A 247,085-nucleotide genomic window follows, 5' to 3' on the forward strand; every position below is an offset into this window, starting at 1 on the left:
TAACTTACAAGCTTTTGTTTAAATTCAAACCAGGCAAGTCAAATTGGTATTCTTGCGATTGTGTCCTGATGAGTGCAAGATGAAAAGTTTCAACACCATGTCTCTTTTTACAGCAATACTCAAGCTCTGTACCACCAACTGACTATTTGTAAAGCTAATTTTATGAGCAGGAAATGGAAAGATTATGGACTTTCCAATGCCAGTTTTCAGGGAAAATAAACTGACTCTACTAAACAAAATAACTCTGAATCGCTCAAAGACCAGAATTGCTGAAACATACTTACAATAGAAAGATGATAGGAAACTGCATTCATATAAAGAAATTTAAAATGCCGACCACTGGAAGGCGGCAGCTCAGGGGTAAGGGTACATTGTGCAGCTGTGAGATAAACCCCAACAAAAACAAAGGAACTGGGCTGGTCAAAGTGGGGAGGGAGATGATGCACTTCACAATAAACCAATGGAGGCAAAAGGCATGTGAAGAGGCTAATGGGTGAGATGTGCCAAGCCATTAGCAATCACATTAAACCTGTGGTAAGGGGAGTATAAAGACAAATGCTTTAAGTCTAAAAACAAAAAACTACTGCAGATGCTGGAAATCCAAAACAAAAACAGAATTACCTGGAAAAACTCAGCAGGTCTGGCAGCATCGGTGGAGAAGAAAAGAGTCGACCTTTTGGGTCCACACGACCCTTCAACAGAACTGAAGTATGGAGTTACTTCAGTTCTGTTGAAGGGTCGTGTGGACCCGAAACGTCAACTCTTTTCTTCTCCACCGATGCTGCCAGACCTGCTGAGTTTTTCCAGGTAATTCTGTTTTTGCTTTAAGTCTACCTTGTACAACAATAGAGGGGATGGAGTTCACTTTCTCAGAAGCAAGATGATGTCAGGAGTCTACCACAAGTGTGCGATCAACCCTTCACTTGAGCATGACACAAACTATCCTTTTAAAGGTTATATTGTTGTTTATTGAATAATAATGTGTCATCAATTTTATCAATATACAGATTTGTATCAGTGAATGATCTACTTTCTGGGTTTGAAGTGAAAACCTAAAGGCAATAGAGTGGATTCCTACAAAGTGGGTAAAATTCTACAAAATCATATTGTGAGCTTCAGTCTTCAAATGGCGCCAGTTGCATCGCAAAAGTTCCTGTTATTGTTCTGAACAGTTTTGACCAGTTGATTCATGTCGATCAGAGGTACCTGGCTTTAATTTCTTGGTGGCTAGTCTCATAAGTATATGTAATTCCGAGTTATAGCTCAACACTGTGTGTGACTCTTCACTTGAATTATGGTGTCACCTCCCAGGCTGGTGCACTTGAAGCACAGGTCAGGTGGCCCCACTCTGACTCCTGTTCACATGCCATCACTCAAGGTGGCTACGTCAGGTAATGAGTCACCGAGTCTTTAGCATGTACAATGGACAGTGTATCTGTAAAGTGTGTGGAAATATTTGAATTTGAACTTAAGTGGAACTGCAAGTGTGGACATGGATCATCTGACATTTCTTTGTTGTCTTCCTTTCCTTGATTATTAAATGTGAACATTTTACGAGCCCTAGTTCTTAAAATATTGGGGGTAATTTCAAACGCCACCACAAGCTGCCTCAAATCTCCCCTCTGCTGGTTTTAACAAAGGTAGGGTGAGGGATGGGCAAGCAATTCACTGTCAGAAGGTGGGTTGGTCAGTAAAAAAAAAACTTTTAAGGAGGTTGTGAGCCTCTATGTTAAAAGAAAACTCTCTTATTTCTATTTAACGTTGGTCGGGTCACCAAGGCCTTGGCAAATATTAAGGTATAATAAGGCAAGAAGGGATGGATCCGTGAGGACAGTGCCTTTACAGCACTGCTTGGGGGCCAGGTGGAGCAGGGGTTTTCTTCCAGGCCCAATAAGCTGATCAGATTCCCTCCCTGCAATCATCATGTCCCCAAATATTTTGTACAATATCACTTGTGATCACTGTTGATCCCAAGTTTTATTTCCCAGAATCTAACATTATTCAGTCTCATACTTGCATTATGAATACTCCTGTCTCAAATTGAATGTATTTGTGTATAAACCTACTTAGTCAAATTTTTACTGGTACATACTCATTTTCAAGATCCAGACAAGAGGCATTATTTCTGCAGGGTCCAGATAAACATTCATTGATGTTCGTTTCACAATGTGTTCCAGAGAATCCCGGCAAACAGAGACATCTGGCAGAACATGAGGAGAACAGAGTTAAACACCAAATATTAGAACAGAGGCTGACAACCATGTCAACATCACAGTCGAAGGGATCAACGGCTAACAAGAATGAATAATTATGTAATCAATTAACATCCATGTCAAAACATCAATGAGTAGAGTTTTTATTATTAAAACTGAGTCAAATTCAAGGTTGTAAGATGTAGCTGTGTAATAAATAAGCTGTCAGCCCTGGTTCATTGAGTCAGGGAGGTTGTTGGTTGAAGTTACATTCCAGAGACCTTTGACTGCATAACCTAGGCTGACACTCCAGTGTGGTACTTGGCGAGTAACCTATAACCTCTTTTTATACATCTTTCTGTTAAGTTGCACTTTCCCTCCATTTCCCATCCTCTCTTCTTTCTCCCTTTCCCTTTCTTACCTTGTCTGTCCTGCCAATGCATCCCTTTCCTCTCCTCACTTCCCCTTGCTCCTTCTCCCACTTTGTTTTCCCTCTCAAGTTACTTATTGAACATGTTCCTTGTGCTTAGGCGCAGCATTAACTTCTTAGCAGCTGTAACTGGAGATATGGCTTGTTCTGTGACACAAACAACAGTCCCTTGGGAACACATGGCATCCATGCCATAATACCTGAAGAAAACAAGGGACCATGGAAAGATTTACTTGTGGGATATTTCTTAGCTCATCACCATGGTTCAGGGTGTGCTGGAGTGGGGTTTTTCACCACTTAACATGGCCTGCTAGTTAAGTATTTTCCTGCGCGGTATAGTTTGAAATAATTTTATGCTTTATCCCGCTGGAAGTGCAAGGTTAAATCAGGTACAGAAAGAAAAATTACAAGAAGGAAAGAAAGATTGAATTGAGAGAAAGAGAAAAAAAAAGGAGCCAGGAAGGAAAAGTAAGAAGAAAAGGTAAAAGTTTAAAAATTGGCATTTCAAATCTCGGAAGAAAATGTATTACTTGGAACAATGAGATTTATCAGTTTAAAGTGTTCACTTACTGGGCCAGAGAGGTTCATTGCCATTGCATAACTAATGGTCACATCATTAACTGGGTACTAATGCTGTTAAGTTCCAACCCTAACTTTCTGCAGTAAGTTTAATGGGTAAGTAATGTGTAAATCCAACAAACTCATAAATATCAGGAGGTTGAAGGCTTGATGCTGTTTGTGCGATGCTAACTGTGGAGAGCTGTAAATCAACCAGCAGGTTCTGGAGATTCACAACATATGACTTAATCCTCAGCACTTTCTGTTTGATTTGCCTATCCATAATGGTATCTATCATTAACACAGCTTTTTTTTGGCAACAAGATCTGACCCAATATGTTTACAATTAATTGCGTAGCTAACTGAAGACCAATTGGATGCTTATTATTTTCCTCATGACATGACCATAGTTCGTAATGTGAGGACTAATTTAAATACAGTTGTAGTATAACCACGAACAAGTCATAATTCATAATCACAAATCCTATTGGCTTTCCTATTGATTTTGTACGGGTCCATCATGATTCTATTGCCTTAAGTTTCAGGCAACTTGGTGCTGCCTGGCCTTCCCGTTTCCCCGCACAGAGGGGCGATATTGCTATTCGGAGTTGAAGTTCCCTCAGAACTGCCACTAAGATACACAGCTCCTGCTTCTGTTTCCATTCCACACCATTACCTGTAGCTGTTGACCTCATCCCAGCAACGGCCCCCGTTCTGGCAAGGACTGGAGAGGCACTCGTTGGTGTCAATTTCACAGCGAGCTCCTTCAAATCCTGAAACGATAGATGAGACGGCACGGATCAGAGAGCTGTAGTCCCTGGTGTGAGCAGCAGCCTCAATCATGACAGTGGCCCCAGTGGGCACAATCTCAATGGAGCGAGTAACCTCAATCACCTATCTTATCGCTCAAGCTTCAAACACCATTGCACTTAACCCATAAAAAAGCTCCAATCACACTCTGAGAGAGGAGGTGGATTGACTTGAAATGAGGAAACATTTTGCCCACTAAATCTGTACAAGAGAGGCAGAGAGAGAAGGGGGAAAAAAACTTCTTTGAAAAAATGTTTTTGCTATCATCGAGGAGATCCTGCTGTACTTAAAGTCACAACATTCCTGAATTTTAAAATTCTGTTCCTTGTTTCCAAACATCTCCCTGGCCTTTGAAATCAACTCCAGTGCTACAACCCTGTGAGATATGTGCATTCCCAAATTCTGGCCTCTCGCATCTTACCCATTTTTATTACTCCACTTAGGGCAGAATTTTAAGAATCGGTGGGGGCGGGGCAGTAAAATGCAGTGAGCCATTCAAAAGTCCATCGACTTCGGAGGGACCGTAGAATCCGGCCGGCGTAAAATTCTGCCCCATAGGTGGACATGCCTTCAGTTGCTAATGCCCAAAGCTCTAAAATTCCCTCCCTAAATCTCTCCACCCATTCAACTCTCTCTTCTGCTTTAAGATTCTCTTTAAAGCCTACCTCTTTGAACAAGCTTCATGTCACCTGCCCCAATAGCTCCTTTTTGTAGCCCATTGTCAAAAGTTAGTTTCAATACATTCCTAGTCAAACAATCATAGTCATAGAGATATTACAGCATAAAAGGAGGCCACTTGGCCTATCAAGTCCAAGCTGGCTCTCAGTAGGGCAATCCAGTCATTCCCAGTGCCCTGCTCTATCCCTGTAAGTTTATTTCTTTCAAGTGCTCATCCAATTTCCTTTTGAAATCACTCATTGCCTTTGCTTCCACCACCCTTGTAGGCACCAAGTTCCAGGTCATTATCACTTGCTGTGTAAAAAAGTCCTTTCTCATGTACACCTGCATCTCTTGCCCAAAACCTTAAATTTGTTTTCTCTAATCCTTGGACCATCAGCGAAAGCGAACAGCTTTTTCTGGTCTACCTTATCTGAACCTGCCATGATCTTTTACTTCTCTATTGGTCACCCCTCAATCTCCCTTGATCCAAGCAGAAAAACTCCAGTTTCTCCAATCTAACTTTGTAACTAAAATTCCTCATGCTGATAAATAACTGAAACACCTTAGGACATTTTACTACATTGAAGGTGCTATATAAATGCAAGTTGTTGAATTTAGAAAAATATTGTCCAAATTCAACATTGTTCCGTCTCTACTGTTGCAAATGTGGGCCAGAATTTTCCAGTCGTTGGGCGGGCTTGGCAGGGGCAGTCGTGGAGCCAACCGCTGCCCGTGTGGATTGTGAGTGGAGCGCTACCTGTGCGGGTGGGGGGAGGAGGGAGAGTCGGGTCCAGTGCTATTTTGTGCATGTCCATGAAGGAGCGCTTCAATCTCCCTGAGGCACGGAGCTGCTTCAGGAAGATTGAAGTGCTTTTTAAAAAAATATATAAGGACATTAAAAATTTAATGAAACATGTCCCCTCATGTGACTGTGTCACATGAGATGGGGCATGTTTTTACTTTCAAAATAAAGTTTTTATTTCATTAGTATTTACTTGAGGAAACCTCATCCCGCTCGTGGATGAGGTTTCCTAAAAAATGTAAAGGCCGCTTGGCCTTTTCGCCTGCCCGTCAACCTTAATGTTGGACAGGCAGCATAAAATTCAACTTAATTATCCAGTGAATAGCCTTAATAGGTCTTATAATTATCGGTGGGCACGCAGCCGACTCATGCGGGCGTCCGCCAAACGTATTGTCGCATGAGTTCGCGAAGACGTCGGGACGCATGTCCGACATCCACATGCGTCATTTTACGTTCCGACGTGTTGGGCACGCGCCCACATGCCAAACTTAAAATTCTGCCCATGAAGTGCCTGTATTTTTGATACATCAATCATGTTAATTGTGCTAACTGCTGGGAACAGTAATTACTTTGTTGGTTCTGCAATTTTACTAAAGGGAATAGCCTTAATTTTAAAATAATTAATTAAAATGAACTAATTAAAGGTTTCCCAATATTTGACACCTGGATGTAAAGATGTAATGAAGTATGCACTAAGGGAAAAAGAACACAAAGATTCTAACTATGGAATGCTTCTTTGGAAATTTATTGGCCTCACAACTTGATGGGAGCAGAGCTTCAGCAATGGTTCACTGGCTTGCTCGCTCCCAGCTTCATTCCCTCATGTGTGGAAACTTTGATGTTACACTTCACTTCTATATCCATGGGCAAGGGAGGGACCAAAAAATAAAAATTCATCAGACGCTCCAGCTTCTGATTGCTATCCTATGGCTGCCACTGGGAATTGTGCACGTATGTGAGAGGATGCCAAGAGGGGGCAGGAATTGGCTCAGCCTGTGACTCCCTTCACTCCCTGGATAAACAGCTGGTCGACACTCACTGTTTAGGCTCAGGCATGTAAATAAGTTGCGACTGGCAACCATCACAGTGGAGCTTCACCTTGGAGAGAGTCAGCGCCTTGATGGGTGAAAGGGAAAGAGACGGCTGGGGTGGCGGAATGGGGGATGGGGGTCGGGGGGGCGGTGGTGTGTGTGAGTTGAGGATGGAGTCTGGGAGGGGGAAGTGGAGAAAATAATTAAGGGACTGAATCCATTTTTAAACAATAAACTAAGACAACCATTTAAATGAATATTTTGTCAACATTTTTAAAGGGGAGATGAGGAGAAATGATTTTACTCAGTGAGTTATCATAATCCATCTGAAAGGGTAGTGGAAGCCGATTCAATAGTAGTTTTCAAAAGGGAATTGTATAAATACTTGTAGGGGAGAAAATTTACAAGGGAAACAGTGATAGCTCTTTCAAAGAGCCAGCACAGATGTAATGGGCTGAAAGGCCTCCTTCTGTGCTGTATGATTCCATACCTCTCTGTTCTCAGTGTAAAATGCACCTCTTTCAGTGATGTGATGATTTCTGATGTCTTCAAAGGTTTCTATTTTTAAATATCTTAAACCCTCAGAAACTGAAGTCTGAACTTCATCCAACAGGCATTTTGATGTAAAGCAGCAATGATTAAAGATTTAAAAAAAAATGCAAAAGGCTTAGGCAGGAGTTCCACAATCTAATTTCTTGAGGAAATGAAATCGTATTAGACCAGCATCTCGAACAGCATGCCAGCAGCTCTATTATTCAGAAAGAAATAATTATATCATGTGAATTTGAAAGGAATATGGATTGCTCGTGTCTGTTTCCAATCATCTCCTCGATCCCAATCTACTCCAAGAAACAAATGAATGACAGAATAAATTAGCGACAATGTCCTTATCGCAGGTTTCTGCGCCAACCATTAATTCCCACCTACATGTTTTTGCATAGTCAGGAGGCAGAGTGATGCTAATAGCTGTGTCTTGACACTGCTAAAGCAAGGGGGAATATAAAATTTATAAGCTTGTAAACAAATCACATCCAAACTGCAATGTGATGCATGGCACCAAACTATACAAACTCCAAAGTGAAACAGCCATTGAACTACAAGTGCTTGCTGTCGGAATTATCTCGGTTAAACACGGGCAAAGTTTCCTCCTGACAGAGTCACCGACCTTTGTACTTGCTGCTCATCCAGTAGGTGCAGGTTCCCTGAAAGTGTTCAAGAGGGGTTGATACTGCAACATGCAAAAGGTAGGTGGGATGTTGGGTGGTGTAACTCGTGGACACTTTCCTAGATTTCAGCTTTGATCGAAGGTTGGGGATCTGAGAGGAACTTCCGCCATTTTCTTCCCTTGAATTGGCTGAGAGAATTTTCTTTCCATATCTATTTTGTTTGTAACCTCTCACAGGACGTGTTGGTGGCTGATGTGCACTCAGGATTGTGATGATTATGATATATATTGCTGTATTATCTGGAAGTGTCTGTAAAGAGCTATTGTTATAAGTGTTCCAGGGAGCCACATTTCACGGCTACACTAGACACTGATGCATACAGAACCAGTTCAATCTGGTCCTTCTTTGTACCAGGCCGCATGGCAAGATTAAACAAAGAGGTTCTGATCTTTCCAAGCTTAAAGAGTGATTACTAAAAACATCTGGGAACCAAAATACAACAACACATAGCAGATTAGTTGCACCATTACTCGATGATTCAGTTGTTTCTTAGAATCACAGAATGATATAGCAAAGCAGAAGGCCTGTGCTCTCTCTTTGAAACAGCAATCCAATTCATGCCATTCTCCTGCACTTTCCCCAAAGCCCTGCAACTACACCACCTGTCCACCTTCATGTATTTATCCAATTTAATTTTACAAGTTATTATTGAATCTGATTCCATCACTCTTTCAGGCAGTGCATTTCAGATCACAACAACTTGTTGAGTCAAGAAGATTTCTCTTCATTTCTTCCTGGCTTATTTGCCAATGACCTTAAGTTTGTGTCCCACCCATCCGTGAAAATATTTCCTCCTTATTTAGCTCCTTATTGGGAGAACTGTCTCAAAGACTAGTCAAGCTACAGCCTGGCATAGTCATACTCATGGAATCATATCTGACAGATCATGTCCCCAACACCACCATCACCATCCCTGCATTTGTCCTGTCCCACCGGCATGACAAGCCCAGCAGAGGTGGCGGTGCAGTGGGGTACAGTCAGAACAGAGTTGCCCTGGGAGTCCTCAACATCAACTCTGGATCCCATAAAGTCTCGTGGCATCAGGTCAAATCTGGGCAAGCAAATCTCCTGATGATTTCTTTTTTATTCATTCAAGGGATGTGGGCTTCACTGGCTAGGCCAGCATTTATTGTCCATCGCTCATTGCCCTTGAGGAGGTGAGCTGCTTTCTTGAACTGCTGCAGTCCCTGTGGTGTAGGTACACCCACAATGCTGCTAGGGAGGGAGTTCCAGGATTTTGACCCAGCGACAATGAAGGAACGGCGATATATTTCCAAGTCAGGATGGTGAGTCACTTGGAGGGGAACTTCCAGGTGGTGGTGTTCCCATGTATCTGCAGCCCTTGACCTTCTAGATGGTAGCGGTCGTGGGTTTGGAAGGTGCTGTCTAAGAAGCCTTGGTGAGTTTCTGTAGTGCATCTTGCAGATGGTACACACTGTTGCCACTGTGTGTCGGTGGAGAAGGAAGTGAATCTTCGCGGGCCAATCAAGCAGGCTGCTTTGTCCTGGATGGTGTCAAGCTTCTTGAGTGTTGTGGGAGCTGCACTCACCCAGGTAAGCGGAGAGTATTCCATCACACTCCTGGCTTGTACCACGTAGATGGTGGACAGGCTTTGGGGAGTCAGGAGGATTCCTAGCCCCTGACCTGCTCTTGTAGCCACAATATTTATATGGCCAGTCCAGTTCAGTTTACCACATACTGTACCACCTCCACCCTCAGCTGATGAATCAGTGCTCCTCCATGTTGAACACCACTTGGAGAAGCACGAAGGGTGGCAAGGACGCAGAATGTTTTCTGGGTGGGGGACTTCAATGTTTATCACCAAGTGTGGCTCAGTAGCACCACCACAGACCAAGCTGGCTGAGTCCTAAAGGACATAGCTGCTAGACTGGCTCTGCGGCGGGTGGTGAGGGAACCAACACGAGGGAAAAACATACCTGACCTTATGCGTACCAACCTACCTGCTGCCCATGCATCTGTCCATGACAGTTTCAGGAGGAGTGACCACCGCACAGTCCTTTTGGAGTTGAAGTCCCAACTCCACATTGAGTATGCCCTCCATTGTGTTGTGTGGCACTACCTCCATGCACCGGGATAGATTTCTAACAGATCTAGCAACCACAGACTGGGCAACCAGTGGGGTCATCAGCAGCAGCATAATTGCACTCAACCACAATCTGTAACCTCATGGCCCATCATATCCCCCACTCTATCATTACCATCAAGCCAGGGATCAACATTGGTTCAACGAAGAGTACAGGAGGGCATGCCAGGAGCAGAGCATAAAAATGAGGCATCAACCTGGTGAAGCTACAACACAGGACTACTTGCATGCCAAACATCATAAGCAGCAACTGATAGAGCTAAGCGATTCCACAACCAATGGATCAGATCTAAGCTCTGCAGTCCTGCCATATCCAATTGTGAATGGTGGTGGACAATTAAACAACTCGCTGGAGGGGGAGGCTCCACAAATATTCCCATTCTTAAACAAGGAGTCAGGAGGGCTAAAAGGGGTCATGAAAAGTCACTGGCAACCAGGATTAAGGAAAATCACAAGGCCTTTTTTACATATGTAAAGGGCAAGAGGGTGGCCAAGGAAAGGGTGGGCCCACTCAGGGACAGAGGTGGGAATCTGTGTGTGGAGCCAGAAGAAATGGGAGAGATACTGAAAGAATACTTCTCCTCAGTATTCACCAAAGAGAAGGAATTAGCGATCGATTTGTCTAGGGAAGAGTGTGTAGATAGCCTGGATCATGTTGAGATCAAAAAAGATGAGGTGTTAGGCGTCTTGAAGAATATTAAGGTGGATAAGTCCCCAGGGCCAGATGGGATCTACCCCAGAGTACTGAGGGAGGCAAGGGAGGAGATTGCTGGGGCATTGACAGAAATCCACGCTGGCTACGGGTGAGGTCCCAGAGGACTGGAGAATGGCCAATGTTGTTCCATTGTTTAAGAAGGGTAGCAGGGATAATCCAGGAAATTACAGGCCGGTGAGCCTTACGTCAGTGGTAGGGAAATTATTGGAGAAGATTCTTCGTGACAGGATTTACTACCATTTGGAAGCAAATGGCCGTATTAATGAGAGGCAGCATGGATTTGTGAAGGGGAGGTCGTGTCTCACTAACTTGATCGAGTTTTTCGAGGAAGTGACAAAGATGGTCGACGATGGAAGGGCAGTGGATGTTATATACATGGATTTCAGTAAGGCCTTTAACAAGGTTCCTCATGGCAGACTGGTACAGAAGGTAAAGTCGCACGGGATCAGAGGTGAGCTGGCAGGATGGACACAGAATTGGCTTGGTCATAGAAGACAGAGGGTAGCAGTGGAAGGGTGCTTTTCTGAATGGAGAGCTGTGACTAGTGGAGTTCCGCAGGGATCAGTGCTGGGACCTTTGCTGTTTGTGGTATACATAAATGATTTGGAGGAAAATGTAACTGGGCTAATTAGTAAGTTTGCAGACGACACCAAGGTTGGAGGAGTTGCAGATAGCGAATAGGATTGTCAAAGGATACAACGGGATATAGATCGATTGGAGACTTGGGCAGAGAAATGGCAGATGTAGTTTAATCCGGACAAATGTGTGGTAATGCATTTTGGAAGGTCTAATACAGGCAGGAATTACACAGTAAATGGCAGAACCCTTAAGTGCATTGACGGGCAGAGGGATCTGGGTGTACAGGTCCACAGGTCACTGAAAGTGGCAACGCAGGTGGATAAGGTAGTCAGGAAGGCATATGGCGTGATTGCCTTCATTGGCAGGGGTATTGAGTATAAAAGCTGGGAAGCCATGCTGCAGCTGTATAGAACCTTGGTTAGGCCACACTTGGAATATTGCGTGCAATTCTGGTCACCACATTACCAGAAGGATATGGAGGCATTGGAGAGGGTGCAGAGGAGGTTTACCAGGATGCTGCCTGGTCTGGAGGTTATTAGCTATGAGGAGAGGTTGGAGAAACTCGGATTGTTCTCACTAGAGCGACGGAGATTGAGGGGCGACTTGATAGAAGTTTACAAAATTATGAGTGGCATAGACAGAGTAGATAGTCAGAAGCTTTTTCCCAGGGTGGAAGAGTCAATTACATGGGGACATAGATTTAAGGTGAGAGGAGAAAACTATAAAGGTGATGTGCGGGGCAAGTTTTTTACGCAGAGGGTAGTGTCTGGAATTCGCTGCCAGAGGAGGTGGTGGAAGCAGGTACAATAGTGGTGTTTAAGAGGCAGCTTGACAAATACATGAATAGGATGGGAAGAAAGGGATACGGACCCCGCAAAATGTTTTAGCTGACGGGCAATATGATCGGCGAAGGCTTGGAGGGCCGAAGGGCCTGTTCCTGTGCTGTACTTTTCTTTGTTCTTTGTTCTATTCTCAATGATGGGGGAGCCCAGCACATCAGTGCAATAGAAAAGGTTGAAGCATTGACAACAATCTTCAGCCAGAAGTGTTGAGTGGATGATCCATCTTGGCCTGCTGCGGAGGTCCCCAGCATCAGAGATGCCAGTCTTCAGCAAATTTGATTCACTCCACATGATATCAAGAAACAGCTGACGGCACTGGATACTGTAAAGGCTATGGGCCCTGACAATATTCCACCAATAGTACTGAAGACTTGTCCTCCAGAACTTGCCGCGCCCCTAGCCAAGCTGTTCCAGTACAGCTACAACACTGACATCTACCCAGTTATGTGGAAAATTGCCTAGGTATGTCCTGTACACAAAAAGCAGGACAAATCCAACCCGGCCAATTACTGCCCCATCAGTCTACTCTTGATCATCAGTAAAGTGATGGAAGGGGTCATCAGCAGTGCTATCAAGCGGCACTTGCTTAGCAATAACTTGTTCACTGACGCCCAGTTTGGGTTCCACCAGGGCCACTCAGGTCCTGACCTCATTACACCTTGGTTCAAACAAGGGCAAAAGAGCTGAGCTCCAGAAGTGAGGTGAGAGTGACTGCCATTCACATCAAGGTAGCCTTTGACCGAATGTGACATCAAGGAGTCCTAGCAAAACTGGAGTTAATAGGAATCAGGGAAAACTCTCCACTGGTTGGAGTCAAACCTAGCAGAAAGGAAGATGGTTGTAGTTGTTGGAGAACAACTCAGTTCCAGGACATCACTGCAGGAGTTCCTCAGGGTAGTGTCCTAGGCCCAACCATTTTTAGCTGCTTCATCAATGACCTTCTTTCCATCATAAGGTCAGAAGTGGGGATGTTCACTGATGATTGCACAATGTTCAGCACCATTCACGACTCCCCTGGTACTGAAGCAGTCCATGGCCAAATGCAGCAAGACCTGGACAATATCCAGGCTTGAGCTAAGAAGTGGCAAGTAACATTCATGCCACACAACGACCATCACCAACAAGACAGAATCCAAACATTCACCTCCTGTCATTCAATGGCATTATCATCACTGAGTACCCCACTATCCTGGAGGTTACCTTTGATCAGAAACTGTACTGGACCAGTCATATAAATACTGTCCCTACAAGAGCAGGTCAGAAGCTAGGAATCCCGCAGTGAGTAACTCACCTCCTGACTCCCCAAAACCTGCCCACCATCTACAAGGCACAAGTCAGGAGTGTGATATAGTATTACTTAAATGGAGAATGACTGCAGAATTCTGCAGTGCAGAGGGATCTAGGTATTCTAGTGCCTGAGTCACAAAAACTTAGTATGCAGGTACAGCAAGTAATTAAGAAGGCTAATGGAATGCTATCCTTCAATACAGGAGGGATTGAACATAAAAGTAAGGATGTTATGCCTCAGTTATATAGGGCATTGATGAGACCGCACCTCGAATACTGTGTGCAGTTTTGGTCTTATTTAAGGAAGGATGTAAATGCGCTAGGGGCAGTTCAGAGGAGGTTTACTAGATTGATACCTGGAATGAGCAGGTTGTCTTATGAGGAAAGGCTGGACTGACTGGGCTCGTTTCCACTGGGGTTTAGAAGAGTGAGGGATGACTTGATATAAGATACTTGAATGGTCTTGACAAAGTGGGCGCGGAAAATATGCTTCCTCTTGTGGGTGAGTCCAGAATTGTTTTAAAATTCGGGGTTGCCCTTTTAGGACAGAGATGAGGAGAATTTTTTTCTCTCAGAGGGTTGTGCGACTTTGAAGCTCTCTGCCTCATTGAATATTTTTGAGGAAAAGGTAGATAGATTCTTGTTAGGCAAGGGAATCAATGGTTATCAGTAGAAATGGGAATATGGAACTTGAAACACAAGCAGATTAGCCATGATCTTATTGAATGGCGGAGCAAGCTCGAGGGATGAATGGCCTATATGTGCTCCTATTTCATGTGTTCGAATGTTCATATAGTCTCCGCTTGCCTGGATGAGTGCAGCTCCAACAACACTCAAGAAGCTCGACACCATCCAGGACAATCCAACTGGCTTGATTGGCCCCCCATCCACAAACTTTCACTCTCTCCACCACTAATGCACAGTGGCAACATGTGTACCATCTATAAGATGTACTGCAGGAGTTCACCAAGGTGTCTTAGACAGCACCTTCCAAACCCACGACCACAACCATCTAGAAGGACAACGCCACCTGGAGGTTCCCCTCCAAGCCACTCACCATCCTGATTTGGAAATATATCACCATTCCTTCACTGTCGCTGGGTCAAAATCCTGGAACTCCCTTCCTAACAGCACTGTGAGTGTACCGACACCACATGAACTGCAGCGGTTCAAGACGGCAGCTCACCACCACCTTGTCAAGGGCAACTAGGGATGGGCAGTAAATGCTGGCCTAGCCAGTGATGCCCACATCCCATGAATGAATAAAGAAAAAGCTCCAACAAAAGATTTCACAATTTTGAACACGTTTATTAAATCTCCCCTTAACCTTCTCTAACCTGAGGAAAACAACCCCAATTTCTCCAATCTCTTCATGTAATTGCAGTTGCTCTTCCCTGATGCAACTGTAGTGAAATAAAAACAGAAAGTGCTGGAAATACTCAGCAGGTCTGGCAGCATCTGTGGAGGGAGAAACCAAGTTAACATTTCGAGTCGAATACGACTATTCCTAAGAACCCAGGAACAAGGTGAAAGTGACAGAAGGTGATCCTGCAAACATTGCAAGGTATACTTGACTTGAAACGTTAACTGTTTCTCCCTCCTCAGACCTGCTGCTGGACCTGCTGAGAGTCATATTCAACTCGAAGCGTTAGTTCTGATTCTCTGCTGCCAGGCCTGCTGAGTATTTCTAACACTTTCCATTTTTATTTCAGATTTCCAGCATTAGCAGTGTTTTGCTTTTATTTTAGCTACCATTCTATTGAATCTCCTCTGTACTCTCTCTAGTTCTCATGACAACGTTCATAAAGGGTGGTGCCCAGAATTGAACACAACGCTGCAGTTCAGGCCTATCCTGTGAATGATAAAGATGTAAGGTTCTTGCTTTTGTACCCTCTGCCTCTATCTGTAAAGCCAAGGGTACCGTATGCTTTTCGGCAGCATTCTCAACTTATCTTGCCACCTTCAAAGGTTCGTGCATGTAGACTCCCAGGGCACAGCTCCTTTTCCCGCTTTAAGACTGTACCATTAAAACTAAATTCAAGTAAAGACTTGGAATCATTGTCTGAATTATGAATCCAGTAGCATAACTACTACACTATAATACTACATCATTTTTCCACTGGACGCTGCTCAGATAACCGCTAAGACCCCACTCCTAATGCTTTAGACACCAAGGCTACACTTTCTAGTACTGGTGGTTAAGCTCAAAGGTAATATGCAATTTTCCTTGGCCAGCTCAATGGTATAGTTATTCCTTAGTCACACATACATCTTTGGATCTTTCTGCAGCCAGGTAGCTGATGGCAGATCGGAACAGTGCACTTCAGTAAAACTAAAAGGGAGATGGGCAATTAAGTATAAGCAGCAGAACAGGAAGCCGAGAATTTCTTATGGCTTTGGTAATAACTCAAAGGTCATTGCTACTCATTGAAATCCTTAGCCGGGTGTAAAAGAGCAGGGGGTAGGGGGTAGGGGGCAGGGGTGTGGGTGGGGTTGCAGCGGAGAAGGAACGGGAAACATAAAAACTTAGAAACTAAGAGCAGGAGTAGGCCATTCGGCCCTTTGAGCCTGCTCCGCCATTCATTATGATCGTGGCTGATCATCCAACTCAATAGCCTGCTCCCACTTTCTCCCCATATCCTTTGATCCCTTTCGCCCCAAGGGCTATATCAAACTCCTTCTTGAAAGCATACAATGTTTTGGTCTCAACTACTTTCTGTGGTAACGAACTCCACAGGCTCACCACTCTCTGGGTGAAGAAATTTCTCCTCATCTCAGTCCTAAATGGTCTACTCCATATCCTCAGACTGTGAGCCCTGGTTCTGGACTCCCCCACGATCGGGAACATCCTTCCTGCATCTACCCTGTCTAGTCCTGTTAGAATTTTATAGGTTTCTAATTCTTCTGAACTCCAGCAAATATAATCCTAATCGACTCAATCTCTCCTCATATGTCAGTCCCGCGATCCCAGGAATCAGTAGGGTAAACCTTCGCTGCACTCCCTCTATAGCAAGTACATCCTTCCTCAGATAAGGAGACCAAAACTGCACACAATATTCCAGGTGTGGTCTCACCAAGGCCCTGTACAACTGCAGCAAGATATCCCTGTTCCTGTACTCGAATCCTCTGGCTATGAAGGCCAACATACCATTTGCCTTCTTTACTGCCTGCTGCACCTGCATGCCTTACCTACATTACCTTCAGCGACTGGTGTACAAGGACACCCAGGTCTCATTGCACATTCCCATCTCTCAATTTATAGCCAATCAGATAATAATCCGCCTTCCTGTTTTTGCTACCAAAATGGATAACCTCACATTTATCCACATTATACTGCATCTGCCATGCATTTGCCCACTCACTCAGCTTGTCCAAATCACACTGAAGCATCTCTGCATCCTCCTCACAGCTCACTCTCCCACCCAGCTTTGTGTCATCTGCAAATTTGGAGATATTACATTTAATTCCCTCATCTAAATCATTAATATGTATTGTGAATAACTGGGGTCCCAGCACCGATCCCTGTGGTACCCCACTAGTTACTGCCTGCCATTTGGAAAAAGACCCGTTTATTCCTACTCTTTGTTTCCTGTCTGCCAACCAGTTTTCTATCCATCTCAATACACTACCCCCAATCTCATGCACTTTAATTTTACACGCCAATCTCTTATGTGGGATTTTGTCGAAAGCCTTCTGAAAGTCCAAATAAACCACATCCACTGGCTCTCCCTCATCAACTCTACTAGATATATCCTCGAAAAATTCCAGTAGATTTGTCAAGCATGATTTCCCTTTCATAAATCCATGCTGACTCTGTCCGATTCTGCCACTGTTTTCCACGTGCTCAGCTATTAAATCTTTTATAACGGACTCTAGAATTTTCCCCACTACCGACATCAGGCTGATTGGTCTATAATTCTCTGTTTTCTTTCTGCCTCCCTTTTTAAATAGTGGGGTTACATTAGCTACCCTCTAATCTGTAGGAACTGTTCCAGAGTTTATAGAATCTTGGAAGATGACCACCAATGCATCCACTATTTCTCAGGCCACTTCCTTAAGTGTTCTGGGATGTAGATCATCAGGCCCCGGGGATTTATCGGCCTTCAATCCCATCAATTTCCCCAACCCCATTTCCCTATTAATACTGATTTCTTTCAGTTCCTCCTTCTCATTAAACCCTGTGTTCCCCAACATTTCTGGTATGTTATTAGTGTCCTCCTTTGTGAAGACAGAACCAAAGTATGTATTTAGTTGGTCAGCCATTTCTTTGTTCCCCATTATAAGTGCCCCTGTTTCTGACTGTAAGGGACCTACATTTTTCTTCACCAATCTTTTTCTCTTCACATACCTATAGAAACTTTTACAGTCAGTTTTTACGTTCCCTGCAAGCTTACTCTCGTACTCTATTTTCCCCTTCTTAATTAATCCCTTGGTCCTCATTTGCTCAATTCTAAACTGCTCCCAATCCTCATGTCTGTTGTTTTTTTCTGGCCAATTTGTATGCTTCTTCCTTGCATCTAATACTATCTCTAATTTCCCTTGTAAGCCATGGTTTGGCCACCTTTCCTGTTTTACTTTTGCGCCAGACAGGAATAAACAATAAAATAACCAGCTTATATTTCATCTTTCTCCTAACTATGCTTCAGTTCTGCCGTAGGGTCATGAAGACTCGAAACGTTGACTGATTTCTTCTCCACCGATGCTGCCAGACCTGCTGAGTTTTTCCAGGTAATTCTGTTTTTGTTTTGGAATAAACAATTGTTGCAGTTCACCCATGAGCTCTTTGAATGTTTGTCATTGCCTATCCACCATCATCCCTTTAATTAACGTTTCCCAATCAATCATAGCCAACTCGCGCCTCATACCATCGTAGTTTCCTTTATTAAGATTCAGGACCCTAGTCTCAGAATCAACTACGTCACTCTCTATCTTGATGAAGAATTCTATCATACTATGGTTGCTCAACCCCAAGAAGCCTCGCACAACTAGACTGCCAATTATTCCTTTCTCATTACACAATACCCAATCGAGGATGGCCTGTTCTCTCGTTGGTTCCTTAATGTATTGGTCCAGAAAAATATCCTGTATACACTCCAGGAATTCCTCTTCTATGGTATTGTTACTAATTTGATTTGCCCAATCTATATGCATATTAAAGTCACCCATAATTACAGATGTTCCTTTATTACATGCGTCTCTAATTTCCTGTTTAATGCCATTCCCAACATCACTACAGTTTGGGGGTCTATACACAAGCCCCACCAACGTTTTGTGCCCCTTAGTGTTTCTCAGCTCTACCCATACAGATTCCACATCGTCAGAGCTAATATCAACAAGTGAAGAGAAGGGCCAAACCAATTATGAAAGGAAAGAACTTGCATTTATCTAGCGCCTCACACAACATCAGAATGTCCAAAATTGCTTTACAGCCTATGAAGCATTTTCTAAAGTGTCACCACTATGCTAATGCAAAAAAATGCAGCAGCCAATTTATGCACAGCAAGGTCCCTCAAAGAGCAATATGATAATGACTAGATGATGTTCCTTTTTGGTGATGCAGGCTGAGGGATAAGTGTTGGCCAGTACACTGGAATAACTCCCTGCTCCTCTTTGAAATAGAGCCAGGGAGGTCTTTTACATCCATCTGAGAGGATAGGCGGGGCCTCGTTGTCACATCTCATCCAAAAAACTGGTAGTAAGGTCTGACGTGAAATGAAATCTCCTTCCACCACCCCACCCACCCACACTCACCCCCTTTAAGGTCTCAACTAGGCAACATTAGGGAAGGCTGAAAATGGGTCCAGTGTTTTGGAAATGAGATAAAGAGGGGAGGAGGGGAAAACATCAATGAACTGACATTGCACCCATCCAGCTCCAGGGCAAGGGAGAATCAGGCTTGACAGTGATGTTGCCCATGGTTGAATATTTCACCATCATTTGCCACCTCAACTCACACAAAAAGGCAGAACAGTTGTTGAATGTCCAACGGCTTGAGGGCAGTATCTTTAAGAGAGGGAGGACGGGGAACAGACCCAAACTGAGAAATAAAACATTAATAAAATCTGACAACCTAGCTGACTTCAATCATATAAAGTACATGGGGTGAAATAGAGAAGGGCGTCCCTACACAAGCAAAACACAACTAAAAATATTTTTTTGAAAAGTTAAAACCCATGATGTGAGTGCCATGTCAAGATTTCTTTTGATAATCTTTGAGTATAGGAGCTGGCAGATCCCATTGCGAGCCACAGTGACCATATCTACAGCAAGTGTTGGTTGCTGGAGGAACTCCGGCTCAGAATTCATGAGCTGGAGTCCGAGCTCCGGACACTGCAGCACATCCAGGAGGGGGAGAGTTACCTGGACGCTTTGTTTCAGGAGGCGGTCACACCCGGTAGATTAAGTACCTCAAATTCGGTCAGTGGTCAGGGTCAGCAGGGTGTGACTGCAAGTGAGGCAGTTAGAGGGATCCTGTGTTCAGGAACAGAGGAGCCTCAGCTCTTGACCTTGTCCAACAGGTACGAGGTACTTGCTCCCTGTGTGGATGAGGAACAGGGCTGTAAGGAGGATGAGCCAGCTGACCACGGCACCGTGACACAGGAGGCCATTCACGAGGGGGAGCAAAAAGACAAGTAGTAGTTGTAGGGGATTCTATAATTATGGGAATTGATAGCAACCTTTGTAAGCAGGATCGAAAGTCCCGCATGGTATGTTGACTGCCTGGTGCCAGGGTGAGGGACATCTCTGACCGGTTTGAAAGGCTTTTGGAGAGGGAGGGGGAGGATCCAGTGGTTGTGGTCCATGTCGGGACAAATAACATAGGTAAGACTAGGAAAGAGGACCTGTTTGGGGATTATCAGGAACTAGGAACTAAATTAAAGAACAGGTCCTCAAGGGTTATAATCTCCAGATTACCACCCGAGCCACGTGCAAATTGGCATAGGGACATGAGAATAAGGGAAGTAAACACGTGACTAAAGGAGTGGTGCGGGAAAGAGGGGTTCCATTTCATGGGGCACTGGCATCAGTATTGGAACAGGAGGGATCTGTACCGTTGGGACGGTATCCACCTGAACCGATCTGGGACCAATGTTCTAGCGAAAAGGTAAATAGGGTGGCCAACAGGACTTTAAACTAGAAAGTGGGGGGGAAGGGAAGGGTAAAACTCCAAGAAGTATGACTAATGGGAAACAAAGCAACAGGTTAGCATGTAGGGGGGGGTGGATTCAACTTCATGGAAAATTATGAAAAAACTGAAAAGAAAGGGGAGCCCAGGAGAGGCTATTAAAGTCTCCAGAACACAAAATAGGACAGGGTGTTTGGAAAGGGCTAGGAATCTAACTTCAAGCACATTAGATAAAGGGACGACAATGAGAAGGGGGACGGGAATTAGAGGATTGAAGGTGTTGTATCTGAATGCACGAATGTATACGAAATAAGGTAAATGAGCTTGTGGCGCAGATTGAAATTGGCAGGTATGATGTGGTGGGCATCGCGGAGACATGGCTGCAGGGGGATCAGGACTGGGAGCTAAATATCCAAGGATATATATTCTACCGAAAAGACAGGCAGGTTGGCAGAGGGGGTGGGGTTGCTTTGTTAGTAAGAAATGAAATTAAATCGATAGCAAGAACCGACGTGGGGTCAGATGATGTAGAATCTGTGTGGGTAGAGTTGAGGAACCGCAAAGGTAAAAAACCATAATGGGAGTTATGTACAGGCCTCCGAACAGTAGTCAGGATGTGGGGCACAAGATACACCAGGAGATAGAAAAGGTGTGTAAGAAAGGCAAGGTTACAGTGATCATGGGGGATTTCAATATGCAGGTAGACTGGGAAAATCAGGTTGGTAGTGGATCCCAAGAAAAGGAATTTGTGGAATGTCTATGAGATGGCTTTTTGGAGCAGCTTGTGGTGGAGCCCAATAGGGAACAGGCAATTCTAGATTTAGTGATGTGTAATGAGGCAGATTTGATAAGGGAGCTTAAGGTGAAGGAACCCTTAGGAGGAAGTGACCATAATATGATAGAATTTACCCTGCAATTAGAGAGGAAAAAGCTGGAATCAGATGTAACGGTATTACAGTTGAATAAAGGCAACTACAGAGGCATGAGGGAGGAGCTGGCCAGAATTGACTGGGAGATGAGCCTAGCAGGAAAGACAGTGGAACAACAATGGCTGGAGTTTCGGGGAGTAATTTGGGAGACACAGCAAAAATTCATCCCTAGGAAGAAGAAGCATACTAAAGAGAGGACAAGGCAACCATGGCTGACAAGGGAAGTCAGGGACAGCATAAAAGCTAAAGAGAAAGCATACAATGCGGCGAAGAGCAGTGGGAAGCCAGGGGATTGGGAAGCCTACAAAGACCAACAGAGGACAACTAAAAAAGAAATAAGGAAGGAAAAGATTAAATATGAGGGTAAACTAGCCAGTAATATAAAAGAAGATTGCAAGAGTTTTTTTAGATATATAAAGGGTAAGAGGCAAAAGTGGACATTAGGCCGCTGGAAAATGACGCTGGAGAAGTAATAATGGGGAACAAAGAAATGGCGGAGGAACTGATTAGGTACTTTGCATCAGTCTTCACGGAGGAAGGCATGAGTAACATCCCCAAAGTTCAAAAGAGTCGGGGGGCAGAGGTGAGTATGGTGGCCATTACCAAGGAGAAGGTGCTAGGAAAACTGAAAGGTCTGAAGGTGGATAATCACCTGGACCAGATGGATTACACCCCAGAGTTCTGAAGGAAATAGCTGAAGAGATAGTGGAGGCGTTAGTGGTGATGATCTTTCAGGAATCACTGGAGTCAGGGAGGGTCCCAGAGGACTGGAAAATCTCTAATGTAACCCCCCTGTTTAAGAAGGGAGTGAGGCAAAAGACGGGAAATTACAGGCCGATTAGCATGACCTTGGTCGTTGGTAAGATTTTAGAGTCCATTATTAAGGATGAGATTTCAGAATACTTGGAAGTGCATGGTAAAATAGGACAAAGTCAGCATGGTTTCATCAAGGGGTCATGCCTGACAAATCTGTTAGAATTCTTTGAGGAGGTAACAAGCAGGTTAGACAAAGGACAGCCAATGGATGTTATCTACTTGGACTTCCAGAAGGCCTTTGACAAGGTGCCTGCCGCACAGGAGGCTGCTCAGTAAGATAAGAGCCCATGGTGTTAGAGGCAAGGTACTGGCATGGATAGAAGATTGGCTGTCTGGTAGAAGGCAGAGAGTGGGGATAAGGGGGTCCTTCTCAGGATGGCAGCCGGTGACTAGTGGAGTTCTGCAAGGGTCAGTGTTGGGACTACATCTTTTCACTTTATACATTAATGATCTAGATGAAGGAACTGAGGGCATTCTGGTTAAGTTTGCAGATTATACAAAGATAGGTGGAGGGACAGGTGGTTTTGAGGAGGCGGGGAGGCTGCAGAAGGATTTGGACAGGTTAGGAGAATGGGCAAAGAAGTGGCAGATGGAATACAACGTGGGGAAGTGTGAGGTCATGCACTTTGGTAAGAAGAATAGAGGCATAGACTATTTTCTAAATGGGGAGAGAATTCAGAAATCTGGAGTGCAAAGGGACTTGGGAGTCCTAGTCCAGGATTCTCTTAAGGTTAACTTGCAGGTTGAGTCAGTAGTTAGGAAGGCAAATGCAATGTTGGCATTTATTTTGAGAGGACTAGAATATAAAAGTAGGGATGTGCAGCTGAGGCTTTATAAGGCTCTGGTCAGACCACATTTAGAATATTGTGAGCAATTTTGGGCCCCGTATCTCAGGAAGGATGTGCTGGCCCTGGAGAGGGTCTAGAGGAGGTTCATGAGAACGATCCCAGGAATGAAAGGCTTAACATATGAGGAACATTTGAGGACTCTGAGTCTATACTTGATGGAGTTTAGAAGGATGTGGGGGGATTTGATTGAAACTTACAGAATACTGAAAGGCCTGGATAGAGTGGACGTGGGGAAGATGTTTCCATTAGTAGGAGAGACTAGGACCCGAGGGCACAGCCTCAGAGTAAAGGGAAGACCTTTTAGAACAGAGATGAGGAGAAACTTCTTTAGCCAGAGAGTGGTGAATCTATGGAACTCATTGCCACAGAAGGCTGTGGAGGCCAGGTCATTGAGTGTATTTAAGACTGAGATAGATAGGTTCTTGATTGGTAAGGGGATCAAAGGTTACGGGGAGAAGGCGGGAGAATGGGGCTGAGAAACTTATCAGCCATGATTGAATGGCGGAGCAGACTCGATGGGTCAAATGGCCTAATTTCTGCTCCTATGTCTTATGGTCTTATTTATTTTGAAGTGTAATGTTTTTTGAAGCTCTTATTCTGCTACCTTGCTGCAATATTCAATTAAGCAGAAGTTCAGGTGTCTGTCAGAAAATGGGAGTGTGGTTTCCCCGATTGTATCCAATGGTACAGGTGTCAGGATAATAAGCGCATTTAAATAAAACCATTTGGAGCTATTGCTTCTGCAAATTATTCAAGCTTAGGCCTCAAGTCGTTAATCCATGGTGATCTGATCCAGGCATTTTTTTTAGAAGATACAGGGCTTGTGTTACTTATTGGCTGCTCAAATGACTTAACATCAAATTTCATTCCTTGACCTTGTACTCTTGACAGGAAGTATTAGTTACACATTCTGAATGTAGCAACTTTTCTTCTAACCTTTCTAAAAAAAGCCTCCATCATTAGATCAATACAGAAGCAGAAAATGCTAAGAAAGTTGCATCAATAACCACCGTCATGTTGGGTAAACGTTTTACTGGATGTTCCACCATTCTTGACAAATACCAAAATAATCTTTCAGACCTTTCGTGCCAAGTCAAAACAATAAATGAATTTAGCTTGGAGCAGCACTGTCATTCTGCAGTCCAATCAGATGAAATGTATAGCAAGTGTCACAATAGCCAAAGTGACATTCATGTTTCCTTCAGTCTCCCGCTGGTCTGCTCAAGCACTTTTGAATATGCTGAATTCAAATTCCAAGAAAAATGCGATTACTATGGATTGCATGCTCATAGAATATTCTTTCTTCTTTGTTACCCTTCAAAGCATCTAACACTCTCTCTGAATAGTTAGTCTAGGGCACAAATCTGATTGATTGAACTTTTCTTTCTTGCACAAGTTTCTTAACTGAAGATGTCCTATTCATTAAACAGGGGCATTTATATTCGGAACTGCTGGGCACATTCAGTTTAAAATCTTCCACCCATCAAATGATCTTCCTGGAGTCCCAGCCCAGGTTCCCTGGCGGGACCCAATTCTGGAAGTGGACAAAGTGGAGAAGAAACATGCAACAAATGAAGAGAAGTGCCAGTCTAGGTGTGGAGATTATGTTTTTATTTGTAAGGAGTCCAAACTGAGGAGAAGGGTCGTGTGGAACACAAATACCAGCACAGACAAGGAGTAATGTTCCTGCACAGCGTCAATCAAAATAATTTCCTTTAGCTTCTATCAAGTCACACACTTAAACTTTATTTTCACTTGGGCATTGACTGCTGCCCCACAAGTCATGCCGCTTGAAGTGCCCCTCTTACAGAGTCACCCTATTAAATGCAAACTGCTAAGTTTTCCTGTTGGAACTTACTTTGGCAGTAGGGAATAAAAACATTTTTCTGAGACATTATTAGGCAAATAGTATTTGGATATAGGAACATCGGAAGAGGCAGAGGCCATTCAGCCCCTCGACCTTGTTCCACCATTCAGTGAGGTCTTGGCTGATCTGTATCTTTATTCCATCAGTTGTCTCAGTTCCATATCCCTGAACATACTTGTCAACCCATAATCTATCCATCTCAGTTCTGAAATTTTGTTCCTTGATAACTTTTTTTTTGAGGTAGGTGGGGTGAAGAAGGGGTGATATAAACACTGAAGAACCAAGCTCTAATTTTAAGAGCTCCACCATGCAGCTCCTTAATCATCTGAAACATCTCAATCAGATATAGACAGTAAGCCCGAGAATGGCCACTCAAAAAGATAATGAGGATGGTTCAAGCCATTGTCTAGTCTGATTTTCCTCAACATTATGGAAATGGATTGAGACAGAGGCAATACTTGAAACAAAGGCAGAACTGAGATAACCTGACATGGACACTATTTCTCCTATTTACTGCATTCTCATTTGAATTGAAGTGACTTCCAGCCAGACATCACCCCAGAACTGCTTAAAGGCAAAGGTCCAATTTGTACAGGATGATAATCAACTGTTGAATCAGTCTGCAAATGCATTGCCTTTTAATCACCAGAAGAATTGATATCCGATTGGATAACACCAACCACAGAGATTCATGGCATCACAAATGGAGATTTGATGGCACTGGTTCTGTTTACATTATTTAAACCAATCACAATGGACAACCAAAATGAACCTCCCCTTTTTCGCTTGAAGAGTAAAATGATTCAAACTTAGGGAAGGCACCTTGAACCCCAGCAGTTGATTAGGGGAGGTCGTGGCATAGTAGTATTGTCACTGGACTAGTAATCCAGAGACTCAGGGTAATGCTCTGGGGTTTGAATCCTATGGTAGATGGTGAAATTTGAATTCAATAAAAATCTGGAATTAAAAGTCTAATAATGACCATGAAGACATTGTTGATTGTCGTAAAAACCCATCTGGTTCACGAATGCCCTTTACGGAAGGAAATCTGCTGTCCTTACCTGGTCTCTGTCCTATATGTGAATCCAGATGCACAGAAAAGTGGTTGACTCTTAAATGCCCTCTGAAATGGGCTAGCAAGCCCCTCAGTTGTATCAAACTGCTAAGAAGGCTCAAAGGAATGAAACCGGATGAACCACCGGCATCGACCTAGGCACCGGAATCCACAACAGCAAACTCAGCCCTGTCAACACTGCAAAGTCCTCCTTACTAACATCTAGGGCCTTGTGCCAAAATTGGGAGAGCTGTCCCACAGACTAGTCTAGCAATAGCCTGACATAGTCATCCCCCCGGAATCATACCTTACAGATAATGTGCCAGACTCCACCATCACCACCCCTGGTTCTGTCCTGCCAGTGGGACAGAGGTGGCAGCACAGTGGTATACAGTCATGGGGGAGTTGCCCTGGGAGTCCTCAACATCGATTCCGGACCCCATGAAGTCTCATTGCACCAGGTCAAACATGGGCAAGGAAGCTTCTTGCTAACTACCATGTACCGCCCTCCCTCTGCTGATGAATCAGTGCTCCTCCATGCTGAACACACTTGGAGGAAGCACCGAGAGTGGTGAGGGTGCAGAATGTACTCTGGGTGGGGGACTTCAATGTTCATCACCAAGAGTGGCTCGGTAGCACCACTACTGACTGAGCTGGCCGAATACTAAAGGTCATAGCTGCTAGACTGGGTCTGCGGCAGGTGGTGAGGGAACCAACAAGAGGGAAAAACATATTGACTTAATCCTCACCAACCTGCCTGCCACAATGCCTCTGTCCATGACAGAATCGGTAGGAGTGGCCACCCCACAGTCTTTGTGGAGACGAAATCCCATCTACACATTGAGGATACTCTCCATTGTGTTGTGTGGCACTACCACTGTGCTAAATGGGATGGATTTCAAACAGACCTAGCAACTCAAGACTGGGCATCCATGAGGTGCTGTGGATCGCAAACTCAAGTGTTCCTCATGCACAACTGGTCATTCATTGCCAGGCCCTATGTGCCCACATTAATCATCACAGTGCCTTGCTCTCAGGAAAGGCCAGCAAATGCTCTGGGACTATACCAAGTTCCAAGGGTAATCAAAGGCTTCTCTTCTCCATGACAAACAGACCCATTGTAGCCCTGTTCCCGGTCCTTCCACCCTCACTTCCAATACTAGGTGCAAAGAATGCATAGGTTTTTTCATTTCCAACATGAAGTTACCTGTGCTGTTACTGTCCCTTCCTCATCCAACCCATTCTTTCCGTCTCTTACATATTCCAGCCACAAACCCCGTGTATTGCTTCTTTGATCCCCTCCCCACTAAATTACTCATGTTGGATACCACACTAGACGAGATTGTTAATGGGTTCATCTCTTCAGGCATCATCTCTGCCCCTTTCAAAGTTGCCCTCATCACACCTTTCCTCATATAAACCAAGCTTGGATTCAGTTGTTCTCTCCACCATCTGCCCCATCTCTAACCTCTCTTCCTTCTCTACAATCCCCGAATATGTCATCACCTCACAGTTTAATGTCCATATGTTTCAAAGTTTAGTTCAAATTCCTCCTCTTTAGGTTCCAATCCACTGAAGGCACTGAAGCTGCCTTGCTTAAATCATGAACTATGCACTCTGTGACCGCAACCATGGTGCATTTTCACTCCTTAACCTTTCCACAGCTTTTGACACAGTTTGGTCTCCTCCACTGGCTCAGGTCTATGGTCTAACTCTGTGGGGCTGCCCTTGTGTTGTTCTTGTCCTGGCTTTCCGATCATAATGCTAGCCCATCTCCAGCAATAGCTTCTCTAGTTGCTCCTGCAAAGTGCCACCTCTTGAGTGCTCAAAGGATTTATCCTTGACCCCTGCCCTTGTTGCTCCTCAATTCCACAATGCGACCATTTCCAGGCATGCACAGGGTTGAGGGTGGGGTGGGGGAGGGTAATGGTGGTTGGTGGTGGTGGTCAGGTTCCATATGCACCTTGATGACGATCATCTATAGATCTTCACCTCCTTATCAAAATCACACTTGGGTTGTCAGGTTGCCAGTCCCACTTCAAGTCATGGGTGAGTCACAGCTCTTGCATTGGAACATCTGGAAATACCACCTTCAGCCCTTCATAAAGTCTGGTCCACTGTTGCTGAGTCCATTCCCCATCACAGGAACTCAATGAGGCAAAACAAGACCATGCAGAGCTTTAGTAACCTGCTGAAGGCTCAACTAAGCTTCAAAATGCACATTCTATCCATTGCTAATGCTGCCAGACACACTTTGTCTCTACCCCCACCACAGCCAATATGCTGCCAAAGCCATTGTCTTAAGTCGCCTCAGCCATACTCGCCAGAAATCCCAATCAAAACCCTTCCCCTCGCCTGTTTTTTCTCTTTTTCCAAAAACCATCTTTTCAACCAAGCATTCGGTCAATCCTCCTCCTCTGTCACTGTGTGGCTCGATATCTGTTTCTTATAAAAACAAGAAAGAAAGATGTTCAGTCCTAGGTCTGGCTCTCCTACCTTTCAGTCAGACGGTTGTGAGCTCAAGCCCCACTCCAGAGACTTAAGCACAAAATAAAGGCTGGCCCTCCAGTGCGCACTGAGAGAGTGCTGACCTGTCAGAAGGCCACATTTCTGATGAAACATCAAACCGAGCACCCACCCCCACCTCCGCACCCCCCTCCCCCCCATCCCCCCTCCCCCCCATCCATTCTCTCAAGTGGATGGAAGAGCAGGAGAGTAATTCCCAGTATCCTGGGTGAACATCTATCCCTCAATCAACGTCACCAGAACAGATTATCTGGTTACATGACTCATTGCAGTTTGTGGGAGTTTACTGTGTACAAACTAGCTGCTGTGCTTTCTACATTACAGCAGTGACTATGCTTTAAAAGGTCTTCATTTACTGTGAAGTGCTCTGAGATACCCTGAGGTAATCCAATGTATTATATAAGAAAAGACTTGCATTTATAGAGCACCCTTCATGATTACAAAACATCGCAAAGTACTTTATAGCCAATAAAATGTTTTTGAAGCGTAGTCATTAATGTAATGTAGGAAATGTAGCAGCTTATTTGTGCACAGCAAGATCCCACAAACAGCAATGTGATAATTACCTGATAATTTTGTGATATTGAATAAGGGATAAATATTGGCCAAGACACCAGGGATAACTCCCCTGCTCTTCTTTGAAATATAGTGTCATGGGATTTTTTTTTAACATCCTGCTGAGAGGACAGGCTGGGTCTCATCTGAAAGACAGCATCTATGGCAGTGCAGCACACCCTCAGTACAGCACAGGAATGTCAGCCATGATTTTTGGGTTCAAGACTCTGCACTAGGACTTGAACCCACAGATTTCCATCTCGGAGAAGAAAGTGCTACCACTGAGACATGGCTCACAATGCCATATTTATAAAAAGCCTTGGTTTATTGTCTCACCTTGAAGGATGGCACCTCCAACAGTGTAGCACTCCCTCGAGTCCTGTGATGGGAAGATATAATGAAGAACTATCCACAGGACACTTTATCAACTTTTGTACAAAATGTTTGACTTGCCAGTACGACAAGGCTACAACATTCATTCTGCAGGGGTCTAGGTATTCTTATTGATTTGCAAACAGCACAATCCTCAATGGTGAAAGAGTCCGCCATCTTAAGGAATCACGAGGATATGGATCTTGGTGTTCAGATATTTGGCCATTCACTCACAAGTTGCAACATTGCAGAGAACTATTGATTCTAATCCTTGATTGGGATCACATTGGTTACAATACACAGAGAGGCATCGTATTCTGAAGAACTCTGTCAAGTGCCTGAAATGTTACACAGTAGACTAGGAGTTGCTAGTGTTTAGGCCAAAATTGGAATACTCTTCCATCACATTCCAGATTTCTTTCAGTCAACTTCATTTTCAGCAAACAGAAAGAAATGAGGAGGTCTTTGCAGTTAAGTGACTGGCAAAGAAGCTCCTGCAGGTAACAACTGTCCTGTTAAATCTAGCAATGATCTTGTCAGCAATTATTTTGATGCAGCTGGCATTTGCTGTTACTGCACTGACAGTAGGGCCTAATTTTAGCTACTGGGACAGTTAGCTCGAGTCGTGGGGGGCAGGGGGTAGGGGTGAAGGACACAGTTGTGTCTGCCAACCCCAGAAGCAGAGTATAGGTGGCCACTGGGGTGACCAAATGCTGAGGCAGGTTGGTTAGAAGGTCTGCCTTGGTTCTTTGGGACTTTATACCAGTCGCTTTGGAAACTGTTGGGCCCTCTAACCCTCACAGTCCCATGCCACCCACCCATGGCCCATCTTACCTTCCAAGCCAACTCAATGCCAATTCATGCCACCATCCGTCCCCACACAGGCACTCACCCTGGAGCCATGTGGAGAACAAAATAAACTTTTCACAATCTAGTACAGCTCTCACCCACAAACAGCTGATAATGAAAAAAATTCTCATTCATGAAATCTTTTCAAAGCTTTTAACTCTACTCAAGTGGTTAATCTCTTATAAAAACAAGCAAACTTATATTCAGAACCCACATCCTAGACAGTAATCCTCTCATGGCCTCTTTAAACTGTCAATCAACTATGAACTCCGAACCCCCTGTTGAGATAATTGTAGCGTTCAAACTCAGCCAAGCACTCATAATGACTTAATAACAGCCCTTGGGGAAATGACAACAAAGAACACTATTGAAACTGCTCAACCAGATGCTTTTTTTTCTAATCTACACCAGATAGTCTGTCAGTCAAAGCTGTCCAGTAGACTTTTTATTCACTCTCAGTTCTTTTTTCAATGTTTACAGAATGGGACAATTAAAAAACTTCAGATCATGACACTTATTTATTCATCCTTCAGGGAAGTTTACGTCTACTCCATCAATTTGTGATTCCCACACTGTGGGTTAAGGTACTTGCAACAGCCAATATAGGATGTTTGAACTCAGCACTGAGTTCAAATGGCCTTGCTGAATTTGGGTTTCCCTCATGTGTTCACCACCCCTCCCCCCACCTTTGCCCTGCGGCAAAAATGGAATCTGTTGGAAATAGGAGTGGGAATTCCGCAACCAGATTCCGCTCACCATTTTTAAAGGCCTGAGAATGTCTTCCCGAATCTGCAAAAATCTATTCCTGAGACCAGCAGAAAAGCGGGCTCTGGTGAAAATGTGGAGCAATTTGAACTGGACTGAACAGGACCTGTCATATTGTCTAATGTCTTCATTTCAATAGCAATACCTTTAATTATAGTTAAGGGCATCTTCTTAAGACTAGAGATAAACCTGGGTGGAATTTTAGGAACCCATGCTGGAGAATTTGAAGATGGAGGTCTTGTAAAATGCAGTGTGTGGCCTGCACGCCACCTACTGACCGGCCACCTCCCATTTTACAGCTGGGGCGTGGATGTGTCAGGTGGCCTGCCTGCCCTCGGGCCTATTCAGGCCCTTAACTGGCCCACCTCACTGATATTTTACCGGCAGCAGGGGGAGACCCATGCTAGGTTGTTAGCCCAGCACTACGTCCATCGAAGGCATCCCTACCACCCCTGCCCAAAGCCAGGTCACATCCCATTTTTAACCCTCCCCACAGCCTCTCAGAATCAGCCCCTTACTCACCTTGCTGGAGCCTGCCAACCAGAACTAAGAAGTTCTGCTGAGGGTGTATGAGCAGATAGGGGCTAAATTAAAAAGCAGAACCACAAAGCTAGGAAACTTCGGATTACTACCTGAGCCACAAACAAATTAGCACTGGGGAAATAAGATTAGAGTTCAATGCATGACTCAAAGATTGAGATGAGAGGAATGGGTTTCAGCGAGGTTGAAATGTGAGGTTGTCCACTTTAACAGGAAGAATAAAAAAGCAAAATAGTATTTAAATGGAGAGAGACTGCAGCATCCTGCAGTGAAAGGGGGTCTGGGTGTCCGTGTACATGAATCACAAGAGGTTCGCATGTAGGTTCGGCAAGTAATTAGCAAGGCAAAATGAATGTTGGCCTTTATTAAAAGGGGGGATTTGGTGCTGTGGTTGTGAATGATTTGGTGCTGCGGTTGTGAATGATTTGGTGCTGCGGTTGTGAATGATTTGGTGCTGCGGTTGTGAATGATTTGGTGCTGCGGTTGTGAATGATTTGGTGCTGCGGTTGTGAATGATTTGGTGCTGCGGTTGTGAATGATTTGGTGCTGCGGTTGTGAATGATTTGGTACTGTGGTTGTGAATGATTTGGTGCTGCGGTTGTGAATGATTTGGTGCTGTGGTTGTGAATGATTTGGTGCTGCGGTTGTGAATGATTTGGTGTTACCTGATTGAGTGGCCACAGGAGGGATGAAATCACTGGCAATAGAACTGAGCTTGTGGCATGACTCTAGGCAGTGTCTTCAATGTTCCATTGGTAGAGGTCATGACTTGTTTAAAGACAGAACAGAGTAATCTCTAACTTGCTGCCCCAAACCAGCCCAAGAAGAGTTAAATGTTCTGAACAAAATTTTCACTAAGGAGTTGACCAATGTACAGATGAGCACCAAGGGAGGTTGAATCACTCCCAATTCTGACAGTGAATAATCTCTGATAGTTGATACATTGGGTTGAGGGTGATAGTATGTCAATGGCATTAAGTTATGGATTGCTCTAGCAAAGAGCCAACACAGAATTGATGAATCAAATGGCCTCTCTCTCTAGGCTATAAACTGCTGTGACTGTAATGGATTGAAAGAAAGAAGAGTGGGCCCATTCCAGCATAACCCTCAGCACGTGATGTTTAATCAAGACAGCAAGCTTCTCTTTCACTCAGTAAAGGGCAACTTTGAGAGATGAGTACAGTGCTCATTCGGAGCACTATTACATCTGTATCAGTGCACCTCAGTATTAATGATGATCACCTGACATCTTTCCTCAGATACTGTGAACATAGCAGATGACGGAACAGAAAGGAAATACTTTACATTATGTATAGCAACACTTGCTCCTATTTTCATTTGATGATTTTTTTTTTTGGCCAGTTTTATTTGAAGGCTGGATTGGCGACAGACTCTTTCAAAAGCTTCACTAGGGCGAATTTAAGAAAAGTAAAGGTTTTTGTTTAAAACTGTGAAAAGGACCCTAAAATATTTTCATCTTCAAGTAGAAGAATTCAATAAGTTAGCTGCTTTCAATACCAAATTGTATGAAATTCAGAGGTGTGTATTCTGCATAAATTTACATATTTGTTGCAGTGTGGGAAAATCGTGAATATTAAGTGCTGGTAGAACTGATGTTATGCAAAAACTGCATAAAATGTACTTCCAATAGATGCAAAAATGTTACTCTACGAGACATACAGAAATTCCCATTATGAAATGCAATGTTCCCGAAGTCTTTAGTGCTTGCAGAATAATTTATTTCCAGCCATAACCAAATAGCATTGTTCTCTTCCGAAAACTCTTTTCAAAAAGACATTGTCTGAGCAATGATATTCGGCATCACTGATGAGATAACTAACTTAACTGAAAATGAAAAACTATAAAAGCAGTGTTCTGACTAACTCAAGTATAAACATACCTCATTATAGTACAAGCACACACAATACATTACTTACTGACCTCTGCTTTATGGCAGGTTGCAATACTATTCAAATTTTGGGGAAAATTAAGTTGTATTCATGCAACACATGATATACTCTATTTAAGATTATATGAATTTTGCAATTTAATGAAATATTTATGACTATTTAATATTACTCTGTTGGTTCACTGGAATACCAACAGAGCTCCATTATGTGCCGAGGACTGCACACATTTGACATGCGTCTCTCTCTTCCCAGAGGTGGCTTATTTTGCTGCAATTAAATGGTGTTGCAGTAATTAATAAGTAATTTGGTGCAAAGTGACTGTGGGGCTGTATTTTAGTGCCAAGGCAGACAGCGAGAAATTGCCTTAATCGGGCAGGGAGGGGGGACAATTTTAGAAGGTTGGTTTGGTGGGGGGGGGGAGCTGGTAATGTCGGGATGACCCTGAACCCAACGATTTTCTGCCCCTCTTAAAATCTTCAAGAAATATTGCACTTCATGGCTGTTTCTGAATAGGTATATTGGAATGTCATAGTGATGTCACAGAGAGGTGATGCCTGACATGCATTCCTATTTTACTGTTGATTTAAGCCATGCAGTCTGTCCCAAATCAATGGTTTCTTCTGTCCTGGATCTAAAAATTTTTTAAAATCTAACCGCAACGCTAGCCCCCAAGTTATGCAATTAGAGGACCTGCGAGGGAGGGCTAGGCAGGAATCATGATTTGGAGCCAATCCCTTTTTATCTCACAGAACTTTCACCTGTTAACAATACGGCATCTGTGTCACATGACCAATATGTCACATAACATCTTTCCTCTATTTTGGTAGCCACATAATTTGCTGTCCATCTGTGGGCTTTTCATGTGCCTCCTTCCCAATACACCACCATTTCACTGAGGGAAAGTCATACGCTTAACCTCTTTCTGCCAGGATTAACGCATTCTTAAATAGATGTGGCTGAAGGAACTTTAGAGCTGTTATTTTTTGGTGTATATATTGGACAGAGTGATGAAGAAGTGTGGCTGCTAAGTGTGCATAAAATTGTTTGGATGTGAAGCGCTTACTACAAGATTAACCACTTGGGGTGCTGGGGGGTGGCGGAGAGGATGTGGTTGGGGTGGTGGGGAGGATGTGGTTGGGGTGGTGGGGAGGATGTGGTTGGGGTGACGGGGAGGGTGTGGTTGGGTGGGTTGTGTTTGCGTAGGCTCTGAATTTAACCTACAAAATTTTGAGCCCATTCAAAACTTTGTTACCTGCATCCCAACTCACACCAAGTTCTGGTCACCCTTCAAGCCTGTGCTCATTGACGTACATTGGCTCCCGTTATGGCAGCACCCTGGTTGGTCAAAATGCTGGAACTTCCTCCCTCACAGCACTGTGGGTGTACCTACACCACATGGACAGCAGCGGTTCAAGAAGGCAGCTCACCCCCACCTTCTCAAGGGCAACTAGGATGGGCAATAAATGCTGGCCCAGCCAGCGAAACCCACATCCTTGAAAGAATAAAAGAAATTCTCATCCTTGTTTGTAAATCCCTCCATATGCCACCCCCACCACCCTCCCCCCACAACCCCACTAACTCTGTAATCTCCAGACCACCAGCCTCCAAGGTCTCTGCACTTCTCCAGTTTTGGATTCTCCCTCCCTAAATGTCTCCTCCTATTCACCTCTCTCTCCTCCTTCAAGAAGTGCCTTAAAATTTGCCTCCTTGAACAAACTTTTAGCCATCTGTCCTAACAAGTGGCCAAGTCAAATATTGTTTTGATAGCACTGCTGTGAAACATCTTGGAACACGCTACTACATTAAAGGCACTACAGAAATGCAAGCTATTGTTGTTTTTGGCATTGTTTAAGATTGGCAGCTTTATGTACCTGTCCACATTGTGATTGATATTATTTCTTACCTGTCTATATTTTAGCCTATCAGCTTGTTAAATTTAACAGATGATGGGTCAATCACATAACATGGCAGAAACTTTGGAAGTGTGATGAACAGTTTGCATTTGCAATACTCAGAACATAACATCCACTTTTCCATTCACAACTGTTGTATTATGCATAAACAGATTAATTACACCTTTATCGATTGGGCAGTTTTACAAGTTGGGGATCCATTTCACAAGAAAGTTTTAGAATCATAGGATTGTGTGGCACAGCAGGAGGCCATTCGGCCTATCCTGTCTGTGCCAGTTCTTTGTCAGAGCTATCAAATCAACTCACCTTCAGTGCTATAATGCTGCAATTTTTTCCTTACGCCTTATGAATGAGCTATAAAGTGGGCCAAGTTGGTCTGATTTAGATCTAACAGTCTTATCATTGTAAGGTATACACCTGGCGGAAGAGAAGGCTGAACACTTTTGGGCAGAATTAACAAATTTTCGCTTGTGGAAGTCTGCATTTCCAGTGGGGTTTGTTTCTACATTCAGTTCCAAAGCATGCAAGAAAGGGAATTTATATTTATCAACAGCTCCACAGCCAATGGGTTCAGTTGCAAGTGCAGTCCAAAGGGGGCAGACAAGCAGTGCACAGCAAGATCCCACAATTAACAATGAATTTGATGACCAGGTCATGTTTTTGTATTGCTGTTGGCAGAGGGATCAGAACACTGGAAAATTTACTGTTCTCCACAATCAGTGCCAGGAGATCTTTTATGTCCCCTGAGTTGTCGATTGAATGTTTCAACCAAAAGGTGCGAGCTCCGAGTATGCAATGTGTTCTCAGTGCTACACCAAGATGTCAGCCTAGAATATGTGCTCAGATCCTGGAGTGGTGCTTGAGCTCATGACCTTCTATTTGAGAGGTGAGTGCGCTAACATTTAACCAAGATGATCCTTGTACATCAACAGGCAGATGGCAGCCATGGCTCAGTCGGTAGCACGCCTGTCTCTGAGTCACAAGGTTATGGGTTTCAGCCCTATCCCAATGGACAGAATCTTCTGGTGCCGCCAGCAGCGAGAATTATGGTGGGTGGGGGAACTTAAGTTGACATGAGACCAAAAATAAATTTCCCGGCATGGGGATGAACTGTCGGAATTCTGTTCTTGGGGTTTTAAAGGCAGGTCGAGCTTTCCGACCAACAATGTCGGAAGCCCTTTAGCGTGCACTGGCATTTCTTGCATGCACTGGCATCTCTTGCATGCCCATTAAATGGCCACCTCACCGGAATGAAGATCCCCCTGGCAAGCTTCATTTCTTCCATGACTTTGAGGTCAGTGGAAGCTGCTTTTGCCTTCTTGGGGACCGCTTGTAACTTCACTCATATCGGGTGACAGCAGCACAATCTGCCCAAAGGCTGGAATGGAATGGGATGGGGTTGGTGGGGGGGTGCGAGCGCGGGAAAGGGGTATGGTGGAAGGCTGGAGCAGAGGCAAAACCTTGGAGGCAGGCTAAGGGGGGAAGGGAGGGAGACTTTCCGGGCGTCATTAAATATGGCGCCCGAATCTTTGAGCCCAAGAGGTAATGGTGGAGAGGGTGACTTCCTGCCTGCCCCCATTCGCTATGCTCCTCACGGATGAATAATTAATGAGCTGAACAGCACAAGATTGCACGTATTCAGACGTCCCGTTCCTCCAGCAGGGATCACTCGTACTTCCGTGCCCACCACCGAACTTAGATTCCAGAGTGGAATATTCCGCCCAATGATACTACAGCCATAGTTAACACTCCAGCGTAGTACTGACAGAGAACTGCACTGCTGTCAGTGCCATCTTTTGGATGAGACCTTAAACAGAGGTCACATCTGCCTTCTCAGATGGACTTAATCTCATGGCACTACTTCAAAGAAAAGCAGAGACGTTCTCTCCTGACTAATATTTATCTCCCATCTGGCACATCTGGTAATTATTATTGTTTCTGTTTATGGGATATGACTATGCAATTGGCTGCCATATTTTTCTTGTGTTACATCAGTGACTACAGTTCAAAAAGTAATTCATTGGCAGTAAAGCATTTTAGGGACATCCCAACGTTGTGAAAGGCATTGTATAAATGCAATTTTTTCTTTCTTTAGGTTGACTGGATTTATATGTACCATCAAACCTTTTGGGGCATTGGTGTGGTCTACAGGAACTTGGGGACAGGACTAGGTCATACAGAGCAATGTGAATCAACTTAAATGTCCATTGAGTCTCTGTGCATAGTAAGAACATTGGGTGGAATTGTCCATTCCCGTTGGTGGTGGACATCATGGTGGGCGTAAGCGGACAATATGGTGGGAAGGCCAAAAATCGGTTTCAAGCTGTTGTGAAATACGTTTGCAATTGTCCGCTCTGCCCATCAATGGCGGGCTGCGTTTCCAGCCGTCAGACATCGGGAACTTCATTGTAATACATCCGCGTATCATTATAAGCCCAGCTCACCAGAATCACGCCCCCCACGCTGGATCATCCGAGCATATTGGCGTGATTGCGCACTGATGTGTTTCACAACAGCATATATATGACGTGCACTCGGCGAGCTGCACTTCGAGGGGAACATGGAGGTGAGTGCACAGTAACATTATGCAGCACTCGCGAGGGTCGCCTGTTGGACTTCAAGGTTGAGGCGCTGTGTGTTCAGGAGACGGCACGGGAAAGTCGCATTTTGCCGGCAGTCTGACAATGTGGTGCCAGGGCAAGGGCTGCACTGCGGTTGGGGCAAATTAGGTGGGGGGTGGGGGCGGACAAGGGCTGCATTGTAGTTGAGGCAAGTTCAGGAGGGAAGTGGCTCCACATAAAGGAAACCTTGTATAAAGTGACCATTCCTCCATAGCTGAGACAGCTCAGTTGCAGCCACATTGACATGCTCAGAGTCGGGCTTCTAGCTTATCTGCCCCCTCAAGCAATGCAGAGGGCTGAAAGTGCCACCAAATGCTCCAGAACCTTTCACCCCTCAGGCACTACAGTTTTAGTGGACTGCAGAACAGTTGGACGACTTGGCACATTGTACAATCTCCTTGCTAAAGCTGGCCATGGAGCAGTCACTGGTGGAGGAGCTCACAGCCCCTTGCAATGTTATCATCCCGGTTTGGACCAGTCTCCCTGATGGTTCAAGCCAACAGTGCAGCCTTGCAGTGCAGTTTAGCAGAATGCCTGCGCCTGAGCTGAGAGCACAGCGTGCAGTCCAGTGGGCAAAGCTACCACCAATCGGTCGAGTAGAGTGGGGCGGAGGTGGGTGGGGTTTCAGGCAGCCATACAGCGCAGTAAACTCTGCCATCCAAGTGGTGGCCAGCACTCTCTGGAATGCGTTAAGGAGCCTTCACACTTAACCAAGAGAGGTTCTTTGTACACCCAAGCTAACCCATGCGTCTCTCTCTTTCATCCTGCAGGAGGAGTACATCAGGAACATGGGGCCTGGTGACCTAGGTGTATGCCTCGTGGCGTACAGAGAGCGGAGGTGCCTGGCTGCACAGGGGGAGAAGCAACAGCCTCAGGAAGGTCTGCACACAGTTTCGAGTGAGTGTCCATGACTCCTACATTCTGGTAGGTCTCAAATCCCTGATGTCTCCCAGGGTCCACAGAGGCTGCAAGGTTGCTCCTCGGGGACAAGGGCTACCCCAGAGGATGTGGTTGATGACTGCAGCAGAGTGAAGGTATAATGAGGCTCATGCTGCAGCTCGCAACTTGGTGGAGCAGACCATCGGGATGCTGAAGAAGAGGTTCCGGTGCCTGGACCGGTCTGGTGGAGCCCTGCAATATAATCCACAGAGGGTGTCACGTATTGTTGTCACCTGCTGTGCCCTTTACGACCTGGTGCTGCAACAGGGAGAGGAGCTGGAAGAGTTGGACGTCTTCTCCGGTGAGAAGAATGTCAATGGGGATGACGGTGATGAGGGTGAGGAGGCCCTCAAAGGCGATGATGATGGCGATGAGGCCATCGCACTGCTAGATGAGCCAGGCGCCCTTGGGAGGGACTCATAGCTGCTAGATTTGTGGAGGATGATGACGTCATGCAGTGAGGAGACACCATAGATCCTCACATTGCATCTATAAACGTTTGACTCAATTCTAGCTGATGGCTGTACACATACCCTCTGTGATAAGGCTCCTGTCATGGAGACGCAGCGGAGGCCCTAATATTCACTCGATTCCAGAAGGATGATGACAACATGCAGTGAAGACACTCCACAGATCTTCACATTGCCTCTGTGAATGTCTGACTCCTGTCTGGCTGAGGGCAGCTCACTTGCGCTCTGTGATCAGGGTCATATCATGGAGACACAGTCATGAAACTTTAAATGCACCTGATCCTTCGTCAGCCTTCAGCACCTGACCCCTTCAGGAGCACAGAGTCACTGGTCACAGATGCTGAAGAGATGTGGGGTGGGTGCAGCCCCACCTTAAAGGTGTTGAGAGCACACAGAGAGAATGATGGAACTTTGTGATGCCTGCCCATGACATTCTGGCAGCAATGACAAGCACCACCAAGGTGCAGGCATTACTGATGTGTCCAGTTAATGTCAAGCCAGACTATCACTTTGGTCTGAAGGTTACACAATGTACAGGGACGAGGTCCTGGACTGAGACACCTGCCTTTATCTTGTGCAGGAACCAAGGTTTCACATCTGAGTGATGCGAACACTGCTCATCAGAACAATGAGCCCATAAGCAGGGAGACATTCTTGGGAGTTTATTTACAATAGTGAACATTATGCACAAGTGATTAACACCTGTGCCCAGGCTGTACAAGGCTTCTCCTCGTTAGTATAGTGAATAGTATCCCCGCTTGTCATGCGGGAGACCGGGGTTCAATTCCCTGACGGGGAGACATGTCCTTGTTTGAAATGCGCGTTGAGGAAGCAAGGCTCATGCTATGATGTACAGCTCCTGGTCATAGACCTGAGGGGCCTTCGTGGCTCCTTGCAGGCGTTGCCCATCTTTTACCAGGACCTGATCAAAGTCGGGAACATGGTTGCCTCGCGACACAGCTCTCCGCCGTCAGGAGTAGCGGCTATCGTCGAGAGCCGCTGCTCAGGAATCCGTCCCTCCATCCGTTTCAGTGGCTGGTGGAGAGGAGAGCTGTGGCTGCTGGGGTAACCAGGATCGGGACCTGCTGGGTGGCGGAGGAGTGGGCTGGATGATTCCACAGGAGCTGGCGCGTCTGTGGATGTCCGGCTCACGGCCAATGCCATTCAAGACCTCAGGACGGTCGTGCTCAGACCCGAAGTCATACTGGGCCTTGAGGTGGCTCAAGTGCGTGATGGTCTTCTGTCTGAGCGTTCCCCTGTTTGGACAGAATTCCACATTGGCCCCAAGCCCTGAACCCTCCCTCAGGAGCCGGTGCCCCGCAATATGAGCCGCCTCATGGAAATGCCCTCTGTGTCCTTTAGCACGGTGCGGAGGGGCTTCCTGTACAGGCTGCTGCTGTACACCTTTAATTTCCTTGCCCTTGTCCGCCGCCTGGACCACGCCCTGGCGTGCCTTGTTGCCGCCTGGCGGCGGAGGTCCCCGTTGGGGGGCCCTCTACGGAAGCGTACTCCCGCTTTCCATTGGGGACCTGGGGTGGAGGGTGTTGCACGCAGCAGTTCCGTGCAACCGCAGAATGTGTTGTTTCACAGACTCCCAAGATACCTGCCCTTTTTGCGGTCTTGTGGAGTCCGTGGACCACGTTTCTATAGGGTGTGGTAGGCTGCACTCCCTTTTCAGTTATTTAAAAAACCTTTTATTACTGTTTTGTTTGCACTTCAGCCCCGCGCTCCTGATCTATGGATACCCGGTGTGGAGGGGGGCCAGGAAGGAGGAGGGCCTCCTTGTGAACCTGTTCCTAGGCCTGGCCAAATTGGCCATTAACAGGTCCAGGCAGCGGGCGATCGAGGGGGTCGTCCGACCCGACTGTCTGCCCCTCTTCCGCGGCTACGTTCGTGGCCGGGTGTCCCTGGAGAGGGAGCACGCGGTGTCTGCCGGCATCATCGAGGCCTTTTGTGCCCGGTGGGCACCGCGGGGGCTGGGTGCTTTATCGACCCTCTTAATCATATTTTGGTTTGATGTAAGTTTCCTTTAAATTTTGTCTTTGGTTTTGCAGTGACCCTAACTTAGGGGCTGCGTTTAATTTATACCTCGTTCTGATAATTTAGTTTAATTGTTTGACTCCAAAAGAGGTACATCTCCTTAACTTTGCTAACCCTGCCGTTACGGCTTGGTGCTCCCCGGACATCCGCAGTGGAGGTACAGGCAGCCTGATGACTGCTACGCCCTGTCTGTGATGATCTTAACTGGTGTCCTCTGGAGGGCCGAGACCTGGAGGGCCCTGACCTGCTTTCGGGGTCCTGTTGTGTGGCAGTGGCACCCTTCTCAGCCTGTGGACCTAGAGCTGCTGAGATCACAGGAAGAGGGGATTCGGATGGGCCGGAGACTCCCAGAGTCACCTGGGTGGATGTCCCCGGAGTGTGCATCTGCTGATCCTCCTCCCTATGGGTGCCTGAGGGCCCCTGGCTGAGTCCTTGAGGAGAAGAGGAAGCTGTAGTGAGATCGAGCTGCCATGCACCCCATCACACTGACACTGTTGGAGGCCAACTATGGCATCTACAATGGAGTTGAGCCCGCGCAGCAGTGCAGGACAGATGTCCTGAACCAAGGTCTCCATGGCGGCCATGATCCTGCTAGTGTTGATCTCGGCGCGTTGGCATGCCGGCTCTATCACCTCAGACTGAAGGAGAATGGACTCCTCCATCGTGCTTTGCAATCTGAGGAGTGGAATGGACATTCCTTCCTGATGTTCCCGAGCTTACCTTTGCAGCTCCAGCAACTGTGACATGACCGAGTCCAGAGGTTCGTCATCTGAATCAGACTCAGCAAATTTCTGGCCTCCAGCCTCTGAGTGCCAGAAACCTGGGAATCCCTACTGCCGCCTGCTGTGGATCAGACAGTGAGATGTGCTCACTAGATTGTGATCCTGAGGCTACTCTAGAACTACTTCCCATCGAGGTGCGTTTCTCTGCACTGGTGGAGGGTGTGGGTGTGCGCTGTGATGGGTCTTCAATTGGGATTTCAGCAGATTCCTCTTCTGAGGTGTCTTCAGGTCTTGAGTCAAGGACCTGAGTCGTGGACTCCTTTGGCTGTTTCCCAATGTGCCTGTGAAAGCAAGGAGAGATAATTAGTGCATGGCAGTGGACTGCGGAACAGGATACATCACTCACAGCAGAATTGTCTGATGGATGTTGCACTGCTGGATCCTCACTTGGTCGAGTGTCGCTGACCTCACCATGAGCACAGGAATGGTCCAGGTCTTCACCAGCCAGCTGGAGTGATGAGAAGAGTGACTTACCCTGGGGGAACAGAGGAGATCATTCACTCTCTTTCGGCACTGGGCGGCTGTCCTCTTTTGCAGGGCATTGGCACTGACCCCTGCTGCCACCACCTCCCAAGTTGGATTGGTAATGCTGCCGCATCTCCTGCGGCCAGAGCAGGGGTAGAGGGCATCCCAGCGGCTTCCAAGGAGCCCAAAATGTGCTTGAGGGACGTGTCACTGAATCAGGGGGCTGCAGTCTTCTTGCCTTTTGGGGCCATGTCTTCTGTGTAGCAGCCCTGGGCTGGAAGCACTGAGAGGTGTGCACGCAGCTGCACTTTAAATATGGCACCCGGCGTGAGGAAGCGGTGAAGTAATGGTGTGGCGGGCGAACGAGAGCCCACCCACCATCGAGGTGGCGTGTTTCCCGGGAACGCATGATTAACAAGACGGGATTGGGACGATGCGGCGTGAAATGCCGCCATTGCGGTCGGCGGGTAAAACATTCTTTTTCCCGCCCGCTACCACGCTTAGGGCAAATCAAGGATGACTCCACCCATTATCTTCACTGATGAGACCAATTTTGTGGAACTACGTTGGAAATATTTGAATTTGAAAGGTTAGAATGAAAATTTCTTATCAGGCAAACTTTCAGCAGGAGATCTATTAACTCAGGCACCTTCAGATGACCGCTAGATAATGAAAGAAATTAAAGATGATTCAGTAAGGACTCACTCAGGCTCTTCTGGGATTGTATATTTTAAAATGTTTGGAAGAAAGAAAAACAAACAGAAGGCTAGAAGTTGGATGGCAGTGGAAGCAGAGCATGATCCCAGAGCCAGAACGGGTAGGCCGGGGCACGCCTGATATTGGTTCCTCAGGCTCTCTTTTCATGAGTTTCCACGGTTACAGAATGTGAGCCACCAAACTCAGGTAGTTCCTGGGTAAAGTGAAAACTAAGTTTTACTGAGAGGGAGGAGTCAGAGGGAAATCAGGAAATGGGGCCATGGACTCCTAATACTCTGACCTTACTGATAAGGTACTCCTCCAGCAGTTATTGAGTGTGCACACTCCACCTGCTGTATTGGATGCTTAATGTTGTACCTGAAAAACTGCCACGTGCCACCAAATTCCGAGGCCACAATGTGTAAGATAGTCTAGGCCCAGGACAGTCTAACTCGATTAAGTACTGCATTAGATAAATTGGCCTTTGTTACACCTTAAAATAAACTCATCAGTGAAGCATAGTTACTTGCTTATCTTTATGTCTAACCGTGTCTATTTGCTTTACCCAGTCAGGAACCAAGCACACAGCAAAACTCTCCATGCCTTCTTTTCCCCTATTTCTCCTCGGACACCTGAACATTAATAGTTTCTCACCCAGCTGACAGCTGCAGAGAGCAGTCCCGTTGCTTTGGGTAATGCAAGTGGAATTGCTTCTGCACGGGTTGTAGGGGAAGTCGCAGGGATCGTACAGCTGCTCACACAGGTCACCAGTGAAGAACGGAGGGCAGATGCATTCAAACTTTCCGGGGACGGCAGGTTCAAAACAGGTGGCACCATCCCAACAGGGATTGGAATCGCATTCATTGACATCCTCTGTGCAGGTTGACCCTCGCCAGCCTGGAGTACACATGCAGCTGCCAAAACATATTGAAATTAAAGGGCATTAGTTCAATGAATCACTTGGCAATGGACAGCCATACTACAGTCCCCGACAATAACTCAAGATGTTAAAATGTTCCGACAGTGTTTCAGGCACCCTGACTGGAATGGAGCTTGTGTGAAACATCTAATATACCAAAGTGCGGATGTGAAGCTTCACCAATTTTTAATTTTAGCAATTGAGGAAGAAAAAATATTTCAATCTAAAGATACAATAAAAATGTTGATTATAACATTAGGGTTAGTTTTACTCCATTAAGCACTCAAAGGATACTTTGTTCAAAAGCTCGAACACTCCCCAGTGCTAAGCAGAGTGCTAAACATGAGTTTCCTTCTTTCGATTAAAATCTTCAACTGGAACGGAGCACCATTCTTATTTAACATAGTTCCAAGATATTCTCTTCAGATATTCCCATTGGTGGCATTGCACTTTTCATTGGGTTTAAATGCTCAAAGGGCACAAACATTGCTTCTTTCACCTGTTTCAAGAGGAGGCAGCAGACTGCATGCTGCATTTAGCAACTTCCATGTTAGCATAACTTCAATGGCTAATGGAGTAATAAATTGAAAATAATTCACAATAAAATAAATTGATTTTAAAAATCTTGCACCACAGAAGGAGATCATTCAGTCCATTGTGCCTGTGCCAGCTCTTTGAAAGAGCTATCCAACTTTTCCCACTCACCTGCTCTTTCCCCATGGCCCTGCAATATCTTTTCTTTTCCTTTTCACATATTTATTCCATTCTCTTGTGTGAGCTATTGCTGAATCTTTCAAGCAGTGCATTCCAGATCGTAACAGCTTGTTGCTTAAAAAGGTTCTCCTCAGCTCCCCATTTGCTAATTGCCTTAATTCTGTGCCTACTGGTCACTGAACCTTGCCAATGGAAACCATTTTGCTTTACTTACCTTATTAAAGCCCTTCATAATTTTGAACACCTCTATTAAAAATCTCCTCCATGCTCTCAGCTTTAAGGAAACAAACACATTCTCCAGTCCCTCCCTGTAACTGAAGTCCTTCATAAGACCATAAGACATAGGAGCAGAAATTAGGCCATTCGGCCCATCGAGTCTGCTCCGCCATTCAATCATGGCTGATAAGTTTCTCAACCCCATTCTTCCACCTTCTCCCCGTAACCTTTGATCCCCTTACCAATCAAGAACCTATCTATCTCGGTCTTAAATACACTCAATGACCTGGCCTCCACAGGCTTCTGTGGCAATCTCTGGTGTCATTCTAGTGAATGTCCCCTGTTGCAATTATTGATCATTTAAAATTGTGACCTAAGTATTTATTTTTGTAGTATGGGGTGTGCTTTTCCCCCTTCATGAATCATGTGGTATACTTCCATTGTCCTGCTCATTTCCAAAATACTTTAATGTCCCCTCTTTTGCAAGCAAATATTTACTTTCCTAAGATGGATTTTGCTTCTATGATACTTTGTGATAGTGAATTCCACCTTGAGATCGATTTTCATTCTCTGCACCTGGGTGGTAATCTGGCGGAAGGCAATTGTCCAGTTTTAGAATGAAAATCAAATGGAATAAAGGGCAAGTCAGTTGCTCTGTCCGATTATCACCCAAGCAGTGAGGGCCAAAATCTTCAGTATAAAGAATGAGTGTCTCTTTTTAACCTCACTTTGAACATTTTATTGTGGCTATCTTAGACTCTTGTCCTCTCATTACCATCTTGCAGTGCATTGGAAACAATCAAATCCCATTTTGTAAAAGCATTTAATCCCCTCCTTTTGCTATGTTGGCCTTGTAGGTCCTGCTGACAGTGTCATGGAGATTATGGCAATTCTATCTGAGGCCAACATTCATAGGGAAATTCAACATTTCAGTGAAAAACCTTCTCAGGATTCTTTTTCTTCATTGTGCAATGAATTGGAGGTGGGAGTGGTGAGGTTTACAACAGGAAACACAGCAACCAATCTACTTTACACCAGAGTCAAGTTAAACAGTGTACTGCAGCAAACAGTCTACAGAATCTACTTAAAAATAGTCTCAATGAACCATAGCAAACAAAACTCATGACCGAAATTACAGCAACCTCTCCCAATAAAAGCAGGACGATTTCTCCAACAAAATGTAGTGAGTGGAGGATAGCACAGAATATGAGAGTATAATCCCAGTCACTTTCAGCAGTGCAGTCCCCTGGCACGATTGGTGGGTAAATTACCCAATCATTGCCATTCTGGTGTGGAATAATGGTGACACCAAATGCAGTCATTGAAAAAAATGTTCTTGGGGTGGGTGCAGCGCTGACAGGCTGGTAACCAGTGCCAAACCCTAATTGCTCTGAATTTGATACGATTGGCAGGCTTGCTAATTCCCTACAGTGGACAGCTAAACAGACTTAACACTGAGTTCAACAATTTCAGATCATTACCCTTGCCCCTTTTTTTTTGGATGGGAGCTGTTGCTGGAGATTCTGCTGTTTCCATTCACACCACTTTTGGACACATACTTTGTTCCTTTGCTTATCCCATTCCCATCTCTTTTTGCCTTGCACTATCATCCCGTTTGCCATTTAATCTCTCTTGCCTTCCATACAAATAATGATGTTCCCTTTTGCTCTATTCTCCTCTCTCTTCCCCACTCCCTCATACTTTGCCTGGTTTGCTTAAAAACTGTTATATCTCTAAGCACTCCCAGTTCTGACAAGGAATCACAGACCTGAAATGTTAACGATTTATTTCCCTATGTAGATGTTACCAGAGCTGCTGAGTATTTCCAGTATTTTCTGTTTAGATTTTAGGTTTCCAGCATCCACCATACTTTTCTCTTATAAGGGCGAACCATGTTAGTGCGAGATTGGAGTCACCTAGAAGCCACAGCTCGTAAGAGAGGCGACTTTCCTTCCCTAAAGATCAAAGCATAGGAACAGGAGGAGGTCATTCAGCCCTTTGAGCCTGTTGTCATTCGACGAGGTCATAGCTGATCTGTGACATAGCTCCAAATGCATATCCATGAACCAGTTGGGAGTTTACAACAAACCAAAAACTTCATGATTATTTTCTTGACACCACTTTTGTACTTCCAGACGTTTCTTTAAATGAAACTGAGCTTAAAATTCCTAACTGTCATGATGGAATTTTAACTTACATTCATTGCATTTACCCGTTCATTCAATACCGCCATGACGCTGTATCCAATGTTTTCTTTTCCACTATGTTACTACTGAAACTGTAGGATACAGCACCACATCAAGCTGGTTGTCAACATGAGAAGAAAAGGTTGGCTGTTGAAACAGTCTGAAATTCTCCCAAACTTCTCACATCTTTGAGCAGCCTAAGGGATAATTCCGGGTAACTTTCGAACCATAACAGAGGAACATCAACTATTGCCTCAGGTTTGTCACTGAGGTGCTCAGAAAGTTTTGCTTCTCACGATTGTGGACATAATTTAATTTATGAGATTCAGTCACACAGGAGAACGTACACATTGCTAATGAAGTGTGTGTTTTGATGTTACGGCGGCGATATTCCCACCTGATGTGTTCTGCAGGAATTGTTAGTTTAATTCATATTTATATTTGAGAAGCTTACCCAGGGAGTGTTACAAGATTGAATAGGATCTGGTGCAAAGGTGGCCATACAAAGTTAGATCACAAATCAGCCATCATCTCACTGAACAGTGGAACGGGCTCGAAAGGCTAAATGGCCTCCCCCCATTCCTATTCTCTTCTATTCCTGTGTTCTTAGGAGAATTTGAAATGGCAAAAGAGATGGAGTAAGATTAATCAACGCACACTGCATTAATCTCAGGAAAATTACAGATGAAACAGCAATGGTACCGCAGGCTAACACAATAATAAAAATGATTTTCATTTAATTACATTGAGAATTCTTATTTATAAAATCCCAAATGAAATTATGTATAAGAAACATTAGTTAATAGTTAATATTCAGATAAGATCACATTTAGGTTTTAAAAGCTTGGAAGACAGTGGGAAAACTAGGGGAGGTTTTGGGAATTTTTTTTTACTCTTTCATGGGATGTCAGTGTTGCTGGCAAAGCAGCACTTGTTGCCTACCCCTAACTGCCCTTGAACTGAGTGGCTTGCTCGGTGATTTCAGAGGGCAGTTAAGAGTCAACCACATTGATTTGGGTCTGGAGTCATGTGCAGGCCAGACTGGGTAAGAATGGCAGACTTCCTTCCTGTCCTAAAGGACATTAGTGAGCCAGGTGAGTTTTCACTGAGACTAGCCTTATATTCCAGATCTAATTAACTGAATTTAAATTCCACCAGCTGCTGTTGCAGGATTTGAACTTGCTCTCCCAGTGCATTAGCCTGTTCTTCTGAATTTCTAAGCCCACTAACTGTACCATTACGTCACTGTGTCCCCCTATAACAAGAGCAGTAGGTTTACATTTTAGACCGAAGGACAGATGAAAGTTTTGAGGTGAGCAATGGATCAGTTAATAGCACTCGCACTACTGAGAGATAAAGTTGCGGGTTCAAGTCCTACTCCAGAAATTTGAGCACATAATCTAGGCTGACATTCCAGTGCAGCATTGTGGAAGTGCTGCGCTGTTGGAGGTGCCATCTTTTGGCTCAGACCTTAAACCAAAGCTCTATATGCCCTCTCAGCTGGCCATAAGAGATCCCATGGCACTATTTCAAAAAGGAGCAGGTGAGCTTCCCCTCAGTGTCTTGGTCTTTCTCTATCCCTCAGTTCATACAAAAAGATTATCTGGTCATTATCACACTGCTGTTTGTGGGAGCTTGCTGTGCGCAAATTAGCTGCTACATTTCCTAAATTCTAACAGTGACAACTCTTCAAAAGTATTTCATTGACTGTGAAGCACTTTGGGACATGAAAGATGCAATATACATTCAAGTCTATCTTTTGTCTTTTAAAGAAGGAAAGCATACTTCAAAGAAAGAACATTTGCAATGGAGGGAATTTCAACTGAGCTCAGAGAAGGTAATGGGGCCCAGAATGCCAAACAGTGAAGCCTATCAAAGGGAAGAGATCACCACTGCTGATTATAGTTTAATGGGATTTTACATCACAGAATTGGAAGAAACAAAACATTCATAGACCCACAGAATGGATCAAGAAGCAATGATTAAACTATTATACTGAGTGGACAGGAGTTGTTTACACTGAGGGCCTAACATCGGAGGAATATCAATACCATCACTATTGCTTATATTATTGCTGCCAAAACTGTTTGCCCACTATTTAAAAATTCTTTTGAGTTATCAACATTCACAGATTGCAACTCTTTTGAGTACAATCACAGTTCTTGGTTTTTCCAGGAGTGGGACATGAACCCACAACCCTCTGATTCAAAGGCGAGGGTGCTATGAACTGAGCCACAGCTTTGCCCACTATTTAAGGTGGACAGTAAAATGTTTAGTGCTTGTCAATCATTAACCTTTACATAGAAATATGCTGAATTTACAGCACAGAGCATTTGACGCAACAAGTCCCTCCTGGTGTTCATGCTCCACATGACCCTCCTTACATACCTCTTTATCTAACCCCATCAGCATATTCTCCTGTTCCTTTCTTCCTAATATTCTGATCCAGCATTCCCTGAAATGCTCATCGATGTTTACAGCACAGAACGAGGCCATTCGGCCCATCGTGTCCACGCCGGTCAACAAAGATCTGACTACACTAATCCCATTTTTCAGTGCTTGACCCACAGCCCCGGAGGCTATGGCAACGCAAGTGAATATCTAAATACTTCTAAAATGTTATGAGAATTTCTGACTCAATCACCCTTTCAGGCAGTGAGTTCCAGACTCACATCACCCTCTTGGTGAAAAAATTTCTCCTCAATTCCCCTCGTACCTTATATCTATTCCCCCTGGTTATTGACCCCTCTACTAATGGAAAAAGTGCCTTCCCATCCACCCTATCTAGGCCCCTCATAATCTTATACCCCTCTATCAGGTTCCCTCTCAACCTTCGCTGCTCCAAGGAAAACAACCCCAACCTATTCAATCTTTCCTCATAGCTCAGACCCTCCAGCCCAGCCAGCATCCTGGTAAATCTCGTCTGCACCCTCTCCAGTGCAATCACATCCTTCCTATAATGTGGTGACCAGAACTGCATGCAGTACTCCAGTTATGGCCTAACTGGTGTTTTATACAGTTCCAGCATAACCTCCCTGCTCTTGTATTCTATGCCTCGGCTAATAAAGACAAGTATCCCATATGCCTTCTTAACCACCGTATCGACCTGCCCTGCTACCTTCAGGGATCTGTGGATATGCACACCGAGGTCCCTCTGATCTTCGTGCTTTCCAGGGTCCTACCATTCATAGTGTAATCCCTTGCCTTGTTAGCCCTCCCCCAGCGCATTACCTCACACTTTTCTGGGTTGAATTCCATTTTCCACTGCTCTGCCCACCTGACCAGTCCATTGATATCCTCCTGCAGTTTACGGATATCCTCCTCATTATTTACCATCTTACCAATTTTCATGTCATCCGCGAACTTCTTGATCATACCCCCTGTATTTAAGTCCAAATTATTTATGTACACCACAAACAGCAAGGGCCCCAGCACTGAGCCCTGCAGAACCCCACTGGAAACAGATTTCCAGTCACAGAAACATCCCTCTACCATCACCCTCTGCTTTCTGCCTCTCAGCCAATTTTGAATCCAATGTGCCACTTTGCCTTGGATCCCATCAGCTCTTGTTTTCTTGACCAGTCTGCCATGAGGGACCTTGTCAACAGCCTTGCTAAAGTCCATGTATACCTCATCAACACTCCTGGTTACCACTTCAAAAAATGTGATCAATTTTGTCAAACATGACCTTCCTTTAACAAATCCATGCTGACTATCCCTGATTAATCTGTGCCTTCCCAAGTGCAGATATATTCAGTCTCTCAGAATTCTTTCCAGTAACTTCCCTACCACCAAGGTTAGACTGACTGGCCTGTAATTTACTTGTCTATCCCTCCCTCCCTTTTTTAATAATGGGACAACTTTAGCAGTCCTACAGTCCTCTGGCACCTCACCTGTGGCCAGGGAAGATTTGAAAATTACTGCCAGGCCCCCTGATATCTCTTCCCTTGCCTCCCTCAACAACCTGGGATACATCCCATCCAGGCCTGCGGATCTATCCACTTTTAAGGATAAATGTATAATTAGATAAATGCATCAATGCTAGGCGCCTCAACCACTCCTAGTAATAGTGAACTCCACGTTGTTGTGATCCCCAGAGAGACCAATAACTTTTAGAAAGATATTCAAATTTCTAGTGGCTGACTGGAAAGATCACACAAGATTTCAAATTTTATGATTTTCACTGTAATAAACAAATTAAAAGCAACATTGTCTAAACACTATTCAGTAGGCAATTTATAATCTAAACTACAGAAAAGATCCCCCATTTAATTTTTAAATAACAGAAAATCACCACCATGGTAATACTTTACTCTGCCCTTTAAGTGGACACTTCATTCTCCAGTCCAAAGCTATTCTCAGCTCCCAATGACTTGCTTCCTTTTCCAGCCAGGTAAATTCTAATCCCTGAATTGAATTTCATGGTGAGACACAAATTGGAAATTCCTCTCTCTAGCCAAGCTAAGCAAATCTTCAAGTCTTATTTAAATTCTCAAAAGCTCAATTGCTTCAATCTGAACATGAGCTCCCACTTGCATTTTGCATGGTGGCTGACAGGGACAGCATTTTCTCTGCTTAAAGGTGCAGGACTAGCTGTCTCTATCTTTCTGTGTTCTCCCTCTCAATCAGATTCTTGCAGGCTTACCTGTTTGAGAGGTTCAGGGAGATCTTAAGAAAAATCTGCAACTCGATACTACAACGGCTTCCCATGGGCTTCTATCTTCCCAAAGCCCATCTCCGTTGTAATGTGAATCACGTGGGCCTTGAAACCAGATTGAAATGTTAATCAGCTATCCTTTCAACCCCAATACCACTTCATCTTGAAATTAAAGTTTACAGAATAGCCATTCTAAAAATATGACATTCCTAACTCCTTCTGGTGAAACTTGGAGTCTCACAATCTACCCATCTATCACAGATGCACTTGCCATTGTCTAAAGGGATGAATATGTTGCACCTCCTTCTCAGTAATCACTCCAGGCCTCACTGTCCTATACAACCAAGTCACTCAGACTTGTTGCGAAGCAGCATTTAGAGCAGGTCACATGACCCCCTAAATTCCTCCATTTAACCTACAGTAAAGAGGCAATCCCAAAACATAACAATCTTACAAATGTCATATTTGTAAGAACATTCTAACCGCGCTTTGGGTAAAAGAATTTCTCCAGAATTGCTTATGTTAGTGATATTTATCTTGTTTTTATGGCCGCAATTTTTCAATTTTTCACAAGTGGAAGCATCTTCTCCACACCAGCCTTTCAAGCCCTTTAATAAGCTGAAAGACCAGGATTAGGTACAATCTTCATAAGATCTCAGTGTTAGTATCATTCTGTAAAATCTTTTTTGGCACTCTATATTCTATTGGCAACATGGGAGACCAGGACACTGCATGGTAATCCAGTTTTTCTGTTTCTAGTTCTCACATTAAGGCTTAAATTTTCACTCTCAGGTCAGGAATGCAGAATCGGGACAATTCCCAGCTCCACAAACCCGACCTGGGAAAGGGTGCCCTGAAGTTCAGATTTTCAGCCTGGTGGAGCGGGGGCGGGGGTTGGTGTTCATGTGAAAAGGCGAGTCTAGGAGTTGTGGCGGGGGACACTGGAAAGAGTTCGGTGCTGCCAGGTGAAGTGGTGGGCTGGGCAGAAGGCCTGCCTTAGTGCTCCGGCACTTTGTCGAAGATATGAACAACCCTCACTGCCCCTCAATTCTCCCCCCCACACACTCCCCATGTCCAATCCATACAAACCTATGCCCCCCACACATCCCCAATGGCCCCTCATATCCTCCATGTCAACCTATGCCCCTCACCCACCCCATTGCCCTTTATAGCCCCATGCCAATGCATGCCATCCCATACCACCACTATCCTTTGCCCTCACATCTACCATGCCAACTCATCCAGTATTCACCATGGGCAGACCTCAGGAGTCATGCTGAGATTAAATGAAGTAAAGTTCTTAAGTGTATATTGATGAATTCATTATTTTAAAAATCTCTCATTGATAAATGTCATTCACTTGATTTAACTTCCTTTAATCGCTATAAAAAAAATTACTATAATTATAGTCTGACTTCAAAAAGTTTACAACCACTTGGAACTGTCAATCAAACAATGAACTGACACTTCTTACTCTTCTAAACTCCAGCAGATAAAAGTCTAGCTTATCCAACCTTTCCTCATAACTCAACCTGCCCATTCCAGGTATTAGTCTGGTAAGCCTTCTCTGAGCTGCATTCAATGCATTTACATCCTTCCTTAAATAAAGTGACCAGTACTGTACACAGTACTCCAGATGTGGTCTCACTAGTGCTCTGTATAACTGAAGCACTACCTCCCTACTTTTGTATTCAATTCCCCTTGGAATAAATGATAACATTCCACTAGTTTTCCTAATTACTTGCTGTACCTGCATACTAGCCTTTTGCAATTCACACACTAAGACACCCAGATCCCTTTGTATCTCAGAGCTCTGCAATCTCTCACCATGTAGATAATATGCCTTTCTTTTATTCTTTCTGCCAAAATGAACCATTTCACATTTTTCCACTTTATACTCCATTTGCCTGATCTTTGCCACTCACTTAACCTATCTATATCTTTTCGTAACCTCCTTTTGTCCTTTTCACAACTTACTTTCCTACCTATCTTTATGTCATCAGCAAATTTGGCAACCATCCCATACAACACTTCATCCAAATCATTTATATAAATTGTAAACAGTTGAGGTCCCAGCATTGATCCCTGTGGCACACCACTCGTTACATCTTGCCAACCTGAAAAAGACACATTTATGCCTACTCTCTGCTCCCTGTTAGCCAGCCAATCTTCCATCCATGCCAATATGTTACCCCCCACCCATACCATGAGCTTTTATTTTTCGCATCTCTGAGGGTGGCATCAGGTCTGCCAACTACTTGAGTCTTTGGGGCTGGAACAGACAATCACAATATCCCTGTCTAAGTTTGCATCAGTAGATGTAGGGTGTTTTTTCTTTATTCTTTCATGGAATGTTGCCATCGCTGGCAAGGCCATTCCTAATTGCCCTTGAATTACGTGGCTTGCTATGCCATTTCAGAGGGCAGTTAAGAGTTAACCACATTGCTGTGTGTCTAGAATCACATGTAGCCCAGACTGGTTAAGGATGGCAGATCACTGGACACTTAGTTTAAAAAAAAATTGTTTTTACAATGGGTTTTTCATGGTCACTATTACTGAGATTAGCTTTCTATTTGAGATTCATTAATTGAATTCAAATCCCACCAGCTGCAGTGTCCCCAGTGCATTAGCCTGGGTCTATGGATTACTAGTCCAGTGACATCACCACTATGCCACCATCTCCCCCAATTCTGGGGGTGAGGAGTCTGGGGAGAGTGGGGAGAAATGTTTGAATCTATTATAAAGGATGTGATAACTGAACACTTAGAAAATAATGGTATGATTGGGCAGAGTCAACATGGATTTATGAAATGGAAATCAAGTTTAACAAACCTGCTAGAGTTTTTTGAGGATATAACTAACAGATTAGATAAGGGGGGACCTGTGGATGTGGCATATTTGGATTCTCAGAAGGCTTTAGATAAATTCCCACACAAGAGTTTCGTAAACAAAATTACAGCACATGGGATTGGGGGTAATATACTGACATGGATTGAGAATTCGTAAACGGACAGAAAACATAGGGCAGAAATTTTCGCTCAGCGGGCGGATGCGCATTGACGTTGGCCAAGCGTGCTGACATCAATGCGCAGTAGTTTGGTCAGCAGGCACGCGCCGGCAGCGTGCTCACCGACAATTATAAGGCCTGTTAAGGCCATAAAATAATCAATTAAGTTAAATTTTTTGCTGCCCATCCAACCTAACGGTTGGCGGGCAGGCAAAAGGGCCAAGCGACCTTTGCATTTTTTTGGAAACCTCATCCATGGGCGGGATGAGGTTTCCAAAAGCAAATAAAAATAAAATAAAAGTTTTGCAATTGAAATAATAACACGTCCTTGCTTATGTGACAGAGTCACATGAGGGGACATGTTTTATTACATTTTTATTTTCTTTATTATTTTATGTTATATCTCTTCACCTCCCTGAGGCATGGAGCTGCCTCAGGGAGATTATGCAGCGCTCACTCGCGCGCAAGCACAAAGTTCACGCACGGCCCGCTCGCCCTCCTCTGGCTCCCCCCTCCCCCCCCCTCTCCAACACAGACAGCGCTCAGCGCTGCCACTCATGTTCACGCTGGGCGGGCCTTAATTGGCTCACCAGCGTGAAATCGCGGTGCCAATCGCAGGCGGCGGTCAGCTTCCTGACCGCCCACACCCACCCCCGCCGAGCCCACACACCAAGGGCAAAATTCTGCCCATAGCGTAGGAATAAAGAGGCCATTCTCAGGTTGGTAGGCTATGACTAGTGGGGTACCACAAGGATCAGTGCTTGGGCTCCAGCTATTCACAATCTATATCAATCATTTGGATGTGTGGACCAAATGTAATATTTCCAACTTTGCTGATGTCACAAAACTAGGTAGGAATGTAAAAGCAAAAAACTGCAGATGCTGGAAATCCAAAACAAAAATAAAAATACCTGGAAAAACTCAGCAGGTCTGGCAGCATCTGCGAAGAGGAACAACAGTTAATGTTTCGAGTCCGTATGGCTCTTCAACTGAGCTAAGTAAAAATATTTTTATAGTCTAGTACCAGGAGACACAGTCTCAGAATAAGCAGTAGGCCATTTAGGGCTGAGTTGAGGAGAAATTTCTTCACTCAGAGCGTGATGAATCTTTGGAATTCTCTACCCCAGAGGGCTGTGGAGGCTCAGTCATTGAGCATGTTCAAGATAGAGATCAATAGATTTCTAATATTAAAGATATCAAAGGATGTGGGGATAGTGCAGAAAAATGGCATTGAGGCAGGAGATCAGCCATGATCTAGTTAAATGGCAGAGCATGCTCAAGGGGCCAACTGGCCTTCTCCTGCTCCTATCTTTCTATGTTCCTGTTACCTTGCAGTCGCTTGGAAGGGTCTATTGCATTATGGCTTAATGCAGTGATGACCATTCTTATGCTGCAGAAGGATGAACACAGGTAACGTATAGGTAAGACCGAGTGTATAACTGTGGCTCTGAGGGGCATAATGAGTGTATAGATAAGATCAAAGATGCAATGCAAATCATGTAATGCTATCAGGACTCCCACAGATATTCTTATCCTGAAAGTATTGTTTTCACCAGTAAAATTTGAGCAGCACAATTGTTCTCATAAGAGGAATATTAGAAGCCTTGCAATGCAAAAGCATCTGCCCTCCACTGAAGAAAAAGGCACTGATTCACAAAACAATAAAGCAAATTTACCTAACCGCTAAGTGGAAGGTAGTTAAGCTTTTCAAACAACATTTAAACCCATACTACAGTCTTAAGGAACCTCAGCCAGCTAAACCCTTGTCATAGCATTATAGAATAATACAGCACAACAGGTCGTCATTTGGCCCATGGTGGCTGTGCTGGTTTCCTGAAAGAGCTTTCCAATTAGTTCCTCATCCCCTGCTCTTTCCCCATACTGTTGCAAATTTCCCCTTTGAAAGTTAGCACTGAATCAAGACACATACTGAAACTTGCAAAAACCTCCAGTGCAATCTAACAAAAGCTTTCAGTTTTATAACACATTTAATACAGTAAAACGCCCAAAGGCATTTCACAAGAGCATTATAAACAGAATATGTGATGAGCCACATAGGACAGGTGACCAGAGGCTTGGTCAAAGAAGTAGCTTTGAAAGAATGTCTTAAAGGAGGAGAGAGATGTCGAGAGGTACAGAGGGAAAAGATTCCAGAGCTTAGAGACTAGGCGACTGAAGGCACCTCCATCAATGGTGGAGAGATGAAAATCGAGAATGCACAAGAGGCCAGAATTGGAGGAGTGCAGAGACCTCAGGGGGAGGAAGGAGGTCACAGAGATAGTGAGTGGGTAAGTTGCTCCTGATCACCATCGGTGAGTCCTTTTGGAAGGTGAGTGCAGATGTTGAGTGTAATTACTGTGCACCCCACATTTAGAGGGACTGTCAAGAGTCATTTCGAGTTCACACATGAAGAATTGTCACTTCAGGCTGGCATTGAGAGGAAAGATTGGGAGGGACTTATGTAAATGTGTTAAAGTCTGTGGCACCAACCGCCTGAGATTCTCTTTGTTTATAGGGAGTTCTGTATTTAATATCCATTACTGCAACAGAGCAGTAATGCAAAATAAAATATCTTTTCCATGAATGGAAACACAGGTTTGAGGTTGATCTTGACCAAATAAGTTTTCTCTGAGACAGCAACTTTGACTTTTCTCCAATTGAATTCCATTTGCAACACATCTTCCAGTTGCTCTTGTTTAGTAAAAAAAAAATCTTGTTTTAGTTTAAGATTCATAATCCTATCCATCTCTCTGAAGTTTGGATTCAATTGCTGGAGATTTGTACAACTTGCGTTGTACGGAGATTGTTTTATTGAAAAGTCAAAGGCAGTTTCAATTAAAAATGCTTTGCTCTTAGTCTGACAGGTAAAGAAATGTTTAAATATACAGGACTTTTAGAAATAATTGTGCTGTTTTGAATAATTGCTACCTCAGTTTTGAACTATGCAATGATTCTTAGTTCAATGGCCAAATAGATGAAACAGTATTTAGGTTGATGCAGTTTATCAGCTTTTGTATGGAAGCTCACTCTCACCTCTGCACAGTTCAATTATGTAACACCAAGTGTTCTTAAAACCTATAATTATACAACAGTGAATACAAAGCTCTGGTTTCCATATGAGAGCAAAGATATAGAGCCACTGGAGAAGGGACAAAAAAGATTTATAAGCATGATACCATAAAACCATATAAAAGTTACGGCACAGAAAGAGGCCATTCAGCCCATTGTGTCTGTGCTGAGTGGAAAAAAACTAGCCGCCCATTCAGAACTGAGGGGTTCTAAACATCATGAAAAGCTAAATAGGCTTGGGCTCTTTTCTCCAGAAAAGAGAAGTATGAGAGCTTTAAGATTATGAGAGGGTTTGATAGAGTAGGCACAGAGGAGATGTTTCCATGTGTGGGAGCAGGCCAAAGCCAGGGAACACCAATATCAGGTAGTTACTGTAAATCCAATAGGAAATACAGGAGAAATCTCTTCAATCAGAGTAACTTGCTGACATTCAAGGTTGAGGTTTAAATGATCCTGCCTGTCAGGAATAGAGTGGGGTTGCAGTTAAAATAACTGGGCCAAAACTTACTGCAAGGATCTGTGTTAGGCCTCAGTTATTCACTGTATTCATTAACTATTCAGATGATGGAATAGAATGCAACTTACCCAAATTTGCCAATGATGTAAAAGATAGGCAGCATTGTAAAGCAGTGTAGATGGAAGTGTAACATAAAGATAATAAAGAATGGGAAAATAAGTGGCAAATGGATTTTGATGTAGGCAAATATGAGGCGATCCACTTAAGACCCGAAAAGGATAGAACAGGGTGCTTTCTAAATGGTGAAAAGCTAAAAACAGTGAAGATCCAAAGAGACTTGTGGGTTTAGGTACAGAGATTAAAATTCCATGAACAGGTACAGAAAAATAAGTAATATAGTTAATGGAATGCAAATCTTAATATTGAGAGAACTAGAATAAAAGGGGATAGAAGTCATGCTTCAGCAAGACAAAATCCTGGTTGGACCACACCTGGAGCACTGTCAGTGATTCTGGGTACCACAGTTTAGGAGGGAGTGCCACACAGATTTACCAGAGTGGAACCTGGATTCCAAGGGTTAACGTACAAAGAGAGTTCAAATAAACTAGGTGGTGTTCCTTGGAATTTCAAAGGTGAAGGCGTGATTTGATCAAAGTTTTCAAAGTATTAAGGGGAACAGATATGGCAAGTTGGGAGGAACTATTTCCACTATTTTGGGACTCTAGGACCAGGGGTATGGACTCAAAATTAGAGCCAGACATTTCAGGAGCAAAATTAGGAAACATGAAGGATGGTAGGATTTAGGAACTCTTTCTGCTAACGGCAATTGATGCTAGATTGTAAATGTTAATTGTGAGATTGTTAGATTTTTGTTAGCCAAAGGTATGAAGGGATAGAGGGCAAAGGTCCATGTGGAGTTGGGTATGGAAATATGGGCCCCTTGACCACCTGAAGAAGACAGATGATGGAGTTAGATTTACCAAAGAAAAAGATCACAGGAAAGGAACCTCATACGCTGTTGTTTGGACGTTGCTAGCACCATTGTAGAAGTGAACATTTCAGAACTTCTGGACTTATTATCAAGGCAGTTACATTTTGGAAGCCCTCCTAAATCACACCTATAGGGTAGAGGCGCAAACCATGGATTGGAGGTGGAAAGAGTATAAAAGGTGAGTAAAAATGGTTTTGCCTCCTTTACAGTTCACCATGAAATGCTGTAGCCTAAGTTATATATGTGCTTAATAAACTGAGCGATGACAATGCTGTGATTGGAAAAGTAAGTGACAATTAAATAATGTGGTTGCCATGTTGTTACTTCTGGAAACTGGTAAGCTGTCAAGTGAAAGAACAGCATTACAAAAGTGGAAAAGTAATCAGATGCGTTAGAATGGATTATCCACTGGACAAAGTGCTATTCTGTATTGTACAATATTGAAAGGCTAGCCCAGCGTGAGGTCCAGAACTAATTGTTTCAACTCTCCTTATTGCTTTCATTCATTCTTTACAGATAAGCTTAGCCATCCATTTAGCTGTTTGGAAGCTTTACCAGATAGATGAGGCTTTGGTTGCCTTCCAAAGCACTAATAGATTTTGTAGTGGTGAGCTTGTTTATTCAGCTGTCCTGAGGCATGTGAGTTTGATAGTATTGACAATTTTATGAGCTTCTGAAGAGGACAATGGTTTTGAAATATTTTTTCAAGTAATGTTTGTGTCTTTTAATGTTTATGAGCTTCTGAAGATTATTATATTTTCAAGCGTCAATTCAAGTGATGGTTGTTTATTTTAACAAACTTATGAGCTTTCCAATGACTTCCAAATGGTATTATAAGGTTTTTGAGTTTTGTTTATAAAGTGAATACTGGATTAGTGGGTTGTAGGGGGGGGGTAGTACGGGTGAAGGGGAGTGAAGGGAGGGTAAAGAGGGTATAGGGGGTGATGGGAGTGAAGTGGATAAGGGGTAGGAGGTTTAAGGGTGAGGGCAATGGGCACCTTTACACTGACATGAAGAACTGAGTTGATGTTCCTGAGAATGGAGACAGGCGTTTTAACCTCGCTGTTTGAATAGCAACCACTTCCATCTGGTCCCAGTGATGACTTTAGGCTGTTTGCCATCTTGGAGATGAAAATCCCACCAGCCAGTACTGCCTGGACAGAGGCAGGATCGCGATGTTGGCATTAATCCTGACTCCGGCTACACATCTCCAACCGGAAAATTTTGGTCATAGACTTCGATCGCAGATCGGCCATGATCTCATTGAATGACAGTGGAACAGGCTTGAGGAGCTAAATGAACGATTCCAGATCCTATGTTCCTGTACCCCATTCCTACTCCTTTTCCACCTTCCTATATCTTAAATGAGTCCTTTCTTTAGGTGTCCAAGGCACCTGCCTGATTAGGTGGGAGTCTCATTAGTGTACACCCAGTCCACCAATAGGTCCTAGCCTGTTTCATCCTCAACTGCCCATCAACTCAATGCACCATGTCTTCTTTTTAATGTGCTTTTGGATTTAGTACCTACCGGTAGCCATTCACCAGGTCTTCACAGGCTGCATTATTTTCACAAGGTTCAGAAGCACACTCATTGACTCCTCGTTCACAGAAATCCCCTTCCCATCCTGGGAGGCAGACACACTGGTAGCTCTGGGGAAAAAAAATGAACAGGCACTTGGATTAAAATGTCATGAAAACAGCCTCCTTCCCCTCTGAGATCAACCTAATTGTACACTGCCATTTGCAAACTTTTCAAAACACAATGAGAGATGTTACTCGTGAGGGAGCAGACTGAGGGATATGCTGTAAGGGCCAACATGAGAGGTTAATCAATCAAAAAGAAACAGAGTTATTAAGCCTATTGCTAAAAGTTTTCATCTTCCATGTTCTGGCAAGGTAACATTCGCAGTGTTTATTGTCAAACTCTCGGCTGATTTATTAGAAAGATGACAAAGATCTTTCCCCTTTCAAATCGTTGATTCCTACATATGAAATCTCTTATTGGAAAGCAGTTTCATCATTCATTTCTGCTTCCCAGGTACATTTTTTTTATTGATACGTTTCACTTAGTTTCTTCTGTCTAGTTTATTGTCCTCCCATGTCTCCTTGTTTCTCTCATGTTCAATTTCCTTGTCCATTCTGTCTCTCTGTGTTTCATCCTTCATCCTCTTGTATTTCTACATGTCATTTGCCACAAATTGGCATCCGCAAGATAGTTAACACATCTATTAAACCTGACAGCAGCTTTTTTGTCTTGGTTGTTGCTGCAAAGCGCAACCCAGCAGGGCGGATCATGCTTTGATCAGCTCTGCTGAGAGCAGACGTGGATAATCAAGGGTGTCTCCAACACTCCTGAACTCACTGCATTGAAACACATATCCTCCAGTATCAGGAGCAGTGAAGCACTGAACTTAAGCAGCTGTTGTGCGTTGGCACCCTGAGGAAGTCAGAGACCCTATGTGCACACAGGTGCTGTAGTTGCCCAGGAAGTTTAAACTTCTGACGGGCTGATTTACACTGTCCAGGGCCCACCACGAACATCCCTTACAGTGATCTCAGTGTCGGAGACTTGAGCTGGGTACGTGCTACTTACCCGGATACTTACCTTAGAAATGTTAATTCCTGGTAAAACTCAGTGAATAACGGTGCAACTCAGCCCACCATCACAACCAACTACCTACAACTAACCCCATCGCACTCCCTAACCTGACCCCGATGACTCCACCCAGCATCGCAACTGATTGGAAGATCTGGGCCAATGTATTACAGATCAGCCTGGATAAAGAAAAAAAATCTGCCTTGAAAATTAATTGCCAGCCCACCCGCCATTTTGAAAGATCTAATTAACAAGCGATTAAGGTAGTTTAGAGTCCAATTGACTGGGACAAAACATTGCCTGTACTGTAATGCGCTGGGTGTGCAAGAAACACAGCTGGTAGGGGTCACATTTTTTTTGGAACTGCTGAAAAGGCGGATATAGAGGCTGCAGGTGTGACTATGTCTGACTTTGACTTCCGAGAAGGGTCTGCTGAGACTTAGGTAATGTTGGAAATTATGCCTTTCATATCATTTTCATATGATTCAGGGCAGTTCCTTAGGGGAGGGGCCAAAAAAGGAAGTGCTTTTGTCATCACTGAGCACTGCACCATTTGTTCTGTGAAATGCTGTACCATATGGGAATTGTACATTCTGTTGGAGGCACCTCCTCCAGTGAGGAGGAGAGGAGAAGGAGAGGGTGGAGGCCAGCTGGCCAGGGGCAGGTACACTATTAGTTACAGGAAGGCGGCCTACCTACTGAGCAAGGGGCTGTGGAGGGGAGGTAGAAGCAGGCAGGCAGAGATAGATGAAGGCCCTACCTTGCCAACAGAGTGCACAGTGTCAGAATGACCTACCTTCATATGACAGAGCGACTGTGCTTTCAAAGACTTCATCACATCCCTCTGTGACCTGCTTTAAGCTGAGATAGCCTCAAATTGTCTGGGTTACCACCCAATGCCTATGACCTTAAAAGTAACAGTGGCATTGATCTTCTTCACCTCTGGGTCATTCTAGGAGACCTCAGTGGGATCACCCAGCCTTCAGCACATCATTAAGTGCAGGCCTTAACTGATGCCATGTCACGGCGTGCACATCAGTATATTTCTTTTATACCTGACAACCCCAGTCAAGAGGAAAGAGCCAAAGGTTTTGCAGCCGTGGCTGGATTCCTACAGTTACAAAAGGTCATTGATTGTACCCATGTAGCCATCAAAACAGCAGCTGGACAGCCAGGGGCTTTCATAAAGAGAAAAAAATTCCACTCCATCAATAGTGAGATTGTGTGCGATCACAATCAAAGAACTATGCAGGTGTGTGCACGTTACCCGGGAAGCAGCCACGACACATACATCTTCAGACATTCCCAGGTACCAGGGATGTTTACCTGGATGTTTTCGATGGCTGGCTACTCAGCGACAAAGGATACCCCTTAAAAAAATGGCTGATGACTCGAGTAAGAAATCCATGGATGGAGGCGAAGCGTCGGTACAATGATAAACACGCTACGACCAGGGCCATCATTGGAAAGGTCATTGGTCTGCTCAAAGTGTGATTCTGATGACTAGGCCAATCGGGTGGCGCTCTCCACTATGCACCAGCCAGAGTTTCCCTTATGTAGTTGTTTGCTGCGTGCTGCGCAACCTGGCCTTTCGGAGAGGGGAAGCCCTGCCAGAGGATGATTTGGAGACTGTCCGTTCCTCTGATGAGGAGCCTGATGAAGAGGAGCATGAGCTGCAGCAGGTGACTGTGCAACCCGGTCTACGAGAGGGTCTGGATTCCTGTGAGACAAGGGAAGTTCTGATATTTAGAAGATTCCAGTCACTGAGTGTCTCCAGCTCCATTGCACCGTCTTGCCCTTTGGCACCTTCTCTACACAGTTCCCTGGTATGAACACCAGAACTGTGGAAGATAAATGTGAGTCAACCAAATAACGTCAAGCAGAGGGACCCACATAATCACAAACTCCCATCACAACAGTAAAGAAATCCATATCCAAACCATCACACAGAAATAATGCACAAATGTAGCCGGACAATGATTTGAAAAGAAAAATCATTTATGTACACAATAACTCAGGACAATGATAAAATTTCACAAATAGATGTGTGATGAATGTGGATTTTCTTGAATCTTTTCTGGGTGCTGTGGCGTGGTGATCCCCTCTCACTGTCGGCTGTGCTGGAGACAAGTCGCTGACCATTACGCCCCTCTCCCTGGGTTAACATTAGGTGGCCGTCCTCTGGTTGCCTGAGGCCATGAGGGTCCCGGCATGCTGGGAGCGACTTGCATAGTGGCAGTGGCTCACCTGTTGCTGTGGCATTCAGAGGCATCAGTGCCAAGGCAGAGGGGCAGAGAAGAGGTTGTCCTCGTCAGAGGTGCCCTGAGAGGTACCCCCTGATGGCATCAGCAGCTGCTCATCCGCTGCCATGAGGTCCATTTGGCCCTCACTGCTTTCCTGTGGTACCAGGGCCTGGATGTGATTCTAGGCTCCTCATCTCCTTCTTGCCCTGGCTCAGGGCCCTGGACCTCAGAGACAAGGTGATGGGGTGCATGTCAGAATGGATACCTAGGTATTATATCAGTGATCTGCTGAGTTTTGCTTTCCATGACAGTCGTCAGTCTCTCAATGGAGGAAGCCATGCACTCTGTAGAGTGGGCGATTGCAGCGCTCATGGCCTGCATGGACTCTTCCACTGTCCATGTCAGTGCACACAACACCTCTAGTTCTTCTGCCACATCTCCATGTACCTCACACTCGACATCCAGCATTTGTTATCTGACAGATGACTCCAGAGGCTTATCATCAGGCCGGAGCTCACTATCTAGGTCAGCTTAAGCACTCCTCCGACTGCCAGAGGCCTGCTCCAACTCAGCCTCTGATAGCTGTTCGTGCGGCTGTGATGTGCTTTCATCAGTGTGTCTTTCTATTACAGCCGAACCGCATGTATCCACCAAGGTGCCTGTATCTGTGCTGGTGCTGGGTGCAGAGCACGGATGTGACACTGCACCATCTGAGGCATTCTATTCCTCCTCAGAGTCAATGTCGGTCCCTAGGGGCTACTGCCTGCAGCTGCCTATGTTGCACCTGCACAGGGAACAGGAGGAATGTTAGGGGCATCTTTCACTTTCGAGTCAGGCTTCCTCATTGCAAACACTGGAACTACTGGAAGATGGGATTGTTTGAACCTTAGAGCCTTCAACATAGAGGCACATCCTCTTCCCCGATGTCAGGAAGCCTTCGAACTCACACACCACCCATGCTGCCTTCCTACCAGCTTGCCCAGTTTCAAGCATCACCCCCCCACCCCTCCAGAACTGTTTTCTGGGGCTATAAAAATGCCTCCTTGGAATCTCATCATCCTGTGACCTTCCTTTTATCTTGCCTCGACCTATAGCCTGGCTCCATTTATGGTAGCCAACTCCAGGATCTCCTCCGCGATGGGATTCAGTAGGGCCAAGTTCGAGACACCACCTCCGGCTCTGTTCCTTTCTCAGTCATTCTGTGTCCTCTTCTTCTGCAATTACAGAGCAAATTTGTAATGATGATGACACTCAGGTCTTCAAATGTGTGGCTGTTATGTACTTTGTTGGCAACCCATTTTTCTCAGAGCTCTTTGTCAACTAACAAGTGTGGTAGTTCCCACCTTATGCCACACAGCGGCATGCATGCATCATGTGTGTCTTGTGTGTTGCCTTATACACTTGGGCAACACACAAAATAATCCCATAATGGTCCCACATCACACCATTCCATATACGTCCGTCTCCAGAATGGTAATGGACCCCCCCCTTGCAGATCTCAGAAGGCCATTGAGTGTTTTGCGGCACTGTAGCCAGGTTCTCCAGGTGACCCAAGGCTGCTGACCTCCACTGCGACCTCCATCAGGCTGCTTTTGTCTAGCTCGGAGGCCTCCCCTTCCCATCAGCAGGTATGCAGAGTTCCTGCCCATCACTTACAGCCTGGAGGAGGTGTGCAAGGAGTGATCATCAAACCTTGGAGCCATCTTGCTTTTCTGCCCTCCCCAGCTGCTGGCTCCATTCTATCGTGGAGAGACAAAGAGTGGTAACAGCCTGAAGTTTAATTTCTCCCTAAACACTTGCTATTCATTGGGGGGATGGGTCAGCTGCATTCCAATGTTATTTCTTTCCTGGCAAAGATTCTGAATGCTTCCAAACTAGCAGAACGGCCATATACAGAAACGAGCTCTTACCTACTGTAATAGTTTACAGGAATTCAAATCCTTCAGCAAAAAATTCTTAAGTGTCCAAAGAATGCTTTCTGGTGCAGCTGCCACAGTCCATGCGGGCTGCCTTTAAATGGGTGGTTGTGACCTTGTCCTGGGTCACAGCCTGCCCCCACTGTTACCCAATTGCTGATTGGGTGTGCTGCCCACCGTTTCTCAAAGCTGTTGGCCGACTCTCCGCCTGTAGACCGTTAAATGGCCGCTACACATATTATGTGCCAATGACGCAGGCGGGAGTCAGTGGTGATCCACTGACTTCCAGGTCGGACTCCCACCCACCGCCGAGGGACGTGAAATTCAGCCCTTGATGTATTGCACGCAGTTCTGGCCTCTGCACCATAAAAAGAATATCAAAGCACTGAAGAAAGTACAGGTAAGAGTCACAATGAAATGAGCAGGGTGGGCTCGTTTCTCTAGAAAGGAAAAGGTTAAGCGGAGTCCTGGTGAAGGTCTCTAAAATTACAAAGAGGTCTGATGGAGAAATCATTTTCACTTGTAAGTGAGTTGAAAACAAGGAAAAATAAATGTAAGAAAGCCTCTAACAGATCAAGCAAAGCATTTTGAGGAGAATGTACACAATCGGATCCTGGAATGCTGCTTGTTTTCTTTCATTTTTTTTAACTGAGCAACAAGTGAAACAAAATATGTATTTATAATATTTGCGTATATATATATATATATACATAATATTTTATTCATAACGGTAGTTATGAGGCTTTCTTTTCTTTGCAGCTGATGTGACATTAGCATTGACCATGATTACATGCAGTTTAAGATGAATGTGAAGATCTCAGTTATCTTGTCAGTTATTCGCCATAGTGCTCATTGGCACCTGGAGTGACTGTCTCAAGTGAAAGGTCACGGTTATTCTTGGAACCTTGAGGAGAAGGGGTATGGATTCACGGAGGTAAGTTGAATCTGTGCACTTCATCAAAATTCAGGGAGGAGGGGGGGAGGGGGGGAAGACAAAAATATCCTTCCCCTGTTCCCCTCAGGTCTTCCCAAGTCACATTCAGTTTAAATTAAAAACACAAATTCATTCTCAGTCTCTTGGTCTCTCTCTACATACAGTTAGACACAGATTCTCGAAACACTCCAGCTGTGAGGTGGCTGTTACATAAGCACTGACAGATGGCATTTGAGGTTCTCTATACTCTTGTTAATTCCCACCGATGTAAAGAGGAGTTTTGGCCATTTCTAATCAGAGTAAGGATTTCCCATCTAATAATACAATATTAAAAGTCAATGTTCCCTTCAGCCAGACATAAAAAAAATTAGATAATCTTAAATCTTAAGTGTCAAAGGCGGTCCCTGTAGACCATAATGTAAAGATTTCTCCCTATCTTAGCATTTTAAAGGTGTCCTGATAGGAAATCATTCTCTACAGAAACAGGCAATATGCTGCATCAACTCATATCAGATACCTTAAGTAGATCTAAAAAGTCAGCGATATTGTCCCTGTTGATGGAATCCCTATCTAATTCTGGCACTGGCACTTATCAAAATCAGCTCTTCTGTAGTCTCTGCGTTACAGGAACAAATCACAATGAGCATAGAGAAATGGAAAGAAAACTGTCATCAGAAAATTTGAAATCAGCATTTTTTTTTAAAAAGGCAAATAGATCTACACTCATTGGAGTTCGGAAGAATGAGAGGTGATCTTATTGAAACATATAAGATCCTGAGGAGACCCGATAGGGTGGATGCTGGAAGAATGTTTCCATTTGTGGGGGAGACGAGAACCAGAAGACATCGTTTAAGAATAAGAGGTCTACCGTTTAACATTGAGATGAGAAGCAATTTTTTCTCTGAGGGTCGTTAGTATGCTGAATTCTCTTCTCCAGAAAGCAGTGGAGCCTAGATCATTGAATTCATTCAAGGCTGAGTTAGACAGATGTTTGATTGGCAAAGGAGTCAAGGCTTATGGGGGCAGACAGGAAAGTGGAGGTGAGACCAGAACCAGATCAGCCATGATCTTATTGAATGGCGGAGCAGGCTTGAAGTGCCAAATGGCCTACTCCTGTTCCTAAGGCCTATGTTCCTAGCAGTTACATAGTATATAACTCTTTGAAATTATCATTGAAGGCAAAGATCTGTGCAAGTTCGAATAGAGAAGTTATAAATTCCTAACTAGAAAGCATAAAACTTGCCTTGGTCTTACTGTAATAATTGCTGTAAAGATGAAACTGAATGATGTTTTCAACTCTTTCACAATGCTGTTGAGATACTTTTGCAAAATGCAAAGAAAACAAGATGACCTGCGGGAACCACGGAAATTTACTGCATAGGAGCAGGCTATTCTGTCCATCAAATCTTTCAATGATGTATGCATTAGCCACCTTTGTGATATATGCAGAACATTGACTGGCACCATAGGTGAGTTCTTTGCCAGCCTGGAAGAAGCTGCTGTCAACACAAAATTGAGCACCATTGATCTTGACTACCACCGGCAGTGCCAACCTTATGGTATAGGTTGCCCTTGCCACAGGTGGCGCAGCTCAGCAACTGACTGTTCGATGATGCATGTCCACACGGACAGTTCCCTACTGTCTTTGCCTGGTATGTGTAAGACGGCCTGTCTGGTGATACCTGGAGGTAGTTCAAGTGCCTGCTAGTAACCAATGTAAGAATAAAGATCTGTTTTCACCTTGTTTTTAAATATGGAGTGAAGACGGAAGACGTAATGAAGTATGGTTAAACAACATGGGTAAATCAGCACTGCTTTAAGCTGCATGCTTGCAGATTCTATCTTTGATCACAGTGACACTCTGGACTAAAGACATAGTACAGGAAAAGCAAAGTTAGGAGACAAAGATTACTGAAATAGCTTCCTGGAATTTCCTCTCAATTGCATTGCTTCTTCCACTGTAATTTGCCCAGTATCGACATAAATGGCACAAAAGATTCTGGAATTTTAAAGGTAGATTGCATTCAGTGCGACTTGAATTTTTGTGGTTTTTTGCGATAGTTTAAAAAGATCAAGCTAGAAGCAGAGTCTACCTGCAAATCTGGCCATGCCCCGCAGAGTAACTTAATCACATCAGGATTTCTAGCTGCTTGTGTTCGTTTGTGTGCCTTCGAGAATGCTCCATAGAATTAAACTGGTTCTTCTGGCCACAAGGGCACTAAAAGGCATGTTTAAAAGGTTTTGAGCTTGTTTTCAATCATTGAAGAACTCATTCAGGGCAGGGGTAGTTGGAAGGGGGTGGGTGTGGGGGGTTGGGAGGGTAGTCAGGGGGTCCAGCAGGGGTTTGTGGGGGTGGGGTCAGTAGAATAGCCAGCCAGGAGTTAGAACTGGCTTTAATCCTTCTAACATTTCATGGGTAACTATTCTGCTAGGTGAGTCGGAACCATCCAAAGTCTCTGGCTTTAAACCAGAGTTTTGGACAGTTCCAGACACAGGGGAATTGCCCATCAGACGTTGAAACTTCCTGGCAATTCCTGCGCAGTCCTTGTGTGGGGATATCCGAGGAGTCCCCCAGCATATCTTCCGAGGTACCTCTGGAGTACAACCACCTGGAGAACTGAGGATCTGGGCCATTAACTCTGTTTCTCTCACCACAGATGCTGCCTGACATGAAGTGCTACTTCCAGCGTTTTCTGTTTTGCTTTATTATTATTCATGATTGATTAACTTAATTGAAGTGTTTTGATGAAGTAACAAAGAGGGTGGATGAGGACAGTACAATTAACGTTGTGTGTATGGACTTTGAAAAGGTGTTTGATAAAATGCCACAGAATAGACTTGCTTGCAAAATCATGCAGTTTCAAAGTGGGTGCAAGGACAGAGAGGCCTGGGAGTGAAAATTTGGCCCTATGTCCAATTTTGGTCACTAGCCTTCTGTCGTGAAGCTATTAATGTATATAATATTTTGGAAAATATTTTCTTTTAAAATATAAGTTTTCTCTGTGGATGTTTCTTAATTGGATTAAGCCAGCTAGTCTGGGTACATTGATATGTACTAGTTTTGATATGTAAGAGAGATAGAGTGCATTTGCATTTTTTGAATAGAGCATTCAAGAAGTGGGGTGAAAGCTTGATGCCTGTCTAGCAGAGACCAAGCCATATGTTTATATTACTAATAAAATTGGTACTATAAAAAGGGGTTTCATTGTTAAAAGGTGAAGTTCAAAGAGGTTGTTGATACAATGAGAATATGAATTCAATCAGTGCTGGTAGGTATAACTTCAGTAGTTGTCGGGTGTGCAGGCAGAGGCAATGTAAGATCAAAAGGCAGCTACAAGCCTCCAACTGGCTCCACAGTGAAAGAACCTCATTCTGAATTCGTAAGGTGAAAATGCTTTGCCTGGTGTTTGGTTAAGTCTATGTTGCTGTTGCTTTAATGGAGATTAGTTTGGGAATTTGTTAAAAGTTATGATAGTAGTAATTTGTAGTCATATGTACATATATTTTAACCTGTGTAAATTAATAAAATGTTTCATTGAGTTTAACGTAAAACCTTGAGAACTAGTGGTCTGATTCCTGAGTTTAGAGTCACATCTCAATTATAACACTTAAAATTATTGGTTATGACAGTTGTTTAAAGTTTCCCCCTGGGATGTTTTCAATAACTCTGCTTTACCAACAGCATCAGTCATAACACCTTCAGGCACAACATAAACGTGTTACCGATGCTGCAGCAAAGATTAACTCAAAAGGTTCCAAGGATAAGGAACTTCATTTGCATAAATAGACTGGAGAAGCTGGGGTTGTTCCCCTTAGAACAGAGAAGGCTAAGAGGAGATTTGATAGAGGTGTTTAAAATGATGAATGGTTTAGATAGTGTAAGTAAAGAGAAACTGTTTCCAGTAGCTGTAGGGTTGACCAATGCCTACGTTCAAGGTGATTGGCTAAAATACCAAAAGTTACCTGAGGAAAAAATATTTTTTTATATATGCAACAGGAGGCTAACCATATGATGGCGGATATGGCTCAATGGTAACTAGCAAAACAGAATTTGATAACTATTTGAAGGAGGATAGGTTGCAGAGGTATGGGATAAGAGCTGGGGTGTAGATCCAACTGGATTGCTCTTCATATGAGCAGGTGGGTACTCAATGGGCCAAATGGCCTCCTCCAGTATGATTCGAAGAACATTAGAATAGAGCAATAACATTGAAACAGGATGCAGCAAGAGTTAGGTCACATGCAGGTTAAGCATAAAGATACCTGTTTGCTAAAACAATATGAACAAGCATGGCAAAGCAAAACTCAGATCGGAAACTGCATTCCCTTCAAGGAGAGGTTCCAGCAACAGCTTTACCAGGCAATGGCTTACGATTCATTCCTGAGGAACTCTTTACACTTGACCTGATGAGATGTAGTATTGTTTTCTACTGTTTCGCAAGTGGTCTTAAGATAAACATTTTGAAACTAAGGCCCGAACCTTCTGAGGAACGGCAGTCACTGTTAGATTGCCACTTCGCTCCTACTTTTCTCCGTCATGCCAGTGCTCCGCATTTCTGGCTGGGACTTCCGACCCTGGCTTCTCCAGAGCGTACCTGAAATGGCACTGGCTCAACAGGGGAAGTCAAGCCACACTCCCTTTTAATGGCACTAGCCGCTGGATTCCAGTAAGTAAGGAGTTTAATATCCCAAAGTTTCTTTGAAAAGCTACAGAGAGAAGATAAATGGATAGGGTGGGCGAGGGGGTAGGGTCGGTGAGGAGGTAGGGTGGGTGAGGTAAGATGGGTGAAGGGGTAGGTGGGTGAGGGGGTAAAGAGAGTGAGGGGGTAAGGTGAGTGAGGGGTAGGGTGGGTGAAGTAAGTGGTAGAGTGGCAGGTGGGTGAGGTGGTAGGGTGCCAAGTGCATAGGGTGGCAGGTACATGAGTGGGTAGATGGGTTGAGGTGGGTGGGTTAGTCAGGTTGGGAGGAGATTTTGGGTCAGGTCCTGGGTGGTTGGGGGGGTGCAACTACGTAATGAGGGCTGGTCAGGTTTGGCTGCTGGGGTCAGTGGGCAGGGGATAGACTGGGGTCCAGGGGGAATCGGGGGCATTCGGGGGGTCGGGGAGAGTCAAGTGGTGGGGGCTAGTCAGCTTGGGCTGCTGGGGAGCCGGGAGTCAGGGGATAGATTGGGGGTCATGGAAGGAATCAGGTGGTGGGGGCTAGTTAGATCAGGTCTGGTGGAAGTGAAGGGGTTAGGGGATAGTTAGGAGGTAAAGAGGTGTGTCAGGGGGTTCAGTTGTATAGTTACCCAGGAGTTAGACTACGATCTTTCTGTCTAACATTTCCTGGGTAACTGCCAGGTTAAGGTGGGACTGTCCGAAGTCTCTAACTCTAACTCAGAGTTAGAGACTTTTTCGGAGGGTCATGGGAAGCGGGGGAATTGATCATCAGAAGTTCAAACATCCCAGACAATTCCCATGGAGTCATGTTTTGGACTTTTGAGGGTTCTCATACCCCATCTTCTGGGGTACATCTTGTCCCTGACAATCTGGGGACTGCAAGATCTGGGTGATTCATAAATTTAAGGCAGAAAGTCATGCACTCAAATAACACCTTTCATTAGGTCCCAAAGTGATTCACAGCTAATTAAACCCATTTGAAGTGTGATCATTGTTGTAACACAGCAATCACGGCAGCCAATTTGCAGACAGCAAGTTCCCAGAAACAGCTATACAGCAGTGATAATGGCCAGGTAATCTGTTTTAATGCTGTTGGTTGGAGGATAAATATTACCAGGGCATTGGGGAGAACTTCCCTGCTCTTCCATGAATAGTGGCCACGGGATCTTTTGAATCCACCTGAGAGGCCACATGGGGCCTCAGTTTAACATCCCATTTGAAAGGTGGCAACTCCAACAGTGCAGCATCCCTCCATTTGTACATTGGTATATCAGCTTAGATTTTGTGCTCGAATAGCTGGATTGGGGCTTAAACCCAGGAACTTCTGACCCCAAGGCGAGGCTACCAACTGAGCCAGGACTGATACCAGTTAATTTTTAGATATATTACTTGTCTCCAGTATCCAGGACTCTGTCATCAAAAGGGTAAGAACTGTTCAACAGCCCTGTCATCCCTTTTGTGTCCTGGGCCATTTAAAGTATAAAACACAGTGATTGGGGAGCTGTCAAAGAGAACACTGATGGTAATATAACATTGACTTGCTCAAGAGCACTGCAACTGATGTATGTTGTAGAACGCCCTGAGGTAATTATGCATAATGGGACCAGGAGGCACATTACTGTTGCTGGCTTCTTTTCGAGATTTTCTTATTCTAGGTACGGGTTTTAGTACTACCAGGTTCTCTGTTACGCCAGGAACAATAATTCCATTTCTCTTTTTTTATTCATTCATGGGATGTGGGCTTTGTTGGCTGGGCCAGCATTTGTTGCCCATCCCTAGTTGCCCTTGAGAAGGCGGTGGTGAGCCGCCTTCTTGAACCACTGCAGTCCATGTGGTGTAGGTACACCCACTGTGCTGTTAGGGAGGGAGTTCCAGGATTTTGACTCAGCAACAGTGAAGGAACGGCGATATATTTCCTAGTCAGGATGGTGAGTGGCTTGTAGAGGAACTTCCAGGTGGTGGTGTTCCCATGTATCTACAGCCCTTGTCCTTCTAGATGGTAGTGGTTGTGGGTTTGAAAGGTGCTGTCGAAGGAGCCTTGGTGAATTCCTGCAGTGCATCTTGTAGATGGTGTACACTGCTGCTACTGTGCGTTGGTGGTGGAGGGAGTGAATGTTTGTGGATGTAGTGCAAATCAAGAGGGCTGCATTGTCCTGGATGGTGTCAAGCTTCTTGAATGTTGTGGGAGCTGCACTCATCCAGGCAAGTGGGGAGTATTCTATCGCACTCCTGACTTGTGCCTTTTAGATGGTGGACAGGCTTTGGGGAGTCAGGAAGTGAGTTACTAGTTGCACTATTCCTAGCTTCTTACCTGCTCTTGTAGCCACAGTATTTATATGGCTAGTCCAGTTCAGTTTCTGGTCAATGGTAACCCCCAGGATGTTGATAGTGGGGGAATTCAGTGATGGTAATGCCATTGAACATCAAGGGGCAATGGTTAGGATCTCTCTTGTTGGAGATGGTCATTGCCTGACACTTGTGTGGTGCAAATGTTACTTGCCACTTGTCATCCCAAGCCTGGATATTGTCCAGGTCTTGCTGCATTTGGACCTCTTCAGTATCTGAGGAGTCGCGAATGGTGCTGAACACTGTGCAATCATCAGTGAACATCCCCTCTTCTGACCTTACGATACAAGGAAGGTCATTGATGAAGCAGCTGAAGGTGGTTGGGCTGAGGACACTACCCTGAGCAACTCCTGCAGTGATGTCCTGGAACTGAGCTGATTGACCTCCAACAACCACAACCATCTTCCTTTGTGCTCGGTATGACTCCAACCAGCTGAGAGCTTTCCCCCTGATTCCCATTGACTCCAGTTTTGCAAGGGCTCCTTGATGCCACACTCTGTCAAATGCTACCTTGATGTCAAGGGCAGTCACTGTCACCTCACCTCGGGCGTTCAGCCCTTTTGTTCATGTTTGAACCAAGGCTGGACGAGGTCAGGAGCTGAGTGGCCCTGGCAGAACCCAAACTGGGCCTCAGTGAGCACGTTATTGCTAAGCAAGTGCTGCTTAATAGCACTGTTGATGACCCTTTCCATTATTTTATTGATGATCAAGACTGATGGGGCGGTCATTGGGTGGGTTGAATTTGTCCAGCTTTTTGTGTACAGGACATACCTGGGCATTTTTCCACATAGTTGGGTAGATGCCAGTGTTGTAGCTGTACTGGAACAGCTTGGCTAGGGGCGCAACAAGTTCTAGAGCACAAGTCTTCAGTACTATTGCCGGAATATTATCAGGACCTGTAGCCTTTGCAGTATCTAGTGCCTTCAGCCGTTTCTTGATATCACGTGGAGTGAATCGAATTGGCTGAAGACTGGCACCTGTGATGCTGGGAACCTCCAGAGGAGGTCATTACCCTTTCTGTAAACGTTGTCACCCTGGCCTAACCTAAAAGTGGGATGAATAATTTAAATCATACAATTTACAGCTGCAAATTCATTGAATAAATGATTACATTTATATATTAAATATTATCTGGAAAGAAACCTAAAATACACCAAACATGAGCTAAGAAAAACAAAAAAAAAAATTTTGAAATTCTCTTCTCTTCCAGCCTGGCTGTATACAGGAGAAACAGGTTTCCATGTGATCTACCAGGCAGTCCTTAAAGAGACCACGACAGTCCAGCACCAACAGGCATTTAAAATAAATTTATGTGAATGTATAGCCAAGATAAGCCCCCTACTGACCCCATCTTCAAAGGTGGGCTGCTGCCGATCACCGCTCAGATTGCCACCTTGTCTCTCCCCGCACCCCGCTCAATATGTACCCTTCCCAATCACCGCCAGCACGAGCGTATCTCATTCATTATTTTAAAAGCTTCTACCGGTGGTTTTCTAGTGTGTAACTGAAGTATCGGCTAGCATTCTGTGACGGCATCACTTCCGGTGGGCTCCCAGTTGTAATCGACATTTCTCCACAGTCACTGTGCACAGGTCATTGCTTCTCAGGAAAAGCAGCAGAAATCAGCTGCACTGTGGAACAGGTGCATTTCCCATCCATTCAGGTTGGGTCCATTCTCAACTCCCAAGCTCCCTCCCACCCCTTTGATGTTTGATGATTCACATGGGGAATGTTGCTGATGTCTGTGTCTCTATCACTCAATCTTTGAGCCCTCTTCATCATTGAGCTCTCTGAGGGCACCTTTTAGCTGTCCAGAGCTCGATGATAATGTGATCTGAGGCCCAAACATGCGAGTCTTGGGACCATCGATTCAATTTGGTTCCTGCGACCCTTCCCCTCCACTTGCATTTATGTTCATGCTCGAATGTTTAGGCCAATACGTTTAATGAGCTTGAATTAGTTCAGGAAGTAACAGTCATGCCACACAAGTACCAGACAACAACCATCTCCAAGAAGAGAGAATCTAACCATCTCCCCGTGACATCCAACAACATTACCATTGCTGAATTACCATCGCTGAATTCCCCACTGTCAACATCCAGGGGGTGACCATTGGCCAGAAATTGAACTTGAGCATAAACACTGTGGTTACAAGAGCAGGTCAGAGGCTGGGAATCCTGCAACAAGTAACTCACCTCCTGACTCCACAAAACCTGTCCACCATCTACAAGGCTCAAGTCAGGCGTGTGATGAAATACTCTCCATTTGCCTGGATGAGTACAGCTCCCACAGCACTCGAGAAGCTCAACACCATCCAGGACAAAGCAGCCTGTTTGATTGGCACACCATCCACCACCTTAAATGTTCACTCCCTCCACCATCGACACACAGTAGCAGCAGTGTGTACCATCTCTAAGTTGCACTGCAACAACTCACCAAGGCTCCTCCGACAGCACCTTCCAAACCCACGACCTCTAACATCTAGAAAGACAAGAACAATAAATGCATGTGAACCCCACCACCTGTAAGTTCCCCTCCAAGCCACTCACCATCCTGACTTGGAACCATATTGCCGTTCCTTCACTGTCACTGGGGCAAAATCCTGGAACTCCCTTCCTAACAGCACTGTGAGTGTACCTACACCACATGGACTACAGCTGTTCAAGAAGGAAGCTCACCACCACCTACTCAAGGGCAATTTGGGCTGGGCAATAAATGTTAGCCTAGCCAGTGACGCCCATGCCCTGTGAAAGAATAAATACTGCATTAAATTATTCAATAATTATCTGCAGCTCAAAGATTGAGGAGGAGATGGAGATGAAGAAGAGCAGGAGAAAAAGAAGGGTACTTGCAAACAAAAGCAAATATTTATAAAGTGCCTTTAACTTGGAAAGGTATCCCAATGTGCATCACAAAGGAGTTATTAAAAAAATATGTACCTACCAAAAAATGAAGATACTGGGCTGAATTTTAACTGAAAAAAATCAGTGGGTTTTGGGCTGGGAGAAGGGTTGAAGTCAGATAGGGTGCAAGTTGCCTCCAGCCTACCCATTTCCAGCTTTAACTGAGGCACGAAGGTGGACTGGTGGTCAACCCCTCCATGGGTTTGGTTGGAACTTTAAATATGACAAGGTCATGAGACCCATTGTCATGCAGGTTTTCAACTTTAAAGGTTGTCAGATGGGTTTTTCAATTGTCAGGTAACCTGGCAACTCCCTCGAAGCAAGGACTTGGTGGGTTCAGGAGATACAGCCTTCAAACCTACCTCCTGGTACCAGCCTGTGAAGCCTCAGTGATCGGCCGCAACATTATGGGGGTGGGGGGCAATGGTCTTCTCCTTGAGGTCCCTGATATGACCAAGAGATCTCTGGCCTCAACAACTCCCACCCACCCCATCGCTAGGTCCTGATGCCACCACCATCATTTATCCTGGATCCACCAATCTCAGTCCAATTGACTCATCCTGCTCCCTCCTTTGACTGACCACGCCCCCAAATTACTGCCCCCAGCCCGATTGCTGCATTCCCAAGTCAATCTGTCCCAACCCCCCAATTGACCTAATCTATTAGATCAACATCATTATCACCCCTCCCACTCAATCCTGAAGCCCCCAGCCAAGGTTTACCTGCTGTTGTGGTTGTCACTGACTCCCCACCTGACTGATGCCGAGTTTGTCAATCGACCTGGCCTCCAGATGAATGGCCGGTTTTACAGCTTCAAATTGGGCAGGCCACCCTCTGAGTAAATGAACGCGGCTTGATGGCATCAGGTCGGCAAACCGACATCATCACGCCAGACACCGATATATTGGAAGGCGAGCAGGTGCAGAAATCAGAAGCCCGCCTGCCATTTTTAAATAACCAATTAACAAGCTACTGAGCATATTAAAGAGCCAATTGTTTAGAATTTTTCATTGCTTGCTCCATTTTTCAGGTGTCAGATGGGAAAAAGTTTGAGAGTTCTTTAAGGCAGGAGATGGTACAAGAGAAGGCCTGCCACTGGGACCATGGCTGCATGTAGCAGCAGAGTCTGCTGGTGAATGTGGCAGCATTTGTATGGTTTTTGACTTCTTTTATTCATTGTTTTTGAGCCTGATGTAAGGGGTAAGGAGACTTTGAGAGGGCAGGGGGCCTTTAAATTAGTGGCCATGGCCAAATTCCTGTTCAGGGCGTAACCCCCTGCCACATGATGTCTGGCCTAGACTCTCAATTGGCCGTCTTCCTGCTGGGCGGACATTAATTAACCATCCGACACTTGATTCACTCTGGTGAGATGGCAGGGGCGGGAGCGAGCAGACCACTCACTTTCACTCACATTTTGCTCCCTCACCTTGCCCAAGGGATTGATCTGTGATGACATGGCTGCTCCCCACAGGTCCAGTTAAGAAAAATTTGGCACATTAGGTAGGCTTGCCAAAGCTGGCCAGAGTCCAGATTCTGGACCAAGGGGTGGAGATGGGAGAGCAGAGGGTTGGGGTTGGAATGAGTTAGTGTTTAGGAGATATATTGTTATATATTGTTGTAGTATCTGTAAATTTCTGTAAAGAGCGAAGAACTAATTGTTTTGTGTATGTGTTCCAGGGCCAAATTTCACAGCTGCACTAGAGACTGACGTGATGTGTAACCGAATCAGTTCAAACTGGTCCTTTTGGTGTACAAGGCAGGATGGAAAGTTAAAAAAAGAGTTTCTGATCTTTCCAAGCTTAAAATGTGATTATTAACAACATCTGAGAACCAAAAGACAACAAGAACACATATTGGGGGGTGAGACCATGAAAAGATTTAAGCACATAGATTCTGATGTTTAATTGGAGGAATGGGTGGACCAGGAATCAATGTAAATCAGTGAGCGCAGGGGTTATGGGTGAGTGAGATCTGCGACAGGATATGACTGAGCAATGGAGATGTCAATGAGCTGACGTTTATGGGGGTTGGAGGATGGGAGACCCACCAAGAAAGTATCAGGATAATTAAGTCTTTTAATGACAAAAGCTTGGACAGTTTGAATGGCAGATAAGGTGGAGCTGTGGGATGTTATGGAGGTGGAAGTATTTATGCGACAGAGAAGAAGTTGGAACATCAATGCAAGGTGCAGTAGGAGGCTGAGGTTGTGAACAGGCTGAGACAGTGACTGGGAGGTGAGAGGGAACTATTGCCAGGGGTGTGGAGTTTGCGGCAAAGACATTGGCCATAATTTTCTGGCTCCGTTGGCGTCCAGTGTCATGACGGGTGGGGGGGCAGGGGAACAATAGGGCGAGAAGGCCAAAAATCAGTTTCAAGCCATCATGAAACCATTTTGCGATTGTCCAATCCATCCGTCAATGGCGGGCTTTGTTTTCCATTGCCTCACGTCGGAAACCCAATTTCAATACTTTAGCATCTCGTAATAAGCCCTGATCGCTGGAATCATCCCCTCATGCTGGATGATCCCTGCACGTCAGCGTGTTTGTACACCGACATGTTTCACAACTGTATATAAGCGACGTGCACCTAGCAAACTGCACTTCACTCGGGACTTTGAGGTCTGTTTGCCTACCTTGCTTCAGGCAGCACTCACGGTCATCAGCGCCAGGATTCGCAGACAGCACCACAACACTTTTAGGGGGGCTCAAGGGCAGGTCTCTACCTACCAGACCAGCCGTAAGGTGGGGGTGGCTTTTCAATGGCTGAGGGCTAGGGCTTGCTTGAGGAAGGGGTAGTAGGGACCTCAGGCAAGGGAAGAGGCTACAGGGTGAGGGTTGTGCTAGGGAAGGGGGATTATCCCAGGGTGTCTGTGGAGGCACCTGTTGATCTGTGTAAGTGGTCTCAAGATGGTGAGGGCTGAGGAGGCAGTCTCCAGAGATGAGGCCAGATGGACATGTGAGGGTCTGTGTGAGAGAATGGGTGGTGATGTCCCTTGATCTGGCAGTGAGTAAGATGCCAGTGAATGTGTGATGGCCTTATGAGTGTGTGAATTTAGAGTTATAAGATGTTTGCCATACCCTGGTGGCATGGATGAGATCATTCATCCATTTTCTGCACTGGATGGAGATCTCTTGTGTGCAGCATTGGCACTGACCACCACTGCCACCACCTACCAAGTCAGAGTGGATAGGCCTCCTGTGGCTAGAGCGGGGGAAAGGACATCGCACAGGCTTCCATGGCATCCCAGGGATGTGTCATGAAATTGAGTGGCTGCACTCCTCTTGGCTTTTGGGGCCATGTCTTCACCGGAGCAGTCCTGGGTTGCAAGAATTGAGAAGTGTGCACCCGGCTGCAGTTTAAATATGGCACCTTGCGTCAGGAAACGGCAAGGTAACGGCATGGTGGGCAAATCGGAGGCCGCCGGCCAGCAAGACCGCGTGTTTCCTGTGGCTGCATAATTAATGAGGTGGGAATGGGATGATATGGTGCAAAAACCCACCATGGCAGCCAGCGGGTAAAGCCACTTTTTTTCCCACCTGCTAATATTCTTTTTAATTCCCTTCCTCTGCTACACTGCAATATTGGTACTTGGCTTTGCTGTTTCATTTGTCAAGTAGTGACCCTTTGTAAATCTAACCAGAATCAGCAGACCTAGCAGATAATTATTCTGTTACAAATGTATTTTTTAATGAGTAAAAAGGTTACAGTATATTACGCTGAACCTTGGACAAAAAATTAAATTCCTGAATCTAATTCTGAAGGCTTGCTATCCAAACAGTGCATAAAACCTCACAGTGCAAACAGAACTAAGAGCTTTCAATGTTTGCACAGCTGATGAGAGATCACATTTGCAATGGGTTGAACAAACTTGCATTTATATAACACCTTTCACAACCCCAGGATACTTGAAAGCACCTCCAGCGAATGAAGTACACTTCTTGCTTTGGACCTGATTTTCCAGACAGGTTTCTCATTAGAAACATCGAACTTTATTTACAGGCTGCAGCAGCAGTTACATGCTTCCATCAAGCTCCACAACTAGAAGAACTCCCACTCTAAGGCTCCCCAGAGCTGATACGTTCACACAGTCACATGATACTATACAACACAATAAGTCTTCGAGCTACTGTCACTACATTCCTTAAAGCTACGATTACTACATTTCTGAAATGTCATTATTGTTGGAAAGTAGGAGACCAAAACTGAAGGCCATAAATGTAAGACATTCAATAATAAATTCAGAAGAAACTGCTTTTACCAGAGTGTTAGAACTCGTATAGCCAGACGGTGAAGTATAGAACGCTTGAACCTAGTCCTCTTGCCCGAGCTTTCATTTACAGACACACTTTGCACATTATGCGCCTCCAGCCAACAAACCCTCTTTCCGACTGTTCTTATATGAGCACAAATGAGTCCCTAATTAATACTCATTATAAGAATCCAATAACACTCAAATGATATACAATTAACACTGAGTGGTGAGAATGTGGAACTTGCTATCATAATGTGTAGTTGGGGTGTACAGCATTGAAGAAGAAACCAGGTACATAGAAGAGGGAGAAAGGACTAAACGGATATGCTGATATAGTTAGATGATGAGGGGTGGGAGGTGACACATGTGAAGCATAAATACTGGCATGGATCTGCTGGGCCGAAAGGCCTGTTTCTGTGCCATGCATTCTATGCAATATAAATGCACATCTTTCTGCATTTCTCTATATAACCTGAAACAAGTTGCACTTCTACAGCACAATAGAAGAAAGACATCCAATTCTTTCTATTCTGCAGACTAGTTACGACTATATTTTTTTGTTTCAGATGTGGGGGGAATCTTTAACCTTCAAAGTTGGTGGGGTTGGGATGTGGGGCAGGTGTGGATCATGCAGGAAGTTAAAGGAAATGATGTTGGCATGTTGGGAGCCCACCATTAACCTACTGGGCTTCCGCATTTCACCGGGGCGTGTTTTGAGATGCTTGGGAATCCTCTGTGAAACAGGCGAGTCAACAATTTAAATATGTCAGAAGGCAATCGTCTGAAGAATTAGCTCTACATTCTTGTTTTAACTGGGCATTGGTTTCCCAGGCCATCATAAACTCACGAGGGTCAAGAAGGTGAGTGCACAGCGGGGTTTGACAGGACTTGTGAAACTGACAGGCTGGCAAGGTTTTAAATGTTGAATCAGAACAGCTGCTTCTTTGCAGAAATGAAAGGTTTTTGCTCACAGGTCTCATTGTGAGAGTGTTTTCACTGTTTTGGAGGTGATTTCCAACACTTTGGAGGCCATATCTACTACCTTGGTCTCTTCTTAAAATTTTGATCTGAACATTCCAGTTGTCAGCCTTCACTGGAGCTCGGGAGTAGCTTAATGCAGCTCCACTATAGACCTCCGATGAGGAGCAAGAGGAGCAGCACCAACAGAATCAGGAGCAGCACCAACAAGGGCAGGAGCTGCCTTCTCCTCCCAGCACTGGATATACAGAGGATCACCATCCGCGACGTAATGGAGTAATAATGACTCCACGAGGCTCAGGGTTTTGTGGCAGGTCGTTGCCGACATCTGCAGCCTCCTGGACAAGGACCTCGTTCTCTGCGGATCAAGTAGGCACACATTGCCATTGGCTGGCAAGACTAGCACAGCCCTGAAAATCTTCGCCTCCAGCTCCTTCCAGGGATCTGCTGGTGACATCGACAGGATTTCACAATTTGTTGCCCATAAGAGCACCTCCCAGGTGATCAATGCCATATTTGCCAGGGCGATACTTACGTCCATTGGGTGCAGGGAGTCCATAGACTGCACATATGTGACAATAAACGCCCCCTCAGATTAAACAGGGGCCTTTGAAAGGAATCCCATACCATCAATGCCAAGGTCCCTTTAAATAGTCAGGCTTGAACAGTCAAGTCGGGCTGCCATTGTGCCCACCCACTCCAATCGGCCGCCGGGAAACTGGGAAGCAGCATACTAATGCTGTGGCTGAATTAAAAAGCTATGGCACCCACTCCATGAATTTCTGAGTTCCTGAGATGCTGCCGGCCTCCCCAACAGTGAGTGGATCCTTCTGTTCAAATTTTGCCCAAGTGCTTAAAATGAGGTGCATTGGTTCTAACAAACAGATGTTGAAAACCACATTTTCATCAACAAAATGGTACAGCAGAAAAGGCGTTAACTGTACTGTAGTCAAGTTCACGAGGCAAAGAATTTTTTTTTATTCATTCACGGGATGTGGGCTGCACTGGCTGGGCCAGCATTTATTGCCCATCCCTAGTTGCCCTTGAGAAGTTGGTAGTGTTGCCTTCTTGTACCGCAGCAGCCCACAGTGCTGTTAGGGAAGGAGCTCCAAGATTTGGACCCAATGACAGTGAAGGAATGGTGATATATTTCCAAGTCAGGATGGTGAGTGGCTTGGAGAGGAACTTTCAGATGGTGGTGTTCCCATCTATCTGCTGCTCTTGTCCTTCTAGGTGGCAGTGGTCGTAGGTTTGGAAAGTGCTGTCTAAGGAGCCTTGGTGAATTCCAAGAGGGACTGTGCATTCCCTCCAATGCTGAGACACATGGATCTAGGTTCGCATAGCACCAGGAGGCATGGTCTCCATCAAGAGCTTTGCATCAACTGACAAGTCAATGGAACCTCCATTAACATACAATGCTTCAGAAGTTAAGAAATAGGTGCCTGCAGGAGGAATGTTGCTAGGTTTTGCGGATAAAATGATTGCTCCATTTTGAATCTCCCTCACCATGTTTTCATCCACACACCTCAGAATGGTTGACTCTGGCTACGGGCCAGAAAAGATTTCAATTCCCAGCTCTGTCAACTCTCACTATAATGAGTCCCAAAAGCGAATAGGGCATCCGACAATTTCTCTTTATGAAGAAATCTTCTGTTTCCCCACAACAGTCAGACTGTACAATCTTGATGGCTGTGAAAATGTCTTGACAGTTCGATACAAAGGGATGCTGTCTGTGTGATGCACATGCATCAATGAGCAACATACATAATTCATCAACTTGACACCTGCTTTAAGAAGGGAAAATGATCTAAGGAAGCACTGGTGGGTGTAAAGCTGGAAAATTCCCTCATATCTTGGACGATGCGGCTCCATGTAAGCCTCAGTCTGAAATCCCAAGGTTTGAACAGTATAAACTAGCGGAGTGAGTACGTTCCCATAGGGAAGCTGATATTTTAGAACGGGAAGAAAAGTGTCTCTGATGCAAGGGGCGATATTTATTTGTCCAGCATCTTGGGCAGGGCCATGAATAAGCATCATTGCCTGAGAAGTTTCTGCAGCTCTTGGTGTTCCTGGGGCCCCGAATTGGGGCAATTCAATGCAGATTTAATTATTTGAATTTAAGTTCCACCAGCTGCTGTGGTGAGATTTGAACCCATGTCCCCACAGCATTAGCCTGGGCCTCTAGATTACTAGTCCGGTGACATTACCAGGATGCCACCATCTCACTGAAATGGGGTGTGGTAGAGGTAGAAGCACTCACCACATTTAAAAAGATTATCCATTTGAAGAGCGATAACCACAGGATCTAGAGCAAGATGGTGGGATTAAGACGGCTCTTCTTCAACTGGCATGGATACAATGGGCCGAATAGCCTCCTTCCGTGTTACAAATTTTGTGTGGTTTCTACGATTTCTAATGCCCCAAAACTAGGGGCCATCAATATAAAGTAGTCATTCATAAATTGAATGGGGAATTCAGGACAATTTTTTTAAAACTCAGAGACTACCATAAGATGTATTGGAAGTGAATAGCATAGATTCATTTAAGGGAAGGCTAGATAAGTACATAAGGGAGAAAGGAAAAGAAGGAAATGTTGATGGAGTTAAATGAAAAGTGATGAGGGAAGGCTTACCATAGAACCATAGAAAAGATACAGCACAGAAAGAGGCCATTCAGCCCATAGTGTCTGAGCCGGCCGAAAAATAAAAAAATAAAAAAAAGCTGCTCATTTTAAATCCCACCATTCAGCACCTGGTCTGTAGCCATGCAGGTTTTGGCACTTTAGGTGCAGATCCAGGTGCTTTTTAATTGAGCTGAGGGTTTCTGCCTCCACCACCAAACCAAGTAGCGAAGTCCAGACACCCATTACCCTCCGGGTGAAGAAGTTTTTCCCCATGTCCCCTCTAATCCTTCTACCAATCATATTAAATCTTTCTGATTCCTTAACCTACATCCTCACCTTTTTTTAGCCGCCTCTCTATCCTGCCTAAAAACCCTATATGCAGGGATGTTGAGCTCTCTGCTAGAGGAAACAGGTCATCTCTGTCTAATCTATCTAGGCCCCTCATAATCTTGTTTACCTCAATCAGGTCAGCCCTCAGTCTCTTCAGTTCCAAGGAAAAGAACCCAAGTCTACCCAGCCTACCTTTCATCACAGCTGCAATTTTCAAGCCCTGGCAACATTCTTGTAAATCTCCATTGTACTCTCTCCAGAACAATTATGTCCCTCCTGTAATGTGGTGACCAGAACTGTGCACAAAATTCCAGCTGTGGCCTAACCAGTGTTTTATATAGTTCCATCATTACATCCCTACTTTTGTATTCTATACCTCATTCAGTAAAGAAAAGCATTCCATATGCATTCTTTACCACTTCGTCCACCTATCATGCCACCTTCAGGGACCTGTGGACGTGTACTCCAAGGTCTCTCACTTCCTCTACCCCTCCCAATATCCTCCCATTTATTGAGTGTTCCCTGGCTTTGTTTGCCCTCCCCAAATGCGTTACCTCACACTTCTCTGGATTGAATTCCATTTGCCACTTTTTTGCCCACTCAACCAAACCATTGATATCAGTATGGACACAACAGCTAGCCTCTTCAATATCAACTGCACAGCCAATTTTTGTGTCATCTGCAAATTTCCCAATCATACCCCCCACATTTATGTCCAAATCATTAATATATACAACAGCAAGGGCCCGAACACTGAGCCCTGTGTAATGCCACTGGAACCCATTTTCCATTTGCAGAAACATCCATCAACAATTACCCTTTGTTTCCTATCACTGAGCCAATTTTCTATCCAACTTGCCACATTTCCCCTGTATCCCATGGGCTTTTACTTTTCTGACCAGTCTGCCATGTGGGACCTTGTCAAATGCCTTACTGAAATCCTTGTAGACAAATCCACTGCAATACCCTCATCAATCCTCCATGTTACTTCCTCAAAAAATTAAATTAAATTAGTAAGACATGATCTTCCCCTAACAAAACCATGCTGACTATCCCTGATTAAACCATTCCTTTCGAAGTGACAGTTTATCTTACTTCTCAGAATCAATTCTAATAATTTGACCACCACCGAAGTCAGACTAACTGGCCTATAATTATTTGGTCTATCCCTTGCATCCTATTTAAATAATGATAGAATGTTCACAGGCCTCCAATCCTCTGGGGCCTCGCCTGTACCTAGTGAGGATTGGAAAATGATCCTCAAAGCATCCATTATTTCCTCCCTGGCTTCCTTTAACAGCCTGGGATACAATCCATCTGGCCCTGGTTATTTATCCACCTTCAAGGATGTCAGTCCCTCCAGTACACCCTCTCTCATGGTGCTTATTGTGTCCAGTATTTCACACTCCTCATCAACTGGAATGTCTGCATCATCCCTCTCCTTAGTGAAGACAGAGACAAAGTGCCCGTTGAAAGCCCTGCCCACATCTTCAGCATCAGAGCACAAGTTACCATGTACATCTCTGGTTGACCCTAACTTTTCCTTTGTTATCCTCTTTCTCTTAATGTGCTGGTAAAACATCTTTGGGTTTCCTTTGATTTTACCTGCCAATGTTTTTTCCATATCCTCTCATTGCTGTCCAATTACCTTTTTTACTTCACTCCTGTACTTTCTATACTCCTCTAGCCTTTCTACATTATTAAGCTTTTTGTGACTGTCATAAACTTTTTTTTCCTGCTTTATCTTACCTTGTATACTTCTGGATAACCAGGGGGATTTGGTGGTACTGCCCTTTTTCATTGTGAGGGGATATTATACACTGTGCCTGTAGAATCTCTCTTTCGAATGCCTCCCACTGGTCTGTCACTGATTTCCCTTCAAGTAGCTGTAAACAATCCAGTTTCGCCAAATCACCTCTCAGCTTCATAAAATTTGTCTTTCCCCAATTCAGAACTTTTGTTCCTGTTCTATCTTTATCCTTTTCCATAATTATATTAAATCTAACTGTATTATGCTCACTATCACCAAAATGGTCACCCACAGCTACTTCATCCACTTGCCCAGCTTCATTTCCTAATATTAAATCTAGAATTGCGCCCCCTCTCGTTTTGCTTGTTATGTGCTGGCTAAAAAAGTTCCCATGAATGCAATTCAAGAATTTTGTGCCCTTTGTGCCTATTACACTGCTCGTATCCCAGTTGACCTTAGGGTCGTGGAATTCCCAACTATTATTATTATTAGAAATTTGCCTACATGTTTGTTCTTCTATCTCCCTCTCACTATTTGGGGGTCTATAGTGCATTCCTAGTAGTGTGGCTGCCCCCTTTTTATCCCTGAGCTCAACTCATATGACCTCATTTGATGATTCATTTAGTATATCATCGCTCCTCTCAGCTGAAATTGATTCTTCAACCAATAATGCTACATTCTCACCTTTTTTAGCCCCCCCTCTATCCTGCTTGAAAACCCTATATCCAAGGATGTTGAGCTGCCATTTTTGCCCTTCTTTAAGCTAAGTTTCCCTTATAGCAATGATATCATGCTGCCATGTGTTTATCTATGCCCTCAGCTCACCAGCTTTGTTTGCTTTACTCCTTGTATTTAAATAAGTACCTTTTAACACAGCCAAATTCCTGGCCTGTAAACCTTTTAACCTTTCCTTCTTCTGTCTTTCAGAGTCCTGCTCATTTTCTGTCTCCCGCTCCCTGTTCTGAGTTTGTCCTATCTGAATCTGCACGCAGGTTCCCATCCCCTTGCCAATCTAGTTTAAACCCTCCCCAACAACACTAGCAAATTTCCCTGCAAGGACAGTCCTATTCAGGTGCAGAACATCTGGCTTGCACAGATACCAACTTCTCCAGGACTGGTCCCAATGCCCCAGAAATCAGAAACCCTCCCTTCTGCACCTTCTATCAAGCCACGCATTCATCTGGTGTATTCTCCTATTTCCATACTCACTAGCATACGGCTTTGGGAGTAATACAGAGATTACTACCTTTGAGGTCCTGTTTGCTAATCTCTTTCCTAACTCCCTGAACTCAGCCTGCAGGACCTCATCCCTTTTTCTACTTATATCGTTGGTACCAATGTGGACCACAACCTCTGGCTGTGCACCCTCACCCTCCAGAATGTTCTGAAGCCTCTCGGTGACATCCATGGCCCTTGCACCAGGGAGGCAACATACCTGGGATCATGTCTGTAACCACAGAAGTGTCTGTCCCCTAACCACAGAATCCCCTACCACTATTACTCTCCTCTATTCTCCTTCTTCCCTGCACAACTGAGCCACCTATGGTGCTCTGGTCATGACTCTCGTTGCTCTCTCCAGAGGAACCCTCTCCTCCACTGGTACTCAGAACTGAGTACCTGTTAGGAAATGAGATGTCCTCAGGGGTCTACTGCACTACCTGCCTTGCCTTTCTTGTCTGTCTGTGTGAAAGATAAATGCCGCCACAGACCAGTTTGTTTGATTGGCCTGTTTCTGTGCCATTAATTTGATGTAAGTAGAATGACTGAGTGGTGAGATGCTGAAGTAAACATCTCAAAGGAAATATGCACAAGTATCATCATCATACATGCATGTAAAGCTACTCACATTGTTTAACACATCTCGCCCTTCTCTATCAGCAAATCAGTATCGATTAAAGAGCCTTTCACAACTTCAAGATGTCCCAAGCTATTGTACAGTCAATGAGGTACTCGCGAATGGTATTCATTGTTGTAAGAAGCATGGCAGCCAATTCACGCACAGCAAGCTCCCAAAAAACATCAATTAAATAAATTGTTTGAAATCTGTCTTACCTGGTTGAGGAGTAAATATTGACTCTCCAAGTATATGGTTGACTGGTACTCAGTAAAACTGTTATTATTTATCCACCAGAATTTACACATTATCAGCCTGTAATTAGTACAATTTCATCACTGCAAGACTGGGAACGAAAAACATACTGGACCACAGACCTCTAAGTCATTTCCTTAAAGCTAATAACTATCGCTGAGTTCTTTGGTGGCACCAGTCTTTAAGTACTGTAGGTTACTAATCCTTTTCTCATCAGCATGCTTTGTTTTAAAGTGGCACACAGCATACACTACAAAAAAGTTGGCACTTACTTTTGTCTTGGATGGCTAGGTAATCCGAAACTATAAGGTCAACACCATTCTCTGCTTTTCAATTCTATTCCTCTAGAAATGAACCCCAGAGCTTTGCATTTCTTGTGGCCTTGTTAATTTATGTTGCAACTTTTAATGATTTGTGAATCTGTACCTCCGGATCCCTTTGTTCCTCCGCCCTATTCAGAGTCTTACTTCCTGTAATGACTTGACGTATCAGGCAGGTTTCTACTCGAAACAGATAACCTTATTACAGAGAGCTTTTCAGGAGCTACATGCTTGAACCAGGTGCTCGACTAGAAAGCCACGCCCCCCCCCCACCCCACGCTTAGGGCTCATTGGCCAGAGTCTCCAAGAACAATCACGTGACTCCTGATAGGCAGTAGGAAAAGCTATACCTTCAATTACTACGTTTTAGCTTTTTTACACTTCCTATTTACAGAGAACATTTGTATAATCCACAACATACACATATATATATATATATATACAAGTCAGGTGATTAAAGATTAAGTCTCTGAGGTGGTTTCTTTATTCGGTTACAGCGGCGCAGCTCTACCACTTGAGGTTCTTCCACTGGATCGGCATGATCAGGAACTGCAGCATCAGGTACATCATTAGAAAGTGGCAGTTCAGGGTTAGGCAACTCTACAGAGACATCAGGTATGTCTGTTCTAGGTCGATTTGTCACTTCAGGGATTAATGACTTGACGTTAATCACAGGTGGAATAGCTGATTGTAGCAATGTCTCTCTATTCTTAAGACGATCCACATGTTCTTGAACAATTTGGTCTTCCATTTCCACCTGAAAGTGCAAGGGACCACGTTCTGAGACAATTGTGCCAGGAACCCAACAAGGCCCACTTCCAAAATTCTGCACAAAAACTGTATTTCCTACAGTAAATCTTTGAGCTTTGCCTCGAATATCATGATTTAATTTTTGATTACTCTGATTCTTCTCTACCTTCCCCTCTAAGTTTGGAAACACCAGACTTAACCTTGTATGTAGGCGGCGTTTCATCAATAATTCAGACATAGTTGAACCCATAGTTGAATGAGACATTGTACGATAATTGAGAAGAAAGCAGAAAAATCGAGTGTCTCGAGTACATTTGGATAACTTCTTCATTCCAGATTTGAAAGTTTGCACAGCTCTTTCAGCTAAACCATTTGATGAGAAATGATATGGGGCTGTCTTAATATGTCTGATTCCATTTAAACTCATGAATCTCCTAAACTCTGTACTGGTAAAGACTGTACCATCATCCGAAACAATGACTTCTGGTAGGCCATGTGTACCAAAACATTGATGTAGCTTTTCAATAGTTGCGCTCAATGTTGGTGATCTGACTTCATACACATCTATCCATTTAGAATGTGCATCTACGATCAATAAAAACATGGTACCTAAGAATGGACCTATATAATCAATCTGTAGCCTCATCCAGGGTCAACCAGGCCACTCCCACGGAAGCAGTGGAGCTGAAACAGGCAACTTCTGTTGTTGCTGACAGTGAAGACAGTGCTTGACCATTCTTTCAACGTCACTGTCTATGCCTGGCCACCAAACATAGCCTTGCACAAGCATTTTCATCTTCGATATGCCTGCATGCTCACTGTGCCTGTGGCAAGAGTGGGTCTCTTCCTTGTGAAGGGACGATGACTCTTGATCCCCACAGCAAGATTCCAGCTTGACAACTTAACTCTGTTTTACGGGCATGGAATGGTCTCATCTCTTCAGACACTGGTGAATTCGACCACCCTTGCAATACAAGTCTCGGACTTCAGACAAAATTGGATCTGTGTTCGTCCAATTCCTAATTTGCTTCGCACACACTGGTGAAGAATCCAAGAAATTCAGTACAAGCGCAACTTTGTGTGGCATTGAAGCATGTACAATGCTCTCTAGCAACAGGGGACGACTGAGTGCGTCTGCATTTATAATAAGTAAGCCAGGACGGTGCATAAAGGTATACTCATTAACAGATAATATCAAAACCCAGTGTTGAATTCTTGCTGATGCTATCAGCGGAATGGCTTTATCCACATTGATTAAACCCATTAATGGTTTATGGTCTGACACAATAGTGAAATGTCATCCATGCAGATAATGATGGAATTTCTTCACTCCAAATATCACTGAAAAACCTTCCTTTTTAGTTGGGAATAACCCTTCTCGGCTGCAGAGAGGGTTCTGGAGACATAGCCAATTGGCCTTTCTGATCCATCTTCCATCCTGTGTGACAACACAGTTCCCATACCATAAGGAGACACATCACATGCTCATGCCAATTCTTTTAATGGGTCATAACGTACAAGTAAACATGATGACTGTAATAGCTTCTTAACTTTCACAAAGGCTTCTTGTTGTGAATTCCACAACCAACTATGATTCGTTTTTAACAACAAGTGTGATGGTGCTAACACTGTTGACAAGTTTGGCAAGAAGTGGATATAATAATTGATCATGCCCAGAAAAGACTTGAGTTCAGTTACACTGGACTCTTTGATTGCCCTAACTTTCTCTTCTACTACATTTAACCCCATGGCATCCACCCGGTGACCCAGGTAATTAACTTCTGGTGCTTGGCATGTACATTTTTCTTTCCTTAATTGTACACTGCTTTCAAGAATCTTCTTAAGGTTGTTCAAATGTTTGACTTCAATTGACCCTGTGATCAGGACATCATCTAGGTATACTGCTACTCAGGGAAGTTCTTGTGAAAGATTCTCCATTATCCATTGGAATATTGCACATACAGACGATACTCCAAAGGGTAGGCGAGTATACTGATACAGGCCCTTGTGCACCCTCTAGATGTGCTATCCAGCTCTAGCTGTTGGTATGCATGGCTTATGTCCAGTTTGGTGTAGGATTTGCCTCCAGCTAGCTTCGCGTACAAGTCGTCTATCCTCGGGATAAGATATTTATCTAGTTTAGCTGCCTTGTTCACTGTCAATTTGTAGTCCCCACAAATGCGTATAGTTTGGTCAGGTTTCACTACTGGGACTATGGGCGTTGCTCATTCTGAAAATTGGACTGCTTGGATGATGCCCAGCTTTTCTAAGTGGCACAATTCTGCATCTGGCCACTGGGGAGGTGCCAGAGGACTGGAGAACAGCTGATGTGGTTCCACGATTTAAGAAGGGTTGTAGAGATAAGCCACGGAACTACAAACCAGTGAGTCTCATGTCAGTGGTAGGGAAACTATTGGAGAAAATTCTGAAGGAGAGAATCTATCTCCACTTGGAGAGACAAAGTTTGATCAGGGATAGTCAGCATGGGGAGGTCATGCCTAACAAATTTGATTGAATTTTTTGAGGAGGTGACCAGGTGTGTAGATAAGGGTAGTGCAGTTGATGTAGTTTATATGGATTTCAGCAAAGCCTTTGACAAGGTCCCACATGGGAGACTTATAAAGAAAGCAAATGCGCATGGGATACGGGGTAATTTGATAAGGTGGATTCAAAATTGGCTTAGCTGTAGGAGACAGAGGGTGAAGACAGAAGGATGCTTTAGTGACTGGAAGCCCGTGTCCAATGGCGTACCACAGGGATCTGTGCTGGGTCCCCTATTATTCGTCATTTATATAAAAGACATAGATGACTATGTGGGGGGTGGAATTAGTAAGCTTGCGGATGACACAAAGATTGGCTGGGTGGTTAACAGTGAGATTGAGTGTCTTGGGCTACAGGAAGATATAGACAGGATGGTCAAAGGGGCAGGTAAGTGTTAGATGGAATTTAACCCTGAAAAGTGTGAGGTGATACACTTTGGAAGGAGTAATTTGACAAGGAAGTATTCAATGAACAGCATGACATTAGGAAGTTCCGAGGAACAAAGGGACCTTGGCGTGTGTGTCCATAGATCTCTGACGGCGGAGGGGCATGTTAATGGGGTGGTGAAAAAGGCATATGGGACACTTGCCTTTATCAATCAAGGCACAGATTACAAAAGTAGGGAGGTCATGTTGGAGCTGTATAGAACCTTGGTGAGGCCACAGCTGGAGTACTGTGTGCAGTTCTGGTCGCCACATTATAGGAAGGACGTGATTGTACTGGAGGGGGTGTAGAGGAGATTCACCAGGATGTTGCTTGGGATGAAACATTTAAGTTATGAAGAGAGGTTGGATAGATTTGGGTTGTTTTTGTTGGAGCAGAGAAGGCTGAGAGGCGACCTGATCAAGGTATACAAGATTATGAGGAGCATGGACAGAGTGGATAGGGAGCAGCTGTTCCCCTTAGCTGAAGGTTCAGTCACGAGGGGACACAAGTTCAAGGTGAGGGGCAGGAGGTTTAGGGGGGATGTGAGGAAAAACTTTTTTTACCCAGATGGTGGTGACGGTCTGGAATGTGCTGCCTGGGAGGGTGGTGGAGGCTGGTTGCCTCACATCCTTTAAAAAGTACCTGGATGAGCACTTGGCACGTCATAACATTCAAGGTTATGGGCCAAGCACTGGTAAATGGGATTAGGTAGGTAGGTCAGGTGTTTCTCACGTGTTGGTGCAGACACGAAGGACCAAAGGGCCTCTTCTGCACTGTGAGATTCTGTGATTCTGTGATCCACCTTCTCCTTTAGGGCATAAGGTACAGGTCTGGCCTTAAAGAAACATGGTGTTGCCTGAGAATCCACATATATTTTTGCTTGCAAGCCTTTTAACTTTCCTAATTCATCACTGTTGTATTTCCTTAGCAACTCAAAAATGCCTCCTGTTCTCAAGTGAAATATTTCAGACCAGTTGAGCTTAACTTTTTGTAACCAGTCTCGGCCCAGAAGACTAGGTCCTTCACCTGTCACTATGATCATTGGAAGCTGGGCTGTCTGTTGCCTATAGGACGCAGGTACTGTGGCGATTCCCTTTATACCTGTACGGACCCTCCAGTGTATGTCTTCAATTGAGCCATTGTTCATTCCAGCTTCAGGGGCTGGGTACCTTCATTTAGGTATGTAAATATTTGCTCTCCCACCACTGTGGTTGAGGCTCCCGTATCTACCTCCATTACTTGTGGCTTCCCATTCACTTGGATTGTAACGGTGATAGGTTCAGTTTTTACCACTGTGAAATTATATAGGGGATAGATATCAGTATTGGCAGCTTCAGGCTCTGTTTTATCATTCACTTCAATCGTTTTGATCTGCTGTCTTATGTGCTGTTTCAATTTCTCCCTGCATTGCTTTATTCCGTGCCCTTTCTTGTGACAGTGATGGCATTCCGCCTCCTTGAATCTACAGGTGTCCGGTACGTGGTTACTCCCACATCTGTAACAGATTAGCCTCAGAGTCGCTGCTGAAATGCTTCCACTCGGCCTTTTCGTTCTTCCAGCAGCAGAGATTGCCTCTCGCTTCGCTGATGTGTCTCTGGTTTTCGCGCCATGCCCAGCGAGAGGTTCCCGCCCCACATGAAGATCAGCGCCATGTTGTACACGTTGTAAAGCCTGTGAGTCTCTTGCTGCACTTTCCATGGCTAGTGCTAGTTCCATAGAGCGCTTCAAATCAATGTTGACTTTTGCGAGTAAACAGCGCTGAATGTTGTGAAAGACACAATCAAATCGGTCCCGTAACATATCATTGAGTGTGTCTTTGAAGTCACAGTGCTCAGTCAACTGCTTCAACTTTGCTATATAGGTTGTGATGGATTCTCCCGGGGCCCTTACTCTGGAGTTAAACTTAAACCTCTGCATTATTACCGATGGCTTCGGCTGAAACTGTGTCTTCATGAGGTCTACTAATTTGTTAAAAGATTTAGAATTGGGGCATTTGGGGCCATCAGGCTGCAAATGAGATTGTATGTCTCGCTACCACATACACTCAAAAGGATTGCTTTCTGCTTCTCCTCTGCGGTAATTTCATTCATTACAAAATAAAAATTAAGGCGCTCTACATGCTGGCTCCAGTCTTCCATAGCCGCATCATAAGGATCGATTCTGCTGAAGAATGGCATAACTGGTGAGTATACTATTCTTTTTCCTTAATATTCGATATACTCACATTCACAGGGCGAGGTGCAGCTACGGAGCTATTTTACCCTCGTCACCAAATGTAATGACTTGATGTACCCGACAGGTTTCTACTTGAAACAGATAAACTTTATTACAGAGAGCTTTTCAAAAGCTACATGCTTGAACTAGGTCCTCAACTAGAAAAGCCACATCCCCACCGGATCACCCGCACTTAGGGCTCATTCGTCGGAGTCTCCAAGAACAATCACGTGACCCCTGATAGGCAGCAGGAAAGACTGTACCTTCAATTACTACACTTCCTAAAAATGTAGATAGTTTCTTTATTCCTTCTACCAAAATGTACCAACTCACACTTCTCTGTTTTGAAATTAATTTCCATTTACATGCCTATTCTGCAAGTTAATTGACATCTTACACTATTTTGTCACTGTCTTCTTCAGCTTTTACTGCACCCCTCCAATTTGCTGACATTCGTAAATTTGGGAATGACATTTCTAATCCTTTAATCATTTATGTAACTGGTGGTCAACAGTGGGTCCCTGTGGAATGCTACTTGCCATCTTCTTCCTTCATCACTCTTTTCTGTTTGTTGCCCTCTATTCTCTTCCTTGTCCCCTGAGTCCATATGCTCCATCTTGGTCATGCATCTATCATGCAGTACTTTATCAAAAGCCTTTCGAAAATCCACTTTTCTACTACTTTACTCTTATCTTCTCTTTTTTGTTATTTCTCCAAAGAAATCACTAAGGTTGCATAAGCATGATCTTCCTTTTTGAAAGCTGTGCTGGGTCATCAGTCAGACAGTGGCACTCGCCACTGACCTCAAAGGAAGTTGTCCAGCAAGGTCTAGTGTGCTCTGTGGAGTGCCTTTCCTACGTTGTAATATGCTTTTAAGGGATAGGAGCATGACATCACTAGAAAGGAAGTGCTGGTGTCTTCAAGATTTATACCCATGTGTATCTGTTCCATGTGCCTAGTCTTAATAAATGTATCCACATCATTAACCAATCCCTTATGAGTGATTGGTGCCTTTGTGTCATTATGAAAACATAACACCAGCAACAGTTTAAATCTGGTGCCAATTCAAGTCTTATCTGCAATGATGGCTGCTTAACTGGTTGCTGACAATCACATTGAAGTATTCTGCGGAATCCCAATGTTGCTGTCATTATTATTGGAGTGATGAGGGCAGTTTTGCCACCATAAAATTCAGGCCATTAAATTTTTGTTTTCTAGATCTGCCATATGTTACAGCTTTGGGCAAAGATTCCATTATCCTTCCTACTACTGTGATGAAGCTATTGGCCTCAAGTTCCTTGGGCTTATTCTATTTCCTTTTTAAATGTAGGTGTAATCAGCCCTCTGGCATAACTCTATTTTCTAGTGTCTCTCCTATCTCTCTCCGGGCTTCTTTTAATGTGTGAGGATGCAATACATCTGGACCAGGAGTTTCGTCCTATCAAAGTCTGATCAGTCTATCAATTATCTCCTCCTTTTCCATCTTAAATGTTATAATTTTTTTTTTTGGTCTCTTCTAATTTCATGCCCAACCTGTTCGGCTGCCTGATAAATGCTGAGGCAAACTAATTATTCAAGTTTTCTGCCATTTCACTGCCATAACTGATGAATTTATCAGGTGTATCCCCAATCTCTACCTGGCTTTTCCTTTGGTTACTCATGTGTCTACAGAATACATTACTATTTATTAATATTTAATTATATTGAATCTTGCCTTTCTAATTTATCTTTTTTTTGCACTTCTCCCCTAACCACCTTGTATTCCCATTTGACACCCTGTTTGCATGTATTTGGTGTGTGCCCTTATCTTTAGTTTCAATTTGCTAATTTATAAATATCACTGTCCTCAATGCAAAGCTGAGTCAGGTGACCCTAGGACACCTTTTGTCTGAATTATGTCACAAAGTTAGCAATGGAAAATATTCAATTTCCTCCAGGCTCCTGCCTGCTCTGTGTGGTAAATATCTGATAGTAGTTTGCAGTCCCTGTAATCAGTTTTAAATTGCAGACCCTTCACTGCTGGCTGGATGATTTCTTTAATTTAGAACCACAAATTGACAGATGACACCTTGCAGAAAGGACGCCATGACATAAAAATAAACAGAATGATGTAGCTACACCAAATGTTAATGGATTTTACAGATTTGGTGCTGTTTGCTGAACTTACTTTTGCAATCTAATTTCAATTTAATAAGGTTGGTGTCTGTGTTTCTTCTCAGATTAAATTCTTAGCTTCAATTGCTTTCCACTGTAGGAAATTGCTCCCTTTTAAAAAAAAATTACACTGTTTGCCATGGTTGTTCTTATATTACAAATAATGCCACCGCATTCCTCAAAGATTTTTGTTATTGAAAATTCTACTGTTAAAATCACACCATTAATCTCCTTTGCGTCCTGTCAACTTCTCTTTGAGACAAAGGAACCGAGGAGGCCATTCTACAAGGCAGAATGTGATGGAATATTCTCCACTTGCCTGGATGAGTGCAGCTCCAACAACACTCAAGAAGCTCAATACTATCCAGGACAAAACAGCCCACTTGATTGGCACCCCATCAACCACCATAACCATTCACTCCCTCCACCACTGACGCACAGTGGCTGCAATGTGTACCATCTGCACCACAAATCACCAAGCTCCTTCGACAGCACCTTTCAAACCGGAGACCTCGACCACCTAGAAGAACAAGGGCAGCAGATGCATGGGAACACCGCCACCTGGACATTCCCTTCCAAACCACACACATTGTGACTTGGAACTATATTGCTGTGGTCCCATGGTGATTTGACATCTGTTGGGACATTAATTACCTTGAGGCGAGACTTCTGCTCCCACCTGGGAAGGAAGCCCCATCCCTAAGAGCTGCTGGCCAATTGAATGGCAGGCAGCTTTCTGGTCTCAGCAGCGCCACTGAGAGTGGTGGCCACTGCTGGGACTGCATCCATTCCTCAACAACATTGGTTGTTGGGCCTGGAAGCAAGCTAACTGCTATTCCTTCACTGGCAACTGTGTCAAAATCCTGGAAATCCCTTCCTAACAGCACTGTTCATGTACCTACACCACACGGACTGCAGCGGTTCGAGAGGGCAGCTCATCACCACCTTCTCAAAGGCAATTAGGGATAGGAAATAAATGCTGGCCTAGACAGCGGTCCCCATATTCCATGAAAGAATTAAAAAATGATATGGCACCAGTCACAACCTTAGAGCATCGATCCAAAAATACCTTGAACATGACTTTAAGGAGAGCTGAGAACCATTTGGGAATGCCTGCATGGCTCTGGGAAACCAGGCTGTGGATTAGGTATTTGCTGAATTTGTTGTTTCTGTAGCAGTTTAGCATGGAGGAAGAGTTTACCTGAGATACATAATTAAGCTGTTGTAGTTAACAAAAACTTTCCCCCTTTGAAGAAACCTGGGCTTTTTGAACAAAAGAAACAATCCCCTTTGAACTTTTCTTCTCCTTTAATTGATATCAAGATATATGAAAAAGATGGACTGGAAAAGGCCAATCAAGTCATCAAAGGCAACGCCCACACCAAGATTCATGGAGCATCACAACTGGATACTTCCTTCCTCCTGCCCCCTTGTAGTCCGCCGCAGCCCCTCCCACCTCCCCCCAATGCCACATCACAGCTGGGAGAGGCAACAAAAAAAAACAATGGAAGATTCCTGGCCAACCACTTCAGCCAATCAAACTTATACAAGAGATGAGAACATTAAGAGCTGATGCAAAGACAACTTTCAAAATGAGTGCCTCCTTCTTATTTTAAGCACTGTGCTAATAGTGGGGGTAAGGTGGCTGTTGCCCAAGCATTCACTCTATGAGTAGTTAATCATTAACATACAATGGCAAATGAATCATTACCATTCCTATTAAGCACAGTGACTAAAACTACTAATGAATCTAGTAGGGAATTGAGGGGAAACTTCTTTACCTGGGCAGTGATGAGAATGTGGAACATGGGGAAGAATCTTCCGCTCCCCTGCAGGCGGGTTTTCAAGCGGGAAGCCCATAAATACCGTGGGCGCTTTCCCCACCCAATCCTGACCCCACTACAATTTTATGAGCTGCGGCGGCTTTAGGTGTCCCCCCAACCGCCTTGTGCCAGTTGAGGCCCTTAAGTGGCCATTTAATCCCACCTTTCTTGCTATTTCATGAGTGGCTGACTGAGGCTGATGGATCAGAAACCCGGCAGGTAACACTGCGTAAAGAGGGGGTTGCCTCCTTGACGGGCCCTCTGTTTCCATGGGAAGCCCCAACCAAGCTTCAGCTGCCCTCACGTTTCCCCTCCACCCTGGCTCCCAATGTCCCTCACCCTCCTTCGCAGGGCCCCAGCACCCCACTTAGCTTGCATCCAAGTCCAACAACCAATGTTGTTGAGGAATGGATGCAACCCCAGCAGTGGCCACCACTCTCGGTGGCACTGCTGGGACCAGAAAGCTGCCCGCCATCCAATTGACCAGCAGCTCTTGGAGATGGGACTTCCTTCCCAGAAAGGGGCAGAGGTCTCACCTCAAGGTAATTAATAACCCAACAGTGTTAAGTCGCCATGGGACCACGGGACTGGGCAGGAACAGAAGATACGCCTGCTTCCACATCCGCCCATGCTAAATGTAAGATCCAGCTCACAGTGTAGTTGAAATGAATAGCATAGGTAAGTTGAAGTAAGGTGGGAGATGGCTTGGACTAGCATGGAGCAGTTGGGCTGAATGGTCTGTTCTATGCTATACATTCTGTGTTGTTGAAACTTGCTAACAAAATAAAGAGGCTTGTCCTGCCCATGTTATGAAAAAAAATGGCCTGCCTGGGGAATGGCTTTCTAATTAAGTTGAGACTGAAATTCACTCTCAAAGTGAGGGGAGAAATTGCCAAAACTAACCAGATGGAGGTCAATGCAAGTGGAATTATTTTCACATGAATTGTTGACGCAGTCATCAATGTTCTGATCACATTGCACTCCAGCAAATCCAGGGCTACAGAGGCAGTAAAACCCATTCACCACTGCAACAAAAAACAAAAGGAGGAGAGATAAAGAGAGGAAGAATGGAAACTATTCTAACTCAATGCAGCCTGCCCTGCACTGATTAACATTGTTTCAGTGTGATAAGTTATGCTGTGTTGTTTGATTTCAGTCAAAGAAATGTGCTGATTCAAGATCCACTTCATCACAACCTTCCAGGGCTAATGATCAGAGCCTTTTTCTCAATTTTATCAATAATGATGTCCAAGATAAAGGAAGTGCAGCATCTTTGGAACATTACAGCTGTACGTGGGACCGGTGACACCAGTAATTTCATTTCCTAATGCTGCGGATTTATTACAATCCCGCCTGGGTCCCTGGATTCTTCTTTATCCCTCTGATTTACCACGTAATCTGTGCTGTCACTCTGCCTCTGCACATGCAGTCGCGCTTAGTCTCATTAAATGCTCTAAATTCTTTGTGACATGGGCCTTTTTTTTCCCCCGCTTGTAAAGACTTGCTCTGTTCTTTTGAGTTTTAATAGTCCTGTGTAGTGCTGATTCCATTGAGGCAAACAGAGCCGGAACTCCCGAAGAGCATGACTAATAGCTGACTAGCAAACATCTCCTGTACCCCCTGACAAGGAATGGCCTAGCTCAGCACCAGGCTGATGAATCTACTGGCCCTTCTCTTTTTGGCACAGAGGCACAATGCAGCAACATGGCTTCGCAATAGTTAAAGCATTTTATACGAGCCTCTCTGCCTTGCCCATCTTTTCATTTTTGACTTGGCGGATTAAGTCTGCCATTTATCAAACATTATTTCAAAATTATTACACACTCTGCTTGACTGCTGCCCTTCCATATTGCTAAAATAAAACTCATCAGAAGGCGCTGTGCTAGTCACATTCCACTGGTTTGTGTATCAGAATTAGACAACTGAAATCTCATTAAGGATTTTCTCATTAGCTGTAGTACTGACCCATGGAAACATAAACTGCACTGCCAGGAGTCACAACAGTTTTGGCAAAGAGGCGCAAGAAGACATTTTTGATCAGACTAAGTTTGCGTTAAATTATCTGCTGTTCACCCGCCAGTGCCACTTGATTGTGATGCTGGCATCAGCACCAACGAGAGTTGCCAACACTCCAGTATGGAACTGGACTTTGTAGGAATTGAAGACTGATCTCCAGGGCACTGCAACACCCTGGTGATGTGTTATAGTGCAGGAAGTCCGAGCTGCTGTGGCAACATGCACTTTGTATATGCCTGTGGTAGCCTGGGGCTATGGATAGTGATGGTAGAGGCTCCACGATTCTTTCCAACACATGGCTGACCAGGAATCTCTCCCACTCTTAGCGCCTGCCATTGGTCTTTGTTGGAAGGATTTTGATACTTAACCTGTTTGGCCGCATTATAAATGCGCCTTCCTTGCCCATCAAGTCCTGGAATGGGACTCAAAAGAGAGCTTCTGGCTCAGAGGCAGGGACGCTACCCATAAGACCTCCTAACACCCTTGGAGAAAAATCATTTTGTTTCCTTTGATCATTTCTGGTTACTAATTGTAAAAATATTGGAGAAGGATAAAAAAGGCTGTTTGACCAACAGTCAAGAATCATCCAATCAGGTAATAAAGATTCTTTCCATTTTCTAATTGGCTATAAAAAAAAGGGTACCATGGCAATGGATGTATCAAGTGACTAATGACAGGAGTGTTGGCAGGGAGGAGGCAATGACCAAGGGAGGGGTGGTGCAGCTGGAGGCAGTAAACCATCTGACGAAACCTCCAGAAATACATGTAATCAGAGCTGCCAATACTAGCACACTGGCACCGAATTGACTAACCAGCCCCAAACTTACCATCGTAGCAAAATCCTTGGAGGCACGGGCTGGTGCTGCAGTCGTTGACGTTACTCTCGCAGCGTGGACCGGCATAGCCTCTCATGCAGGCACAGCGGAATCCAAGGGGGTACGTGTCCAGATTCCTCTCTTCCACACATGTGCCGCCATTCTCGCAGGAGTTGGAGGCCTCACAGGGCCGAGACTTGCAGTTGAAGCCTTAAGGAAAATAAGCAAAACCGTCAGAACCAGTTTCCCAACATCTTTACCAGCACAATCTAACAGCGGAACCAATCTCTAATAAGTCTTTCCACTGACCGTATTAACTCAGCTCGCTTTCAGCATTCCTGTATAAATGATCAAAAAAGCTTCTCCTAATTCATTTGGAAACACTTCCCTTCCAAATCTAGAAATATTCAATGCTGGATTTACCCAGTTGTTGGGTTATATTTTCCGTCATTCTTTTCAGTCTTTCTTTTAACATTAAAAAATAATAAAAATTGGAATTAAACAATGAAAGTAATACAACAAAGTGGTAGTTGAGTGCTCAATAAAATTGTAAAATCAAATATTTCAAATTAAGTGACTTTGAATTATGAGGAGACTGTATAACCGAGAAATTGATTTAAAAATAATTTTACAGAGTGATGAGAGTAGCTTTATGTTGGTCACATTTAAAACACATTCTAGCTCTTGGGGGAAGAAAATGAAATCACATTAATCATAACTTGGAGCCCAGTGAATTTTGAGAGCTTATTTTTCTTAACCTGTCATAGAATGCGATCATAGGTACTGGGGTAACATTGGCTACTAATAACATTTAATTTGTCTAAACATATAATAATTCACATCATTAGTCATTTATAGGCCCTGAAAGGATGGAGGTAAGAGTGAAAGAGCTTGGAAATGAAGTCATCCTGAAATGCAAAGGTTATACACGACACCTAACAACTGTTGCCGACTGTTTGCCGTACCTTTAAAGATTTGCATTGATATAGCACCTTTCATGACTTCCAGATGACCCAAATCACTTTACAACCAATTATGTACTTTTGAAGTAAAAACAGAAATGCTGGACGTACTCAGCAAGCCAGGCAACATCTCTGGAGAGAGAAACAGAGATAGGACTAAAAACTCATTGGCGCCATTTTTGGGTGTGGGGTCATGACTCATGACCTTTCCGTGTCCGCTGAGTGGTGGTAGGCAGCGCACAGATTTTGTGCTGCCACCTCATTTCAATGATTGTGGCCTGCAGCTCAGCTGCTGGCTGAATTTTTAAAAAATGTATTTATTCATGGGATCTGGGCATCGCTGGCTAGGCCAGCATTTATTGCCCATCCCTAATTGCCCTTGAGAAGGTGTTGATGAGCTGCCTTCTTGAATCGCTGCAGTCCATGTGGTGTAGGTACACCCACAGTGCTGTTAGGAAGGGAGTTCCAGAATTTTGATCCAGCGACAGTGAAGGAACGGCGATATACTTCCAAGTCAGAATGGTGAGTAGCTTGGAGGGGAACTTCCAGGTGGTGGTGTTCCCATGTGTCAGCTGCTGTTGTCCTTCTAGATGGTAGTGGTCGTGGGTTTGGAAGGTGTTGTCTCAGGAGCCTTGGTAAGTTCCTGCAGTGCATCTTGTAGATGGCACACACTACTGCTACTATTCATCAGTGCTGGACAGAGTGAATGTTTGTGGATGGGGTGCCAATCAAGCAAGCTGCTTTGTCCTGGATGGTGGCAAGCTTCTTGAGTATTGTTGCACTCACCCAGGCAAGTGGGGAGTATTCCATCACACTCCTGACGTGTGCCTTGTAGGTGTGGAAAGGCTTTGGGAACACAGGAGGTGAGTTACTTGCCATATGATTCAGTTTCTGGTCAATGGTAACCCCCTGGATTTTGATAGGTGAGGATTCAGTGATGGTAATGCCATTGAATGTCAAGGGGTGATCGTTACATTCTCCCTTGTTGGAGATGGTCATTGCCTGGCACTTGTGTGGCTCGAATGTTACTTGCCACTTGTCAGCCCAAGCCTGGGTATTGTCCAGGTCTTGCTGCATTTGGACATGAGCTGCTTCAGTGTCTGAGGAGTCATGAATGGTGCTGAACATTATGCAATCATCAGCAAACATCCCCACTTCTGACCTTATGATGGAAGGAAGGTCATTGATGAAGCAGCTGAAGATGGTTGAGCTGAGGATACTACCCTGAGGGACTCCTGCAATGACGTTCTGGAGCTGAAATGTCTGACCTCCAACAACCACAACCATCTTCCTTTGTGCTAGGTAAGAACCCAACTAGTGGTCAATGATCCCCATTGACTCCAGTTTTGCTAGGGCTCCTTGATGCCACACTCGGTCAAATGCTGTCTTGATGTCATTCTCAACTCGCCTCTGGAGTTCAGCTCTTTTGTCCACATTTGAACCAAGGTTGCCATGAGGTCAGGAGTTGAGTGGCTCTGGCGGAACCCAAACTTAGCATCAGTGAGAAGGTTATTGCTAAGCAAGTGCCGCTTGATAGCACTGTTGATGACCCCTTCCATTACTCTACTGATGATGGAGAGTAGACTCATGGGGCGGTAATTGGCCGGGTTGGATTTGACCTGCTTTTTTGTGTACAGGACATACCTGGGCATTTTTCCACATTGCTGGTTAGGTGTCAGTATTGTCGTTGTACTGGAACAGTGTGGAGTGAAGTCAATTGGCTGAAGACTGGCATCTGTGATGCTGGGGACCTCAGAAGGAGGCTGAGGTGGATAACCCACTCAGCACCTCTGGCTGAAGATTGTAGCAAATGCTTCAGCCTTATCTTTTGCACTGATGTGCTGGGCTCCTCCATCATTGAGGATGGGGATATTTGTGGAGCTTCCTCCTCCAGTGAGTTGTTTAATTATCCACCACCATTCATGACTGGATATGGCAGGACTGCAGAGCTTAGATCTGATTTGGTGGTTGTGGAATTGCTCAGCTTTATCTAATGCTTGCTGCTTATGTTGCTTGGCACGCAAGCAGTCCTGTGTTATAGCTTCACCAGATTGACACCTTATTTTTAGGTATTCCTGGTGCTGCTCCTGGCATGCCTTCCTGCACTCTTCATTGAACCAGGGTTGATCTCCTGGCTTGATGGTAAAGGTAGAGCGGGGAATATGCTGGGCCATGAGGTTATAGATTATGGTTGAATACAATTCTGCTGCTGCTGATGGCCCACAGCGCCTCACGTTTGCCCAATCTTAAATTGCTGGACTTGCTCGGAATCTATCCCATTGAGCACATTGGGGGGTATCCTCAATGTGAAGGCGGGACTTCGTCTCTACACGGGTTGTGCAGTGGTCACTCCTACTGATACTTCCATGGACAGGTGTATCTGCGGCAGGTAGGTTGGTGAGGATGAGAATGTTTTTCTCTCTTGTTGGTTCCCTCACCACCTGCCACAGAACCAGTCTAGCAGTTATCTCCTTTAGGATTCAGCCAGCTCAGTCTGTGGTAGTACTACTGAGCCACTCTTGGTGATGAACATTGATGTCCCCACCCGGAGTATATTCTGCACCCTTGCCACCCTCAATGCTTCATCCAAGTGGTGTTCAACATGGAGGAGAACTGATTCATCAGCTAAGGGAGGGCAGTATGTGGTAATCAGCAGGAGGTTGCCTTGCTCATGCTTGACCTGATGCTATGAGACTTATATGGGTCCCGAGTTGATGTTGAGGACTCCCAGGGCCACTCCCTCCCAACTGTATACCACTGTGCTGCCACATCTGCTGGGTCTGTCCTGCCAGTGGGACAGGACATACCCAGGGATGGTAATGGTGGTGCTTGGGACATTATCTGTAAGGTATGATTGCATGAGTATGGTTGTTGCTTGACTAGTCTGTGAGACAGCTCTCCCAATTTTGATGCAAGCCCCGAGATGTTAGTAATGAGGACTTTGCAGGATCGACAGGGCTGAGTTTGCCATTGTCGTTTCCGGTGCCTTGGTCGATGCTGGGTGGTCCATCCAATTTCATTCCTTATTGACTTGTTTTTAGTGGTTTAATACAACTGAGTGGCTTGTGAGGCCATTTCAGAGGGCATGTAAAGGTCAACCACATTGTTGTGGATCTGGAGTCACATCTAGACCAGGCCAGGTAAAGACAGCGGGTTTCCTTCACTAAAGGAAAATGGTGAACCAGATGCATTTTTATGACAATCATTGGACTTTAAATTCCACCATCTGATATGGTGGGATTCAAACCCAAGTCCCCAGTGAATGACCCTGGGTCTCTGGATTACTAGTCTAGAGACAATACTACTACGCCACCACCTCCCCTTTAATGCATGCTCAATGGCATGCGAAGGTAGCACATGTACCAGCTAACCTCTAGCTCTTAAAGGCAGTCTGTCCCTCTGAAAGGGAAGCAGACTGCATAACTAAAGGCTGCAACTGACTGACATTACATCAGCTCAACAAAAGGAACATGGAACAGCAGGATAGGGAGAGGGCCTTAAGGGTCGTAGATGCTGCCCTGAAGGCTTTAGTAATGGAAATGGACTCAAGAAGAGAGGACATGTTTCCAAAGGAGGCTAGGAGTTCATCAAAGCACATCCTGTAATGAAGTGGGAGCAGGTGGCAAGAAAGATCTGCACCCAAAGTGTGGTCCTGAAGGCCTGGCCTCAGTGTTGAAGAAGTTTGGTGACCTAACCCAATTCGTCAAGGTCAGTGAATGAATCTTCACACGCCATCTCCCACCCACCACTGATCCACCCTTGTCGCTCACCCCCAAACCACACCCTCGTCACTCACCCCCAAACCACACCCTCGTCACTCACCCCCAAACCACACCCACGTCACTCACCCAGCACCACACCCTCGTCACTCACCCAGCACCACACCCTCGTCACTCACCCCCAAACCACACCCTCGTCACTCACCCCCAAACCACACCCACGTCACTCACCCAGCACCACACCCTCGTCACTCACCCAGCACCACACCCTCGTCACTCACCCCCAAACCACACCCTCGTCACTCACCCCAAACCACACCCACGTCACTCACCCAGCACCACACCCTCGTCACTCACCCAGCACCACACCCTCGTCACTCACCCCCAAACCACACCCTCATCACTCATCCAGCACGACACCCTCGTCACTCACCCAGCACCACACCCTCGTCACTCACCCAGCACTACACACTCTTCACTCACCCCGAACCACACAGTCGTCACTCACCCCCAACCACACCCTCATTACTCACCCCCAAACCACACCCTCATCACTTACCCTAAACAACACCCTCGTCACTCACCCAGCACCACACCCTCGTCACTCACCCAGCACCACACCCTCGTCACTCACGCAGCACCACACCCTCGTCACTCAGCGCGAACCACACCCTCGTCACTCACCCAGCACCACACCCTCGTCACTCACCCAGCACCACACCCTCGTCACTCACCCAGCACCACACCCTCGTCACTCACCCCAAACCACACCCTCGTCACTCACCCAGCACCACACCCTCGTCACTCACCCAGCACCACACCCTCGTCACTCACCGCGAACCACACCCTCATCACTCACCCAGCACCACATCTTCGTCACTCACCCAGCACCACACCCTCGTCACTCACCCAGCACCACACACTCGTCACTCACTGCGAACCACACACTCTTCACTCACCCCGAACCACACCCTCGTCACTCACCGCGAACCACACCCTCATCACTCACCCAGCACCACATCTTCGTCACTCACCCAGCACCACACCCTCGTCACTCACCTCGAACCACACCCTCGTCACTCACACAGCACCACACCCTCCTCACTCACCCGGAGCCACATCCTCCTCACTCACCCAGCACCACCCCCTCGTCACTCACCCAGCACCACACCCTCATAACTCACCCAACATCACACTCTCGTCACTCACCCCCGAACCACACCCTCCTCACTCACCCAGCACCACACCCTCGTCACTCACCCAGCACCACATCCTCGTCACTCACCCAGCACCACACCCTCGTCACTCACCCAGCACCACATCCTCGTCACTCACCCAGCACCACACCCTCGTCACTCACCCAGCACCACATCGTCGTCACTCACCCAGCACCACGTCCTCGTCACTCACCCAGCACCACACCCTCGTCACTCACCCAGCACCACACCCTCGTCTCCCACCCAGCACCACATCTTCGTCACTCACCCAGCACCACATCCTCGTCACCCACCCAGCACCACACCCTCGTCACTCACCCCCCGAACCACACCCTCGTCACTCACCCTGAACCAAACCCTCGTCACTCACCCAGCACCACATCCTCGTCACCCACCCAGCACCACAACCTCGTCACTCACCGCGAACCACACCCTCGTCACTCACCCTGAACCACACCCTCGTCACTCACCCAGCACCACACCTTCGTCACTCACCCAGCACCACACCCTCGTCTCTCACCCAGCACCACACCCTCGTCACTCACCCGGCACCACACCCTCGTCACTCACCCGGCACCACACCCTCGTCACTCACCCCAAACCACACACTCGTCACTCACCCGTCACCACACCCTCGTCACTCACCCCAAACCACACCCTCGTCACTCACCCGGCACCACACCCTCGTCACTCACCCGGCACCACACCCTCGTCACTCACCTGGCACCACACCCTCGTCACTCACCCGGCACCACACCCTCGTCACTCACCGCGAACTACACACTCGTCACTCACCCAGCACCACACCCTCGTCACTCACCCTGAACCAGACACTCGTTACTGAAACAGCACCACACCCTCGTCACTCACCCAGCACCACACCCTCGTCACTCACCGCGAACTACACACTGGTCACTCACCCAGCACCACACCCTCGTCACTCACCGCGAACTACACACTCGTCACTCACCCAGCACCACACCCTCGTCTCTCACCCAGCACCACACCCTCGTCACTCACCCGGCACCACACCCTCGTCACTCACCCGGCACCACACCCTCGTCACTCACCCCAAACCACACCCTCGTCACTCACCCCAAACCACACCCTCGTCACTCACCCAGCACCACACCCTCCTCACTCACCCAGCACCACACCCTCGTCACTCACACAGCACCACACCCTCGTCACTCACTCAGCACCACATCCTCGTCGCTCACCCAGCACCACATCCTCGTCACTCACCTCGAACCACACGCTCGTCACTCACCCAGCACCACACCCTCGTCACTCACCGAACCAGACACTCGTTACTGAAACAGCACCACACCCTCGTCACTCAGCAGGCACCACACCCTCGTCACTCACCCAGCACCACACCCTCGTCACTCACCGCGAACTACACACTGGTCACTCACCCAGCACCACACCCTCGTCACTCACCGCGAACTACACACTCGTCACTCACCCAGCACCACACCCTCGTCACTCACCCAGCACCACACCCTCGTCACACAGCCAGCACCACACACTCATCACTCACCGCGAACCACACACTCTTCACTCACCCCGAACCACACCCTCGTCACTCACCGCGAACCACACCCTCATCACTCACCCAGCACCACATCTTCGTCACTCACCCAGCACCACACCCTCGTCACTCACCCAGCACCACACACTCGTCACTCACCGCGAACCACACACTCTTCACTCACCCCGAACCACACCCTCGTCACTCACCGCGAACCACACCCTCATCACTCACCCAGCACCACATCTTCGTCACTCACCCAGCACCACACCCTCGTCACTCACCTCGAACCACACCCTCGTCACTCACACAGCACCACACCCTCCTCACTCACCCGGAGCCACATCCTCCTCACTCACCCAGCACCACACCCTCGTCACTCACCCAGCTCCACACCCTCGTCACTCACCCCGAGCTACACGCTCGTCACTCACCCAACATCACACTTTCGTCACTCACTCCCGAACCACACCCTCGTCACTCACCCAGCACCACCCCTCGTCACTCACCCAGCACCACACCCTCATAACTCACCTAACATCACACTCTCGTCACTCACCCCCGAACCACACCCTCCTCACTCACCCAGCACCACACCCTCGTCACTCACCCAGCACCACATCCTCGTCACTCACCCAGCACCACACCCTCGTCACTCACCCAGCACCACACCCTCGTCACTCACCCAGCACCACATCCTCGTCACTCACCCAGCACCACGTCCTCGTCACTCACCCCCAAACCACACCCTCGTCACTCACCCAGCACCACACCCTCGTTTCCCACCCAGCACCACATCCTCGTCACTCACCCAGCACCACATCCTCGTCACCCACCCAGCACCACACCCTCGTCACCCACCCCCCGAACCACACCCTCGTCACTCACCCTGAACCACACCCTCGTCACTCACCCAGCACCACATCCTCGTCACCCACCCAGCACCACAACCTCGTCACTCACCGCGAACCACACCCTCGTCACTCACCCTGAACCACACCCTCGTCACTCACCCAGCACCACACCTTCGTCACTCACCCAGCACCAAACCCTCGTCTCTCACCCAGCACCACACCCTCGTCACTCACCCGGCACCACACCCTCGTCACTCACCCCAAACCACACCCTCGTCACTCACCCCAAACCACACCCTCGTCACTCACCCCAAACCACACCCTCGTCACTCACCCGGCACCACACCCTCGTCACTCACCCCAAACCACACCCTCGTCACTCACCCGGCACCACACCCTCGTCACTCACACAGCACCACACCCTCGTCACTCACCTGGCACCACACCCTCGTCACTCACCCGGCACCACACCCTCGTCACTCACCGCGAACTACACACTCGTCACTCACCCAGCACCACACCCTCGTCACTCACCCTGAACCAGACACTCGTTACTGAAGCAGCACCACACCCTCGTCACTCACCCAGCACCACACCCTCGTCACTCACCGCGAACTACACACTGGTCACTCACCCAGCACCACACCCTCGTCACTCACCGCGAACTACACACTCGTCACTCACCCAGCACCACACCCTCGTCACTCACCCAGCACCACACCCTCGTCACACAGCCAGCACCACACACTCATCACTCACCGCGAACCACACACTCTTCACTCACCCCGAACCACACCCTCGTCACTCACCGCGAACCACACCCTCATCACTCACCCAGCACCACATCTTCGTCACTCACCCAGCACCACACCCTCGTCACTCACCCAGCACCACACACTCGTCACTCACCGCGAACCACACACTCTTCACTCACCCCGAACCACACCCTCGTCACTCACCGCGAACCACACCCTCATCACTCACCCAGCACCACATCTTCGTCACTCACCCAGCACCACACCCTCGTCACTCACCTCGAACCACACCCTTGTCACTCACACAGCACCACACCCTCGTCACTCACCCCGAGCTACACGCTCGTCACTCACCCAACATCACACTCTCGTCACTCACCCCCGAACCACACCCTCCTCACTCACCCAGCACCACCCCCTCGTCACTCACCCAGCACCACACCCTCATAACTCACCCAACATCACACTCTCGTCACTCACCCCCGAACCACACCCTCCTCACTCACCCAGCACCACACCCTCGTCACTCACCCAGCACCACATCCTCGTCACTCACCCAGCACCACACCCTCGTCACTCACCCAGCACCACACCCTCGTCACTCACCCAGCACCACATCCTCGTCACTCACCCAGCACCACGTCCTCGTCACTCACCCAGCACCACACCCTCGTCACTCACCCAGCACCACACCCTCGTCTCCCACCCAGCACCACATCTTCGTCACTCACCCAGCACCACATCCTCGTCACCCACCCAGCACCACATCCTCGTCACCCACCCAGCACCACACCCTCGTCACTCACCCCCCGAACCACACCCTCGTCACTCACCCTGAACCACACCCTCGTCACTCACCCAGCACCACATCCTCGTCACCCACCAGCACCACAACCTCATCACTCACCGCGAACCACACCCTCGTCACTCACCCTGAACCACACCCTCGTCACTCACCCAGCACCACACCTTCGTCACTCACCCAGCACCACACCCTCGTCTCTCACCCAGCACCACACACTCGTCACTCACCCAGCACCACACCCTCGTCACTCACCCAGCACCACACCCTCGTCACACAGCCAGCACCACACCCTCGTCACTCACCCCCAAACCACACCTTCGTCACTCACCGCGAACCACACCCTCATCACTCACCCAGCACCACATCTTCGTCACTCACCCAGCACCACACCCTCGTTACTCACCCAGCACCACACACTCGTCACTCACCGCGAACCACACACCCTTCACTCACCCCGAACCACACCCTCATCACTCACCCCCCGAACCACACCCTTGTCACTCACCCTGAACCACACCCTCGTCACTCACCCAGCACCACACCCTCGTCACTCACCCAGCACCACACCTTCGTCACTCACCCAGCACCACGCCCTCGTCACTCACCCAGCACCACACCCTCGTCACTCACCCAGCACCACACTCTCGTCACTCACCCCAAGCCACACCCTCGTCACTCACCCAGCACCACACCCTCCTCACTCACCCAGCACCATGCCCTCGTCACTCACCCAGCACCACACCCTCATCACTCACCCAGCACCACGCCCTCGTCACTCACCCAGCACCACACCCTCGTCACTCACACAGCCCAACGCCCTCGTCACTCACCCAGCATCATGCCCTCATCACTCACTCAGCACCACATCCTCGTCACTCACCCAGCACCACGCCCTCATCACTCACTCAGCACCACACCCTCGTCACTCACCCAGCACCACACCCTCGTCACTCACCCAGCACCACACCCTCGTCACTCACCGCGAACTACACACTCGTCACTCACCCAGCACCACACCCTCGTCACTCACCCAGCACCACACCCTCGTCACACAGCCAGCACCACACACTCATCACTCACCGCGAACCACACACTCTTCACTCACCCCGAACCACACCCTCGTCACTCACCGCAAACCACACCCTCATCACTCACCCAGCACCACATCTTCGTCACTCACCCAGCACCACACCCTCGTCACTCACCCAGCACCACACACTCGTCACTCACCGCGAACCACACACTCTTCACTCACCCCGAACCACACCCTCGTCACTCACCGCGAACCACACCCTCATCACTCACCCAGCACCACATCTTCGTCACTCACCCAGCACCACACCCTCGTCACTCACCTCGAACCACACCCTCGTCACTCACACAGCACCACACCCTCCTCACTCACCCGGAGCCACATCCTCCTCACTCACCCAGCACCACACCCTCGTCACTCACACAGCTCCACACCCTCGTCACTCACCCCGAGCTACACGCTCGTCACTCACCCAACATCACACTTTCGTCACTCACTCCCGAACCACACCCTCCTCACTCACCCAGCACCAACCCCTCGTCACTCACCCAGCACCACACCCTCATAACTCACCCAACATCACACTCTCGTCACTCACCCCCGAACCACACCCTCCTCACTCACCCAGCACCACACCCTCGTCACTCACCCAGCACCACATCCTCGTCACTCACCCAGCACCACACCCTCGTCACTCACCCAGCACCACACCCTCGTCACTCACCCAGCACCACATCCTCGTCACTCACCCAGCACCACGTCCTCGTCACTCACCCAGCACCACACCCTCGTCACTCACCCAGCACCACACCCTCGTCTCCCACCCAGCACCACATCTTCGTCACTCACCCAGCACCACATCCTCGTCACCCACCCAGCACCACATCCTCGTCACCCACCCAGCACCACACCCTCGTCACTCACCCCCCGAACCACACCCTCGTCACTCACCCTGAACCACACCCTCGTCACTCACCCAGCACCACATCCTCGTCACCCACCAGCACCACAACCTCATCACTCACCGCGAACCACACCCTCGTCACTCACCCTGAACCACACCCTCGTCACTCACCCAGCACCACACCTTCGTCACTCACCCAGCACCACACCCTCGTCTCTCACCCAGCACCACACACTCGTCACTCACCCAGCACCACACCCTCGTCACTCACCCAGCACCACACCCTCGTCACACAGCCAGCACCACACCCTCGTCACTCACCCCCAAACCACACCTTCGTCACTCACCGCGAACCACACCCTCATCACTCACCCAGCACCACATCTTCGTCACTCACCCAGCACCACACCCTCGTTACTCACCCAGCACCACACACTCGTCACTCACCGCGAACCACACACCCTTCACTCACCCCGAACCACACCCTCATCACTCACCCCCCGAACCACACCCTTGTCACTCACCCTGAACCACACCCTCGTCACTCACCCAGCACCACACCCTCGTCACTCACCCAGCACCACACCTTCGTCACTCACCCAGCACCACGCCCTCGTCACTCACCCAGCACCACACCCTCGTCACTCACCCAGCACCACACTCTCGTCACTCACCCCAAGCCACACCCTCGTCACTCACCCAGCACCACACCCTCCTCACTCACCCAGCACCATGCCCTCGTCACTCACCCAGCACCACACCCTCATCACTCACCCAGCACCACGCCCTCGTCACTCACCCAGCACCACACCCTCGTCACTCACACAGCCCAACGCCCTCGTCACTCACCCAGCATCATGCCCTCATCACTCACTCAGCACCACATCCTCGTCACTCACCCAGCACCTCACCCAGCACCACGCCCTCATCACTCACTCAGCACCACACCCTCGTCACTCACCCAGCACCACACCCTCGTCACTCACCCAGCACCACACCCTCGTCACTCACGCAGCACCACACCCTCGTCACTCACGCAGCACCACACCCTCATCACTCACACAGCACCACACCCTCGTCACTGACCCAGCACCACATCCTCATCACTCACCCAGCACCACGCCCTCGTCACTCACCCAGCATCACACTCTCGTCACTCACCCTCAAACCACACTCTCGTCACTCACCCCGAGCCACACCCTTGTCAGTCACCCAGCACCACATTCTCTTCGCTCACCCAGCACCACACCCTCGTCACTCACACAGCACCACACCCTCGTCACTCACCGGAGCCACACCCTCCTCACTCACCCAGCACCTCACCCTCGTCACTCACCCAGCACTACACCCTCGTCACTCACCCAGCACCACATTCTCGTCACTCACCCCGAGCCACACCCTTGTCACTCACCCAGCACCACACCCTCGTCACTCACCCAGCACCACACCCTCGTCACTCACCCCGAGCTACACCCTCGTCACTCACCCAGCACCACACCCTCGTCACTCACCCACCACCACACCCTCGTCACTCACCCCGAGCTACACCCTCGTCACTCACCCAGCACCACACTCTCGTCACTCACCCCCGAGCCACACCCTCCTCACTCACCCAGCACCACACCCTCGTCACTCACCCAGCACCACACCCTCGTCACTCACCCAGCACACACCCTCGTCACTCACCCAGCACCACACCCTCGTCACTCACCCAGCACCACACCCTCGTCACTCACCCCGAAACACACCCTCGTCACTCACCTATCACCACACCCTCCTCACTCACCCAGCACCACACTCTCGTCACTCACTCCGAACCACACCCTCGTCACTCAGAAATCTCTGGCGCTCAGGACTCTCATTTAGCATCCACGTACTGCTCCTGACCCTCGCAAACACTCCAATGCTGCCAGATTCACACTCACCTCTCAATGTCTCCACATACCTCCAGCTGTTTGGCAATGGCAGGCACATCACTCAAACACAGTGTTACACAATCACTGACATCCTGCCATCTCTCTCGCAAGATAAAGTGACCCATGACAGGAGGGAACAGCAGAGACCCGATGGGGATCCATATGCACTGCCTCTACTCAGCCTGATGGAGGAGATGAGGCTCAGAACAATGTGCCAGCTGCAACAGAGCCCATGGTATCGGATGTTGCAGAGACTATCGAGGATAATGGTATAGAGTCATAGTCATCGAGTTATACAGCACCGAAACAGGCTCTTCGGCCTATCGTGTCCATGCCAGCCATCAAGCATCTATTTATTCTAATCTCACTTTCCAGCACTTGACCTGTAGCCCTGTACAGTACGGCATTTCAAGTGCTCATCTAAATACTTCATAAATGTTGTGAGGGTTCCCGCCTCTACCACCTCCTCAGGCAGTGTGTTCCAGATCCCAACCACCCTCTGGGTGAAAATATTTTTCCTCAAATCCCCTCTAAACCTCCTGCCACTTACCTTAAATCTATGCCCCCTGGTTAGTGACACCTTCACTAAGGGGGAATGTTTTTTCCTATCTACCCCCCCTCATAATTTTGTATACCTCTATCAGGTCCCCCCTCAGCCTTCAATGCTCTAAGGAAAACAACCCCAGCCTATCCAGTCTCTCTTCATAGCTGAAACGGTCCAGCCCGGGCAACATCCTGGTAAATCTCCTCTGCACCCTCTCCATTGCAACCACATCTTTCCTATAGTGTGGTGACCAGAACTGCACACAGTACTCCAGCTGTGGCCTAATTAGCGTTTTATACAGTTCCAACTGCCTTATGTCTCTTCTCAACTCCCTCCTCACCCTCGCCCTAAGATGTTGCATGAAGTGAAAAATGCGGATGGTGTGCCTATGGAACTCCGGCTTTCCTGCCCACCCAGTTCCCTCTACTCAACCCTCCCCTTCTGTTTTTATGCTTTCAGGCACCCAAGAACTGCAGCCTGCATACTCAGGAGGAAGAGGAAGAGAAAGAGAGAGTGCAACCCGACAAAACGTGACGACAAAGCACCATCACTTGATCTGACACTCTCAGCCACCAACTCAAATGCTGGCACTGCATGTAGCTTAACGGGCAGTGTGGAGGGTGAGATTAGCATGTGGTGCATCACCGGGCATAAGTGGGATATGTTGTTGGATAAAGCAGTTATGTAAAGCTTTTTTGATTATTGGATGGTAGCTAAGGGGATAATGTGAGGGTGTGTCTCAGATGGATGCGACAGTGGAGAATGATGCATCCATATTTATGTGGGGAAACTGTATCACTGATCATTCTCCCTTTGACAGTCCATCCAACTGCAAGGTGTCCAGGATATCTCCTCTCTGCCTCCTCCATTTCTCCTCCTCCTCTTTCTGCTCTCGAGGTGGCTTCAGGATTCTTGAATGTAAGGGTTCATTTTCACAATGATGAGGTTATGGAGAACACAGTAGTCCACCATGAATTGTGAGACCCACAACAGCACGTCCTACAGTGCTTCCCCTGAGCGGTCCAGGCAGTGGGATGGTAGTTTCAGCAGGTCGAGTTCGATCCTCTCAGATGATGCTCTGAACGGTTCTGTGGCTCTTGTTGTCCCGCTCTGCCCATGTACTGGGATGATGGAAGGGGGTCAAGAGTCATGTACAGAGGAGGTCACCCTTGTCCCTGAGCAGGCAGCCCTTGGATTCTCTAGGATGCCCAAAGGTAGTGAAGAGAGCTGATGGGCCAAGGATGAATGCATCATACGAACATACGAAATAGGAGGAGTAGGCCATTCGGCCCCTCGAGCCTACTCCTCCATTCAATAAGATCATGGCTGATCTGTTTTGTGTTTCAAGTTCCACATTCCCATTTACCCCCGATAACCTTTGATTCCCTTGCCTAACAAGAATCTATCTACCTCTGCCTTAAAAATATTCAATGACCCCGCCTCCACCACCTTCTGAGGCAGAGAGTTCCAAAGTCGCACAACCCTCTGAGAGAAAAAAATTCTCCTAATCTCTGTCCTAAAAGAGTGACTCCTAATTTTAAAACAGTGCCCCCTAGTTCTGGACTCACCTACAAGAGGAAACATCCTTTCCACGTCCACCTTGTCAAGACCATTTGGGATCTTATATACTTCAATCAAGTCACCCCTCACTCTCCTAAACTCCAATGGAAACAAGACCAGTCTGTCTAATCTATCCTCATAAGACAACCCACTCATTCCAGGTGTCAATCTAGTAAACCTCCTCTGAACCGCCTCCAACACAGTTACATCCTTCCTTAAATATGGAGACCAAAACTGCACACAGTATTCGAGCGTGGACCCTCCTCCCCCACCCCATGTCAATGGGGAGAGGTACAGGACCTCCAACAGCTTCCATTCTGTAAATGTGCAGTTGGTATGCAACCCTGCTGTGACCAATCATTTTGGTGAATGCTGCTATTTTGGCAGCATCCAGTAAGGATGTTATGATTCAGTTATACAAGGTATTGGTGAGAACACATCTCGAATACCGTTCAATGCGGAGAAGTGTGAGATTATGTATTTTGATAGGAAGAACATGGACAGATAATATAAAATAAGAGGTGAAATTTTGAAGGGGATGCAGGAGCAGAAAGACCTGGGTGTATATGTGCATAGATCATTGAAGGTGGCAGGACAGGTGGAGAGAGCAGTTAATAAAGCAGATAGTATCCTGGGCTTCATTATTAGGGGCAAAGAGTACAAGAGCAGGGAGGTTATGCTGAATTATATAAGATACTTGTTAGACCTCAGCTGGAATACTGTGTACAGTTCTGGGTGCCACACTATAGGAAGGATGTGAACACATTGGAGAGGATGCAGAAGAGATTTACAAGAATGGTTCCAGGAATGAGAAACTTCAGCTATGAGGATGGATTGGAGGGTTGGGACTGTTCTCCTTGGAGAGAAGAAGGCAAAGAGGAGATTTGATAGAGATGTTCAAAATCATGAGGGGGCTGGACAGAGTAGATGGGGGAAGCTGTTCCTACTCCTAAAAGGATCAAGAATGAGAGGGCACAGATTTAAAGTGATTTGCAAAAGAAGCAAATGTGATGTGAGAAAAAACTTTCACACAACGAGTGGTTCAAGTCTGGAATGCACTGTCTGGAAGTGTGGTGGAGGCAGGTTCAATTGAGGCATTCAAGAGGGCATTGGATGATTATTTGAATAGAAACAATGTGCAAGGGTACGGGGAAAAAGCAGGAGAATGGCACTAAGTCATGATGCTCATTTGGAAAGCTGGTGCAGACAAGATGGGCCAAATGGCCTCCTCCTGTGCTGTTAAAATTCGGCGATTGTGTGAACACACTCTCCCCCAAAAAAATCTGTTGAAGCTCGAGGTGAATTAAAAATTTCAGAACTGAGATCAAGTAGTACACTACGTGGTGTTACATAGATTTAACAAGCCTCCGTTACTCTGTCAGTTTTTGCCTCTGCCTAAGTGAGCATTCAGCACTTTGCTGCAGTTTGGAGACAATGGGGACAGATTCTGTACCCAAGCACTGGAATGCATTATGCAATTCCATGTCACACCTTTACCGCCCTTGCACTGTCTATTGAATATTGATACCTAGGGATATTTGTTGTATGTGTGCTTTGTTGGGTTGCTGCGTTTTATGTGAATAGATCATTTCAATGCATTCTGCATTAAACTGGTTATTCTGTTTAAAATGAAAAGTTTAGTGTTTTTCTTCAGCAGGTAGGATGGTTACAGGACCTGGTGTCCACGTCACTTTTTATCTTTTTCTTTTTAATTCATTATTTTTGCTTGTTTCTTTTTTTGGTATCCCCAGCACCTCCTCTCTTCACCCAACTCCCTCCCTCTTTCTTCTGCAGCTTTTGATGTAGACGATGGTGAGGGATGTCCAGCTGCTGATGGGAGAAACAGAGCCAAGGGCAGCGTTGGTGCCATTGGAGGAGATCCCCTTCCCAATCATGAAGTGCCAAAGACTGGATTGCATTGCTGTGGAGATGGGCTGAATGGTACTTCAGAGGGACAGGGCCTTGGGTCTCCCATCAGGCCAGCATTTACTGGAACAGTCACTAAGAAGGTTGGAAGTTGCCAATTGTAACTTTAAAGCGTTAAAGGCAAGATAAAAGAAAGAAATGGGGCAGAATCTTGTGGAGGTGATGGGGATTTTGGCTGCTGGTTGAGGAACCAGCAAGACCCCCGCATCGCCCCTTTTTGGGTCTTCCCTCCCACCGCCCCTGGATCAAGGACCCTGAGCAGGCAGAAGACCTGCCTGCCAAGAGCTACTGGCTAATCAGAGGCTGGCAGCTCTTCTGTACTCAGCGGCGCCACTGGGGAAATGGTGGTTGCTGCCAGTATGACATCCACCCAAGACCTCAGGTCGAAGAGGGACCGATGTCCAGGTGAGTGAAAACAGAGGTGGGGGTCACTGGAGAGGGGGGGTGAAGGGGGTCAGAAGCAAGGACAGGGGGGTGGCTTTCATTGGGCTCCCCTCCCTGATGCCAGGCCCCTTGATTAAGCACTCAGTATATAATTCTATATAATATGCTTTTGGTTCCAAGTTATTTTGCAGTCTCATTGACAAAAGTTTTTGTCATCAACACTGTAGCGTTACAGAAGGATGAACGGCAGTCTGGAGTCACGATGACAGATTTGTTTCTAAACTTTGGTCAAACGAGTGCAATGTTTTCAGAGAGTTGTTAACTGGTGCCATCGTAAGAATTATAAGAAATAGTAGCAGGAGTAGGCCATTCGGACCAACAAACCTTCTCCGCCATTCAATAAAAATCATAGCTGATATGATTGTGGCCTTAACTCCACTTTCCTGCCTGTCCCCTTAGACCCCTTGACCCCCTTGTTGATCAAAAATGTGTCCTTATGGTGGGCAAGGGAGAACAGTGACAGCCACAAATCATTTTCACAATGATCCTTATATGTGTGAAGAATGTAACAAAATTTTCACAGCATAAATTAGTCCCTGAAATTATGCGCAGGGATACCACAATATCACCCAGTGAATTTCTTTCTCTCACTCTCAGCTATTTTAGCAACGTTTATGGACTATTAGGTTAATTGTATTTGATGAAGTAAGATGTGGGAAGGCTCATGTGGAGCAAAACACTGGCATAGACCAAATGAACTGAATGGTTTCTGTGTTTTAAATATAATGTAATCTATTTTACACAGGTTAACGGCTTGGTTAAGTGACCACAACAGGAATTCAGACAATCACGTTAAGCGTTGATTTGCCTGCATGAAGTTTCAAGTTCTGTGTTTCTCTGTGATTGTGCCATTACAACACAACACTTTCAAACACAGAGGACACGTTTGCCACATTGTTTTTAAAGACCAGTCCTCTTTAAACAATTGCCTTGTGTGAAACGTGTGAGGAATTAAAGGGAGGGTTTTGAATTTCACAAAGCATGAGTGATCCCAGCTTTCACTTTGTTTGCAATTGGTACCTTTCTGTCTCCAGTCATGGTAACCATGCTCATCAGTCAGTTGGCGATATCTCAAGTCATTTCTTAAGTTACTGTTGCTATCTTGAGGAGAGCTCAATTTATACATTAGCTTCCTAACAGCCGCATGACAGCAGCATGAGTCTTCAGTCTTTACAAAATATGTTCAAGCCCCATCAGAGCCTTGTGCAGGAAATCCAGGCCAACATGCCTGGTGCAATACTGTGGGAAGCTTGCACTCTCGGTGGTGCTACCTTTCAGGTGAGGTATTAAGCTTAGGCACATGCTGTGTACACAGAACTGGGATCACACCCTCATTCAGGTGCAATTCAAATTCTGGGCCAGTGTGTTTGCAGGAACAGTATGGAAGCCCAGCACAATTAATGTATAGCGGGAATACTGCCACAGGAGTGAGTGTGAGAAAAGTTTGCAGAGTTTTACTGGGTGATTAGGTAATTTGAGTTGTTTCTATGAGAGAGGAGTATCTAAGAAGTAATGGGCTTGATGGATAGCCTATATCTCTAAATTCCATGAATAACTTTAGAGGAAATTACGTAAGTAAATGAGGGAGAAAGGAATAGAAGAATGTGATGAGGGGGTTTAGATGGAGTAGTGTTGGAGGCTTGTGTATAAACACTGGCATGGACCTCTTGGGCCAATTGGCTTGTTTCTGTGTTCTCAATCCTGCATAATTGTCTGTAATAGTGTTTTATGTTCTTACTGACATGTTTGCATGCTGTCCACAATGACAGGGTGCTAGCCATATAAGTGCATGTGTCTGTGTGTGTGTGTTTATGTGTGCACGTGCGCATAATCTCACTCATTATATGGGATATGTTTGCAAACTGTGCATATATTATGAAAGGGCGTTGAACATATGTTTGCAAAATCTCATTTTGCTGAGGGCACAAATATTATTTTGAAGAGTAAGGATAACCACAGTGCGAATGAGAATTTGATCCAAGGTTTTTATTTACAGTTCATTTCTAAATAGAAGCATAGAACTGGCGCACTTTCCTTCACAATTTCTAGAATTCCACAAACTAACATACTTGTTAAAAAAACTAAGTACTGACTTTGCACCAATTGCAAATTATACATAAAAATAAATATGTTCTTCTGACACATCCAGAATAGGGTTGTTAAAAAATTATTTCTCACAATTATTTTAGTCATGCAATCTACGACAATATTAAAACACGTAGGCACTTTTATAATAATGTTACTGATTTAGGTTATTCTTTGGCTTAGAATGATAGTCAATCCCCTGCAAACTAACCAGCCTCTCCCCTTCTGTCGTCTCTTTCACCAGCTGTCTGGAAATAGCAACAAACCCAGAGAACGTATTAAGACAAGTGTGGTCAGCATAGCTAAAACATTTCCTGAGAACACAAGATCTTAAGAATAGGAGCAGGAGTAGACCATACAGCCCCTCGAGCCTGCTCTGCCAGTGGTTGATCTTCTGCCTCAACTTCAGTTCCCTGCTGCTTCCTATATCCCATGATTCGCTTGTCAATCAAAAATCTATTAATCTCAGTCTTGAATATACTCAACGATGGAGCATCCACAACACTTTGAGGTTGAGAATTCCAAAGATTCACAACCCTCTGAGTGAAAAAAAATTCTCCTAATCTCAGTCCTAAATGATCAACCTCTTACCCTGAGACCGTGCCCCGTGTTCTAGATTTCCCCAGCCAGGGGAAACAACCCTCTCAGTGTTTCCGCTGTCAAGCCCCTTCAGAATCTTTTATGAGTTAATGAGATCACCTCTCATCCTTGTAAACTCCAGAGAATATGTAGACCCAATTTACTAAGCCTCTCATCATAGGATGGCTCTCTTGTCCCAGGGACCAATCTAGTGAACCTTCGCTGTACCGCTTCCAATGCAAGCATATTTCCTTAAATATGGAGACCAAAATTGCACAGTATTCCAAATGGGGGTCTCACCAAAGTCCTGTACAACTGTAGCAAGGGTTTTTTATTCTTGTACTCCATGCCATTTGCAAGTACAACAAGCAATTAGGAAGGTACGCTAACATTCTGTGTTCCTTGCGCAAGTACATCTAAGTCTCTCTGAAGATTAACATTTACAAGTTTCACATCTTCTAAAAAATATTCTGCTTTTCTATTCTTATTACCAACATGGATAATCTCACACTTCCCCACATTTAACTCCATCTGCCACCCTTGTAACCTATTCTGTTCCTTGCACATGTACATTGAACTCTTTTGGATATCCAGGTATACTATATCTACTGCTTCTCCTTTATCTACCACACTGATTACATGCTCAAAAAACTTTAATAAATTTGTCAAACACAATTTCTCTTTTGTAAAACCATGTTGACTCTGTCTGATCATACTATGATTTTCAAGGTGCATTGTTAAGAACTTCCTTAATAATGGATGTGAGCATTGTCCCATACCAGACTAACTGGCCTATGGTTCCTTATTTTCTATCTCCATCCTTTCTTGAATATTGCTGTTACATTTGCTACCCACCAATCTGCTGAGACTGTTTCCAGAAATTTTGGAGAATTATAATCAGTGCATCTGCTATGTCTGCAGCTATCTCTTTTTGAACCTTAGGGCGTAAACCATCAGGTCCAGATCTGACAGATGTCAGGCAGATATAATAATTTTCATAATGCTATTGGAATTTATTCTAAAGTAGAGCAATAATGGTGTCTGTGGCTTTGTCTGTGTGTGTGTGGTTTAATTGAATTAAAGGCAGCTGGTCTGAAGGCTTTGGTGTATCAGAAGTTAAGTTAGGTTTGAAATGTTAAGTAGGTAAACATAGGTGTAAAGGGAACATTTGCATTTTAAAATAAACCAGACTAGCTTGAATTCCAAGGGCGCGGGGGTGAAATGTTTCACCTAGTCAAGAGAAGTTAAGAAACAGTGTGTTTATTTTTCCCAAAGATTACTGGTAAAATTGATACTATGAGAGATTTTTATTATTAGAGGTACAGTCCAAAGACGTAGTGAAACAATGGGAATTTGCATTTAAAGGGGAAAATATGGATATAGAAGAGGAGAGGAGAGTGTGGCAAGGGAAGAAATTCTAAGATCTAGCAAGTGTGAAAAGCCTCCAGCATCTAAGCCTCATGCTGCTGTCCACAAAGAACTGAAGTTAAGAAAACACACTTCAAATTCGACTGTTTCAGGGTATTGTGTGTTGCTTTGCCTGGGTCTTTTAAAATCAATGTGTTTTACTGTTGCCTCAACAAAAGTGTAACAGGGAGTTAGATTAACTAGGGGATTTAGAAGTTATTACAGTAGTAATTTATAGATCTATGTGTGTACTTAAAACCATTTCTTCTATTAATAAACGTTTAGTTTTGTAAGAAACCTATAAGACCCGGTGCTCTTATAACTACTGAATTCAAGGCACACATCTCAAAATTTATACAAATTATAAAACAGTTGTGACAGTCGTTGAGATTTGAGCAGCTCAGCATTTACCATCCACCTGCCATAACACAAATGTTATTCTGTTAAGTTCTCTATTACTTTATCTCTGCTGATATTAATTGCTTTAAGTTTCTCGCTCTTATTAGCCCCTTGATTACCCTTTATTTCTGGTATACAACTTGAGTCTTCTATTACGAAGACACACACAAAATATTTGTTCAATGTCTCTGCCATTTCCTCATTCACCATTATCATTTCTCCTGTATCTTCCTCTCAGAGATTAACATTTACTTCAGATACTTTTTTTCTTTTCACATTTGAAAACACTTTTACAATCTGTTTTTTTTGTTCCTGACTAGTTTCCTCTCACTCTGTTTGTTCCCCTCCTTAAGCAACATTTTGATTGTCCTTTGCTGGTTTCTAAAATGCACCCAATCTTCAGACCTGCCACTATTTATTCCAACATTATAACTGAAAGGTCTGAAGGTGGATAAATCACCTGGACCAGATGGATTACACCCGACTTCTGAAGGAGATAGCTGAAGAGATAGTGGAGGTGTTAGTGCTGATCTTTCAGGAATCACTGGAGTCAGGGAGGGTCCCAGAGGACTGGAAAATCGCTAATGTAACACCCCCTGTTTAAGAAGGGAGTGAGGCAAAAGACAGGAAATTACAGGCCGATTAGCCTGACCTTGGTCGTTGGTAAGATTTTAGAGTCCATTATTAAGGATGAGATTTCAGAATATTTGGTAAAATAGGGCAAAGTCAGCATGGTTTCATCAAGGGGAGGTCATGCCTGACAAATCTGTTAGAATTCTTTGAGGAGGTAATGAGTAGGTTAGACAAAGGAGAGCCAATGGATGTTATCTACTTGGACTTCCAGAAGGCCTCTGACAAGGTGCCGCACAGGAGGCTGCTCAGTAAGATAAGAGCCCATGGTGTTAGAGGCAAGGTACTAGCATGGATAGAAGATTGACTGTCTGGCAGGAGGCAGAGAGTGGGGATAAGAGGGTCCTTCTCAGGATGGCGGCCGGTGACTAGTGGAGTTCCACAGGGGTCAGTTTTGGGGCCACAACTTTTCACTTTATACATTAATGATCTAGATGAAGGAACTGAGGGCATCCTGGCTAAGTTTGCAGATGATACAAAGATAGGTGGAGGGACAGGTAGTATTGAGGAGGCGGGGAGGCTGCAGAAGGATTTGGACAGGTTAGGAGAATGGGCAAAGAAGTGGCAGATAGAATACAACGTGGGGAAGTGTGAGGTCATGCACTTTGGTAGGAAGAATAGAGGCATAGACTATTTTCTAAATGGGGAGAGAATTCAGAAATCTGGAGTGCAAAGGGACTTGGGAGTCCTAGTCCAGGATTCTCTTAAGGTTAACTTGCAGGTTGAGTCGGTAGTTAGGAAGGCAAATGCAATGTTGGCATTTATTTCGAGAGGACTAGAATATAAAAGCAGGGATGTGTTGCTGAGGCTTTATAAGGCTCTGGTCAGACCACATTTAGAATATTGTGAGCAATTTTGGGCCCCGTATCTCAGGAAGGATGTTCTGGCCCTGGAGAGGGTCCAGAGGAGATTCACAAGAACGATCCCAGGAATGAAAGGCTTAACATATGAGGAACGTTTGAGGACTCTGGGTCTATACTCGATGGAGTTTAGAAGGTTGAGGGGGGATCTGATTGAAACTTACAGAATACTGAAATGCCTGGATAGAGTGTACGTGAGGAAGATGTTTCCATTAGTAGGAGAGACTAGTACCCGAGGGCACAGCCTCAGAGTAAAGGGAAGACCTTTTAGAACAGAGATGAGGAGAAACTTCTTTAGCCAGAGAGTGGTGAATCTATGGAATTCATTGCCACAGAAGGCTGTGGAGGCCAGGTCATTGAGTGTATTTAAAACCGAGATAGATAGGTTCTTGATTGGTAAGGGATCAAAGGTTACGGGGAGAAGGCGGGAGAATGGGGTTGAGAAACTTATCAGCCATGATTGAATGGCAGAGCAGACTTGTTGGGCCGAATGGCCTAATTTCTGCTCCTATGTCTTATGGTCTTATTATCTTTTAACCTAACACTATCCTATTGTTAACTTCCTGAGCAAGCCACAGATGAATCTTTTTTTGTGAGCTTTTGTTTTTCATGGAACCTATTTATACTGAAAATTTTGAATAATTTCTTGAAATGTCTCCCACTAGTTTTCTCTTTTAGTCTATTTACCAAATCAACCTCAGGCAGTTCTTCCTCCACACCTATGTGATTTACTTTCTATATATTGATGATTCTTGGTTTGGACATGAGTGTATTGCTCTCAAAGTTAGTATGGGATTCAATTGTATTATGATCCTTTTTTCCAAGAGCATCATTTACTCAGGTTATTAATTAACGCTGCCTCATTACGCAATACTAGATCTAAAATAGATTTGTCCCTAGTTGGCTCCACAATGCTTTGTTTCAGTCAATGAACTCAAACTCCCCAGACTATCTTTGCCAATTAGATTGGTCCAGTCTATGTGAAGGTTAAAGTGCTACGCAATTATGGCTTTGCCTTTATTATAAACTCCAATCATTACTTGCTCAATGTTCTGTCCAGTGGTAGAATGACTGTTAGGGTGCTCATAAGTACGCCCGCCAGCATTTTCTGCCTCTTATTATTATTAATCTCCACCCATACTAATTCTGTTTTAAAAATTTATTCATTCATGGGATGTGAGTGTCACTGGCTAGGCCAGCATTTATTGCCTATCCCTAATTGCCCTTGAGAAGGTGGTGGTGAGCTGACTTCTTGAATCCTTGTAGTTCATGTGGTGTAGGTACACCCACTGTGCTGTTCGGAAGGGAGTTCCAGGATTTTGACCAGCAACAGTGAAGGAACAGCGATATAATTCCAAGTCAGGATGGTGTGTGCCTTGGAGGGGAACTTCCAGGTGGTGGCGTTCCCATTTAACTGCTGCCCTCATCCTCTGAAGTGGTAGAGGTTGTGGGTTTGGAAGGTGTTGTCAAAGGAGCCTTAGTGAGTTGTTGCAGTGCAACTTGCAGATTGTACACCCTGCTGCTACTGTGGGTCAGTGGTGGAGGGAGTGAATGTTTAAAGTGGTTGATGGGGTGCCAAATCAAGCAGTTTTTTTGTTGAGGATGGTGCTGAGCTTCTCAAGTGTTGTCGGAGCTGTACTCATCCAGCCAAGTGGAGACTATTCCATCATATTCCTGACTTGGACCTTCTAGATGGTGGACAGGCTTTGGTGAATCAGGAGGTGAGTTGCTCACTGCAGAATTCCCAACCTCTGACCTGCTTTTGTAGCCACAGTATTTATATGGCTGATGCAGTTCAGTTTCTACAATGGTAATCCCCAGGATGGGGATTCAGCGATGGTAATGCCATTGAATGTCAAGGTGAGATGGTTAGATTCTCTCTTGTTGGAGATGGTCATTGCCTGGCACTTGTGTCACTTGCCACTTGTCAGCCCAAGCCTGGATATTGTCCAAGTCTTGCTGCATTTGGACATGGACTGCTTCAGTATCTGAGGAGTTGAAAATGGTGCTGAACATTGTGCAATCATTAGCGGACATCTCCGCTTCTGACCTTATGAGAGAGGGAAAGTCATTGATGAAGCAGTTGAAGATGGTTGGGCCTAGGACACTACCCTGAGGAACTCCTGCAGCAATGTCCTGGAACTGAGATGATTGATCGCCAACAACTACAACCATCTTCTTTTTTAAAAAATTTGTTCTCTCATGGGATGTAGGTGTCAGTAGCAAGGCCAGCATTTGTTACCCATTCCTAATTGCCCTCGATTCACTTGCTAGGCCATTTCAGAGGGCAGTTAAGAGCCTGGAGTGACATGTAGGCCAGACCGAGTAAGCATGGCAGATTTCCTTCCTAAAAGTGCACAAATGAACCAGCTTTTAATGACATTCATCAGTTTCATATGTCACCATTAATGAGACTAGCATTCAATTCCAGATTTTATTAACTGAATTTAAATTCCAGCAGCTGCCATGGTGGGATTTGAACGCACACCCCCAAAGCATTAACCTTAAGCATTAATAACGGCCTAGCAAGCCACTCAGTTCAAGGGTGATTAGGGAATGAGCAACAAATACTGGCCTTGCCAGCAACACCAATGTGCCATGAAAGAATAAAGAGGGGTCTGGATAGAGTAGATAGGGAGAAACTGTTCCTGCTCGTCAAGGGATGAAGAATGAGAAGGCACGGATTTAAGGTGATTTGCAAAAGAAGCAAATGCAAAAAGCAGCTTTAGTAACTGGAAGCCCGTGTCCAATGCCATACCACAGGGATCTGTGCTGGGCCGCCTATTATTCATCATTTATATAAACGACATAGATGACTATGTGGGGGGTAGGATTAATAAGTTTGCGGATGACACAAAGATTGGCCGGGTGGTTAACAGTGAGGTTGAGTGTCTTGGGCTACAGGAAGATATAGACGGGATGGTCAAATGGGCAGATAAGTGGCAGATGGAATTTAACCTTGAAAAGTGTGAGGTGATACACTTTGGAAGAGTAATTTGACAAGTATACAATGAACAGCATGGCACTAGGAAGTTCTGAGGAACAAAGGGACCTTGGTGTGTGTGTCCATAGATCTCTGAAGGCGGAGGGGCATGTTAGTGGGGTGGTGAAAAAGGCATATGGGACACTTGCCTTTATCAATCGAGGCATAGATTACAAAAGCAGGGAGATCATGTTGGAGTTGTATAGAACATTGGTGAGGCCATAGCTGGAGTACTGTGTGCAGTTCTGGTCGCCACATTATAGGAAGGATGTGATTGCACTGGAGGGGGTGTAGAGGAGATTCACCAGGGTGTTGCCTGGGATGAAACATTTAAGTTATGAAGAGACGTTGGGTAGACTTGGGTTGTTTTCCTTGGAACAGAGAAGACTGAGGAGCGACTTGATCGAGGTGTACAAGATTATGAGGGGCATGGACAGGGTGGATAGGGAGCAGCTGTTCTTCTTACTTGAAGGGTCAGTCACGAGGGGACACAAGTTCAAGGTGAGGGGCAGGAGGTTTAGGGGGGATGTGAGGAAAAACTTTTTTACCCAGCAGGTGATGACAGTCTGGAATGCGCTGCCTGAGAGGGTGGTGGAGGTGGGTTGCCTCACGTCCTTTAAAAAGCTTGATGAGCACTTGGCACGTCATAACATTCAAGGCTATGGGCCAAGTGCTAGTAAATGGGATTAGGTAGGTCAGGTGTTTCTCACGTGTCGGTGCAGACTCGACGGGCCGAAGGGCCTCTTCTGCACTGTGTGATTCTGTGATGTGAGAATAAACTTTTTCAGGCAGCGAGTGTTTTGAGTCTGTAATGCACTGCCTGGAAGTGTGGTGGAGGAAGGTTCAATTGAGGCATTCAAGAGGGCAGTAGATGGGTACGGGGAAAAAGCAGGAGAATGGCACTAAGTCATGATGCTCATTTGGCGAGCCAGTGCAGACACGATGGGGCAAATGGCCTCCTTCTGCACTGTAACGATTCTGTGATTCTGTGAAAAAAGTAAAAGCAGGACACAGACCTTGCAGTCAGCACAAGACACATCCATTATCCATTTTCACACTGCTTCTCCTGGCGAGGGTTTCGGGAGCAGGAAGCTGAGCAGGGCCGATCAGACTCCCCTTTCCTCAGCCGCAGACTCCAGCTCCTCCTGGGGTATTCCCAGGCATTCCCAGGCCAGGAAAGAGATGTAATCCCTCCAGCGTGTCCTGGGTCGGCCTCGAGGTCTCCACCCAGTGGGCCATGACCGGTACAACCCCAGCGGGAGCCTACCAGGGGGCATCCTTATCAGATGCCCAAACCACCTGAACTGGCCCCTCTCGATCTGAAGGAGCAGCGACTCTTCTCTGAGAATCTCTCGGATTGCCGAACTCCTCACCCAGTCCCAGAGAGTACGCCCAGCAACCCTGTGGAGAAACCTCATTTCTGCCGCTTGTACCCACAATCTTATCCTTTCAGTCATAACCCACAGTTCATGACCATAGGTGGGAATCCCCTCCGAGGGTCGTAACCTTGGTTGTGTTGTGGGTGGGGGGGGGGTGCTTGTGTGATCCAATGAACTTTGGGGCTACGTCGTCTGGAGGCTAGAACTCCTGGTAGGGTCTCCCTCGGCGAACAGGTCCAAGGTGAGGTTCCGGACAAAGAGCGATCCACCAAAGACCCCATGATGATTCTAGAAGTAACACAGAGAACCTCACCCAGAACAGGGATATCGGGACGCACCCCTGGAGCCAGGCCTGGGGGTGGTGTTCACCGACTAGCGCCTGGTGGCTGGGCCACCCATGTGATGCAACTAGGCTCAGCCCGAAATGGCTTTGTGGAACTGCCTTGTGGACCCACCACCCTCAAGGTGAAGGGAGGGGGTCGGATGCGATGCCAGTATGGCAGTGAGTGAGAGCACAAGTGACATTTCGATTGGAAGTTAAAAATGCCAAGGCAATGGGTAAAGTTCTCCCTGTAAACATCCTCAACACTTAAATAAAGTTGCATGCTGATTAATTCCACACCTGGGTGTCTGCACCATCACTCACTGGCAACAAAATAATAATTGGTCATTGGATTTATGTCACTCTCCAATTATGTCATTTTATTTGAAATAATTTACATTGGAACACTTTCTTTCATTTTCCGTATTTCCCGTTGCAAATAACGGTCTTCAGATTTCAACTTGGAAAAGTGACAGCAACAGTCCAATCACTCAGTTTACATAACTAAGCAATGGTCCCTGCTTCAGCTCGTGGTATGTGAAAGTGGCATTCTGTGGGGTTACTGGGGTGGCTGAGGTATCTGACCTCCCTCAGTGTCTCCAAACACTGCCTGTCTGCTCTTTTTTCAATTCGTGCATGGGATGTGGGCATCACTGGCTAGGCCAGCATTTATTCCCCCTCCCTAATTGCCCTTGAGGAAGTGGTGGTGAGCTTCCTTCTTGAACCGCTGCGGTCCATGTGGTGCGGGTACACCCACAGTGCTGTTAGGGAGGGAGTTCCAGGGTTTTGACCCAGCGACAGTGAAGGAACAGCAATATATTTCCAAGTCAGGGTGGTGATTGAGTTGGAGGGGAACTTGCAGGTGCCGGTGTTCCCATGTGGTTATCGGGTGACCAGTAGCTGGAAATTACTTCCACATTTTCATTGAAGGGAAGACCTGAGCTTTTGCTTGCGACAGGTCTTCAAAAGCATGTCAAAGTCAGCAAGTTATTAAACAGAGAATGGACCAGAGGGCATGAATAGAAAATGCACAAGCCACGAGCAAGATCAGAAGAAAAGAAAAGCTTTCTTCCCCTCACTGCATCCCACAGGATAGCAGGTGTGTGCAACACAAGGTATAAACAGAAAATGCTCTTCCTAAGGACCCCAGTATCACAGATGTCAGTCTTCATCCAATTCGATTTATTTCATTTGATATCAAGAAACGCCTGAAGGTGCTGGATACAGCAAAGGCTATGGGCCCTGACAATATTCCGGTAATTGTGCTCCAGAACATGCTGCGCCCCTAGCCAAGCTGTTTCAGTACAGCTACAACACTGACATCTACCTGGCTGCAGGGAAAATTGCCCAGGTATGTCCTGTACACAAAAAGCAGGACAAATCCAACCCGGCCAATTACCGCCCCATCAGTCTATTCTCGATCATTAGCAAAGTGAAAGGAAATATTGTCAACAGTGCTATCAAGCAGCACTTATTCAGAAACAACCTGCTCATTGATTCTCAGTTTGGATTACACAGGGGCCACTCAGCTCCAGACCTCATTACAGCCTTGGTCCAAACATGGGTAAAAAAGATGAATTCAGGAGTTGAGGTGAGAATGGCTGCCCTTGACATCAAAGCAACATTTGACTGAGTGTGGCATCCAGGGGCCCTAGGTCAATGGGAATCGGAGGAAAACTCTCCACTGGAGTCATATCTAGCACAAAGAAAGGTGGTTGTGGTTGTTGGAGGTCAATCATCTTAGTCCCGGAGCATCGCTGCAAAAGCTGCTCAGGGTAGTGTCCTAGGCCCAACCAGCTTCAGCTGTCTCAATGACCTTCCTTCCATCATAAGGTCAGAAGTGGGGATGTTTACTGATGATTGCACAATGTTCAGCACCATTTGCAACTCCTCAAATACTGAAGCAGATTGTACTCATATGCAGCAAGGCCTGGACAATATCCAGGCTTGGGCTGATAAGAGACAAGTTACATTCGTGCCAAACACATGCCAGGCAATGACCATCTCCAACAAGAGAGAATCTAACCATCGCCTCTTGACATTTCATGACATTACCATCATTGAATTCCCTACGATCAACATGCTGGGGGTTACCATTGACCAGGAACTGATCTGGACTAACTATATAAATACTGTGGCTTCAAGAGCAGGTCAGAGGCTGGAATTCTGCAGTGGGTAACTCACCTAAAGCCTGTCCACCATCTATAAGGCACAAGTCAGGAGTGTGATGGAATACTCTCCACTTGCCTGGATGAGTGCAGCTCCACAACACTCAAGAAGCTTGACACTATCCAGGACAAAGCAGATCACTTGACTGGCTCCCCATCCACCACCTTAAACATTCTCTCCCCCACCACCAATGCACTAGGGCAGCAGTGTGTATCATTACAAGATGCACTGCAACAATTCAGCAAGGCTCCTACAACAGCACCTTCCTCTATCATTTAGAAGGACAAGGGCAGCAGATAGATGGGAACACCATCACCTGGATGTTCCCCTCCAAGTCACTCACCATCCTGACTTGGAAATATATCACTGTTCCTTCACTGTCACTGGGTCAAAATCCTGGAACCCCCCTCCCTAACAGCATTGTGGGTGTACCTACGCCACATGGACTGCAGCGGTTTAAGAAGGCAGCTCATCACCACCTTCTCAAGGACAATTAGGAATGGGCAATAAATGCTGGTCTAGCCAGCGACACTCACATCCCATGAAAGAATGAAAAAAAGGAAACACTCGGGCAGGATCTGTAAAGGTAGAGAGATGCAGTTAACATTTCAGGTCTGTGACCTTTCATCTTTACTTGCCCTGTTTTCACCCCCCTTTTGCCTTGCACCATCACCCATTTTGTCATTCAATCTCTCCTGCCGTCCACCATATCACAGACCTTTCCTTTTGTTCTTTCCTCCCTTCCCCCTTTTGCTGCCTTGTATTTGCTTAAAACCTGTTACATCCCTTGACTTCTTCTAGTTCTGATGAAGGGTCATCAGCTTCAAATGCCAACTCTGTTACTCTCTGCACAGATGCTGCCAGGCTGGCTGTGTATTTCCAGAATTTTCTGCTTATATTTCAGGTGTCCACTCTTTGCAGTATTTTGCCTTTTGCTGTGGTATTTTGCCTCAACATAGAGGCGCCTTCTCTTTCTCTCTCTTTCCTGAACTGGAGGCTTCACCTCCTTCAGTGCCAGAAGGCCTCATGTTTTCCCTCCAGCTCCGAGAGACACCTGCCCATTTTGCTTACTTGGATGGTGAGCCCGCCCCCATTGGCCACTAATTGGCCATTTTGGGGAAAATCACTGCTGAGTGACAGTTCCTCACAAAATGCGGGTTGTGACCCCCATTTGACCACGACTTTGAAGTCCACATGCCTAACGAGGGTGAAAAATACCCATCGGTGGAAACTCTTGCCATTGATCACAAGTCTGTGCCTTTTGCTGGGTCGTGGAAGTATTTCAAGCTCAGCTATAATTTCCCTGTGGCCAGATAGCCTGTCAGTTCTCACTGTCCATATTCACACAGGATGAATGATCACTCGATTAAGGTCATTAAATGTTGGTGGCATTTTGTATGAGTCAGGAAAGGAGGAAAAAAAATAGTCTCCTATAGTCTCCCTGTACCTTGAAAACTGGCAGAAGGACAGGAGGCCATTCAGCCCCTTGAATCTTCGCCAATATTCAACTGGATCATGGCTGATCTGTACCTTAACTCTGTGAACAGCCTTGTTTCCATAAATCTTTTTTATCTTTACTTAATAGGAATCTTTCAAGCTCAGTTTTGAATTATTTAGATCAACCCAACCTCAAGAGCTTTCTGGGGGAGAGAGTTTGCACTGCCCTTTGTATGAAGCAGTGCTTCCTGATGGCACCTCTGAATGGCCTGGCTCTCATTTTAAAAAGTTATATCCCCTCGATCCGGACTCCTGCCACCAGAGGAAACAGTTTGTCTCTTAAATAAGCTATCAAATTCACAAGTCATCTTAAACACTTCAATCGAATCACCCTGAAATGTTTTATACTCAAAGAAATACAAGTCCAGTCTATGTGAACTGTCTTCACAATTTAGCTCTCTGAGGCCCAGCATCACTCATGTGATTCTATGGCATAGCCCCTCCAAAACCAATATGGGATGCACGTCTTGTTGTGATCTGCTACCTATGGCCCCTGATTTCACAGCCATCTGCATAATATCCAGGCAGGCAATTTCTGACATTAAGCAGGAAGGTATTCAGTAACTTGCAGTGAGAAATGCTGAGCTGAAGAGCTTGCTTCCAGCAGTACAAGTATTGGTTAATAATGATGGATTTGCCATCCATTTAGACCAAAGCTTTCCCATTTCATCTGTGGATTAGGCCTCCATCTCACATCTGTCACCTTCCGTCAGTCTGGAAGGTTACTTGCTTCTAGATGTCAGGGTTTCCTTTCCGATTTATTCTTTGTAAGCACAGGCCGTCATGTTTTGTACAGCTGATATCAGTCAGTACATTTCCTCTCTAGTAATAGATTGATGATCAAATGTCATCTGCACATCAGTGACAAGCCTGAAACAAAGCAGTGGTTTGTAACACTCCGTTCTTTCTGAATAGAAACAATTAAATGATGAAATCCTTTCCCATGCAACATTAAACTGAGGCCCTGTCTGCTCTCTCAGGTAGATACTAAAGACTCCATGACACTATTTCAAAAGCACAGCAAGGGGAATGTACTGGTCAACAGTTATCCCTCAACCAACTTAACTAAAGACAGATCATCACATTGCTGATAGTGGAATCTTCCTGTGTGCAAAATGGCTTCTGTGTTTTCCACATTAAAGCTCTGACTACACTTCAAAACTATTTCATTGGCTGTAAAAAATATTGCAAAATCATGAGGTCATGAAAATTGCAACATAAATGCAACTTTTCTTTTGACCTAGCCTTTAATGATTCTCCTCTGTAATACCTACCCTCCCACTATAGGAATATGAGACTTGGGGTGAAAGGCTTCAATTCTTCTTAATTTAGGAGAATAGAGCACCAGTTGCCACAGGCTAGCTGTCCATCCTAGAGTGTCACATCCGAGTCTCATCTCTCCTCAGGCTCTCCGGTAGGAGATTATGGATAACGGTTCTGAGTGGGAGACATAGCTGATTATTTTCCTCGTCCCAAACACAGAGGGGCACTGCTGCCAAAGGATACCAGTTAACTTGGGCTGGAGCCTGATCTTTGCCATCTATATTGGCGGTGTATTGAGGGTGAGCCATCAGGATTAATCCCTTCTTGCAATTGTATACAATGCAACAAAATTTTTGTATACTTATTCTACTTATGAGTATGATCATTTTTTAAAGAATAGCAAGTCAACATTTCTTCAAAAACTTTTCTTTGCTTCACCTATTTTCAGTGTAAATGTTCAATTACCATTGGATAGCTTTCTTACTGCGGGTTATGGCTTTTTACAAGTGGCTAAAACTTTCAAATAAATTAGTCAATTTATTGGTGTGGGAAAAGGGCAGACCTTGAGAACAAGAGGTCATCCCAGGTTACTAGATGGTCAGCACACCTCCAAGTGTAGAACTCAGCTGTAGACAACAACAAATCCCCAGTTAACTTTGAGATAGTTGGTTGCGGCCAGAGGGCTACTGCACTTACCCTCAGCACAGCTGTGTTTAGGAGATGGAAAATCAGCCAGTGTCTTGTTCCTGATCATTATCCCCTTAATCCCAGTGGATAGTACACACATGCAGTCATCAGGTCAGGACGGGGGATGGACTATCCCACTGTGGGGGAGGGGAAGAGAGGATCATGAAGTTACGCCGATTTAAGAATTTAAGACTGAGGTGAGGAGAAATCTCTTCACTCAGAGGGTTATGAATCTTTGGAATTCCCTATCCCAGAGAGTGGTCAATGCTCAGTCCCTGATCATATTCAAGACATAGATAGTCAAATCTTTGGAAGCTAAGGGGACGCAGTCAGAACGTGGAATTGAGGTAGAAGAGCAGCCATGATCTTATTAAATGGTGCAGCAGGCTTCAGGGGCCATATGGCCTATTCCTGTTCTCTTTCTTACGCGCTTATGTTGCCAATGTTTATTTGGCTCCAAATTTCCTGATATTCTCATTAGCGCGGGCCGGAATGTAAAGCTGGTCATAAACAAGCTGGTACAACTGGAGCCAGAGGAAAGCATTAAGCTTATCCCATATATTCCTTTAATAAGTATGAAAAATTTTAAGCCATCTAACCATCAGTCAAGCATATCAGGAACAGCAATCAGGCTTCAATCTCCCCCGGAGCATCCTCAATAGAATAGTGACCGGACATGCTGACGTGGCTAACTGATGTACAAGTGGCACCTCAAAACCTCGCCTGGCTGTGACTATGGAAACCCTGATCAAACCAGGGAGCAAATAATATCTTGCCCCCAACAATACACGGGGAGCAGACCTGCATGAGAAGGGAGAGGTGGCAGGAGATAAAAACTGGTGGCAGAGAGCCTCTTCTACCTGTCAGAGCCGAAGTGTGACGTCAAAGGAAGACAGGGAGTTGATTGGTGGGTATCTCTCCTGTGTCTCTTTTGATTGGCCAAGTGGTTTAAATCAGGCCATGTTATTACAGCTGAAGAGTTAAGAAATTCACTTTTAAAATATTTAACATCCAAATTAATTATTTAAATAGAGTAGAGATGACTCGGCAGGCGATGTGTTGCAGCTGTAGTATGTGGGTTCTGGTGGACGCTGGTGCGATCCACGGTGACCACATCTTCAGCAGGTGTTGGCTGCTCAAGGAACTTTGGTTCAAAGTTGATGAGCTGGAATCCAAGCTGCGGAAACTGTGACACATGAGGGACAGGGTGAGTTACCTGGACACTGTGTTTCAGGAGGCAGTCACACCCCTTAGATTAATTACATTAAATTTGGACCGTGGTCAGAGACAGGAGGGTGTGACTGCGAGTGACGTAGGTATGAGGATCCAGAATTTAGCTTTGGAGGAGCCTCAGCCAACCAGTGCCCCTGTCCAATAGATACAAGGTTCTTGCTCCCAGTGCGGACAAGGGCGCAGGCTGCTGAGAGGATGAGCAAACTGACTACAGCAGCGTGGTACAGAGCACCATTCAAGTGAGGGGAGAAAAGAGAAATATAGTAGTAATAGGGGATAGCATAGTTAGGGGAATAGATATTGTCCTCTGCAGCAGAAAGTCCCGAAGGTTGTGTTGCCTACCTAGTGCCAAGGTTAAGGACATCTCTTCTGGGCTGGAGAGGAACTTGGAGTGGGAAGGGAATGATCCAGTTGTCGTAGTCCACGTAGGTACCAATGACATAGGTAGGATGCAGGACTAGGAAAGAGGTTCTGCTAAGGGACTATGAGCGGCTAGGGGCTAAATTAAAAAGCAGAACCACAAAGGTAATAATCTCCGGATTACTGCCCGAGCCACCTGCAAATTGGTGTAGGGTAAATAAGATTAGAGAGGTAAATGCGTGGCTCAAAGATTGGTGTGGGAGACATGGGTTCTGATTCATGGGGCACTGGAACCAGCACTGGGGAAGGAGAGAGCTGTTCCATTGGAACCAGCTTCATTTGAACCAGGCTGGGACCAGTGTCCTGGCGAATCATATAAGTAGGATTGTAGATAGGACTTTAAGTTAATTAGTGGTGTGTGTGTGGGTGGGGGGGGGGGGGGGGGGCAGGGATCATCTGAAGGGAAGTTTAAAAAATCAGAAAGAAACGAGAGCACAGAGGCGCAGGGTAGTGAAGAGGTGAATGATAATCAAAATGTGACAAGAAGGGATAGAAAATATGAGCAGAAGAGTGCAGTCGAAATTAGAACCAGGGTGAGTGATAATGGTTAAAAAATCAAAGATTAAGGCTCTTTATCTGAATGGCAGCATTTGTAACAAGATAGATGAGTTGACGGCACAAATAGAAATAAATGAATATGACTTGATAGCTATTACAGAGACGTGGTTGCAGGGTGACCAAGACTGGGAACTCAATATTCAAGGGTATTTGACATTCTGGAAAAATAGGCAAAAAGGAAAAGGAGGTGGGGTAGCTTTGTTAATAAAGGAAGATATCAATACGGTGGTGAGTAGTGATATAGGTGCAATAGATCGTGATGTGGAATCAGTTTGGGTGGAAATAAGGAATTGCAAAGGGAAGATGTCATGGGTGGGAGTCATCTACAGGCCCCCGAAGAGTTGTCTCACTGTAGGACAAAGTATAAATTGGGAAATAATGGAGGCACATAAGAAGGGCGCTTGGACAATTTTCATGGGTAATTTTCATCTGCATTTGGCTGCTCAAGTCAGATTGGCAGGGGTAACATGGAAGATGAATTTGTAGAGATTTGTAAACAATCAGGGATTGTTTCTTAGAGCAATACATTGCAGAACCTACCCGGGAATAGGCTATTTTAGTTATAACAATGTGTAATGAGGTGGGATTAATAAGAGATATCATAATTAAGGATCCTCTATCGGGTAGCAATCACAACATGGTAGAATGTCAAATTCACTTGAGGGCAAGCAACTCGGGTCTCAAACCAGTATCCTCAACTTAAATAAGGAAATCACAAAGTATGAAGAAAGAGTTGTCTAAAGCGGGCTAGGAAAATAGACTAAGGGGAAGGTCAATGGATGAGCAGTGGCAGACATTTAAGCAGATATTTCATAATGCTCAGCAAAAATTTATCCCAGTCGAAAAGAAGGATGAACCACCTGTGGTTGACAAAGGTGGTCAAGGAGAGTATCAAATCAAAAACTAAGGCATACAAAGTGGCAAAAGCTAGTGGTAGGCCGGAGGATTGGGACTTTTTTTAGGAACCAGCAGCGGATGACTAAAAAGCTAATAAAGAGGGAGAAAATTGATTATGAAAGTAAATTGGCAAGAAATATAAAAACAAACAGCAAGGGCTTCTACAGGTATATAAAAAGAAAGAAAGTGGCTAAAATGAGCCTGGGAGGATGCGACTGGAGAATTGATAACAGGGAAATGGCAGATAACTTAAATCAATATTTTGCATCGGTCTCCACGGTGGAGGACACTATAAACATCCCAAAGTTTTTGATAAACAAGGAGCTAATGGCAGGAAAGATCTTGTAACAGTCTCTTTCACGAGGGACAAAGTATTTGACAAACTAATGGGACTAAAGGCAAACAAGTCACCAGGACCTGATGGCCTGCATCCAAGGGTTTTAAAGGAAGTGGCTGCAGAGATCATGGAGGCATTGGTTAAAATATTCCAGAACTCACTGGATTCTGGGAGGGTCCCAGCGCTTTAGAAAACTGCTAATGTGACGTCTCTGTTCAAGAAGGGAGGGAAACGAAAAGCAGGAAACTATAGGCCAGTCAGCCTAACATCTGTCGTTGTGAAAATGCTAGAGTCCATTATTAAGAAAGAAATAACAGGACATTTAGAAAAGCTTAATGCAATCAAACAGAGTTAGCATGGTTTTATGAAAGGGAAATCATGTTTGACAAGTTTGCTAGAGTTTTTTGAGGATATAACAAGCAGAGTTGATAAAGGGGAACCGGTAGATGTAGTGTATTTGGATTTCCAGAAGGCATTCGATCAGGTGCCACATAAAAGGTTATTACACAAGATAGGAGCTCACAGTATTGGGGGTAATGTATTAGCATGGATTGAGGATTGTTAACACACAGAGGACAGAGAGTCGGGATCAATGGGTCTTTATCAGGTTGGAAAGATGTAACTAGTGAAGTGCCACAAGGATCAGTCCTAGGGCCTCAATTATTTACTATCTATATTAATGACTTGGAGGAGGGGGCATATATCAGTCCTAGGGCCTCAATTATTTACTATCTATATTAATGACTTGGAGGAGGGGGCATAGTGTAATGTACCCAAATTTGCTTATGATACAAAAATAGGCGGGAGAGCATGTTGTGATGAGGACATAAGGAATTTACAAAAGGATATAGATAGGTTGAGTGAATGGGAAAAAACTTGGCAGATGTAGTTTAATGTTGGAAAGTGTGAGGTCATGCACTTTGGCAGGAAGAATCAAAAGGCAGACAATTATTTAAATGGAGAGAGATGCCAAAAAAGTGCAGCCCAGAGGGATCTAGGTGTTCTTGTGCATGAAACACAAAAAGTTAGCATGCAGGTACAGCAAATAACTAAGAAGGCAAATGGAATTTTGGCCAATATTGCTAGGGGGTTGGAGTTTAAAAATAGTGAAGTCTTGTTACAACTGTACAGGGTGTTGGTGAGGCTGCATCTGGAGTACTGTGAACAATTTTGGTCCCCATATTTAAGAAAGGATATACTGGCATTGGAAGCAGTACAAAAGAGATTCACTAGGCTGATTCCTGGGGTGAAGGGTTGACTTATCTAGACCGGCTAAACAGGTTCGGCCTTTATTCATTAGAGTTTAGAAGAATGAGGGGGTAATCTTATTGAAACGTACACGATTCTGAGGGGGCTTGATAGGGTAGATGTTGGGAAGATCTTTCCACTCATGATAGAATCTCGAACTAGCGGACACCTTTACAGAATAAGGGGGCATTCATTTAAAACTGAGATGCAAAGGAATTTCTTCTCTCAGAGGGTAGTGAATGTTTGGAATTCTCCACCTTAGAGAGTTGTGCAGGCTAGGTCACTGAAAGTATTTAAAGAGGAGGTAGATAGATTTTTGAAACATCGGGGAGTTGAGGGCTATGAGGAGCTGGCACAAAATAGGAATTTGAAAGAAGAAGAAGAAACAAGCAAGTTGAAGACTCTGAGCATGGAAGCTTCTGAATTTTTAATGCAACTCATACTTTAAGCCATAAAAATGCATTAAAAGAAACACAAAAAGAGAGCACAGATTTCAGCGAGGATACAATTTTAACATGTTGCTCCCAAATCTCAGCAATGCACCCAAAAAGATGTTGGCCACTTCAAGTTGCAGACAAAAATTTCAGGGATGACCTTACATCTGTTTTGAACCAGCATCATGGTCAGGAAATTTGTCTTTTAATCTGAAGGCAGAATTAGAATAAGCCAAGATGCATTTGGGTACAGGATACAACAGGAGGGAAAATTCAGGTGTAGCGTAATTATGTGCATAACACACTCACCCCCTTGATTCCTCAAGCCTTTATAATGGAATTTGTCTCACATCTTGACGATGAGTGTCTCTGGGCACAGAAAATTTCATCCCAACATCAAACTTGCCTGAAACATCTTCCACAGTCAACTAGCCTCCCATCACTCACCATCTCTGCTAACACATGAAGAAGTCCGATTGAGTTACAAGGTTATGGGTGCAGGGCCCACTCCAGAAACTGGAGCATGTGATCTAGCCTGGCTCTTCACTGCAGTACTGAAGGAGCGGTGCAGTGTCAGAGGTGCTGATTTTCAGATGAGACATTAAACCAAGGTCCTGCATGTCCCTTCAGGCGGATGTAAAAGACTGGATGGCACTATTCGAAGAAGTGCAGTGACGTTCTTCCTGACCATTAACCAAACCATGAACTCTGTCCTCCATTTTGATTTCTCCCCTCCTCCGCCCCCCCCACAAGTGCCAGTCTGTATCCTGTTCTCATGTTTTTCCTTTCAGTCAACACTGACCTTTATTATGCTATTAACACATTCTCTTATTTTGCTTTCAGACAGTGATGGCCTTAATTCTGCTATGAACAGCTACTCTGGACCAATGTTTGTGTCTTTAATTCTATCATTACCACTCCCTATGCCTTGTGTTCCATTACATCTTTTTCATTTAATCTCCCCGCCCTCTAACCTATCCCTAATCTACTCTTTTGATCCATCTGCCTCTCTCCCTTCATCAACATAAACCTTATTACATTTCTACCTCTCTTCAGTTCCGAAGAAGAGTCATATTGGATTCAAAATGTTAACACTGTTTGTCTCTCCACAGATGCTGCCAGACTGGCTGAGTCTTTCGAGCACTTTCTGTTTTTATTATTGAAGTTCTTCCTGTTGCCCTGGCTAACATTTATCTCTCTGGTGACGTCACAAAAAACAGACTATCTGGTCCTTTATTTATTCACCACTTGTGAGAGATTGCTGTGCGCAAGGCGGCTGCTGCTATTCCCGCATTACATCCGTGATTGCGTTTCAGAAGCACTTCATGAGATGGAAAGTGCTTTGGGGCATCCTGAAAATGTGGAAGATCTTACAGAGATGCAAGTCTTTCTATCTTTCACTTCGGCAGGCTACTAGAGAGCAGGCGGATGCTCATAAAACCGGATCCTGGTCAAGCACAGAGCCTTTGGGAGAGAAAAGGAGATCGACGGATAGAAAAAAAAAAGCACGCTGCCCATTATTTCCCTCTTGGATCTCCAAACCTATTAACATGGATTGGAAATCACTGAAAACACACAACAACTTGCATTTATATAGGACCCTTAAAACGGTTAAACGTCCCCAACTGCTGCTCAACAGTATTATCAAACAAAGTTTGACATGGAGCCACTTATGAGGTAACTGGACACGAGAGCAAATTCTTGGTCAAAAAGGTAGGTTTTAAGGAACATCTTAAAGGAGGTTGAGAACTGAAGAAGTTTAGGGTGGAAATTCCAGAGCTTAGGGCTTAGGCAGCTGAAAGCAGGGCCCTTAATGGTGGAGCAATTAAAATTGGGGATCCGCAAGAGACCAGAATTTGAGGAGTGCAGATATCTTGGTAGGTTGTGGGACTGGAGGAGGCTACATAGAGAGGAGTAAGGGAATGGAGTGATTTGTAAAGGAGGACAAGCAGGAAGAAACAATTAATGGGCACAACACACTTTCCTTTAAATACCCTTGTTTCTTTTATAAAACCATTGCACGGTTAGAATAAAAATGTCCAAAGCCTGATGTGCATGCAGATAGATTTTCCTCTTTGTTGTGGGCAACATTATTGTTTTTTTCATTTTCTTTGAAAACAAACATCAAAACTGAGGTAGAGTTTGTCACTGCATGACAGCATTACATCGGTAGATTTTTCTAATGTGGTCTGGTTCTTGTCTAGACCATGCTGAGCATCAGCTTAAAGGCAAGTTATTCAGACACTGATTCATTCCCACATGTACATGGAAGACATTGCTGGATAAAGAGGATGATCTGTTTTTTTGCCATGGGTTAATCCCCATTAAGAGGACTGACTGCACTAACGCAACTGAACAAAGCAATCAGCCGAGGAAAGGGAGTTTGAAAATTGAACCCAGCAATCTTTACTTTTTTCTTAAATTGCGGAAAGCAATAACCTTTCATCACCTTAGTTAAGGCTTGTTAAATAACCTTGAAACCTGCTAACTGCATCTCTGAGCTTTCAATCAAGTATTATTCAGCAGAAGATTAGTTTCATCCCTCTCGCATTTGAATCCTACTGTTAGCAATCCAGTCTGTGACACACAGCCTAAAGTCAGCTGTAGCAGCTCAAGCAGTGAACAATCAATATATGCAGAAAACTGCATTTCCATTCAAAAATCACCATCAGCAAATGAGTCTTCAAACAAAACCATGACTGCTGTCATGGCTGTCCTCAGCTGAGTGCAGGTAGGAAAGTCAATATTGCGTGGGATTATACTGGAATTTTGAAATAAAAAGAAAAAACAGAAAGAAAACTTGATTATGCACAACAGGGCTGTTGGCACCTGCTAAGGTAAAGACGAGTAATGATGTTTTGGCAATGTACAAAATCAGCATAACCTGCCTTTCCACTGTGCAGATCTTATTGAAACATAAAATTCTGAGGGGGCTTGACAGGGTAAATACTAAGAGGATGTTTCCCCTTTGAGGGAATCTGAAACTAGGGGGCAAAGTGTAAAGATAAGGGCTCTCCCATTTAATGTGGAGATAAAGAGAAGTTTCTTCTCTCAATTAGTCTTTGGAATTCTCTTCCGCAGAGAGCAGTGGAGGCTGAGTCATTGAATATATTGAAGGCTGAGTTAGACAGATTTTTGTTTGACAAGGGAGTCAAGGGTTATGGAGGGCAGCCAAAAAAGTGGAGTTATGACCACAATCAGATCAACCTCTCAATCACTCAACTCCTGACCTCATTACAGCCTTGGTTCACATGCTGCCCTTGGCATCAAGGCAGCATTTGACCAAGTGTGGCATCAAGGAGCCCTAGCAAAACTGGAGTCAGTGGGAATCAGGAGGAAAACTCTCCACTGGCTGGAGTCATACCTAGCACAAAGGAAGATGGTTGTGGTTGTTGGAGATCAATCATCTCAGCTCCAGGACATCACTGCAGGAGTTCATCAGAGTAGTGTTCGAGACCCAACCATCTTCAGCTGCTTCATCAATGACCATCCTTCCATCATAAGGTCAGAAGAGGGGATGTTCACTGATGATTGCACAATGTTCAGCACCATTTGCGACTCCTCAGGTACTGAAGCAGTCCATGTCCAAATGCAGCAAGACCTGGACAATATCCAGGCTTGGGCTATCAAGTGGCAAGTAACATTTGCGCCACACAAGTGCTAGGCAATGGCCAAATCCAACAAGAGAGAATCTAACCATTGCCCCTTGACATTACCATCACTGAATCCCCCACTATCAACATCCTGAGGGTTACCATTGACCAGAAACTGAACTGGGCCAGCCATATAAATACTGTGGCTACAAAAATGGGTCACAAGCTGGGAATCATGCGATGAGTAACTCACCTCCTGACTCCCCAAAACCTGTCCGCCATCTACAAGGCAGAAGTCAGGAGTGCGATGGAGTACTCCCCACTTGCCTGGATGAGTGCAGCTCCCACGACACTCAAGAAACTTGACACCATCCAGGACAAAGCAGCCCACTTGATTGGCACCACATCCACAAACATTCACTCCCTCCACCACCGGCGCACAGTAGCAGCAGTGTGTGCCACCTACAAGATGCACTGCAGGAATTCACCAAGCCTCCTTAGACAGCACCTTCCAAACCCACGACCACTACCATCTAGAAGGACAAGGGCAGCAAATAGATGGGAACACCACCACCTGGAAGTTCCCCTCCAAGTCACTCATCATCATAACTTGGAAATATATTACCGTTCCTTCACTGTTGCTGGGTAAAAATCCTGGAAATCCCTTCCTAATCACACTGTGGGTGTACCTACACCACTGCAGTGGCTCAAGAAGGCAGCTCAGCACCACCTTCTCAAGGACAATTAGGGATGGGCAATAAATGCTGGCCCAGCCAGCGAAGCCCACATCCCGTGAATGAAAAAAAACATAATCTTGTTGAATGGCGGAGTGGGTTCGATGGGCCAAATGCTTCTTTGTTATTTCTTCTGATCTTATGTTCCCAGTGTCCTGTGACAACAATAACTTGCATTTATATGGCACCTTTGACTGAGTAAAAACACCCCAAGATGCTTCACAGAAACATAATCAGAAAAAAGTTAACACCCACTAAGGTGACCAGAAGTTAGTTAAAAGAGGTAGATTTTAAGGAGTGTATTAAAGGAGAAGAGAGAGATAGATAGAGAGGTTTAGGGAGTAAATGTTAAAAACTGTTGCTCATCACTGATTAAAGGAGGAATCTGGAGCCAGCCTTTCCTCCACATAGATTTATTCACAAAACCTAGAGAACGCAGGCACAGACTCCCTTTTCCTCTCCTTCACCGGTTCTTATGTATACTTAAGAATGATGCCCTAACCTTTCCCCAAGTAGTAACAGCTGCTCTCACTTACAACTAGAGTGAGCACTTCACTGTGACAGCATTGGAACATTAACAGGAAATTCTAAACCTTAAGTCCTCGGTGGCTACAATGTTGGAGCAAAGAATGTGTTGGATGCATAAGAGGCCAGAATTGCAGGAGGGTAGGTATCTTAGAGAGTTGTATAACTGGAGGATATAGATAGGGAGGGTTGAGGTCATGGAAGGATTTGTGTACATCATTGAAAAATGAAATGACACGTTTGAATGAAAAATTCCACCAAGGAAAAGATATTTAATGGTTTGATTCTTCATTAAAAATTAAGGATGTCTTCCAGGCGCACCAGCGGAATCACTTAGGCTTAATTCAAGCAGGTTGGAAAGCACACTAGTAAAGGAAGCAGCCTGATTTCCTTCAGGTTAACATCATGGAAAACAACTCAGTGGATTCTATCATAGGCGGATGATCCAGCTCATCCAACTTCCTGATATCCACTGTGCTCCAGATTGTGCCCAGGTAAAGACCCAGTTTAAAAGGGGCCAATTTTCCTCTCCAATTGCATCTGGGCGAGGTTCAATTCCCACGGTTATTTGGAGAGGATAAGTTGTTTTAGGTTGTTCAGGATTTTAAGCGTTTCTCCAAAGTGAGAGGCACTGTGCTAGAACCTGAAGCAGAACATGGGAGAAAGAGGCACATGGGAGACTGACAAAAACAACTGTCCAGCCTCATTTTTAAGGCTGCTCAGAAGATTAGGGGATCAAAGATGAATGAGGAACAGCCAGCAATGACCGAAAGGCTCACTAGTGGTTTTATTTCATCTTTAATGGGCAGTGAGTTTGGTGATGGAAGCCTTCTGGCTGATTTTTTTTTGGATGACTGCTTCTAGGCCCTGAATCCAATGGCCATGAATGCTATGACAGCAATTTCATTTCTTTTGGATGGACTTTGTTTGACCACTGTCTGGGCACAGGCAAAGGGAAATGGGTGAATATCACTCTGTTATATCTTATATCATTATAAGAATTTCTGGCAAAATGAAGCATATTTTACCTATGATGGATTATTCATTAAATTCTATGCTATTGGACACAGCCATGCAGGATTAAACTTGATTAGACTGGGCTTTTTCTGCAAGAGAATATACACCCTTGTCTCATAGTCATGGGTATCGGTGTGCATCAAACATTCATCCCTGCCAAAGGGTGGTTTAAATATGTCGAGTCCAGAAACATTAGGGCCAATGCAATTGCTTGGGTAAGCATTAAACACTGGTTGATCAGAGCGATTTGTACTGATACCTGAGTTTCTCAGGATTAGTTGGCCATTTCCTTCAAATACAAACATGTTGTGGAGCTCATTACAGTAAATAATTGTTTTGTAGTTAATTTTTTTTTCAGGGGATGTGGGTGTTGCTGGCAAGGCCAGCACTTGTTGTCCATTCCTAATTGCCCCTGAACTGGATGACTTCCTAGGCCACTTCAGAGGGTGGTTAAGAGTCAACCACATTGTTGTGGGTCTGCTGTCATATGTAAGGATGGCAGATTTCCTTCCCTAAAGGACATAGTGAACCAGATGGGATTTTACAACAATTGATAATAGCTTTCCTGGTCGTTATAAATGAGACTAGTTTTATATTCCAGATTTATTATTGAATTTAAATTCCACCAGTTGCCATGGTGGGATTCAAACCCATGTCATTAGCCTGGACCTCTGGATTACTAGGCCAGTGGCATTACCACTATATCACCACCTCCCCTCAAATGGTGTGAGCATATGCAATATTTCCAACCATGTAGATGTAGTCATGTTTTCCTTTTAATTCCCTTAGTGCTGGGGTATGCTCAGAAATAAAGGAAATTGTCCTTTATATGTATTGCAACAATAGATCAGTCAGCCTAAGGTCATCAAGTGTAGAATGATAATCTGGCATCTCTATACTGATGTAAGAAGCAACAACTCTGAAGCAAGGCCCAGTGTTATATTGAGGCTTAGCAAAAGTGAAATACATTTCAATGTTTGTACATTTTGAGGAGAAATTTAAAATTTATAATTATGACAAATAAACTGAAATGAGTATTGTTCATTTAGCTGTTTAAAGTTCAATATCCTGAATATTGACAATGGATTTTATCATAATGAAGAAATTTGAAATACAAAATTATTTTTTTTTTCATTGCCAGGGAGGTTGTTCAGCAATAATTATGACTCAAGGTGATGTTAAAAACTCAGTTACACCTCATTCAACAGGACAGAACATATTCAAGGGTTTTTGCAGCAAGAGTAATTGTGCAAAAAGTGGAAGTGGTAATTAAGTGAATTCTAAGATTTCCATCCGTGAAGACTTCAACACTTATTCGTTCGTTTACGTACAAATACCTCTAGGAGTGATCACAACAAAGGGGAGTTACACTCATTGTAAAGGGGACGACCAGAGGATTTAGTGACCCTTCAATGTTGACCAAGCATAGAGCGCAGCACCAACAGAAAAATGAAACTGGGTTCAGGTGTACTTATTGGTCTGGAGATCCACCCCTGAACACATCATTTGATTGTTGTGCAATATTTAATAGTAAAATACTAAAACATGCAACTAACAACTACAATAATGAGTTTAAGCTAACACACCTAAACTAACAGTTAAAATCCCACTTAATGTAATACATTGCACCCATCCTCTGAGGATCAGGTATTCCATCATCACCAGCTTGGAAGTTTCCATACATCACTCAAGAATCCGGATAACGTCTTTCGTTGTCTGGTCTGGGATAACTTTTTTGTCCCCGGGCGGGATATCACAAACAGGTCTGCCTTTCAGCCGCCACTTTCCTATGTGATTGTAGAGAGGGGTCTTTCCCTTCCTGGTGAAGTGAAATCTCTTGGTTTCGGAGGCATTAATTTCCAGCCCTTGCTGGCAGAGAATGAATAGACGGTCTTTAGGTTCTGCACCATCCCTGCGTGAGTTGCTGAGGAGGGTTATGCCGTTCATGAAGGCTAATAATGAACAGCTGGTCCGCTTCACTTGTAGAAGCATTGACACTTGGGCCTTTTCTAGCGGACATATCAAGGGGTCATTGCAACGTTGAGTAGAATTGGAGAAAGGGGGTCAAACTGTTTAACCCATCTTGGTGTACAGATCTTCTATCAAGTTAATTAAGTTCTTGGGTAAGCCCATCCTGTTCAGCACTTTGGTCAGAATTTTACATCTGATGGAGTTGAATGTTTTAGCCAGGTCCACGAAGATAACTGCCTGGTCCTTTCTGTTCTTCTTAGCCCCTTTGATGAAGTTCTGCAGGCTGGCAATGTTCTCATTGCATCCAAGGGTTGCTGCTAGAAATCCCTCCTGACAAGGATCGATTTCGACCACTTCACTTACTTCTTTGCCATTGGTGAAGAGTCACAGCCGCATTGGACTGATGCTTTTCAGGCATTCAGCATCTGCCATTTTGGTAGGAGTTTGCTGCCTGATTTTAACCAGAGGGAGAATAGTCGAGGGAGCCGGGTATCATCTTCCTCGTTCATGTCCTAGATCGTGTCCATGTTCATGCTGTCAGGGCAGCCGCACTTCTTTCATCGATACCCTTAATTGCAGCTTCAATGTCCTCCTTCTCAATTGATTTCGTTAGAGAAGTATACTTGAGTATTGCTGAAAAAAGAGACATGTCAAAGCTTTTTGTCTTGCACTCATCAGGACAAAATAATTGACAGCCATTTACTGACTCATTCCACAGTGCAATGCCTTGACCAATCAGGGTTAAGCTGCCTGCTTTAAATTTCAAACAATGTTTGGCAGTTAACTGTCAGTCATCATCACTGGTGCATTCTCCATGGCAATGCCTCTACCAATCAGAGTACACTTGCCAACCAACCAAAACTCTCTTCACATACAGTATAAATTGTTGTTTTCCCCTTATGTTGCTACTCTTGCAAAGTGCCCTGAAAAATTTCTTTTTTCAGCAATGCTCAAGTACTGTACTACCAAATGACTAAGAGTTATACCCCTTACACCTCGCATATTTGACGAATTTGTTTATGTTCGCCTTATTGTTTGGTATGGTTGGTTTGGGTTTGAAACATTGTTCCACTTCCTGTTTGGTAAGAGGGCATGCCATATTTGATGGTACACCTGCCATCTCTGTCTTGCAAGTTTTCAACTGTCAGTTTTGTACAATAGTTGGGTTCCTTTGAATGCTGGATTTTTAGCTGCCCGTCTCCTTTTTGCAGCAGTGCAGTTCACTCCTCCTTGGTGCTATTCTTTCTTCTTCTCAGATCTCTTAGCTGCTTTCCAAGGGTTTCCTTTACTCATTAACATCTCGGTGAAATTTGCAACTAGACCTATACTTAGGGCCGTGGCATCAGGGTCACCTTGCACTTCCATTAATTCTTCCGCCCGTGTAACCTGGTCATCCACATTCCTGTCCTTCGGGATGCTATCCAGTGGTTGGATTACTCTTTTTGGATGAGGGGCTAGATTATTACCATTATCAGGCTCATCTCTCTCACTCGGGAACCACCACTGTGGGAATATCGGATGTTGCACATGCAACCTCCATCATGGCTTTCTGCAATGACCAGTGTTTGTTCAAAATTAGCTTCCTGGTTTTTGATTGAAGGATATTTGCAATTCTCTGGTTAATGCCCCGGTGTCCCTGAAACATCTGCTCGAGTTCCTGCAGAAGGTTTGTTTCTTTTTGGGAACATTTGTTTCTGGACATGGCAGCTTCCAATCCCTTCTCATTACTCAGGTCAGCGTGTTTATGCCTCTCATGCTGATCGAGACCCGCCTGGGTTGTGAATTTACAGGGAACCTCTTGTATAGGCAGCCCTCTGCCGTTGCAATTTGCACAGTGGATTGTGACTGAGTGATATTCGGCAGTCTTACTGCTTTTAGTGTTTCTGGTATGGATGAGTTTGATTTGATGTCTTTTGGCCAGATGAATATTGAATAGCCAACCATCAGTAGCAGCATATGTTGCAAAGATTGCAGAATAGCCCATCGGTGCAATAGTGAATTATTGCTTCCACTGGTTTGATTTCTACTATACCTGGTTTCAGTGATCATTGTTTCAATGTAGGTGTTCTCTTTCGATGTTTCGGTGCCCTTCAGTTCAGTGTCCATGATGGTCATAGTTTCTGTCCCCATGTTGTCACATGGTACTTCTTGTTATAAAAGGTCTGCATTGGAACAACAACAACAGAGTCCGATTCTCCTGTCAGATATGCAGGCTCTTTGACCACATCTTTATTTTCATCATTCACTACTTCTTCGTCTAGCCCCTTGGGTCTGGCAGCTGGACTGGGTTCCCAATAGGGCAGGTAGTGCTACTGTCTATAATGTCTCTGGCTCTGCTCTGGATGGAGAAGAGTGTTTTCCCGAGGCCATTGATCATGGATTTAACACTTATGTAGCACAAGCAATTTGTACAGTGCACCGCCACATTCGGCACATCTGTGGCGACATTGTTTATCCAGGTCACTTCCCAACTGGGCAACTCTGACCCCACTGGGTCAATCATTTTTCTACACAAAGTTTGGTACGCTCAGTTGACTGGGCACCCGATCCCAGCAGATCACCAGCATCTCACGTTCCTTCGAAAAGCTGTTCAGCCAATGGCGGAGCCATGGGGAAGCAGGAGTCACGGTGGACCACAAGAGCACAAAATCACCACAAAGGTAACTAATCCAGACTGGTTCTCTTTCGAGACCTCACTTCAGAGAGTCATAGTTACTCCGGCTACCCCAAGTCCTCCACATTCCGGCAGCAGTGGCAAGGGTTCTCTGTTCAACTCACTGGCCCCTGTTACATTGAGCTGGATATTTAAGAGCAATGGGTGCACTCTGGACATAAGGGCCAAAGGGTCCCCTTACTGCAGTGATGGTTGATGTTAAACCCAAGTTGACATACACAATATAAAAAGCTATCAGTGTAACCATGTCAGACAGGAATTGTTTTGGATTCATTTTCCTCTCTGGGCTCTTGCTGGGTGCCAGGTGTGCAAGGAGGTAGACATGCCACTGACAGTGAGGTCTCCTCATTGGTGAAGAACGGCATCAAGAAGGCTTTGAGACCCAAAGATTGTGTTGGGAAGGCAAATACTTTGCTAACACCGTTATATCTGACATCAGCATTACTGATGCCACAGTCTGTATGAATCCCAGTCAAGCCCTATCAGCACCTCTTACACCCATATATATCCTACACATGGATTTCAATCAGAGAAAAGTAATAGAGGGGAAGAAACAAAAGAGACACCTCAGGATATTCCAACAATACAGCCAATGAATTAGTTTAGTAGTGTAGTCACTGTTGTAAAGTAGGAAACCTGTATGTCTCGTCCAAGCTGTATGGACAAGAACAGGGACTGCAGGGAAGATGAGCAAACTGACCACGGCACTGTGGTACATGGAGCCATTCAAATGGGGGGAGGAAATGGGAATGTGGTAGGGGACAGTATAATTAGGGATAGATATTGTTCTCTGCAGCCATGAGCGTGAAGCCCAAAGGCTGTGTTGCCTGCCCGGGGCCAAGGCTAAGGACATCTCCCCAGGGCTGGAGAGGAACTTGGAGTGGGAGGGGAGGGATCCAGTTGTTGTCATCCACATTGGTAGCAGTGACATTGATAGGACTAGAAAGGAGGTTCTGCTGAATGAATTTGAACAGTTAGGAGCTAAATTAAAAAGTAGAACCTCCAAGGTAATAATCTCGGGATTACTACCTGGGCCACGAGCAAACTGGCATAGGGTAAATAAAGTCAAGGAGTTAAAGGTGTGGCTCAAAGATTGGTGTGGGAGGAATGGGTTTCAGTTCATGGGGCAATGGCACCAGTACTAGGGTAGAAGGGAGCTGTTCTGGTGGGAGAGGCTTCACTTGAAAAGTGCTGGGACCAGTGTCGTGACGAATCAAATAACTAGGGCTGTAGATAAGGCTTTAAACTAAATAGAGGCAGGGAGGGTTCTGGAGAGGGGATAAGTAGGCTTACAAAGCAAAAGGATATGGCAGCATTGCAGGGCAGCTATTTAGGCAATGATATCCAGAGTGTGACAGGAAGGGACAGGGTATTCAAACATAAAAAAGCAGCAAATAGGCTCAAAGGGGGAAAAAATGATAAAAAGGCAAAATTAATGGCTCTTTACTTAAATGCACGTAGTATTCGGAACAAAATTAATGAATTAACGGCACAAATAAAGATTAATGGGTATGATCTTATAGCCATTACAGAGACATGGGGCAGAATTTTCTGCCTGTCAGGCGGGCGGGCCTGACCCAATCGCAGGCAGGCACGGAGCCGATCGCCGTCAGCGATCGGGGCCACACCGCCATTTTACATGGGCGGGCCAATTAAGGCCCGCCCAGCGTGACGTCTGCCGGGAAGCACTATGTGCTCCCTGTGTGGGCGGCGGGGGGGGGGAATCCCTAAAATCGAGAGTGTGCTCTTTCGCATATGCGCACGAAAGAGCGCACACCTCCCTGAGGCTAAGTGCTGCCTCAGGGAGATTGCCTGGACTTTTAAAAATATTAAAAATAGAAAAAAAAATTCCCTAACATGTCATAATTTACAGAACAACTTTATTACAATTTTTAAAACCCTACATGAAACCTCATCCTGCCGCTGGATGAGGTTTCATGTTTTCTCTATTTGCCACCGGGGCTCCTGGCCTGCCCGCCAACCTTAAGGTTGGACAGGCAGGTCCTTTAATTGGTTAAATAATCCTGTCAATGGCCTCAAGTGGCCATTGACAGGTTGGCGGCCCCGCAGCTGATTTTGCTGTGCCCCCGCCTTCCTGAAAATTTAATTGGGGCAGGGTGATGGCGGGGGTTCTGCCCGATATCATCCCGTGTCATTTTACGTGTCGGCGAGTGGGCCCCGCCCCTCCTGCTCGCCGACGACAAAATTCTGCCCATGGTTACAAGGAGATCAAAGCTGGGAATTAAATATTCCGGGGTATGTGACTACTTGAAAGGACAGGCAAGAAGAAAAGGGTTGTGTAGCCTTGTTAGTACAAAATGAAATAAGATTGATAGCAAGAAATGATCTTGGATCAGAGGATGTAGAATCCAAATGAGCAGAGGTAAGAATTAACAAGGGGAAGAAGGCACTGGTGGGAGTAGTCTATAGGGCCCCTAATAGTAGCTATGCTGAAGGACAGGGGATAATGAGGGCATGTAAAAAAGGCAGTACATTAATCATGGGTGACTTTAATCTTCATGTAGATTGGGAAAATCAAATTGGCAGAGGTAGCCACGAGCAAGAATTCTTAAGAGTGTATTCAGGACAGTTTTCTAGAACAATATGTTGTGGATCTAACCAGGGATCAGGCTATTTTGGATCTGGAAATGTGTAATGAGGCAGGTTTAATAAATGATCTCAGAGTAAAAGATCCCCTAGAAAACAGTAACCAAAACATGGTAGAACTTAGCATAGTTGGAAATAACTGTGCTAAACTTAAATAAGGGTAATTACAAAGGAATGAGAACAGAGTTGGCTGGAGTGGACTGGGAAAGGAGTTTAGCAGAAAAGACGGTTGATGAACAATGGCAGACGTTTAAGAACATAGTTCACGACTCACAACAAAGATATCTCCTAGTGAGGAAGAAGGATTCTAGGAAGGGGATACACCAACCATGGTTAACCAAGGAAGTTAACGATAGTATCAAATTGAAAGAAAAAAACATGCAATGTAGCAAAGGTTAGTGGTAAGCCAGAGGATTGGGCAAGTTTTATAAACCAACAAAAGATGACCAAAAGAATAATAAAGAGGGAGAAAATAAACCTTGAGGGTAAACTAGCAAGTAATATAAAAAGGGACAGTAAAAGCTTCTTTAAATATATAAAAAGGAAGAGAGAGGCCAAAGTGAACATCGGCCCCTTAGAGAATGAGGCTGGGGAAATAATAATGGGGAACCAGGAAATGGCAGTGGAGTTGAATAAATACTTTGCATCTGTCTTCATGGTAGAATACTCTAATAGTATTCCAAAACTATTAAATAATCAAAGGGCAAAAATGGGGGAGGAAATAAATACAAAACTATCACTAGAGAAAAAGTACTAGGGAAACTAATGGGGCTAAAAGCCAATAAGTCCCCTGGACCTGATGGGTTACAGCCTAGGATATTCAAGGAAGTAGCTGCAGAGATAGTGGATGCACTGGTAATAATGTTCCAAGAATCCTTAGATTCTGGAAAAGTCCCAGAGGATTGGAAAACTGGCAATGTAACACCCTTATTCAAAAAAGGGAGGGAGACAAAAACAGGCAACTATAGGCCAGTTAGCTTAACATCTGTCATTGGGAAAATGTTAGAGTCTGTTATAAAATATGTAATAGCAGAGCATTTAGAAAAGCATAATAAAATCTAGCAGAGTCAGCATGGCTTCATGAAGGGGAAATCATGCCCGACAAATTTATTAGAATTCTTTGAAGAGGTAACAAGCAGGATAGATAGAGGGAACCAGAAGATGTAATATATTTGGATTTCCAAAAGGTGTTCGATAAGGTACCGCACACAGGGCTACTTAAATGATAAGCGCCCATGGTCTGAAGAAGAGTCATACCGACGCAAAACATTAGCTCTGTCTTTCTCTCCACAGATGCTGTTAGCCCTGCTGAATTTTTTCAGCATTTTCTGATTTTGTTTCAGATTTCCAGCATCCGCAGTATTTTGCTTTTATGTAAGAGCCCATGTGTTGGGGGTAGTATATTAGCATGGATAGAGAATTGGCTAACTAATAGAAGACAGAGAGTTGGGACAAGGGGGCATTTTCAGGATGGCAACCTGTAACTAGTGGAGTGCCACAGGGATCAGTGCTGGGGCCACAATTATTTACAATATATATTAATGACTTGGATGAGGGAAATGAATGTACTATCACCAAGTTTGCGCATGACACAAAAATAGGTGGTGAGGATGACACAAATAATCTACAGAGGGATATAGACAGGTTAAGTGAGTGGGCAAAAACTCGACAGATGGAATATAATGTGGGAAAATGTGAGGTTATGTGCTTTGGCAGGAAGAATAGAGGAGCTGAATATTATTTAAATGGAGAAAGACTGCAGATGGCTGCAGCACAGAGGGATTTGGGGGTCCTCGTGCATAAATCCCAAAAAGCTAGCATACAAGTTCAACAGGTAATAGGGAAGGCAAATGGAATGTTGGACTTTATTTCAAAGGGAATGGAGTATAAAAATAGGGAAGTCTTGCTAAAACTATACAAGGCACTAGTTAGACCACACCTAGAATACTGTGAACAGTTTTGGTCCCCTAATCTAAGGAAAGATATACTGGCATTGGAGACAATCCAGAGAAGGCTCACTAGGTTGATCCCAGATATGGAGGGATTTTCGTATGAGGAGAGGTTGAGTAGATTGGGTCTGTACTCATTGGAGTTTAGAAGAATGAGAGGCGATCTCATTGAAAATTAGAAGATTCTTAGGGGGCTTGACAAGGTAGACGCTGAGAGGTTGTTTCCCTCTGTGGGAGAGTCTGGGACCAGAGGGAATAATCTCGGAGTAAGAGATTGCCCATTTAAGACAGAGATGAGGAAGAATTTCTTCTCTCAGAGAGTAGTTAAGTTGTGGAATTATTTACTGCAGAGGGATGTAGAGGCTGGGTTGTTAAGTATGTTCAAGGCTGAGATAGACTGGTTTTTAATCAGTAAGGGAATCAAAGGTTATGGGGAAAAGGCGGGGAAGTGGAGTTGGGGATTATCAGATCAGTCATGATCTCATTGAATGGCGGAGCAGACCCGATTGGCCGAATGGCCTACTTCTGCTCCTGCATCTTATGGTCTTATGGCTGAGTGGGATTTGAGCTCTAGGATATCACCATTCAGTACTGCAACCTATCAAGATCCCACAAACCAGAATAAACTAAGTGAATAAAATAAAATCTGTTTTCCCTGCTGGTTGAAAGATAACTACTGACCAGGAGACCAGGTGAATTCCCCTTGCTCTTCTTCAAAATAGTGCCATGGGATCTTTCATGCCCATTTTAAAGGGCAGATAGGGCCTAAGTAGGATTGCCAATTCTAGCTGGAGACATACCTAGTGATCATGTGATGTTTTGACCACTTGTCATCTGGCTATGACTAGTCAATTTTTCACCTCACAAATGGATGTTTTATTTACTGGTGGTTTATAAATTAGTGCAAGGAATTAAGCAGGAGATAAGGGTTGTGTTGCGAGGATATGTGGGAGTCTAAGATGCGGTCACTCTTTGTGTAAGGTGCCGATGACATTTAAAAACGGCCACCACCCAAACCCACACCGGCAATTCAATTTTATACTTGGAGTACGAGTCAACCCCATTTCTGGAGGGATTTTTGCGAGGCATCAAAGGTCAATTTATACACCGACATCCAAGATAGTGCCATTTTCCTATGAGCAGCACGTAAATGCGAAATAGGAGCGGGCCGACACAATGGATCTACAATCCCTCTTCCATTTCCTCTTCGCTGTGAGCGGGATTTGACTGTTCCCCCGGCTGCAGCAGAGAGGAAAATCTACCTTATTATATCCTGTAAGAGTCAGAAAAGCAGCAGTGCACACTGTTTATCATCAGATTGATTTCAGCTACATTTAGAAGCAAATTGCTGCCATTTCTATCATTGCAGGGGATTTTGACAGTTGAAGTGAAGGTAACCGTGTGAGGTACAATTTGTTCTTGTGAACGCACATGATCAGATTAAATGTGACAGTTGGCATCTGTACATTATAACCACTGCCCCACATAGAGCAGAAAGGGCATGAAGCCTTCCGTGGGCAGGGTGGCATGATGCAGATGCTTGCTGCATGGCACGAGGAGCCATTTTCAATGAGGCATTATTTCCTTTTAATTACTAATAATTTCCACTCTAACATTGTGCACATTCCATCTCCGGAATATCCTGCAGGAATGAGCTTTTTGCTCCGCTCAAACTCCAGATAATTAGCCAGGAAAATAGGTCATTGTTTCCCATGCGATACTGCTTTGGTAACCTCCAGAGACACCGTATCCTGGGCACCAACCAATTGCATGGCTTCAAAGATGGCGGAATAATGGTTGTCGGCGAATAGCCCACGTAACGACAACATGCGCGAATCCCCTCGATCCTTTACGGCTGTTTATCAAACCCTCTGCTTGATTGAGACTCCACCCACAAAACTGACAATATTCTTTCTGCCATCATCACCCGCCCCCCCAAAACCCCAAGACATAGCTTCAGTTTCTGCAGGCAAGGTAAGTGCCTAGCCGTTCGTCTACGTGCAAAAGAGAATGTTAATCAGGCCCAAGGCCCAATGTCAAGCTGGCCTCAAACCTCCTGGTTGTGTGCAATTGCTTTCTCAGAGCCAATACTACATCCAGAAATGGGCCTGGATGAAATTCTATCCCTTCAACAGCAGATTGTACCACAGATTCTCATTTGATCCATTGCCTATGTAAAGCATTTTCATGTTTCTCCCCTTTAATGCTTCCTGATTGTCTTCATAGAATCATACAGAATTGAGAAAGGGATGATCAGTAGGAGGGAGACTATCAGGATCGACACAGCCAATTCATTCCGATTCATGTCAGCTGCCACAGGACTCAACGTACCTGTTGAAAAATTGGCATTCTATAAATATAGACTGGTTGATGTTAGGAACCACGTGAGCTACACAGTCTGTAAATGAGTCTGCCGGTAAATCAAGCACAATCCTATACAAATGTACAAAATTTATTCATGCCTTGATAACAAACGGTCAGCAGGTTTACATGCTGTGTTTTGCAATGTGATGAGAAGGAATATAATTGGTGAGGCCTCAATACCTGCGTATATTCTCCTGTTGTGAAAGGAGATGCCAGACAAATAAAGACAAAACTAGATAATTACTGGGCTTCAGTCTGACTAATAACTCAGATCTATCTACTGTGTACAAAGCAATCAAGTGAAAGAGAGCTGCTAATTCACTATGGAAACAGGATAAATGATCAATTGTTAACACAGATAGTTGCAGGTATGCTTATTAACCTCGTAACTAAATGAAACATCACCGCAAACAATGGAGAATAGGTTGAAAATGAAAATATAAGATGCTACTTTAGTTAAATGTGTACTTTGAGCAGGAGAAGGTTCACTGTTATTAAATGATAATCCTTACTGAATGGGCGATTTAGGTAACCATTTTCACAACACAGGATACTCAGCTGAAGGGCAGAAATACTGGCAATACAAGCTAAGTACATTAAGGTTCAGTAACCATTTCTCCCACCAATATTCAGGAAAAACATAAACTACTGCTGACCTAACAACAGTGGCAGCCTTTACAAAAGTAATTCACTCAAGTGTCCTGGGTCATTCTAAGTACGTGATAAGGCACCCTATAAATAAAAATAGTTTTTTCTTTCTGCTAGTTTCTATTAGACTCCATTGCCAGGTTTGCAATTCTTCAGCAGAATGTCATGAAGCCCAATAACATTACAGTTCAAATCATGGCCTACAATTGCAGCTCAATTGAAACAATGGCATTTGATCAGCTGCCACCTGTCCCGATCTGCTACAACATCAGCTGCCAATGGGAATAAAACCTCTCACAAAATACAATAACCAACTTCATTCATAATGGAACAAAACAGATTAGGATCTGCTTTGAGAACCCAGGTTATTTCTGCGTTCAGGTATGATTGGCCAACGATCAAATAGCGACCTGCACTTATTGATCTGTGATACTTCAGTTTTTGCGTTACCCAATGTACCTCACTGAGATTATTGATTCAAAAAAAGTAAAATTAAAATACTAAATAAACTTTACTGAAAAAACACACACACACAAACACATCAAGGTTTAAACATTTTCTGAAGTGGGCGAGCAGCTATTTCCACAATGCAGATTTCTCAATCAAAGGGCTGACGTTCAGTATTCACTCTTGATTTTGTTTTATTATGGCTTTTAAGACATATAATGAAGTGTCAAGTCTCACAGTGCATAGATATCACCAAGGTCCTAAAAGTAGATGACAATGTGATAGTTAGGAGTTTGTCAAGTAGCTCATGTTGATTTTGGTCTTTAGAGTGAAATAGAGAGAAGGAAGGAGGTAAGAAATTCCACAGCTTGGAGGGTCCAAGAAAGAGTGATGTGGAATAGGTGGCAGTGTGATGAGTCAAGATAATAACACATTGACGATGAAATAAGATCTGCACCCAACACCATTTCTTGGGCCACTATAAGAATGTCTCTCAGTTGCACAATGAGGTGAAAACAAGGGGCAGTTAAAGACCAGCTGATTCATCAAGGACACCGCATACCACGGTGACTAAACACTTGCTTTTACTCACCTGCCCCACAGCCAGGTAATCTCTTGAGAGACAGACAGAAGCACAGCTGACCTGCTCCATTTCAGAAATTCAAATAACTGCAAGATGCTCTATTCAGGATCTTTTAAATGCAAATATTTGGGCTGAGAGGAGAGTTAGGAAACCCTGTTACTGACATTTACTGAAGATTTAATAATGCTGCAAGCTCGCCAAGTTCAACTAGAAGGCATCTGAAAAGACTGGCCAGAATGTCTATGCTGACTTGTCTGATGCCAGCCAGTCAATCGGTAGGACATTAAAATTGACCTCAGTACCCTGAGCTATAGAACAGACAAATCTGCCAGGGTTCCAGTTACTGACTTGCTACCTGATCAGCCCTGCTGAGAAGCATGCCTTATACATCTCAGGCAACAGCATGACCTTGAATTGGATGAAGTGTTTCTGGAAAAGTGAGTACAGCAAGTTGGATTGTGTTTCTCTATAATAAATAAAAACAGAAAATGCTGGAAAAACTCAGTAGGTCTGGCAGCATCTGTGGAGAGAAAAAGAGGTAACATTTCGAGTCTTCTCCAGAGCTAGAGAGACGTAGAAATGTGATGAAATTTATACTGTTAAAGGGGGGGGGGGGGTGCAGCAGGTGAAGCTGGATATAACGTCAGTGATAGGTGGGGACAAAGGAGAAATTCACAAAGATGGACACAAGACAAAGAGAGTGTTAATGGTAATGGTAAAGACTAAAGAAGGTGCTGATAGTGGCATAAAGGTAAGAAAGCAGAAATGTATGAATAGCAGAACAAGGGTCAGCACTCTGTGACAGAACAACATGGAACAAGTAACAGATGGCCCCTTTGGGGGTGGAGTGGGGGTTGGGGAAAAAGGATAGAAAAATGGATAAAAGGGGATAAAACAATGAATAAATAAAACACCTGCTGAATTTTTCCAGCATTTTCTGTTTTTATTTCAGATTTCCAGCATCCGCAGTATTTTGCCTTTATCTTTGTGTTTCTCTATGCCTATCTGGGGTAGTAGGGGAGCTGGGGCAGGGGGTGGGTGTGATGAGATGATGGAGGGGAAAGGCATAAAACGGAAAAAATAATGGCGGAAAAAGAAAGACTTCCAATTGTACAGCACCTTTCACAACGTCAAGATGTCCCAAAGCTCTCCATAGCAGATGAAGTACTTTTGGAGTATAGACACTGCTGTACTAGTGTTAGTCACGATTCAGCAAGAAGCACCCTCGCCTCTGAGTCAGGAAATTGTGAGTTTGAGTCCCACGCCAGGACTTGAGCAGAAAAGTCTGATACTTCAGGCAGGACCCGGGTGAAGGTGGGGTGCACAAGGCGCTAAACATTGGGGCCTGTGTTCTAGGGGGGCCTGGGCTCTATGGTTGCTACTACACAGGACAAGCCAATGCTAAACCAGAGCACAGAGCTATGATCAGCCTCTGTTAAGGACTTGTAAGTACAACTTTAACCCTCGCGATACTGAATTTAATTCTGGAGTTCCCAAAAGTGCTATTGGTTATTCTGCATAATAGTTTTGATTTTAAAAGTTGCATGGTGACATAATAGTTTCTAATTATTTAAAGCGAAATGTTGATTTGGAAACGTAACAATATTTATATAATTCGACATATTGGAACCATTTGCCTATGAGCATAAAGCTTGAATTAAAGGTAATCGGCGCCAAAGCGTGCTAAACACCAAGATAAGAGCACACTGGGAAACACAACGTATTCTGGCAAAATGCGTAACTCATCATCTACCCCCTCCACGCTCATCAAAAACACCTTCAGATGACTACTTCTAAATAAGACAGGACTGGTGGTACAGAATAAGATTGCAGCTTGCTCAGTTTGCAGGGAGGTACACAGGCTCTGCAGCTCCTGGGAAGAAGTTTTGCTAAGGTTGGCATCAAGATGGCCATAACTCTGGTTGACTCTTACATAAACAGTAACACAAAATCCCACCTTGCCCCCACTCCCAAAACTAAAAGTCAGTAATCATGCGTCTTGTATTTTGGGGAGGGGCAACATTACTTTTGTCTCCAATATAGAAGGAACACCATAAATGTACCAAAGACAAGGTAATCCTTCATTATATTGTGTACTATGCATTATTAACCTTGTGTTGCACAAGGTTATGAGTTTTAAAAATAAAAGGAACAACATTTAACAAAGTAGACTGTTAATGTTATACACATTTAGACATTAATTTGTGGTCATGTTCCCTATGTTAAATCAGGATTTCATCTTGCTTCAGCTGAACATGCTAGTCAGTACATTTGGGCAATATCTTCACTTCAATTTAATTGCCAATTCTGGATTAATTGCACCAGTATTTAGCGTTCCACACCTTGAAATACAGCCTGAAAGATGAGCTTTTCACAAAGAGGGCACTGACATGAAGCACTGCTAGAATAAGGGGTAAGGGGCCAGAAAACAGGAGAAGCACCAGGGCCCATGATTCCCCTCCCAGGCCCTGACTCCAGGGAGCCCTACACTGTCGGAGGTGCTGGCTTTGAGATGAGATGTTAAACTTTGGTCCCTGTCTGCTCTCTGAGGTAGATGTAAAATATCGCATGGCGCTATTCTGAAGAAGAACAGGGTACTTCTTTCTGGTGTCCAGTTAAATATATATCCCTCAATCTACACCCCTAAGAGATCATCTGACGATTATTTCATTGCTGTTTGAGGGATAGTGTTGTCCAGAAGGGAAAAACAGTAACAACTGGGAAATAAGAATACTGGTCCGAACTGGTCTTGTATACCTTAAAATGGAACACCAGTAAAAATTGGGAAATAAGATTACTGGTCCAAACTGTTTTCTCCTTCTGGGTATACACAATCGACAGCCATATTTCCTACATTATAAGAGTGAAAACATTTCACAAGTACTTCATTGGCTGTAAAGTGCTTTGGGATGTCCTGAGATTGTGAATGTTTAAATTTATGGGGACAGGAGGTTGGAGGTCAGCCAGGAGTGTGTTGAAATAGTTAGGTCAAGAGGTAACAAAGGCAAGGGTGAATGTCTCAACATAGGTGAGCTGAGGCAGGGACGGAGTCAGATGATGTTAGTGAGGCAGAAATAGGTGGTCTTAATAATGGAATCTCAACTTGGGGTCAAAAGCCAGTAACCAAGGGAAACTTAAAGTAATTGGCAGGAGGATTTCAGGGAGTTGAGGAGAAATCCATTCACCCAGACGATGGTGGCAAACCCATTACGTCAATAGGTAAGACACACAGAAACTCTCATCACATTTTTTTTAAAAACCATGCACTTGACGAGCTGTAACCTTCAGGGTTCCAGTCCAGGAGCTAGAAAATGGGATGAGGCTGGATAGCACTGTTTCATCCAGCACAAACATAATGGGCTGAATGGCCTCCCTCTGTGCTGTAAATTTTCTGTGTTTCTATACAAATGCAAGCCTTTCTTTCTGTAATATTGCAAACACAGCAGCCAATTTGCACACAGCAAAGTTCCAGAAAAACAACGGAATAATGACCAGCTAATCTGCTTTGAGTTGTTGGGTGAGGTATATATATTGGTCAGGGCACTGGGGAGAACTATCCTGTTCTTCTGATTAGTGCCATGGAATCTTTTATGTCCTCCTGAACGAACAAATGGGGTCTTGGTTTAACTCCCCATCCGAAAGATGGCAACTCTGACAGTGCAGCACTCTCTCCGCACTCCACTAGTGCTGACCTAGATTTTGTGCTCAAGTCAGGGCTTTCTGATCAGAGGCTAGAGTGCTAGAAATGAGCTGCGACTCAGATTAAAAGAACCTTGACAGTCTTGATCCAACTCCCAGCATACCTTATTCCACGGCACAACTCCCACAGCCGGGCACTAATTGGCATTTATACTTGATGGTCATGAGGATGAGCAGTTTTTTCTAATGGACTTGTCAAGATGCTGCAATGGGGCACTTCTTCAGCTTCTTCTGGTAAAGGCTCATTGGCAGGGTAATGGAACAAAACACTGCCTTATCATCTAACGTGAGCGTTAAACCTCGGAAATTCCGCACAACATGTCCCTTTTACAGCACCAAAACCATAGCACAAAATTATATTTGGTTAGTCTTGCACAGAGTGGTTGATGATTTTACATGTGAAGAATGAGGCAAAAAGTTGTTGAACCCTTGAAAACAACATGAAATGCAGTGCGCACAGGAAACTACAGAACAAGCCAAAGAAATCATTTTGTTAGCAATCACATTTCAGTTACTTACCTTTTTCTCCAATTGAACGTAACGTCTCTTGCTAAATGCTTCATAACGAAGAGATGCCAGATGGAGATATGAATCATGTGTTGATCTGTGCATGGTCAAGCGAGTGTCAAACAGCACTAACACAGCTGTTGCTGCACTGCTATTGAGCATTAGTTTAACAACTGTCATTTCTCATTAGAGGCAAGGCGGAGTAAATAATTTCTCAGGTGGCCCAGCAACCACTATTCAAGTTCTGAAACACTGGGAGAATTCAAAATAACTCACAAGGGAGGGTTGCTTTCTCAATGTGCTGCCACCTCTATCTGCATTAAATGTGACAGAATCGGTGACTGTGAAAGGTGTCTCTGATGAGATCTATCAGAACTGTCACTGGACTGAAAATGCATTTAAGCTGGGGCAGTCAGCCTTATGCAGGAAGAAACATTTCCTGGTTGACACACTATTTGAATAGGAAGACTATAAAAAGATCTAAGGTGGGGGGCAATGGGGCTGACGTCGCATGTGCCAGCACCAAGGGACCAAATGAAAAGCTATATGCCGTAATTAAGGCGTTAAGGAGAAAAAGAGTTTGAGATTCGACCAATTGCTGCACCTTCTTTTAAAATATATTCATTGATGGGTTGTGGGCATTGCTGACAAGGCCGCCATTTATTGTCCATCCCTAATTTCCCTTCAGGAAGTGTTTGCAAGTGCCTTTTAGAACTGCTGCAGTCCATGTGGCGAAGGTACTCGCACTGTGCTGTTAGACAGCGAGTGCCAGGATTTTGATCCTGTGCTAGTGAAGGAACGGTGACTTATTTGCAAGTTAGGATGGTGTGTGAATATTGATGATCATGCCATTGAATGTCAACAGGTGATAGTAGATCATTACTTGTTGGAGCCGGTCATTACCTAACACTTGTGTGACACATATGTCACTTGTCACTTATCTGCCTAAGTTTGTATGTTGTCCATGTCTTGCCGTATGCAGGCACGGACCACTTCATTATTAGAGAAATTTCAAATGGACCTAACACAATGCAATCATCAGTGAACATCCTCACTTCTGACCTTATGATGGAAGGAAGGTCATTGCTGAAGCAGCTGAGGATGGTTGGGCCGAGAACACTACCTGAAGAACTCCTGCAGTGATGTTCTGGGATTGAGTTGATTTGCCTCCAACAACCGTAAGCATATTCCTTTGTGTTAGGTATGACTCCAAGCAGTGGAGAGTTTTCCCCCTGTTCCCCATTGACTTTATTTTTGCCACACTCAGTCAAATGCTGACTTGATGTTAACGTCAGTCACTCTCATCTCACCTCTGGAATTCAACTCTTTTGTCCACATTTGAGCCATGAAGCCTGGTGTCAAATGATCCTGGAAAAACCCAAACTGAGCATCGGTGAGCAGGTTATTGCTGAGTAACTACCACTAGATAGCACTGTTGATGACCCCTTCAAGGTGTCAGCTATGTCTCACTTGGTAGCACACTAAGTCTCAATCTGGAGACCTGAGCACATAATTCAGAATGATTCCCCAGTGCAATAAGGAGGGAGTGCTGCATTATTGGAGGTGCCATCTTTTGGATGAGACGTTAAACTGAGGCCTGTCTGCTCTCTCAGGAAGATGTAAAGGATACCATGGTAGTATTTGAAGAAGAGCAGGGGAATTCACCTCCCCTTTACTCCCCAACACCAGTCATCTGGTCAAAGTTTATCTCTCAACCAACATCATTAAAGCAGATTACCTGGTCATTATCACATTGCTGTTTTAGGGATGTTGTTGTGCGCAAACTGGCTGCCATAATTCCTACAACATTGGCTACACTTCAAAAGTATTTATTTGACTGTAAATTGTTTTGGGACATCCTGAGGCCATGAGAGGTAGCGTATAAATCAAAACTTCTTTTCCATCACTGCTGATAATTGAAAGTAGACTGATGGAATGTAATTCAGCCAAACTAGATTTGTCCTTCTTTTTGTGGACAGGACATACCTGGCCAATTTTTTACTTTGTCGGGTAGATGCCCATGTTGTAACTGTTATGGAATAACTTGGCTAGTGACATAGCTAGTTTGGGAGCATATCTTCAGTACACTATGGTCAAGATGTTGTCAAGAAGTGGCAGGCTGGGGTGGGTGAAGGGAAAGGGGATGGGGCGAGAGGAGAGGGGGAGGGGAGAAGGGAGGAGGGGAGGGAAAATGGGAGTGGAGAGAGTATAAGGGGAGATGGGAGAGGCGAGAGGGAGAAGGGGAAGAGGGTGAGGAGGTGAGGGGGATGGGTAGAAAGGGTTATGGGGCCAGTCAGGAAAGTGGAGTTGAGAACACAATCTGATCAGCCATGATCTTATCAAATGGTGAGCAGGCTCAGGACCGACTAGCCTACCCCTGTTCCTAAATCCTATGTTCTTATGTTTCCATAACCTTTGCTGTATTCAGTGCACTCAGCTATTTCTTGATATCATTTAGTGTAGGTGGGGACCTCCGGAAGAAGTCAAGATGGATCATCAACTCAGCACTTCTGGCTGAAGACGGCTGCAAATGCTTCAGCCTTGTTTTTTGCATGGTGTGCTGGGCTCCCCAATTTATTGAGGATGGGGATATTTGTGGAGCCTCCTCCTCCTGTTAATTAATTGTCCATCACCGTTCACGACTGGATTTGTCAGGGTTGGAGAACTTCGAGGTGATCCTTTGGTTGTGGGATCTGTCCTTGGCTCTGTCCATTGCATGCTGCTTCCACTGCTTAGTATGGATATAGTCCTGTGTTGTGACATCGGAAGGTTGGCACATCATTTTTGGGTATACCTAGTGCTGCTCCCAGCATGCTCTTCTAAACATTGAACCAGCCTTGGTATCCTGGCTTGATGGTGATGTGTACACCCTCCAATGATTTGATTCCTTGCCCATTTGATGCCTTGAGAACTCAAGGGAACTGGAGTTAACATTCAGGAGTCCAATTCCATCCTGAATGCATACCACTGTGTCGCCACCTCTGGTGGGCGTGTCCTGATGGTGCGACAGGACATACTCAAGGAGGAGTTCAATGTGCTTTAGTCATAGTCAGAGAATTGTACCTTTGTCAAGCTGTTACTTGACGAGAAAAACAATCCCCAGATGTTATTGAGGTGGGCTTGGGTGGGTCGACTGGGCTGGGTATTCAGTTCCAATACCTAGGCCAACATTGTGTGGCCCTTCCAATTTTGTTCTTTGCGTATTTTTTTTAAGAGGCTTGATACAACTGAGTGGCTTCTACGTGATACCACTCAGGAGGGAAATCAGGAAACATTGTTTCACACAAAGGGTAGCAGAAATCTAGAATTCTCTCTTCCAACAGGCTGTGGATGGATACTTGGGGAGAAATGGAACTTTCAAAACTGAGATGGATAGTTTGTTTTTGGATGTGGAGCTAAGGTAAATAAATGGAGTATCTAACTGAATGGTGGAGCTAGATCGAGGCGTTGAATAGTCTACTCCCATTACAATGGTCAGGATTTTGTCAACAGTGTGCCATTCACACCGTTTTAACAGGAACTGTGCGCTACTTACACTGTCTTTTTTCCCCATTTTCCATGCAATTGCAATTAAAATTCTAAGTGCTGGCAGCATGCATGGAAAACATGTGCGTTCCAGCAACAGTTAAGATTTACAGTGATGAAACCCACCATCAACTGACAGTGCAGCAGGTATGGGTAAGCTTGGGACTCCGGGACAAACAGAGAGGCCACAACTCTCCTGCACGACTCCATTTCCATTAACATAAAACATGAGAGTACAAAGGTGGCACTGGTGTTTTTCAAAATTAATTTTCATTTCTAAATGTTTCATATTACATTGGTTTCATTTTATTCATGTGTGCATCATCATTATTTGCTGAGACTTGCTTAGTTAGAGAGCTAACTGTACTGGCAGATCTCATGATTAACACACATTGATGATTACAGGGGAGTTAGGGATATTTCTTCATTGTGGAAGAAACAATGTTGTGCTTTCTTTGTTCCCTCTTTATTGAATGTTCATGTTAATGTCCAGTGTTGTACTCACCACTCTGTGGGACATGGCTGAACCTGCGTGCTCAGCTGGCCCTCCCTTCTCTGCATTGTGAAGGACATTGTCCGAGATCACTCTCAGCGGGGCCAACTGAAATGTTGTAGGTGAACTCAAAGCCCTGTAAGGATTCTGGCAGCCCACACACTGAGATTGAACCACATGGACAGTAGGGAGACTACTCTTTATTATCCCTCATTTTCTTACCTTGACTGACTGTTCCCACCGCCAGCCCCCACCACACCCAGGATGCAAGGCCCTTTCCACTTCACTCCTCCATGCCCCTGACCCCACTGCACCCTCTGTCCTCCGTTGGATCCCTCTTCCATACCCATACTCCCAATCTCTGACTGCACCCCCCACCCCCCCCCCCCCACAACTGACTCACTGACTCTCCATGCAAGCTGCCAGTCTCCTGCTCCCCACACTTGTGTCATAGAGTTCAACAGAGAAAACCGCTGACCTTACACACAACCACACAAAGTTAACTGGTGCATGGTCATCTTTAAACAAACGTGAACCGGGTGCCACAAGGTTCCTGTACGTGGTTGACTTCATCTCGTGGGTAGGACATTATTAAAAACTTGTTTCATGCTAATGAGTATTCATGGAATGCAAATATATTACAAGTAGGAACCTGCCACAGGCCAGTACAACGTTCGACACACCACTGACTTTATCTCTGCATCTCAACCTGCCATCGGGAAATCAAGATTTCACATCGCGCCTAATGAAGTCACCCTGCACGCCACGTTTCCCGCTCTTGTGGACTCCATACAATTTCTTCCTACCTAACCCCCCCCCCCCCCTCTCAATGATTCACTATGTCATACTATCATTGTATAAACTGTTTGGTTGGTTCTGTGTTCCACAATCAGTAGTTACAGTGGCTTGGCAACAGGTGCCTACACCAAAAACAACAACCCACAATGACACCTGATAACCAATTCACATGCAGCCAAAATCAAACTAGGGAACAGACCGAGAAAAAAAGGACAGCATTTCCTAAAATTACATTGTCTAAGGCTTGACTCTAACATTTCTGCCTATCCTAAGCAGTGGAAGCAGCATGCAATGGACAGAGCTAAGGACAGATAGGAAAGACAGGTAGGAAAGTATGCAGTGAAGTGGACATGAGGAGCCTGCAAAGGGATATAGATAGGTTAAGTGAGTGGACAAGTATTTGGCAGATGGTGCATAATGTGGGAAAATGTGAACTTGTCCACTTTGATAGGAAGAATAGAAAAGCAGCATATTATTTAAACAAAGAGAACTTGCAGAACCTGGAGGGACAGAGGGATCTGGGTATCCTGGTACATGAATCATAAATGACTAGTATGCTGGTAGAGAAAGTGAGTAGGAAAACAAATGGAATGTTGCTGTTTATTGCAAGGGGAATGGAATATAAAAGTAGGGATAAAAGCAAAATACTGCAGATTCTGGAAATCTATAACAAAAACAAAAATACCTGGAAAAACTCAGCAGGTCTGACAGCATCTGCGGAGAGGGATACAGTTGACGTTTCGAGTTCGTATGACCCTTCATCAGAACGTTCTGATGAATGATAAAAGTAGGGAGGTTTTGCTACAGTTGTATAGGATACTGGTGAGACCACATCTAGAGTACTGTGTATAACTTTGGTCTCCTCATTTAAGGAAGGATATAATTGCATTATAGAAACAGTTCAGAGAAAGTTCACTTGACTGATTCCTGGGATGAAGGGGTTATCTCATGAGGAAATGTTGGAACTGTATCCATTAGAGTTGAGAAAAATGCGGGGTGATTTTATTGAAACATATAAAACCCTGAGGGGACTTGACAAGGTGGATGTGAAAAGGATGATTCCCCTTGTGGGAGAGACTAGAACTAGGAGACACAGTTTAAAAATAAGGGGTCTCCCGTTTAAGACTGAGATGAGGATAAATTTTTCCTCTCAGAGGGTCGTGAGTCTGTGAAACTCTTCCCCAGAGAGCAGTGGAGGCTGAGTCATTGAATATTTTTAAGGCTGTGCGGTCTCAATCAAAGGAAATATCCAGTTTGTGTGCTCTAAGCAACAAACCAGGTCTTATGATTTTCATCACTTTCTGTTGTTTAGACCATGCTCCTGCCTGATGTCAAGAAGTACAGGCTTTGAAAAGTCTTTTAAGTGCTTTAAAACTTTACTTAAAATACAATTGTGAGATTTCCTGACAAATTTACTGACTGCACATTTCTTTGATTAAAGAGTACAGTGTGTCAGCCTGATTGAACGGGCTTTGCATTTTCTGATTAAAATAGACAAGGTTGCAGTACATTAGCCTCCCTATAGAAAGCAGAGGCTTTCTATTACCAGTGAGCAATATTCACAATGTGTTGACAGTGAGTGAGTGAATTCCAATTTTCAGCTTGCATTTATATATTACAGAACAGTCTGAACAGATTGTGCACATGTTTAAAACAAATTACCATGGCACAAATAACTACCCAAAGTATATGCAGAGACTAATCCATATTATTCAATGTCGCCAGAATTACTGGATCAAAAGACAGAAAATTTAAGTCTACTTCGCCAATAGGAACGCAGGAAATTTTGGGTCCAGAGAAACACCATTCAACTTTTTTTTCTTTCATGGGATGTGGGCGTTGCTGGCAAAGTTAGCATTTGTTACCCATAACTAATTGCCCTTGAACTTTGTGGCTTGCTGGGCCATTTAAGAGGGCAGTTAAGAGTCAACCACATTGTTGTGGGTCTGGAGTCACACATAGGCTGGACCAGGTAAGGACGACAGATTTCCTTCCTTAAAGAGCATTAGCAAACCAGATGGGTTTTTACAACGATTGACAACGGTTTCCTGGTCACCATTACTGAAACTAACTTTTCAATTCTAGATTTTATTAATTGAATTTAAATTCCACCAGCTGCCATGATGGGATTTGAACCCATGACCGCCAGAGCATTAGTCTGGGGGCTTCTAGATTAATAGTCTAGTGAAATTTCCACTACACCCACCGTCTCCCCCAAAGATGTCCATCCCAATTTAGATTCAACTCAAACCCACCTTTTTACCTTATCACCATTTCCATGCAGCTCCCCCTTTTTCCAGAATATTTCAGGCCCAGATGTTCACCGCCACGGACAGCCTCTCCATCATGGTGAAAATAGCAGCTATGCCAGAAAATCAGAAGTCCTGCCCTCGAACACAGAATTTCCCATTTTTACAGGGGCGAGACTGGGGGACAGGTGTGTTTTGCACATGCGCAATATAGGGAGAAGGCTGGACATTTAAATCATCAGCTGCCTCCACTGACATGTAACTTTAATAGGCCTAGAGTGTGAAAGCTGAAAGGCGTAGGTGTAGTAATCTGATATGTAATATACTTTTAAGACAAATGTTGTAATGTAAGATCACATGACCTGGGTATCCAATAACAGAGTAGCATGGGCTACCTCCATAGAATAGTTTTGAGATAGAGTCTGAAGAATAAAGACAGAGTTTTGATTTGTAAGCACACAAGTGTAGCTGCTGAGTTCCTTTTATAAATAAACAGAATGTGTTTCTTCTAACAACGATCGACTGATGTTCTCTGTCTTGGTACCAACTCGGTCACCCCGAGACAAGTATGCAACCCGGATCCTTTTGTCCCAACAAACCAAAGGGCACTGGGTCCAACAGTAGGTTAGACCTGGGAAGAATAGGTATGAACTCTGTAGATTCACTTGGATAGCCAGGATACCCCTTTGGAGAGGTAAGGTACTCCTTTAGATCTGGTCCCTGGACACCTTTGGGGGAGGCCTGAACCCTTTGGGATAGGCCAGGTGCCCTATGGGAATGTGAAAAGTGGGCATAAGTGCATCTAAAAAGTGCATAAACTCATTACTGTCAAGCTCACTGGTACTGTCAACAGACCTGTCAAAATCCACTATGGATACTGTGGGAAGTGAGAGTGGAAATTGCAGAGGCAATGGCCATAATTTTCCTTAGACTCAGGGGTGTTCTCAGAGGATTTTATTTTTCTTTATTCTTTCATGGGATGTGGGCATCGCTGGCAAGGCCAGCATTTGTTGCCCGTCCTTAATTGCCCTTGAACTGAGTGGCTTGCTAGGCCATTTCAGAGGACAGTTAAGAGTCAACCACCTTGCTGTGGTTGTGGAGTTACATGTAGGCCAGACCAGGAAAGGACAGCAGATTTCCCTCCCTAAAGGACATTAGTGAACCAGATGGGTTTTTATGACAATCAATGAAAGTTTCACAATCACCATTACTGAGACTGGCTTTCTATTCCAGATTTTTAAATTGAATTTAAGTTTCACAAGCTGCCATGGTGGGACTTGAACACATGTCTCCAGAACATTAGCCTGGTCTTCTGGATTACTAGTCCAGTAACATATCCACTTCATCACCATCTCCCTGGAGAATGGCAAACGTTGCACTCTTGTTCAAAAAGGGGCTAAAGAGAAGTCCAGCAACTACGGGCCAGCCAGTTTAACTTCAATGGTGGGGAAACATCTAGAAACAATTAGGCGAAACAAAATTAATAGTCATATGGACAACTGTGGGTTAATTAAGGAAAGCCAGCATGTATTTCTTCAGGGAAAATCATGCTCAACTAACTTGCTAGAATTTTTTGAAGAGGTAACAGAGTGGGTTGATCAGGGCAATACTGGTGTACATGCACTTCCAAAAGGCATTTGCTACAGTGCTGCACAACAGACTTATGAGCCAAGTTATAGCTCATGCAGTTAAAAGGGAATAGGCTGAGTGACAGGAAACAAAGTACCATGGTTAATGAATATTTTTTTGGGCTGGAGGAAGGTTTGTCGTGGAGTTCCCCAGGAGTCAGTGTTGGGGCCCTTGCTTTCCCTGACATATGTTAATGACCTAGATCTTGGTGTACAGGGCACAATTTCAAAGTTTGCGGATGATATAAAACTTGGATGCTTGGATGAATTGTGAACTGAGAGGAGAATAGTGAAGATGTACAAAAGGAAATAGATAAGTTGGTGGGGTGGGCGAACAAGTGGCATATGAAGTTCAATGCTGAGAAATGTGAAGTGATTCATTTTGGTAGGAAGAACATGGAGAGACAATATAAAATAAAGGGTACAACTCTAAAGGTGGTGCAGGAACAGAGGGACCTGGGTGTATATGTGCATAAGCCATTGAAGGTGGCAGGACAGGTTGAGAGAGTGATTAATAAAGCATATGGTATCCTAGGCTTTATTAATAGGGGCACAGAGTACAGGTTATATTGAAATTGCAGAACTCACTAGTTCAGCCTCAGCTAGAGTACTGTGTCCAGTTCAGGGTGCCACACTTTAGGAAGGATGTGAAGGCATTAGCGAGGGTGCAGAAAAGATTCACGAGAATGGTTCCTAGGATGAGGAACTTCAGTTATGAAGATAGATTGGAGAAGTTGAGACTGTTTTCCTTGGAGAAAAGAAGGCTGAGAGCAGATCTGATGATCATTCAAAATCATGAGGGGTCTGGACAAAGTAGTTAGGGGCAAACTGTACCCACTCGAGAAAGGGTCAAGAATGAGAGGGCACAGATTTTCAAAAGTGTTATGGAGCAAAATTTTTCACCCAGCAGCTGGTGGTTAAGGTCTGGAATGTACTGCTTGAGAGTGTGTTGGAGGCAGGTTCAACTGAAGCATTCAAAAGGGAATTAGACTGTTATCTGAAAAGGAAGAATATTCAGGGTTCCAGGGAGAAGGTAGGGAACTGGAGCTAGGTGAGTTGCTGAATTGAAGAGTCAGTGCAGACACAATGGGCCAAATAACTTCCCTCTCCGCCATAACAATTTGGTGATTCTGTCAGAAGCACCTGTCAAAGGAACCTGACAATGGGAGCTGTCAAGACATTTAAAAGTCCTACCCCAGACTTTCCCTTTTGTTCTTCTGCCCCCTCCCCACTCTCACTCGCATAAAACACATCACATTTCTATCTTCCTTCAGTTCAGAAAGAGTCATATTCAACCAGAAATGTTAACTCTGTTTCTCTCTCCACAGATGCTGCCAGATCTGCCGAGTATTTCCAGCATTTGTTGTTTTTACTACAAGTAGTGTAGACCCTCATTTATGGGGAAAATGGTACGTATAGCTCCGTGAGCCTAATGTGCTGTTGTTGAGTCACATGTATATAAACAGCTCCATCAGCACATGACTTTCCAGAGCTCCACTCCTTGCTCTGCAGTAAGTTGGCATACAGTGCTCAAGCAGAAGTGACCTAGGAGTCCAGTTCAGTGGAGTTCATTAGGCAACTGACTCTTCTGTGAGTAACCATCCTTGAGATGAGTGACCTGCAACTGCCTACAAGTACTTGTATATCTACCTGTCTGCCAAATGTGTCAGCTTGGCTGAGTGGGTAGAACTCTCGCCTCTAATTCAGAAGGCTGTAGCTTCAAGCCCTGTTCTAGTGGCTGAAATTTCGCTTCTGGGATGGGAAACAGGTGTTGGGACTACTTCTGAGTCTCAAACGTGCCCCCTGATGAGGAGTTACTTTTGGGATTTTCATGGAGGCACCGACTTTATTGGCATGGAGAGAGATTTCCTGTTCAATTAAGGGTGGTAGGCAGGTTCTCTAAGCTGGGGTCCAATCAGAAGCCTTCCGGTTTGAGAGGAGCAGCATGCTGCAGTGCAGGGTAAGTAACTAAGAGGGTGCTTCAACATGAAAGCACCCTCTCATCGACTTTATGGAATGTGCAATTCAAGCACATGGGCTGCTTGAAGGTTATAAAATAGGGATCCTATGTTCCGCTGGCTCAAATCTTTATAAACATTACTGGAAAAACTTAATTTAGAGGAACGGACTATTTACAATGGACATTTGCCATTGACAATCCAGATCCACCAGGAAACAGTGGAGAGTTTAATTCCTGATCTAACAAGCCAGGTAGCAGAGTTCACTTGGTGATCTCCTACTGCTAACTTCCCATGACCACGTGAACTAGATTACCTCGTCTCCCAGGCACACGGGGAATCTTCCTTTTCTTGGGCTTCACGGATTCAGAGATGCTGCCCAGTCAGTCCAACTAGGTCTCCAGCAGCTGTGTGCCCACTCCTCTTTCAATTCCCACTTCTCCAGCCACCTTCAGAAGTTCCTAGTTTCCCTACTTGCGGCCTTGGCTCCTACCACACTGCAACTCACAAGTCCTGGGCTTCTGTTCTTTGCTACTGCTGTCGCCCTCACTCTAATAGAATCTGGCTCCATCCCTCAGCCTGCCAACGACACTGCTCCCTGCATGGAGGGGCCCACATGAGCTAACCAGTAGCCCCTGCTCGGCGCTCTCATCCACCATCGCCACCTGCTGCTGGAGGCCTCGTTATACACTTCCCTACTTGAGAATTGTCATCCCAGCAGCTACACATAGCACATGATGACTGTTTAGAGGGCAATTGCATACTGAGCAGGTTCAATTGAGCTATAATAGTTACAATATTCGAGTCCACATTCGTCGCAGCATTCCCTTTGTTCATTACCGATCTGGGCAAATGGTAAGGATTGGGATGACAACCAGCATTTGCTCAATGTGACCTTCTCAGCCCTTCCTCTGAATTGGTACGAAGGACCCAGGCTTTGTGATGAGTCACCCGCTCTAACTTGGCAAAGGTGAGTTCCCATCCATGGTCAGTCTTCAGGCTGAGGGCCACAGCATTTCCATTACCTTTGCTGGGCCTGTATCATCTCTGGTGAGGGAGGAGGAATGGAGTTGTGCTGGAGAGGGTCATCGTACCTGACGGTAAGTGTAGTCTCGGATTGTTGAGGGCAGTCTCATTTGAAATGCCCAACTCCATTACAATTCCAACATATCTTTGGAGTATCCCTGGGGCATGCTTGGCCTCGAGGCTTGCTGTGGAGATCGGACAGCAAGGATTGGGTTTGTGCTTGCTAGGCAGCAATCTGTTCCCTCTGCCAACTCAGCCTGGGGTTTACTTCTCCATCAGCGCCAACAGTCGCCTTCTTGATGGTGGCCTCTTTCCAGGTCTTAGGGGTCCAGCATCCCCCACGAACCAGGTGATGTGGTCCTGCGCGTCAAAGGAGGACAACTGGGGTTTGTCACTATTCGGCCTCCTCAACTCCATCCCTCACTACTTCAGCTAGGTGATCTTTCAGCTGTCTCTCCTTGGTCAACCCGAAAGAGGAATCCAGGAGGATGATGCAGTCGAGAATCTTCACCAGCTCCAGGGATATGGAGACCAAGTCCTCTTCTTTGGCTTCCTTGTGCTCATAAAATCTCTGTTACAGCTGTTGCAGCCTACTATTTCTCCCAAACACCCGTGGGACCTCAAAGATCCACCACAGACTTCTTTGAACATCTGTACCTCTCCTTCATATTTCCCGGCGAGCTTTTGCGCACAGATGTTCTATCACAAATGCCACCTGTGTGCTTTCATTGAGACCCCGATGCCAGTCATTCGTTCTCTATCCAGTCCTTGGCAGCCAAGTCATTGGGCATCTCCAGTCTTCCCGAATCCATCCAGCTCCCCACCCATCGGCATATAGAATATCTTTCCCCTGCTACACTAAAGGAAATCACACTGAAAGCCAACTTGTGGTCACAACTTCAACTCTCAGCTTTATCCTGTGAAGCATGTGCCTCTGCTAGAGATGCAGCTACTTCGCCCTCCCTCTCTGACATGGCCAGTTCCAGTTTCTTCAGCAACCACTCCATCTCTGCCAGGCCCCTTTCCATTTTGTCCACTATAATTCGATGCCTGTGTTGTGGAATTCCACTTCTGACACTAAATTGTTACGTGCGATTGAAGCCCACCGACTACACGAAGGCTATAAAACAGGGATCCTTTATTTCACCGGCATCAAATCTTTATAAATATTAATGAAATAACTTAGTTTAGAGAAACGGATTATTTACAATGGATATTCATGACCGAAACTCCAGATCCACCAGGAAACCGTCGAGAGTTTAACTCCTGATCTCCAATCAGCTGAGTAACTGAGTTCAGTTGGTTAGCTCCTATTGTTAACTTCCCCTGACCATGTGAACCAGATTACCTTGCCTTCCAGAGATGAGGGGAATCTACCTCCCCGAGGGGCTTCTTGGACTCAGGGGTGTTGAAGAATAGGAAGCCAGGTAAAGATGGAGGGGTAGCACGGTTAATCAAGGATGGCATTGGTGCAATAGTTAGACATGACCTTGGTTCAGGAGATCAGGATGTAGAAGTGGTTTGGATGGAGATGAGGAATCATAGGGGAAAGAAGTCAATAGTGGGAGTGGACTACAGGATCCCTAACAGTAACCACAATGTAGGACAAAGTATACAAGTAGAAATATTGGGTGCTAGTGGTAAAGGGACTGCAATTATCATGGATGATTTCAATCTACACATAAACTGGAAAATCAGATTGACAGTAGTAGCCTGGATGAGGATAGAATGCTTTCAAGATTTCTTTTTACAGCTGTATGCTCTGGAACCAACCATATTAGATTTGGTTTTGTGTAACGTGACAGGATTAATTAATGACCTCAGAGTAATGGCACCCCTAGGTAGCAGCTACCACAATATGATTAAAATTTACATCCAGTTTGAAAGGGAGAAGAATGGGTCTAAGACTCGTATTTTAAACTTAAATAAGGGCAACTATGTGGGCATGAGAGCTGAGATAGCTGAAGTGAACCGGGAAACTAGGCTAGGGGATAGATCAATAGAGAAGCAGTGGCAGACATTTAAGGGGATTTTTCAGAATACTCAGGAATACTTTACATTATTCCTGCTACAAATAAAAATTCTAAGGGGAGGACCTACCATACATGGTTAACTAAAGAAGTTAAGGAAAGCATCAAACTTAAGGAAAAAGCATATAACAGTGCAAAGATGAGTGATAGGTCAGATGATTGGTCAGACTACAAAGAACAGCAGAGAATAACTAAAAGCTTAATCAGAAGAAAGAAATTAGAGTATAAAAGGAAGCTAGTTAGAAATGTAAAAATGGATAGCAAGAGATTGTTCAGGTATTTAAAAAGGAAAAGAGTAAGTAAAGTGAGCATTGGTCCTCTAGAGAGTGAGAATGGGGAGTTAATAGTACATAATAAGAAAATGGTGGATGAAATGAACACATACATTGCTTCCATCTTCACTATGAGGATTCAAAACATATTCCAGTAATAGCTGCAAATCATGAGGTGGAAGGGAGAGAGGAACTGGTGAAATTACAATTACTAGTGAAGTGATACTGAGCAAACTGATTGAGCTGTGGGCTGACAAGTCTCTGAGCCCTGAGGGACTTCATCCTAGGGTCTTAAAAGAGGTGGCTAATGAGGTAGTAGATGCGTTGGTGTCAATTTTCCAAAAATCACTAGATTCTGGAAAGGTTCCACCAGACTGGAAAGTAGCAAATATAACCCATCTATTCAAGGAGGGAGGGAGGCAGAAAACAGGAAACTATAGGCCAGTTAGCTTGACGTCTGTCATGCAGAAAGTGTTAGAATCGATCATTAAGGAGGTTATTGCTGGGCACTCAGAGGAACTCAAGGTAATCAGAAAGAGTCAGCATGGCTTTGCAAAAGGGAAATCATGTTTAACCAATTTATTAGAGTTCTTTTTAGGGGTAAAATGCACTCTGGATAAAGGGGAGCCTGTCGATGTACTGTGCATGGATTTCCAGAAGGCATTTGATAAGGTGCCACATCAAAGGTTATTGCGGAAAATAAAAGCTCATGGTGTAGGGTTACATATTAGCCTGGATAGAGGATTAGCTGGCTGGCAGAAAACAAAGAGTATGCATAAATTGGTCTTTTTGTGATTGGCAGGATGTGACAAGTGGGGTCCTGCAGGAGTCTGTGCTGGAGCCTCAACTTTTTACAATTTATATCAATAACTTAGATGAGGGGATTGAAGGCATGGCATCTAAATTTGTAGATGAAACAAAGATAGTTAGAAAAGTATGTTGTAAAGAGGACATAAGGAGTTTGCAGATGGATATGGATAGGTTAAGTGAGTGGGCAAAAATCTAGCAGGTGGAGTATAATGTAGGAAAGTGTGAAGTGGTTCACTTTGACAGGAGAATAAAATAGCAGAGTATCACTTAAACGGAGAATGGCTACAGAAGTTTGAAGTGCAGAGGGATCTAAGTGTTCTATTGCATGAATCACAAAAAGTTAGTGTGCAGGTACAGCAAGTAATTAAGAAGGCTAATGGAATGCTATCCTTTATTATGAGAGGAATTAAACATAAAAATAAGGATGTTGTGTTTCAGTTATACAGGGCATTGGTGAGACCACATCTTGAATACTGTGTGCAGTTTTGGTCTCCTTACTTAAGGAAGGATGTAAATGCATTGTAGGCCATTCAGAGGAGGTTTACTAGATTGATACCTGGAATAAGCGGGTTGTCTTATGAGGAAAAGTTAGACAGACTGGGCTTGTTTCCACTGGAGTTTAGAAGAGTGGGAGGTGACTTGATTGAAGTGTATATGATCTTGAACGGTACAGGCAGCTTCAGACTTATTCTTCCTCAACATACAATTATTGAAATTAACAGAGCACGCTCCACCATTCAATGAGATCATGGCTGTTCTTCTACTTCAACACCATTTTTCTGCACTCTTCCCATATCCCTTGATATTTTTAATATCTAGAAATCTATCAATCTCAGTCTTGAACAGACTCAGTGACTGAGCCTCCACAGCTCTCTGGGGTAGAAAATTCCAAAGATTCACCACTCCCTGAGTGAAGAAATTTCCCCTCATCTCAGTCCTAAGCGGCCTGCCCCTGTCCCCTGGTTCTAGAGCTCCCCAGCAAAGGGAAATATCCTTCCTGTATCTACCCTGTCAAGCCTTGCAAGAATTTTGTGTGTTTGAAAGAGATCACCTCTCATTCTTCTAAACTCCAGAGAATAAAGGACCAGTCTATTTAATCATTCCTCACAGGACAATCCCTCCATCCCAGGAATTAATTTAGTGAACCTTCATTGCACTCCCTCTATGGCAAGTATATCTTTCCTTAGATAAGGAGACCAAAATTGCACACAATACTCCAGGTGCAGTCTCACCAAGACTCTATACAATTGCAGTAAGACATCTTTACTCCTATACTGAAATCCTCGTGTAATAGAGGCCAACATACCACTTGCCTTCTTAATTCTTACTTGCTTCCTGTACCTTTGGCTACACCCACATGCAGGCAGACAAGGAGGATCTCCAGGCCTGTCTGGAGTGCTGGCCCCCCATTGGTCTAGCTGCTCCAGGCAGTTGAACTGCCCCTCTTGGGTCAGGGAAGCAGGAAACTAGAGGCTGAGTGGAAAATCCCAGATAGCCTTCTTTCATTGCCTGCAACAAGGATCTTAATGAGCTTAATTAACTGACCGCCTCATGGGGTGGGTAGGCCTGCCGGCCCCGAAAGTGCCTCAGCTAAAATGGCCATTGCCAAGAACAGAGTCACAAAACCAGCATGCCGGCCAGTGCCAGTATTTCCAGGCCCTATCTGCCTCTGATCCTGACCCTGGTGGAGCCCGCAAATTCAGCCCTAGGATTTGAACATACATGCGTTAATACAGAACTGCTGGAAGCACCATCTTTTAATGCGGTATCTACAAGCAACCTATGCAATATTCCAACTTTAGCCAATGACAGTGGGCATCCATTTATTGGCTGTTTGTGGGATCTTGCAATGCGGATATAAGCTGCTACACTTGCCTGCAAAATAACAACGGCAGTGCTTCCAAAGTTGGTTGTAAAAGGTATTCAGATGTGCTGGGGAAGGGCAGTATGCAGTTGCCATATGTTGATCACATAGATTCTGCAGCAAGTATCAGAGCATCTGGACAGTATGAAAAAACCATGAATGTGCGATACCAGACATTACTTATGGGGTGGAATTTTACGGCCCTGCTGCAATGGAGCCAGGGGCGGAAAATGCAGCGAGCTATTCAAATGTCCATTGACTTAAGTAGGACTGGAAAGTCCCGCCGATGGTAAGGGCTGTAAAATTCTGCTCTTGGTTCCCAAAAGCCACCTGCAATGGTGAAGAGTTATCCAGTTTGATTATTGGTACCTGACAGGAATAAAAATGACAGAGGCAGTCGCAGTTATCTCAACAAACTGCTGCGATAAAGCACACATCAGTCATTAGGAATCACATTAGAATGTAGGGCTCATTGTGTTACCAGGGGAACTTTAAGAAGCTTGTAATGTGCTGAGAGAAGTTCTGGCCACTATTGACAACTTGGAAATGCAGAACTCTTTGAAGGAAAAATCTGAGCCATGTGGCAAGCACTGTGGAGGAAGGGATGAAATCTCCCTCTCAGATCTAAAATATTTACAGAGGCACTAGAGAAGGTGAAAATAAAGATTTACAGGGATGATACAACAACTGAGCGGTTACAGCTAACAGGAAAGGCTGAACGGGCTTCTTTCTCAAGAAAATAGAAATGACCTCATAAAAGTTTTAAAATTATGTAAGGATTTAATATGGTCGACGCAGAGAATATGATTTCACTTTTGGGGAAAACTGGCATTCATGAAGATAGTCAACTCCTAGTAGAGATTTCAGACAACCTTCTTTGCCCAATGAGTGGTCAGAATGTGGAACCTGTTATCACAAGGTATAGTTGAGAAGAACAGCATAGCATTTTTGTAAGAAATTAGGGCTCCTAATAAACTGGTAATTTCTGCACAGTATATAACTCTTATGAGATTAGCTAAACAGCATTGATTTTCTCTCTCCAGAAAGGCAATTTCTAAACAGGCAACAATTCTAACAGACCCCAGAAACGTCAGGGTCACTTGGTTCAGGTTTCCATGCTGACATTCCTAAGTTGGCAGAATGGTGTTTTGTGTACCCCCCTTATCTATGCAAGCATTTAGAAAAGGCCAGGATAAGACCCTCAGCATGATGTAAACTAAAAAACTGACCTCAGGCAGGGTGATGAACAGGGCAGGAGATAACCACCTTGATGTTTTGGGTGCCTGTCCTGTATCCATTGGTCAGGAGGGTTTGAATAGGTGATTGACACTGGGGCAAGCTACTAGCCCCCAGAAAAAGGATATATTAACAAGTGCTCAGGGATAGGGGGCTGTGCTGGGGAGGTGGCAGTGCTTATCAGGCAGCCGCCTTCTCCAGATGGAAGAGGAGGAGGAGGAAGACCAAGTTTGCTAACACTTTGACTGGAGAGCAGAATGCTGCTATCGTTGGGATCAGCACACCCTGTGCCAATCGTCCGTTCGTCCTCTGGGACCAGTAAACCTCTCAAATGTCACAGGTCATATAGTTTTTCTGTCTAATTAATTAATGCATCATATCTAAACTGTTGCTTCTTAATAAACTCTCTTAAAATTACTTATGAACAGTTGATTGCCTATCTTAGGTATCTTAGGTGGCCCTGATTCCAAAAATCTTATAATTTAAAGGGAAGCTAATATTTTAAAATTAGCCAAGACCTCAAACACATTTGTGATGAAATTAACATCTTTATTGCAACAGTACCTCTTTAAACCCCCATCCTATGCCATCAGTCTCATGGGATCACTCTCATACCATACCCATCCCATTTCTTTCATCCCTCTCATATCATTCCCATCCCTCCCCCATGCCACCCTTTCTTCCTGTGCCAACCCCACCCATCCCTCCCACACCATCCCACCCTAATACCCCTTTTCATTCCTCCTAGGCTATTCCTCTGTACTGTCTCTCCGCCCATCCCACCGCACCCCCGAGCAGCTCTCCCTCCTCCCCCCACAACTGCCTTCCCCAATCCGTCCACTCAGGATTATGTTGTTGGTGGGCTGCCCTTACCTTCCACTGCTCTTTTGCTTCACCAAATCTCCATTCCCACGCCAGCTCCACTGCCCCGCCAGCAACGATTGGCACGTGTCCCACATGTTGCAGCCAATGGCATGACAGAGCAGAGTTGCTGACAGCTAACAAAAGCTCATAGAAAGATAAGGCTCTTTCCTCAATCCCCAAGGGGATGGTGGGGTTTGTTAAAAAGCATGTGGACAGACACAGCTTTGAACCTTGCTCCTTACACTTTCTGATCTCTTGGCTATATTCATTAGAAGAGTTCAAAATGTCTCCCATCCATGAGGGGGTTGTTGTGTGTGGCTGTTGCAGGTGATGAAACAGGGCAGGGAGAGGGGAATATCAGAGTGATCGGAGTGTCACATCAGGCAGGCTCAGGGCCTTCCTGACTACAGGGGCTTTGGCCGTGGCTGGGGATCCCAGATAGTGGCTTGCCCAGCCTGTCAGCTGTAGAGCATTTGGCTGGTCAGAAGAGAGACAATAAGATTATTCAAAGAAAATAACAATATAACAGCAGAGCTGTTTCACAATGTCTGAATTTAGTTGCTCCATGTGGTCCCTGAATGAGTACCATATGTGCCTCCAGTCCTCCATGCACCCCGCGTGCCTCTGCATGCACAAGGCTCCATCCACCAATTCAAACCATTGACAAATCAAAAAAGTGCGGACAGACAAAACTTGCGTATTGTCATTATAGAATCCTTAAACTCTGCATGCTGTACTTTTTTCCTATTTTCCCTTATTTGCTCTCACCAGTTTTATATTTTGCCTATTTTATTTTATTTAAACTAACATTTATTGCATCACCTTGTTCTCTTTGAAACAATAACATTCCAACTTTTTCCTTATCTTTATTTCTACAGCCAGCCAGGAAACTAAGAGTCTTTTGTTTGACTCCAAACATACTTCAATTCAGTTTGGTTTTTTCCACCAATTGAATGCCAATAGTTACAAACACCTGATCATCAATGGTGCATTAAAATACATCAGAGCTGAAAGGATTACATCTGGCTGTGTGAACTCATTGAGAGTCGCCAGACTTCAACCATGTCCAGGAGAAGCAATCTCCTTGTCTGAGTAAGAAGGCTAATGTTGATGTTTTTCCTTCACCCACCAATTATCCATCCAATTAAATTAAATAGAGCAATCTTAATACTAAGAAGCAGCCACTCATCATGTCACGAGAGTTGGTTATTATTCATCTCGGTGTCTTGTTGTAAGAGTTCGCATTTGCCTGGACCACTCTCTATAATTTTCCTTGGCTGTGCAGTTGAAATGTTGTCACTTTATTACCTTCAATGCTGTTATGTAAGCCAAATTTTTTCCTCTGTTATATTCTTCCACACGTTTTTTTTTTAATTGATTTGTTCATGGGATGGTGTGTGTCGCTGCCAGGGACAGCATCTGTTACCCATCCCTAATTGCCCTTGAACTGAGGGGTTTTCTAGGCAGTTAAAAGTCAACTATATTGTTGTGGGTCTGGAGTCACATGTAGGCCAGACTGGGTAAGCACAGCAGATTTCCTTCCCTAAAGGGCATTAGTGAACCAGCTGATAGTTTCATGAACTAGCTTTCAATTACAGTTTTTATTAATTCAGCTTAAATTCCACCAGCTGCTGTGGTGGGATTTGAACCCATGACCCCAGAGCATTAACCTGGGCCTCTGGATTACTAGTCTAGTGCCATTACCACTACACCACCGTCTCCCTAACAACCCTTACCTTTCCATTGTCTTATAATGTTGTTTATGTTACTCTATTCAACATGGTACCCTTCATCTGACCGTGAATTGTTTTTCTTTATGAAACCACAGCCAATACATCTGCAAGCTACAAATATCTCCAATTCTAGTTGTTTCTATGCTTTGTCATTTTATAGCACAATGGACAGCCTTTCATTTTTTTTCATCCCAGTCTTGACAGCAGATATAGTACCCTGAAATCTATCAGATTATATCTGTAATACAATGAAATGAAAATGTTTAATTCAAAGGTTTTTCCCTAAAGTCAGCAGTATGCTCTGCTAGCTCTTGGATACAGCTGATATATTAATCAGGTTAATATAGAAGATAATGCAAAGACTGCTTTTGCACTGGTGGAGGTGAGCTAAAATGAATAGTGAGAGCAAAGTTTAAATGATTTATTAATGTCTGCCTGAGATGTATTACATTTTTTAAAACATACTCCAGTTTTTCCTACTCTAGGTAATGTTATCAGGTATACTTCATGCACAGGGTGGGTATATTTCACTTGGGCAATTATTCTCTTTCTAATAAGCCTTGTGGTGGATGATAACAAAAATTAGACTTCAGTCACTGACTCGCGTCGTTTGAGCTGAAGTGTTATAGAGTGGGAGTCATTATGGTGCAGAAGAAGGCCATCAAGCCCATTGAATCCATGTCAGCGATCTGTAGAGCAATCCAGTCTGTCCATTTCCCCATTCTCTCCCTGTAGCTCTCCAAGTATCTGTCGAACCTCTTTCTGAAATCATTGATTGTCTCTGCTTCCACCACCCTCGTAGGCAGTGAGTGCCAGGCCATTACCACTCATTGTGTAAAAAGGTTCTTCCTCACATTCCCCAGGTATCTCTTGCCCAAAACCTTAAGCCTATGTCCCCTAGTACTTGTACCTTCCATTAATGAGAAGGGCTTTTCCTTGCCTACCTCCCCTAAACTCGTACACCTCTATCAGATCTTCCTTCAACCGCCTCTGCTCCAAGGAGAACAACCCTAGCTTCTCTGACCTAACTTTGTAGTTAAAATCCCTCATCCCCAGATACCAGATATAATGCCACTTTTTTAAGAAAACACATCACTTTAAGGTTTTGTCCTCCTTGAGGTGAGGGATGTTAATGATGGGGAATGGAAAACTTTGCTATTTCAAGCACGCTGTGTCAATGTCAAATACTTAAAGAGGTACAGCATAAGACAAAAATTACCTCTTCTCTGCCTCAACACCGTCCCTCATGACTGTGAATTATCCATCATCTCCCACTCCAGTGTTTTTATTCCTCCCTATGATATTGATATCATTGCAGCCAATGCTCACCTGTACCTTCTCTTTTTATGGCCCAGAACCTCCGTTCCCCGCTGATCATCTCCGGGAGGTACCCCAGAGGATGCACTGTGGGACCCCCACTGGAAACCCATGCAAGGGTTGCACAGGAATCGCCTGGGACGTTCAAATTTCCAATGGGCGATTACCCTGCACTGCGAATGATCCAATACTCCGATTTAAATTGGAGACTTTGGATGGTTCTGTCTGTCCTAGCAGAATTGTTACCCAGGAAAAATTAGAAGGATTAAAACCACTTCTAACCCCTGAGAAACTATGGTACTGACACCCATCCTGAACCACCCCCCACTGGACCCACCCGACTACCCCCCAACCCCTGACTACCCCACGACTAGCCCCCACCGTCTGACTACCCTCATGACCCCCTACTCACTCCCAGCCCCCCAAGTGGCCACCTGGCCCCTGAACACATCCTACACCCCCCCCACCCTACCCACTTAGCTGACACACTTACCTTCTTCCTGGCTATTAAAGTGGCAGGGACCTTTAAATTCACCTGGTTTACGGCAGCTGGTGTCATAAAAGGGGGTATGACTTCACCTCCCTCGACACTGCAGCCTTGCACCGAAGAGTCCCAGGAGCTGCTGCACTGCACATTTCTCACCAGGCCCAAGTCAGAAGATCGGGCGAGAAACGTGCAGCTCCTGACTAAGGTAAGTAAAAATGAGCAGAGTGGCAAATCCGACGGTGATTGCCAAAATTAAACACTTCATATTTGCCTGCATTAAATTTACAGGGCATATTTGCAGGCGGCTTGTGCATTACTGGGGGAGAACCATGAAGACGTGAATGAGCATTGGGAAGGGGACAGTGGTGGGTGGTAGAATGGAGCGGAGTTGTGCGAGTTGGGCATCATAACTTCCAACCAATTCCCTATGCAAAACAAAAAGTTGCTAATGCTCTATCAGTGCTTCTAACTTGTGGGAAACAAGGAGGAAATTCACCCAGTATATTTTCTGTTATGGTGCAACAGTGATGGTAATTTGCCTTTGTTTCTATGTAACTGCAAAAGGGTCATAGTTCATTAGCGTCTCAATCCCAAATCAGTTGTGACTCATAATGCTATTTCTTTTGAGCAAAAGCAAGTCCTCAAAATGCCAGCAGTTTATTGATAGGTTTTTGAAATAATATTCCAAGATGTGTCACACTGTGATGACTCATCAAAGTGCCTTATACAACTGGCTTTTAATTTCACTGCAATGAATAACACGCCAGCAACCAATGCCCAAAGGATAACTCAAAGATAATAAGATGACGCTTCCTCTACTAATCGAAGACCAGTGCTTCTTCAAATGCTCGCGGGGAAACCTATTTTTAAAAAATGCAGATAGAGCAGTAGTACCCGTGGGATAAATTCCCAACAGGAAACAGGGTCAGAGGTTGGGCTATGATGCAGTGTTGACAATTATTCATACGCCATACCCTTTCAATATGGTAGCACTCTCACCTGAGTCAGGAGGTTGGAGGTTCAAAACTCACCAGAGGCTTGAGCAGAAAGTCGTTGAGGGAGCACTGTGCTGCTGGATTTGTCACCTTTGGGATGAAACGTTAAACTAAGGTCACATCAGCCTTCTCAGCTGGAAGATCCCACAGCTCTGTTCAAAGTAGAGAAGGGGAGTTCTCCCTGGAGTTCTGGTCAAGGCATGTGGCAGAAACGGCCATTGGCAGCGGCAGTACACTGGAGCAAAGGCTGATGCAGCTACAATGAGCCATGCACTGATCCAAACAGACTGTGCACAACAGATACCTTCAAGCAATAAGAATGACCATTCGGTCTCCCATCAGAAATGTATACACAAGGTGATTGATGAGCCAGAAAATGACGATGATGTGCACAATGAGATGAAGAGCGGTGAACATATGTTTCACACCATCAATCTAGTGGATAATACACAGACCGTCATACCGTCTGAAGTATTTGCCAAAATTAAAATGATCTGTCCTAAGAAAGTTAACTACTCATTCTTGGCCAAAATTGACACAGGGGCAAGTGACAACATACTACCTCTGTGGATTCTAAAAGACGTGTATCCACAGACATAGGGGGTCATGGTGAAACCTACTGCTGTGAAACTGCCAGCAAATAACGGTTCACTAATTCCATGTGCAGGATCCATCATCCTGGAATGCGAGTATAATCAATCCTCCTGGGTGTCCCAGATATTCTGGATCATGAGGACTAAAGCCCCAGCAATTGCAGGTCTACTGGCATGGCATGACCTCGCACTAGTGACAATCCATGGAATTGGTGAGAATTTATATGGCAGATCACCCTTAGAAACTACTCCTATCACCTCAGTTCACCACCTAACCCCAAAATATCCAGAATGCTTTGCCAAAATCGGCAGTTTCAAGGGAGCTGCAACATTACACTTGCAGGAGAATGCAAGTCTGTCAACTGATTGGTACATTTTGCGCAAAACAAATGACAGAAGCTACAAGAAGAAAACGTGAACGATTCTACACTACAGAAACTGTGGAAAAACATCATTGAAGGATGGTCTAATTCAATTCAGCATGACCATGAACACGTGAGACCAGTTCAGCCTTAGCAGGGCAAGCTTAGCACCTCCTGGGGAGTCATTTTTAAAGTCAGGCATGTCATCATACCAGAATCTTTGGTATCTGATATTCTTCAATGACTTCATTACTCATATGTAAACATAGATCGGACAAGAAGACTTGCAAGAGAGGCAGTCTATTGGCCGGGTGTGAACAATGACAGTGAAGTCGTTGTCAGGGAGTGTGAGACATGTCAAGAGCATATGCTAAGTCAGCACAAAGAACTATTGATTCCGCATTAAGTTCCTACCCGTCCTTGGTCCAAAAATTGCATTCATGTCCATGGCACTGTCTTCACTGTAATCATTGACTACTTTAACAAGTACCCTTTTATTCGACAATTCCACAACTGTCATGCACACTCCAAGTGCTATTTTCAGTTTATTCAGTGTACCTAGAGATACCTTTATGGATAACAGTCTGCAATTTATTGATAAGCCATTTCAGGATGTGAGAGAGAAGTGGAATATTGATCATACTACTTCTTCTGCTCATTACCCTAGGTTTAATGGCCTAGCTGAACAGATGATTCACATGGTGAAATCCCTAATTCTCAAATATAGACAGATCAAGCAACATCTACACATTGCAATGTTATAACTGACAGCGACACCTCTAAGTGCAAGTATTCCATTACTGGCAGAACTCATGTTTAGCAGACCAGTGCGTACCAATTCACCTACTCTTACCCATTCTACTCTCTCAGAAACTGGAACGCAACTTTTAAAATTGCAAGAGAAGGTGATCAACATGCACAATAAAAATGCGGGTACAGAATTGCCAAGTTTACAGGACAAGTTCACATCCAGGATCCCACAGTACGTACATGGCAACCAGCCAAGGTGACAAGGATTTATTCAGAACCAAGGTCCTATGAAGTCATCACACACAATCTGAGAGGCAAAACCAAGGACAAATCAAATATATTCCAGCTCCTCAACCACCATGCAGTCCTACTGCATCGAGGACCCAATCCCAAATGCAACCAGGAGCAACATCCAGGACTGACAATTCCACAGATCACTGTGAGCAATTAAACAAACCTTCAGTCAAGGTTACCATGACAAGATCTGGGCGTACCAGCAGATTACCTTTACACCTTAGAGACTCGTAGCTTCATTAGCTCTATACACTTACGTAATGGTAACTAAACGTGAACATGTATTGTAAGAAAATAGTTATACTTCTTTAGAAAGGGGGAAAGTATCTTTAAAAAGAAGCTAATAAGCCTTTAAGGGATTGCAGCATGATATCACTAGAAGGAAACGTGTCATGTGATCCAGATTTAATTTCATTTTTGCTTTTGAGCAGACATACACAGACACGGCTCTACTGCTGATGTGTCTTCAAGCTCTATACCTTTGTAAATACGTTCCCACGTGCCTAGTCTCAATAAATGACCCCACAATGTGTTTACCCAATACCTTATGAGTGATTGGTAACTTTATATCATTGTATAATAGCAACATGTTTCAGTCAGGAGAATATAAATATGCCAGCCAGATACCAAACATTGTAGAACACCATCAATATATGTGCAACATGCACTCTGCCCATTTGTAGCAGATGCTCACCGGCCTAACCAGCGGCCCTCAAAAGATCATTCGGCAAAAGTCCCCAAACGACGACAATTTAAATTTATGTGGGCCTCTTCCTCCAGGCTCCACCAGGATACTGTGGCCTGCTGCTGGCCTAAACCCAGCCCTCCTTCATGATCACCTCCACCTTCCATCGTCCTCATCCCCAGGTTGTAAGGTAACAGGTAACAGGGATAGGTTGGAGTGAGGCCACAAACACAAGGGTGGGAATTTTTTTTAAAAAATTTGATAAGTTGGGTGAGTGGCAGCCAATGGAGGTCAGCAGCCACAGGGATGATGTGTCAATGGGAGGCAGCCTGGGCTACATCAGTTTTTGTCAATAATAGTGGTTAAGAAAGAACTTGAATTTATAATGCAGCTTTCATCTAGTCAGGCCATCCCAAAGTGGTCATTGTTGTAATATCAGGTAATGCAGCAGGCAATTTGTACACAGCCAGCAAATAGCAATGAGATAAATGACAAGATAATTTGTTTTACTGATGTTTTATTGACCACGTGACTGCTGAGAACTCCTCTGCTCTTCTTCAAATAGTGCCATCATTGACGTACAGTTGAGAGGGCAGACAGGGTCTTATTTGAAAGACTTGTCTGAAAGATGGTACCTCTAACAGTGCAGGACTCCCTCAGTACTGCACTGGGAGTGTCAGCTTGGATTATGTGCACAAGTCCCTGGTGCAGAACCTGAACTCAGAACCTTCTGTCTCAGAGGCAAGAGTGCTACCAAGTGAACCAAGACTAAGATGACACTTAGTATAGCATTGATCTGTCTTTGTTTTGTTGTATGGGTTAAAATATTGGATATGAATGTATTAAGTCACCCGGTATGACTGTAGATCATAATTTCTTGCCTACCTTTGAGATCTTTATCTAAGACGTCAGAGACCAGTTGATACTGTCACAGGAGCTATGTTAACAAAATTAAGTTTGCAATGTACGTATAAAATTCGGCAGCATGCTTTTCTTCAATAACCTTCTCAGAATTTAAATTAATTCAACCAGTTTTTTTATTCTCTCTGACTCGGTTATGCAAACAGCTGCTTAATAATGATGTTGGAAGAGCAAAATCAGCTGAGACAACTGACGGGAATGCTTTCTGAAGTTAATTATGTTTGCATTTCCTTCTCCCTCAGTGTTCATTACCTTTAAATGGAGGCACACAGTGGCAGAAGTAATTACCAGGTAGGTCGATGCATGTGCCTCCGTTTTCACAGGGGTCTGAGGCGCAGTCGTCTATGTCCACTTTGCAATGTGTTCCTTAAAGAAAAGGGAGGAGGGGTGGGAGAGACAAAAAGGAGTTGTCAGTCAGAACGAAAGAAATGAATTGTCAAGCTATAAGTCTTTTGTGCATGCAGCAAGCAACTGTGATCGGAAGCAGGACTGAATCAGTCAAAACAGGAACTGACATAAATTACTGCCAGGATGAATTTATTTCACCATCCCATACACCACCACATCTACTCTCTGAATCGCTAAACATGCACTAGTCTTCTGGAGGGGTGACTGTGTATTTGAGACTTATTTTGATGCTGAAGAACTTGGCTTCGGGGTTAGGCTGACAGGTAGCAGCTCAGAGTTCAATTCCAGCCATAATCTGAGATGATAAAAAAGGATGGAGGGATGGGAGTAAATCACAGGCAGGTAAGGGCTGACAACTCAGACAGAAAATATCGCTGACTTGGAAAAAAAAACTTACCAGTGAAACCAGCCAGGCAGATGCATACGTAACTATTAATGAGGTCGATGCATGTTGAGTTGTGGAGACAGGGAGATGAGTGACATTCATTTCTGTTGATTTCACAGTGGATACCTGTAGTGCAGGGAAGGAAAAAGATATTTCATTAATTCCCATGCCATCTAATTATAAACAAACATGTCTACAGCAATTACATTGAGGATTCCTCAGCCATTATCCCTACTGTTAGCTCCCTGTTTAGAGAATCTTTTGCTCTGTTGTTTTGCTCTTTGTAACGTACCTGTGACTTTGAAAGTCATTTGTTGTAGGCTACAGTGATTTGCCAATGTACACAATGTTCACTGGCTCAAACCACTACTATATTGATTCATATAGCTTGCGGCAGCCAATTTCCTGATCAATTTATATCAATAAAGTGAAGGAAAATGAAAATGGCATTGAGATGCAATAGAATGCATATGGGGCGACATGGAGGAAGCTTTCTCCCTCTGTTGCTGAGAACAGAATAGATGAACTCTTTCAAAACGGAAAATTAAATCTCGCATGGATGCAAAGGTGCTTTCTCAGAAAGAGAAAATGTAATTGCAGCCATGTGCTGGTTAAGGAATTCAATTTAATTCAAATAATATGCTATTATTATTTTAAAGTTAAAACTGATTAGCTAATTAGCACATTCTCTTAGATAACATCACCACCTTCAACACCTCTTTGTTCTTTTGTCTGTGACATCTTTTGATTATCTGCTCCTATCACTGCTTACTTATCCCTACAACCACCTCCCCACCTCCCCCCACCACAAACCCCACTTCTCTCCCCCCACCCCCCTCACCTTAAATCAGCTTATATTTCACCCCTCTCCTAATTTTACTCAGTTCTGTTGAAGGGTCATGAGGACTCGAAACATCAACTGAATATTAATGTTTCAGCTGTTAATTCCTTGATAATGCTCCTTGATAATGAAGAAAGAGAGCTTTTGCACCTCCAAGGGTATGCCATTGTTTGTCTGAGGGTTCCACAGACTTGATGACTCCATGACAGGGAATGTGGCTTTCACAAATGCAAGTTCCATTTTAAAGTCAGTATCTTTGCTTGGCAAAGTCCTTTTAAAGAAGTACAATATATATCTGACCAGCCAACAAAATTAAAGATGAAGATTCCACATCGCATGCAACACATTGTCACAACAATAGGTAAGTGCAGAGACAATGGAAGTAGCTTGGTAGTTTATTACAAAGATCAAAGCAAATTGTTAAGGAGATAGCTGAGGGTGAGATCAATATCTTCAATAACTCTCTGAGTACAGAGTTTGCAGCCGAGCATCTAATGTTATCCCTATATTCAGCAACTGAGCGCAATGTGCATTGGAAAATTATCATTCATTTGGTCTAACATTAATATGGAGAACATGAATATTTTATGGGATACCATTAATGCCCATCTCAAAACCATTCAGGCAATAAGGAGTGGTCAGTATGAAAGTGCAGCTTCACAAAACGAGCTGAATCCTTGAAAAGGGAACTAATTTGGTGTCTGGAAGCTATCCAGAGAATATTTTACTTGAACCTTCAGATGACTTATGCTTTGGTTCTGTGTCTGATGCTTTTGAAGATAAAATCACATGGAATTTCTGTAAAATGAGCTAGCTGATTGAAAACAGAACTTAACTTTTATATTAGCTCCATAATTCACAGTTTACAGTCCAACAAATTATTCTGGCACAACGATTAATAATCAGAACAAACTCAGTTGATACTCAAGCAGAGCTGGCAACAAGTCTTCTCACAATAACACAAATAAAATTGACAAGAACACCACCCAGAAAATGATCACAATACAGGTTATTGCTGTACAGGCACAGATATGATTAAACACTGAGAAGGCAGATGCAGCAATGCGATTACGTACAAACATATGAAAATGATGGTCCATCAAGCCTGCCCCACAACAATTGTCCAGCCTTCATGAGTATGCTTGGAATTGAGTGCCAGAGAAGTGTTTAGCATGAATCACAGGCAAGCTTACTCCTGCCCCTTGGCATCCACACATGTAATTTCCCATCAAGAGTTGCTGAAGGCAGGAAGCCAGCCAGTTCGCCATGACCAACTGTGTTACTCCTACTGAATGCCCAGACACAGCTCATCAGAACAAGCCTATAGTTGCCAACACTCATAAGTACTGTATCTAGAAAGAAACTATTTGGGGAAAAAAAGGAACATTGGGGAGGGTGTGCATCTAATTAAGTCTTAATTCTTTCACGGTTTCTTAAAGATCGTGTTAATATCTTCAAACATGCTTTAACATTTTCACAGGAACTAGACACATTCATCGCTTGGGACAATGCAATGTTTCTTACAAGTCAAGCACATTCACAGCAGAGAATAAGTTGATTGAGAAGAATAACTGGGAAAAGCCAAAATATATCATGGTCTTGATTTTATTTAACAAAATAATGGGCTTGATATTGTCAAAGAGGGGCATTTGCATGCCTTGTTAGGCTTTTCTCCTTGCCCTTCATATGGAAAATGTTTTACCCTGTAATTTGGTGGAAGTGTGAGCTGATAACAGTGTAATGAGGGCTACGAGACATCTGCAACTTCAGTGAACAATGGGACCAACAGTCTATCTCCTTAATAAGTGAACTTTAAGGATTGAGAAAGAAAACAAGGAAGGATGGGAATAGAGGGTGAATTAGAGTCAAATTAGATAGATGCAGGAAGAGAAATAAAGAGCGGGAAGACAGGTTGGATTGAGAGAAAGAGAGTTGAGACAGAAAGGAAATTTGTTTTTTAAATCTCTAACCATTTACTACATACAATAATGAGACTTCGCATTTTAACTTGTTGCCTTTCCAGGCCAAGAAGACTGATTGGCATTTCACTAGCAACTATCACTTTGTTAAAAGGGTACCCACACAATTAGTTACAAGCCCTAACTTTCTGTGGACAGCTTAATGGGCAACTAATGTGCCGATCCAATAAGTTCTTAACATACAGTGGAACAGCGTAAATTGACCAGAAAATTCTAAAGATTCACAAATCTCTTCATCCCTGAACTTGCTGGTTGATTTGCACATTAATAAAGCTGTAGGTCATTTACACATGTTATTTTTCCAGGAAGATTTGGTACATAGTGTTTAAAATGCAACAATTCATTAAAAGACTCCAGTCGTTGCTCAAGCACTCCCAATTCCGCACACATCATCAATATAATTACTTCATTATCGCCCATTGTTTGCTTCAATGTGACTGATCAACCTCGTACCATGAGCAGGTGAATGAGTCAATCAGTCAAGTGAAGGGGGCAATGGATGCCTGGTGCATCACATTCCACTGCCTAAAATAATAAAGGAGCTAATAGTGCTCATCGCCATTTATGCATAAATGGTGCAGGAACTTCAGCTGTAGGGCAGTTGCATGGCTTATTGGCAATATCTAAAAGTTATTGTTCGAGTTGTGCTGTTCTGCCACTAGCTTTATGAAAACAGCATTTCGCTGTCTGCCTCACCACTGAAATGCATTGAATGTCATGAAGTTGCTGTATTTGTACAAGTGGTGATGAGCTAAACCTGACCGTTGGTTTCCTACGACAAAGAAAAAACTCCACCACTCTATATTTAAAAACTTTACCCTTATTGCTATTTATTTTTAAAACTGGTCATGTTCTGCTGAACAAAGAAAATTAAGATGGCTGCTATAAGTCACCTGATCATGAAGTTCGCCCTCTGTCTGGGAGCTATCCCCGGGACTTTCAAGGACAAAAGAATTATTTTCTCAGTTTCTGGAATGTCACGCCTCGTTATGCCTAGAGAGGGACTAACAGACTCACATCACTCCCAGGACTGTTCAGGCCAATTTCAAAGAGAACTGCAGAGATATAATTTGCATTTGATAAGCAAACCTTGCCAGCAGAGTCAGTGGGTCTGCCGAGACAATGACTTCCCAAACGTCAGACCCTCAACATAGATGGCAGCCCTTTGAACAACTAATGACCAAGGCATTATCAGTCCTGAAACCAAAGTCAATTCCAGACACTGGATAAACATCCCTTTTGAAGTCATTGTGGGGAAGGAAGATCACATGACCCAAGCTTCCACCCTTTTGGACAGTTTAATATTACATCTCTTGTCTTCACAGCCAGACTGCTGGTTTAACATCAACTGGACAGAACTCCAGCTGCCAGGCTGGGTAAGCAGTCTCAACACCTCAAAGCCTGCTTGATTCTAAAAGTCTCTGATCAATGCCTGCCAAGTGGTCTAAACACAGAAAAACTCATCATGAAGCAGCATCATTCATTTCAAGAATTTTTGTATCGTTTAACCAGTGAGAAACAAATCGGAATGGAACCCCACCATGAAGGGAGCACCCTCTGGACCCTGACTTTGGACTCTGGAACTCACATGAACTAATATTCATTTTTTGTGGTCTTTATACTGTAAACTCCTTTTCTCTATGTCCCCACTTTTACTGTGTGAATGTGCAGAGTGGGAAGTGGCAAACACTCCTTGTTTCCAGCTTTTGAATGTGTAAAATAAACTAACCCTCTGAGTTAATCCTAACTCAAGTTTAATGTGGATTATTGTAAAATTGGATCACAAAAATGGAGGGATTGGGAAAACATGCCATTGCCTATTCCTTTAAAAACTAATTCAAAACACATTCTGCTTATAGTCAGGTGATAAGAGGAAATCAGTGCAGTTTGAACTGTCCCTCTCCTGTCCGTAACACTGACACAGATAATTAAAAGCTGAAGTACCTTTTCAATGAGATGATATGTGTTAATGACTGCCAATTACATGCCAAAAATATGGTCTAAACTCTGCTTTCATTCTGAAGCCATTATTTCATTTCACCTTGGGTGAAATCCCGGATTTGCCCTAAGTGTGGTAGCGGGCGGGTAAAGTGACGTTTTAACTGCCGGCCACAATGGCGGTTTTTCATGCCGTATCGTCTCAAACCCGCTGCATTACTTATGCATTGCCTGGAAACACGCCGTTTCCATGGCGGGCGGGCTCTCATTCGCCCACTACACCATCATCTCACCGCTTCATCACACCGGGCGCCATATTTAAAGTCCAGCCACGCGCGCACACACCTCAGTGCTTCCAGCCCACGACTACTGCAGGGAAGATGTCCATGAAAGGCAAAAAGACTGCAGCCCCCAGGTTTTGTGACATGTCACTGAACGCCTTTTGGACACCATGGAGGTCTGCCGCGATGTCTTCTACCTCTTCTCTGGCTTCAGGATGGGCAGTGGCGTGACCAACCAGGCTTGGTAGGTGATCAGTGCCAATGCTGCACAGGAGAGGTTGGCCATCCAATGCAGAAAGAGGATGAATGATCTCATCCATGCAGCCAGGGTAATGCAGCCATCTCATCACTCTAAACTCTCACACTCAAGCCCATCACACATTCACTGGCATCTCACTCACTGCCAGCTCAAGGGACAGCACCATCCATTCTCACACACACACCCTCTCATGCCCATCTGGCTTAATCTCCTCTGGAGACTGCCTCCTCAGCCCTCTTGAGGCCACTTGCACAGATCAACATGTGCCCCCCTCCCACACACACACCCCACACACTTCTTCCCCTGTGCAGCTCTCATCCTGCAGCCTCTTCCCTTGCCTGAGGCCACTTCTCCCACCGCCAAGCAAGCCCTACCCCTGCAGCCATTGAAAAGCTACCCACTTATGGCTGATCTGGTAGGTAGAGACCTACCCCATGAGCCCCCCTAAAAGTGACGTGGTGCTGTCTGTGAAGCCTGGTGCAGATGACTGCAAGTGCTGCCCGAAGCAAGGTAGGCAAACAAACCTTCAAGTCCCAAGCGAAGTGCAGCCCGCCAGGTGCAGGTTGCTTATGTGTTGTTAAACACATTGGTGTGTTCTGCTGACGTAGGCAGACGATCCAGCGGAGGGGGACAATTCCGGCTGGCTTGCCTAATAATGATATTCAAATGTAGTATAATGAGGTTCCCGTTGCCTGATGGCGGGAAACGCGGCCCGCCACTGGTGAGCTCAGCAGATGATCGCAAACTGGTTTCACGCCGTTGTGAAACCAATCGCATCATATTGTCCACTCACACCACTGAACATGCCCAATGCCAGTGGGCACGGAAAATCCCAGCCCTTATTTCTACTGCCAATCGTTAACATGCTACATTCATGTTTGTAAACATTTAATTTCTCTAATTGTTTGACAGTTAAATCAGCCCCTACTGAAAAATTCACTATAAACAAGTGTAAAGTCTCATTCTTTCAGGCTATATATTGTTTTAGGGTATTTTAACAATATAATGGGCCTGAAATTCCGTGGAGTGGCAATCAGAGCCGGATTTTACCAATCCTTTCTCGCCCGGCCTTCCAACTCAGGTCGGGAGACAACAGTGCAGGCACCACACTCCTGAGACTCTCTGTCAAGCACTTCAGAGTCAGATGCAAGGTGGTAATGCCCCCATTTTTATGACACTAGTTGTTGGTGGGGTCAGAGACTTGGGGGTGATCGGGCACTTGGTAAAGGTGGGACGGGCAGTTGGACAGTTGGGGTGTGGAAGGGGGGTACAGGTAGTCGACAGGGGTGGAGGTCAGGTTGGGTCGGGCCTGGGGGGTAGTCAGGGTTAGGGGGAGTCCCAGGGAGGGATAGTTCCATGGTGTGGGGGTGTCCACTGGGGGGGACGGGGCATGGTGGGGGTAGTTAGGGGGGTGCGGGAGTCCTATCGGGGTTCAGAGGTGTGGGGGAAGTCCCGTGGTGAGCGGGGGGTTGGGGGGTGGGAGTTGGGGTTCGATGTGGGTCTGTACAATAGTTACCCAGAAGCTAGAAGTGCTTTTAATTCTTCTAACTTTTTTCTGGGTAACTATCGATGTAACACAGTCAGAACCATCTGAAGTTTGCGATTTAAATTGCACTTTCTGATGGTTCCCAGTGCAGGGAAAATGCCCATTAGAGGCTTGCACTTTCCAGGCAATTGCCATGCAAATCTTACCCGGGAGGATTCCCCCCCCCACCCCACCCATTTACACTCCCCTGGAGCTCGGAAGTTAATATGTTTTTCTTACTTTTCCTTGATCTCTTTTCTGTCTTTCTCTCTGTCTCTCTCTCAATCCAATCTGGCCTCATGTTGAATTCATCCCTGTGAATTCACCTTCCTTTTCATTCCTTCCACTGTTTATTTCCCAGTCCTTCAATTTCACTGGCCTCTTGGTTGCCCTGTTCACTCAGGTTCCTGATGCCCTGTTTGCCTCACTGTGCTGTTATCAGTTCACAGTTCCTTACTGGGCAAAAATGCTTTGAGCTGAAAGGTGCAAAAAATGTCAAAGATATGGCAGATACTACTTGATGCTCTGTTACAGCCAAATCTGCCTCAATTAGGTAATTACAGAAGTAACTGGGGGAACTGCAACAGAATCCTGTCCCATCAACAGTTTCCAGGAATTTTGGGAAATCCACATCAACCTCATCCACTGGCTCTGTTACCTCATCAAAATGCTCAAGCAAGTTATTTAAACATGATTTGTCCTTTCCTTGATTAATCTGCAATCATCCAAGTGAGTGTTAATTTTGTGCTGAATTATCGTTTTTAAAAGCTTCCCCATTACTGAGGTAAAATTGACTAGCTTGTGGTTGCTGAGTTTATCCTTACACCCTTTAAGGGTGTAAAATTTGAAATTCTCCAGTTTTCTGACACCATCACTGTAACAAAGGAGGATTGGAAAAATGTGGCCAGTATCTTCGCAATTTCCACTCTTGCTTCCCTCAGCATCCTTGGATGCCATCTCATCCAGTTCTGCTGACTTATCAACTTTATGTACTATCCAATACCTCCTCTGTAGCAATTTTTTTAGCATGTCAATTGTCTTGACTACCTCCTCTTTCACTATGAACTGGGTTCCTTGGTAAAAACAAATGAAAAGTGTTCATTTAGTACCCCAACCATCACCTCTGCCTGCATAATCCCCCTTTAGGCATTGATTAAAGTAGTTGTGGTATTGATTAAGGAGAGCATTGCAGGCTGGAGAAAGAAGATCTCCAAGTGGGGTCAAGGACAGAATCAATTTAGCTAGAGCTAAGGAACAAAAAGGGTGCAATTACATTGCTAGACCTTGATGATTTGGACCTCGGTGTGCAGGGAAGAATTTCGAAATTTGCAGTTGATACAAAATTTGAAGGCATTGTAAACTGTTCAGACAACCATGTAGAACTTCAAAGGGACATAGACAAGTTTGTGCAATGGGTGGATAGGTGGTAGATGGAAGTTCAATGTGGAGAAATGTGAGGTGATTCATTCTGGCAGGAAGAACATGGAGAGATGGTACAAAATAAAGGCTACTATTCTAAATTGGGGGCAGGAGCAGAAAGGCCTGGGTAATTACAAGAGTAACTAGGGGCATAAGTCATGTACATAAGTCATTAAAGGTAGCAGAACAGGTTGAGAGAGCAGTTAATAAAGCATACAGTGTCCTGGCTTTATTAATGGGGGCATAGAGTACAAGAGTAAGGAGGTTATGTTGAGCTTGTATAAGTCAGAAGTTAGACCTCAGCTGGAGTACTGCATACAGTTCCGGGCACCGCATTTTAGGAAGGATGTGAAGGCACTGGAGAGAGTGTAGAAGAGGCTTATGATTCCAGGGATGAGAAAATTCAATTATGAAGATAGAGTGGAGAAGTTGGGACTCTTTTCCTTGCAGAAAAGAAGGCTGACAGGAGATTTGATAGAAATATTCAAAATCACAAGGGGACTAGACAGAGTAGATAGGGGGAAACTATTCCCATTGGTGGAAGGATTGAAAATCAGATGGCACAGATTTAAGATAATTGGTAAAAGAAGATAAAGTGATATGAGCAAGAACTTTTTCACACAGCAAGTGGTTAGCGTCTGGAACGCAGTGCCTGAGAGTATGGTGGAGGCAGGTTCAATCAAAGCACTTAGGATGGAATTAGATGATTATTTGAAAATAAACAATGTGCAGGGTTGCAGGGAGAAGGCAGGAGAATGGCACTAGATGAAATGCTCACTTGGAGACCCAGTGTAGACACAGTGGGCTGAATGGCCTCCTTCTGCACTGTAACAATTCTGTGATTCTGAGGTCCATAATCTCCTCCTTTTACTACCATTTTACTATTTATATGCTGATAGAAGACGTTTGGATTTCCTAATATGTTAGCTGCCAGTCTCTTTTCATGCTCTCTCTTTCTTTCTCTTATTTGTTTTTTCACTTTTCCTGACATTTATCATCTGCACCCTTTTTCTGCTTCATCCTATTCTAGATCACTTCTGTCAGCCAAGGAGCTTTGGATTTGTTTGCCCCACTTTCCCCTTTTGGGAATGCACCTTGACTGCACCCAAACTATTATCTCTTTAAAGGCAGCCAGTTGTTCCATTACAGTTTGTCTGCCAATCTTTGATTCCAATTTACCTGGGCCAGATCTGTTCTCATCACATTGAAGTTTGCCTCCCCCCGATTAATTATTCTTACTCTGGATTGTTCCTTGCCCTTTTCCATAACTAACCTACACGTTATGAGACTATGATCACTGTGCCCTAAATGTCCCTCTACCAACATTTGACCTACTTGGATAATTCATTCCCCTGAGCCAGTTCCAGCAATGCCTCCTTCCTTGTTGGACTGGAAACATACTGAATGTAGAAAATTCTCCTGAACACGATCTAGAAACTTTTGCTGCTCCCTGCCCTTTACACTATTACTAACCCTCTCTATACTATGATAATTAAAGTCTCCCATTATTACTTTTCTGGAGAAAGTGATGGAGTGAGTGGGACTAATCAGATAGCTCTTTCAAAGTGCTAGAACAAGCACAATGAGCTGATTATGTCCTTTTGTGCAGTGTGTTTCTCTGATATTTTTACTTGTGATTCCTATGTTTTGAACACTGCAATAATTGAACAAATTGGCTAGATCAATTTTATACATCAGGATGATTAATAAAAGGATTGTAACTTGAGCAACAGTGCAATTCCGAATTGTCATCAATTCATCCTGAGATGTGGCCAGTTTTGTGGGCAGGGCCAGTTTCTAGCGTGATCTTTTTACACTAATAAAAAAGATTGCGCATACTCGGGTTTGCCGAATATGAAGCATGCTTAGAATTCTGCGATTTTTGTGATCTGCCTTTAAAGGGTAGCAACATGCCATCACTAGAAAGGAAGTGTTTCATCTGATCCAGTCTCAGTTTCACTTTTGCCTGTGAGCATAACACAGCACACATAGATCTGCTGATGATGTTTTCCACCTTTGTGTAAATGTTCTCATGTGCCTAGTCTTAATAAATGATAAATATCATCTACCTAGTACCCTAACCATTCACTTAACTACTCACCTGCCATCTCACCCAACTGCCATCTCATCTACCTGTCAGCCTACGCACCTACCACCTCACTCACCTGCCATCTCACCACCTGCCATCCTAAAGACTTGCCTCAGCATCCACCTGCCACCTCATCCACCTACCCTCTTATCCACCTGCCACCTTAACGACCAAACACCATGTCCACGTGCCATCTCACCACCTACTCACCCTACCACCCTGCCCATTCACTCACACATTCACCCATTCACTGTGGACCTTTGAACCTACCAGGCGGCAGCCAGTGCTATAAAAAGAGTGTGTGTTTTGTCTCCCCACTCTGCCCCTAAATCTACAGTGCTGCTACAGAATGACCTGATGGACACTATGCTCCGCATTTCTGGTAAAGCCAGGGTCAGAAGACCTGGCATGAAATGCAAAGCAGCGTCAAGGCATGGGAACATTTGAGCCAAGGGGAAATCCAACGATGATTGCCACTATCATAAGTTCCAGGCCCAGTTGTTTAGAAATATAGCTTTTAGTTTGGGAATTGGAATTTATTAAAAATATAGATAAAATGGGAAAACCTGATTGAGAAACTGGCAAACACCTAAAAAAACAGACCTGGGTTAATTGCAGTTAAAAGGGTAACTGTTTTTATTTAATAAGGTCAGGTTTGGTAGTGGGAAAACCCTAAACAATGGATGACCCATCTTTGAACTTTTGGTAGAGTCATGATGTCTCCCGATATTTCAATTAGGAATTGAAATTGTTCATACAGTTCCCATATGAAAAGAATCTATAAGCACCTTTGTAAACAAGTGGGTTTCTTGGTGGAAGTCCGGAAAGAGGGCTGTTAACTTCATCACAGATACGAATGATTCATGCGGGCCACAGGATCAAAGGGTTGTTTTGAAGGTAAATTTCTACGCTTCTGCTTGGAGCCTCCAAAAGTAGTGCCATGTTGCCATGAGGTAGGCTGTGGGGGTTAAGACAGTTCCTTCATTTGAATTTATCTGTGTGTGTGTTTGCTCTCAAAAACAGTCAGTCAACAGTCAGCTGTGGAAACAGAAGCTGTACAGTAGCTATAGGAACAGACTGGGGAAAAACTGTCTGTGTCTGTCCAAAGTCATTACAAGGAACATAGAGGCTATTAGGAGGTAGGATGTTCATGATTTTTAAATTGCAATGCAAGATGGAACTGAGGCCCATGCTTGAGCTGAGGAGTCCACAGCTGATAGGTTTTGAAGGAAAGTTGAAGGGTTGCTTAGCCAAAAGCTAATGGAAGGATCCCCATGAAATTTAGCACCTCTGAAAATAGCTGGAACACAAAAGCGGATTAAAGTGAATTCCAGAGAACTGTGGCATACCTTTGGTATGGTTCCAGAAGGAGAAGTGAATAAACTGTCAAGATTCTTATAAAGTATAAGGGAACATTTGGGGGAAAGTAAAAAGTAGAACAGAGTTTTAATCATAGAAAGTATTTGTTTCAGTTAATCACTGGATGTTAAAATTTCTCTTTAAATGTTAGCAGTTTCTACGAGGATCATAAGATGAGGAAGAGCATATCTAGTGGCCATCGATATAGGATAGTCACCAAGAAAGTCCAATAGGGAATGCCAAAGGATTCTCAAAAGGTGCTGAGAATATGGAGTTGCTACTCCAGTACTCCGGTAGCAGTTGAAGTGAATAGAATAGATGTATTTAAGGGGAAGCTAGGCAAACATTTGAGGGAGTAGGGAATAGAGGGTTATGATGTTAGATTTAGATAAGGGGGCTCGGGTGGAGCATAAACACCAGAAAGGGCTGGTTGGGCTAAATGACCTGTTTCTGTGCTGTAATCCTATGGAAAGAAGGTTAAGTACAGTAAATAAAGAAAAATTGTCTCCAGCACCTGAAGGGTCGATAACCAGAGGGCACTGATTTAAGATATTGTCAAAAGAACTGGAGCTGACATGACAGAAAACCTTTTTGTGCAACAAGTAGTTAGGATTTGGAATGCACTACCTGATAGAATGGTGGATACAGATTCGGTATTAGCTTTCAAAACCAAATTGAATAGAAAGGAGAAAATAGTGCAGGAATATGGAGACTAACTGGATTACTCTTCGAAAGATCCATCACGGACTTGATGGGCTGAATGGTCTCCTTCTGTGCTGTACTATTCTATGCATGGAATCATCCCATATTTGTACTAAGTGCAGTAGTCAGCGGGAAAAATGACATTTTACCAGCCAGCCACAATGGTGGCTTCTCACGTCATATCATTCCAGTCCCGCCGCATTAATTATGCCTTCCTGGGAAGAATGCCGTTTCAATGGTGAGCAGGCACACATTTGCCTGCCACGCCGTCACCTCGCTGCTTCATCACGCCGGGCACCATATTTAAAGTGCATCCGCACGCACACCTCTCAGCGCTTCCAGCCCAGGACTGCCATACGGAAGACATGGCCCCAAAAAACAAGAAGACTGCAGCCCCCTGGTTAAGTGACCCATCCCTCGTACGCCTTTTGGATGCAGTGGAGGCCAGCCATGATGTCCTCTACCCCCGCTTTGGCCACAGGATGGGCAGCAACGTCACCAATGTGGCTTGGGAGGTGGTGGCAGTGGTGGTCAGCAACCTGCAAAAGAGGGCAGCATATCAGTGCTGAAAAAGGATGAATGATCTTCTCCATTCTGCCAGGGTAAGTCACTCTTCTCATCACTCTCAACTCTCACACTCACAAACCCATCACATCCACAGGGCCCTCACTCACTGCCAGTTCAAGTGATATCACCATTCTCACTCTCACACACAACTTCATTGTTCTCATTCCATCCATGGGACCACTCACCACCCAAACAGGCCAGACATACTTATCTGCTTACACTCTCTCCCTCTATTCATGGAGGACAAGCTGGCACACAACAAGAGGGAGACATCGCAGACTTGTGGAGGAATGCCTGAGATCAAGGTCTTCATGGACTTTGAAAACAGATCCATCCAGCTGGCTGGTGAGGATCTGGACCATTCCTGTGCTGATGGTGAGGTCGGCAGTGCTCTACCAAGTGAGGATCCAGCAATGCAACATCCATCAGACAACCATGCTGTGAGTGATGTGTCCTGTTTCACAGGCCACTGCCATGTACTAATTATCTCGTCTTGCTTTCATAGGCACATCTGCCGAACTGCCAAAGGGGTCCACAATCCAGGTCCTTGAATCAAGCCCCAAAGAAACCTCTGAAGAGGAATCTGGAGGCACCCTCCTTAAAGTGCCGTCACAGCACTCACCTGCACCCTTCACCCTTCACCAGCACAGAGACACACACCTCGGTGGGACCTAGATTTAGAGTAGCTTCGGGAATCACAAGCTGGTGAGCCCATCACACTTTCTGATCCACAGCAGATAGTGGCAGGGACTTCCTGGGTCTCTGGCACTCGGAGGACTGCTGGAGGCCAGAAATCTGCTGAGTCCGAGTCAGATGAGGAGCCTCTGAACTCGGTCATACCTCAGTTGCTGGGGCTGCAAAGGTAAGCTCGGGAACATCAGGAAGTGATGTCCGCTGCACTCCTCAGATTGTAAGGCACGATGGAAGAGTCCGTCCGCCTTCAGCCTGAGGTGATAGCGCCAGTGTGCCAACGCACCAAGGTCAACACTGGTAGAATGGCAGTTGGCATGGAAACCTTGGTCCGGGACATTGATCCTGCACTGCTGCGCAGGCAGAACTCCATCGCTGACACCATAGTTGGCCTCCAACAGTGTCAATGCGAGAGGGGTGCGGGGCAGTTCAATCTCACTCCAGCTACCCCTTCTCCTCAAGGAGTCAGCCTGGGGCCCTTGGGCACCCACAGGGAGGAGGATCAGCAGGTTCACACCCCGGGGTCATCCACCCAGGTGACTCCGAGAGTCTCCGGCCCATCCAAATCCCCTCTTCCTGTGACCCCAGCAGCTCCAGCTCCGCAGGCCAAGGAGGGTGCCACTGCCACACAGCAGTTCCCTGAAAGGAGGCCAAGGCCCTCCAGGTCTCGGCCCTCCAGAGGACGCCCATCAAGGTAATCTCAGACAGGGCATCGCAGTCAGCAGGCTGCCTCCACCTCCGCTGTGGATGTTGGGGGAGCATCAAGACGTAGTGACAGGGTTGGTAAAGTTAAGAAGATGTAGTTGCACAGCCTGGGCACGGGTGTTTATCACTTGTACACAATGTTCACTACTGTAAATAAACCCCCAAGAATGTCTCCTGGCCTACGGCTCCTTGTTCTGATGAGCAGTGTTCGTATCACTTAGATCTGAATCCTTGGTTCCTACACAAGATAAAGGCAGGTGTCTCAGTCCAGGGCCTCTTCCCTGTGCTTTTTGCAGCCTTCAGACCAAAATGATGGTCCGGCCTCACAGTCACTGGACACATTACTGATGCCTGTACCTCGGCAGTGCTGGTCATTGCTGCCAGAATGTTGTGGGCAGGCACCACAGAGTTCTCTCACACTCTCTGTGTGCTCTCAGCAGCTTTAAGGTGGGGCTGGCCCCCATCTCTTCAGCATCTGTGTCCAGTGATGCTGTGTTCCTGAAGAGCTCAGGTGCTGAAGGCGGACAAAGGATCAGATGCTTTTAAAGTTACATGGCTGCGTCTCCATGATATGACCCTGGTCACAGAGTGCAAGTGAGCTGCCTGCGGCCAGACAGGAATCAGACATTCACAGAGACTTTGTACAGATTTGTGGGGTGTCCTCACTGCATGTCATCATCATCCACCTGTAGTCGAGCGAGTTTTGGGCCTCTGCTGCGTGTCTATGACAGGAGCATTATCACAGAGGGTATTTGCGCTGCTTTAAGCCAGACTGGAGTCGAACATTCGCAGATGTGATATGAGGAACAATGGGGTCACCTCACTGCATGTCGTCATCATCCTTCACAAATCTAGCAGCTATGAGGCCCTCCCGAGAGTGCCTGCCTTGTCTGGCCTGTGTGAGGGCCTCATCGCCGCCTTCGAGAACCTCCTCACCCTCATTCTCGTCGACGTCCTCCTCATTGGAGGTGACCTCCAGCTCCTCCATCTCCTCCTCAGCCAGCTCATCTCCTCGTTGGATTGCCAGGTTGTAAAGGGCACAGCAGACAACAACGATGCGTAACACCCTCTGTGGACTGTATTGCAGGGCTCCACCAGACCAGTCCAGGTCCTGGAACTTCGTTTCCGCCATCCTGATGGTTTGTTCCACCAAGTTGCGAGTTGCAGCATGGGCCTCGTTATACTTTCGCTCTGCTGCAATCTGAGGCCGTCGCACGGGTGTCATCAGCCACGGCCTCTGCAGGTAGCCCTTGTCCCCTGGAACCATCCCTGGAGCCACTGTGGACCCTGGAATGCATCAGGGATCTGTGAAACCAAGCAGACTTGCAGGAAATGTTTGTGGTGGTCGCACACCAGCTGCACATTCAGCGAATGGAAGCCCTTGGGGTTGACATAGTCAACTGCTTGTTCCAATGGAGACCTGAGTACTACGTGAATGCAGTCGATGGCAGCCTGCACCAGTGGGAAACCTGAGATCTCGGCAAATCCAATCGCTCTTGCATCCTGGCTGTCCTGGTCCCAGGCGAAATGCACAAAGTTGTGTGCCCTCGCGGAGATGGCATCTGTGACCTCATGGATGCATTTGTGGGTGTAGGCTTGCAATACCCCACAGGGGTCACATGTGGATCCCTGAAAGGAGCCACTGGCATAAACATTCAGTGCCGCTGTCACTTTCCCGGCCATGGGCAGTGGATGCCCTCCATGACCCCGTGGTGCTAAATCTTGCAGCAGGTTGTAGATGTGGTCAACCAGTTCCTTAAGCATACGCAGTCTTCAGCGACACTGGTTCTCGGTCATCTGCAGGAATGAAAGGCGGTGTCTATAAACCCTGGGTCTAGCTAGGCACCGACCAGCAATGGCTCGCTGTGGCTCTTCAGCAGCCTGTGGAGCCCCAGCCGCTACTTCTTCCTGAGGGTTCTGCTCCTCCCTCTGTCCAGTCAGGTGCCTCCGTCGCTCCCCTTTCCTTCGTCTCGGCTCTCTGTAATCCATGAGGTACACAGCTAGTTCACCAGGCTCCATGCTCCTGCTGTACCCCTCCTGCAGCATGAAAATGAGAGATGCTTGGGTGTACTAAGAACCTCCCTTGGTTAACTCTGAAGGCCTCTTAATGCTTTCCCTGATGCGTGGCTGGTTCCCTCCCCCACACCCTGCACGTGCTTGTGCAGTACCATCAACCGCAGTGCAGCCCTTGTCCCCCTCCAAGCTGCCTCACCCACAGGGTAGCCCTTGCAGCAGCCCCCAACTCACCTCAACCTTGAAGTCCAACAGGCGACCCTTACGAGCGCTGCGCAATGTTATTGTGTACTCACCTCCGAGTTCCCCTCGAAGTGCAGCCTTATATATGCTGTTGTGAAACACGTTGGCGTGCAATCACGACGGCAAGTAACCAATTTTTGGCCTTCTCACCATATTGTCCGCTCATGCCGCCAAACACGCGCAACGCCAGCGTGCATGATAAATTCTGCCTTATGATTCTAACCCAAAACATAAGACACTGGCAGGAAACCTTGCACTTTCAAGATAAAGATGTACCAACTTCCAACATAAAAGTTAGACAAGCTAATTTCCCAGAGATAAATTTATGAGCCAAAAACCACAAGCAACAATGGATTAAACAGAATAACTGCAAATATAAAGATAAACAGACCAAGACACAAAACGCCTAACGACCAACTAGATATGACCCTCATAAAACTGTTCCGATACCTAAAATGCTAATGAATTTGGAGACTGCCTCATTGCAAGCAATTTTTAGTAGACAGTTGGGTCATTATGACTTCAGGCGACTGTGTAAAATGAGCAATATAATTTAATTTTCTTGTCCTACATTTTCCCCACTTTTCATTGGTTTTACTGGGTTATACAACAGGCAGCTGATCCGGCATTAAACATTTTACATCGCAAACCAAGATCAACACCCCACTATGGTGTGCACACACCGTGTCAATGGGTGGGGGAAAAATGTAAAAGTGCTCAACTCCTGAATCAATATGATTTCCAGCCACAACCAGATGCCCAAGTACATATTACCGACTTCGGCCCATTGTGTCTATGCCGGCCATCAACCACCTATCCATTCTAATCCCATTTTCCAGCACTTGGCCCGTAGCCCTGTATGCTATGGCATTTCAAGTGCACAACTAAATATTTCTTAAATGTTATGAGGGTTCCTGCCTCTACCACCCCCTCAGGCAGTGTGTTCCAGGTTCCAACCACCCTCTGGGTGAAAAATCTTTTCCTCAAATCCCCTCTAAACCTCCTGCCCCTTACCTTAAATCTATGCCCCCTGGTATTGACATCTCCGCTAAGGGGAAAAGTTTCTTCCTATCTACCCTATCTATGCCCCTCATAATTTTGTATACCTCTATCAGGTCCCTCTCAGCCTACTCTGCTCTTAGGAAAACAACCCTAGCCTAGCCAGTCTCTCTTCATAGCTGAAAAACTCCAGCCCAGGCAAAATCCTTGTGAATCTCCTCTGCACCCTCTCCAGTGCAGGGGAGCCATTACAATACATAATCATCCATCAATAACAGGGCTGACTACCAAATTACACTTGATATGCGACATGTAGCAGAATAAGTCATCCCGAAATCTGCAACCAGTCCAAAAAAATGCGACTCTCAAGAGGGCAGTAGATTTTGGTGTTCCAAATAACCAACTTGACTTGTGGATGGACAATTATTAATAGTTCCTCTGACAGAACTTTTCCAGTGCTGCGTGTACTTACAGTGAACTTCACCAGGCTTATGGCGATACAATTTATTAGGACTGCTAACCCACTGGGGAATTCTCCAGCCAAGTTAATAAGTATCTCTACCGGCAAAGTGCATAGGTGCATGTTGGCTGAGTGCATCTCTCAGCTGACAACTGCAGTAAATCAGGTGAGTTACTGTTCTTACACAAAGCTACAATTCCCCTGCTGATTTAGCAGTAAATCACCAGAGAGACTTGGTACTCCAAGTTGCAATCAGGCCATTAACCAATTAACCCTTGCTAATGATGATAATGAGATGGATGACATTTAATGAAGAGAGTTACTATATGAACATTGACAAGAAAAGAGGTGAAAAAAAGTCACAAGGACAAATCACTGAGGCAGAAGGAACTTTGCTTTGTTGGTGGTGGGGGAGGGGAGGGGACAGATTCTGAGCTGGCGGTGACGTACTGAGATTCAACACAATGTTAATGCCCAGGTGCTTAATGCTGACAAAAAATTTGCGAAATAAAACTGGAAGTCAAACCTTGTCCCATTAAGGAAAAGTCAAGGAAATCGATGGGGTAAAAATTAGTCCGAACCCAACTTCTGGCCCAGAATCGATGCTCTGCTGTGGCACCTTGTGTCTCGACTGGTAGGCCCGAACCAGCACAAAATCAGGCCCCAGGCCTCATCTCAATAGCTTAAGTGAGTTACCGGTTTTCAGCAGCCCTCAGGCAGTGGGGTTGTGAAGGGGTTAGGGAGAGGATGGGAGGAGGAAAGTGCTAATGTGGGGGTGTTTGGTTGCAGGTGCAACCCACCGTGGCTGTCAAAGGATGCAGCGGTGCCAGGATGAGCACTCCTGTTCTTCCTGCCTCTGCATGAATTAAAATAAATAAATAAATACATTTATTACTTTACTCTGGCAGTTGCTAGCTATGCTGCATCCACAGCTAGGAAATGAGTGGAGCAGGCCTGATGCTTGCTTCAGTCAGAGCAGCTCAATCTCCACCATCTGCAGTACTGTGTTATTTTAAAAATATCTAACTTCTTGTAACACAGGGTCAGTTCCTAAATATTTTAAGAGGGTGGCTGCTGGGAACATCTCCAATCAAATAAAGCAAATGGACAGCTCCCACATCACGAAACTCAGTTAAATCAATGAATGCTGTGAGGCTATGTGATGACGGTGAAGTGGCTATAAACCAACCATTAGCTCTTGAAAGAGAATGAGTAAAGACCCTTGGCCTCTCCGAGCTGCTGCTTCCTCAGATCATTTTGGTATAAGAATTATGTGAAAGGTTCACTCAATTTTTTCTTTACTTGAACAATTTCTCCCTGTAGGCGACAAGAGACTAAGAACAGATTATCCTCTTTTAATCTGCATAATTAGCACCTCAGTGAAGATCCTCTAAGAGCAGGTGCCATTTTCCGACTCTGTGTTTGAAACATCATCTGTTGAAGAAGTTGTTATTCAGTCCACGTCCTTTTGTTAAAACATCCCCTTACCCTTTTCTAACCATTACTTCCTGTAGATGGCAACATCATGACCTATTCCCCAGTGCTGTCTTCTTACAAAGGCTCTAGTTCCACAGTTGGATTACTTTCTCTCCGATGCTCCTTGCTGAAGTGGAGCAGATATAGCAATAGAGGTTGCCAATGGAATCAGGCATTATTCATGATGGCAGCTGCCCCACTCACTATATCATGCTCGGGATATTCATATTACCTTTAAGTGCTTTGGGGACAGTCTTGGATTAAATCGCAAATGTTGCATTTTCAACTATTTTTGCCTGAGCTTTCATGTTGCCAAGCTACCCCACTTCATCTCGAAACTACAAGTAATCACTTGCCATGTCAAATTGGTCTTTGTTTTCATCCAGAGAAGATCTTGTACCCTTGGCTGTCAACAGTTGGCAGTTGAAACTCTGCCTTTATCAATCACTTTTACCGAAGCTTTACTCAGGGGCTTATTACTTCTCTGTGCATTCTCTAGATTTTGTCCTCCATAAGATCACTTTTTTAAAATTTGCACTTCATGTATGGGCAAGGCTGAGAGGGCAGTTTTTATTGCTCAGAACTGGTTGCCCTAAGGTTCCATCCTTCTTTTGCCTCAGTTCTGCTTCATCTTCCGGTGAGGTACTGATTAAAAACAGGGTGACCAAATCTATTAAGTCTTCAATTGTCCATCTCTGCTTTGAAATGTTCTTGTTCACTGTGCACAGTCTGCATTAGCGACGCATTTACAATTATCTGGTGTACACTACACATTCAGCAGCAACAAGCTACATTTATAAAACACCTTGGGCTTCAGAAAACATTCCGAGGATATTCACAGGAGCATTATCAAACAAGGTCTGACACTGAGTCACATCAGGGAGTCATGTAGGGACAGGGTAACCAAAAGCCTGGCCAAAGAGAGAGGTTTTAAGGAGCATCTTAAAGGAGGAGGACAGGCAGGGATGTTTAGGGAGGGAATTCCCCAAATGGCCCAAGTAGCTGAAGGTGTAGCAACAATGGCGTAGCAATCGGGGGTAGATAAGAGGCAAGAATTGGTCATGCCCGAGCAGTCTAATCTCCGTTCTTTATAACCACAATCATTCAAAGGTTTCATATAAACAGGGACATTTTCAGTTTGCGATTGGTTTCAACTCCAACAGTTAATGCTCATTCAAAAAATTGCTGCGCATTTCAGAAACAAGTGCAATGCTTAACAGCTGCTTCGTGACACTTCACAACAGCCAACGACAGAGATTACGAGCAGCAGGTCACCAATGGTTAGCACAGTTTAACTGCAGAATATCTATGATTGTCAGAAGAATGTTTCTCAGAGTCACACCATACTGAAGGAGGTCATTCAGCCCATCATGCCAATGTTAGCTCTTTGAAAGAGCCATTCAATCAGTCCTAGGACCCCCCAGCTTTTTCTTCAGTTTTGCAAATATTTCCTTTTTAAGTAGAGATCCAGCTGCACTTGCTGCGTGACATGATTTCTCCTCATTTCCCCCTGGTTCATTGGCCAAACACCTTAAACCTGCACCTTCTGGTCACAGACCCTTCTGCCAGGAGAATCAGTTTCTCCCTATTTATTCTATCAAAACCCCTCATAATTTTGAACACCTCAGTTAAATCTTCTCTTAACTTATTCTGCTCTAAGGGCTCTACTCCAGCTTCTGCAGTCTCTCCACACATTTGAAGTCCCTTATTCCTTGTACCATTCTCATAAATCTCCTCTGCACCTTCTCCAAGGCCTTGGCATCCTTTCTCTGAAGCGTGATGCACAAAATGGAACACTACTCCAGCTGAGGCCTAACCAGGGCTTAGTATAATTTCTTTGCTTTGGTACTCTCAGCCTCAGAAGAAATATTTTAAAAAAATAAAGCCACAGAAATTGGATTTTTTTTAAACCACTGTTATGTCTTCTGGTTCTCACTCATTAGAAATAATTACACTTCAGAATTAAAATGCTGGAGCTTCATCAAGTGCATTTCTTGCATCCCCTTATAGCTGGTGATACATTGTTAGTTAGCACATAACATGAATGTGTAACCCTGGGATGTATACTCACGTAATGAGCAGAATTTTACGTCCCACGGGCGGGCATGCGCCCGACCCCATCGGGCTTAGTATCGCTCGAGAAAACGTCGGGCGAGCGTCTTGATGTCACCGTGCACTAGCGCGGTATTTTGCTCAGCGGGCACGCACAAAAGTTGGAAGCGCGTCCGCTGACAATTAAGAGGGCAATTAGCCCATTAACGGCGCAATTGTCCAATTTTTCGTGGCCCGTCCAACCTTCTGGTGATTGGCCAGCCAGCATGAAATCACGGTCGGTGGGGCCAATTGCAGTCGGTAGTCCGTTTTCCGACTGCTCCAGGGCCCGCCGATCGGTCGCACCCACCAAAGGTAAATTTAAGGCCAATAATTAGTTCCTTGCTCATTACAAATAGTGTAACAAAATAGCAATGTCTTAACTTGCCTTGTCATGTTCAAAGGCCCTTTAAGAACACAGCACATCAAAGGTTCTTCTGCACGAGCAGGCTTTCAACATCTTCCCAAGTCTCATCCTGTTTGTGATTTGAGTTTCTCTCACTTGCCTTTCTTTTCAACTCAAGGCCGCTCTTTTAAAAACTTGAAATACTTTACAAATTCTTCCCTGGATGAACTCTACATAATTAAGTCCTCAATCAGCATGTCGGCCAATGTCCTCATGCATCATATGGATGCTTTTGGCTTTTGTAATACATTTTCAAAGCTGAAGCGATACCACAGGGAAGTTGTAAGAACCTGTACTTCCCATCAGTATGAAGGGCTGGATTTTCACGGAGTCATGGAGACTCCATGGACTTTTTAAAATAGTGGATAAAGGGGACCCGCCCCCAATACTGTCAGTGGGGGAAAGGGGGTGGGGTGTGAATTGCACAGGTGAGAAACCCTTAACTCAGTAGGGGCATTTGAACTCAGACCCCATTTTCACCGCAGCAAGGGCCTTAATCTGCAGGGTGGGAGTCACAACTTTATGGAGGTGACATAAATGCTCACGAAGGGAAGATAAGATATGTAAAACTGCAAAGCTGTTAAGTTATTTAAATTCCCAACCCTTTAAAAATGAAAAAAAAAACAGCCTGCCAGTATCAGTGAGAGTTGGAAAAATGCAAGCTGTGAAATTATTTAAATCCCCAGCCCTTTGAAAATTTGTGAAAAAAAACAACCTGCCTGTGTCAGTGAGAGTTGAAAAAAATCATTTTAGCAGTTACAATATCAGTATTGCTGACATTACCCCAAGGGTTGTCATTATATCATTATTAATGGCTGGTTACTTTCCAGAATTGAGGGAGAGATGTAAGTTCATAGTTTGATTGATAGCTTAAAGAGGTTATTAAAGGATTTTCTGCCTTTGATGTGGGGTTATGAATATAAATCTGTTTGCCATGATGAGGGATTAAGTACTTGAGAGGCGAGTTCCAGGGAGCAGAGTCGGAGGGCGGAGTTCCAGAGAGGTGAGTATAAAAACCTTACCTCGGGGATTCGCGGCCTAGTTCCAGGGAGCAGAGTCGGAGGGCGGATTTCCAGAGTGGTGAGTATAAAAACCTTACCTCGGGGATTTTGTTTTAATTTTTTAAAAAAAAATTTTTTTTAATTAAAAGTGACGTCACGGTATATCTGTGACCTGATTGGATGGTAGGGAATCTACACTGAATTTGAAACTAAAACAGTTAAACTAATTAAACCAAATAAATTAATCACTTAATTAATAAGTAGAGGGTATCTAGACCAGAATCAGGGGATTACTGTTCTTAGAATTTCACATTTATAGTAGAAATCTAGCCCTAGGGAACATATAGTTAATAAGGAGTCAAGAAGCAGTTATTAGATTTAAATTAATTTATTAAATAGTTCTAGAAATGGCAGTTGCTGGGGTGAAGTGCTTCACCTGTGGGATGTGGGAAATCTGTGACGCTTCAAGTGTCCCGGACAACTACATCTGCAGGAAGTGCACCCAATTGCAGTTCCTCACAGACCGCATGGATCGGTTGGAGCAGCAGTTGGATGCACTTAGGAGCATTCAGGTTGCGGAAAGCATCATTGACAGGAATTTTACAGACATGGTCACACCCAAGGTACAGACATATAGATGGGTGACCGCTAGAAGGGGCAGGCAGTCAGTGCAGAAATGCCCTGTGGCTGTCCCCCTCTCTGACAGGTATACCATTTTGGATACTGTTGGGGGGGATGGCCTATCAGGGGAAAACAACAGCAGTAGCCAGAGCAGTGGCACCACGGCCGGCTCTGTTGTTCAGCAGGGGGGTGTCAAAGCACAGAAGAGCAATTGTCATAGGGGACTCTATAGTCAGGGGCTCAGATAGGCGCTTCTGTGGTCATGAAAGAGACACCAGGATGGTATGTTGCCTCCCTGGTGCCAGGGTCCAAGATGTCTCTGATCGGGTACGGGACATTCTGAAGGGGGAGGGAAAACAGCCAGAGGTCGTGGTACACATTGGTACTAACGACATAGGCAGGAAGAGTGACGAGGTCCTGCAGCGGGAGTTCAGGGAGTTAGGCAGAAAGTTAAAAAACAGGACCTCTCGGGTTGTAATCTCAGGATTACTCCCTGTGCCACGTGCCAGTGAGGCTAGAAATAGGAAGATAGTGCAGCTAAACACGTGGCTGAACAGATGGTGTAGGAGGGAGTGTTTCCGATATCTGGATCATTGGGATCTCTTCCGGGGCAGGTGGGACCTGTACAAGAAGGACGGGTTGCATCTAAACTGGAGGGGCACCAATATCCTGGCTGCGAGGTTTGCTAGTGTCACTCGGGAGGGTTTAAACTAGTATGGCAGGGGGGTGGGAACCAGAGCAATAGGTCAGCAGGAGAAATAAAGGACTGGGAACCAGTGAATATGGCCAGTAGGACTAAGGAAGAGCAGGCAGGGAGAAATTGCTGAACACAGATGGACTGGGGGTCTGAAATGCATTTGTTTCAATGCGAGAAGCATAACAGGCAAGGCAGATGAGCTTAGAGCTTGGATTAGTACTTGGGATTATGATGTTATTGCTCTTACAGAGACTTGGTTGAAGAATGGACAGGATTGGCAGATAAACGTTCCAGGATTTAGATGTTTCAGGCAGGATAGAGAGGGATGTAAAAGAAGTGGGGGAGTTGCTCTGCTGCTTAAGGGGAATATCACAGCTGTACGACAGGAGGACACCTCGTTGGGCTCATGCAGCGAGGCAATATGGGTAGAGCTCCGGAATAGGAAGGGTGCAGTCACAATGTTGGGGGTTTACTATAGACCTCCCAATTGCTGGTGGGAGATTGAGGAACAGTTATGTAGGCAGATTTTGGAAAGATGTAAGAGCAATAGGGTTGTTGTGGTGGGTGATTTTAACTTTCCCTATATTGACTGGAAATCACTTAGTGCTTGGGGTTTGGATGGTGCAGAATTTGTAAGGTGCATCCAGGAGGGCTTCTTGAGATAATATGTAGATAGTCCAACTAGGGAAGGGGCAATACTGGACCTGGTATTAGGGAATGAACCCGGCCAGGTGGTCGAAGTTTCAGTAGGAGAGCGTTTCGGGAAAAGTGACCATAATTCAGTAAGTTTCAAGGTACTGGTGGATAAGGAAAACAGGAGTCCTCGGGTTAAGGTGCTTAATTGGGGGAAGGCTAATTATAACAATATTAGGCAGGAACTGAGGAATCTAGACTGGAGGCGAATGTTTGAGGGCAAATCAACAACTGACATGTGGGGGGCTTTCAAACATCAGTTGATAAGAATTCAGGACCGGCATGTTCCTGCTAGGATGGAGGATAAGCATGGCAAGTTTCAGGAACCTTGGATAACGAAGGATATTGTGAGATTAGTCAAAAAGAAAAGGGAAGCATTCGTAAGGGCTAGAAGTCTGTGAACAGATGAAGCCCATGGAGAATACAAAGAAAGTAGGAAGAAACTTAAGCAAGGAGTCAGGAGGGCTAAAAGGGGTCATGAAAAGTCACTGGCAACCAGGATTAAGGAAAATCCCAAGGCCTTTTATACATATGTAAAGGGCAAGAGGGTAGCCAGGGAAATGGTGGGCCCACTCAGGGACAGAGGTGGGAATCTGTGTGTGGAACCAGGAGAAATGGGAGAGATACTAAATGAATATTTCTCATCAGTATTCACCAAAGAGGACTTAGCGGTTGATTTGTCTAGGGAAGTGTGTAGATAGCCTGGATCATGTTAAGATCAAAAAAGAGGTGTTAGGCGTCTTGAAGAATATTAAGGTGGATAAGTCCCCAGGGCCAGATGGGATCTACCCCAGAGTACTGAGGGAGGCAAGGAAGGAGATTGCTGGGGCCTTGACAGAAATCTTTGTATCCTCACTGGCTATGGGTGAGGTCCCAGAGGACTGGAGAATGGCCAATGTTGTTCCATTGTTTAAGAAGGGTAGCAGGGATAATCCAGGAAATTACAGGCCGGTGAGCCTTATGTCAGTGGTAGAGAAATTATTGGAGAAGATTCTTAGTGACAGGATTTACTACCATTTGGAAGCAAATGGGCGTATTAGTGAGAGGCAGCATGGTTTTGTGAAGGGGACGTCATGTCTCACTAACCTGATCGAGTTTTTCGAGGAAGTGACAAAGATGATCGACGATGGAAGGGCAGTGGATGTTATCTACATGGATTTCAGTAAGGCCTTTGACAAGGTCCCTCATGGCAGACTAGTACAGAAGGTAAAGTCACGTGGGATCAGAGGTGAGCTGGCAAGATGGATACAGAATTGGCTTGGTCATAGAAGAGAGAGGGTAGCAGTGGAAGGGTGCTTTTCTGAATGGAGAGCTGTGACTAGTGGAGTTCCCCAGGGATCAGTGCTGGGACCTTTGCTGTTTGTGGTATACATAAATGATTTGGAGGAAAATGTAACTGGGCTAATTAGTAAGTTTGCAGACGACACCAAGGTTGGAGGAGTTGCAGATAGCGAACAGGATTGTCAAAGGATACAACGGGATATAGATCGATTGGAGACTTGGGCAGAGAAATGGCAGATGGAGTTTAATCCGGACAAATGCAAGGTAATGCATTTTGGAAGGAATTACACAGTAAATGTCAGAACCCTTAGGTGCATCGACGGGCAGAGGGATCTGGGTGTATAGGTCCACAGGTCACTGAAAGTGGCAACGCAGGTGGATAAGGTAGTCAGGAAGGCATATGGCATGCTTGCCTTCATTGGCAGGGGTATTTAGTAAAAAAGTTGGGAAGTCATGCTGCAGCTGTATAGAACCTTGATTAGGCCACACTTGGAATATTGCGTGCAATTCTGGTCACCACATTACCAGAAGGATATGGAGGCATTGGAGAGATTGCAGAGGAGGTTTACCAGGATGCTGCCTGGTCTGGAGGTTATTAGCTATGAGGAGAGGTTGGAGAAACTCGGATTGTTCTCATTAGAGCGACAGAGATTGAGGGGCGACTTGAAAGAAGTTTACAAAATTATGAGTGGCATGGACAGAGTAGATAGTCAGAAGCTTTTTCCCAGGGTGGAAGAGTCAATTACTAGGGGACATAGATTTAAGGTGAGAGGAGAAAACTATAAAGGTGATGTGCGGGGCAAGTTTTTTACACAGAGGGTAGTGAGTGTCTGGAATTCGCTGCCAGAGGAGGTGGTGGAAGCAGGTACGATAGTCGTGTTTAAGAGGCAGCTTGACAAATACACGAATAGGATGGGAATAGAGCGATATGGACCCCAGAAGTGCAAAATGTTTTAGTTGAGGGGCATAATGATTGGTGCAGGCTTGGAGGGTCGAAGGGCCTGTTCCTGTGCTGTACTTTTCTTTGTTCTTTGTTCTTTTAAACTTTTGAATGGGCTTTAATGAATGGGAGTGATTTCTTGTTATAATGAAAGCTGTAATAGATATTTAGGGTTAGTAAGGCCTCATGGTCAATGAGGAAGACTTTGACTGAGTGAAACAGAGACTGAGTGAGTATAATTGGGAATTTGGTTCAAAGTGGGAATTTGGTGCATCGGAGAAAGAGGTGCTTTAGGTAAGGTTTACAGCAAGAAGAAAAGTGCGCTGAATGCGGAGTTCGGTAAAGGAGGACATTCTTTTCTCTTCTACTATTTTCAGCCTCCAGTATTTGATTTCCACTTTAGTACAGCAGGAGGAGCAGCTTACTCAGTAACTGGTATTATTAGAAACTGTAAGTTTTATCAGTATTGCAAAGCTTATTGGCAGTGCCAAAACCTATTGGGTGAGGTAGACTTTATTAATTTTAAATTAATTAGCAATTATTAAGTCATTAATGCATATGGAGATGGCAGGGCACGTGATGTGCTGCGATTACAGGATGTGGGAGCTTCTGGATACCGATGTGACCCAAGGAAAACACATCTGTGGCTGCAAGAACTTCGGCTCTGAGTTATTGAGCTGGAGGCTGAACTGCAGACGCTGTGGCATATCAAGGAGGGGGAAGTTACTTGGACACTTTATTCCAGGAGGTGGTCACACCCCTTAGGATAGGTTCTTCTGATTTGATCAGTGGTCAGGGACAGGACGGTGTGACTGCAAGTGAGGCAGGTAAGGAAATCCAAAGGGCAGGAGTGCAGGAGCCTTGGCCTTTACAATTGTCCAATAGGTTTGAGGTTCTTTTCAGCATGTTTTGATGAGAGTAAGGGCTGCAGGGTGAATGAACTAACTGGCATGGCACCATGATACAGTGGGGGGAGTAACAAGGAATCTAATAGTAATAGGGGACAGTATAGTCAGAGGTATTGACGCCATCCTCTGCAGCAAAGAGCGTGAGTCCAGACGGCTGTGTTGCCTGCCCAGTGCCAGGGTTTGGGACATCTGCTCGAGCCTGGAGAGGAACTTGCAGTGGGAGTGGCAGGACCCAGTCATTGTGGTCCATGTAGGTACCAATGACATAGGCAGGAAAAGGAGGTTCTGCATAGTCAGTATGAACAGCTTGGCACCAAATTTAGAAGCAGAACCTCAAAGGTCATAATCTCTGGATTATTACCTGAGCCACATGCAAATTGGCATAGGACAAATCAGGTTAGGGAGATTAATGGGTGGCTCAAAGACTGCTGTGGGAGAAGTGGGTTCTGGTTCGTGGGGTGCTGGCACCAGCACTGGGGAAAGTGGGATCTATCGTTGGGGCGGTCTACACCTGAACCGTGCTGGGACCGGTGTTCTTGCGAGCCACATAACTAGGGAAGTAGAGTTACAGCAAATGTAACTACATTATTCAAAAAGGGAGGGAGACAGAAAGCGGGAAACTCCAGGCCAGTTAGCTTAACATCTGTCATAGGGAAAATTTTGGAAGCTATTATTAAAGAAGTTTTTGCAGGGCACTTGGATAAGTTCAAGGTAATCAGGCAGAGTCAACATGGTTTTGTAAAAGGAAAATCATGTTTTGCCAACTTATTGAAATTCTTTGAGGAAGAAACATGTGCTGTGAATAAAGGTGAACTGGTGGACGTACTGTACTTCGATTTCCAGAAGGCATTGGATAAAATGCCACATCAGAGGTTACTGCATAACCTAAAAGCTCATGGGAGAGGGAGCAACATATTGGCATGGATAGAAGATTGGCTGGCTAACAGGAAGCAGGGAGTAGGCATAAATGGGTCTTTTTCAGGTTGGCAAGATGTAATGAGTGGTGTGCCACAGGGATCAGTGCTGGGACTTCAATTGTTTACAATTTATATAAATGACTTGGATGAAGGGATGGTTGCCAAATTTGCTGATGACACAAAGATAGGTATGAAAGTAAGTTGTGAAGAGGGCATAGGGAGGCAATAAAAGCTATAGATAGGTTAAGTAAGTGGGCAAAGAGCTAGCAAATGGAGTATAATGTGGGAAAATGTGAAATTGTTCATTTTGGCAGCAAGAATGAAAGAGAAACATATTATCTAAATGGTGAGAGATTACAGAGATCTGAGATGCAGAGGGATCTGGGTGTTTTAGTGCATGAATTGCAAAAGGCTAGTATGCAGGTACAGCAAGCAATTAGGAAAGCTAATATAATGTTATCATTTCTTGCAAGGGGAATTGAATACAAAGCTAGGGAGGTTATGCTTCAGTTATACAGAGCACTCGTGAGACCGCATCTGGAGTACTGCACACAGTATTAGTCACCTTATTTAAGGAAGGATGTAAATACGTTGGAAGCAGTTCAGAGAAGGTTTACCAGACTAATACCCGGAATGGGTGGGTTGTCTTCTCAGGAAAAGTTGGACAGACTAGGCTTGCATCCGCTGGAGTTTAGAAGAGTAAGAGGTGACTTGATTGAAACATATAAGATCCTGAAGGAACTTGACAGGGTGGATGTGAAGAGGATCTTTCCTATGGTGGAAGAATCTAGAACAAGGGGTCACTGTTTAAAAATAAGGGGTCACCCATTTAAAATGGAGATGAGACAAAACATTTTTCTCTCAGAGGGTCATGTGTCTTTGGAACTCTGTTCCTGAAAAGGCAGTGGAAGCAGAGTCTTTGAATATTTTTAAGGCAGAGGTGGAAAGATTCTTGGTAAGCAAGGGGCTGATAGGTTATCGGGAGTAGGCGGGATGCAGATTTCAGGTTATTATCAGATCAGACATGATCTGATTAAATGGCGGAGCAGGCTTGAGGGGCTGAATAGCCTACTCCTGCTCCTTGTTGGTATGTTATTTTATTTAATCTTAACCTGGCTCCTAAGATCTGCCCATAGTGGATGATGGGTTAGTTGGCATGGAGGGTTTAAGGGCAAAGTGTGATGGGAGTATGAGTTAGCAAGGAGGTTATAAGGGGCTATGAGGGGTGGGTGGGAGGCATGAGTGGCATAGATGGGCATGGGGAGTGAGTGGGAGTGTGGTGGAGTGTAAGGAGTGAGGGTTAGAGGGCGTAATATTTAACAAAACAATTGGTGCAAGTCCTAGAGAACCCAGGCGAGCCTTTTAAACACCTCACCTTGGCTCTCAGCAGCTCCTGTAGCTGCCTCAGATGTGCGTCCAGAGGTGGCAAGCCTGACTCCATCCTGCACCCGTCTCCCCGGATCAAAAATTATGCCATTCGGGGTCCTTCTTCCCGAGGTGGGTGCGTCTGGTAAATTTCTCAGCTTGAGCTTCTCACTTCCATAGCAAAAATCCGGCCCAAAATGTCCTATCTTCAAACCTGCTTCATTTTTCACAGCTACAAAAAACTGGAGGACTGATCTAACTTGATAAATTATCTTGTATTAGCACAATCTGCCATAATTCTTTCATGGGTTGAAAACTTAAAATATTCACTTGATAACATTGTCTGATCTCCGGAGTCTAAGAAAATTCTCAATTTACCGCTCCTTTGCCAACAATCATTCATGATTTCAACCTTGACTCCTGATTTACCTAATTACTTTGTGCCCTCTAAGTCCAGTGTTCTATTAACCTGAGGGTTTTTTCTGATTTTCCAACAAGGTGAGGCTGTTTTTTTTAATCTTGCCACCTCACTGGGATAATTTGCTTTAAATCCTGATCTTATGCTCCCTTGGTCACTAACCCAACAATTTGAAGAACCTCTTTTTGCCGCCTGAATAATTGTTCTGTGCCCAGCTTGAGTCATGACTGTGAATCTCCTTCTCACCGACATTCAGACTTAAAATTGACCGTACATCTTTGGCAGTGGTACAAATGAGGGCTTGTATTGGATGTCCTCATATATAATGCTGGAAACGACCTTCCTCTCACTCGATTCCCTTACAATTTTGGCCCTGCTCAGATATAATTCACTTATGGTCTTGCATCCAATTTAAATACTATGATTGTTTCATTTGCCTTTAATGGCAGGAGCAAATCTCTTTCATTTGCTTGATTTATAGTTACTATATCCACATTAAACTCCTCACATACATTATCTTCAGCAACATGCCTTTGATTTTGCCTGTCCTGTGACTTACTCAATCTTTCATTGAGGCTACTTTACCATATTCTATGTTTGCATTTCTGCAAACTGGTATTTTTTTTTTGGATCTGTACTGAATTGTACATGGCCTGTACAATTTTCTCTTTTCTCCCTCTCCGTCAGCACTGACAAGTAACGTTTCTTACCTCGCATTACTTCCTAATCCTGTTTTGCATTACCTGAATGGCTTCATCTTCGCTTATGCACAACTTGTTAGCCTGTCTCTTCTATTGATTCTGCAACCCTACTTATCTGTATTTTTTTGTCTAATATTCAGATCATGTTCTGACAGCGACCTTTCTCCCAGAGTTATCTTGGAATTCAACAAATTATTCTGTCCTTTCACTGTGATCTTGTCAATTCGCTAAATCCACAGGTCTTCCCGCAAGCTCTTAATGCGGATATATGCTGATCAACTGGGATGGGCTCAATTTTAACTTACCCAGTTGGTCAGGAAACTGATGGGATTAGGTGTAATGTGGGTTTCAACCTCCCCCACCTCCCCCAGCCATGAAATCAATGGGTAATATTAGGTAGACTGGAAAAAGTGTTCCACCAACCTCATGGCTTTCCCACCTGGTGAGCTGAGTTACAATTAACCCCCTAGGTTCCTCCCAGTGCACGCACAACATCGGTCTTCTCATACATCATATTTCAATGAATATTATAGCAGGTTAGTTTAATCATTGCTGCACCCAGTGCTGGATTCACTCGTTCCTCAAAGTTGAAATGATTACAAATCTCCAATGCTCCTCCCCATAACATCCAGGAAAATTGATGCATTCATTTCATACATAGGAACACACAAATTAGGAGCAGGAGTAGGCCATTTGGCCTTCAAGCCTGCTCCGCCACTTAATAACATCATGGGCAGAATTTTCTGTTTGTCGGGTGGGCGGGCGGCCGATTGCTGCTAAAGAAATGGGCCGCGCCGCCATTTTCCGCGGGCGGGTCAATTAAAGCCCACCCCGCGGGCAAGCGACTCCCGTGGAGAACGGGAAAATAGTCACGGGGACGTGCAGCCTCAGACTGCCAGTTCCAATGGGGAACAGGCAGCCTGCATAAAGAGTGGCCAGGCAGCCTGCTTGAGGCAGTGCACCATGGCCACTCGTGGAGAGAGGGAGGGAGGTGCGAGTGGAGAGCAGCATGAGCATGAGCATGAGCAGGAGGAGGGGGGGCAGGCTGCAGGAGAGGCCAGTGGGGGGGCTACTGTGCCCCGTGATTTTCCGATGCATGCCTTGCTGTCCTCCTGCAAGAGGTGGGCATCCATCGGCACCTTCTGTATCCGAAGGATGGGAGGAGGAGGGCCCCCCATGTCACCAGCCAAGCGTGGGAGGAGGTGGGTGACAGTGTAAGTGCCCTCGATGATTTGCGGATCACCGGCACCCAGTGCAGGAAATGATTCAATGATTTGCTGTGCTCTGGAAGGGTGAGTACCATGTCTGTCTTGGCCATTTGACCCAGAAGGCAGCCTTAGCCTTTGACCCCCCCACCATGTCTTACTGTCGTTACTGCATAGGGCATCTGTCACATGCTGGGTGGGCAAATGGGTACTGACCATGCTTACACCAGCCTTAGTGGTTGAGGAGAAGAAGGGTTCTCCCCGCAGCATATGTTGGTCTTTGTGGTATTTGAGTAGTCTGGGGGCAACCTGCAAGGGAGGCCGCACAACACATACTCAAAACTCCAACACATGTCATATTGATGGTAATGAGATGGTGCAAGTGGTGCCTCAAGGCATTTTAGGCAAGTGCCATCTGCTGGCATCAGCGCCACACCTAGTTGCACCTCCTTGCCATGGGCGCTAAGAGCCGTGTGATATTCAAAGTGATGGATGCCGAATGTGTCCAAGGTGGCCGTTGGGGGCGGGGGTTGGGACCAGCCGTGCTATCTTCTAGGGACTGAACACCAGTAGTGTGGACGGGAGCCGTTGGAGGCTTCAGATGGGCCACTGTGGTTGGGGTGCGGTGTGCGCGTGCAGAGCACATGAGCGAGCAGCCCCAATAAATCCTCTTCTCTGTTTTGCAGGCAAAAACTCACCACAATGCCTGGGAGCACCAGAGGACTGGAGGTGGGCGCGCCTTTTGAAGAGCAGGCCATGGAGCTGGGCAGGAGTCAAGAGGCTAGGGGGGCCAGGGGCGGCGAGGCTGGGGTCCGGCGGGCAGGTATTTGAGGTCCACAGTCCCATTCACTCTGTCTGCACACCATCCAAACCACTGATGGTTGCTTCAATCGTTAATGCTGAAACAATGCTCATTCACAGACTGAGACATTCTGACGTGTGGGTCATACAGAAGGGACCCTTGTCCCCTTGAGGAATAGCGTCTCAACCACCTTCCAAAGTCACCTTCTCCCATTTATGACCACTATCACCATGGTCTAACATGCCATTGGATCGCAACTGCACAGCCAAAGACTTATTGCATCTTAGGGGGTTTGGAACCTCCACCACCCTTTCAGCCAGTGCGCCCCACATTACTTTGTCCAAAAGGTCCTCAGCACCTCAGCTGTGAACCTCATGGCACTCAACTTAGATAAATGTCACCACATTACTCATTCCTATCAAAACTGTTCCCCAACTCTCGATGTGGTCTCACCAATGCCCCATACAACTGCAGCAAAACAGCCCTACTTTTATATTCCATTCCCCTTTTAATAAGCAACAACATGCCATTTGCCTCCCTAATCACTTGCTGTACCTGCATACTAACCTTTCATGATTCATATGCCAGGACACCCAGATCCCTCTGTATCTCATAGTTCTGCAGTCTTGTTCTATTTAGATAATATGCTCCTTTTCTATTCTTCCTGCAAAGTGGACAAGTTCACATTTTCCGCATTATACTCCATCTGCCAAATTTTTGTTCACTCACTTAACCTGTCTATGTCCCTTTGGAGACTCCTGATGTCCTCTTCACAGTTTACTTTCCTACCTATCTTTGTGTCATCAGCAACCATACATTTGGTCCCTTCATCCAAGTCATTGATATAAATTGTAAATAGTTGAGGCCTCAGTGCTGATCCCTGTGGCACTCCACTAGTTACTTCTTGCCAATGCAAAAATGACTCATTTATGCCTAATTTTTGTTTCCTGTTAGTGAACCAATCCTCTATCCATGCTAATATGTTACCCACTATGCCATGAGCTCTCATTTTGTGTAGTAATCTTTAATGTGGCACCTTGTCAAATATCTTCTAGAAATCCAAGTACAGCACATCCACAGGTTCCCCTTTATCCACGTTGCTTGTTGCTTCTTCAAAGAACTCCAATAAATTAGTCAAACATGATTTCTCTCTCACCAAACCGTGTTGACTCTGCCTGACTGCATTGAGATTTTTTAAGTGCCTGCTATAACTTCCTTGATAATAGATTCTATTATTCCATTTCTCACCAAACCTACTCCACTAGATCGCTACATGTATTACATATAATTTACAGCATAGTAACAGGTCCTTCAACCTATCTGGTCCCTGCTAGTATTTATGCTCCACACAAACACCTCCTATCCCTTCTCATCCCACTCTATCACTATATCTTGGAAAAATGGAGTCCAATTTTTGATCTTTATCACTCCTGCCCCAAAGCTCCCTATGCTGAACCCCCACGCACACCACACCCCTGCCCCCACCCTCCTCACCACCCCCCACCCATCATTTTTGAAATATGGACACAGACTCCTCTTTCAGCTTCTATTTCTTGAGGGAGTGTTTGGGGTGTGGGGGGTCATTGGTGGATTGAATTGCAGATTGTACACGGAGCCTACATTCCCGATGTGTGCAGCTGGTGCAGGAAGCTTTGTCACGGGGCTGCTAAAGATTAAACTGTTTCTCAATCTTTCTGGTCTCCGACAAGATTTCCAGTCACCTGAAGGTTGGAATTTATCTCTTTATTAATATCTCTTTCACATTGCCTTTCGCTTTCCTTCAGATCTGTCGTCTTTCCTCATTCTATAGCTCTGAGACTGGGTGGGGGTTAGGGGAGGAGAGAGTGGGGGTGATTTTAACCGGACTGCTGAGCAATTAACATCCCCCTCCACTACCCAGGCTGGGGTTTCACTGTAAATAGCAAGGTCCTCCGCCTAAGGCCAAACAGACTTCTTTCTTTTAGCATGGACGTGTCGGGTCAGGGTGATGTCACTGAGGTCTGACTGCAATATTCATTCAGAGACCTGAGTGGGAAATGGCAGTCAGTTTCACTCTTGACCAACCCAATGCTGAAGGCGATCAGTGCCTGAAAGCCATCATCAGTTTCCCATTCCGAACATGCCCATTTTTTGCATGCGGTGTACATTCTAATATCGCTGTGGAGCTCGGCTTCATATCTGCATGGCTCTCTACAGTGTAGGCAAGGATGAAGTGTCTGATTATGTTGGGACCAGTCTTTCTAGCTTGCCTTTTGTTCTTAGCTGCCTGTATTATTTGCTGTGTGAAGGAAGCTTGCGCTCACTCTCCAGGTAGTTCTTTCCTGTGCATTTTTCTCCCAGCCTGCGTTGGACATGTCACATTTCCTGGGATTCATCTTCAACAAGTCCTTGAACCTTAATCTCAGCCTACCTCGCAGATGGTGTCCAAGTTTAAATTGCAAATACATAACCACCTTTGGGATTTTATCATCAGTCATTTGAACTATGGGTGGATTTTCATGCAGTTGTGGAGACTTGGGGGACCTTTAAAAATGGCAGGCAGGACCCGGATACTGGAGTCCCCATCCCCATTTCTGGCAGATCCTATTTCCACCTGGGGGTGGGGGAGATGGGGGTAGGAAGTGTCTTTCACATGTGGTAAACCTGAACTCAGCAGGGCTGCTTGAACTTAGCGCTGAAACAGACCCCATTTTCACAAGAGCAAGGGCCTTATCCTGCAGTGTTGGAGCTACGAATCTTTAGAGAGGTCATAAAAGAACCTGAAGGGTGGGCAATGTCTGTAGAACTGTCAAGCTGCCAAGTTATTTAAATGGTCAGCCCTCCCAGAATTGAAAAAAAATACCTCCCTCCCTGAGCCTGTGAGAGTTGGAAAAAAATGTGTTCTAGCAGTTTCAATAACTTTACCCTAAGTGCTATTGTTATCCCATTATTAATGCTTGGCTGCTTTCCACAGCCTATCTTTATCACAGTGAGGGTTTGTAAGCTCACAGTTTGATTGACAGCTCAAGAAAGTTATTAAAGGGTTAGTTGTATTTGATGTGGGTTTATGAATACAAATGTTTGTTTTTAAAAGGGATTAAATACTTGAGGGGAGTTAAATTGAATGGGTTTCCATGAATGGAACTTTTTCACGTAGTGAACTCCGTAATAGATATTTAGAATTTTTTTTTTCATCTCAGCATGACTCCTGAGGTCTGCCTATGGTGAATACTGGGTGAGTTGGCATTAAGTTAACAATGGGGCTAAAGGGGGCCATGGGGATAGATGGGGGGGCATGGGTTGACATGAGTTAGCATATATCAGCATGGGGAGTGGGCGGGGGGTATGAGGGGGTGTGAGTGGGCTAGAGGGACTCAGGTTTAACAAAACAACTGGGACAAAGTTGTAGAAAATTGAGGAGGGCCTTCTAAACAGCTGACTCGGCCCTCAGTGGCCTTTGTGGGTGCCTCCAATCTGCATCCCGGGGGTGGTGGGCCCAACCCCATCCTGCACCCGCCACCCCCAAACCCCAGAGTGAAAATTGTACCATGGAGGCACTTTATTCCGTGGCGGATGTGGTGAGCCAAGAAATTTCATGACCAGAGCTACCCGCGGTGGGAGCAAAAATCTGGCCCTTCACATCCCCTCCATCCGAGCTGAGCTCTGATGATCAGTGTTTTAATCACAGACATTTCTGCTCTTCCAAGTACCTCAGTGTCGGGCACTGCATCCTCCCATTTTGTGCCCATGATGATCCGAATACATCATATTGGAATGCTATCTTCTGTGAGGGCCCACAAGGAAATCTTTGGGCTCCCTTCTCCTGATCGCAGGGAGCCCCGGCACGAATGCCCGGCAGTCGGTTAGGCAAACAGCCCCTGACTCATGAAAGCTTGCATCACTTCCCACCGACTTCCCTTCCAGAATGTGTAAGCAGTTAGCCAGCAGTGATTCAATGTTGCCCAGAAATTAAATTATATCAGAACTCTTTTTGTCCCACCCTGAGCGGATGAAACTTATCCACTGAAACCTGCACCCTAGTTAAAACTGGGGCCGTTGTGTTGTTCTTACTGTTGATAGATTTCCATTGCCAAGCTTCAGACAATTCAAGGATAATAGTAAAACTTATCATTAAGGAAAAGCAATATAACATACAGAAGCCATCAGAAACTTGCAAACTTTAGAAACATAGGGTGGAATTTTCTATGCCCGCTGGCGGCGGGTGTGATAGGTGGCGTGGGCGGACAATATGGCGTGAGCGGTTTCACGATGGTCGGAAGGCAGGTTGCAATTGTCCGCTCAGCCCGCCGACGGTGGGCCACGTTTCCCGCCATCGGTCATTGGGAACCTCATTGTAATACATCAGCATATCATTATCAGGCAACCCCGCCAGGCTCTTGCGCCCCCTCTGGATCAACCGTCCACGTTGGCGGGAAAGCACGTCGACATGTTTCGCAACAGCAACAGAGGCGACGTGCACTTGGTGGCCTTCACTTTGGGGGAACTGGAGGTGAGCGCACAGCAACGTTCTGCAGAGCTCGCCAGGGTCGCCAGTTGCTTTGCAGCCTTCAGGGGCGCTGGGGGGTCGGGGTTAAGTGCCACCATGCCTTGGAGGTGACTTTCGAGGGTGGGGGTATCAGGGAGGCAAGCGCAGCCTTGCTGTTGAGGCGGCTGGTGGCGGTGAGGGGTAGGGGGGTGGTGGAGGTGGTGGGTGTGGTGGTTAAGGGCAACCAGCCTCTGAGGTGACTGGTGGCGGGAGGGGTTGGGGCAAGGCCAGCCCTGCTGTTGAATAAAGCGCACAAGCATTCGGGGGTTAGGGGTTGGGTGGGCAAGGGCAGTGGCCACGCATTCGAGAAACCAGTCTCCCCCATGGTTCAAGCTAACCAGGCAGCCATGCAGCGCACTAATCTCTGGCCATTCAAGTGGTGGCCAACACTCTCCAGGAAGCATTAAGGGGCCGTCACACTTAACCAGGACAGACTCTTAGTACACCCCATGCTAACCACATGTCTCTCTCTTTCATTCTGCAGGAGGAGTATATCAGGAGCATGGAGCCTGGTGAACCAGCTCTATGCCTGATGGTCTACAGAGCACAAAGAAGGTGGAGGAGAGCGCGACTGAGGCTCCTGGCTGTGCAGAGGCAGGAGCAGGAACCTCAACGAGAAGGGGCGACTAGGCTCCTGCACACACCGCTGAAGAGCCACAGGGGGCCATGGTCTTGGCACCTAGTGACACCCAGGGTCTATAGACGCCGCCTTTCATTCCTGCAGATGACCGAGAACCAGTGTTGCCAAAGGTTGCGAATATCTAGGGAAGCAGTCGCTCACATCTGCCAGTTACTGCAGGATTTGGCGCCACGGGGACAGGGAGGGCACCCACTGCCAGTGGCTGTGAAAGTGACTGTGGCGCTCAATCTCTACGCCAGTGGCTCCTTTCAGGGCTCCACAGGCGACCTCTGTGGGATCTCTCAAGCCTCCAGCCACAAATGTATCCATGAGGTCACGGATGCCATCTTTGCGAGAGCACAGACTTTATGTATTTCGCCCAGGACCATGAAAGCCAGGAGGCAAGAACGATTGGATTTGCCCAGGTCTCGGGTTTCCCACAGGTGCAGGGTGCTATTGACTGCACCCATGTGGCGCTCAGATCTCTGTCGCACCACACAGTGAACTATATCAACCGCAAGGTTCTCAATTCGCTGAATGTGCATCTGGTGTGCAACCACCAGAAATGCATCCTGCAGGTGCGCGCACGGTTTCCAGGGAGTGTGCACGACATCTACATCCTGAGTGAGTCACAGATTCCCGGAGTCTTCCAAGGTCCACAGAAACTGCAGGGATGGGTCCTCGGGGAGAAGGGCTACCCGCAGAGGCTGATGACACCCGTGCGGCAGCCTCAGACTGCAGCAGAGCGAAGGTATAACAAGGCTCATGCTGCAGCTCGCACCTTGATAGAGCAGACCATCGGGATGCTGAAGATGAGGTTCCAGTGCCCGGACCGGTCTGGTGGAGCCCTGCAATACAGTCCACAGAAGGTGTCACACATCGTCATCGTCTGCTGCGCTCTTTACAACCTGGCGCTGCAACAGGGAGACGAGCTGGCTGAGGGGGAGATGGAGGAGCTGTACATCTCCTCCGATGAGGAGGATGCCAGTGAGGATGAGGGTGAGGAAGTCCTCAGAAACAAAGATGACAGTGATGAGGCCCTCGCACTGGCCAAGTCTAGGCAGACGCACTAGAGAGGCCCTCATAGCTTCTAGATTTGTGGAGGATGTTGACGACATGCAGTGAGGTAACCCTATAGTTCCTCACATCGTATTTGTAAACATTTGACTCCAATCTGGCTTATGGCAGCGCCAATATCTTCTGTGAGAATGCTCCTGTCATTGAGATGCAGTGGAGGCCCTAATAGTCATTCGATCACAGGTGGATGATGATGACATGCAGTGTCACACTCCATAAATCTTCACATAGCCTCTGAGAATGTCTGACTCCTGTCTGGCCGAGTGTAGATCACTTGTGCTTCATGATCAGGGTCATATCATAGAGATGCAACCATGAAACTTCAGAAGCATCTGATCCTCTGTCCGCCATCAGCACCCGAGCCCTTCAGGAGCTGGAGCACAGCGTCACTGGTCACAGACGATAAAGAGATGGGAGCCAGCCCATCTATAAAGGTGCTGGGGGCACACAAAGAGAATGAGAGAACTCTGTGATGCCTGCCCATGACATACTGGCAGCAATGACCAGTACTGCCGAGGTGCAGGCATCAGTAATGTTTCCAGGGAGTGTGAGGCTGGACCATCACTTTGGTCTGAAGGCTGCACAGAGCACAGGGAAGAGGCCCTGGACTGAGACACCTGCCTTTATCTTGTGCAGATAGGTTTTACATCTGAGTGACAAGAACACTGTTCATCAGAACGAGAAGCCATAGGCAGGGAGACATTCTTGGGAGTTTATTGACAATACTGAACAGTATGTACAAGTGATTAACACCCATGCCCAGGCTGTGCAACTAATTCTCCTTAACCGTCCTAACCCTGCTACGTCTTGCTGCTCCCCCGACATCCACAACAGAGGTGGAGGCAGCCTGCTGACTGCAACACCCTGTTTGTGATGACTTTGGCAGGTGTTCTCTGGAGGGCCGAGACTTGGAGGGCCCCGGCCTGCTTTCAGGGTCCTGCTGTGCGGCAGTGACACCCTCCTCGGCCTGTGGAGCTGGAGCTGCAGCTGCAGATGCTGAGGTCACAAGAAGATGGGATTCGGATGGGCCAGACACACTCGGAGTCACCTGGATTGATGGCCCCGGGGTGTGCACCTAGAGATCCTCCTCCCTATGGGCGCTTAGGGACCCCAGGCTGACTCCTTGAGGAGCAGGGGTAGCTGGAGTGAGATCGAGCTGCCCAGCACCCCTCTCGTGTACACTGTTGGAGGCCAACTATGGCAACAGCGATGGAGTTGAGCTCACACAGCAGTGCAGGAGCGAAGTCCTGGACAAAGGTCTCAATAGCGGCCACCCCCTACCAGTGTTGACCTCGGTGCATTGGCATGCCGGCGCTATCACCTCAGACTGAAGGCAAACGGACTCCTCTATTGTGCCTTGCAATCTGAGGAGTGCAGCGGACATCCCTTCCTGATGTTCCCAAGCTTGCCTTTGCAGCTCCAGCAACTGTGACATGACCGACTCCAGAGGCTCCTCATCTGACTTGGACTCAGCAAATTTCTGGCCTCCAGCAGTCCTCCAAGTGCTGGACACCTAGGAAGTCCCTGCCGCCGCCTGCAGTGGATCAGACAGTGTGATGTGCTCACTGGAGCTACTCTAAAGCTAGGTCCCACTGAGGTGTGTGTCTCTGTGCTGGTGGAGGGTGTGGTGAGCGCTGTGACGGGACTTCAGAGAGGGTGCTTCCAGATTCCTCTCCAGAGGTTTCTTCAGGGCTTGACTTGAGGCCCTGCGTTGTGGACTCCATTAGCTGTTTTCCAGATGTGCCTGCGGAAGCAAGGCGAGATAATTAGTGCATGGCGCTGGCCTGTGAAACAGGACCCATCAGTCACAACATGGTTGTCTGATGGATGTTGCACTGCTGAATCCTCACTTGGTTGAGCACCACCAACCTTGCTATCAGCACAGGAATGGCCCAGATCCTCACCGGCCAGCTGGATAGCTCTGTTTTCAAAGTCTGTGAGGACATTGATTTCAGGCATTCCTCCACTAGCCTGCGACCTCTCCCTCTTGTGTGCCAGCTTGTCCTGCATGAATAGAGATGAAGAAAGTGTAAGCAGGATGCCTGCCAGGCCAGACGACAAGTATGTCTGGCCTGTGTGGGTGTTGAGTGGTCCCATGGATGGGATGAGGACAAAGACGGTGAGTGTGAGAGAGTGAACGGTGATGTCCCTTGAACTGGAAGTGAGTGAGGGCCCTGTGGATGTGTGATGGGCTTGTCAGCGTGTGAGTTGAGAGTGATGAGAAGAGTGACTTACCCTGGCAGAACGGAGAAGATCATTCATCCTCTTGTGGCACTGGGTGGCTGTCCTCTTCTGAAGGGCGTTGGTGCTGATCACTGCTGCCACTGCCTCCCAAGCCGGATTGGGAGGCGGTTGCTGCCCATCCTGCTGCCAGAGCAGCGGTATAGGACATCCCGGTGGGCCTCCATGGCATCCAGCAGTTGCTTGAGGGACCCGTCATTAAACCAGGGGGTTGCAGTCTTCTTCAGTTTCAGGGCCACATCTTCCGTGCAGCAGTGGTGGTCTGGAAGCACTGAGATGTGTGCGTGTGGCTGGACTTTAAACCTGGCGCTCGGTGCGATGCAGCGGCGAGGTGATGGCAGGCGGACGAATGGGAGCCCACCCGCCATGGAAAAATGGTGTGTTTCCCCGGAGTGCGTAAATAATGTGGCAGGTTTGGGATGACAGTGTGAAAACCCGCTATCGCAGCCAGCGGGTAAAATGATGTTATACCCACCTGCTGCTGCACTTGGTGCAAATTTGGAAAAATTCCACCCATGGAAACATCGCAAATAGGTGCAGGATTAGGTCATTCGGCCCTTAGAGCCTGCCTCACCATTCAATATGATTCATGGCTGATCCTCTATCTCAACACCTGGACGGGGAGAGGGGGGGCAAAGGAGGCAATTATGTTGTGGTATTGTCACTGGACTAGTAATCCAGAGACCCAGGGTAATGTTCCGGGGACCCGGATTCAAAACACGTCATGGCAGATGATGCAATTTGAATTAAATAAAAATCTGGAGTTAACAGTCCAATGATGACCATGAAACCATTGTCGATTGTTGTAAAAACCCATCTGGTTCACCAATGCCCTTTCGGGAAGGAAATCTGTCGTCCTTACCTGGTCTGGCCTACGTATGACTCCAGACCCACAGCAATGTGGTTGACACTTAAATGCCCTTTGAAATGGCCTAGCAAGCCACTCAGTTGTAACAAACTGCTATAAAGACACAAAAAAGGAATGAAACCGGATGGACCACCCAGCATCGACCTAGGCACCTGAAACGACAAAGGCAATCGCAGCCCTGTCAACCCTGCAAGGTCCTCCTTACTAACATCTGGGGGCTAGTGCCAAAATTGGGAGAGGTATCTCACAGACTAGTCAAGCAACAGCCTGACATAGTCATCCTCATGAATCTTACCTTACAGATAAGTCCCAGACACCACCATCACCATCCCTGGGATTATCCTGTCCCACTGGCCAGACAGACCCAGCAGAGGTGGCGGCACAGTGATATACAGTCAGGAGGGAGTTGCCCTGGGAGTCCTCAACATTGAATCCGGACCCCATGAAGTATCATGGCATCAGGTCAAACATGGGCAAGTAAACCTCCTGCTGATTACCATGTACCATCCTCCCTCAGCTAATGAATCAATGCTCCTCCATGCTGAACATCACTTGGAGGAAGCACTGAGGGTGGCAAGGGCACTGAATGTTCTCTGGGTGGGGGACTTCAATGTCCATCACCAAGAGTGGCTCGGTAGCACCACTACTGACTGAGCTGGCCGAGTCCTAAATGACATAGCTGCTAGACTGGTTCTGTGGCAGGTGATGAGGGAACCAACAAGAGAGAAAAACATACTTGACCTCATCCTCACCAACCTGCCTGCCGCAAATGCATCTGTCCATGAAAGTATCGGTAGGAGTGACCGACACACAGTCATTGTGGAGATGAAGTCCAGCCTTCACATTGAGGATACCCTCCATCGTGTTGTGTGGTATTACCACCATGCTAAATGGGATAGATTTCAAACAGATCTAGCAAATCTAGACTGGGCATTCATGAGGCGCTGTGGGCCATCAGCCGCACCAGAATTGTACTCGAACACAATCTGTAACCTCATTGCTCAGCATATCCCCCATTCTACCATCACCATTAAGCCGGTGGATCAACCCTATTCCAATGAAGAGTGCAGGAGGGCCTGCCAGGAGCAGCACCAGGCATACCTAAAAATGAAGTGTCAACCTGGTGAAGCTATAACACAGGACTACCTGTGTGCCAAACAGCATAAGCAGCAAGCGTTAGATAAAGCGGAAGCAATTTCACAACCACCAAATCAGATCTAAGCTCTGCAGTCCTGCCACATCCAGTCGTGAATGGTGGTGGACAACTAAAGGATCACTAGAGGAGGTGGCTCCACAAATATCCCCATCCTCAGTGATGGGGGAGCCCAGCACATCAGTGCAAAAGACAAGGCTGAAGCATTCGCAACAACCTTCAGCCAGAAGTGCCGAGTGGATGAACCATCTCTGCCTCCTGCGGAGGTCCCCGGCATCACAGATGCCAGTCTTCAACCAATTTGATTCACTCCACGTGATATCAAGAAATGGCTGAAGGCACTGGATATTGCAAAGGCTATGGGCCCTGACAATATTCCGGCAATAATACCGAAGACTTGTGCTCCAGAACTTGCCGCGCCCCTAGCCAAGCTGTTCCAGTACAGCTACAACACTGGTATCTACCTGGCTATGTGAAAAATTGCCCAGGTATGTCCTGTATACAAAAAGCAGAACAAATCGAACCCGGCCAATTACCGCCTACTATTACTACTCTTGATCATCAGTAAGGAAATGGAAGGGGTCATTAACAGTGCTATCTAGCGGCACTTGCTTAGCAATAACCTGCTCATTGATGTCCAGTTTGGGTTCCGCCAGGGCCACTCAGCTCCTGACCTCATTCTAGCCTTGGTTCAAACATAGACAAAAGAGCTGAACTCCCGAGGTGAGGTGGGAGTGACTGCCCTTGACATCAAGGTAGCATTTGACCAAGTGTGGCATCAAGGAGCCCTAGCAAAACTGGAGTCAATGGGAATCAGGGGGAAAACTCTGCCCTGGCTGCAGTCATACCTAGCACAAAGGAAGATGGTTGTGGTTGTTGGAGGTCAGTCATCTCAGCTCTAGGACATCACTGCAGGGGTTCCTCAAGGTAGTGTCCTAAGCCCAACCATATTTAACTGCTTCATCAATGACCTTCCTTCCATCATGTCAGAAGTGGGGATGTTCGCTGATGATTGCACAATGTTCAGCATCATTTGCAAGCCCTCAGATACTGAAGCAGTCTATGTCCAAATGCAGCAAGACCTGGACAATATCCAGGCTTGGGCTGATGTGGCAAGTGACATTTGCGCCGCACATGTGTCAGGCAATAACCACCTCCAACAAGAGAGAATCCAACCATCGCCCCTTGACATTCAATGACATTACTATCACTGAATCCCCTACCATCAACATCCTGGGGGTTACCATTGACCAGAAACTGAACTGGACTAGCCATATAAATACTGTGGCTACAGGAGCAGGTCAGAGTCTAGGAATCGTGCGATGAGTAACTCGCCTCCTGACTCGCCATAGCCTGTCCACCATCTACAAGGCACAAGTCAGGAATGTGATCAGGATGAGTGCAGCTCCTGCAACACTGAAGAAGCTGGACCCTATTAAGGACAAAGCAGCCTGCTTGATTGGCACCACATAAACAAACATTCACTCCCTCCACCACTGACTCACAGTAGCAGTAGTGTGTACCATCTACAAGATGCACTGCAGGAATTCACCAAGGCTCCTTTGACAGCACCTTCCAAACCCACGGCCACTACCACCTAGAAGGACAAGGGCAGCAGATGCATGGGAACACCACCACCTGGAAGTTCCCCTCCAAGACACACACCATCCTGACTTGGAAACATATTGCCATTCCTTCACTGTCGCTGGGTGAAAATCCTAGAACTCCCTTCCTAACAGCACTGTGGGTGTACCTACATCACATGGACTGCAGCGATTCAAGAAGGCAGCTCACCACCACCTTCTCAAGGGAAACTAGGGATGGGCAATAAATGCTGGCCAAGCCAGCAAAGCCCACATACCATAAATGAATTTTTAAAAAAAACAACTCCCACTCTCTCCCCATACCCCTTGATGCCTTTAGAGTCTAGAAATCTATCTATTTTCTTCTTAAATATATTCAGTGACTTGGCCTCCAAAGCCCTGTGTGGTAGAGAATTCCATAGGTTCACCACCCTCTGAGTGAAAAAGTTTCTCTTCATCTCAGTCCTAAATGGTCTACCCCATATCGTGACACTGTGACCCCTTGTTCTAGGCCCCCCAGCCAGAGGAAACATCATCCCTGCATCCAGTCTACCCATCCCTGTCAAGATTTTGTACGTTTCAATGAGATCCCCTCTCATTCTTCAAAGCTCCAGTGAATACAGGCCTAATGTACCTAATTTCTCCTCATATGACAATCCTGTCATCCCAGGAATCAGTCTGCCTTCGCTGCACTCCCACTATGGCAAATATATCCTTATATCCTATAAGGAAACCAAAACTGCATGCAATACTACAGGTGTGGTCTCACTAAGGCCCTGTACAGCTGCAGTAAGACATCCTTGCTCCTCTACTCAAGTCCTCTCGTAATGAAGGCCAACATACTATTTGCCTTCTTAACTGCTTGCTGCACCTGCGTGCTTGCTTTCAGTAATTTGTGTACGAGGACACCCAGGTCCCTTTGTACATCAACATTTCTCAATCTATCACCATTTAAATAGTACTCTGCCATTCTGTTTTTCCTACCGAAGTGGATAACTTCTCACTTATCCACGTTGTACTGCATTAGCCTTGTATATGCCCACTCACTCAACTTGTCTAAATCACCTTGAAGCATGTTAACATCCTCCTCACTGCTTACATTCCCACCAAGTTTCGTGTCACCAGGAAACTTGGAAATAATACATTTGGTTCCCTCATCCAAATAATTAATCTATACTGTGAATAGCTGGGGCCCAAGCACTGATCCCTGTGGTACCCCACTAGTCATTGCCTGCCACTCTGAAAAAGACCCATTTATTCCTACTCACTGTTTCCTGCCAGCTAACTAATTCTCAATCCATACCAATAAATTACCCCCAATTCCATGTGTTTTGATTTTGCACACTAAGCCTTTATGTGGGACTTTATCAAAAGCCTTCTGAAAATCCAAATACACCTTATCCACTGGTTCTCCCTTATCTATTCTGCTAGTTACATCCTCAAAAAACTCCAGTAGGTTTGTCAAACATGATTTCCCCTTCCTAAATCCATGTTACTTTGTCTAATCCCACTGATCTTTTCTAAACGTCCCATTATCACATCCTTTAAAATAGACTCTAACATTTTCCATGATGTTAGTCTAACCAGTCTGTAATTGACTGCTGTCTCCCTCCCTCCTTTTTTAAATAGTGGGGTTACATTTGCCACCCGCCAATCTGCCAGGACTGTTCCAGAATCTACAGAATTTTGGAAGACAACAACCAGCACATCCACTATTTCCACAGCCACCTCCTTTAGTACCCTGAGGTGTAGATTATCGGACCCTGGAGATTTATTGGCTTTCAGTTCCATTAATTTTTCCAGCACTATTCTTTTAGTAATACTAATTTCCTTCAATTCCTCCTTCTCAATAGACCATTGGTTCCCTCGCATTTCTGGGAAGTGATTTGTGTCTTCCTCCGGGAAGACAAAACTGAAGTAGTTGTTTAATTGCTCTGCCAATTCTTTGTTCTCTATTATAAATTCTCCTGTTTTGCACTGTAAGGGACCAACATTTGTCTTCACTAATCTTTTTCCTTTCTACATACATTAGAAGCTTTTACAGTCCGCTTTTATGTTCCTTGCAAGTTTACTCTCATACTCTATTTTTCCCCTCTTAATCAATTTCTTGGTCCACCTTTGCTGAATACTAAACTGCTGCCAATCCCAAAGGCTTGCTACTTTTTCTAGCAATTTTATATGACTTTTCATTTCGCCAACCTGGGCTTCACAAATTAGTTAAATGAAACATGATATTGTGGGAAGATCTTGAAATTAGAGTATTCAAACTGAAGAACCATTACACCTTTATTACTACACACTAGAAATCTTCACCTAAATATTATTGTGTATTTCCTATTGCTGCTGACACTGGTCTTGTTTCTTCTCTTCCAGGGATAATGAGACCTTCAATCATTTACCCACAGAAATCTCATCCTCGTCACCGAAGTTATTTATTATAGGTTGCATTTTAGCACAGCATATATTGAAACACTTCATTCTGAAAATAAGACTCAGTGAACTTATTCTTTCCAGTGTTCGATTATGTTTCCTGGCAAAGAAATTGTGTTACACATTGAATCTTGTGTGGGTGACAAGCAGCCATAACTATACTTCAAGGATAATGCTTGTTTAAAGTGACTCATCCACTCACATATGTATGAAGTTCCCCACTACCATTCCCAAGTGTGCTCTGGCAAAATTCCAGAATATTAATCCAACTGTCCACTTAATGTTCTGATGAGTTGCATTTTAAAAGTGACTCATTCACTGTTTTGGCACCACATGAATTCGTGCATTGCAAGGACTATTCAATCATCTACACTGATCTTCATCCTTATAACTCCAAACCAATTCCTAAACAGATATTTAACTCACTCCCATTAGTTAATTTCAATCAGCATGGCACTCCTTTCCTTTTGCTGAAAGTCTGTTCTACGTATCCACTACACCCACCGGATTAAAAGGACTTCCAATCGGAAATCTAGTATCAAGGATGATGGCCTTCGGTTTAATGAAGGCACTGGAGAATTTAAAAATTGTTCTCTTTAGAACAGGGTAGGTTAAGGGAGATTTAATAGAGGTGTTCAAAATTATGAGGAATTTTGAGAGTGCAAATAGGGAGAAACAGTTTCTATTAGCAGAAGAGTCAGTTAACAGAGAACAATAAAACACTAGTTAGGCCACAGCTTGAATACTATGTGCAGTTTTGGTCACCCATTACAGAAAGGATGTAATTGCACTGGAGAAGGTACAGAGGAGGTTTACGAGGACGTTGCCAGGGTTGGAAAAATTACAGGTATGCAGAAAGATTGGGCAAGTTGGGGTTGCTCTCCTTGGAGCAGAGGAGACTGAGGGGAGATTTAATTCAGGTGTACAAGGTTGTAAGGGGCCTGGATAGAGTGGATGGGAAGAACCTGTTTTCCTTAGCAGAAAGGTAGTGATTAGGGGCCATAGATTTAAGGTGATTGCTAGAAGGATTCGAGAGGAGATGAAGAAAAATCTTTCCACCCAGAGAGTGGTGGGGAACTGGATCTCATCACCTGAAAGGGGTGGTAGAGACAGAAACCCTCAACTCATTAAAAAGATGTCTGGACATGTATCTGAATTCCCTTAATCTCCAAGGTGATGGACCAAATATAGGTGGCTGGTTTATCGCTGGTGCAGACACGATCGACACAGTGGCCTCCTTCTGTGCCGTAAATTTTTCTACATTCTGTGAATCTATGAACTCAGATTTAAGATAGAAGAACCAGAAGAGGAAATAAGGAGAATTTGTTTATGTAGCAAGTTTGTTGTGATATGGAATGTACTGCCTGAAAGGGTGGTGGAAGCACATTCAGTAGTAACTTTCAAAAGAGAATTGGATAAATACTTGGAGAATTGGAAGTCAATGGAAAAAAATGAGGCAGCAGGTCGAATAAGAAAGATTTTTCAAAAAGTTGGCAAAGGCAGAGGGCCTAATGGGTTCCTCTGGCACAGTATCGCTACAATTCTTCAGTGCTTCCATTTAAACAGGGACATCAGTGAACAATGAAAATGTTCTGTTTTTACCCTGGCCTCACTGCTAGTGTCACAGTATGGCATCATCAAATAAAACAATACTTGGCCTTAAATTATTCCGGCTTTGCCAAGTCTTAATCGAAGACATGATGTGAGGTTAAGCACATATCTTCCAATACTTGCCCTTGGGGATTCTGAAAAATATGTACCGTTAACAACCTACTTTAAGCAACAATTAGTTAGATCCAAAATTAACTTGAAACTGCTGCTTGCCACTTTACCCAATAAATTTACAAATTTTGTTCAAATAATTATTTACTTAATTCACATTAAATTGATTTTATAGATTTGATCTCTCACTGGCATTACCAAGGCGTTCATATTGACAACGTGGGGCTATGTTCTGGGGATCTGGGTTCGAATCCCACCACGGTAGATGGTGGAATTTGAATTCAATAAAAATCTGGAATTAAAAGTCTAATGATGACCATGAAACCATTGTCAATTATCGTAAAAGTCCATCCGGTTCATTTATGTCCTTTAGGGAAGGGAATCTGCTGCCCTACATGTGACTCCACACCCACAGCAATGTGGTTGACTCTTAAATGCCCCCTGAATAAGGGCAATTAGGGATGGGCAATAAATGCTAGCCAATGACACCCACATCCCATGAATGAATTAAAAAAAGATTCCAGATGCTAGGAATTCTGTGGCAAGTAGCTCACTTCACTTCCTGACAAAGCCTGTCCACTATCTCTAAGGTACAAGCTGAGAGTGTGATGGTTCCACCAGCTGCATGAGTGCAGCTCCAAAATCACTCAAGAATCTTGGTACTATTGTTATTCCTTTATTTTCTTGTTCTCTGTCCATAAGCAGAAGCATTTTAATTTTTGTTTCCCCAAACTCTCTGTTTGTGAGGTCAATTTTAAAGTGACTTGCATCCAACTCTTTAGAATTAAATTAGAAGTATAGCCCAGTGAGGGTTCCTTCACAGAGGAGCTACAGTTCAGCTAGCTAAAGCAGGATTTTACAGAATTCCTTTGAAGTTGAAGGTGACGCAGCGAAATGGGATTGGTGTCCAAAGACTTGGTCTGCTTGGCAGGTGATGGCAGGAATCGTCCGGAGAAACAGGGTTAGAGGAAGACTTGATGCAGACCATTGGTCAGCCTGGAATCCTGCTTTGATGTTTGCAGGCTGGAGTTTAAACAGCAGATTGAGTTAAAAGTCTGGAAATGTAATATTAGAACTTTCCAAAGGGCAGAAGCTGAGGTCATGTGCTGTTGCCCATTAATCAGTCAGTTGCAGCTAAAAAGCAGTTTCTATGCCTCTGGTCAAAACCCATTGTTCACCTTAGGAAGTAAGTGGTGGCTTTTAGTGCCTCTGCAGGTACAATGAGTTTTGATGGCTTCTCCTTTGTTATAGGACCAGGCTGGGGAGATGGATTGTCTGCTGATCCCTGGTTTCATTGATTGTAATGTGTCCTCACAATGAGATTTCACAAGGATGAAAGTTGAGCTTTTGTCCTGTAACTGCTGTTAGAAATTTCCAGAAACTGTAGCAAACTTGTGAATCATGTGACCTGCAGCAGCCATCTTTTGGTTCAGCAAAGTCCACTTTTTAAAGAAGTAAAAAGCTAAGGTTTTATTTAATGGTTTAGGATCTATTTCATGTCTTAGGGACTTGACACAATCCAGGCCAAAGCAGCGCACTTGATAGGCAGCTCATCAGCTACCTTAGACATTTACTTCCTCCACCACTGGCACACAGTGGCAGCAGTGTGTACGGTCCACATAATACAGAATCTTAGAATTTTAGCGGCACAGAAGCAGGCCATTCAGCCCATCATGTCTGCACCGGCTCTCCAAATGAGCATTATGACCTAGTGCCATTGTCTTTCCTTTTCCCCCTGCCCCTGCAAATTGTTTCTATTCAAATAATTATCTAATGCCCTCTTGAATGCCTCGATTGAACCTGCCTCTATCACATTTCCAGGCAGTACGCATTCCAGGCCCAAACCACTCGTTGTGTGAAAAGGTTTTTTCTCATGTCACATTTGCTTCTTTTGCAAATCACTTTAAATCCGTGCCCTCTCATCCTTGATCCTTTCGAAGTTCCACACTGTCCTTCTCCCAGTTTACAACACTCTCAAGCTTCATATCATCCGCAAACTTTGAAATTATCCCCTGCACACCAAGATCTAGATCATTAATCATTAGGAAAACCAAGGGTCCCAATACCGACCTCTGGGGAACTCCACTACAAACCTTTCTCCAGCCTGAAAAATATCCGTTGACCATTATTCTCTGCTTTTTATTATTCAGCCAATTTTGTATCCACATTGCTACTGTCCCTTTTATTCTATGAGCAATAGCTTTTCTCACAAATCTGTTGTGTGGCACTGAATCAAATGCCTTTTGAAAGTCCATGTACACCACATCAACACCCTCATCAATCTTTTCTGTTACCTCCTCAAAAAACTCCAGCAAGTTAGTTAAACACGATTTCCCCTATAGAAATCTATGCTGGCTCTTCCTTATCGAGCCACATTTTTCCATATGACTACTAATTCTGTCCCAAATAATTGTTTCTAGAATCTTTGCCAACCACTGAAGTTAAACTGACTGGTCTGCAATTTCTGGGCTTATCCTTACAACCCTTTTTGAACAAGGGCATAATGTTTGCAATTCACTAGCCCTCTGGCACCTCCCCTGAGTCTATGAAAGACTGAAAAATTATGGCCAGTGCCCCTGCAATTTCTACTCTCACTTCCTTGGATGCATCTCGTCTGGTCCTGGTGCTTTGTCCACTTTAAGTACTGACGGTCTATTCAACATTTCCTTCTTATCAATTTTGAACCTACTAGTGACAGAGCTTCCTCATCTGTCACCATTGCCTGGGTAGCATCTACCTCCTTGTAAAGATGGATGCAATTTAATTTATATTTATTTAATACCTCAGCCATGACCCCTTCATCCATGTGTAAATTCCCTTTTAGGGCCCTAATTGGCCCCATTCCTCCTTTTACCACCCTTTTACTACTTATATGGAAGACTTTGGGATTTCCTTTTATGTTGGCTGCCAGTGTTTTCTCTTCTCTTATTTGCTTTTTCACCTCCCCTCTGAGCCTTCTGTATTTCTCTTGGTTCTCAACTGTATTTTCTACATGACACCTGTCATAAGCACACTTTTTATTCTTTATCTTAATTTCTACCTCCTTTTTCATCCAGGGAGCTCTGGATTTGTTTGCCCTACCTTTCCCTTTTTATGGAATATATGTTGACAGTGCCCCAACCAATTCTTTTTTGAAGGTAACCCATTGTTCAGTTACAGTTTTTCCTGCCAATCTTTTGTTCCAGTCTATCGGGCCCAGCTCCGTTCTTGCCAATCGAAGTGGACTCTCGCCCAGTTACTATTTCTTACTCTGGATTGTCTCTTGTCCTTTTCTATCATCATCCAAAAAATACAATACAATGATCACTATCTCCTAAACATTCCCCCACTGGCACTGGATCTACTTGGCCCACCTCATTCCCAAGAACCAGGTCCAACAGTGTGTCTTTTCTTGTTGGATTGGACGCATACTGCTGTAGAAAATTTTTATGAATGCAATCTAGAATGCAATCTCTGCCCTTTACACTACCGCTGTCCCAGTGCAGAAACTCACCAAGTCTCTCTTGACAGCACCTTCCAAGCCCGTAACCTCTACCACCTAGAAAGATAAAGGCAGCAGATGCATGGGAACACCACCACCTGCAAGTTCCCCTTCAAGTCACACACCATCCTGACCTGGAACTACATCGCCATTCCTTCACTGGGTCAAAATCCAGACCACGCAGACTATAGCGGTTCACAACCACCTTTCCAAGGGCAATTAGAAATGGGTAATAAATGCTGGCCAAGCCAGCGATTCCCATAATCCATGAATGAATGATGTAAACATTAAGACACCAAGGAGCTAACTGGGCTTGTAGAAAATTGAGAGCCGAGTTTTCACCCTGCCAGTTTTTATTTCCTAATGACTTGCAAAATATTGGCAAGAATTTAACAACATTGTCAGAGGCTCTGTTTTTCAGATAACATGTTAAGTAGAGGTCCCTATATCTGCCCTCTCCAAAAGAAGTATTAGATCCCATGGCACTGCTTGAAGAAGGGCAGGGGAGCTATCCTGAAGACCTGGCTAACATATGTTCCTCAACCACTAAAACAATTTAATTAGTAATTCATTTAATTGCTTCCTGTGGGATCTTGCTCTCTGCAAATTGGCTGTCACATCTCCTCCTTTACAACAGTGACTACGCTTCACAAAGCATTCACTGGTTCTCTGGAACACCTTGAGGTTATGTAAGGTGTTATATAAATGTAATTCTATACCTCACTTTCTTTAGAATTGTGAGCCTGTGCCCCCAAGCTCTTATTACTTTGACAATTGTATTCCCCTTTTCTTGTAAGGTTGGATCTTAGTGCAGTAGAAAATTAAGTTCTGATTTTCAATCTAATACTGATTTTATTAAACTTGTTAAATCTGCTGCTTCACAAATGGACTTGTTTCTCTTATCACTCCACACTACCCTGATACACATACATACTCAGTAATCATTCAGCTGCCATTTAAGATGCAAATCTAATTCACAGATTCCAGTGGGATTAATTTTCTTCCCCCAATACATGCAGGCA

The 247,085-nt window shown here is 45.1% G+C and overlaps 1 protein-coding gene across 1 annotated transcript; it reads right to left on the minus strand.

Moving 5' to 3' along the window:
- Nucleotides 1–985: 985 nt before the first annotated feature.
- LOC144681101 (protein eyes shut homolog) lies at nucleotides 986–193,084 on the minus strand. The gene is made up of 9 exons (XM_078542832.1): nucleotides 193,066–193,084; nucleotides 192,786–192,899; nucleotides 192,233–192,346; nucleotides 102,225–102,422; nucleotides 100,285–100,406; nucleotides 61,064–61,185; nucleotides 43,974–44,233; nucleotides 3,857–3,953; nucleotides 986–2,200 (listed from the first exon to the last, which is right to left on the minus strand). Exons 1-9 carry the CDS (start codon nucleotides 193,082–193,084, stop codon nucleotides 2,071–2,073), a joined length of 1,176 nt encoding a protein of 391 aa, XP_078398958.1. The 3' UTR covers nucleotides 986–2,070.
- Nucleotides 193,085–247,085: the final 54,001 nt, after the last annotated feature.

Source organism: Cetorhinus maximus, chromosome 5 (assembly GCF_964194155.1).
Source record: "Cetorhinus maximus chromosome 5, sCetMax3.hap1.1, whole genome shotgun sequence".
Classification (NCBI taxonomy): Eukaryota; Metazoa; Chordata; class Chondrichthyes; order Lamniformes; family Cetorhinidae; genus Cetorhinus; species Cetorhinus maximus.

Excerpts from the sequence above, each read along its gene's own strand:
- LOC144681101 (XM_078542832.1), bottom strand. Across the intron at positions 102,423-192,232 it reads CTGTGTGCCTCCATTTAAAG|GCTTCAACTGCAAGTCTCGG; the intron begins GTAATGAACACT and ends ATTTTCCTTAAG. Across the intron at positions 61,186-100,284 it reads CTTGCATTGACCTCCATCTG|AGCTACCAGTGTGTCTGCCT; the intron begins GTTAGTTTTGGC and ends TTTTTTCCCCAG.